The sequence below is a fragment of the Geotrypetes seraphini genome, chromosome 15 (genome assembly GCF_902459505.1).
Source record: "Geotrypetes seraphini chromosome 15, aGeoSer1.1, whole genome shotgun sequence".
Lineage (NCBI taxonomy): Eukaryota > Metazoa > Chordata > Amphibia > Gymnophiona > Dermophiidae > Geotrypetes > Geotrypetes seraphini.
Window position 1 is genome coordinate 28,189,652 of NC_047098.1, and position 288,358 is coordinate 28,478,009.

General features: G+C 42.1%; 6 protein-coding genes across 14 annotated transcripts; 5 read left to right on the forward strand and 1 right to left on the reverse strand.

The window, feature by feature from the left end:
* Positions 1 to 8,462: 8,462 nt before the first annotated feature.
* On the reverse strand, positions 8,463 to 31,458 carry KIAA2013 (KIAA2013 ortholog). 5 transcript variants are annotated; one of them, XR_004537094.1, is made up of 4 exons: positions 30,088 to 31,458; positions 17,074 to 17,927; positions 15,171 to 15,280; positions 8,463 to 8,844 (listed from the first exon to the last, which is right to left on the reverse strand). XR_004537094.1 is itself a non-coding variant. In XM_033921970.1 (3 exons), the coding sequence occupies exons 1-3, from the start codon at positions 31,049 to 31,051 to the stop codon at positions 8,818 to 8,820; spliced, it is 1,845 nt and encodes a 614-aa protein (XP_033777861.1). In that variant the 5' UTR covers positions 31,052 to 31,457; the 3' UTR covers positions 8,463 to 8,817. The 5 variants fall into 5 exon arrangements, 3 of the variants coding, with proteins under 3 accessions (XP_033777861.1, XP_033777862.1, XP_033777863.1); XR_004537095.1 differs by lacking the exon at positions 15,171 to 15,280 and adding an exon at positions 16,802 to 16,921; XM_033921970.1 differs by lacking the exon at positions 15,171 to 15,280 and having other exon boundaries at positions 30,088 to 31,457.
* Positions 31,459 to 40,287: 8,829 nt separating this feature from the next.
* Positions 40,288 to 111,310, forward strand: PLOD1 (procollagen-lysine,2-oxoglutarate 5-dioxygenase 1). Its single transcript, XM_033922371.1, has 19 exons — positions 40,288 to 40,563; positions 47,168 to 47,256; positions 50,981 to 51,117; positions 52,291 to 52,454; positions 58,739 to 58,851; positions 60,365 to 60,428; positions 62,873 to 62,970; positions 67,201 to 67,302; positions 71,024 to 71,155; positions 74,514 to 74,635; positions 77,728 to 77,832; positions 89,764 to 89,889; positions 90,538 to 90,679; positions 97,144 to 97,257; positions 98,831 to 98,896; positions 104,337 to 104,441; positions 105,330 to 105,476; positions 107,165 to 107,290; positions 107,954 to 111,310. The coding sequence occupies exons 1-19, from the start codon at positions 40,479 to 40,481 to the stop codon at positions 108,107 to 108,109; spliced, it is 2,193 nt and encodes a 730-aa protein (XP_033778262.1). The 5' UTR covers positions 40,288 to 40,478; the 3' UTR covers positions 108,110 to 111,310.
* Positions 111,311 to 116,621: 5,311 nt separating this feature from the next.
* Positions 116,622 to 155,038, forward strand: MFN2 (mitofusin 2). Of its 3 annotated transcripts, none has more exons than XM_033922020.1 (18): positions 116,622 to 116,776; positions 117,118 to 117,296; positions 119,976 to 120,111; positions 121,050 to 121,212; positions 122,964 to 123,088; positions 124,988 to 125,096; positions 126,227 to 126,334; positions 127,296 to 127,449; positions 127,609 to 127,676; positions 128,422 to 128,543; positions 132,362 to 132,488; positions 138,155 to 138,259; positions 141,925 to 142,027; positions 142,307 to 142,527; positions 143,214 to 143,369; positions 149,800 to 149,996; positions 150,989 to 151,123; positions 153,101 to 155,037. In XM_033922020.1, exons 2-18 carry the CDS (start codon positions 117,122 to 117,124, stop codon positions 153,168 to 153,170), a joined length of 2,274 nt encoding a protein of 757 aa, XP_033777911.1. In that variant the 5' UTR covers positions 116,622 to 116,776; positions 117,118 to 117,121; the 3' UTR covers positions 153,171 to 155,037. The 3 variants fall into 3 exon arrangements, with proteins under 3 accessions (XP_033777911.1, XP_033777913.1, XP_033777912.1); XM_033922021.1 differs by lacking the exon at positions 116,622 to 116,776 and adding an exon at positions 116,788 to 116,895; XM_033922022.1 differs by lacking the exon at positions 143,214 to 143,369 and having other exon boundaries at positions 153,101 to 155,038.
* Positions 155,039 to 161,448: 6,410 nt separating this feature from the next.
* On the forward strand, positions 161,449 to 194,726 carry MIIP (migration and invasion inhibitory protein). Of its 2 annotated transcripts, none has more exons than XM_033922773.1 (10): positions 161,449 to 161,604; positions 164,459 to 164,584; positions 172,695 to 172,794; positions 175,548 to 175,656; positions 177,032 to 177,093; positions 178,609 to 178,730; positions 178,945 to 179,041; positions 182,127 to 182,249; positions 184,774 to 184,820; positions 194,131 to 194,726. In XM_033922773.1, exons 2-7 carry the CDS (start codon positions 164,477 to 164,479, stop codon positions 178,981 to 178,983), a joined length of 540 nt encoding a protein of 179 aa, XP_033778664.1. In that variant the 5' UTR covers positions 161,449 to 161,604; positions 164,459 to 164,476; the 3' UTR covers positions 178,984 to 179,041; positions 182,127 to 182,249; positions 184,774 to 184,820; positions 194,131 to 194,726. The 2 variants fall into 2 exon arrangements, with proteins under 2 accessions (XP_033778664.1, XP_033778663.1); XM_033922772.1 differs by lacking the exon at positions 194,131 to 194,726 and adding an exon at positions 187,454 to 188,697.
* Positions 194,727 to 197,679: 2,953 nt separating this feature from the next.
* NAGPA (N-acetylglucosamine-1-phosphodiester alpha-N-acetylglucosaminidase) lies at positions 197,680 to 238,344 on the forward strand. The gene is made up of 11 exons (XM_033921517.1): positions 197,680 to 198,107; positions 198,257 to 198,742; positions 208,847 to 208,986; positions 213,990 to 214,098; positions 218,995 to 219,123; positions 227,394 to 227,599; positions 230,180 to 230,227; positions 232,272 to 232,400; positions 233,269 to 233,400; positions 237,291 to 237,366; positions 237,979 to 238,344. The coding sequence occupies exons 1-11, from the start codon at positions 197,962 to 197,964 to the stop codon at positions 238,181 to 238,183; spliced, it is 1,806 nt and encodes a 601-aa protein (XP_033777408.1). The 5' UTR covers positions 197,680 to 197,961; the 3' UTR covers positions 238,184 to 238,344.
* A 10,388-nt stretch (positions 238,345 to 248,732) lies between these two features.
* On the forward strand, positions 248,733 to 279,727 carry CRK (CRK proto-oncogene, adaptor protein). Of its 2 annotated transcripts, none has more exons than XM_033922420.1 (3): positions 248,733 to 249,133; positions 271,087 to 271,619; positions 278,130 to 279,727. In XM_033922420.1, exons 1-3 carry the CDS (start codon positions 248,914 to 248,916, stop codon positions 278,265 to 278,267), a joined length of 891 nt encoding a protein of 296 aa, XP_033778311.1. In that variant the 5' UTR covers positions 248,733 to 248,913; the 3' UTR covers positions 278,268 to 279,727. The 2 variants fall into 2 exon arrangements, with proteins under 2 accessions (XP_033778311.1, XP_033778312.1); XM_033922421.1 differs by having other exon boundaries at positions 271,087 to 271,449; positions 278,130 to 278,270.
* The last annotated feature ends 8,631 nt before the right edge of the window (positions 279,728 to 288,358 follow it).

Consider the following 288,358-nt stretch of genomic DNA (forward strand, 5'->3'; position numbering starts at 1 on the left):
AAACAATAGACCCCCTACATTATTGGCCTTTTCCTATTCTGTTCATAAATATGCATATTGTGTGTGTGTTAATGAACGCCTGCATGGAGTAATTGCAGCTCAGACACTCTTTGATGTGCATTGGCGATGAATTAAAAAAAAAAAAAAAAAAGCTTCATTTCATACTCCAGCAAAGGTGCACCATTAATAAATCCCATTTTGCTAAAGCTTCTGTTACTTTATTTGGGGCCTTTTATTGCTACCTGTGCAAATCAGCCACACCACCAGTATTTAGGAGATGGTCATCTTAATAGAAATACAAGGCAATCAAGAAAAAGGGCAGATACAGAAACAAAAAGACAGCAGCTGAGAAAAATATTGACATGAGAGAGAAAAAGAGAGCGAGCGGCTCACAGGTGCCCTAATCAAATTTAACAGAGGATGAAGACGTAATAGGAGGCAGTGGCCCAGAGAGACAGCTCAGAATAACGAGGGATTATTGTTCAGGGATAATGAGTGCACACAGACATACTTCAGGTTGGTACGAGAGCGGTGTTCAGTGCCCCCCATAAGGTTAGGTAGATGCAGCCACCATAGGAGCACTTGTAGGTTGGTAGGCTTGATGGAGATCTTCAACAAAGTGGCTCCCAAAATTGATTTCACTGTAATTTGATTTGCCATTGGAATGAGGACATGCGGAACTTGGCAAATTGGATGACATGAATTGCCACTGCCATATGAACAAAAAAGCTATCATGGTGCAGGCTATAGAGACATAGGCTGCAAAAACTTTTAATATGAGAGACCAATTTTAACACCTACTCGAGGAAAACAACACAAGTCTGGATTCTGGAATAACTTTGCACTATCTGATTAATTCTTTCAGTTGGGTGGGAGACAGGTTTACAAGCATTGTAAAAGTGCCACAGCAAGTTTTAAGCTTAAAATTAAGAGATAAATTGACCCTTTATGTGCAGAGTCAACCTTTCTTTGCATAATATCATCTTCATTTGCAGTATCATTAGATTGGATTAATGATGAATGGGAGTGTTGTAAATAAATAGGAAATGATGTTCGCTGAGAGCATCTAGATAGCAGAAGTAAATCCACCTAACAGTAAACAGGTCTTGGGCAGTGGTTTGATTTTGAAAGGTTCCAGAAATGTTTTAACTTTTAATATTTGATATGCTCAGTGGTGTAGCTGAGAAATGTCCAAACCAAGGATGCCCTGAATCAGCCATGTAAGACAAAGCAGTGGCCATTGCCCACATTGGCACCATTTGAACAAAGACATGGTGACATTTGGAGCTGCAAGAGAAGTAACGTTTCTTCCCTATAAAGAGCCATTCTTTGAATTTTGACAATATTTAAACTTTTGGATATAGTTGAATAAATTACACTGAAATATATTGAACATACACACTAAAATTGCTTATTAAATTTACACTGTGAAATAAAATTAAAAACTGAGAAAAATAAGTTCATTTAAGTTTAAAGCTTGCTATTCTTAAATTGTGAGATGTTTTGTCTTTTTCTGAGATTTTGCAAGGTTCTATTATTGAGGCATAGGAAAATATATAACCCTTTCGTTTTAACACCTGGGAGTGGCAGAAAAAGCTAAAGGAGAGTACCTTATATTGATAGCAGTTACCATGAATTGGAATGCGTGTGTAAGCATCCTGCAAGTCTAGGGCAGTGAGTCAATTATCAACCAGAAGATTGGTACCCAGGGAATTTATTTTAAAATTTATCCTTGTTGACAAACTTGTTCAGACAACCGAGATCAAGAATTGTCCGACTCCCCTTTTCTTGGAAATCAAGCAGTATCATAAACAAAATCTTTGGTTGGTCTTAGATTTAGGGTACGAGAAAATCTTGCATCTTGTTATAGAAAGGATACCTGGTGAAGAATATAGGGTTGGGTACATAAGAAGCTGGATAACTTTAGAAATGTGATGTAGTACCCCACTTGTATGATTTTGCATATCCATCTGTCTAAGATGTTCTTGGTCCCAAAGAAGCAAAAATATAGCAAAAGACCACCAATCACAAAGGGTTTCAAAATGGACTGCCCATTATGGTGGGAGAATCTGTGATCTGGTTTTGAATATCCCTGCCATTTGGAATTGTTAGATCATGCAGTATATAATTAGCACAAATGGCCTCTTACAGGGACATGGGGTCAGTCAGAAACTGGGAATAGTCTTGGGGTTAGTGAATATGAGTATCACTGGTTGCCTGCATTCTTTGGGCTTGTTGTACAGTTGATTCTAGCAAACTAATGAAAGGCAGTTGGATTATTGTAGTCAGTAATGCTTTTGGTTATCATAAGGGTGGAACAGTGATCACCTGCCTGTCAATGCTCTATTAAGACAATTGGGTTTGTACAGCATTGTAGTGATCCTTGATAATGTACACTTTCTTGACTCCAATGAGGTTGCTACTGTGCATGGAACATCAACCAGGTGATCATGCACATCTTCATGGAGTCAAACCACCCTGCAGAGATGTCTGTTGATGTAGCTCTAGCAGCAGTTGATATAGCATAGGCATCAAAAGCTGTGTGTATGATATGTTTGGCACATTCTCTACAAGTAGCAGGAGTAGGAATAGGTAATTCCATACCTCTGGACTTTGTTGCCAAGTACAGCAGAGATCAAGGCGACTCAATTTTGGCCCTCAGTCAGGCCAGGGTTTCAGGATACCCACAATGAATATGAATGAGAGAGATTTGCATATCAAGGAAGAAGTGCATGCAAATCTCTCATGCATATTTATTGTGGAGTTTCTAAAAGCCTAGCCTGCCTATGGACCTCGAGCACTGGAATTGAATAGCCTTGGCCTCGATAGATGCACTAGCTGGATCAAAGGACTTTTAAAATTAAGTTTCTATTGTCTTTTTCTTATTAGCTATAGGGAAAGCCAAAGAGGTTTTGTGAGACTGCTAAGAAACAATGGAGTCCTTTTATTAAGGTGTTCATTGGAATATAATAAGTCTTCTAGACTACCCCGGGCTCTAGGAGAGCAGGTCTGAGGTGAAACCAGCAACATGACAGTGATATGCGACTACCTTAACCCGCTTGTCCACACAAAAAAGATTTTCAGGGCATACAGCAAAGAAGCATACGTGCTCCATTGAAAATTACTCTCTAAAAGGCATTTCCAAGCATAAAACAGGAATTTATTCATAAACACGGAGCTTCTGAAAATTATCCTACATATGGATTAAACACATCAAGTGTACTGAGTATGCAGAAACAAGTGTGCATACAGGGGAGGCCTTGCAAGGCATGAATTTAGGGCAGAGTGCACATGAATAAGTTTGTGTTTCCTTAAAAATTATATGCCTGATTTAACTAAAAAAGTACCTACAAAAATAACAAGCACAAATCGCTGTGCATATTTTTCCCCCAAGTCATTTTTCAAAGGAAGATTTTCCTTCAAATACTGATGGTAAAAAATATAAGTAGACATACATACACTTCTTTTTAAAGTTGTCCTCTTACAAGTAACTTTTAAAATCTTTATCCTCCTATAAAACCTATTTTACATCTGGAAAAGGGCAAGAACTTACTTTCATGTAGACCATGTCTAGGCAGTTCCTAGGAGCAGAATAGCATGTATACAATACACAATAGTACACACACACTTTTATATTCTGTAATTTTGTGCAAGAGACGTTATGGATGAGGCTCTTAACATAAGAATAGTCTTACTGGGTCAGGACCAATTAGTCCATCAAGCTCAGTAGCCCATTCTCACAGTGGCCAATCCAAGTCACTAGTACCTGGCCAAAACCCAAGGAGTAGCAATATTCCATGCTACGGATACAGGGCAAGCAGCAGCTTCCCCCATGTCTTTCTCAATAACAGACTATGGACTTTTCCTCCAGGAACTTGTCCAAACCTTTCTTAAAACCAGCTACGCTCGCTCTCAAGATGCCAAGCTGGAGGGGATTTTGGTTGTTTAGACACCGCTAAAGCCTTTGACCAGGTTAATAGGACACATCTATTTCAGGTGCTCCGTTATATGGGTATTACAGGCTGGTTTTTTTAGATGGTTCAATTGCTTTATACGGAACCCACAGCTTGTATTCTGGTCAACGGTATGCGCCCATCTCCCCTTCCTATTGCCTGAGGGACTAGGCAGGGGAGCCCTCTTTCCCCACTTTTATTTCTCCTTTACTTAGACCCCCTTTTTGAGAACTTGAGAGGAAGAGGAAAATCACGGCAAACTCTGGTATAAAGGAAAATACACTTACAAAGTCCTGGCATGATGCAGGTGAAGCATAATAAGTCCTTTGGATAATACTAAAGGTGAAGAAACCAGACTTCAAAGAAGAAAAAAAAACCTTTTTCTATCCCCCTCCTGCTCTGATAAATCAGTATGAACAATCTAAAGACATTTCTTAATACATTTGCCAGCTGTCATAAACTGTTATATACTGATTGGGAAATACCCTGCTGAGTTAGCTGCTGGGCTAAGCAAAATTTATGAGAAGAAACAAGCAAGCAAGACTTAACTCTTTTGCATGGCAGCAGAGCTTCACACCTGGCAGGATATTGTGAAAAGATGAACACAGCCCATGGTCAGAAATAGAATTCTCAAGAATATCATTTAGTAAGATGTGTCTTGTGATATTGAGGCAGGGGTGGGGTGGGGCTCGGAATTGCTTATATGGTAAAACAAAGGGGCATTTGCGGGAAAAGAATAGGCCTTACGGTAAACTGAACAGATGTGTATCGTGACACAAAGGTATAAACCAATAAATGAATCTACTTATGTAATGACGTATAAGAAAAGAACCAATAAAGATGTATCATGTGATTTAGACCAACGTGGTGTTACCCACCAAGAAATGTATAAAACAGGCCTGCAAGCGGAAGTAAGCAGAACAGACGTTAGTGGATCCTCAGGCCTGAAGATCACATTCTCTGTTACTCTTTATGCTGAATGATTTATTCTTGTAAGCTGTTACTGATTTGCTAATAAATATACTTATTGATTGAAACCAGTATATAGCGTGTGAGGTCTCTATCTTGAGGTAGGCCTAGACAGCGGCCTACTTCAAACCCTCATGAAGGATGATGAATTACGGGGTCTGCTAGAGGGTACTTCACAACTATGTGTGTTAGCTTTTGCAGATGATCTCTTGCTGACCCTAGGAGATCCAGAGAGATCACTTTCTAGAGCACTGGAACTGTTGGATTAATTTAGTATGTACTCTGATATGGTGTTAAATAAGCATAAATCTATGGTTCTACCCTTGTCTGCAGAAATATCAGACAATTGGCGGGGTGTTTTTCCATTGACCTGGGCTAAGGAGTATCTGATCTATTTGGGTATAAGTATTTCCCCCAACCTTACACAGTTATACTCTTTGAATGTCAGACCCCTTTTGCTAACCACTAAACAGAAACTGCAGAATTGGAAGGTCTATCCACTCTCATTAATGGGGAAGATTGCATTGTATAATATGGTCTTGGTGCCCCAGTGGCTCTATGTATTTCAAAATCTCCCTGTATTATTATCTGCTAAACACGAGAAAGACATTAGTAAATGTTTAAGACACTTCCTCTGGAATGGGAAGAAAGTCAGGCTACCATTGTCAGCTTTGATGAGACCAAAGGACAGGGGTGGATTGGGAGTGCAAATTCTCAAGTTGTTGTCCCAGGTCTGCCAAATGCGACACCTAATGATTGGTTTCGGGGCACTAGTCATTTCTCACCAACCACCTCAGAATTGTTTCTTTGTTCACCCTTTCATTTCAGCTACTTGCTCCATACTAAAAGCCTGCCTCCTAAGCTCACCTCTGCGAGGGATCTTTATCTGCTTCCCCTGCGGCGATTGTGGTGGACTTTATGTAGGCAACTTCACATTCCCTCAACTGTGACATCGTTTTTGCCCTTACAGGGCAATAGAGACTTTATACTGGGAATGTCACAACCTTCTTCTTCCGTATGGAAAGATACTCATACGCAATACGTTTTTCAAGTAGTTCAATCTAATGGTTCTTCGAAAATCGTTGGATGATCTTATCCGGGACCAACGGTGGACCACTCGACACTGGTTGGTTTACGCATAGTTGTCCTACTACATTCGTTCTTTGCCTCTGGAATCTTTAACTGAAAGGCGTATGGAGTCCCTGTCTGAGGCTCTGTGTTTGTCAGTGCAGGTCCAGATCCCATGCAGTTCCACCATCGTCAACTTCAGGAGTGTTTGGGGGAATTGCAGTATTGCTACTCTTGCAACTAAATGGTCCTTAGATTTGTCCCGTGAGATTACAGACCAGATGATCGAAAGAGGGCTCCATAGAGCGGCACACTTGACCTCCAAGGTGCTTTTGATTGAAATGAATTACAAGTTCTTATTGTGCTTGTATAGATCTCCGTCTTTTCTATACAAGGCTAAGATAGGTGCATCAGTTCAATGTCTCAAGTGACTTTTGGAAACAAGTACATCAACAAATTGTGGCAATGTGGCACTATATTTTTGAGCTTTGTCCAGCACTATTATTTACCATGGAGTCTCTTCAAAGATCTTCTCCAAAAGGACTTCAGAGGAGCTTCTTAAAACGTGCTGTTTTGCTGGGAAAGGTGGTGATATTGCACTGCTGGATTTCCATGGAAGCATTCTGCTGCTGCAGCAGGCTTCCATGGAACGATTATTATTGTCTTCTCTGGAAATGACACCTAGGCGTGCATTTTGCTCTCGTTGGGAGCCTTTTTGGTTAACCTTGATGCCTAGGGCATGCAGTCATTAAAATTTTGTTAAATGCGTGATTTTCTTTGATTTGTGACACACTGGAATAGGGCGTTTACTACGTTAGTTGGTTAGGGACCTGGTTGGGCGGGTGGGGAAGGACTGGGTGGGTTGGGGAATTGTGTACCTATTGTTGGATAGTTCTCAATGACTTATTCACTGTTGATTTGGCTTGTACATTTCATTGCTTAAAAATTCAATAAAATATATTTGGGGGGGAAAAAACCCCCCAGTTACACTATCCTCTCCTACCACATCCTCTGGCAATGCGTTCCAGAGCTTAACTATTCTCTGAGTGAAAAAAAATTTCCTCCTATTGGTTTTAAAAGTATTTGTAATGTAATGTAATTTATTTCTTATATACCGCTACATCCGTTAAGTTCTAAGCGGTTTACAGAAAATATACATTAAATTATAAGTAAGAAAGGTACTTAGAAATTCCCTTACTGTCCCGAAGGCTCACAATCTAACTAAAGTACCTAGAGAGTAATAAAGAAATGAAAAGTAGAGATAGATGAAAAATAAGAAAATAAACATTCTAACAAGATTGTATTAAACTTAGTACTTTGGAAGGTAGAGGAAAGGAGAGAAAGGAATAGATGCAGAAGGAGGAACCGTTGTACAAAAGAATTCTGGAGAAATTTAAATGATAGAAATAGAACAAAACAAAAACAATGAATAAGATTAAGAATAATTCATAAACTGGAAAAAAAGAAAAATAAAACAATGTCTTCAATCCACGGTTTCAGTTTCGGTGATGAAGTGGAGCAAGTCAGTTCTGGAGGAATGATGATGCTCCCAGAGAAAAAGACCTCTCCAGGGAAGAGGCCTGGCTGATAGTCCCAGGATGCCCACATCTCCTCCTCTGCGATGGTCTCCCCCATGCAATCCTCCCCACGACACACTGCCCGCGCTCCAGCCGCCACCCTGAACGGCTGCTCCAAGGAGACTGCCCTAGATGAGGCCTGTGGTGACTGTCAGAGTTCAGTATTTCCCTGTAACTTCATCGAGTGTCCCCTATCTTTGTAATTTTTGATGGAGTGAAAAATCGATCCATTTGTACCCGTTCTACTCCACTCAGGATTTTGTAGACTTCATTCATATCTCCCCTCAGCCATCTCTTTTCCAAGCTGAAGAGCCCTAACTGTTTTAGTCTTTCCTCATACGAGAGGAGTTCCATCCCCTATACCATCTTGTTCGCTCTTCTTTGAACCTTTTCTAGTGCCGCTATATCTTTCTTCTTTTTTTTTTTAAGGCACATAGACATGGTATAGTTATTGCATATGTACTGTTTGCTTATTGTGTACTACCAATACCTAGTGGCTGACATTAGGACACATGACTATAAGGTTCCAAATGGAGCTCTGGTCCATGGAGGCGGAGTGGAAGGAAAAAGAATACATGAAGAGGCGGCTCATGGCACTATGTCCCAGCCCTAGTTCTGAGTGATCTGAAAAGTATCAAACTGCTAGGTCAAGAAACATGAAGGTTTACATAAAAATCTTTTATTTGAAAACATCAACATTTTTAAACGAAGTAGTCTTCAATCACCAGAACACAAAATCTGTTCCACTAGGCAGAATAGACTCATGTGGTTTGTTAAATGCAACAGGAACAAACTTTCCAAACCCAAAATACAGTAGTCGTGTTCCAATATGGAAATGAATATAACCAGAACCCCCCCTCCCTCCCCGCCCCAACAAAACACACATACACCCAAAAGCTGTCATAACTTAGGGAGGCTTTAAAAATTAACCCATTACCCTTCTTTTAATTCTGTTACTAAGCAAAATCCAATCAAGATAAAACCAGGCATACTGACATTAGGGAACAGAATCTAGAGGTACTTTTCCATTAAAAGCACAGGCAGATAGAGGGGTATTCAAAACTTTTATCCAAATCACTTCAATGACACTCGTTAATTTATCATTTATAAAGTAATTCTAGAACACACTCCAACAATCTGAAAGTCACTTTGATTTTCCCATCAAGGCACAAAAGGGTAATTGCTGCAGCTGCAGCTGCTTTCAGAAGGTCCTTTCTGGCCATTTCTGGACCTGAAGCATGTGCGATTCCTCACTCAGATATTACAGTATCAGCTTCCTGTTCAATCAATAAAACAAGCTGTTATTTCAATACAAATAAATTTAATTGCTGGATTTTTAGTAATCCCCCCCTTTCAAATATATGTTCAGAGGCAATTTACAGCATTTTTACAATCCACAGACAATAAGTTCTGGTTCCAAAGAGCTTATAATATAAGTTGATGCCTAATACAATGGGAGATAAAGTGACTTGCTCAAGAGCACAATGAGTGTCCCTCTCCTCTTAAAGCTACAGCACAACCTCCCTCCCCCCCCACCTCCCTGACACACACTTTGATTCTGCTGGCTCAGGTTTAGATAGCAAAATGCTGTTGTCTTCCTTTAAATCATGAGTGTGGCAGGAATTATAAGGGTTTAATTTACAAACAAAAAGGAAGTGAAACTGTGGAACCAGAAGAGGGACAGGAGCAACATAAGAGGGACTGAATTAGGAAACACAGAAACAATTCTCCATTTTATTCCAAGCTCACATCGTCCCTGCAGGCTGCCTTAAAGGCAGAGGCTAGAGCTAAAGACCCTTCAGTGCTGAAACTATGTTCGAGGCTATTGTCCCAGTGTGGAGCAAGCATTAATACTGAGTAGAGTGGACTATTGCAATTCTCTTTATTTGGGAGTTACTAAAATGAAGATAAGGGCACTGCAGATGTTAATTAACTCTGCTGCAAGATTGATTACCGGGGTTTTAAGAATGACTTATATAACCCCAGTGTTGAAACAATTGCATTGGTTACCTATGCAGCAGAGAGTACATTTTAAGATTCTTTCAATCATACAGCAAATTTTATATCACGTTTCTCCAATGTTACTAAAGGTTGTGAGGTGGTTTTTTTTTAATCTATCAACCCAGAAAATGTTTGAGATCTGAAAATAGTATGAAATTGAGTTTGGAGGGTAAGATGTTAAGTCTCTCATGTTAAGATTGGGGCAACAATGCTGCCTGTGACTGGCGCCAAGCTCTGGAATGCGCTGCCTGATATTCTGAGATTCTGTTATGGGAGATTGAACTTTAAGAAAATGTTGAACATAAGAACATAAGCAGTGCCTCTGCCGGGTCAGACCACAGGTCCATCCTGCCCAGCAGTCCGCTCCCGCGGTGGCCAAAAACAGGTCAAGGCCTGTCTGAATCATCAGAAGGGGCTCCCCTGTCACCTTGGTTTCCCATTTAAGTTCTGCCCTTCTATCGAAGTCCTAGCCCTCCGGTCTTGCACATGCACGACCAGGTTGGTTTACTCAGTACCCCACGATCCCTCTATCCCTCAGGAATCCATCCAATCCCTGCTTGAAGATGCAATTATTTGTCAATGTGTTCCTGTGCTAATGCAGGAGCCAGTAAGGATGCCTCTCAGTACCAAGCATAAATCCAATATCCAATTCCAAGCTTCCAACCTTTAGAATATTCTTTCTGTGTTACTCCTTTAAATCCTTAACTGATGTTGCTACTTCTGTTTTAGTCATAGACCTCAGAAACACCCCTCCTCCGTCCCATAAAGGTTATGATCTCATAACGGGGAGATTCATGTGTAACCTCCTCATCGGTCAAGGCTTAAATTTTTAATGGCTGATGCTCAATAATTTTATATTTATTTTGAACACTTTTTATACTTTAAAACGACTAATGAAGTTTATGTACTTATCTTCAAAAGTGTTGCTGTACTTAGGCTGGTGGACCCGACATGTTTCGCTGCCGCTTCGTCAGGGATCCACTCTAAAGCAAAAATTACAGAATCATGTTACTAAGCCGCTCACGCAACTCCCTTAGTCCCATACTATGAACTACCACAACCAAAACTTTTGCTGTCTCTTACCTTGCCGTTAACCACCATCCGCATAGACTCTTAAGATACAAGATGGCGGCGGCATGCTTAAGGTCTCTTTTTATAGTGCAAACACTGAAAGACCCGCCCCCCCCCTCTCTCCAGCCTGAAATAAATATAAAATTATTGAGCATCAGCCATTAAAAATTTAAGCCTTGACCGATGAGGAGGTTACACATGAATCTCCCCGTTATGAGATCATAACCTTTATGGGACGGAGGAGGGGTGTTTCTGAGGTCTATGGCTAAAACAGAAGTAGCAACATCAGTTAAGGATTTAAAGGAGTAACACAGAAAGAATATCCTAAAGGTTAGAAGCTTGGAATTGGATATATGCTATATGGTGACAATTCCAGGAATAAGACTTTAAACAGTGCCTCATAAGGTTGTTGATCTCAGTACCAAGCAGCAGCACCAAATCGCGCTCCTGCTCGTGTTGCTCAGCGGCCGAAGAACTCGTGGCAGCTGGTTAGCAGCAGGGCAGGAACTCCACCGGGGATCAGCAAGATGAGGTATGAGGCTAGGGCAGGGAGGGGGGGCAGGACGCAGAGTCGGTGGCCTGCAATAATTCTGGGGGGGGGGGGGGGTTGTATTGTTGGCTTGAATATAAACCAGGACCCCCATTTTTGGGCCAATTTTAAATAAATAAAAATTAAGCCTGGACCTTACAGTATTAATGCATAAGCTTTTTTTATTATATTGCTTAAATGTTGATTACCTGTGCTTCAGTACAGGTACAAAAGTCTTTTATCCAAAATCCTTGGGACCAAATATTTAAATTTTTGGAAGTCAGAAAAAAGACAGACCATAAGACCATAAAATTGCTACCAGCCACTTTTAATTCAAAAGGCAGCAAACATTAGAATGCTTCAAGCACTTCAAATACAAAGATGTTCCAAACTTTGGGACCTTTAAACAAATGAAGCATCAACTTTTGGTTTTCAGAGTTTCAGATAAAGGATCTTGTACCTATACCAAGATGTGGAAGGCTGTTTGTTTGATCCCAAGTCAAGTCTTACAAGTCCCAGGGCATCTGTGGATGCTGTGAAGGCAGGGGGAGAAGTTGCATCTGTTACTTAAGGGTGAAACCTACTGGTAAGATTCAGGACTCATGATTGCAGTTTTCCCTCTAGAGTATAAAGGTGCCTAAGTCCTGGTCTAGGTTCATCACCACAATGGCCAGACTAGGTGTTGCATGAGGGAGGAAGATGGAAAAATTTGATCACAAGAGGACAGTAATGTGCCACTGATATTACCTGTGTAAAGTAACAGTTATAACCGTAAACAGCTGTGAGACCCCTAAGAAAAACATTGGGGTAAATCTAAACAAAGCAGTGGTACAACTGTATCTAGTACCCAAGAAAGCACTCCGCAGTGGTTATAACCATAAATATTAGTGATTTAGCAACAAGCAGCTCCCAAGAAGGCTGAGCTGTACAGACACACCATGGTTAAAGCCCAGTCTTCTGTGAGTATGGGGAGGCTGGGTCTGTTTTAGCATAGCATTAGCAATCTAAATAATTGCAGGAATTACACTTCTCCTCCGTATTCGCGGAGGCTAGGTGCAGAGCCAGCCCGCGAATAGGAAAAAAAATAAAAAAATAAAAAATTGCAGATAAGTTTTGGGCCAGCTCTGACCCACCCCTGCCTCCCTCCTGCATCCCCAGACCTTACCTGGTGGTCTAGCGATGACGCGGGGCAGCAGCGATATTCCTACGCTCCTGCCCCGTGCAGAGCCGTCATCAAAATGGCTGCTGCGAGTTCCCGCTGTAGTCTCAAGACTACAACGGGAACTCAGGGAAGCCATTTTGATGATGGCTCGGCATGGGACAGGAGCGTAGGAAGATCACTCCTGCCCCGCGTCACCGCTAGACCATTAGGTAAGGTGCGGGCAGCCTGAAAATAGATGAAAATTAGAAGAAACTTAAGAGAAAATCCCCCCCCCCCGCAAATAATCAAACTTGTGAATAAGAAAGCCACAAATAGTGAGGGAGAGCTGTATTGTTACACTTATAGTAAAACAGGGAAGGGGGCCTAGGGCTTGCCTTCGGTATTGGCTTTATAGGAAACAAAGTTGCTTCAGAAAGGGATTTCATCTCTAATATCTGACTGAGACACCATTTAATTCCATTTTACAGTGGTGAAACTGAAGGATCTCAACTTTTATAAATTTAAACAAAAAACTGTTTATTAGCAGTTAGATCAGAAAGAAAAAATGGCAGAGAGACAGGAAGAAGACTCAGACAAGGTTACACAATACATATTCAGACTAGTCTGGCATTTTTCAAGACAGCTGGAAGGCCAGAAAAAAAAAGTTAAAAAAAAAAAACTTTACTTCTACTATCAAACTAGTATAGCTGGAGAAAGGCTAATGCAGAAAGACAGCATCGGGGCTGCATTTGACTGCAGATTTTATTTCAGCATCTATTGTCTTAAAGTGATACAGAGGCAGAAATGTTAAGAGTGCAAACATTTTGCAGTAGAATGGGTGGCGACACATTGCCTGTCCCAGTAAAGCAGGCTATTTCTGCACTGGCTGGGCCTCCTCTCTCTCTCGCAAGCAGTTAAGTTCTAAGACAATCATGACCAAGTGGATATTACACTAAACTCCCCCCCCTCCCTTTTACTAAACCGCAATAGTGGTTATTAGCGCAGGGAGCCACGCTGAATGCTCTGCACTGCTCCCGACGCTCATAGGAACTCTATGAGCGTCGGGAGCAGTGTGGTTCCCTACACTAATAACTGCTATAGCAATTTAGTAAAAGGGATGGGCGGTACGTTTATCAACTTCTTAAGAACACTTCAGTACATTTAAAAACAACCGTATGCAACATTCATAAAGAAAAAAAAAGTAATTAATAGGGGTATACAGGGCAAAATTGTTCATTATTTTTACATTCTCATGCTGTTTATGGGTTTTTTCTTTTCGTTTCTGAGCAATGTCTTCACTAGTTCACAGCTCAGAGAAAAACCAATAAAATTGAGGGGGGTTTCAGTCATTTTGATTTAAAAAACATGTAATAGGGAAATATTTCAAATAAATGCACATCCTTAATCATTAATTTTTCTTCACATTCAAAGTATTCAGCGCCATTTCAGATAACTACTAGCACTTGAATATGCTTAGACAATGAAGTCAGATTTCAGTTATCACTGCTCCCACCAATGATCTGACACCCCAGTACCCATGAGGTACTCCCACAAGAGATGGATACTTTTCCTGAAAGCTGCTGTGTATTGTTACAAAATAAGAAAATCTCAGTGTAGCATTTGCTAATCCTACATTAAGAGAGGGACTAAAGCAAATGCAGCCCAGTAAGTAACTAACCCCCCACCCGGCTGAAAAAAAAGTGAATCCCTTCAAATGAGACAGAAGAGCAGATATACCACAATTGTGATAAAGAAAATTGATCTATATTTGTTGGACTCAAAAATTTACTTTGTGAAGTATTTCTCCAGTAAAAAACAAAAAAAAAATCTAAACGTCAAAAAAAATATATACTCAAATATAAGCCACCAGAATATAAACCAAGGTAATGTTTTTCCCCCCAAAAAGGAGGAAAAATGGCTTACTTGAATATAAACTGAGGAGGGGGTGTTAATAATCAAGTACTCTCCCAGGCTCTGCACCCTGTAACCTGGCCCCTTTCCCTCCCTCCCAATGCCTTGCAGGCCTCCATTGGGCCTGCCGTAAGACCTTGTGGTCTAGCAGTGGGCTGGGAGAGGAGGGATCCCTCCTGCCTCCTTTCCCAGCCTACTGTGGCATCTTTTACCTTATGTACCTTTCAAATCCCTGATGGTCCAGCAGTGACCAAGAGCAGGAGCAATCTTCCTGCACTCCTGCCCCTTGCAGAGCTACAGCCAATCAGCTAGCGGCTCTGCATGGGGCAGGAGTGCAGGAAGATCGCTCCTGCTACGGTTCACTGCTGGACCACCAGGAATTTGAAAGGTACATGGGGGAGGCGGGAGGGAGGTAAAAGTTGCCACAGGCAGCTGGGAAAGGAGGTGGGAGGGATCCCTCATGTCCTGGGACACCGCTGGACCATCAGAGAATTGAAAGGTATGCGGGGTAGGCGGGAGAGCTCCCTCCTGTCCTGGACCACCACTGGACCACCAGATCTTATGGCAGGCCCGGTGGAGGCCTGCAACTGGTCCAGGAGGGGTGCAGATGGGCACCGACCCAAATATAAGCTGGACCCCCATTTTGGGAGCACCATTTTTTAGCCCCCAAATCTCAGCTTAGATTAGAGTATATATGTTAGTTTCCCCATCAGACATAAAGTAGTAAGTATAGCAACTTCCTTAAAACAGAAGCAATTGGGCATCAGAGGAGGGGAAAAGAGCAGGGAAATGTAAGTTTTATTGTTCCCCAATGACCCAGTTCATTATGAGGCTCGGGGGGGGGGGGGGGCAAAATTTCAAATGAATACATATCTGAATAACTAAAGAACAGACACAGAGGAGGCAGTGCTGGAAATGGAACACTTATAAAAGTATTTTAAGGGTCAGACCAGTAGCAACTCGGCACACTGTCATGTGGAGCACCCGAGTCCAATTTCCAAGTCAGGTCTTTCCTTCCCTCTCCAGGTTTGTGGGGCTAGGGTGGCAACTTCTGCAGCCTCTAGGAAGGGAAGGAATACCAGTCATTGTTGAACAAGAATGATCAGTAGCAAGATTTAGGACCCACAAATACATATTTTAATCAGACCCATAAAAATTAAAAACTCTAATTTCTTATTTATCCCATTTGTCTGTCTTGACTAGATTAAGCTCTTATGTGTTTGCTTATATCTAGTGGTGCAATAAAAATAAGTTACACTATAGCCATGGTGTGTTGTCCTCAGCTAAGTGCTGCTGATTCAATGACTGAGATAAGTCAACTGGGAAAGAATATGAAAAAGAGGAGAGGGAAAACCCCCCAGAAAATAAACAATCTGGAACCTACGATTTCTTAATTTCCTTAAAGCCAACAGGATGACACGCTTAAGAAGCTTTGCCGCCCATAAACCGAATTTATTATCTTCCAGAAAAAAAGAAGTTGGCTAATAACCATGAATTTGAAAAATTACAAACTGGCGATTTAAATAATATCTTTGCTGCTGGAAAAATCCCTAGAAATCCAATCTCGTTCAACTCTTCTTGTCTCGTTTGTATTTGAACAAAACCTAAATTCTGTTATGTGTATGTTTCTTAGTTTTTCTCAAGCTTTATTCCTGGGACAGAGAATCTGGGTCTTTCCCAATGTGACTAGATCTACTCAAGTTCGTAGAAAAGCATTTCTTAATATGAGACAAGAAGTTAAAACATTGGGGGCTACTTTCTTGCTAAGCTACCCATGTAAATGCTTAATTAAATTTTCTGGGACAAAATATGCTTTTTTTGTCCCAGAACAGCTTAGGGCTTTTTTAGACACCAAAAAGCCAGTCCAGGAGATTCTGAATTAATATAAAATTGGAAGGTGTTATAACCCGTTAAGTATATTTCCTATTACTTTATTCATTAATTGATCTCCTTATTGTATGTTTTTCCCCCCAGTCTTAATTGTGGTCCGAGGAAGAGATAACAATTTCTTATTATTAACGGGAATGTTGTTAAATTCCTTTTCTTTGCTTTAATACTTTATTCTCTGTATTTCCAAAACAAGTGGATACTTGTAAATTAATTTAAAAAAATAAAATAAGCAATCATTTGCTGCCATTGCTGCCCTTCTGTACCAAACTTATACTTCAACAACAAAATTCACAATGTCTGTATCAAATCATTCCACATAAAACACTCTTTCAATTTCCTGTGCATCCCGTTGCCCAACATGGCACTTACAAAAGTGCCTCAGAACCTTTTAACAAAATAGGTTTTATTAGTCAATTAAGATATCATTGGGTAGTTACAAAAGAGCAGCCTTTATAGGGGGTTATTTTAATAAATATTTTTCACACATTATAAGGTCTCTTATAAAATTACCCCTAGGTTTATGCACATAAGCTTCACGTAGTTAACAAGGCATGTACTTTTATGTGACTCACATGTAGGCGTGTTTTGAGACAGAATTTGGGTAGATCTACAATCTAAGCACATATTTTATAAAATGGGCTTGATCACGTGGGTTCATTTACACCTGCTCTCAACGTATGTGGACACTGACCGGTTTTAGCTGCAATTCTGCCAGATGTGCGCTCATACTTTAGAAAAATGGGCTGCAAATACGTGCTTTGTCCTTCACACATTGGTGAGTATAATATTACCCCCATAACAGTCTCCTCTCCTATGGAATGAGAAAGAGAAATGCCTTCATCTGGGCACACACAAAGGGCCTCACTTAGCAGAAAATTCCCTCTCAAGTACAACTACCAGAGCCTGAATAAGAGTGAGGCTCTTAAAGGTAGGATAAAGCCAAGAGTAGCAGTGGGTCTATACCTTACTCCTGAAGAATGGCTTGGCTCCAGGTCCACAGTATTCATTGTAGATGAGTTTAAAGAGGAAGAGATGGAACAACGTGATGAGAGATGCCACACTGAACCAGAACAAGAAGGGCAGCCCTGGATCTTGTTTTGCCATGTGCTCTTCGTGGGGCAGAATAGTTTTCACATGAAGTGTGTGCCTCAGATCCTGAAGGTGGATCAGATCTGTTGAGATATACAGCAGTGGTGTGAGGGGTTGAGTCACCATCACTGGGAACATGTGACCTTTGACCTCAGAGGTCAGTTCTACAGGTGCATTCAGGCATCCAGCCTCACAGGCATAGAGTTGCACCGGTTTGCCTTGGAGCTTTACAGACACATGCAGAAAAGGCTTTCCTTCATGGTCCAGCAGCACAGCTAAATTAATGAGATCTTTGTTGTAATGGATGCCACGCAGTGTATAGCTGTTATGAAGTTCATGAGGGTCTGACTGGAACTGGAGATGATTTTCTGTGAACTGCAAACCGCCAAAGCTCAGCACCATTCCTTGAATTAGTCCATGGGCACCAGTGGCCACCAATGCCTTGCAGCCTCGTTTCTGCAAAGTCAGCTTCCAAAGTTCCAAGAGCTCCAAGACCTGACCAACACTGCTCAGTGTCTTGGGCCACAGATTCTCTGCATGCATAGTAGCGTGACCAGTGAAACAGTGATCTACATAGTTCAGAGTGGCCTCCATCTTCTCCTTGTCTTCAGTAGCAATGAGGGGATCCAGGAGGGGAGCTGGAGAGCTAGACAGAATGTGGTATAAAGTGAAGTTAACAGTCTCACTGGATGGTGTATGTGAATCCATGCTCTTGCGCATCTCAACACCTAAAATACACAAGTTGGTCAGTAATAGTATCAGTGATCCATCATATCACTAGAACAGAATGACAAGAAAACATGCTAAGTTTCAGGTTTCATTTAACAACACTAAGTGGGGGGGGGGGGGGGGAATTCATGCCTTCTACTATCCTTTCAATTTTTGCAAATAAAAATCCACTGCCTTATTCCAGATTGTTTTGGAGTTCATTATGATTTTAGCTGATACTCCCCTTTCGAGAGTATATGACACCCACCACCTTTCCAAAAGAAAATATTTCCTAACGCTGTTCCTGAATCTGCATTCTTGGACTTTCATGTCATGAATACTGTTCTAATACAACAATAAATCTACAAAACTAAATGGTTAATTAAATAGTTAAATATAAAACAAAAAAACCATTGAAAGAACAAACTAAATTGTAGAGAACGTTTTTCTTAACTTTCTTAAACCAGATAATACTGACAGGAACAAGCCTCAAAAAACGAGTAATTTATCTCATACTGGAATTTCTTCCGAGAAGAAAATGTTTTCTACTCCTGATGACATCACAGGCTTGAATCCGTCCTTCCTACCTTTATTTTGACTGTTAATCCAATTACTTTATTAATAATTTATAAATAAGTTACTTAGTTTCTTATTAATATCTGCTTATTTAATCTAACCTAACTCTTAAACAATTCATCAAATTTTAATATTTCATTAAATTTTTTTTTTAATCTCATAAATAACTAATGATTCTCTATATTAAAAAGAACTACAATTCAGCTGAACACTCAGGACCAGCAGAAAATAGTACTTAAACTTTTTAAAGTGCGTTAGCGCTTTAAGTATTTCAAAAAGGTGCCTCAGTGCTATCTATCTATAATAATAAAATGCTAAGCGCGCATGCGCACTCTTGCCGCATGTTCCCTGAGATCTGATCTGTCGGGATGTGGCCACAAGAGTGCGCATGCGTGCTTACCAGCATCTCTCTCTCTCTGGCAGCGAGCATGAACACTTGCAATTACCAGACAAAGTTCATTTTTTAGCTCAAGCCGCCGCTGCAGCTCCTCTCTTGAACCGCACCAGGCGGGGATCGAGAGAGGAGCTGCGGCGTCGGCTTTGAACTAAAAAATGAACTTTGAAAGCGGGCCGGAGACTGCAGCCATCCACCAATCGCCTCCACGAGCGAAGTGAGGAGCCGGCTCGGGCGGCACAAGGTCCATGCCCGACCCCGACTCTACCTATTGCTGGCTGCACGGCTGAGCTGCTGCTGTTGATGCTCTGCACAACCCCGGCCTCCTCCTCCCGCAGATGTGTGCACACAGACAGGCGAGCAGCCCACAGACAGGAGGCTGCCGAAGTCAGAAACGCACGAAGCTTCCCCGGGGGGGAAGGGGGAACGGCGCGACAGCGAGGAGGGTAGTGAGAGCAGGTCGTGCCTGCAGGCTGCGGCGGCTTGAGGCGGATGTCGGTGGAGGGCAGACAAAAAAGAATGGAGGTAAGGGTTGCTGCTGGACATGGGAAGAGGTGCTGATGGACGGGGGGGAGGGAGGCAAAAAAAAAGGAAGGGAGGCCTACTGCTGGACAGAGGGAGTAGAAAAGAGGTGCTGCTGGACAGGGGGGCAGGAAAAGGAAGGGAGGCTTACTGCTGGACAGGGGGAACAGAAAAGAGGTGCTGCTGGACAGGGGAAGAGGTGCTGATGGACGGGGGGGGGCAGAGAAAGGAAGGGAGGCCTACTACTGGACAGGGGGAGCAGGAAAGAGGTGCTGCTGGACAGGGGGTATTTAAACAAAGGGAGAAGGGCTGCTGCTGGATAAGGGGAGCAGTGAAGGGGTGGTGGTGGACACAGGGGAGGTAAAAGGAAGGGAGAATGGACGGGGAAGCAGGCAAAGGGATGATGGTGGACAGCCGAGGAAAAAGAAAGACAGAAAGAAAGAAATACAGAAACAGGCTAAGGAGAGAGAGAGAAAAAAAGAAATACAGACACACACACACATTCTAGCACCCATTAATGTAACGGGCTATAAGACTAGTATTTCAATAAAGTGCCACAGTGCTGAAAATGGTTTTCATTTGATACTATTCAGCTCAATTCATTGAGGCTACTTCATTGCTGTAAATAATTTTCATTTCATTTAATACTTTCAGCTCAATTCATTTAGTACTACAATACTTCAATCTTGCTCAAGAGTAGAAATTGGAAAATACTTAAAGTGCATGTGCTTATGTGCCAGAAATTCTCAGCTCATTAAGTACTTCAAAAATTGACTTAATACTTCATACTTTCTTAGCTTATAACTTTGCTCTTTTTGAAAGCGAAGTGGTTGCTTTATATTTGCTGTCTTCTGACGAGGCCTACGTTTCGCGGGACAAATTTACCCGCCCGCTGCAACAGGGATAAAGTTTTAGCAACACTTCTTCACTTTAGCTGCACATTACTGTCGGTTCCGAGCAAACTGTTTTCTCCGTTTTCTGAGGCTTGTTCCTGTCAGCATTATCTGGTTTAAGAAAGTTAAGAAAAACGTTCTCTAGAATTTAGGATGAACACTGTTCTATCATTTCCTTTCTATTCAAGAAGATTTATTTCTTGTGCATTAACATATTTTATATATTTAAATGTGTCTAATCTCCTCTCCTCTAGGATATACATATTTTGATCCTTCAGGTGAGTCTGCTTTCCCTGTTAACATACCCAAAGGAAACTGGTGCACATATTAAAAGTATTTGTGAATCAGAAATGTACAAGCTTCAGTACTGTTTAAACAGCCCCTGTTTTCTAAGAGATAGATAAAAATAAAATAAAATAAAAGTAGTAACAGTAAACATCAGTTTGACAGATCTGTTTGTGGAACTTTCACCTATTCACTGAACTAGAACATACAAGGGGCGTTAAAAGTATATTATTAGCCAAAGACTTATCATCACATTAAAGTCTATTGTTCTGTCTGGTGGGGTGGGAGACTCTCTTCCAGCTAATGTCTTGTATGTAAACATAATTTCCTTCTGTTATTGCATTAACAGTTAATCATCTTTGTCTGTTAATGTAAACTTTACATTTTACTGCTATAGCTTATACCTAATGCACATGTGTCTGTCTCCAGGTTTTAAAAGTTTTATTTTCTGCCGACACACCCCTGCTGGCTAAAATTGAGAAACCTTTTGCTTTGCTTACCTGCTCTCATCTGCCTTCCCTCCTTGAATTACATGACCAAGTGATTTAAAAGATACTGCCCAATTGAGAGTGATCCTGTTCAGTCTGGTGGGGAAGGCACGAGCAGAAAATTTTTATACTCCTCAACTTATCCTCACTGCCTCTTTACAACACTGATACTCTATCTTACAACACTGATACTCTTATCTTCACACGTGTCCCTCGGCTCTCTAGACTGGTCCACAACCAAGTTTCTTCCCAGTTTCCCTTCCTCTGTTTTGATTCCTTTACTTCCCTTCCTGCTGCTATTAACCATCCCTAATCTCTCCCTTCTCCCCAAGCCACTGAACACCTTAACACGTCACCCCACTCTTTAAACCAACTGCTTCTCCCTTCTTATCCTCTACCCTCTTCTCCGCTCTAAAGATCTTACACTTTCTCCCTCTTATTTGGTCATCCCTTCTGTCCCTGTGTACACCTCACCCACGTCACAGCAGCAGGTGCCCCCTCACCTTCCCCCTCCTCCTCTTGCTTTCCGCTGGGGACATCAACCCCAATCCTGGTCCTCCCAACCAACTCCCACCCTATTCTTACTCCTACAGGCCAACCTGCAATACCATCAACCTTATTTCTATTCCTCTCCTCCCCTCCTCCTCCCTTTCCTTCTCTTGTGCCTTATGGAATGCCCACTCTGTTCCCAACAAGCTTGCCTATGTACACGACCTCTTCATCTCTCGATCTCTCCAATTGCTTGCCCTAACAGAGACCTGGATCTGCTCTGATGACTGTATCTCAACTGCTGCCCTGTATCATGGAGGCTACCTTTTCACCCACATGCCTCACCTGGTTAGTCAAGGAGGTGGCATGGGGCTACTACTCTCACCCTCTTGCAGATTTCAACACCTTTTCCCACCACCATCTCAATGCTCTTCCTCCTTTGAAGTCCATCTCATTTGTCTTTGTTCCCCTACCTCTCCGAGTAGCAGTCATCTACCAGCCCCCCAACACATCCCAATCTTCCTTCCTCACTGACTGACTCCTGGCTCTCCTCCTTCATCGAATCCTCATCTCCTTCCCTTATCCTCAGTGACTTCAATATCCATGTCGATGAACTCTCTGACTCCTTCGCTTCCAAGTTCCTTGCCCTAACATCCTCATACAATCTCCTGTTGTGCTCCAAGACATTTACACACCAAAAAGGACACTGTCTAGATAGACCCAATTCTTTCCTCCAACTGCTCAACCTCCAAATTCTGCAATACCACCCTTCCCCTCTCTGACCATCACCTGTTAACATTCACTATTCATCACCCTTCTCCCCAGATCCAGCCAATCGCCACCAACACATTCAGGAACTTTCAGGCTATTGACCCCAGAGTCCTCGCCATTGCTGTCTCACCCTCTCAACTACTATTTCAAGCAAGACTGTCAATGAAGCCATCCTCTTACAATACCATTCTCTCCTCTGCTCTAGATACCCTTGCTCCTCTAATCTCACGTCCTGTTAGGTGTGCCAACCCCCCCCCCCCACACACACACACACACACTCCATCTGCTACCTGTGCTCATGTGCCCGTTACACTGAACGTGTCTGGCTTAAATCCCATGCACATGCTGGCTTCATACACTTCAAATTCATGCTGATATCATTCCAGTCTGCCCTCTCACTGGCCAAACAAGAATACTATATCCACAACCACTTCTCTTAGCTCCAGTCCTCGCCACACTAAACTCCCTACTCAAAGCACCCTCGCCGCCTATCCCCCCTTTCATTTCTCCCCAGACAAGGTCGGAGTTCTTCTACAATAAAATTCAGAAGATTCACCTTGAACTCTCAACCAGGCTGTTTCCTCCTCCCCTCCCCTCCATCTGGCGGGGACCGGACAGAAACTAGACTCCCTTCGGAGATCACCGGACTGGACAGGGGGAGCAGGTAAGGGGATGCTGCAGTACAGAAGGAGCAGGGAAGAGGTGATTCTGGACAGGGGGGGGGAGGTATCAGGAAGGGAGGCCTACTGCTGGATAGGGGAAGCAGGGAAGAGGTGCTGCTAGACGGGAGGGGGGGGAGGTAAAAGGAAGGGAGAAGGGCTCCTGCTGGATACGGGGAGCTGGAAATGGGGTGATGCTGAACAGGGGGAGATAAAAGGAGAAGGGCTACTGCTATATAGGGGGAGCAGGGAATGGGTGGGGGTGCTGCTGGACAGGGAGGAGGTAAAAGTAAGGGAGAAGGGCTGCTAGCACCCGTTAATGTAACGGGCTAAACAACTAGTAAACAATATAAAGCAGTAAAGCACAGTTACTTACCTTAACAGGTGTTATCCAGGGACAGCAGGCAGATATTCCCACACATGGGTGACGTCACCGATGGAGCCCCGCAGCGGACAGCCTCGAAAGCAAACTTGCTTGAAGATCTCGAGCTTTCGAGTGCTGCATCGCGCATGCGCGCGTGCCTTCCCGCCCGAACTAGGGGGCGCATCTCCTGTGAGGATCCTCAGTTCAGATACCAAGCTAAGAAGCCAACCAGGGGAGGTGGGAGGGTTGTGGGAATATCTGCCTGCTGTCCCTGGATAACACCTGTTACGGTAAGTAACTGTGCTTTATCCCAGGACAAGCAGGCAGCATATTCCCACACATGGGTGACCTCCAAGCTAAGTAAAAAAAAAGGGGGGAGGGAAGTTGGCAATTTACGAAAAATGATTTTGCAAAACAGATTGGCCAAAATGGCCATCCCTCCTGGATAAAGTATCCAGACAGTAATGAGAGGTGAAAGTATGAACCGAGGACCAAGTGGCAGCCTTGCAAATTTCCTCAATAGGAGTTGATCTGAGGAAAGCAACAGAAGCCGCCATAGCTCTGACTTTGTGGCCCGTCACTCGACTCTGTAGAGGAAGACCAGCCTGAGCATAGCAGAAAGAAATGCAAGCAGCCATCCAATTGGAGATGGTACGCTTCGAGACTGGATGACCTAATCTATTTGGGTCAAAAGAAATGAAAAGTTGAGGAGAAGTTCTGTGAGGTTGAGTACGTTGAAGATAAAATGCCAACGCACGTTTACAGTCCAAAGTATGCAGTGACGCCTCACCAGGGTGAGAATGCGGCTTAGGAAAAAATACCGGTAGCACAATAGATTGGTTGATATGAAAATCAGACACTACTTTAGGTAAGAATTTGGGATGTGTACGGAGAACCACCTTATCATGGTGAAAAACTGTGAAAGGCGGGTCCGAGATCAAAGCTTGCAACTCACTAACTCGACGAGCTGAAGTGAGGGCAATCAAGAAAACAGTTTTCCAAGTAAGAAATTTAAAATGAGCCAAGTCAATAGGTTCAAACGGAGGTTTCATCAGTTGAGCCAGAACAACATTAAGATCCTATACAACAGGAGGCAGTTTGACAGGTGGATGGAGATTAAAAAGACCCTTCATAAAACGAGAAACCAGAGGGTGTGCCGAGAGCGGTTTCCCATCCAAAGGCTGATGAAAAGCAGCAATTGCACTAAGATGAACTCTAATAGATGTAGATTGAAGACCTGACTGAGATAAATGAAGCAAATAATCCAGAACGGAAGCCAAAGGAGAAGATTTTGGCTGAAGACTATGAGTGGAACACCAAGTCGAGAATCTGGTCCATTTTTGACCATAACATTGACGAGTGGACGGTTTTCTGGAGGCCAGAAATACATCCTGAACAGACTGAGAAAATTTAGCAGAATCTGTCAAGTAGAAAGGAACCATGCTGTCAAATGAAGAGACTGCAGGTTTGGATGAAGTTAAGACCCCTGACTCTGAGTGAGCAGAGAAGGAAAAACTGGCAGAAGAAGAGGTTCCTTGATGCTGAGTTGAAGAAGAAGAGAGAACCAAGGTTGACGGGGCCACCGAGGTGCTATAAGAATCATCGTGGCATGGTCCGACTTCAGCTTGACAAGGGTTTTGAGAATCAGAGGGAAAGGAGGAAAGGCGTAGAGGAACTGACCCCTCCAATCCAGAAGAAAAGCATCCGCCTCGAGACGGAGAGGCGAGAAAATGCGGGAACAAAACAGAGGTAGTTTGAAGTTGTCGGAGGAGTCCCCCATCGAGTGAATACTTGACGAAGTGTGGGGGAGTTGAGCGTCCATTCGTGAGGCTGAAGCAGACGACTCAATTTGTCTGCAAGGCAATTCTGAAGGCCCTGAATATAAACAGCGCGAAGAAGGATGTTGTGAGAAATCGCCCAATTCCACAACCTCAGAGCTTCCTGACAAAGGGAGTGGGAACCCGTCCCGCCCTGTTTGTTGACATAATACATCGCTACTTGATTGTCCGTCCGAACAAGGACTACTTGGTCGTGAAGGAGGTGAAGAAAAGCTTTGAGAGCAAGAAATATCGCTCTGAGTTCCAACAGATTGATGTGACATCGACGATCTGTGGCAGTCCATAAACCTTGCGTACGGAGACCATCTACGTGGGCTCCCCATGTGTACTCGGACGAATCTGTTGTGAGAACTTTCTGATGAGGAAGATGGTGAAACTGCAAACCTCTGGAAAGATTTAAAGAGAGCATCCACCAGCGGAGAGACTTCTTTAATGAAGGCGTCACCGCTATATGACGAGAGGGTGGATCCAGAGCTTGTTGCCACTGGGACGCCAGTGTCCACTGAGGGATGCGAAGGTGGAGTCTTGCAAAGGGAGTCATATGCACCGTAGATGCCATATGTCCCAGAAGGACCATCATTTATCGAGCCGTGAGAATCGACAGGGAAGTTACGTGATGACAAAGGCGCAAGAGAGTGTCCTGACGATTGAGGGGGAGGAAAGCTCTCATGCGAACAGAATCCAACACGGCGCCAATAAATTGGATCGATTGAGTTGGAACCAACTGAGATTTGGGAAAGTTGATATGGAACCCCAGACTTTGAAGAAAAGAGATAGTCTGAAGGGTCGCTTGAGTAACCCCTGGAAGAGAAGGAGCTTTGATAAGCCAATCGTCGAGGTAAGGAAAAACTTGAAGTCCCCGAGCACGAAGGGCCGCGGCTACCACGACTAGACACTTGGTGAAGACCCGGGGAGAGGTTGCCAAGCCAAACGGAAGAACCCTGTATTGAAGGTGAAGGTTCCCCACCTTGAACCGGAGATATTTGCGAAAATTTGGATGGATAGGAATGTGAGTATAAGCCTCTTTGAGGTCCAGTGAGCACATCCAATCTCCCTGATCCATGAGGGAGTACAGAACCGGAAGAGCGAGCATGCGAAATTTCTCTTTGACTAGAAATTTGTTGAGAGCTCGGAGATCCAGAATGGGTCGCAAATCCCCCGTCTTCTTTGGAACTAGGAAGTATCTGGAGTAAAACCCCAGGTTGTGTTCGGAAGGAGGAATCTCCTCCACCGCTCGAAGGCGAAGAAGCGCCTGAGCCTCCTGAAGAAGAAGGGGGAGTTGCGAGGAACTGGAAAGACACTCTCCTGGAGGGTGATCTGGGGGCACCTGAAGTAGGCGCAGAGAGTATCCCTCGCGGATGACCGTAAGGACCCAAAGGTCCGATGTAATGGTTTCCCAGACAGATGAAAAAAAGGGAAAGGCGACCTCCGATGGGTAGGGAGGAGTTTGGATGCAAGGAGGTTGGAATGCTCACCACTGGACCGTCAAAAAGACAGAGCTGTTTTGGTTGGAGCAGGCGCCTGGGACTTTTGAGGACGTTGTTGCTGGAGCCGTCTAGGTGGAGGCCTAGAGAAAGCCGGCGTGGACTTCATCGGGTAGCGACGAGCTGGAGGTTTGTAAGCTCTAGTCGCAGAAGGTTTTGGTTTTGGACGAAGAAGAGAGGCGAAGGAGCATTCATGCTCAGAGAGCCTTTTAGTAGCCGCCTCAATAGAGTCATCAAAAAGCTCAGAACCTAGGCACGGCAGGTTCGCTAAACGATCCTGTAAATTGGGATCCATGTCCACTATCCTGAGCCATGCAAGACGTCGCATGGCCACTGCAAATGCCGAGACCCTGGAAGAAAGCTCAAAAGCATCATAAGATGCCTGCAACATGAAGAGACGCAATTGAGAGAGAGACTGAATAATGTGTTTATATTCAGAAAGGCGTTCTTTGGGCCAGTCTGGGCAAAAGGATGACAACTGCTTCAAAAAATAATTAAAATATTAAGTAAAGACATAGTTGTAATTCAAAATTCTATTTGTCATCATTGAATTTTGATAAAGTCTGCGCCCAAACTTGTCCATAGTTCATCCTTCACGCCCCGGTGGGACTGTTGCAGACACCTTAGAAGGATGAGCTTTCTTCAGGGACGATTCCACCACTAGAGACTGATGAGAAAGTTGAGATTTCTCGAAACCTTTGCAGGGAACAGTGCGATACCGAGACTCCAACTTCGATGGGATCGCTGTCACAGAATAAGGAGTCTCCATATTCCGCAGGAAAGTCTGCTTCAGCACCGGTGTCATGGGCAGACGCAAAGTCTCCTTAGGAGGATGGGAAATCTCCATATCCGCCAGATATTCAGGCGTGTACTTCGAATCGGAATGCAAGTCTATATTAAGCGCCTGCCCCATGTCGAAAACGAATTTCGCAAATGAAGAAGACTTCGAGGTCGAGGCTTCCTCAAGGGAGGCAGAACGAGTATGAGGCGCCACTGAAAACGATGGAGAAGCCTCGCGCGAATATTGAGAGACGGGCTCCGATTCGAGGTGCAAAGTGATGGAGGATGCTCCACTGTCAGTCAGAGGAGGAGTGGCTGAATGCTTCCGCTTAAGGCTCCGAGTTGGAGAGGTGCGCGGAGTACGAGGTTTAGCCAGAGGAGATTGATCCAGAGACAAACGCCTCGAAGGTGGAGACCTCGACCTCGAATGCCTCGATGAAACCGAAGAGGCAACGGTACTGTGAGAGCGAGGCACAATCTTCGAAGCGAGATCCGAATGCCTCGAGCTCTTCGAGGAAGTGAGCTTCGAAGACCGAGACCGATGCTTCGATCGAGGCAATGATTGTTTAGCAACCCGTTCAGGAGAGGAATCCGACGAGGAAACCTTAGATCGAGACCTGCGACGAGGAGATCGTCGACGAGGTGCAGACTGCTGCTCAGGCTGGAGTTGCGAAGACAGAGTCGAGGCCGGGACCAACTGAGCCACTATCGAGGAAATCTGCGTAGTCAAAATTGACTTAAGCATGTCCTCAAACATGGGGACGGAGACCAAGGGACTTGGAGTCACAGGTGGTCTCGTGCGTTCCAAGGAGGGTGACCTCGAATGAGAGTATTCCCTGGACTTGGAAGCACGTTTTGAAGATGGTCGAGAAGACGGAGTCGAACCTGGAGCCCCAGGTTGCGTGGACGCAGACTCCGTCGGCTTCTTAGGGATGGTACCTGAAAAGGAAGCAGGAGACTTACCCCCCAATCCAGGCTTCGAGGACACCGCCGAGGCCTTCGAGGCCGAGGACCCGGAGGTCTTCGAGGCCGAGGCCTGTCGAGGAGGTGAGGTTGAGGTTTTAGCACTCGAGGGTTGCCCCGAAGTCGAGGGTTTAACAGATGCCTCGACCGAGGCCACAGCTTTTTCAGGCTCCATGCGAGGGAAAAGTTCTAAGAACCTGTCGCAGCGGCGCTTGAAGGCACGAGGTTGAAGAGTGAGGCAGCGAAGACAATCTTCGGGGCGATGAGTCGACCCGAGACAGATCATACACCTACTATGGGGATCAGTGATGGAGATAGTCCTGCCGCACTGATAACACCTTTTAAACCCGGTAACAGGCCGGGACATAGATAGGACAAAGTCCGTGTCGAGAACGAGGAAGAGAGGCCTAGGCCTCAATCTCCCAACCTGACGTCAAATAAAACACAAAAGGATTTTTATTTATTTTTTTTTTTTTTTAAAGAACAGAATTGGAACACAGTGACCGAAAACAACAAAAAGTACTCAGCCGCGGTGAAGAGAAGGCACAACGCTACGGGAACCAAAGTCGACAAGTCTTCTCAGCTCCGCGGAAAACGTTGAACTGAGGATCCTCACAGGAGATGCGCCCCCTAGTTCGGGCGGGAAGGCACGCGCGCATGCGCGATGCAGCACTCGAAAGCTCGAGATCTTCAAGCAAGTTTGCTTTCGAGGCTGTCCGCTGCGGGGCTCCGTCGGTGACGTCACCCATGTGTGGGAATATGCTGCCTGCTTGTCCTGGGATAATGATTTTGCCATCAATTTTTGTATGGAACCATATCCGAATTGTTCAAGAACAACATGTCTAATTATTTACCAAATAGATCATTACGTTGTGAGAATTTAGCTTTACTGAAAACAAATTCTAACCCAAAGCATGCGGACTTTCTGTTGTGCAAGAGTTAAAATATGGAACTCCTTTGTGGGCCAAATACAAAAATGCTGTGAAAAAGGTCGTTTTAGAAAATTACTCAAGACACAGCTATTTGTAGACGCCTTTTTCTAGTCAATAATGTTAGTGTTGTTATTTGTAGAATCAGTCCTTACTTTTTGTATAAGCCTTTGGTGTTACTTTGTAGAAATGTTCTCCGAGGATTATTTGTTTGTCTAATTATGTTTTTTTACAATTTTATGTATGTAAATTATGTAAACCGTTTAGTTTTAAACGGTATAGAAATTTTAAAAATAAATTTATACTCCCTCTATCATTGAAGGAAAATTTCTTACCCTTACAGGCTCATACAGCTTAGAATTACCTACAACTCTTGATAACAGCCAACTTGCATAAATGCCTTTAAGTTGCTGGTCTTAATGCTAGAAAAAAAATAAGGACTGAATTTGCCTACCAGTAGAGGCTTCTAATTTAATAGATTTTAAAAAAAATATTTTTATTGAATAGTTCTCCATAGAGAAGAGCACAAGATTACACTTGGGACTGATATGGTAGGAAAGTGTTGAAAATTCAGGTAGAAGATATCTAGGTGAGAAATGAGGAGGAGCCAATGTTGAGCTGCCAACAGAAGTTTATGTGGAAGTTTTCAATAAACAAACTGGATGGTCCAATTTGATCTTTTTCCCTGTCACATCACATATTACCACATAAAACAAGTTGATGTCAGCAAACTTCTATACGTTACCTGATATAAATAAGTCTGACCACATCTCTTTATGTTCCTGAAACAGATCCTCAGTTCCCATCTGCATCACAGCCAGCATTTCCTTCTTTGCAGTTTCTCTCAGTTTATTAAAGGTTTCTTCTAGCTTTGTGGATTCAACTGGCTCAGAAATATAAACCACAGAGGGCACAATTTCTGTAAAATCAGATTTAGGACGCACTTGCACTCTGTCCACCAACTTCTTCGTAGCAACTACAAAGGGTACAATCTTGTTTGGAAACAGAGACACCCGACCTGAGTATATTAAGATGTGTCTGTCCTCCACCTTCTCCAGACTACTAATGAACTTAGTTCCAAGAGATGGTGGTGTAAGAGAAAACATTTCAAAGGAAACAACAACCTTTTCACTTGGGTTTGATATGCGGATTATCTGCAAGCACAGATGAGGGCGACTTCGATGGCACAAGAAGTGTTCATGAACAGAGACACAGTCTCTGGGTGCCTGAGACTGTAGTGTCTGAATGCAACGAATTGTACTGACCTCACCATCTCGGAATAGAACAACTGTTGCCTGTGCTTGAGAGTACAAGAAGCCTAGAGGCTTTATCAACAGTAGAGGGGGATATTCTGTAGCAAAGGCAGGGCTTGAGGCAGTTGAAGATACCCAAAGCTGGTTTGAACCAATGTCCACCAACGTATACCCATTACCTACCAGTATCGGTTTCATCATAGTCCTTTCATCTCCTGCAGGCTGAATAATATATGCATCTCCTCGATTAGAAAGGGCCTTCCACAGTTTAGTCTCAGCCTGCAAACATTCTCCAGCTGCACTAGACTGTCCTGAACGCCAGACTAAACGAAAAATAGAATCAGAACTCAAATACCAACATACGATTAAGACAAAGCAAAGGACAGCCAGAACCCGACGGGCCCAGCTGCTGGACAGAAGCCCTGGAAACCCTTTCAACCTCTGGTGCAGCCACATCTGGGAGACTGATCCTCGAAGTGCAGGACTCTAAGGGCATAGGTGTCGGAGCGGGGTGAGCCACTCTGGCCCTGACCCCACCAACTCTTCCGCCGCTCACCCCTGTGCTGCTGCTACAAATAACCGGCACACAAACAGCCGCCAGCTCGGAACGCTGTAGCTTCTCGCTAATCTTGAGAGGACTACAGCGAAATCAGCGTGACACTTCAGCCAATTGTAGCCGGAAGCTCTTCGTCCTCAATCTTGTTTACATTTACAACGCATCAACACTCTCTTCTTCACTTCCGCGTTCAGCTACAGAGGGAAAGGAGAAAAGTGGGCGGATGCAACACTCTTCTGCATCTGCGCACTAAGAAACGTTTCAAGGCCACCAGCAGCTGTGAAGCCTGCTTGTAAACCAATCTCTACTTCCGGATTTGTAGTACTCTATCTATCTTCCCTTAACTTCTTTTTACTCGGTGCCGCCTCCGTCCTGATCTTCAACCAATAAAACCACTTACCACTATCGCACCTTGCTAGTAAAATCCAGACTGCTCCGGGATTGGGTCAGTCCGGTTTTTCGGATTTTCCAGATTCTCAGGCAGTACTTTTTAAAATTCAAATTTAAAGAAGAACAAGCCAGTTTTGTTGATTTTATTCACTAACAAATACAGAATGCTTTATTTATCAAAATGGGTAGATTTACAAAGAAACATTGGCCCATAGCCACGCCCCCCAGCCCCACCTCCTTAAACCTGTTTTGTGCGTTTGGACGGCATCTGCGCATGCACGGTTACGACACGACGTCACGCATGTGACATCATCGTGTTGCATCCACGCATTTGTGGATGCCATCCCGACATTAGAAACTTTTCCAAAACCCAGACAAAGTGCCGGGTTCTGAAAAGCCATCCCAAGCCCCAGACATGTCCTCAAAAAGAGGATATGTCCAGGGAAATCCGAACATCTGGTAACCCTAATTGGCCTTCTTTTACAAAGACAATTATCATGGTGGGTCAAAACGTTTGCCTCACGACAGCCACTACCACATACTTTATAAAAGGGAGGGTTAAATATTATGGGGCTCATTGAAATGGAAATACATCTAAAAACCCTAAAAGACAGGTCGTCCAAGTGCCGATAACTGAAACGGTTTTTTAAACGTATCCAGAGACTTTTTAGGCCTCTGAATCCTGCTGTGCGCCCAGAGCAGAAAGGGGCGTTTTTGGAGGAGTGGTTAGGGCGGGATGTGGGCCAACCTAGACATGTCCCTTAGGTGCTACATTGTTTAAAATATATATCCAGAATTGTTCCTGTATATTTAAATCTTTCTCTAGATTACCACCCTCCTTCCCTTCATTGCACTGTGGTGATACTTTTCAGGTAGGCATTGTTAGGCATCAGAGGATGCCTCCAATTAGGCATTGCTAGGCATCCTGAGAGTTTGGTAGCAAACTATTAATTGGTTATTTTATTTTATTTTGATTGGCTGAAAACTGATGTGGTCAATTACCATGCCAATTAATCCAATTACCCGCAGAGGCAATTCATGTCAATCTGCTGCCTGCGGCAAGGGATGAGTTAGCACCCCTAAGGCACCCAAAAGAGAGAGACCCCTAAAAATTCTGATCAGGAAGCTCCCCTCACACTAAACACTAGTTAGGAAGTTAGGAGAAAAATAATGCAATTTATATACAGTATTCCCAAGCAATACAAAAAAAATAAACAAACTGCGAACATTAGTTATAATCAACAAAAGTTTTCAGAGTTAAGTTATATTGCCTGGAACTCTACTATAAAAAATACTGACTCATTACTTTGCATTAACACAATGTTAAATGCAAGCATCCACAGGAGCCTTCCTCGTGCAACAATGGATGCAGAGCTGAACTACCGCATTTCAGCCAGCTTTATTCCCAGATATTCAAAGCTAGGCCATGTCCAGATACCATAATTGAATATCAAGGAATATGCACTGGACAAAACATAGCTGGTTAAGTGCAATATTCAACACTTAGGGGGTCTTGAACAAAGCCACAGTAGTGATGCTGCCACGGCAAATACACTGAACTCCATAGGTCCAAAGGGACCTTTAATTGGCTAGGATGAAGTTCATAAAGATAGTACTGTTTTGGGTAATGAGGCCCTTAACATGGGCCGGCTCCGCAAATTAAATACCAGTAGAAAGTGGTGTATGGTGGGGAGGGGATGGAAGGGGTTTGATTTGGCATTGTATTTGTTTAAAGTTTATAATTGTAGTTGGGAATTGGTTGGAGGGCTTAACTGAACATCAGGAGGTGGGAGGGAAGAATGCTGGAGCCGGGCAAGTTGGGAGCAGTTCATTTAGCAGTTAGAGATGCCTTGTGGAGCTGTTGCTGCAATTGTGTTGCAAATGGGTGGGGTGCTAAGTGCTGGAATGAGTGATGTCATGTCGCTAGGTTAAGGGCCAGACATTTTGATGATCCTTTTCAAAGCACATAGACTTACATATTGTTTTGAAAATTAACCTCTTTATGAAATAATACAAAACCCTGCAAAAAGATACTCACAACATATATAGAAAACATAACATACCATAACAACCCTAACCCACATATGAAAAGACAGTGCAATAAATATTACACTGGACCCTAGAACACCAATATATGTACATGCTACTGGGAAACTGGAACAAGCTGACTGGTTCCTACACAGACACTATGGCACCCAGATCGGTGGCACCTAATGACATCATCTAGCCAATTTCCACGCGGAACTCAACATTTTTTAATTGGCTTAATTGGTGTGATAATTGAAAGTGCCATTAAAAGAAAATTAAAAATGATAAATTTAAGTGTGCGTGTAAATCGATGTGGCACCTATAAGCGCCTACATGAAAAAAGTAAGCACAGTTAGGGGTGGAGTTTGGGCATGAAAATCATTAGGTGCTGGTGAGCCTGGCCCTGGCCTAATATACGTCTAAGTTGTAGATACCTACTGGTATCTAACTTGATTTAGGCGCCAGTAGGCGCAATTCTATAAATGGTGCCTAAATTTGACATGCGGTAGGCCCTATTTCCCTAGGCACCTACCAATTTAGGCAGTGTTTTTTTTTTTGTTTTTTTTTAATGAAAGCTTTTATTGAGATATGCACAAAATATCGAAAATACACAAAATATGCAGCAAGAACAAAGAACAACACACTACAATCCATAAAACACCAAAGGTGCTGCCAACAAGGAAAGCAAGTGCAATCCCCACATACTAACAGTAACAATCTATATGCCAGCAGAATCTTCACCTCAGTTTCACATGCAGAAAATAGGAGACCACAAAAAAAAAAACCCAAACCCATGCAAATACTGAAATGGAGACCCCCCCCCCCCACCCAAGAAAGCTAGACTGTATAAGCAGGGCAATACAGGTAAGTTTACAGTTTATTTAAAATTTGATAAAAATGCTGATAAAAACCTAAGCGCTGTACAATTTAAAATAAGGGTACAGAAAATTCACAAAAATGTACATTAGCACAAATAAAATTTTCAGTAGATACAAAAGACTTACATAACATTCAAAAGACAACAACTAACTGGCAAAAGAGAGAAACAAATGTATTTTCTCCTGTTCTCTGCAAAACACAAAACTAGAAAAATGTACATTTCAGAAAGCAGGCATATCTCAGTCCTTAAAAAGTATTAAATCTTTTCTTTTTTTTTTTTTTTCTTTTAGCTCTGTAGTCTGAGCACTTTATTTTTCTGATTTGGCTGGTGCTAGTCTCTTCCACATTCTATGTGTCAGTCTTCTAAATTCTTTTCCAGGTTAGCTTTTCCATTTCTTCTCTCTCCTCTTGTCATCTTTCTTCCTTCTAAACAGATCTTTTGTTTTACATTTTTTCTCCATACCATACACCCATGTTTCTCTTCCTGTGTTTATATCCCTTTCTCTCACCCTCTACTAGAGAATGACATAGGGACAAATTTTCCCATGTCCCCGCAGGAACTCAATTTCCCCGTCTCATCCACGCAAGTTATGTCGCTGTCCCTTTCCTGTAAGCTCAGCCTTAACCGCACAAATCTTGTTTGAGGCTTGTGTAGATGAGGACAGAGCACACAGGAATGGGGCAGAGACAGGAAAAGAACTTGCTGGGATGGGATGGGAAAATGAGTTCCCATGGGGACAGAGAAAAATTTGTCCCTATATCATTCTCTACCCTCTTCCATCTACTTGCTTTTTCCATCTTCCTATCATTCCCTCTCCAGGACTCCAATTGCCCCTTCTGTCTCTCCCATCCCCAGTCTCCTACCCCTCCTCCATTTTTTAACCCACTTCCATAGTCCCCCCATTCCCATCCTCTGTACTGAGGCTGTGAAGTCAGAGTCTGAAGCATTTTGGGTGGAAACAATAAAAATGTACATAAAACTTATAATATATGGGAAATGTATCATTTTATATATATGTGTGTGTCCTGGATCTAGATCCAGAACAAAAAATGCAAAGCCTAATATCAGTAGGAGTCAGACTTGGAGCTAGAGTTGGACAGTTGAAAAACAGAGGAGTCAGAGTCAAAGGTTTGGTGTACCAACTCCACAGCCCTGCTCTATACTCACCCTCTTAGCCCTCATCTACCCTTCATTGCATCTCATCACTCTATCAGTCCTAGCTCCATCCCTGACTTTCTTTCCTTCTCTTGCCCAGTCTTTTCAAACCAATTTCTACACTCACTCAACCCCTTCAGAGACCCCTCCCCTTTCTCCCATACTCTTCCCCAATACCTCTATCCCTTTTCAATACCTCTCACCCTCTCTGCAGTCTTCCCAGTCATTCATATTACTGTTCTGCAGAGGTCATCTCCTTTTCTTGCCCCCTTTCTAACACATTTAGCACTGTCACTCATTCTCCCAACCCATTAATCTACACCCACTCATACCTAAAATTGCCAAGTACTCACTATCCCCTCGAAACTCCCACTCCCTCTCTCCTATCCATAATTCCCTACTCTGCTCCCCAACACTCTCCCATTCAGTCACCAAGTCCCAGTCGTCTTCTGCTCTGTTCCCTTCCCCTCCCCAATCATATCCATCTTATGATCTGTCCCTTTCTTCACCCCTTAGTCATCTTCTGCTCTATTCCCCGTCTCCCTCCTTCACACCTAGTCTTATCCATCTTCTTTGCTCCTCTTCTCCAAAACCCAACCCCATCCCATTCATTTACTGTGCTGTTTCCCTCCCCCATCACCATCCATCTTCTACTCCTACCCCTTAGCCCCATCCATCTTCTGCCTTCCAGTATCTCTTGTCCATTCTCCATGTCCACCATCATTCCTTCTTTGTCCCTTATCTATTCTGTCCAGCACCTCTCTTCTGTCCCCCTCCCTATTCCCCACCTGTTCAGTATCTGCTCTCTATGTCCCCATCCTTCTCCCTGTGTCCATGTTTCTCCACCTGTCCAGCTTCTTCTTCTTTCCCCTCTCTCCTGCACCCCCACCCCAGGGCCAGCATCTCTTCCCTGCCTCTTCCTCATTGAACTGTATATCTCTCCCTCCTCCATGGATCCAGCTTAATTTTCACTCTTCCCCCACTCCTACAGTCATCCCAATACTCTATAAATGGTTATATGTCAAAGATAGAAGAATGGATGCGTAGTCATGGCCTGTGTTTAAATTTAGGAAAAACAGAGGTGATGTTCGTAGGGAGAGGTGGGGAAGAGACATGGCCTGAATCCTTGTGTGTGTTAGGGGTGACATTACCTGTTAAGAAGGAAATGACAGTTTTAGGGGTTGTTTTGGACCCAGGTTTAACCATGAAATTACAGATTGCTAAGACTGTAAAGGCATTCTTTCGTCAACTTCATATGCTTCATTACCTTAAACTATTGATTTTGACATATGATTTTAGAACTGTTGTACAAGGGATGGTTTTGTTGAGGTTGGACTATTGCAACACACTCTATCTTGGAATTTCTAAGACAAGAGGAAGAGTGACTGATACAAAATGCTGCAGCTAGATTAATTTTGGGTGTAGATAGGATGACACATATGACCCCCAATTTTGAAGAAATTACACTGATTACTAGTTTTATTTTGAGTACAACACAAAGTTATTTCTGTGATCCATCAAACATCGTGGTATTTTCAACAAGTCATTGCAAACTATAAACCAGGCAGATATTTGTGATCTGAAAATAAAAATGTATTATCCTCAAGGAAGCAAGATTACTATGCAGACACCAGAACAATGACATTCAGCATAGCTGATGTTAAGATGTGGAATGCTTTGGTGGATCAGTTGCGACAATGTATTGATCGGTTTCAGTTCAAGAAACAGCTAGAAACCCAATTGTTTGTCACCACATTCTTGTGATATAACAGTTCTTTGGAAAAGAAAAGATAGTTCTCCCCTGTTGATTTTAAGATTTAGTTTGTCATAATTATTATGTTTGTTTTAACTTATGTGAACCGTTTAGTTTTTAAGCGGTATAGAAACAATTTAAATACATAAATAAATCTCTCCCTCTTTCCAGCGATTGTAAATAAAGAAATCTCTCCCTCCACTTAATGTCTCATCTCTTTTACTCTTTGCCCCCCAAATCCACAGATATAGGTGCTGCATCTCACTATTTCTCCTTCCAGCTCTGTGGGGCCCAGTATGGCTTATTATCATCATCTCCTCTTCCTTGCAGTTTGGCATCTCTCTCCTTTCTCCCTCCCCCTCTGCTTCAGTTTTTAAAGTTCAGCTGTCAGAGTTGTCTTCTGCAACCAGAAAGAAGTGTTTGCAAGCTTAAAAAAACCGACAGGAGGTAACAGTTTGTGTGCATATTAGAACAAAAGTGAAAGTATCAGCATACATGGTCGCCTGTTCTGTGCATAAATATAGCCTCACAAAAATGTATGTGCAAAATATTTTGGGGAGGCTAAAATATATGTAGAACAGGCTCCAATGTGCAAAAGAAGCCGTTTACTGCAAAAACTTTGTGAGCATGCATTCAGCAGGCTCCCCCAAATAGCATGCAAGTTCAGCGTGCATAAAATTTACATATACTTAGCTTTCTGAATGGCATGGTATTATACTCAAGGTAGTAGCAATGCACTCTGACATCCGTGCCTGGTATTGCCTAACTTTCTACATCTTCTTCTGTGATCTTAGATTCAGGAGAATCTTTGAAAATCGAGTTTTCATCAATAATACTAGGTATTGTTATCAATTCTTCATTTACAATTAAGGACCAACTAAACTCGCTTATTAAAAAGTGCCTTTTCAGCCTCCGTGCTCTGAGACGAGTGAGAGCACTTTTTCACCAACAACACTTCTCTGTATTGGTTCAATCAATCATTTTGGGCTTCTTTTACTAAGCTGCGATAGCGGTTTTGGTGCACGCTTAGCGCGTGCAGAATTGCCCCCCGCGCTAGACGCTAACGCCAGCATTGAGTTGGCATTAGTTCTAGCCACGTAGCGTGGGTTTAGCGCGCGCTATAATTCTGCGTGTTAAAAATGCTATCGCTATACCAGGGACGTTAGATCACTTACTGTATCATTGTCCCTACATTAAAAGTTTTTGGAATTCAATTTGGCCACAAATTAATAAATTGATGGAAAATTATATAGCAATATCATATGATACAGTTTTATTTGGAATGATGATGAGAAAAAAAAGTCAAATTTCACCAGAAAATAACAAGCTTTTATTAATCATGACAGGGGTTGCCATTCAGCATATAACCAACAATTGGAAGAATTATAATAACCTAAATTATACATTTTGGTGGAACACAATATGTCATATATTCAAAATGGAAAGAGCAATAGCAATACAAAGAGGGACATATATTAAATTTATAAAAATATGGGGGCCATTGACAAAATATTGTAATGAATAAATAGTAGGATTTTTCTTCTTCTTTTCTTCTTTTAAATATCTTTATTATGTCACACATAGAGGGGGGGTAATGAAAATAATCTCTACATAATATGTTATAATATATTATACAATAAGTAATGTATGAATGAAAAGTAATAGAAGGGTAGGGGGAGGGAGAGGGGATAAAAAATATATTTAGAACATAATGTATTAGATATAAAAGTGTTATTGTATATTCATCAATTGTATTTTAATATGTTGTACACTTTCTGTAAAATTTGAAAATAAAAAATAATATATAAAAAAAAAAAAATGCTATCGCAGCTTTGTAAAAGGAGCTCTTTGTCAAGGCTGGATTACTGCAAATCAGTGTATTTGGGTCTTTCACAGGTCAGTCTGCAGAGACTTCTGCAGCTAAACTTATCTTTGGTAAGAGTAAATTTGATCAGGCCCCTCTGCTCAAGGAATTACATTGGCTTCCATTGTATCTCAGAATTCAATTTAAGTGCATTTGTATTGCATTTAAGATCCTATTTGGTATTTTTGCCACTTTGATTCCTTTAGACTGGAATGTTCATAGATCTATCTCATCTTGCCAGAAGTTCTCAAAAATTAAGACTTACATTTCCCTCTCTCAGTGGTAGAAACAGAACCTTTAAGAGATTTAAGGGACAGTAAGGGAATTTTTCAAGTACCTTTCTTATTTCTAATCTTAATGTATATTTTCTGTAAACCGCTTAGAACCTAACGGATGTAGCGGTATATAAGAAATAAATTACATTACATTACATTATTTTTTTGCTTTTAAATGAACCAAATTCTGGAATGCTTTACCGCTTACATTAAGAAGTTTAGGTTCTTTTGCTTTATTCCGGAACGTTCTGAAAACTTTTTTGTTTGCTAAACATTTTGGAAATTAACTGTTTCAGTCTACTTTTCCTTGTCAGGTTTATGTATTTACATTATTGATAACCGAGTCGAGCTCGTCTTGGTTGATGACTCGATCTATAAAACTAAGTTTTAGTTGACTTTAGTTTAGCCCTAAGGTGTAGTAAGTTAAGTATCAAAACTAAGAACACTTGAGCAAAACGGTCCCCATAGTTAATAATGTTCCAGGGATTTGTCTTAGGCTTTCTGCCTATTCAAATGAGGGGGCTGCTGAGAGATTTTGTACAGAACAAGTATCTTTATGAATGTGGTTGATTTTGCCTGTATCTGGCCCAGAAACTGTATTTTTTTTTTTTTTTGTTTGATAGTAGAGATCAGGAAGTGCTGCAAGTACTGGAACATCTGGATTAACAGCTGGAACTTTATAAAGAAGCAGAACAATAAAAAAGAAAATAATTTTTCCCAGGTCTCCCCGGAGCATCAGGGTAAATGAGGAGAGGGGTCGGAGTCTCGCGAGAGGGGCGGGCCGGGGGCGGAGAGGGGCTTCCCTACGTGGCAGGGCACAGCGCTGGAGGAGAGCGGGGGCTGCTTGCCAGGGTGCCCGGATCCTCCTCCGTCTGGAGCGGATGGGGTGCTGCTCCTGGCGCCCGGGAGAGGAATAGTGCGCTTTATCCCACCGGAGGGAATCGGGATCCGTCGCCTTTGCCCCCCCCCCTCCCACCCCAGTATGCAGCGATTGCCGTGGCTTCTCTTCCTCTGCTTCCTGCCATGCAGCTCCCGAGCGGAGAGGGACACGGACTCGAGTTCTGATGGTAAGGAAAGGGGAGAAAAGGTGGCCCATTGATCGGCCCGACCCGTGGGAGCCAACTTTTCAAAGTGATTGGGGGCTCTGAACCCAGGGGAAATGACCCCTCCCTGGACACAATCAAGGAGTTTGCTGAAGCCCCTACAGCACCCAGAGAGCTGGACTGGAGAAGGCATCTTCCTCTTGACCTTTGTCTGTCCATGGGTCTGTGGGTGCATCAAAATCAGCACCCCGATATTGTTTTGAAAAGTTGGTTCCCCTATTGGCCAATATAATAATAATAATAACTTTATTTTTATATACTGCCCTACCATAAACAGTTCTAAGCGGTTTACAAGACTGTATATAGACAGTGACATTACAGCGAACTTACGAATTTACATTGGTATGTTAAGCTTAGTCAAGTTTATCTGGAAGTGTATTGGGAGTACATCAGGTTGAGGTGGGGGGGTCAGAGAAATTTGTCAAAGGGGTAGGTTTTTATTGACTTTCTAAACGTTTGGTACGAAAGTGCGTTTGAGATACTGTACATGACATCTTCCTTTGACAATTGCCTTACCCTACCGCACAGAAATATGTTCGCTGAATTTATTTTAATATTTCTAATTTTTCGTACCTGGGTACGGTTTCATCTGTAATGTGTATCGGAACAGCAAGATGTGTCAAATTATTAAACTAAGCTATGTATCTCCGAAACGACTCTTGTGGATACTTTGATAACTGTCAAGAAAATGTATTTTTACTGTAAGTTGACAAGACGGGAGAAAAAGTTCAATTTATTGTTTTGTCTTGGTGAATTGACGATGTTCCTAAATGGACTATATTTGAAAGTGTCAACGTTCCAAAGGTACACTGAAATCATCCACCTAATATTAGGTTCTAGACATCTACAAGTCCCTATTAATGAGTCAAGGTCCAGGGTAGCAGTTTTCTGGGTTTTAGTTCTCAAAAACACTGGTAATCTTTCTGCTGGCAATTCACCAACACAAAAACCAAAAGGAATTGACCCTAAAATATCCACAAAGAAGAAAATCCAGAGAAAACCACAAAAAACTCTGTGGAGTGACGATGTTCCTAAATGGACTTTATTTGAAAGTGTCAAAGTTCCAAAGGTACACTGAAATCATCCACATAAAAGCCTTAAAGGACCTAGTCCGCTAGGGATACAGGACCCAACATGGTCCGCGTTTCGACAAAAAGTCTTCTTCAGGGGTCCCTGGGGGTCTTATAAAGGTGAATACATGGGAAACAATTGTGTGGTGAGCAGGAAGTGAGATACCACACAATTGTTTCCCACTTATTCACCTTTATAGGACCCCCAGGGACCCCTGAAGAAGACTTTTTGTCGAAACGCGGACTATGTTGGGTCCTGTATCCCTAGCGGACTAGGTCCTTTAAGGCTTTTATGTGGATGATTTCATTGTACCTTTGGAACTTTGACACTTTCAAATAAAGTCCATTTAGGAACATCGTCACTCCACAGAGTTTTTTTGGGTTTTCTCTGGATTTTCTTCTTTGTTGATATTTTAGGGTCAATTCCTTTTGGTTTTTGTGTTGGTGAATTGCCAGCAGAAAGATTACCAGTGTTTTTGAGAACTAAAACCCAGAAAACTGCTACCCTGGACCTTGACTCATTAATAGGGACTTGTAGATGTCTAGAACCTAATATTCAAAAGATTTATTCTAAATGTGGGACCCTTTTACTAAAGGCTGTTAAGCCCTAACCTGTGTTATCACGTGAAACCCCCCCCAGGTATTTTGCTTTTTAGCATGCACTAACCCTTATCCCCTTCCCCCTTTTACAAAACTGTAGCATGGTTTTTAGTGCAGGCCACAGCGGTAACAACTCCGAGCCACAGCCAGCGCTAATAAACATGCTATGGTTTTGTAAAAGGGGGGAATATGTTAGGTATTTTTCAAAAATATTTTTCAGGGTGTATGTCATGTGTGGAGAATGGGCGTGAAAACCTTACCCAGCTAGTGTGTTTGAATTACTGCACACTAACTAGCTAACATAGAATTAGCGCAGGAGCACTTAGGGCCAGATTCTGCAAATGGCACTGTTATCAGTGGCCACCCAAAAAAGTGGCATCATTTGCGTGTCAACCATGCTTCGGCACCATTTGCAGAATCACAGTCACATCAAAATTAGGTGCAGAAATATTGGCGGGTGTTTTTCATGCCTACATATATGGTGCCTACCTGTGATGACAATTGTGTCCATAGAGCAGTGTATCGCAAACTGTGTGCCATGGCACACCAGTGTGCCTCCTGAGATTTCTGGTGTACCACGACACACTTAGCGAGGAGGAGAGTCACCCACGCCGGCTGCCTGCCTACAGGATGTGCCTCTCGCGGCAAAAGGCGCGTCCTATAGGAAGTCAGCTGGCGCAGGTGACTCTCCTCCTGGCCAGCGTCTCTCCTCCTCTCCCCACACCTCCCGGATCCCACCACCAGCGGGGTCGTGGCCAGACGGGCCTCCGCACATGCGCAGAAGTCGACGTGACGACCTCACGCAGGTGCATGATATCATCGTGTTGGCTTCCGCGCATGCGCAGAAGTTGACGTGATGACCTCACACACGTGCATGATGTTCATCGTGTTGGCCTCCGCACATGCTGCAGAAGTCGACGTGAGGACCTCACGCACGTGCATGATGTTATCGCGTTAACTTCCGGGTGCCTTCCAGCCGGGGCACTGGATTTAGTGTGCCGCCGGCTGGAAAGTTTGCTTATTTGTCTCCAATGATCAGGCTGGACTAATGTGATAAGAACAGAGGAGATATTATGAACAATTGATTAAAGAGTAAAGTAATTGAAAACTGACTCAGTAAAGAAGACTACGTATTTAAAACATTACTTTATTGATAGAATGAACATTTTATGAGTTTTAAGTGATTTGGGTGATTGGGTGGGCTCCATGTTTGGGGAGGTTGATTGTATGTATTATATAAAACTAGTATTTTAGCCCGTTACATTAACGGGTGCTAGAATATATGTCTGTCTGTCTTTCTTTATTTCTGTCTCTCTCTCCTTCCCGCTGTCTTTCTTTCTGTCTATCTCTCTCCCTGGCCCCCTTTGTCTGTCTGTCTTTCTGTGTCTCTCCCTGCCCCTTTGTCTTTCTGTCTCCCTTTCTATCTATCTGTCTGTCTCTCACCCTGCCTCCTATGCAGCAGCATTTCTCTCCCCCCCACTTGCCTGTGCAGCAGCCACAGCAGCATTCCCTCCCTCTCCATTTCCCTCCCGCCAAACTACTTCCCTGTGCAGCAGCAGTGTTTCCCCTACCCCCCTCTTTCCCTTCCTGCGATCTGGCCGGCTCCCTTAGTCCCTTCCCGCCCCCCCTTCCCTTCCTGCAGTCCCGACAAACCTGCGACTTCAGCAGCGTCTGCAGCACTCTACACATGCTGCTTCGGGGCCTTATACTACCCTGTTTTGCTCTGCTGTGTCTCTGATGATGTCATCAGGGACGTGCCAGAGTATATCAGGGCAGTAGAAGGCCCTGAAGCAGCGTGTGTAGAGTGCTGCAGACTGCTGGAGTCGGCAGGTTTGGATTCGGGACCGCGGGAAGGAAAGGGGGGGAGGGAATAAGTGAGCCGTCGGATCGCGGGAAGGGAAGGGGAGGGCGGCAAGTGATTAAGTGAGCCTGAAGCCGAGCCACGAGTGTGGGGCCGTTTCTGCAGCGGTGCGAGGTGGAGAGGTGGAGAGCAGGGAGGCTTGTCTGGCCCGCATACGCACTCCTACCGCCATAGCCCGACAGATAAGGGATCAGGGAAGCACGCGGTAAGAGTGTGCATGCGCGCTTCGCATTTTATTATTATAGATGATGATATTGAAAAAAAACATTTTTTTAACGTGATGGTGCATATATAAGTAAAATAAATGATTAAATATTTATGAAATTATGAATAATTTGTAGCTATAGCTCTCTTATTGTGTTGAGTTTGTATATTATTACTTGGAGCTATTGAAATATAATTTATAAGTCCCGGTGTGCTAGTGTGCGTTGGTTGTCAAGATTCATATTCATTAGGGATATTTCTACCACTGGGGGTCAAGCTGCTATATCTGGGGTCCAAGAGGGACCTATGGAAGGTGAGGTGAGGGACTATGACATACGCTTTTGGGGGGGAAATCTGAGGGACTATTTTTTGTGGGGAGCTTTTTCTGATATATTTTACTGCATACTCCTAAGGCTTCAGTTCTGTTAGCGCCATAGCTTTTTATTTTCAGGGGGTACTCAGGGACTGGCATCTTTTCCACTTCCTGATAACATTGATCTATGGTCCCCAAGCCTTAGTAAAAGAGCCGAGGCATTGCACACTGATTCTGCCTTTTCATAAATTCTGTGGTTGGTTGCAGGAAGTTTGGCTATTGTAGGTGAGTCCCTCAGTGTTTATGTTTTATGTTTATTAAAATTTGATATGCTGCCAAATCTTAGAGTTCTCAGCGGTTTGCATAAACATAAAAAATGGAACTCCTATGTGGGCCAAATACGAAATTGCCATGAAGAGGGTACGTTTAGGAAATTCCTCAAGATGCAACTGTTTGTAGATGCCTATTTCTAGTCAATAATTGCTCTTTCTGGCAAAGCCAATGAACTGTTCATGATCTTTTTTAACATGGTTTTAGTTTGTAAAAATGATTTTTAAGGATTATTTGTTTGTCTATGTTATGATGATTTTGTTTTAAATTATGTATGTAATTATGTATGTATGTTTGTATGTAATTATGTATGTTTGCATGTATGTTTTAAATTATCTATGTAATTCTGGGATTCAAAGGCAAGTTGGATGCACACCTTCTTGCAAATCACATTGAGGAATATGGGTTAACAAGGTATTCATCAGGGAACACCTAGCTTAGCTTCCGCGTGTGCGGGTTGCCGGTCTAGATGGAGCTAAGGTTTGATCCGGTGAAGGCATTTCTTATGTTCTTATGTTCTGTAAACGGTACAGAAATTTTTAAAATAAATAAATAAATGTGTACAGTATATTAAAATAAAAAAGAATGCCATTTAAAATACAAATTGCATTCAACCGAGAGAATTTTTCTCACAGCGTTACCACTTCATTCACACGTGTGGTTAATCATTCACTGTTCCTCAGCGGGCCACCATGCGCTCAAACAATCTCATTGAGCATGGCTTTATGTCCCCACTCCTCATTGGAACCAGCGTGTTTTCTCTTATTGTGAATCTTATTCAAATTCAATTATAAATAAAGTTTAAATGCTAAAAGTACTTAGCTTTTAACTAGATGTTGAACCGGGGAGTTTTAGTATGTACCGACATGTTTCGCCCGTATCAGTTGCTGGGCTTTATCAAGGTTCATGCTCCCTGTAAGATATAAAACATAAAAACTAAGTTTGCATAGTTAACCTTCCTAATATCTTCTCAATGATATCGTATAAAGTGATTTAAAGAACCATTATTTCCCCTTCCTTACCTCATCTACACTTTCACCACCATAGCGTCCAAACGGAATAGTGGGCTGATTCGCGATCATGTGATTTATAGGATCCCGCCCCCAGCGTCATCCGTCATTCAATATGTGAGGGGTGACGTCAGGGATCGGGTGCCCCGAAAAATTAATCAAAATACACTGAATCATATGGAGGACATACCCAACCGAATCTTATATTAAAGAAATCTTATATAAAGGAAAACTTATATTAAAGAAGCCCATTCAAGTTCGTTATTTAGTCCATAAGGGGTTACTGAATTTAAACGATAAATCCAGCGTTGTTCAAGCATATTGAGTCTCTGCTCCCAGTTTCCTATCTGCTCACACGATTAATGGTTCTTTAAATCACTTTATACGATATCATTGAGAAGATATTAGGAAGGTTAACTATGCAAACTTAGTTTTTATGTTTTATATCTTACAGGGAGCATGAACCTTGATAAAGCCCAGCAACTGATACGGGCGAAACATGTCGGTACATACTAAAACTCCCCGGTTCAACATCTAGTTAAAAGCTAAGTACTTTTAGCATTTAAACTTTATTTATAATTGAATTTGAATAAGATTCACAATAAGAGAAAACACGCTGGTTCCAATGAGGAGTGGGGACATAAAGCCATGCTCAATGAGATTGTTTGAGCGCATGGTGGCCCGCTGAGGAACAGTGAATGATTAACCACACGTGTGAATGAAGTGGTAACGCTGTGAGAAAAATTCTCTCGGTTGAATGCAATGTTAACTAGTTCTTCATTCCAAGTTATTTAGAAATTAGTGCTGAAGGTTACATTTAAAATACAAAAGCATACAGAGGACAAACAAATTACATAATAACTACATACCCCCCCCCCCTTTTACTAAACAGCGATAGCAGTTATTAGCGCAGGGAGCCACGCTGAATGCTCTGTGCTTCTCCCGACGCTCATAGAGTTCCTATGGTGGCTGGGGACAGCGCAGAGCATTCAGCGCGGCTCCCTGCACTAATAATCGCTTTCGTGGTTTAGTAAAAGGGGGGATTGTGAATTATAAGGAAAATCTGTTGAAAACTTCAATAGATATGATCACTCCACCTCTGAAGGATGGCCTGGCATTCCGAGTACCAGAAGCTTTTATTTATTTTTCATTTGCTCACTTATTTGGTTATCTCTAACAGATTTGCTCATTCTGACTGTTGCAACTAAGGAGACTGAAGGATTCCAGCGCTTTCAAAGATCTGCTGAGGTTTTCAACTACAGCATCAAGGTAAAAACAGACCTGGAGACAAAACTGTTTTGACATAGTAACACAGTAAATGATGGCAGATAAAGACCAGTATGTTCCATGTAGTCTGCCCAGTAAGGTGGCTGGTGTATCTGCTGCTTTGTGCAGATCACACCTCTCAGCTTTCTTTCATCAAGTATGCACGTTACACCTCTCTTCTGACAATGACGTGTGAAGATTACGTTTAGCTTTGATTTGCTTGCATCCTCTTGTGATATAGGGCCCGATTCACTAACCTGACCAATCGGTGTCCGATCCGGGCAGCGCCGATCAATTCTGGAAGCCAGAATAATCTAATGGGGGCGATTGGAGGCACGCCCCCATCCGCTGACACGGATCACTAGGTAGCGAACCCGACGCATGCGCATGTGTTTGCTGTCTGTTTTGGGGTTTTTAAAAAAACTTTTTTGCACGCTAAATTTGAGCGCCACATTGCTGAGCGTCACCACTCGCTACCCTCATATAACAAAACTTGGTCCTTATTACTTGATTATTGTAAAACCGACCTTTGAGATTGCTTTCATTCCTTTATCCTTTTAATTATATCCATATTATGTACCTTGATTCTTTTCTTTTGTCTTTTTGACTATGTACAGGCACTCATATACTGCTCTTCATTATCTTCATTATTTACCTCACTTGTTCGGATATCCTTGTAACTTATCATGTGTGTTTATTGCTATTTCTGTCTTACTTGTTATGCATATGTCCAGTCTACCATTTTCTGCAATTTGATATTCTTGGCAAGTGTTAATACTTGTTCTCACGTGCTCTCCTTTTCCAGAGCACTTTATTGCTATTGTTGGAACTATATTTCCTCTGATAAAATCAATAAAAATATTTGAACTAAAAAAAAACCAAAAAAACTTTTTTTTACTGGTCCCGATTCACCTGCTCTCTGCTGCCCTTCCCTGCAGTGCGAGCCTGTGGTTTTAACCTGCGGACTTAAAGGGGGTTAAAACCACGGGCTCGCACTGCAGGAAAGGGCAGCAGAGAGCAGGAGAGTCAGGGGAGGCAGAGAGCAGGTCGTGGCAGGGAGCCAGAGAGAGAGTCAAGGAGGGATGGGAGGGATGTTATTAAATGAGAGTACCCAAGAAAGGGACTTGGGGGTAATGGTGGACATGACAATGAAGCCGACGGCACAGTGCGCAGCGGCCGCTAAGAAGGCAAACAGAATGCTAGGCATAATCAAGAAAGGTATTACAACCAGAACGAAAGAAGTTATCCTGCCATTGTATCGGGCGATGGTGCGTCCGCATCTGGAGTACTGCGTCCAATATTGGTCGCCGTACCTTAAGAAGGACATGGCGTTACTCGAGAGGGTTCAGAGGAGAGCGATACGTCTGATAAAGGGGATGGAAAACCTTTCATATGCTGAGAGATTGGAGAAACTAGGTCTCTTTTCCCTGGAGAAGAGGAGACTTAGAGGGGATATGATAGAGACTTATAAGATCATGAAGGGCATAGAGAGAGTAGAGAGGGACAGATTCTTCAAACTTTCGAAAAATAAAAGAACAAGAAGGCATTTGGAAAAGTTGAAAGGGGACAGATTCAAAACGAATGCTAGGAAGTTCTTCTTTATCCAACGTGTGGTGGACACCTGGAATGCGCTTCCAGAGGTCGTAATAGGGCAGAGTACGGTACTGGGGTTCAAGAAAGGATTGGACAATTTCCTGCTGGAAAAGGGGATAGAGGGTTATAGATAGAGGATTACTGCACAGGTCCTGGACCTGTTGGGCCGCTGCGTGAGTGGACTGCTGGGCACGATGAATCTCAGGTCTGACCCAGTGGAGGCATTGCTTATGTTCTTATGAGGTAGAGAGCAGGTCACGGCGGAGAGCAGGAGAGCGGGGAGCCAGAGAGAGAGAGCTGGGGAGCTAGAGAGAGAGTCGAGGAGGCAGAGAGAAGGTTTATTTCAGGGCTGCAGGGATGACAGGACAGTCAGAAAGGATGTGAGCGACTGGTCCCCAGCAGTCGCTTCTTGTTGATCAGCCAGCCCAGTCGGTGTTCATGATTTTTGTTTTGTGAATCACATTCCTGCCTACTTTGCATGCCGTTTCCCCTCATTTGCATGCACAGATTGGAATTGGATCGGTACACAGGTTAGTGAATCGGATCGTAGGGAAATCGGGTCGCAAGGGGGCGCCAACCGATCGGTACACAATTGGTTTGCTTAGTGAATCTGGCCCATAGAGGTCATCTGTATTTATTTATTTTATCTGTTTTCTATCCCATTGTCCCCAAAGAGCTCAGAACGGGTTACAGGTTTAACATACATACAATGTCTGAGGCCTCTTAGCTCCACTATGCTTTTTATTTTGCTCCACCTAGCAGCATTTATCAACTCCAAAAATGTATTAGGTGCACCTCAGTTCGACTCTTCAAGAATCTCATTTGATTGCTGAATTTTGAGTATTATTGGATTTGATTCTCTCTTTCCATATTGTGTTCTTTCTGGGCATTATTTGTCTTCTTTTTCTCTTATGTATTTTTTTGGTTCCTAGAATTGCCTTTATTTTCTGTAATATATTGCTGTATGAGTGTTAGATGCTTAGCTCCGTAATGATGGAAATTATGGAATACAATAAAAATGTACATCACTGCGTATATGGATACATGAAGAATATTCACCACCAGCGGCTCTCCATATAGAGACAATATTCAACAGTATTCAGTCCTAAATTAAACCACTTAACTATGTAGATGGCAGCTAAATATCATCGCTATATATATAGCTAGATGAAAAGCCCTTGCTGTACCCCCAGTATTTGGATAGTGTCAGAGCATTCACTTTAATTGGCTTTATTTTCTTGCACAGAATACACCACTCGGCCTCTCTTCCCATGTAAAGTTGGAAAATGAGGACCAGGGATTGTACTGGGTTGTGCAGCATGTGGTACCATGTGGGGGAAGCCTTCTGCCCAATATCGGGGACAGCCAATAAAGCAAACAGGATGCTAGGAATTATTTGTAAAAGGGATGGTTAACAAGACTAAGAATGTTATAATGCCTCTGTATCGTGCCATGATGCAACCTGATCTGGAGTATTATATTCAATTCTGGTCTCCTTATCTCAAGAAAGATATAGCAGTACTAGAAAAGGTTCAAAGATGAGCAACCAAGATGATAAAGGGGATGGAACTCCTCTCGTATGAGGAAAGACTAAAATGTTTAGGGCTCTTCAGCTTGGAAAAGAGACGGCTGAGGGGAGATATGATTGAAGTCTACAAAATCCTGAGTGGAGTAGAACGGGTACAAGTGGATCGATTTTTCACTCCATCAAACATTACAAAGATTAAAGGACACTCGATGAAATTACAGGGAAATACTTTAAAAACCAATAGGAGGAAACTCAGAAAATAGTTAAGCTCTGGAACGCATTGCCAGAGGTTGTGATAAGAGTGGATAGCTTAGCTGGTTTTAAGAAAGGTTTGGACAATTTCCTGGAGGAAAAGTCCATAGTCTGTTATTGAGAGAGACATGGGGGAAGCCACTGGATCAGAAGCATGGAATGTTGCTACTCCTTGGATTTTGGCTAGGTACTAGGGACCTGGATTGGCTACCGTCAGAACGGGCTACTGGGCTTGATGGACCATTGGTCTGACCCAGTAAGGCTATTTTTATGTTCTTATGTAGAAAATTAGTGGTCTGTGAAGGACTTGAGAAGAGGAAATCAGATAAGATTACTTGTCACCTTTATTTGCAGGTCCTTGGCCTGGGCGAGAGGTGGAATGGAGGAAATCAGATCCATGCAGCTGGTGGAGGACAGAAAGTTCGACTGTTGAAATCGGCTCTGAAGCAGATTGCTAGGAGAGATGATTTAATTGTCCTTTTTACAGAGAGGTAACTAATAGACTTGGGGCTTCCAGTTGCTGACTATGGAACATAAGGAATATCATTAGGCAGAGGCATAATAAGAGGGGGCAGGGCAGACTGCCCCAGGCGCTTTCTTGGTGGTGCAAGCAACCCAAATCATGTTAATTAGCTTAAATGGTGTTGTAATCCATTGGTGGATAATTAAAAAAAAAAATGTAAACAATTAGGAATTCTGCAAGGAACTCAGAACAGCGCCTAGCGACACCTAAGTTGAGGCACCCTCCAATGTCTTAGAATGCCTACCTGAAAAGTAGGCATGGTTAGGGGTAACCAGCGCCTAAAGTTAGCCCCCTATTTTGGAGGCGCCCACCTAGATAGGCGCCTCTCTAAACTGAAGAACAAGCTCAATTGAGCTTTGTAATCAGCATTGATTGAAACATAGGCGCCTATCAAGAAAGCGCGATTCTGCAACAAGGCGCTTCTAAATATTTAGGTGCCCTTCAAAACAATAGGCGCTGTGCACGTTAGGCGTGGGCAGAGCTATATGTTAGATGCCATGTTGCAGAATCGCTGCTCTTAAGCGTGCTTAAGCACTCAGCTGGGTGCCTAACTTTTAGTTGTGCCTAGAGCTGGCCTATTTCTTGGGCGCCTCCAAAATAGGTTCCGCTCAGCGGGATTCACTAAACAGCGCCCAATTTTACTTGAATCGCGCTGAACAGTGCCTAATTAGGTGCCTAACTTTTAGGGGCTTTTTATAGAATTTGCCCTTAAGTGTGGTAAACTTAGGCATTGCTGGTAAAACCTGGCCTGGCTTGGTAAAACCTGGCCTAATATACTTATGTGATGTCTAGCAACTCCTAAACACATCTAGTTGCTGCTAGGTGTGATTCTATAAAGGACTCTTAGCGTTTGATTTACAACCATATGGAGCGGCACTTGCAATGTAGGCACGCTTAGTCATTGTTTATATAATTGGCCCTTATTACATAAGTTCTTCCTTCTTTGCTTTCCTTATGCGTTTTTGGTAGTAGGTTTAAGGCTTGTAACATGCAGGTTGGAATTGATCCTCTTTCTTAAAAAAAAAATAAACCCTTCTAATTGATTTATTTTCTCTTTATTACTATATTATTTTCAAGATTTCACTTGCACTGCTTTCTACATTCTTTTGCAGTCCTGTTTTTTTTCTGTCTGTCCTTTTAGCTATGATGTGATCTTTGCATCAGGCCCTGCAGAAATTCTAAAGAAGTTCAAACAAGCTAAGAGTCAAGTGGTCTTCTCAGCAGAAACTCTGCTCTATCCTTACCGAAGGCTAGACTTGCAGTACCCACAAGTCCGAGAAGGGAAGAAGTACCTGGGCTCCGGAGGTAAGAGAAAGTATTAGCATCACCTAAATACCACTTGGCAGTCAAACTGGAAGAATTTCTGGAAAACATAAACATCTAAAAGTATATGAAGGGAGACAATGAGAAAACACAGTGAACATATGCAGTAAGACAGAGGTGTATTATTTAATGTGATATGTTGGGTATCTGAATATTAAAAAGGAGGATGAAACTTGATATCCTAAAACCCTTCCTGGATCAATTTAAAAAGTCAAGTACAGACAGTCCCCGGTTTAGAAATAAATCTTTTTTAATAAAGAGAAAAAGTCAATGAACAGTACAAAATATGCAAGGTGAAATTTCCAAAAAGCATCAAAAGTAAAGAGCTCCCCCTTCTCGCCCCCCATCAGCACCACTATAGCAAGGGAATACAAATGAAGAGGATGTGGTAGCAAACATTGGCCAAGAAACTTGCGTCAGGCTCGTACTTACGAACTGGAGTCCTGCTTTTCCCTTCATGTGCCAACACGACCCTCTTCCTCCCTTCCTGTCCCAATGTGCCCCTCTTTCTCCCTTCCATGTCCCAATGCACCCCTCATCCTTCTTCTCACTTGCATCCCTCCCACGTTACCTCCTGTGGCCAGCGCCCTCCTCCCTGCCATACTTCTCAAAGCTGTGGCTGTGGTTCCTGTAGGCGGCCCCCAAGCTGACCAGGAGGCCTTCCCAGCAGAGAGGGAAGGCTTCTGGGTCAGCTGTGAGCCACGTGCAGGACCTGCGGCCATGGCTGAGAAGAGAAGTACAGCAGGGAGGAGGGAACCCACCACAGGAGGATGCAGGGCATGTTGGGACACGGAAGGAAGGGAAGAAACTTCAGACAAAGGGTGAAGGGAGGGAACATGAACTTAGGCCACAGAATGGAGGGACATAGGATGGAAAAATGGAGGGAGTAAGGGAAAGATGTTGAGGTGGGAGAGGGAATAGAAAGAGAATTGTTGAGCACAGGAGTCTGAATGAGAGATGGTGCACATGGGGAAATGAAGAAAGAGGAGAAATGTTGGACATAGGGAGGGAGAAATATTGGATATGGTGGTGGGAGAGGTATGAGGTACAGATGCATGGGGATGAGAGGGAGAAATGGTGGATTTGGTGGAGAGGGAACAGTGGGACAGATGAAGAACGAAAGTAAGTGTAAACCTATATTTTTTTCTATTTAAACTACAGTACTTTGTTTTGAGGACTGTTTCTTTAATGTTTAATGTTTTTATAGACTTATGTATTCTACAGGATCCGAGTTATTTACAAATTCAATTTAAGAATGGTTTAAAAACCGTAACCTGTTCTTAACCTGGGGACTGCCTGTAGTCAAGGGGTTTTTCTAGAGCTTTTTCAACAGATAATGAGAAATTGGGGATAGAATTGAGCCTCTAGATATGTAAAAAGCAATATTTAGGGGATAAGTTATCAATGTGGACTGAGGTGTTATTTTACAATTAACCCCAGTTATTAGTAACTAGGTCACGTTGTATAAAATGAGACTTGTGGTATATGCCTTAACGGTAACCCTCATTGATAACTGCATCCCTTAAAAAACAACAATGATCCTAGTGTTTTTTGGGAGGGTTTCACCTAGTCATCATCCTGTGTCTGATCCCAGTACTTGGAAGTACCTGGATGATCTTAATTGGGAGATCTATTCCCTGTTCATTACTCCTAGAAGTAAGAGGTAATAACCCCACAAAACTATCTAGCTCGGTGATTCTTAAGCCTGTCCCCCAGCCATTTGGGTTTTCAAAATATTCTTAATGAATATGCAAGGAGCAGATCTGCATATAATAAAGGTAACAGGCATGCAAATTTGCCTCATGCTTATTCATTACGGATATCTTGAAAACCTGACTGACTGGGAGTCCCCCAAGATAGCTGTCAGTTGTCAATGGATTGCTCTCCAAACACTTACTCAAACATTTTTTTAACCCAATTATGCTATAAAGCTTGACCACAACCACCAGTGATAAATTTCACAATTAAAATTGTGCGTTGACGGGAAAAAATACTTTCTCCATTTTGTTTTATGCTTAAATCTGTTTATTACATCATACTGTGTAAAATAATTGTTCCTTTTACACGCTAAGCAACAGACAGTGATAACAAGATAACAGATTACATTTACAATATCTTTCATCATATTCCTTCCCCATAGCACATTGATCTCTAGCTAGCATTGATTCTTAAACTTATCAGTTTGTAGTGAGAAATTGATATAGTATCCCTTCTAAATAGGGAAAAGGATTCATTTTTTTCTAGGGTTTCCCTCTTATAGAGAAATTTTCTAATCTAATCTAATCTTCTATTTGTGCATGGCTCATACCTATACAGGCTTAAGGCGACTGTAAAGAGAGGTAAGAGGAGAGAGAAAGAGGAGGGAGAGAGAGGAGGTGGATAGGTAAGAGGGAGAGGAAGGGGAGAGAAAAAGAGGGAAGAGAGGAGGAAGGGAAAGGGAGAGAAGAGAGGGTAAAGGAGATTAAGTACTGAACAGATGGGTTTCAGTTTTCTTCGGAAGATGATGTGGCAAGGTTCAGTTCTTGTCTTTTCTGTAAGGCCATTCCAAGTTTTGACTCCTAGGAAGGTAAGCATGGATTCCTGTGCCTAACTACTTCCAATAGTGAATGTGTCTTGGCATGCCATTGAAAATAAGACATCCTTTCCTACGTAAATCATTCAAATTCTTTCTTCCAACTGGGAGCAGGTGTAGACAGTGGCAGGGGGAGCGGACCACCCATCTTGGTGAGGAGCGCTGGCATCTCTCTGCCCCTCCCTATGCCATGCTCATATCCTCCTTTCCCCACCCCCCTGCAACTCTTTAAAATCTTTGCCAGTGCGATCAGCTACTCTAGCCTGGCTCCCTCTGAAATCCCTTCTGGGTCATGGGACTAGGAAGTGACATCAGAGGGAAAGCCAGCGCAAGCAGCAGGTTGGAGAAGCTGCTTGCACTGGTAAAGATTTTAAGACAAGGATCTCAAAGTCCCTCCTTGAGGGCCACAATCCAGTCGGGTTTTCAGGATTTCCCCAATGAATATGCATTGAAAGCAGTGCAAGCACATAGTTCTCATGCATATTCATTGGGGAAATCCTGAAAACCTGACTGGATTGCGGCCCTCAAGGAAGGACTTTGAGACCCCTGTTTTAAGAGGTATGGGGGTGTAAATGGAAGGCATGAGTGTGGCACGGAAGGAGTGAGGGTGTGGCGAGGAGGGGCACCACTGCCCCAGGCTCCTCCTACCCTCACTATACCACTGGGTGTAGAAGATCATTAAATAAAATTAAATCTAGGTTCATAGGAATTTTCTGAGTGAGGAAACCTTCCAAAATAAATGACGTGCCTTTTTAAAACGGAAGCAGGAAGCCCACACAGAGGCTCCTGCTTCGGCCACTAGTCCCAAAAGATGCACCTTCCACTCCCCGGCGTATCATGTGATACACGAAGAGGGGCCAAAGGCCCTGATTGGTTCAGTCACCTAAGGCCCCTCCCAAGGGGTGGGGCCTTAGGCATCTGAATCAATCAGGCCTTAGGCACCTCCCTCTATATCCAGGTTACAGAGGGAGGAGCCTAAGGCCCTAATTAGTCAAGCCTAAAGCCCAGTGGCAGGAGGGAGTGGACATCCCTCCTGCTGCATCACTGCCCTGGGGGGGGAGTCACATTGGCAGGAGGGAGTAGGCATTCCTCCTGCCATTTTCCCTGCCATAGGGGGGCTGCAGTGCCCTAACAGCAGTGACAGTAGGCTGCTTCCCCTGTCACTGCTGATAGGGCTCTGCACATGTGTCAGTTGCTCACTGAGCAATTCATTAGCGCATCAATCGCTGCTGGAGAATCGGCCAACAGCAATCGAGTCTCTATCTTTAGTTCAGGAGTCCCCAGAATCTCTCCTTGAGGGCCGAATCCAGTCGGGTTTTCAGGATTTCCCCAATGAATATGCATTGAAAGCAGTGCATGCACATAGATCTCATGCATATTCATTGGGGGAATCCTGAAACCCGACTGGATTTGGCCCTCAAGGAGGGACTTTGGGGACCCCTGCTTTAGTGCATCTAGCCCTAAGTGTTTCTGTGTGGATCTGAAAGGGGGGGAGTTAATGATGTGAAGGACATGGGCAATACTCCCTCTAAGGAGTGGCTGGGTGCATGAAAATTTATGTGTGTGAGCTGCAAGTTCTACAAACCAACAATTTTTGATTCCAGTATTAGCAATGCATTTCTGTATATAGCACAAAAACCATCACACATATGATAATTGAGTTTAGTTTAATTGATTTTTTTATAGTTTAATTTTGTTTGTAAGTTGGGTCAGGTCAGTATTTTTGTGGGCGACCATGTGATGACCATGTAAAATGTATGAGCAATTGCTTACACACTCTGCTTAGAGGGAACATAGGGCATAGGTGGGTCAGGAGCATTTCCCTAAAATGCACCCAGTGTTATAGAATGTTTTCCACAGTTAAAGGTGGTATAGCAAGTCTGAAATAAAATAAAATTGGTGATCTGCGCCCAACTTGGTTTCAGTTGGTGTAAATCCTCATGCAGTGAATCACTAACAAGATAAAGAAGACGATGAAGTGAGATTTGCTGGAACCTTCCATCAAGACAAATTACTCCACTTCAGAGTATCCAATATAAGAAAGAGTCACTAGAACCCACTTGATTCAATACAAATGTCTAATATTCAAGTTCAGTGGGTTAGAGTTTTAATCATAGACCCATTTTTTATCCACCTCCTCCTTGATTTTTGTTTGAATCTTACTGTTGCTAATTTATTAATAAACCAGCTTTTAAAGAAACTTCTTTAATCCTAATACAGCATACACTATAAACACCCTAAGACTGTGTTAAAACTTCATACAAATATTTCTTTTTCATTTATGTTATCAATTTATATTAGAAAATTAAATAATTAATATTCATCATATATCAATTAAAAAAAACCTCTCATCTAGAGTTCCACTAGAGTCTTAGGATGTTTATAATGTATGCTGTATTAGGATTAAAGAAGTTTTTCTTATATCATGCAGAGCTCCTTTAGAACCCTTGACAAAGCCTTTGTATTTCAAAACGAGTCCTGTCGGGGGAGGCTAGTGATTCTGCACAATAAAGAGAAGTGACAATACTTAATGTTATGACATTTCTTTAAAAGTTGGTTTATTAATAAATTAGTAACAGTAAGATTCAAGCAAAACATCAAGGTGGAGGTGGCTAAAAAAGGGTCTATGATTAAGACTCTAACCTGTTGAACTTGAATATTATACAACAAAACTAGAAAGGAAGAACTAAGAAAGTCAACTTCACTTAAATATATAAACTTTCAACCTGAGAGGTGCTCAGAACCTTGAAAAATAAGGTGGAATAAATGCTAATGGGGACAAGCCCCTATAGACATTTCAGTGTTCTATCATTGCATCCTCTCCCGTGTTAGAAAGAATATAGTGAACCAGTTTTTCCAAAAATTGAGTTAATGTCCCAAAACAATCATGTGAACAAAATAATAACTTCAGCGTTTTTTCAAAAATGTGAACTTAGCTTGCATGGGTGCTTTAGGAAGCTGTCTCACTCCAGCGGGCTCTAACGCGTTTCGCCGCAAGGCTTCTTCAGAGAGCCACCAAACAAGCTGGAACTGAGTGAAAACTTCTTCCTTCCTTGTCACCCGTGATTACATCACTTCCAACTTGAACTTGAATATTATACATTTGTATTGAATCAAGTGGGTTCTAATGACCCTTTACCCTCCTTTCTTATATTGGATGCTCTGAAGTGGGATAATTTGTCTTGGTAAATCCTCATGCCCAAAGTTGGGTATGGATTCAATCACCAATTTTTGAGCACCATTTACTGAATCTAGTTCCATATGCTTCAATCCAAATTATTAAAAAAAAATCTCTTGATTTAGCAGGGCTTTTGTACAGGCTTTCACTGCAGAGAACCATTTCTAACTTCAAGTTTGAACATCAGTACTATAAAGCAGTGTTTCTCAACCCGGTCCTGGAGTACCCCCTTGCCAGTCAGGTTTTCAGGATTTCCACAGTGAATATGCATGAAAGAAATTTGCATATAATGGAGGCAGTGTATGCAAATCAAGATTATGCATATTCACTGTGGAAATCCTGAAAACCTGACTGGCAAGGGGGTACTCCAGGACCGGGTTGAGAAACACTGCTATAAAGTGACCACAAAAAGCCCAGGTAATGAAATGATCCTACATAGTACCCCATCTCTTTATCTGCCTTTCACAGCGCTGGCTGAGGTGTGCCCTGGTTAATCTTATGACTTTGTGCTTTCAGGTTTCATAGGTTATGTTTCCAGTCTCCAGAAACTGGTGGATGAGTGGGAGGGATCTGATGATGATAGCGACCAACTCTTTTATACAAACATATATCTAGATCCTGTTAAAAAGGTACCTGGTTTGAAGGGAAAACTCTAATACTCGATAGATAATGTGGACAAAGAGCCAACTGTGGGTGACAGTGGATGCTGAACACCCTTTAAGTTGGGCAGGCTCCCTCATTATGTATAGGGAGGGGTGCCCTCAATAATTCTGAAATGTTGGCACCTGTGAATGTGGGGAGCCAAAGGGGTGAGCATGTGAAGGGAGGGTTAATACTTTAAGGAAGGCATGTAGAGCTCTATGGAGATACATAAAGGTGGTACCAGCCTGTCCAAATTAACCACTTTTTAAGCCCCAATAGCTTATAAATGTGTCATTTAATTATCCTGAAAACTACAGTAGATCTGTTTATGATGCCTTAACATATGTGATTTGTGGAGAAGAAGCAAAGTAGACAAAAATCTGTAACTAGCTATGGAACTCAGTATGATTGCAGGCACTGAGAAGAGGACGTGGGCAGAGATGGTTGATGGGCTGCACCAAGGAGATTGATGCTCAGGGTGGGCAAGAGCTGTGGAGCATGATATATAGAATTAGGGAGAGCAGTGAAAGCAAAGATGCAAAAGGCTGGAGAAATTAATGGGGAGGACGATTCATGGAATGGGTGAACAGAGAGGTGTGAATCATGGAATGGGAAGAATAGGATGGAGAAAACAGGGAAGAGGGACATACTCAGGATGGAGGGTGGAACTGAAGGGATGATGCTTGAGATGAGGTCAAGTGATTTACAAGATGAATGAGTACAATAATCATGATTCATAAGTTAGGGGTGATGCATGGAATGTGGAATTCAGTGAGAGGGTGAAGCAGGAGATAAGGAAGTGCAGTGAACAGCAGATGCATGTGGTGCATAAGCTGGAGAAATGCACTGAATGGATGATGCATGGGATGGGAGAAGGCAGTGAGGATTTGATGCACAGGACACAAGTAGTGAGCGTGTGATACAAGGGAAAAGAAGTTCAATGATGTGGTGATATATGGGGCAAGAGTATTGAAATGGTGATGGATAGGATGGGGGACAGGCATAAAGAGGTACATAGGACATAGGACAAAAGGTAATAAGTATGTAATGTGAAGTTCTTATTCAGATATATAGTTTTATCATTTAGCAAAGCAAGTTTCCAAATAAAAATACAGTTTTATTATTGGGCAAAGCAAGCTTCCAAATAAATTTACCTAGACATTGTCTATCTGAAAATTGCCCCCTCTTTCTCTTTATAAAAGGGCATGAGGGGATAAATAATGTGCATTACTTACAGGAGAAGTAGATAGGCTTGGAAGCAGAATTAAGTCAGGTGAACTAGCCACATACATAGGTTTGAATTTTCAACCCTACATACATTGTTTTGCAGAGAACACACACAAAAAAAATCGTGTGCAGGTGGTCTGTGCTGGTGCTTTCTCCCTAGGCAGTTTACAAAGGGAAAATGACATGAGCTGAGGGATTTGGGACTCCCTGCAAACATTTGAAAACAGCCCCTAAATACCTTTTTAATATATATTTTTCTCTTGTCATTTTTAGGAAAAACTCAATATCAGTTTAGATCACCGATGTCGAATCTTCCAGAATCTGTATGGAGCTCTAGGTATGAAATAAATATTACAACCTAATAGTGGTAATTCAGAACACCTGAGGGAAGCTCTCGCTTCTAAAACCCTTAATTCTCGTGAAGCCCTGAAACATCAAAACTCTTCTCTTGAAGCGATCCCCTCCCTAATGTATCACCATTCTCCATTTACCTCCCCTTTTTTTAAAATTAATTTTACTTTGATGTATTTAAAAACTTCTCCTCCCCCACTTCCCTTTTGTTCCATGTATGTTGATGTGAACTTGTCTAGTGTTTTTAATATTTGATAAGATATTGCTTTTAATTTACCTTTTTTATTTCTTTTTTTAAATCTCATTATATTGTACACCGTTTAGACCCTTGTTTTGATAGACGGTATATCAAAAATAAAGAAACGTGAAACTTGATATTGGGCACTCTAGACAAACCTGTAGTTTTATGTCGTCTCCCCCACCCCCCCACTCTGAGATTTCATGTAGGTTTCATAAAATAGAGGACAGATGATTTGAAAAAATTAAGGGTGGAGTTTGAAATAGGTTGATTCCTATAAGCAACTCATGTACCCTTTAAAAACTGGTTTCTGATTCCTCTACATACACCATATCATACTTGAGAAAGAAAAAGATAATAATAATAATGTTTTAATTAAAGTTCTAAAGGTCCTAAGAGGCTCATTTTCAAAAAAAGAAAAATGTCCAAAAAGTGGCATAGAGGGTCAGATGTACATTTTTCTCACCAAAACGTCCAAATCACTATTTTCAAAACCCATTTTATAGAGAGCTTTTTTTTTTTTTTTTTGCTGTTTGTCTGCAGTGTGTCTAAATTAGAGAATAACACAGTGACAAAATTCATCACCATTCCTGTCTCTGTCTCCACGGATAACTGTGGGAAACAATTCCGTGTCATTCTTTAGTGTCTGTCTCATCCTCGGTCCTTCTACACCAGCATTCTTCAATGCAAGGCTTGAGGGTCAGTGGTTATGCCCATTCATACTCTGATTCTTCCCTCTCTCCTTAAAGAATAACATAGAGATGGTTTCCCGCGGTTATCGGCGGGGGCAGGGGCGGTGATGAATTTAGTCACCGTGACATTCTCTAATCTAAATCTCAAGGGGGCATATTGGAGGTGTGGTTTGGGCGGACTAGGGTGGGCTTATGAAATGGACATTTTTCTGCAATAATGGAACATTGTAGAAAATGTCCAGGCAAAATTTGGACATTTGAGGTTAGACCAGTTTCAGTAATGAATAAATGCCAAAAAGGTGCCTAAACTGTCTAGAGTACCACAAGAGGATGAAGTCATGACCCTCCCACACTTCCCCAGTGGTCACTGACCTCTACCACCCCCACCCCCCAAAGATATGCATGAAACAGTACCTGCCAGTCCATATGACAGCTTCAGATGTTATGGCCAGTCCTATTAGAGCAGAAAGCAGGTTTCTGGAGCAGCCTAGTAGACTATAGAGATGGACTATAGAGATGGAGACCCAGGCCCATATCTAACTAGTACACTTGTGGTTTAACATATAAATCCTCCAAAACCCACCCAAAATCTATTGTACCTACAAGCACAGTGGCTGTTGGTGTGCTATACAGCTGGTTATATTAGGTTTTGGGTGGGGTTTAAAAGACTCACCACACAATATAAGGGGGTTATGGTGAGATGTGTCCCTGGGACTTTTTTATGTGAAGTTCACTACAGTACCTCCTAAGGTACCCTATTGCTCTGCTGAGATGTCTGTGTGGCCAGTCTACAAAACATGCTAGTCCCTCCTACATCCTAATAGGTTGTTTTGTTCATTTTTCTTTTCAACGTTTTTTCCCAAAAAATCATTCAAAAAGATAGACACACTGTGCACAAACACATCTAAGAAATGGCCATTTTTAAAACAAAAAGATACATAGACTTTTTCTTGTTTTGAAAATGGTTAGGTTTTCTACTAGATTTTTGGATGTTGTCTGCTAAACGTCCAAACTTGGATTTAGATGTCATATTGAAAATGCCCAGCCGCTAATGCTGACAGCTTCTGTGCACACTTAGTTCATGGGCATGAACTGAGCATGCATGGGGGGCTGTCGGTGTCAGCAATTGGAAGTAAGCTGCCAACTGCTCCGGGTTTGAGACATTTCAGGGGGGCTCCAGAGAGGACTCTTCAACTGGCAGGGCTTTGAGTTGCCTACTAGCCAAGGTAATTTTTTACCATTTTGGGAGGGTAGAGCAGATAGAGAGGAAATGCAAGGGCCAGGCCCACCCAGAAGTTGAATTCTGGCTACACTATTACCACAGGCATGTGAATGCATACGCAAACACACATATGAGTATAATAATCACAATTCAAGTCCCTCTTATGATCCCATATACATTTATGTAAGTTAAATCTTGGAGTGAGTTTTAAGAGTTATGTAACATTAAAAGTGACAGATATTTCATTGAACCCTGACTGGTCATTGCTGGGCTCCTAGATGAGGTTGTCCTGAAGTTTGAAAATGGAAAAGTGAGACTAAGAAATACAGTTTATGACACACTACCCATTGTGATCCATGGAAATGGGCCCACAAAGGTAAGCTCTGAGCTCCCTTCTCTTCTGTGTGAAGTTTTGTTATGTATATTTGGAAATGCATGAAATGCCAGGGAAAGGTTAGCATGATTTGGTAAAAATAAGTAAGCTTATTTGAGGGGTACATAATTGGTGTAAGATAAGATAGAGAAAAAACAAGTCCACCCCAAAACTTGCCAACATTGGAAAATTTACAAAGCAAGTCAGAATCATAAGAATATAAGAAATGCCTCCACCGAATCAGACCTTTGGTCCATCCAGTCCAGTGACCCGCACATACGGAGGCCAATCCAGGTGTTTCCCTGTTTACGACCTAGGTTTTCCCTGATGAAGACCTTAATTTCCCGAATCCTTCAATGTGATTTGCAAGGAGGTGTGCATCCAACTTGCACTTGAATCCCATAATGGAGGTTTCCGTCACCACCTCCTCCGGGAAAGCATTCCAAGCGTCCACCACTCGCTGTGTAAAACAGAACTTTCTGACATTAGTCCTGGGCCTGTCGCCCCTCAATTTCAGTCTATGACCTCTCGTCCGAGTCACATTTGACAACGTCAATAATGATGCTTCTTGCTCTATTTTGTCAAAACCTTTTAATATTTTGAAAGTCTCTATCATATCCCCTCGCAGCCTTCTCTTCTCGAGGGTGAACAATCCCAGTTTTACGAGGCATTCTTTGTAGCTCATATTATATAGAATGCTGCTAAACAGGTTCTAAGATTTATATTAACTGGTTTCATAATGTAACTTCCTCCTTCTCAGACTGAGGTAAAAGGTATCCCTCTTGAAATAAGATTTGTTCTGTAGTCGTGAACACCGAGGGTTAAATTGATACCTTTTCCCAGGAGAAAGAGTTAATTACATAAACAAAATAATAATATATAATAATATGGTATAACCTTGGAATAAAAATATTTATTAAACATATAATAAAATAAATATAAAGAAGCATTAAGGACTTTAAATTTGAAATAGAAATAAAATTTAATAAACAAATGCTGTATATCAAATCTAAACAAAGAAATTCTACTTCCACTCTGTAAAGTTCTTCTTTTTCCCCAGATTTGGGTATTTGAGGCTTTATGTTCTTTCTATGTAGGAGTACCACGTAGGCGCACTGTTGCTAGCAGAATCTCTTGCTAGCAGACTCTTCCTGGAACCAACCTACTACTCTGACTTAAGCAAACCAATAAGGGAAAACCCTATCCTAATCTAATAACCCCAAAGTTGCCTAAAATACTTCCTAAGCTAAAAAAAAACCCCAGATAATTGATGTACCCCCATACTTTTCCCTCCCCAGAATTTCTCAATTATCTCAAAACACAAATAAAACCCAATTTTCAATAAATTTTACAGGAGATTTTACAAAAAAAAATTCCAAAACACTTTATCAACTTTTCTTCACCAATATTCCCTCACAACATTACACAGAAATCTCACAGACTATTTCTAACACCCAATAATCTCACAGATAAAACAATTCTTCACATCCGCCAGAAAGAAATGTTTCAACCTTGGAAATTACCAGAATCTATGAATCAAATCTCGACTTCAACCACAACCTACAATTCCTATTCAAAATTCAATAAAATCAACTATAATTGCCTTCACAAGAGCCACACAAGCCAAAACGCCTCCTCACAGAACCAAGCCGCCCTCCCAACTGTCAAATCTGACAGTTAGAATGTTCAGACAGCTGATGCTGATCTTTGCACTGGGACAGCAAACCTGTGCAGGAAATCAGCAACATAAAACCTCAAAGCTGCACCAATATAAACAATACAAACCAAACCTCTCAAAATAAGAAAAAAAAACACAGTTCTTACATTCCAGATCCTCTCTGCTTCAAACACCCTTCAAAATCTTCTTTAAACCCTGTTTTTTTCACTCAGGTAACTCTTAAACTTTTAACCCTGGTTACAATAAGCAAGCAAGCAATGTCCTTGATTAAACACACACTTGAAATTCTGAGAAAGCCAACTAGATATCCCATATGATCACAGCTCTTAAAATACCTGCCCTGCCAAAAGTCATAGAAACATGATGGCAGATAAAGGCCAAATGGCCCATCTAGTCTGCCCAACCGCAGTAACAATTACCTCTTTCTCTCTCTGAGAGATCCCACTTGCCTGGCGGTTAGACTTTCTTGAATTCAGACACAGTCTCTGTCTCCACTAGTGCTGCCTGATTCAGGAAAAAAAATTTCGATTCGATTCAGCCTATTGAATTGGTTTTTCGATTCGATGTTCCTGCCCAATTGGGTGTTGTTTTTTTTTCAAACATCCTGGTAGGCTTCTTCACCCCCTTTGGCTTCTCCTAACCACACTGGCACTGTGGTGTAAACAAAATAAAGAAACAAAAAGGACTTTTCCTCTCTCTGTTAAATCTCTGATGTCAGAGGAGGGGCGGGACCACTGTAGAGGAAACAGCTCCGAAGCAGTTTGGAAAGATGCTATAACCGTGATCTTGTTTGCAGGCTGGTCTTCAAAGGTAAACGGTGCGGGGAGGCCAGGGGGGGAATCCGGACGTCAGGGGAGAGAAACCAGACACCAGGGGGGAGGAAGCCAGACAGCAGCACTTCCCGACTGACCCTCCCCTCTTGTCCTCTAAAGCAGGTACGGCAGCGGCCGGCCAGCAAGAGCAGCGCTGCTGCTCCTGCTTTAGGGGGTGAGGGGGAGGGTCAGCCAAATCGGGAAGCTGATTTTTTGGGGGGTTTGAATTGATTCGAATCTATTCACCTGAAGTGAATCGGTAAATCGATTCAAATTGTGAATTGGACAGAACTAGTCTCCACCACCTCTTCCGGGAAACTGTTCCACGCAACTACCACCCTTTCTGTAAAAAAGTATTTCCTTAGATTACTCTGGAGCCTATCACCTCTTAACTTCATCCTATGCCCTCTCATTTCAGAGCTTCCTTTCAAATGAAAGAGACTCGACTCATGTGCATTTACATTACGTTAGAGTCTCTGTCCTCAAGAAGAAAGCTGAATTCTATCCAGTGACAGGTGCAGCAGTTCAGAGATGGAGCGTAGAGAAAGAGTTCAGATGCCTCCTATCTATGGCCTTAGATGTGATCTCTTATCAGTGATGACCTTTAAGGCTTGATAAATCTCTGGGTAAACATTGGCCAGTAATGCTGGATTACATCAGCCTCAAATATCCAGATATGGAGTGTGCATTACCCTTAACATCCTGCCCATAACAACTGAGGAAAATTGGCAGTTAAGCACGTAAATACACTAAGTATTGTTCTATAAAGGCACGTTACTAGTTTGGTGTGTAAGTGCTAGGGGGGATGTCAATGGGCGAAGCATGGGTGGGTATGCCGATTGATACATGTATGTTATAGAGTCCTGTAAGTTTCATGTGCTCTTGCCACATTAATGTGCCAACAGTTACACCATGCCTATGGCAGGGATAACTATTGGCATATTACCGTATATATGCGGCATACCAATGGTGACTTAGGCTAGTATTCTGTAAGAGAATCTTGGTGTCAAGATTTCATTATTGATATTCAGTTGGCAGTGATCAGTGCATTTCTAAGCGTTGATCGCGACTGTCTAAATTTTGCACCCATATTCAGTGCCGGGGTCCAGAAACCAATACTGAATATTGGGCCATAACTCTTATGTGGGTCCAGATGATATTCAGCTGGGCCCACATAAATATTATTTTTCTTTTAAAAACCTGTGCCCCCTCCCACCACATGACTTTTCCCCCATGCTTTCTCCCCTGCTAGCTGTGATAGCCCCCCCCCAATAAAGTCCTCCCAGCCCCCCTAACCCACCCAAAATGTAGATAGGCTTCCCCTGGGCCTACCTACATACCTGGTGGTCTAGTGGAGATCTTCAGGGGCAGGATTGCAGCCCTCGTGCTCCTGCCCCCTTGCTGCAGCCTTTCAAAATGGCCTCCGTGACCTCTCAAGGCAACTTGCAGCACTTTACATTATATGTATATGGGCCTGAGAATTTAAACAAAGCCTCTTATGATGCCAGCACCTGACGCTGACTACATAAGTGGTGGTGAATATTGCCTCCTGATTTTTAGACTTTGGATCCTTCAAAAAAAACCAACATACACACTCCAACTGTCTGCCGAGGAGTTAAAGACTTGTGCTGTGCTCCTTGTCCGGTAGAGCTGGCATTGATTGGATGTTACTTCCATTATCTCTGCACACATGTGAAATGAAGTACCCAAGATTTCAGGCACTGAATCCCAATCTCCGTACAGGTGCAGCTGAATTACATGGCAAACTACATTCCTAACACTTGGACCTTTGAGACAGGCTGCACTGTGTGTGAGGAAAACATAAGGAACCTCACAGGACTCAAGGTAGGAGATGGGAAGGGATTGAGAGGATAAAGCAGGTTAATTATAAGTTTCTTGTCTTCACTGGATACTTGGAGGGGCATAATCAAAACTTTAAAATATCCCAAAATCTGTCTTCGTCGGCACTTGAGAATTCTAATAGCAAGGACGCCCAAGTGCCGATAACCAAAACAAAGTTTCTGGATGTTCAGCAACACTTCTAAGCTGATGTACATCCAAAGCTCAAAGGGGCATGTTGGGAGGTATGTATGAATGTAAAACAGGTCTAAGTGCCCCAAAGATGACCAAACTGACAAGATGACCACCGGAGGGTTTAAGTCATGACTCCTCTTACTCCCCCAGTGGTCACGACCCCCTCCCACCACCCAAAGAGCGGAAAAAAAACCAGGCTTCCCATCAGCTGATCGTAGGGGAATCCCAATCAGTTGAGCCGGTTTCAGGGAGTCCTGCCGGCTCAGCTGATGGGGGATAACCCTGCCAGTTCAGCTGAGCCAGCAGGATTCCCCGAAACCGGCTCAGCTGATCGGGATTCCCCTGTCGCGATCAAACAAGGTAGTTGGGTACATCTGCAAAACTTGCTTTTGTGCACATTTGATGTGGACATTTTTATTTTTGAAAATGGCCTAAAAAGATAGATGTCCTAGGACCAAAACATCTACATAGGTCATTTTCAAAAATAAAATGATAGACATCTGGTTGTTTGAAAATGGATGTTTTCTGTACTGGATTTTTGCACGTTTTTTCCAAAACATCCCAATTTGACTTGGAGGGACATTTTCAAAACATACATTTAAGTCCAGTTTGGATGTATGGCACTAGACGTCCAAAGTCGGCAGTAAGAAAATGCCTATTTTCGAAAGGCAAACCATCATACATCTAGAAATAATTTTTTTTAAAGCCACCCACCAGGCTTATTAGTTTTCATCAGTAATCTACTAATCTTATAAAAGAAAATGAATGAGTAGCAATTCCCTACCCTAATGTTCCAACCCTACTTGTTTCTCTTTTTCTTTAATACATTGTAGTTCAACCTGCCCTATGTTTTGTCGTGTATTGTTAGAGTCTAATGTATACTATGTTTTATTGACACCCCGATTTTAAACTTGTACATCGCTTTGAAATGTGATATTGCAATTGAATCAAATTTTTAAATAAACTTGAAAACTCTTATTTGGACGTCCAAGCCATTGGGACGCCCAGATAACCATGATGTCTATCTTTATAGCACATTTTTGACCAAAATTTCATCCAAGTCCCAAATGCCCAGAACAAGATTATTTGAATGTGGGAAGGGCCAGTCCTATAATGGACTGGCTGCCCAGACATAGCAACAGATTAGTGGGGCACCTTAGAGAGCACTGCTGTGAACTTCACAAAAAGAGTGCCAGATAAACTTCTCACCAGAACTCCCTTATATGTTATGTTGAGCCCCCCCCCCCACAACCCCCCAAAACCCACTATACCCACCTGTCTACAACCCCAATAGCCCTTATAGTTGCAGGTGGCACCTATATGGCAGTAGAGTAGTTTTGGGGTTTTTTGGTGGGCTCACATTTTCCACCATGAATGTAGTGGTTAGAGTGGCTTATGGGACTTGCTTCTTCTTTCTATGGTTCACTAGCCCACACACCAGGCTACCTAAGACACCTGTGTGGAGCTCTACTAGGCTTTCCTACAACAGGTGCTGATGTTATGGAGATAGGTATGTACATTTGTATTCTGGTCTTTGTGGGTGTGAGGGGGCCAATGAGCACTGGGGGAGTGTGGGGGTGTCTTACTTTGCATTCAGTAGTCATCTGGTCAGTTTGGGCACCTTTGTGGCACATAGACCCTTCTAAAACATGTCTAGTTCCAAACGTATAAGTTCTGTCTAGGATGTCTTGCAAAATGTTTGATTATTGCAGCAAGATGTCCATATCTAACCCGCTCTTGAGACTTCTCAAGCCCCGCCCATAACACACCTCCACCAAGCCCATTTCGTGCTCTGAACATACAGAGGCTGGAACACCTTGCTAGACATACAGAAAGACGGTTTCAATTATCAACACTTGGACGTCCTGACGATTAGGACATCCAAGTGCTGATTTAGGATGGTTTTTTGGATGTCTATGTCTTTTGATTATGGGCCCCTTAGACGTCCTATCGAAAATGCCCCTCCACGTATATGAGTAAAGTGGTTTCAAATTTATTTGATGTCTTATCAAAGACATCGAAGTGGTTTACAATAAAGTAAAATAATTTGGGGAAAGAACCTAGAAAGGGTGGAAAAAAGAGGGAAAAGGAATAAATAAAGGGTCTGTAGTTTTAAAGCTTCTAATAGCCATGGGATGAATTGGACCCAGATATTCAATGCTGGGCCATGTCTGGACACTGGCATTGAAGGGCAAATTCTATAAGAAGCGCCGAAAAGTTAGGCGCCTAATTAGGCACTGTTCAGCGCGATTCAAATAAAATTGGATGCTGTTTAATGAATCACGCTGAGCGGAACCTATTTTGGAGGCGCCCAAGAAATAGGCCAACTCTAGGCACAAAAGTTAGGCGCCTAGCTGAGCGCATAAGCACGCTTAAGAGCAGTGATTCTGTAACAAGGTGCCTAACATGTAGCCAAGCCCACATCTAACATGCATAGCGCCTATTATTTTTGAAGGCCGTCTAAATTTTTAGAGGCGCCTTGTTACAGAATCGCGCTTTCTTGATAGGCGCCTAAGTTTCAATCAATACTGGTTAAAAAGCTTAATTGAGCTTGTTAGGTGCCTATCTAGTTGGGCACCTCCGAAATAGGTGCCTAATTTTAGGCTCTGGTTATAGAATTTGGGCCTGAATGTCTGAGTCTTTGACTGACCTGTAAGATATGTGTGGTTTGGCTAATACTCAGTGCCAGTACCCATATTCCTAACAAGGCAAAGAAAGGCTGCATTATATAGGGTCCTATCTGCTCGATTAGGTATGCAGGCACTGGCACAGAATGTTGCCAATGCTCATATAACTTCCAGGTCTGTCCTGACTGTGCCCCCAGACCACCCCGGCACTGACTAGATTGTTCCAGGACAGCCAGAGCCAATATCCAGTGGCATCTCCCAGTTTAATGCTGATGAATATCTGTGGCATCCCAGCTCAGTGTGGTTTAAATGGCCGGGGGCCTTTCCTGCCTTCTTAAATACGCTGAATTTCAACCCCCCTATTCAGTCAGATGAATTATCATACTGGTCTATAACAGATACAATTTAATATTCAGCAGCCAATGTTCAACAGCACTTACCCAGATAAGTGTCACTGGGGCCAGTAGAAATTTTCAGCATTGTTATCAGGATAATGCTGGGGTGGTCCATGGATAGGAGCAAGGGTGGTCCCTAGAGTTAACGATAACATTCAGTCTGCAAACCAGAAGACTACTGGATAGCAAGCTGAATACTGCCACTATCCAGACAACAGCAGCACGGACAACCCTATCAAGATATTAGGCACCGCCCACTATCCAGATACCAGCACTGTATTTAATTCAGCTGTGGTGGCCAGATTTTTATTTAAAAACATGCTGACCATCCCGGCTGAATATTAACTCAAAATATTTTAATGCTTACAACAATTTCCATGTGTTTATCTGCTCCTGTGCACCTCATCCTCTCAATCTGTTCTCTTTAGATCTGTCCTTCTCTCCATGATTTTTTTTTTTTTCCTTTTCCATGTCACTGTTCCTGCTTTTTCGGTTCTATATGTATCACAGGAGGATTCATTTCCATTTGTTGTGATTGGCATTTTCCTTGAGCAGCCAACTCCCTTTGTATCTCAGTTGTTCAAGTGGCTTCAGAATCTCAGGTACCCAAAGAAACAAATCCAGCTGTTTATTCATAACCAAGTAAGTGTAGTTTCCATCTCGGATGCGTTATTTTATTAGGATGTATTTGTTATTTGTTGTATTACTTTTGCTGTAAAGCACTGCACGATGAAATTTGCACATGGAAGGTGGTAAATAAATGCATAATGCCAGAACAGTCAAGAGGAGTGGGTTATAGGCTCCTGGCAGCAGACGGAAAAAGACCAAATCTAACTTCACTTATTTTACAGTGGTCTATTGCAGCTTTCTTTACAGTATTTCTCTGTCTCCAGCAGATAGTGTGGACATGTGGACTGATGCAGCTGCTAGGAGCAGGCCACTGCCAGCAAGGCTGTTGGCCAAGGTTCCTGTATAAGTGTAAACTAGTTTGAGGGAGGGCGTGCTCCAGACAATTGTCCTGCTGAAAATGATTCTTCCCTTCCCCCATTAGAAACTGGTAGTTACAGTCTGAGTACCCACACTGATGAGTCAAGCACCAGATTATTATCTCTGGGGACTTTGCTCATTTGATAGGTTTGACAGCAGATCCTACTAAAAGCACACACAGAATAATTTATTTACTCTTGGAGAGCAATGGCATGGTATCAGGGGAAGGTGTGGCTCACTGTTAGAGTTGCTGCCTCTGCACCCAGAGGTTGTGTGATCAAATCCCAGTTCTGCTCCTTGTGACCCTGGGCAAGTCACTTACCATATCCAGTGCCCACTGCTTTGAATGCCAAAGCCACAAAAAGGCAGTATACACGTCCCCTTTCCCTTAACACAATACTACTAGAGCCTGTACCAGGCAGGAGCAAGTAGGTTTCACTTTTATTAAATTTCCCCCTAGAACAGGGACATCTCCAGGTAGGTTCAGGAGAGCCAGTGGGGGTGGGACTGGTATAGCACTATATTTTCTTTGGGGGGGGTGAGGGATCAGAAGGGAGGGCCTGCCAAATCCTATGAGTTCAATGGACACTGTTTTATATTCAGACTGAAGTTCACTGAACTCAGCTTTTTTCCTGCCACTTTTGCCCTTATCTAACTGGGTAGTGGTCTGAATATTGCAATTAACTGGTTGGGCCATGCTCTCTCTGCCCAATCTCTGCCTCCAGCCTGCCCCTAACCTCTCCAGTTAAGGGTCAGCTGTTTAGTGGCAATATTCAGTGGCACGGTCTTGTTCCAGGGAGTCAAGGTGAGACTAAACACGCACAGAGACTGTTCCCTTCGGGTTTCTAAACACATGGCGGTTATCATTTACTCTTTTAATATGGAGAGAAATCTATAAAATATCTTGTGATAATGTGTTTGAACAATGCCTTCTATAATCACAGTTACTCTTATAATTATAATTATATATTGTGGAAATCTCAGACCCAAAAACCCGTGAATGGTGATATCACCATAATGAGGTTCATTTAGGGGACCATCATAGATTTTCACCGTCCCCACAACCATCCAAGTAAAAATTGTATAGAAAACAAAAATAAACAAGCAAATTAAACAAAACTTATCTGTGAATAGGATGGTATGATATCGATAATGAGCCTCATCGGTGATTGAATGATTCTAGTGCTTGTGACATGTTAAAAACAATCGTTGCAATTCCTTCATAATATATGCTTGTCCCTCCGACTCAATTTTCGAATAACTTCCTTCTTCAGGGAAGGACTCTGTGAGAACAAGTATACTGGAAAAACAGGAAAAACAACCCAAATGTATCGAAAAATTTTTTAAAAAATTCTTACTATTATATACGGGATTCTGTATTAGCCTAATAATAAATGCAAATTCCTTCAAATTCGAAATGAATCTATTATTACTCACGAATCTCATGCTAGTACCGGCTCCACAGTACGGTTGTTCTCACAGAGTCCTTCCCTGAAGAAGGAAGCTATTCGAAACTTGAGTCGGAGGGACAAGCATATATTACGAAGGAATTGCAACGATTGTTTTTAACATGTCACAAGCACTAGAATCATTCAATCACCGATGAGGCTCATTATCGATATCATACCATCCTATTCACAGATAAGTTTTGTTTAATTTGCTTGTTTATTTTCTATACAATTTTTACTTGGATGGTTGTGGGGACGGTGAAAATCTATGATGGTCCCCTAAATGAACCTCATTACGGTGATATCACCATTCACGGGTTTTTGGTTATCATTTACTAACATGTTAAAATATACCTAAATTGAAGTTAAATACATAATCATATATAACGTCCACAGAAAATATTGGGCTTGTGTTATTTAACATATTTTAATCATATTAGCAAATTATGGCCAGAGAATTTAATCTAAACTCTCTTCTGGATTTCCTAAAGTCAGCTACATACAGTAGACTCTCTGTTAATTGTAACTCAATTAACCAGAATTCTCAAGCAACCAGCAAAAAAATTCCAAGAAATACTGTAATACTTTAAATAAAAAATGAAAATAAAATCAATTTCTGGCAGAATTTTAAGTGTAAACTTGGCACGCCACACCTGAGTACGCCCACGCTTTGCCTACCACATGTTTGGTAGTTTGTCTGGAACAGTTTATGGCATGGTATCTAATCTAATCTAATCCTTAGGTTTGTATACCGCATCATCTCCACGTTCGTAGAGCTCGACGCGGTTTACAGTAGGAGAAATAGGAAGGAACTACAACAGAGGGTTAGAGGTAGAAGTGTGAAGAAAATTTAGAGGACTTGGGATGCCAAGATATAAGAGTTTCCTTGATTCCTAAGTTGGAGGGAGACTTACATTTTTTGAGAAAAGCCAGGTTTTCAGATGTTTGTGGAAAACTTGGAGAGAGCTCAAGTTCCGAAGAGGGGAGGTAAGGTTGTTCCAGAGCTCAGTGATTTTGAAGTGGAGGGAGGTCCCTAGCTTTCCTGTGTGGGAAATGCCTTTTAGCGAGGGGAAGGATAGTTTAAATTTGTGGGAGGATCTGGTGGTATTAGGGTTTGAGGAATTCCAAGAAAGAGCGATAAAGGGAGGGAGGATACCATATAGGATTTTGAAAGTTAAACAGGCGCATTTATAGTGGACCCTGGCGATTATCGGAAGCCAGTGGAGCTTGGCCAGGAGCGGGGAGACATGGTCAAATTTACTTTTAGCGAAAATGAGCTTGGCCGCTGCATTCTGAATCCGTTGGAATCTGTGGTGGTATATAGTATTAGTTAGGCCTAATAACTCTCAAACAACCAGAAACTGGCATCTATCAGTTAACTGAGATGCTACTGTATTATTTACTGTATGAGTGCTGCTGAATGTTTGTTATTAAGTTAACCAGGCAGACTTTGCTAGAGACCACACCAGCTTCTGTATTGCTGCAGTCTAGATACAACCTGAGAAATGCCAAATGAAGCAAGCTTTTTTGTTCCTAAGAACTCTTTTTGTATCTCTTGTCTGAAGGAACCACTTCACCAGTCTCTGGTAGAAAAATTTGTGACAGATCATGGCAGCAGTTATCACATGATTAAAGTGGTGGAGCCCAAAGAGAAGGTGGGAAATGCTGATGCTCGGAATATGGGCATGTAAGTGAGGTTTTAATGGTAAAAGCCAGAAGTCCCCTATATGTTCTACTCTCTTTGTCTTTCACACATTGTACCTAACCTATGTGCTTTACTTCTCTATCTCTCTTTCACACAATGTCCCCTGTATGCTATACTGGGCATCCAAATGGCAGATGAAATTTAATGTGGACAAATGCAAAGTGATGCACATTGGGAAGAATAATCCAAATCATAGCTACCAGGTGCTTAAGGTCCACCTTAGGAGACAGCACCCAAGAAAAAAGATCAAGGTTTCATCCAATGTGTGGCGGGGGCCAAACAGTTTGCTAGCAATTTTTAGAAAAGGGAAGATATTATAATGCTTCTGTATTGCTCCATGGTGAACGTCACCTTGAGTTTGCATTCAGTTCTGGTTGCTGAATTTCAACAAAGATATAGCGGAATTAGAAAAGGTTCAAAGAAGAGTGATCAAGATGATAAAGGGAATGGAACTCCTCTCATATGAGGAAAGACTAAAGAGGTTAGGGCTCTTCAGCTTTGGAAAAGAGATAACTGAGGGGAGATATGATTGAAAGCTACAAAATCCTGATTGTTGTAAAACAGGTGCAAGTGAATTGATTTTTTCTACATCAAAAATTACAATGACTAGAGGGCACTCAATGAAGTTACAGTGAAATACTTTTAGAACCAATAGAAGAAAATATTTTTACACTCAAAGAATAGTTAAACTCTGGACCTCATTGCCAGAGGATGTGGTAAGAGCGATTAATGTAGATGGGTTTTTAAAAGGTCTGGATAAGTTCCTAGAGGAACATGGACTGTTGAGACAGACATGGGGGAAGCCATTTCTTTCCCTGGGATCAGTAGCATGGAATGTTGCTACTACTTGGGTTTCCCCTAGGTACTTGTGACCTGGAGTTGCCACTGTGGAAACAGGATACTGGGCTAGATGAACCATTGGTCTGACCCAGTATGGGTATTCTTATATACTGTCCCCTATGTGCTGTACTCTCTCTCTTCACATACTTTCCCCTATACTATATGAGGGTGGTTTGAAATGTTCAGTAAATAACAAGTTAAAGAAATATTTTTTAAAATCAATAGTTATATTTCTCAACATAGTCTCCATCGAGGGCTATATACTTAGTCCAATGAGTTCCCAGTTTTTCCATCCCATTGGAAAAATAGATTTTTTAAATTTTAAAAATATTTGTTTATCTTGCTTTGTTATCAAACTTTGGGGAGTTGGAGTATGGCAGAGTTATGAATTCAATGAAACTACTAAGTATAGATTTAAAACAAATCAGAGAAAATATTTCTTCATTCAACATGTGGAAGCAGTTAGCTTAGCAGGATTTGAAAAAGGTTTGGCTAACTTCCTAAAAGAAAAGTCCATAAGCCATTATTAAGATGAACTTGGTGCAATCCACTGCTTATTCCTAGGGTAAGCAGCATAAAATCCCCACTATTTTGTAATATTGTCTGCATCTTTTGTGAATGCCCTTTGACCCGCCCATGCCCTTCCCATAGCCACATCCCCTTCTGAGTTGCACATGATCCAGTTTAATCACCCATTGTTACAGAATAGCACATAGCCAGATCAGTTCCCAAATTATAACTAGTGTCATTAAGGGCTTGTTAGCTCCAATAATTAAATCAATGTAGTCCATTAATTATTTTGGGTGACAAAATTTAGGTGACCTTTATAGAATTCAAGGGAAAGGGTACTGCTTTTAACCATAAAGTAGGTAGAAAGGTGAATAAACATCAATATCAAATACAGTAAGACATTATAGTAACAGTGATTAACGCATGGTTCTCTACTGAGTTGTGGAAATTGATAGGTTTTACCCTTGTTTGAAAGGTGAAAGAGGAGCATAGTGTTACTGGAGGCAACATATTCTCAATTATTCTAGTCAAGGAGCTTCACACCTGCTCTTTCCTGGGCTTTTAGTGTCAAAACAACTTTTATTTGCATTGAAAAAGCACCATACACAATGATAAAGCTGAAACCAAAACAATCCTCCCAAACCCCAACCCCCCCAAACAGCCCCCCCCCCCTCAACAACAATCCACAAAGAACAAAAAGAAAGAAGAAGGGCCGGCAGGACAATCACAACCAACAACTTTCCTGGGCTTTTAATAATTCAGGCAGTTCCTGGCTTACTCAGGATCCAAGAGCCTTCATTTGCCAATATCAAGATATTTCCCAATTCATAGCTCCCCCATTAACAATTGGGTATTGCATGAATAGTCATTGACTCAGAGGCCAAGACTGCAGTTCCTTCAAGGAACCTGTCAAATTGCACTGCATGATTTATCTTCAGATGTTGCCTCTTTACATTGCTTAGGATTTCCTCTCTCTGAGTGGATGGATTGAGGATTAAGATCAGGATCAGGATTTGGATTTCTTGATTGGCAGACAGAGCAGGGGATTCTAACAGTTAGATCCTGCAGAAAACAGGCACTGTTAACTTCAAGTGCTTCTCTCTAAAGCTGAGGCAGACCCTCTTCAGATGAGAAAGAATATAGGGTGCAAAAATGGTAAGAACCTCACTTCATAGAGATAAAATCTTGCATTATGCCTATTAACTGATGAGAAGAAACAATCCTCATAAAATAGAGGCTCAACAAATCTTGGAACATTAGTCTACATTCTCTCTTATTGTTTCTTCTTAGATTGTACAGGTCATCCTTTGCATATGGAGTCTGTTTCTTTTCACTGCTTTCCTCCTTAACTCTTTTTGTTGGCATCCTTCCCCCATTCTTTCTCCTACTCTTCTTCCCTCCTCCTTAACTTAGGGCTCTTTTTATGAAGCCGCGTTAGCAGCTTTATCGCACTGCGACGTTTTATCATGTGCTAACCCCTGCGCTAGCTGAAAAACTACCGCCTGCTCAAGAGGAGGCAGTAGCGGCTAGTGTGGCCGGCGGTTTAGCGTGCGCTATTACGCACGTTAAACCGCTAACGTGACTTCATAAAAGGAGCCCTTAGTCTTCTTTCTTCCCCTCCCACTCCTTTTCTCTAGTCTATCTTCTCTATTTTCTTGCTATGTCTCAAATCATCCCTTTCTCTTTTTGGGTAGGACATAAAATCTTACACCTTATCTTTTTAGAGACATATGCCGACAAGACTCGGCGTGTGAATATTACTTCAGCCTTGATGCAGAGATTTCCCTGAAGAACTTGGATACCTTGAAAATCCTTGTGGAACAAAACAAGTGAGTCTTTGAGTTTTATTGTCTGATATTGAGCAAATATCAAATGAGGACAGTCATGTCACCTTCCTGATCTGTAGTTGCTACTTTGATCCCTTTTTCTGTGCTAAATTTCTTTCCTGGTCATACTAGTGTTGGCTATGTTTCTTTGTGATGGGACTTTCAGGTACTGAATGGATCACTTCTGGGACGGGATCCTTATGCTGCCTGGATCTGTCTTGTGGCAGAATCTCTTCATGACCTTTATTGTTCATCAGATTACTTCTCTTTTTTAAAAAAATATTTATTGATTTTCAAACTTTGATAGTGCAATACAAATGGTAAATCAGAAAAACTGCACAACACACAATTATTACATTAAACAATCATTTTCTCCCATCCTCATCTTCATTCTTAATATATTAAAACATATGATGTGATTACAAATTATAAATAAATAATTTAACTATTCAAAATACATTTCCCTCCCCCCCCTCCCTGGATGTGTAAGGAAATCACTAGCTAAATATTGTTGTTGGACTGTAGATTTTGCAGAACTGTTATATTTTCCTTATTTTCTGTGGTAAGGTTCTTTCCTGAATGTCCAGAATTAGGTTTAGCTTGGTTCTGTGATATGGTTCTCTGCTAATCACTGATTCGCAGTTGAGTTTCTTTCTGTCCTGATCTTTTGATATTGAATGAATTAATTATTTGACTTAGGTTCCCTTATTGATATACTGGTTTTGAAAAGATCATTAATATTGGGTCTGCTTATAAACCGCAGTTTGTCTGTAAAAGTATTCCTTGCTGATAAGTGCAGTTAAATCAGCTTAGTCAGTGTGATGGGTTTAGGTAGTTCAATTTGCTGTAATAAGAACCCTTTCTTCAGAAGGCAGCGTAAAACAGAAAGCATTTGGGAAATACAGTATACCCCCGCAAAACTGCAGTTTTGACTTCACAGACTCAGTCACTTGCGGATTTTTCTGTGCGTGTTTTTAAATGACAAAGACTCCAAAGAACGTCTCTGGGCTTACAGGAGACACAGACTAACAGCCAATTACAGACCAAAATGTGTGCCAAAATTCTTTCCAGCTCGGTTTTTGAGAGGTCGGCGGTTGCTAGCGTTACCATCCCGGATGCGAATGAATCGTGTCACATGGCCATTTCTGTCTTTTCTTTCTAATGTTATTATAGCTGCCCATGGCTATAGCTTCCTCGTCTGTATGTGAGCAGTTTCGTGTTCTTAACAGGATGAGGAAGTGAGAAATGCCAACCCTCTAGCACTGTTCTGTAGCCCTCTCCTGCCCCTGCATCCAATACAGTACAGTATTCGCGATTTTTCGAAATTCACAGGTGCTCCAGGAATGTAACCCCTGCAAATTTGGGGGGAATACTGTATTGCAGAAAGTAGTATGGACTGAAATGTTTTTTGTTTTGTTTTTTTAATTAAGTTTACAAAATAAACAATCCAGTTCAAAGATCAACCTATAACATATTGTCAAGCTAACATCATAAACTAATGCTGAAAATAAAATCCCCCAATCCCTGCCCTTCCTAGACCCTCCTTCCCATGAAAAGTGCAGCAGACACCTCCCCCTAAAAAGTGAATTTGAGACAGCTTGGGACAAGTACATTGGATCTCTAAGGAAGAGGAGGGGATAGTGAATGGCATGGTTGGGCAAACTACGAGTAGATAGGCCATATGGTCTTCATCTGCCTTCATTTTTCTATGTTGCTATGTTTTTAAATACTGCTCACCTGTGAATGGTCACCTAAAGTCTCATCGTTGGACGGTGCCACTGTAACTTTTGTTTTGGCCTCTCTTGTTTGGTACACATCCCATACTTTATAAAAATTAGTGAGCCAGCCCTGTTGAATCACTTTTAATTTAGACATCAGATAAACATAGTCCATTTTCAGGAGCAACATGGTCATAGTAGGTGTATGGGTTTGCTTCCAGACCACTGACAAAGCAACTTTGCTGACTGTGAAAAGTTAGTGGCTACTTTATGAAGCTCCAATTTTACACTGATTGGTTTAAAATGTAGCAAGCAATGTTCTGCCTTGGCCGGGTACTGCACCTTAGTAATTTGTTGAACAGAGGAGATTATTGCGGAATCGACCATCCTAGGATTCAAAAGCAAACTAGATGCACATCTCCTTATGAGAGGCATAGAAGGATAAGGGTGACTAAAAATTACGCCAGGTGTACACCTGACAGGGCCTCCGCGTGTGCGGATCACCGGACTTGATGGACCTAAGGTCTGATCCGGAGATGGCGCTTCTTATGTTCTTATGTTTATGTTCTTATTGCTGTCTATAAGGCTTGCACTTTGGGACATGTTCACCACATGTCTTCTATAGCTCCACAGTTTCCCCAGCATTGCGCAGACCCATACTGAAATATTTTAAGTAGTCTTAAGGGGGTTATAAGATTATATTGCCATATATATAGATATGAAATCAGCAAAACTCAACAATAGTCATCAAGACAGACATGTACAACACAATTATACTATCCCTAAGACAAGATATGACTGAAGATATTTAACTGATTAAAAGATAAGTCACTGTGCTGTTACTTCAGCCCTAGCAGGCTTGCACAAAATAAAAAGGTTTTCAAAGCCTGAGATAACCAGGAAGTTTGTTTCATAGTAATAGTCTGCCAATGAAGAGGCACGAGCATGAGTTTCCACATGATGGAAATCTGAAACAGATGGTATAATTAGCTGTCTAAAGCAGTGTTTCTCAACAAATGGTATGCGTAGCCTTAAGGGTACTTGAGCCATTTGTTGGGGATATGTGGCACTGGCTGCTGCAGTCACCGCTAAGGATATTGACTACCGCTCACCTCCCTTTGCCAAAGCTGCCGCCAGGGATCCCTCCTTCCTGCTGGCTACCCCTCCACCAAAGCCAGTCCAGAAGGCTTCCCTCCAATTTCAGAGCTGACGTCGGAGGAAAGCCTTCGGGGCAGCGGGGGATCCCAATTACCTCCTTCCTGCCTTCAGCGGCACTTGTTGGAAGGATGTGTCAGCTGCTCTTTTATGCTGACCCAGAAACCTTCTTTCCGACATCAGAGCTGACGTCAGGCTTGTGGGTCAGCCTTGTGCAGCGTGTGAACCACTGCCTGTGCGTTCCTAAAGGCAGAAGGAGTAGCCCAGCTAGACAGCCCTGAAAAAAGCAAGTGCGGCTCGAGAAAGGGGACATGATCAAGGAGAAAGTGGGGGGGGGGGGAGAGCGCATTGGGACATGGTAGGGGCACAATTTTGGGACAAAGGCTGGAAGGCAGGGAGAGGGGGCAAAAACTTGGGACACAGAAGGAAGGGAGGAAGGGGGCACTATCTTGGGATATAGGAGGGAGAGAATAGAAAGGGAAAATTGTTGGGCATGAGTGTGTGAGTGAGAGGGAAAGAGATGGTGCACTTGGGGAAACGAAGAAAGAGGAAAATTGGGCATAGAGAGAGGAGTGATGCAGAGATAAATGAGGAATAGAACGATGAGAACAAGAAATGTTGGAAATGGTAGTGGAAAGGAAACAGAGGGACAGATTGAAGGGGATGCAAGGGGGAGGAATGTTGGACATAGTGATGGAGGGAGAGATGTAGCATTGTGCTTGAGAGGGGTGATAGAAAGAGAAATGGGCATGGGGCTGGTGGGCGGTGGTGAAAAATGCTGCACGTGGTCTGGGGGATGAGAGAAGGAGAAATATTGGCTATGGCAGTAGAGGGAGTGGGAGAGATGTACCCTGGATTCTCTCTCTCTTTCCCTACTTTCTTTGCAGCAAGGGAGGGAATGAGAGAAGGACAGTGAGAGAGAGAAGGAGACATGTTGCCAATGGGGTTGGAGGAGAGAGGAAGAAAAGTTGGGCTCATGGAGGGACAGAGATGTTGGTTGGGTGAGGGAATGAGATTCGGAGGAGAGGAAGTATGCAGGAGGCATAAAGAAAGAAATATTGGATGCACAGTCAGAAGGAAGTGCAACCAGAGACTTGTGAAATCACCAAACAACAAAGGTAGGAAAAATGATTTTATTTTCAGTTTAGTGATCAAAATGTGTCAGTTTTGAGAATTTATATCTGCTATCTATATTTTGCACTATATTTGTCTATTTTTCTATAGTTGTTATTGAGGTGACATTGCATATTTTAAAGTCATCTGCCTTGACCTCTTTGAAAAAAAATGAATATAAATGATAATTAACATTTTCTCTGCATACAGTGTGCTTTGTGTTTTTTTTTTATTTTGTGGTTACCATTATGTATTAATAAGATTATATTATCCCAGGACAAGCAGGCAGCATATTCTCACATGTGGGTGACGTCATCTACGGAGCCCCAGCGCGGACAGCTTTTCAAGCAAACTTGATTGAAGTTTCAAGTTTGCTACACTGAACCACGCATGTGCATGCCTTCTTGCCCACTAGAGGGCGCATCCCACCTAGTGGTCCTCAGTTCAGTTTTTTCCGCGGAGCCAGAAGCCCTGTGGAAATTGAGCTCCTATTTTTCAGCCTTCTGACACCGCGTCTGGGTTGTTTAGCTCGGTCGCTGTGCTTTCTTTATTGTTTTTTCTTCATAGTCTGTCGTTTTTCGTCGAAAAAAAAAAAAAAAAAGTTTTGTTTCCTCCGTTCGGCTCCGGGGGCTCCCGGGAGCCGCGGCCGCGGGACTTCGTTCGTTCCCGGCCCTTTTCTTTTTCATGTCCCGTCCCTCGACGGGCTTTAAGAAATGCACCCGGTGTGAGCGGTTACTATCCATCACTGACCCCCACCGGTGGTGCTTGCTCTGCCTGGGACCCGAGCATCCGACTAATTCCTGCGATCGGTGTTCCACTCTTCAGGCTAGAGCGCTCCGTCGACGCCGCGCCAGGATGGCGGAGCTTTTTACAGTTGACTCCGCGCCCGGGAAGGCCTCGACGTCGGCCTCGGCTTCGGCCCCGGCCTTGACCTCGGCCTCGGCGCCTTCGGCGTCGCCGCGTGCCTCGACCTCGACTTCGAAGCCGACGCCTGCGACCAAACCTGCCTCGGGTAAGTCCTCTTTTCCATCCCCGACTCCAGGGTCGTCGAAGAAGCCATCCTCGAGTTCCTCTGCGGCGGGTGGGTCGTCCTCGGCCCCGCCCAGGACTCCGGCCACTAATGCCCCGAGGGAATACTCGAGACCGAGGTCGCCCTCCAGGGAGCATCCCCCGGCCTCGGACCTGCCTACCATGGTTGGGATCCCGGCGTTCCAGGACCTGCTCCGAGCATTGATTTCCTCGGAGCTGTCTGGCGCCCTCGAACAACTGCAGCGGGCTGCGACCTCGACTGCTTTGGCTTCGGGGGCACCGACCTCGGCGACCTCGGTCTCGACTCCCTCGGTCGCGGCTACCGGGGCACCACCGACCTCGGCTTCGACCTTGCCCTCGACCTCGACCTCGGGGTCCCGCCTGAGAGCAGCGTTCGGCCCCGGGACAAGGTGCGCAGAGTGAGACGGATTTCCTCCTCCTCCTCCTCGAGGTCCTCCCGGGGTTCCTCACCCTCGGGCCGGCCTCGGGCGAGGCGTCGCCCGAGGAAGCCGAAGCGTTAAAGAGGCTCTCCTCGGCGACGTGGTTGCTCCTCGCCGCTCGGGGGCGAGGCCTTGCGGGTTTCGGAGCTTCGTCTCGACAACCCGAGGCTTCTCTGTTCCCCTGCGAGAGGGGGTTCTCGTGACTCCTCGCCGAGGAAAAGGGGGCGTACCTCGGTCCCTCGGACGCCTGGGACGTCTCCCAGGGGCTCTTCGAGGCGGAGACGTTCCCCGACCCCCTCGAGACCATTAGATCTGGCCTCATGGGGCTCGGGTTCCGGTAGGGAGCCCCGTTATTCTCACGAGCCCTCCCCCTTTTGTTCGGCGGAGAGGTCGAGAACTCCCTCCCCGCCGGCCAGGCAGTCCTCCTTCTCTGGCTTCGTGCAGGACATGGCGCGTGCCTTGGGCCTGGACCTCATGGCTGGGTCGCAATATACTAAGGAGTTCCTCGAAGAGCAGGACCTTCCTGCTCCCCCAAGGGAATCCCCCCGGCTACCCCTGAACAAGGTCCTTCATCAGACCTTGCTTAAGAACCTGACTTCACCTCTTACAGTCGCAGCGGTGCCGTCTAAGATGGAGTCCAAGTACAGGATGATACCACCCAAGGGGTTTGAGAAGGCTCAACTCTCCCACCAGTCTCTACTGGTCGAGTCTGCGCTCAAAAAGACGCAACCCTCCCGGGTTTCTGTGGCGGTTCCGCCCGGCAGGGAGGGTTGGACCCTTGACAAGTTTGGTCGTCGCCTCTATGCCAATTCCTTCATGGCAACCAGGGCGTTAAATTATGCCTTTACCTTTTCCTCCTATCTACGTGGCATGGTAAAGGATCTGCCCCAATATCGTGAGGCCTTGCCGGACTCCCGCAAGGAAGGGTTCGACAGGTTTGTGTCCAACCTGTCTCAATTGCGGTTGTACCTTTTCCATGCGGTATACGATACGTTTGAGCTGGTATCGAGGGTGTCGGCCTTTGCGGTAGCTATGCGCCGGTTGGCGTGGCTACGCACCCTCGATATGGACCCAAACCTGCAGGAACGCCTTGCGGACTTGCCTTGCGTGGGGTCCGAATTATTCGATGAATCCCTGGAGGCGGCGACCAAACGGCTCTCGGAACAGGAGCGCTCGTTAGCCTCCTTGGTCCGTCCGAAACCTCGAGCCACGCCGCAGAAACCCTTCCGGCCTCCCCCGAGGAGGTACCCTCAAAAGTCGACCCCGGCTTTTTCAAGGCCACCACCTCGGCGCCCCCCTCGACAGGGCAGAGGGGGACAAACCAAAACTCCAGCGCATGGTCCTGCCAAGCCGGCGCCGTCCTTTTGACGGGATAGGCGGATGGGGCCGGCCCCCTCCACCATCGCGCCGGACTCCCTTCCCATAGGGGGTCAACTCCGGTCCTTTTACGCGGCCTGGACCGAGATAACATCCGACGCTTGGGTGCTCCGGACCGTCTCCGAGGGCTACTCTCTCAACTTTTGCTCTGCGCCGCTGGAACATTCACCAGGGGCTTGCCCATACAACCGGACCCAGCTCCCCGTCCTCATGGCCGAGGCCAGGGCCTTGTTGAGGCTTCGGGCGGTGGAACCTGTTCCCTCCGACCAGCGGGGGCGGGGGTTTTACTCCCGTTACTTTTTGGTCCCAAAGAAGACTGGGGACTTACGCCCCATTCTAGACCTCAGGAAGCTCAACAAGTTCCTGGTCCGGGAGAAGTTCCGGATGTTGTCACTTCCGGTATTATATCCTCTCTTGGAGGAAGGGGACTGGATGTGCTCCCTAGACCTGAAGGAAGTGTACACCCATGTTCCGGTGCATCCCGCTTTCCGCAAATTCTTACGGTTCCAGGTGGGCGAGCTGCACCTGCAGTACAGAGTCCTCCCCTTCGGCCTGGCCTCGTCCCCTCGAGTCTTCACGAAGTGTATGGTGGTAGTCGCTGCAGCCCTGAGGTCTCGGGGGCTTCAGGTCTTCCCTTACCTGGACGATTGGCTGATCAAGGCCCCGACCAGGGAAGGGGTTATCTCAGCGACCCTACAGTCTATCGCCTTCCTTCAACGACTAGGGTTCGAAGTGAACTTTCCCAAGTCCCAATTATGCCCGACCCAATCACTTCAGTTTATAGGCGCAGTGCTGGACACTGTTCGCCTCCGTTCATTCCTTCCTCCTCCGCGGTTGGAGGCTTTGGTTCGGTTGGGTCGGCTGATCCTTCAGCTGCCGCTGGTGTCGGCCCAGCGCATGATGATGCTTCTGGGCCACATGACCTCGACGGTCCACGTCACGCCGTTCGCCAGGCTGCACATGAGAATTCCTCAGTGGACTCTGGCCTCTCAGTGGCGCCAGGAGTGCGATCCGGTCTCTTCTCGCATAACGGTGACTCCTTCTTTGAGACGCTCGCTCCGTTGGTGGACCGACTCTTCGAATCTTTCCGGGGGTTTGCTCTTTCTCGTCCCTCTGCCTCGCAAGGTTCTGACCACGGACTCCTCGGAGTACGCGTGGGGGGCCCATCTCGATGGTCTGCGGACCCAAGGCCTGTGGTCGGTGGAGGACCGACGCTGTCACATCAATGTGTTGGAGCTTCGCGCCATCTTTCTGGCGGCTCGTGCTTTCTGCCACCTGCTCCGCGACTCGTGCGAATGGACAACCAGGTGGCCATGTATTATGTGAACAAGCAAGGTGGGACGGGCTCTTGGCCCCTTTGCCGGGAAGCTCTGCGCCTTTGGGAATGGGCGATCTCCCAGAACATCTTCCTACGGGCGGTCTATATACAGGGGGAACAGAACTGCTTGGCAGACAAACTCAGTCGGCTTCTTCAGCCGCACGAGTGGTCACTCAACTCCAGAGTCCTGCGCGAGGTCTTCGACCGCTGGGGGACTCCGCAAGTGGACCTGTTTGCCTCCCCGGACACTCGCAAACTACCCCTGTATTGTTCTCGGATGTACTCCCCAGACTGTCTGGAAGCGGACGCCTTCCTTCTCGACTGGGGAGGGAGGTTCCTTTATGCGTTTCCTCCTTTTCCCCTGATCTTGAGGACGTTGGTTCGTCTCAAATCGTCCAAAGCCACTATGATTCTCATTGCGCCTCGGTGGCCTCGTCAACACTGGTTCTCCCTGCTTCTTCAACTCAGTGTCAGGGAGCCTCTGCTTCTGCCTGTGTTTCCCTCTCTGCTATCTCAGAGTCGGGGTTCGCTGTTACATCCCAATCTTCAGTCGTTACACCTGACCGCTTGGTTCCTTTCCCCTTGACTTCGGTCCAGGTTTCACGGTCGGTGCGGGAAGTTTTGGAAGCCTCGCGCAAGGTCTCGACCAGGCTTTGTTATTCCCAGAAGTGGACCAGGTTTTCCTCCTGGTGTTCCTCGCGTCATCTGGATCCGGATTCGGTCCCGGTGTCTTCGGTACTGGACTATTTGTTACATTTGTCTAATTCCGGCCTGAAGACGACATCTGTCCGGGTACATCTCAGTGCCATTTCGGCTTTCCATCGGCACTTGGAGGGACGTTCTCTTTCGCTTCATCCTCTGGTGACGCGTTTCATGAAGGGTCTAATCAATGTTTGTCCCCCTCTGAAGCCCCCTCCTGTCGTTTGGGATTTGAATGTTGTCTTAGCTCAACTGATGAAATCTCCCTTTGAGCCTATCGACAAGTCTCTCCTGAAATTCCTTACTTGGAAGGTGGTATTTCTGATTGCTCTCACATCTGCTCGACGGATTAGTGAGTTGCAAGCTTTGGTTGCGGAGCCGCCTTTCACTGTGTTCCATCATGACAAGGTGGTCCTCCGCACCCATCCTAAATTTTTACCTAAAGTTGTGTCTGATTTCCACCTCAATCAGTCCATTGTCCTTCCTGTGTTCTTTCCTAAGCCCCACTCCCATCCTGGCGAGACGGCGCTCCACACGCTTGACTGTAAGAGGGCGTTGGCCTTTTATCTCCAACGTACCAGGTCTCATCGGAAGGTTCCTCAATTATTTTTGTCCTTTGATCCTAATCGTTTAGGACACCCTGTTATAAAGCGCACCTTGTCAAACTGGTTGGCTGCTTGTATTTCTTTTTGCTACGCTCAGGCTGGTCTTACGCTCCCGGGTCGAGTCACGGGGCATAAGGTCCGGGCGATGGCAGCTTCGGTTGCTTTCCTCCGATCTACTCCTATGGAGGACATATGTAAAGCTGCCACTTGGTCTTCGGTTCATACGTTCACCTCCCACTATTGTCTGGACACTTTGTCCAGAACCGACGGCCGGTTTGGCCAGTCGGTGTTACGTAATCTGTTTTCTTAATTGCCATCCTCCCACCTGCTCTTTTTTGGTTGGCTTGGAGGTCACCCACATGTGAGAATATGCTGCCTGCTTGTCCTGGGATAAAGCACAGTTACTTACCGTAACAGGTGTTATCCAGGGACAGCAGGCAGATATTCTCACAACCCGCCCGCCTCCCCGAGGATGGCTTCTTTGCTAGTTATGGAACTGAGGACCACGAGGTGGGATGCGCCCTCTAGTGGGCAAGAAGGCATGCACATGCGTGGTGCAGTGTAGCAAACTTGAAACTTCAATCAAGTTTGCTTGAAAAGCTGTCTGCGCTGGGGCTCTGTAGATGACGTCACCCACATGTGAGAATATCTGCCTGCTGTCCCTGGATAACACCTGTTACGGTAAGTAACTGTGCTTTTTGTGCATATGAAAAATGGATGGAAGAAATTGCATTACAATTAGTACTATTATTATGGAGGTGAGGTCTGGGGCGGAGACTGGGCGGGGTTCTCAGTTGATATTTGTTAGACTTAGGGGGTTCTTGGCTTGAAGAAGTTTAGAAACTCTGATCTAAAGGGTTCCGATTGTAATGTTTATTGTGATTTATACATTTGCAAAACTTTGGAAAAATAAGCTGAAACTTCTCCATAAATTCTTTGGAAGATGTGATAAGCAGGAGCACGCTACCAGGGCTTCAAAGAAGGTTTGGATAGGTACCTGGAGGACAAAGGGATTGAGGGGTACAGATAGGAGTGGAGGTAGGTTTAGGGTTAGGATTAGAGGTAAGTTACAAAATTAGTTTGGGACCACTGTTCATGCAATAGGCCTGATGGGCCGCTGCGGGAGCGGACCGCTGGGCGAGATGGACCTCTGGTCTGCCTCAGCGGAGGCAACTTCTTATGTTCTTATTATCATAATTTTGTACTGTACTTTACAGACATTTGGCAACCAATACAGTGTTTTCAATACAGGGGGTTTGGTCTGGATTCAGTAAATGGTGCTCAATAATCGGCACTGATAAAAATCAGCATTGAATGGCATTCTGTAACTGACATTCTGAAACTGGAACCTTTTGTAGCCCCAAAATCCATATCCAGTTTTAGGCACAAGGAAGTACACCAGCTGAAACCAGGGGTAAATCCCAGCACACAAGCTGAGCACAGATCCACACTATTCTATGACACTGTGCATTTTAAGGGAATACCCATGGCCATTCCACCTTTGCAAATCTGCACGGAAACACTTAGGTGCTATTCTATAAATGGGCACATAAATGTGTTTGTGTGGATCTGCCATTCCTGCCCTGTTTCACTGTCTTGCATCCATTAGCATGCTTTTCCATCTTGAAAATTCGGCACAGAGGTAGCACTTAACATTCAGCACCATATATTTACAGCACCCTGTAAATGAGCTGACCTAGGTAATTCCAAGAATTAATCTCGCCACTGTGATCTGAATTACCTGTAAGGCTTGAGGAGAAGAGGGAGCAAGTTCCAAGTGTTTCTCTGTAAGGAGCTGATGGTAGGAAGATACAGCAACTCATTGGCCTGCTTCCAATCCAATACAAAGGAGGAAGTCTGTCTCTGTTGCAGTAGAAATGGTGCAGAGGAATCCCTCTGGTGGTGGTGGAGGACCATGCAGAGGAATCCCTCTTTAAACTTTCACTTATGGAAGCTATTTCTATGTGTAAACAATGTGAGCATGGTTAATCTAGGAGTCCGTATGGATCCATGAGAGTGGAGGAGCAAAGGATTTCTGTGTCAGGAACTGAAAGGTTCCTTGAGAAATCAGGGTGCCTAGTGATTGTCCAGAGCGAACCCAAACACCAAAATAAAAGAAGGACAATGTCTCTGAAGGGTGTAGCTGTGAACTCTTTCTGCAGTTTGTACATGTGAATACTTATGCACTGGAATGGTTGCCAATGACTGTATACTTTGGAAGAATTTTTAGTAAAGACGTTTTATTTGGAAATCTGTTCTGAAGCATCTTCTTTAAGTAAGAGAACTATGTTATGGGCCTAAAAGTAGAGAATCTACACCAGATTTTACTGATAACTTGTGGGACTAAGACCTGGAAATAAGTGGGCCTGTTGACTCTGATGAATATCTAGATTTAAGTTATCTTGTTATTATGAAATCTGAGGTAGTACTGAAAACTGTTATTGATCATTTCTTCTTCTTCTTCTCCTCCTACCCCACAGATCCATTATTGCCCCCCTGGTTAGCCATCCTGGAAAACTGTGGTCAAATTTTTGGGCTGCCTTAAGTCCAGATGGATTCTATGCTCGCTCAGAAGACTATGTTGATATTGTTCAGAGACACAGAGTGTGAGTAACTCTACTGACATAGACTGGCCTATTATTAGGTTTGAGTTAGTAGGTAGTGAAGCTATTACTATGGCAGTTACCACAATGCAAAGCTGCAGATTCTCCTGGCACTCTCTCCAGTGAGTGTCTGATCCTACCTCCTGAAACACTTCATCCTACAGGACAAACTCCGTTACTCACGCAGAACACTCCTGTTTACGTTCCCTTCCTGAAAAGGATGCCAATTCAAAAGATTCCTCAACAGGACACTCGCCTTCCAAGCAGGGATATGGAACAACACCCTAAGCGACCTAATCCTGAACTCACTAACATACCATACATTCAGAAAATCATTAAAAAAAAGCACTTATTCGACAAATTTGTCTGAACCTCCAAAATGGTTCAACACCTACCTCTTTTTACATGTTCCCCCTCCCACCCCCCTATGCTGCCCAACCACTTAACCATCCACCTACCTCTTCCTAATTCCAACTGATGTTAACTCGCTGATATCAGCACCTCTTATTGTACACCGTCTTGAAATGAAAGGTATGACGGCATATAAATAAAGCTATTATTATTATTATTCTCCTTCCTGTGGTGATTTAGACAAGTGTAGAACATTAAGCATCTTAAGTCATTTTAATCTTCTCCCAATTATGATTTTAGAGGCATTTGGAATGTTCCATACATCTCTGGGGTCTATCTGATAAAAGGAAGTGTTCTGAGGTCTGAGCTAAGTCAGAAAGACCTTTACCATAGCAACAAGATGGACCCAGATATGGCTTTCTGCTACAATATCCGGAAAGAAGTAAGTGTCTGGGATTAAGAGTCTAATGAGGCTAAGGGTAGCTGCCAGCATTGTTTTCATCCTGCTCATACACCACCCCAGCACTCTCTGGATAGTGCCAAAGTGGTCTGTAATGATATTTGGCATCACCTGTTAGATATTGTTGAATATCCAAAGCCAGGTCTAGCTATGCCATTATCTGGATAATGGTGGCTGTAATCTGGCAAATGGCTTTGAATATTGACCTGTTTGTTTGTAAATTGCATTACATTAAGAATTTGATATACCACCATTAGTTTCAAAAAAGCAAAATGATTTACAATTCAAACTAAATCAATTGATAGAAAAAAGAGAGAAATATAGAGCTACAATCTCTCTACCCAAGCCACAACCAAAACACTGAGTGCCCCACCAGAAAAAAAGACAACCACAGCTCCCCTAAAGCTAGAGAGAAGTGATAGATTTTAAGGACCTTATTAAAACAAGTTCTAGAGGTTTCACAGAAGTGGACTGGAATATGAAAAGGGAGTAAAATCAAGCCAAACCTGAGCCGGGGTTAACAAAGAAAGCTGATTAATGTATTGGGCACCAAGGAGATTCCAAGAGTGATAAATCAGAAAGAGAATCAGGAGCACCTGAGTAAAATGCTTTATAGACCAATAACAAAAGCTCATAGAATAAATAGGATGAAAGGAAACAAAGAAAGGAATGACATGGTCAAATCTAGAGGCTCTGAACAAGTAAGCTGGAGCTGATGGAGATGTGATAATTTAGTACTGATTCGAGAGCAAGGCAAAAATTAAAGTGTCTACACATAGGAACAGAAGTAGCATTATATTACTCACTAGTTGTGTAGCCCGTTACATTAACGGATGCTAGCAGCCCTTCTCCCTTACTTTTACCGCCTCCCTGTCCAGCAGCACCCCTCCCTATTCCCTGCTCCCCCTATGGCTGACATCCGCCTCAGGGGGGGGAGAGAGAGTGTTTTGCGCACATGCGCACTCCTATCTGTGGTGCCCTACAGCGCACGGAAAACGGAACACGCGATGGGAGTGCGCATGTGCGGCTTAGGCTTTTATTATATTAGACTAGTGTTTAAGCCCGTTACATTAACGGATGCTAGAGTAGATGTCTGTCTATCTTTTTTTTTTTCTTTTTCTCTCTCTCTCCGTGTACGCTGTCTGTCATTCTTTCTGTCTGTGTCTCTCCCTGACCCCCTGTCTGTCTTTCTGTCTCTGTCTCCCTGGCCCCCTGTCTGCCTGTATTTCTCTGTTATGCCATGCCTGCCTGACTCTGTGACCCCTTTCCTATGTCCTTAGTGTCCCATCTTGTCTTTAGTGCTCTCAGTGCCTCCTTCCTATGTCCTTAGTGCCCCCAGTGCCACCATCCTATGTCCTTAGTGTCCCATCCTATGTCCTTAGTGACCTCAGTGCCTCCTCAGTGCCGCGTCACCGGCAGAGCAAATCAGGGCAGTAGAAGGCCCCGAAGCAGCCTGTTTAGAGTGCTGTGGCCGCTGCTAGTCAAGAGGTTTGTCGGGACCTTGAGAAGGGAAGGGGGCGGCCAGACCACGGAGGGTCGGATGGGAGGCTCAAAGGGGGATCGGATGCGCCGGGGAGGGAGGGGGGGGGGCGAAGACGACAACACTGGAAAGGCTCTAGACCAGTGTTCCCTCTAAGCGGGCGGGTGTTGTGAGCAAACTTTTTTCACCGTGAGCCAAAAATATCGGGCGCCAGCAAGTTATGAGCCAACTCGCCCGATTCTCCTCTCGCCGCCCTGCCATCTGCCGTACGCCTCTTCCGATCGTGCGCTGTGACGAGAAACGTGTGCGCTGCGATGTAATATTTTGTGCGCCAGCGCACGCCAGCGCAGCTTAGCGGGAACACTGGTTCAAATGGTTTTATTTATTTCCCCAAATTTATTTTTGTTATACGCATTGAAAATATTTGATATTGCGTTTAAATCAAAATCTCAATAAACTTGAAACGAGTGCCCGTGAGATTGTGGGAGGGTTAAATACTCAAAACTTAGAAGTTTTTGCTACACCAGCTTTCTGGTATCTTTACATACAGTGGCGTACCTAGCATATGTAACATCCGGGGCCCATCATTTTTTGGCACCCCCCCCCCCCCCCATCTGTAAGAAAAACATGATTTTTAGTAACAAACCACACGTCACACATGAGTACCTAGGAAAAGGCAGCATCTTACATATTGCAGTGAGCAGTACATCAATACACCCATTGTAAAACTAAACAAGCCAGACCAGCACAGATCAATCCTACACCGTCAATCCTAACAGAAAACCATGTCTTTCGAACACACAGAACACAGAAAACACCTTCGCCTAGTAAGGAATATGTAATCACAAACTAACCCCTCCCTCTTTTACAAAACTGTAGTGTGGATTTTAGCTACGGAGATAACAGCTCTGATGCTCATAAAATTCTGAGCATCAGAGCTGCTACCACCAAGGCTGGTGCTAAAAACGCTTCACAGTTTTGTAAAAGGGGGGATAAAATAAAAATACATAGACAAAGGTTAAATTGAACCAGCAAGAAACTGGACTCTGCATACAATGCTTCACAGAAACAGTGACACATGTCTCCTAAAGCAATAAATAAATAGAAATTTTTTTCTACCTTTGTCTTCTGTGGTTTCTCCTTTCCTCATCTTCTTGTAACTCTCTTCCTTCCATTCACTGTCTGCCGTCTCTCTTCCCCTATATGGCATCTTCTCTCCTTCTATGCCCCTTCCAGAAACTGTATGCCTCCCCCTTCCATCTCTCCTTTCACCCCATTGGTCTGGCATCTCTCTCCTCGCCTTCCCTCTCCCACACCTCTCCTCATAGTCTGGTATCTCCCCTTCCCTGATTCTCTGGCATCTCTCTCCTTTCCTTTTCTTCCATCTTTCGCTCCCCCTCCATGCTCTCACATCTCCCCCTTCCTTTTCCCTTAGACTGGCATACCTTCCTCCTACGCTCCAAGCCCTGGCATCTCCTTTAATTCCCTCCCTCATCTTCCTTCTCCCTCCAGCTGGGTACCGCAACACTCTTCCCTGCAGCTCTGCACTTCCCCACAATTGCCATGCTTCGGTTCCTCTTCTTCCTTCCTTCCTCCCCCCCCCCCGCGGGACCCTGCGGCACCATCAACTCTTACTCCCTCTAATGTCGGCCCTGCAGCTCCAGACTTCCTCGCACCTTCTCCCCTCCCCCTTTGGATCGCTATTATTTTAAATGTTATAGCCGCGGAGCTGTATCCATCAATGGAGATGTCTAACCTCGGCCTGCCCCGGAACTCTTACTGCAACAGTGACTTCCTGTTCCTGCCTAGACGGGCGGCTGCTGCAGTAAGAGTTCCGGGGCAGGCCGAGGTTAGACATCTCCACTGATGGATACAGCTCCGCGGCTATAACATTTAAAATAATAGCGATCCAAAGGGGGAGGGGAGAAGGTGCGAGGAAGTCTGGAGCTGCAGGGCCGACATTAGAGGGAGTAAGAGTTGATGGTGCCGCAGGGTCCCGCGGGGGGGGGGGGGGGGGGAGGAAGGAAGGAAGAAGAGGAACCGAAGCATGGCAATTGTGGGGAAGTGCAATCCCCCCAGTGCGTCCCCTTACCTTACCGACGCGTGTGTGCGCTGTGAAGAGAAACTTTGCGCTGCGATGTAATATTTTGTGCGTGAGCGCAGGCCAACGCAGCTTAGCGGGAACACTGCTCTAGACCCGAGCTGGGAGGAAGACCGGCGTTTGCTGAGGCTGCGGCTGCGGCTGCCTGGGGACTGCGTTCAGCTGCCCAGGAACCCTGTTGGCCTGCACTGGACACTCCAAAGAGGGAGCAGAAGGAACGGCGGTGGCGACAGCGGTTTCTTTCACAGTGAGTGAGGGGGGAAGCTCTAGAGTGTTCCCTGCCACTGCGTTCTAAAATAGAATCCAGCCACGGATCGCACACCACAGTGGCAGGGAACAGGAAACTCTAAGTGTGCATGCGGCGCTTAAAGTTTTATTATATAGGATGATGATGGAGAACAGAATGTTGCCATGATGGTTCTCCATCCCATTGGTCTTAGTTAAGAACATAAGCAATGCCTCTGCTGGGTCAGACCTGAGGTCCATCTTGCCCAGCAGTCCACTCACGCGGCGGCCCAACAGGTCCAGGACCTGAACAGTAATCCTCTATTTATACCCTTCTATTCCCTTTTCCAGAAGGAAAATGTCCAATCCTCTCTTAAATCCCAGTACTGTATTCTGCCGTATAACGTCCTCTGGAAGCGCATTCCAAGTGTCCACCACACGTTGGGTAAAGAAGAACTTCCTGGCATTTGTATTGAATCTGTCCCCTTTCAACTTTTCCGAATGCCCTCTTGTTCTTTTATTTTTTGAAAGTTTGAAGAATCTGTCCCTCTCTACTCTCTCTATGCCCCTCATGATCTTATAAGTCTCTATCATATCCCCTCTAAGTCTCCTCTTCTCCAGGGAAAAGAGACCCAGTTTCTCCAATCTCTCAGCGTATGAAAGGTTTTCCATCCCTTTTATCAGACGTGTTGCTCTTCTCTGAACTCTCTCGAGTAACGCCATATCCTTCTTAAGGTATGGCGACCAAAACTGGACGCAGTATTCCAGGTGTGGGCGCACCATTGCCCGATACAGCGGCAGGATAACTTCTTTCGTCCTGGTTGTAATACCCTTCTTGATTATACCTAGCATTCTATTCGCTCTCTTAGCAGCCGCTGCGCACTGTGCCGTCGGCTTCATTGACCTGTCCACCATTACCCCCAAGTCCCTCTCTTGGGTACTCTCATTCAATAACATCCCTCCCATCGTATAGTTGTACCTCGGGTTTCTGCTTCCCACATGCAATACTTTACATTTCTCAACGTTGAACTTCATTTGCCATTTTGTCGCCCATTCCCCTAGTTTGTTCAAGTCTCTTTGCAATTCCTCACAGTCCTCATTAGTCCGAGCTCCCCTAAATAGTTTGGTGTCATCTGCAAATTTTATTATCTCACACTTCGTCCCTGTTTCTAGATCATTTATGTATATATTAAATAACAGCGGCCCGAGCACCGAGCCCTGCGGAACACCACTCGTGACCCTCCTCCAGTCAGAGTAGTGGCCCTTCAACACTACCCTTTTGTTTCCTACCTGCCAACCAGTTTCTGATCCATCTTTGTACGTCTCCGTCCACCCCATGGTTCTTCAGTTTCCGGAGTAATCGTTCATGAGGCACCTTGTCAAAGGCTTTTTGGAAATCAAGGTATATGATGTCTATGGGGTCACCTCTGTCCATCTGTTTGTTAATTCCTTCGAAGAAGTGTAGTAAGTTGGTTAGGCACGATCTCCCCCTGCAGAAACCATGTTGGCTGGTTATCAGAAGTTTGTTTCTTTCCAAGTGATCATCGATGTTTTCTTTTATCAGTGGTTCCGCCATTTTTCCCGGAACCGAGGTCAGACTCACCGGTCTGTAGTTTCCCTGGGTCACCTCTTGATCCCTTTTTAAAGATGGGCGTGATGTTAGTTCAAATGACTGGTGTGTGGGGAGTTCTAAAATGTATGTAGATCTTTTTTTTTTTGGGGGGGGGTCATCAAAGGGTTAGCCGTACTTTGGTAATATATTGCTACTAATCCATCCCTTTTTAGTTGACACCCTGGGCATTACATGCACAGGAAAGACGATCTCCGCTGGAGGTAAAAGCCTGCAGGACAGAAAAGGGACACGGGATTTCATTTAGAGAGAGCGGTTAGAAAGAATCGCAAAAGGATCCGGATGTGCAGGGGTTACACATGCACGGGTCACGTGTGTTGATCTAGCCTGGGTGTGCTTTTTTGGAAAACCCGCCGCAGGTTAAAACTGGGATGGCCCCCAGATCTGACGTAGCTCGGTAACAGGAGGATAATGGCTGGAGGTTAAAAACGCGTGTTTTATTTTGAAATGCCGTCCGTGTTCAGACGCAGCGGCCTGCAGCCGCCGACAGCCGCTGTGGCCAGCAGCCACTGCGGCCTGCAACCGCCGACAGCCGTAGCGGTCTGCAACCGCCGACAGCCGCCACGGCCGACATCTGCCTCAGGCCACCGACATCTGCCTCGGGGGGGGTGGGGAGAGAGAGTGTTTTGCGTGCATACGCACTCCTATCTGCGGTGCCCTACAGCTCACGGAAAACGGAACATGCGATGGGAATGCGCATGCGCGGCTTAGGCTTTTATTATGTTAGATGTTTAATAACTAAACATTTGTATGAGTGTATATTAATGAAATGTTAGTCAAGTACTTTTCTATCTAATTTCTGATGGAGGCAAATAGCTACACAGTACTACCAACTCTAGCATCCTTGGTAAAGCATTGCAGCATGTAATGTACCTAAATTGTCAAGTGCATATAAATGACCTCATGATGAATGTGCTAGTCAGTGACAGAGTATCATCTCTTGTGCATGTCCCCCCCCCCCTCCCCAGGGCACAACAGCCTGGAGCTTTATCATTTGTGCTTTCCTGCAGGGAGTCTTTATGTTTCTGACAAACAGACAAGAATTTGGGCACATCCTTTCCTTGGATAACTACCAAACAACACACCTCCACAATGATCTCTGGCAGATTTTCAACAATCCAAAGGTGACGTGACTGTCCTTTTTGGGATTTTATCCATATGGCTATGCATCCATGACTGAAGGGCTGGAAGGGGGCTGAGGACATGGAAGAGCTGTAAGAGCAGACTGGGAGAGGATGTAGAGGCTGTACTTCATACCAGTGCAGACCATAAGAGGGTGCTCTCAGAGTCAGCATCATGGTCCTGGAACTTTGCTGCTCTGCCAGCATCGGATTTTCCTCTCTGCTAGGTACTGCCTTTGCGGAAGCAGGAAATAGGCAGGACTAGCAGAGAGGAAGGCCCGATGCTGGCAGAGCAGCGAGTTAAGGATGCCAACAAAGAGAGAACTCATATACCTTCTAAAGCAGCAACAGCAGTGGCGATGGCTGGCCATTGGAGGCAAAACTCTGAACAGGGCCACCAGGGCCTTTCCTCTGCCACGTCACTGATGACGTGGCAGAGAGAAACCCTAGTGGAGCAGGCCACAAACAGTCCATTTGACGCTGCTTCTAACAGTCGGCCACTGCTACTGCTGCTATTGGAGGTCCGAAGGAATGTCAAATCTCATGGTGGGGGTGGGGGTGGTCAGGTCCGGAGGTACTGCAAAGGTGGATGGGAGGGGGGGATGGAAAACTGCTTCATAGGGGGAGAAGAGGGAGAAATGGAAAGCTGCTGCACATGGGGGTTGAGAACAGAGAGGAAGAATTGTTGAACATGGGCAGGAGAAGAGGAAGGGAGATTCAACAAAGAGGTAGAAAGGGGTGAGAGGGAGAAATCCTGCATATGGTGGAGGGGAGGGAACATGCATGGAGATGAGAGAAGGAGAAATGTTGGACATAGAGTGGAGGGCAGGGAAAGATGGTGAGATGGTACATGGGAATAAAGAAAGAAATGTTGCACATGATAATGGAGGGGAGGAAGAGAGAGATGCTGCATGGAGGGGAATAGAGAGGTTTGGCCCAGGGCACAAGGCAAGGAGACAGAGAGAGATGATAGACAGTGGGAAAGAAACAGAAATATTTGATATGGCAGTGGAAGGGAAGGTATAGAGATGGAAGTTGAAGGGTGAGCATGTAGAAAGAAGAAAATGTTAAATGGGCAGGAGACCCTGGTGAGAGAGTTAACAGAAGACAAACAGAAACCAGAGCCTGGGACCAACATGATTTGAGTAATAAAATGACCAGACAACTAAAGGTAGAAAAATAATTTAATTTTCTATTTTGTGATTACAATATGTCAGATTTGTGTGTCCTGCCAGAGCTGGTGTTAGTGAGCGTGAGCCAAGACCAAACAGAGAGAGGAAAAGTCTTTTTTGCTTATGTTGTTTACACCAATCACCAGCATGGGGTTGGAGAGGTAACCCTATGTAATGTTATATTGTAACACTGTAAATGTTAAACTGTAACCCATTCTGAGCTCTCTGGGGAGGACGGGCTATAAAAATAAATAAATAAAATTACTAAAATTTTTTATTTTTTATATGGGGGGGGGGGTTAAAAAATGATTGGCCCCGAGTGTCACATACCCTAGGTACGTCACTGCTTCATACCCTAAGGTGCTGTATCAGTAAGACTTTTGTTTTTTATTTCCTCACTGTAGGATTGGGAAGAGAAATTTATCCATGAAAACTATACAGTGGCTTTAGAAGGAAAACACCTGGAAATAGTAAGATTTTCTGGATAGTTCTTTGTAAATATAAGAGGCATTTCACATTATATAAGGATTTCCATCTCTGGCCAGAAAATAAACCCAGATAATACAGTAGAAGAGGAACACTCTGAGCAGTGGCTCTGGTAGCTTTAGGGCAGTGGTCTCAAATTCGCGGCCCACCAGGTACTATTTTGAGGGCTACGGTATGTTTATCATAATCACAAAAGTAAAATAAAACCGTTTCTTGATCATATGTCTCTTTAGCTATAAATGACAATATTATTATTAAGACTGAGCCAAAAGGAAAGATTTATAAATTATAATGAGTTTTACCTCATGCAAAATTGTCATTTCTTTAATAAGACATTAACTATTTTTTTCTGAGGCCCTCCAAGTACCTACAAATCCAAAATGTGGCCCTGCAAAGAGTTTGACCACTGCTTTAGGGGAAGGATGCAGACCAAGAAAGGGAATTCTCCACAGGAACATTTAATGCTTTACATTTACAGTCGGGGCAGTGAAATACTTTTTAGTTCGGGAGCCCCCATCCCCAGTATCTTCCCTTCCCTACTATCCCATAGTCCTCCCCATTGCATCCAGCAGTTCTCGCCTTCCCTTCCTCTCAAATTGAACCCCCCATCCCCACCCCCCAGCATTTCTCACCTTCCTTTCTTCCCCCACAATGTGTTTATTTCTTTAGCTCCCTCCTTTGGGTTGGTGACACTGCAATCAGCATTACAGGATACTCTCACAAATTTGCGGTTCCGAATTCGCGGACTCAGTAATTCAGTGGGTTTTCCCTCAACCAACTTCTTTTTCTGAACAGGATTGAATGCCGGTTTCTGTTCTGTTTATGAATGGAAGCGACAGCTAAGGACCAGCGATTCTGTGGGCAGGCGCACGTGTATGGGAGAGAGGGGAAAGAACCCCGCGATAATAGCCAAAGGCGAGCACTTCAGCTGAAGAGGGAGAAAGAACTGCATTCGTTTGGCTGAAGCAGTAGGCTGTCTTGTGTCAGCACGCACCTTCCGGTTTCCAGCTAGTACTCTGTTTCTCTGGGCTCCAGTTCCTGCCTGCTCTCGGGGGTTGTGTTCTTTCCCCTCCCTGTTGGATCTCCCCTCTGCCACCAACCAATCCTGACGCATTGATTACAGTACTCATCCGATATTCGCGGTTTTTCAACATTCGCTATCACTACGAGAACGTAACCCCCGCAAATTTCGGGGGAGTACTGTATACTGTAAAAGAGGCATTTCAGCCAGCCAGCATTGGGCCTTGAGCATCTATAAATTTTATTAATACCCCCTCTAAATTTCCTGTTTTGGAGGGGGCAGAAGCCAGTAGCCTTGAGCAGCTGCAGATAGGATTCACCCTTGCTTGCAGCTTTGAGAGCCTTGCATACTGTTATCCTAACCTATCTCTTTTGGTCTGGGTATATCAGCTTACAGTACTTTCTATCATATACAGCTTCTTTGAATTTCAGCATTACAAATGCATCACTTTGCATTTCTTCACATTAAGGCCCTAGTTGCCAAACCATTCTCATGTTTAACATTTTATTGAAGAAACGGAGACATCACTGCATCTGAATTTGCAATGCGTTTAAAAGCAATTCCTCATTTTGGGGTCCTTTTATTAAGGTGCATTAAATGCTAAGACATCCATTATATTCCTGTGGGCATCTTAGCATTTAGCGCGCGCTAATCTTTAGCGCACCTTAATAAAAAGGACCCCTTTATATGTTAAAATATCTATTCCAGGTCCTTCATATGGTGGTAATTGTTAATGACACGATTAAGGTTTTCAAGTCTACACACACAAATACATAGACACGTTTATAACATCTCTCTCACAATCAACTCACTCAGCATTTTAAGGGGAGTATTTCTGTAAAGGAGTTTTCACCTGTATAGGCACGTAAAGTTACCTTACGTGTAAAAGTTCACACAATGTAATTAGGTGAATACCTGTATGAGACTAGAGGAAGCATGATCAGGGGAGGGGCACCTTTACTGTTGCCAGCATGCATACTTTTTCCTGCAACTAAAAAGGGGCAGGGTTAGGCAGTGGCGTCGCAAGGGTGAGTGGTGCCCCTCCCCTGCCCTCTTTTCTGCACCCCTTTCCCTTCCCCCTTGCCTTTTTAATTTTTCAGGGGGGAGCAATATCATGAACTTGCTGCCTGTGTTGTGTCAGCTATCCCTCGATATCACTTCCTAGGTGCGGGGCCCAGAAGGTACATCAGAGAGAGGCAACACTGACGTGGACAGCAAGTTTGTAATGCTGCTCACATAGGGAAAATTAAAGAGGTACGAGGGGAGGAAAGGGAAGGGGCGCATGCGAGGGGGGGGCGGAGAAGAGGATGGGTGCTGGCACCGCTACCAAGACCGCACACGGGGCAGACTGCCCCCCTCCCCCCTTACACAATTTAAATGAAAACAAACCTACACTAACGCCTCCACCCCCCACAGCTCAAAACTTAGCAAACTTTTTTCAAGGAAAAAATCCTCAAAATCCGGAAAGATATTAAAAATAAATCCCCCCCAAATTTTTTACTGTTTGGAGGACAGTACTCCAAAGCTCCCATGTTCATCTTGTTCATGTTTTTCTTTATCTTCCTTAAATGATATTCTGCGCATTATGCAGTCACTAAATCCTAAAGGATCAAGCTGTGACATAATTCCTCCTTTCATTCTGAAACAATACTTTCCAATTTTTGGCCCATTTATACTCAAACTAATACACAAAAGTCTTATCAGCAACCATGCAACATTCTGTTATATACCCCACAATAAAAAATAACAATGGTGATAATCAAGACTGCTCCAATTATAGACTAATCTCTACCCTTCTTTTTCTCGCTAAAGTAACAGAAAAAAATCATTTTTAATCAAATTTCAGACTATTTTGACAAAACTCAAGCTCTCCATCCCAATCAAAGCAGACTTGCGGAAAAAAACATTCTACAGAACATGCACTAATAGGCTTAACTACATCCGTACAATATTTCTTGGATCAGCATAAATCAGTTATTCTCATTTCATTAGACCTTTCAGCGGCATTTGATCCAGTAGATCACCAACTCTTACTTCAAAGGCTAGCTGTGGCAGGAATCTCTGAACACGTCCTTGATTGGTTTACTTCCTATTTTACAAACCGCACTTCTGTTGTTATGTTCAATAACTCCTCATCATCAGCTATCCAAAATAATTTTGGAATCCCTCAGGGATCCATACTGTCCCCTTTACTCTTTAATATCTATTGCCCCCTCTGCTGACACTCTGTCAATCTATTGGTCTTACCGCTTACGTGGATGACATCCAGATCATCGACCCTATCGATGCCTCCAGCTCTAACGATATTAGCCTCATCAATTCTAAATTAGATAAAATAAGTCAATGGCTTCATGAAAATATGCTATCTCTTAGCTTATCAAAAACAAGTTGTCTGCTGTTTTCCTGGAAAGATAACTTACAGCTCACATCTCGTATCACTATAAATGACACTCCAATTACCTCTGTTAATGCTATTAAAATCCTGGGTGTTATTATACATAGCAAACTGACTTATCGTACACAAATAGCTCAGTAGTAAAGAACTATTTCATTAGACTAAGGATGATTAGAGCACTTCCAAACATACTGGACCCTCAATCCCTCAACATTCTAATTCACTCTCTTATTATATCCAAACTAGATTATTGTAATGCACTATACAAGGGTATATGCCAAAAAGATATTCACTGTTTACAACAGATACAAAATACAGCCATAAAAATTATTACTAACAAAGAAATTTGACCATGTTACTCCTCTGCTGAAAAGTGCACATTGGCTACTAATACCACATCAAATTATATATAAAATAGCTATTCTTTCTTTCAAGACACAAAATACTAATGAACCGGCCTTTATCCACAAGCTCCTTATTCCACATGAACCCTCAAGAGTTTTAAGATCTTCATCCCAACACCTTCTTTACACACCATCCCTGAAAATTATCATCACGCGTCTGGCCACTTCATTTGCAATTATGGCCCCCACAATATGGAATTCCCTACCACTTCATATCAAGGCGGAAAAGAATCTAGATAAGTTTAAGGGAAATTTAAAGTGCTATCTCTTCCATGATGCATATAATAATAATAATTTTATCTTTTATATACCGCCTAGCCAGGAATGGTTCTAGGCGGTTCACAACAAATAAAAACTGATCATACAGCGAAGAATACAATTTAAAATGGAAATACATCAGATAATAAAACATAAGAAATGCATAAAATTTTAAAAAGACGACAGAATACAATTAGGATACAAATTTATCAAATAATTGGGTCTTCAATTTTTCCACACCAACCATTCAGTTTAGCAGCCTGAAAAGAGAGCGTTCTCTCAAGAAATCTTTTATAACAACACAATTTAACAGAAGGAAATGCAAACAAACAAACTCTACGTGTGGACTTATTTGAGTGGTTCAAAGAAAAATGGGAAAGAAGGTAGCCAGGTGACAAGCCAAAGATTGATTTATAACAAATACAAGCAAACTTAAACAAAACTGTTAAAGTGACTTGGAATCAGCCAAGGTTATTTAATTATCTGTACCCCCCTAGCTTCCGCATTGTGATTTACCCTCCTTGTTCTCTTTACTTTTAAATTATAGTTCTCCCCACTTTCCTATTGTTTCACGTGTGTGATGTATTGTTTAGTCGGTACTCATTTGTTCATTGTTTTCCCCTTTTTAATACAAATTGTAAAACGCTTAGAAATCTTGATTTGCGTTTTATCAAAATTTTAATAAACTTGAAACTACTACGCCACTGGGGTTAGGTCAGGAGAGAGAAAGAACAAAGAATCTTTCTAAAAATTGTTGCTTCAGAGATGAACACTTGCTTTGAAATTACCTAGTTACATGAATGCAAGCATCAATAAGTCTAGCTAAATTGTGCATTTGCTAAGAACATAAGAATAGCCTTACTGAGTCAGACCAATGGTCCGTCAAGCCCAGTAGCCCATTCTCATGGTGGCCAATCCAGGTCCCTAGTACCTGGCCAAAACCCAAGGAATAGCAACATTCCAGCATCTCAAAGAATAGCAAGATTCCAGAACCCCAATGAGAGCAACAGTCCAGAGCTGAAACTGTGAAGTCATAATGCCTCATTCCACATTGCCTCAAAGCCAACCTCATCAATGATGTTACAGTGGCTTAACCGTAGGAACATAAGAATAGCCTTATTGGATCAGACCAATGGTCCATCAAGCCCAGTAGCCTGTTCTAATGGTGGCCAATCCAGGTCACTAGTACCTGGCCAAAACCTAAAGAGTAGCAACATTCCAAGCTACTGATCCAGGGCAAGCATAAGTGAAAACAGTCTATGTCTCTTTGACTTTCATTTTCTATCCCTTCACACTTTCTCTGATGTGTTCTGCCTTCCTCTGATCTGCATCCTTTCATCCCTTAGCCTTGCCCAGATGTGTACTGGTTTCCTATATTTACGGAAGCAGCTTGTGATGAACTTGTAGAAGAATTGGAACATTTTGGTCAGTGGTCCAGTGGCAGCAACAAGGTATGAAGAAAAAACATCTTTTGAAGTCCATCTCTGTTCCCAAACAGTTGCAATTGTTTTTCTTTTTGTGTATGTGGGGGAGGGAAGATTGGAATACTGAGCAGCCCTATCCCCTGAACTTTATGTCACTGATTGTTTTAAGGAAGGGAAAGTGTAGTGGGACAGCTGTTTTCTCAGGTTTTGGAGAATGCTTCTAATAGGCATGTGGCAAAAACCCAAAAAATGACCCCAAAATATCCACAAAGAAGAAAATCCAGAAGAAACCAAAAGAAACTCTGTGGAATGACGATGTTCCTTAATAGACTTTATTTGAAAATATCAAAGTTCCAAAGGTACACTAAAATCATCCACATAAGAGTAAAGTAATCCACATAAAAGCCTTAAAGGACCTAGTCTGCTAGGGATGCAGGATCCAACACGGTTCGCGTTTCGACAAAAAGTCTTCTTCAGGGGTCCTAATATGTGGTGAGCCGGAAGTGAGACACTGCTTGCATTTGCAATGGTCCCTATCCATTGCAAATGCAAGCAGTGTCTCACTTCCGGTTCACCACATATTAGTTTTCCCATGTATTCACCATTATAGGACCCCCCAGGGACCCCTGAAGAAGACTTTTTATCGAAACTGTGGACCGTATTGGGTCCTGCATCCCTAGCAGACTAGGTCCTTTAAGGCTTTTATGTGGATTACTTTACTTTTATGTGGATGATTTTATTTTATGTGAATGATTTTAGTGTACCTTTGGAACTTTGACATTTTCAAATAAAGTCCATCGTCATTCCACAGAGTTTCTTTTGGTTTCTTCTAATAGGCATGTGCCTAGCATTTCTGTGTTTTTATAAAGCATCCTCTCCACCATTTTTACTGTAAATTATCACCATTTTTTTCAGGACAGTAGACTTCAAGGTGGATATGAAAACATTCCAACAATTGATATCCACATGAACCAGATTAACTATCAGAGAGAATGGCACAAGTTCCTTCTGAAGTACATTGTACCCATTACACAAAAATTGTATCCAGGATACTACACACAGGTATGACACCACAGCCCTTGAGGCAGTAAAACCTATGGAATGCAAACTGGAGGTTGTGCACTCCAGTCCATCAAGCAACAAGGCTTCAGGAAAGCAAATGTAAACCATTTTGTTTTAAACGGTATAGAAATTTTAAAAATAAATAAATAAAATAATAAATAAAATAATAAACGCACCTCAGTCTATTGAACAGCAGGGCTTCAGGAAAGCAAACAGGAAGTTATGCACCTCAATCTGTGGAGCAGCAGAGCTTCAGGAAAGCAAATAGGAGGGCATGTACCCTGGTCCATGGAGTGGCAGGGCTTCAGGAAAATAAATAGGGGATATCCATCACAGTCCAGTGAGTTGCAGGTCTTCAAAAAAGCAAATAGGAGGGCATGTACCCCAGTCCATGGAGCAGCAGGGCTTCAGGAAAGCAAATAGGAGGGCATGTACCCCAGTCCATGGAGCAGCAGGGCTTCAGGAAAACAAGTAGGAGGATATATGCTCCAGTCCACGGAGTGGCAGGGCTTCATACAAACAAATAGGAGAGTATGCACCCCAGTCTGGAAGTGGCGAGGCTTCAAGAAAGCAAATAGGAAGGTGTGTGCCACAGTCCTCAGAGTGGCACAGTTGGTAGAACAATATCAGAGCATCAGGGCTTAGAGAACAATGTTGTCTCTAAGGTGTGTGTACTACCATAGAGACCACCCCATCTGTACACTTTTGGAGCCACTATTACCGCTTGATCTTCCTCCACACCTGCACTGCAAATGTACTCTTAACTCATGGGAGGCACATTCTTATACTGCTCTCATGATGAATGAGATAAACATAAGTTGGTCAATATTCAGCATTTTTTGAAGTATTGGCTGTTGCTGACTAAATTAGCCCCAAATATTCAAAGCTAGGCCATGTTTGGTCACTAGCATTGAATAGCTGAGTTTACACAGTACATGAGAAAAGGTTGCTGCTGGGAGAATTTGCACAAACTTTTTTTTTTTTTTTTAAATTCTGCACACTGTCAAAACAATACAATATAAATTACTCTGATTAATTAAAAAAAACAAAATTAATTTAAAAATTAAGATTAATTTAAAAAAACAATACAATACCTGGAAATTGTAGAGGGAACTTTGCTAGGGAAAGCAGATAAGACGGTATACACCACAGTGCCCAGTGTGGCAGAACCTCAGAAGTACACAGCAAAACATGCAGATAAATTCCTTGGCATATCATAGAAACATAGAAATTGACGGCAGAAAAGGGCCTCAGCCCATCAAGTCTGCCCACACCAATGACCCACTCCCTGACTTTTATTCCCCTAGAGATCCCACGTGAATATCCCATTTTCTCTTAAAATCTGACACGTTGTTGGCCTCAATCACCTGCTGAGGTAGCTCGTTCCAATGATCGACTACCCTTTCGGTGAAGAAGTACTTCCTAGTATCACCATGAAATTTCCCTCCATTCAGAACCAGAGTTTGCAAATCTATCTTAAAGGAGTAGCTCCTGGGAAAACTCCCATATTAAGTGAGAAACCCCTTGTAAAAGATGAATTTAGGCTGAGAAGAGAGAAGCAGTTAGGATTACATGTAGGATTCCATAGTGTTCAAATAGGCATCATAATGGAAAATTTTCTGACATAACAAATCTGGAGTTTCTAATAATCTTCAACAAGCTTCTTCTGTGTTTGATCTCTCCAATAGGCAGATTTTGAGTTGGCATTTGTAGTGCGATATAAACCAGATGAACAGCCATCTTTAATGCCTCATCACGATGCCTCTACATTTACTCTCAACATTGCTTTGAACTCGATGGGCATAGATTATGAGGTGAGCATGTCAGATTTTCTGGAATCGTGCTTGGGGAAATCCACTGCTTATTCCTAGGATAAGCAGCATAAAATATGTTTACTACTTGGAATCGAGCTAAGTACTTGGAACCTGGGTCGGCCACTGTTGCAAACATGATACTGGGCTTGATGGACCTTTGGTCTTTCCCAGTATGGCAATTCTTAAGTTCTTATGTTCTCTACTAGGGTTCCTGGCTAAGCCTGGCATAAGGCGAGTGAACAGTGCTGAATTTAGACTTGGTGAGGCCCTAAGCTATATAAAGCTCGAAGGCCCCTTATTAATAAGTCATACCATATTATATACCCTAGAAACAATATGTAAATAAGTAATTTAAGAAATTAAGAATAGGCTAACTGGGTCAGACCAGTGGTCCATCTAGCCCAATAGCCTGTCCTCACAGTGGCCAATCCAGGTCACTAGTACCTGGCAAAAACCCAGAGTAAAACTTTTGTGAAGTCCCTGCAGATTGTAAGGCCTAAATCTACCCCCATTATCACTCATAATGGAGGAAATTCTTTCCAACTATTATTACAATATTAAATTTAAATGCTAGGGTGTGTAGGAGGAGATGGAGGAGCAAGATGTTTAATCAGTATTGTTACATTGCACTTCACTGATAAAAACTTCTTAATGTTTTTGCAGGGAGGGGGCTGTAATTTTTTGCGTTATAACTGTTCCATCACAGCTCCTCGGAAAGGATGGGCCCTTATGCACCCTGGACGCCTGACACATTATCACGAAGGTCTCCCAACAACAAAAGGCACTCGTTACATTTCAGTGTCATTCCTGGACCCTTAATTCAACAGTATAAAGACAGTACTTACCATTTGCATTCCAAATCTGAAAGATGGACAACACAAACTATTGGTTGTTTTTCACCCTTATATATTGCAACTCAGAGTTTAATTTTAGAAAGGAAACACTTCACAGGCCTCTAAAGCTGCTTTTCACCTGAGGTTTTCTGAAACTATTATTGTTATAATGCTGCAAGGTGTGATGAATTTCATTCAGGGGCAATTTCTCCAAATGGGTTAGTTTTGTGCATATTATGCAGGAATGAACCTCACTCCTAAGCCAGAGCATGTGGAGATGATCTCAACCTCTCAAATTTACTGCGAACGCTTGCCATGAAGCTTGCATTGTGACAAAGAGAGCTTCCTTCTGGTTTGGAAGTTGTAACATGTATAGATGATATGTATGGAAATTATTTTGGACCAAGCCTGTGGCACCCAAAATGATGGGAAATATTTCAGTATCTTTCTGCCACATTTTCTTCATCTCAGACTGCATTTCTTGTTACACAGTGAAGGAAATATGACTATTTAAGAAATCTTTCTCTGTCCTGTCACCATACTTCTCATGATTACAATTCAAGTTGCCTTATTTTCTAGGAGTTCAAAGCATCTAATTTCTGTGCATCCTATTTTATACCTATAGGCCACATGGCATTTAGCATCCATTAATGTCCATTAGTGTGTGCTAAGCTTTAATAAAAGTGACTTGCGCAGGGTCAGAAGGAGCTGCAGTATGACTAGAACCCATTGGAACCAACTTTGTACAATGATTGGGGGTGCTAAACCCAATGTAAATTAGCCCTCCATGGACACAGTTAAGGAGTTTGCTCAGTATTGGAGGTGCTCAAGCACCCACGGCACCCACAGAGCTGGCTTCTATGCTTGAACCTCCTGAGTTTCAGCCTACTGGGCTAACCAGTAGATTACTCCTCCACTCCTTGTTGGGCCTTAGAAAGGGCAGACCTAATTTTGTATGACTAATTTGTCAGTACAAATTTATGCATATACAGATTAGGCTAATGGAAATCTGCTTAGAGTTATACAGAAATTTTATCCATATAAAATCTACCTCTTTGTAATTTTTAGGCATTCTTATATGGTGTACCAAGAATGCTTTGACAAGATTGTGCCCATGCATGTCTGATACCTCATATCACAGGCAAACCAATGGGAAGTAGAAGCTTATGCATGTGGCCCATAGGTATGAAATAGGATGCACAGCATTTAGTGTGTACTAATGTGATTTAAGAATGCAGTGTGCTAGTTACTATTGCTTACTATTGGAGTAACTCTGATCATTTGAGTTACTCCAGAGTTACAAGAATACCATACTCATATGAAAAGCGAAACACCCTTTTGTTTTGGGGATTTCAAGCTCCACCCCCAACCCCAGCATCTCCCCTTCCCCATGGTATCCAGCATCTCTATCCTCCCCTACTTCTCAAACACCCCCTCCCCAATGTCTATCATTTCTGTTCTTCCCTTCAGTTCCCTCCACTGTGATGTCCAACATTTCTCTCCTTCCCTACTCTCAACCCCTGCCCCCATGGTGTCCAGCATTTCATTCCTTTCCTCCCCCCATATCTTCAGTATCTCTTCTCCCCCTCTTGTGGTGTCTAGCATTTCTCTCCTTCCTTACCTCTCAATCTCTTCCCCGCCTTAGTGACCAACATTTCTGTCCGTCCTTCCTCCCTACCACTGTTGTAGCATCTCTCTCCTTCCCCCTCCCCTGTGTTGTTCAGCATTTATATTCTCCTCCTCCATGGTCTCCCGCATATTTCTTCTTCCCTTTCACCATGAGGTGTTAATTTCCTTACCTCCTCCCCCCCAGGACAGTGATGACACAATATTCATAACAAAAGAGGCATCATGGCCAGCCAGAGTGGGGCCATGAGCATCTGTGCATGTGTAAGGCCTGACAGCTCCTGCCCCTTCTGAATTTCCTCTTTTGGAGAAAAGACTTGAGCATGTGCAGATGCTTGAGGTCTCATACCAGCTGGCCGCTGTAATTATGCAGATTGTACCATGGCTGCCCCAGGGAGAGAGGTAAGGAAATCTATACCTTGTAGAGGAGGGGAGGAAAAAAATGCTGGAAACCATGGGGGATGGGGGGGAAGAGAGAAATGTTGGACACCGCAGGGGAGAGGAAAGACAGAAGATCAACACCTTGTAGGAGAGGAAGAGAAGCCAACTGTGGCTCCCCCTTTTTCAATGACTATACATGACCATAGCTATATACTTCTAGTGGTCATATACTTGTCTTTTGGAGGCCCTTCACTGCTGTAGCCCCTCTAAAATTTTCTACCACTTCTTGTAAGAATTTTTCACCTCAAGGAACACAGTTTTATTGTCTCTTAGTCCTTAGGAATTAAACTTGTGCAGGTCAAAATTCAAAGTAATTTATTCAGATAATGGCCACCATTATCCAGATCAATGGTTTTGGCTGTGCTGCTATCAGTATTCAGCAGCACTATCCAAAAAGCACAGCTGAATGTTCTTATCACTTTGCCTCTATTTAGATTGTGTCAAGACAGTGCGTGGGCAAAGCTGGCAGTTTTCCAGAAAGTAGTGATATTCAGTTTACTATCTGGATAAAATTCTATCATTGTCCAGCTACCTATCTGCGTAGTGGTATGAATATTGCTATTATCTAGAGGTAGTCAGTCACTGCTCTACTTGAATATTCAGTGCCACTTGCTGTCCATCATGGTACCAAATATCCATGATTAATTGAAATGCCTCAAGTGGCATTTAAACAAATGCTAATCACACAAATGAAGCTCCCTACAAGAGTTCTCACGAGAAGAGGTTGACTATCCCAGTGTTCAGGAATAGTGTCTGTCATACTAGAATGACTCAGATTTTATTGGGTGAGGAAGTTGTGCATGACTATATCTCTCAGCTTCCAAGAAGATTATGTATAATTTGGTATTTACTAAACAGTGGACTTGCACCATAGGGGATGGACACATGCCCAGAATGTTTGGAGCTGACCCAACTGGCTTTGTTTGCATCATCTGATATATCTGAAAAGAGACTGGTATTATTTCAGAGAGATTGACACTCCAATATACAATTCATTATCATTTGTACAGTTCAGAACTGGAGATGTACATTTCTGTGCAATACATTCATTGGATTGATTCTTGTTTACAGTGATTAATAATAATAATAATAATAATAAATTTATTCTTTTATACCGCCATAACCAAAAGTTCTAGGCAGTTTACACTAAAAAGACAATCAGCAAAATGCAATAATACAGTAAAAAATACAAATATTTGTAAAATAGAATTTCAATAATAAAACTCACTAAGGGCTCCTTTAGCAAGCTGCGCTAGCGGGGTTAACGCGCACGACTTTTCATCACGCGCTAACCCCCGCGCTGGCCTAAAAACTACCGCCTGCTCAAGAGGAGGCGGTAGCGGCTAGTGCAGCCGGCAGTTTAACAAGCGCTATTACACGTGTTAAACCGCAAGCGTGGCTTGGTAAAAGGAGCCCTAAGTAATAAACTTATCGAGCAAAGTGGTCTTAATTAATTTCTGAAAACTACAATAGGATAACATAGCTTGCTGAATACATTTACCTAACCAAGATTGTTGCCTACCAGCTTGAAATGCCAGGGTCCTATTTAAGAAGGTCTTATATCGGCACCCATTAATTTTTGGATAAGCAAATAAGTAGAAGTTTCTAGTTTCTCTTGATGGTCTATGCAAAAAATGAGGAAAAAGGTAAGCTGGAGACAGTCCCGATATCAGCTTAAAGCAGATGCAGGAAAATTTGAATAATACTCTCACCTCCAAAGGCAACCAATGAAGTAAACGATAATATGGACTAATATGGTCGCTTTTTTTTAAACCAAAAATCAATCGAACAGCTGTATTCTGAATTATCCTTCATTTCCTTATAATTTTTTTGGGTGCTCCTAAATAAATGATTTACAAGTTTACAATAGTCTAAAATAGATAAAACTAATGCCTGCACCAATAGTTTGAATGATAAAGGATCAAAATATTTTTTTATGGTTCTTAATTTCCACAAAGTAAAAAAGCATTTTTGTACCACTAAGTTCATGTGTTCTGCTAGTGTTAAATATCAGTCTAGTGTGACTCCCAGAATTTTGCTAGATTTAATAATCGGGTAGTCATGACCATTAAGATGAAGCAATGAGTTTGTTATTTTGTCGTTGGGACTAGCCAGGAAAATTTGGTCTTTTCCGTATTGACTTTCAGTTTGAAATTCATTGTCCACTGTTCTATCTGAGTCATAATAGAAGATATAATAGAGGATATCCATAATAAATATTTATGAGATGGATTTGCATGCACTGCCTCCTTGAATTGCAAATCTATCTCATGCATATTTATTGTGGATATCCTGAAAACCTGACCTGGCTCCGGCTCTTGAGGACCGGAATTGCCTACCCCTGGTCTAGTGGGACAATAAGGAATATTCTTTTACCAAAGAAAATTTCAGGTTTATTTTAATGTTTTGCCCAATTTTATTAAATGCACAACTGAATAATGTATGATCTTTGCCTAGTTCACCATGGCAAATATCTACTAGACTGGGGCAACTATTGATACATGGAGCTCTCATCAAAAAACAAGGAACATCCTTTACTGGTCTAATATGTTGCCAAGTTAATATTTGTGGAAAATAATTTTACAGTCTAACAAAAGGCAAGGGAAACGTCTTTTTAACCAATGATAAAGTCTTTATTCAAATCTTTGGTCCCAGGGATCCTAGTTTCGGCGTATAGCGAACACCTTCCTCAGGGGACACCATAGAAAACATTTAAAACATAAATATGACAAGAAACACACTTCCAGCACCTCCCTGGCAGCGTGAGAGATGCCCAATCTCTCCCACCGCCAAGAAACACCCAACAGCAGCGTGAGATGTTCAATCTCTTCTGCCGCCAACCAATCCCCCCTCCCCCCCCCCACAGAGGGAGAGATGCCCAATCTCTCCTACTGCCAACCAACACATCCCCTGGTAGCATGTATTATAGCCTCCCTCAGCAACGGGAGAAATGGTCAATTTCTCCCGCGACCAAGAAACACACCTGCAGTACCCCCTTGGCAGCGGGAGAGATGCCCAATCTCTCCCGCCGCCAAGAAACACCAACCAGCAGCGGGAAAGATGCCCATTCTCTCGCCAACAGACACCCCAACCCCCTTCGGCAGCGGGAGAGATGGCCATACTCTCCTGCCACCATGCAACCCCCTTCCCCCTTACCTTACTTTCAGATGGCTGGCTGGAGGGAAACCTACTTCCTCCGGCCAGCTGGCCTGTCTCTTCAAAATGGGCCTTCCCCTCCCCAGTGCATCCCAGAGGGGCCCAAGGCTCTGACTGGCCTAGGTTTAAGGTCCCTCCAATGGGTGGGGCTTTATGTGGCTGGGGCAATCAGACTTAGGCCCCGCCCCCATTGAAGAGGAAGGCCAGGTGGCTGGAGGGAGTAGGCATCCCTCCAACCAGCCATCTTAAAGGTAAGGGGGAGAAAGCAGGGTTGTCGGAGGCATGGGTGGCAGCGGGAGAGCGTGGGCATCTCTCCTGCAGCTGAGGAGGGTGCGGGGTGACAACGGGAGAGATTGGGAATCTCTCCTGCTGCAGAGGGGGTACTGGAGGTGTGTTTCTTGGCAATGGAAGAGATTGGGCATGTCTCCTGCTGCCGAGGGGGGCTATAATACACACGCTCAAGAAGTGTGCTTTTAAATAGACAATTTATATTTACTGTAATTTTTTATTTTTTTCATTAGCCACAGTCAAAACACATGCCACAAGATGCACTTTTAACAGGTCCTGTCTTCACAAATTGGATAGAAACACTATATAGACAACCCACAGCCCGTATTCTGATTAACAACTCTCTCTCCAACAAATTCCCCCTTTATAGAGGCACCCGTCAAGGCTGTCCCCTTTCACCATTGTTATTTGACTTAGCATTGGAACCTCTCCTGTCAGCTATCCGACAATGTCCCCTAATTAAGGGTATCCCCTCGTCCAGTCGAGACATTAAATTAGCAGCCTATGCTGACGATGTCCTTCTCTTTCTCAGAGATCCTCTTGTCTCCTTGCCCCATCTTATTAACACTGTTTCTCAATACTCTCAACTCTCTGGATACTCTGTTAATTGGGAGAAATCAGAGATCTTTCCTCTCAATGACCATATCTCCTCCTCAGATCTGGCTCAATTTCCTTTTTCATGGTCACATGGAGCTGTGAAATATCTAGGGATCCTAATTCATAAAGATCCAGTACACGCCCAGGATTTGAACATATCCAAAATCAAAAATTTAGTTTCAAATACTACAACTCGTTGGTCCCCACTTTATTTGTCATGGTGGGGTAGAATAGCCTCCATTAAAATGACTTTAGCCCCGCAAATTAATTACACCCTTTCCATGCTTCCCCTCCTATGCCAGAAAAAAATTATTTCATTGGCTCAATATGAAAATCTCTGAATTTATTTGGAACAAGAAAAAACCCCGTATTGCTCTCGCCAAGCTGAAAGCCTCTAAGATTAATGGCGGATTAAATTTACCAGATTTTTATTATTATTATATCGCATCTTTAGCCAAATATGGAGCTTATTGGATCGTTAATTCTAATCCTCAGGATCAACCAGCATGGTTTGAAATGGAACGCTTTTTATGTGCACCACTGTGCGTTTCCTGCTTCCTTACGGTGTCAGTACCTAGACACTTGAGAAAGTATTCCTTGTTGAGTGCAACACAGCATGCTTTTCATCTTCTAGATGCAACAGCTGAGATCTCTGTTAGTGAAAGCCCGCTCATGTCCCTTTGGAATAACCCTAAAATTCAAAATAAAGGTAGATCCCTCTCATGGAAAAAATGGCAACGGGCGGGAGTCGAGTTTGCTCATCAATTGATCTCCTCCACCTCAATCGTTCCTTTTGATATTTTTTGTTCTGCATATTCACTTCCATCCTCTATACATTCCCAATGGCTCGTGCTTACTGGAATACTGTCTAAGGTACATATGCGCCATGACTTTATGACCTCTATCCACACTGTTCACCACTGGTCTACTCTGGCCTTAATGAAGGGTAGAGCGATATCTCTTTTTTATAGTATTCTAAGGGATCACTCTTTCACCTTTTCACCTCAATCAATGAACCAATGGAACTTGATTCTGCAGACTACGCTTTCTGATATGGATTGGGAACTTTTCTGGTCCTCCACAAACCGTCCTCTCCTATCTTCCAGAGTCTCACAATCAATGTTCTTCGTTATGTGGAATGCAGTATGGACCCCATATCGCATGTGGAAAGCGAAGCTAAAACAAGACTCCACCTGCTGGAACTGTTTGAAAGAGTCTGGAACTCTTGATCACATGCTTTTTCATTGCACTATAGTCCACTCCTTCTGGATTCGTATTTGGGACACTATAAAATCTATTACTAAGTGTTCAGAAGAGATTTCCATGGACATTGTAATTCTTCGTTCTCAACACCCTTGTTTCGCACAAACAAACTGCCCACCTAAACTCATTGATGCCATGTTTGTAACAGCTCTTATGCATATTCTGAAAAATTGGAAATCATCCTCGCTACTTGACTATACCTTTTGGTGGAACTCTCTGAGCATGTATCACAAATTTGAATCTTATGCATATGAGAAAAACATGATTTCTCGACTCTCCACAAACATGGTGCAAAATAAATCACCTTGGTCATTCTTAGACTCATATGTTCATTCTAACCAGTAGACACTTCTGCCTCTCTATCTATCTATCTCTCCCTTTTTCTTTTTCTCCCTCTTTCTTTCCCTCTCTCTTATTTCACTCTCCCTGCTTTTCTGACTTTCATATATCTTCTATTAGCAGTTACACATACCCTAGATTCTTTTTATTAATCTGGTTGTAAGTAAATGATTATAGATATGGACTTTTTCTATACCATTGTGTCTTATTCAGATTTTGTGTGTTTGAACTGCTTTCTGTAAATTTCTTATAATATTCAATAAAAACTATTGAACTAAAAAAAAAACCAAAAAAACAGTGCTGTCACTGTAGCGGCACCTTCAGACCAGTTGCTGATTTTTGGTGCCAAAAGCCCGACGCCGCTCTTGGAGAATGACTTGGCGATTTTTAAGAATTCACTCATTTTTCAATGGTCAAGAACTCATTTGCATGGCAGTGTCTGAGATTGCTAGAAAGATCGCTGCGATAAGCCGTTTTGATAACCCACTTCTAAAATGCATGCGCCCAGACTAAATCGTCTACAACCAGTTTAGCGACCGCGTTAAAGTTTTGAGAATGTGGCCCTAGGTTCTTCCTGTTGCTCTTCACTGGGGCACACACAAGACCTACAGCAAACCGCGTTTCTGAATGAGATGATGGGATTGTCCTGTGCCCTGGCCGGCCCCAACACAGAGACGTCGACCCTGATGATCTACAAAACAAAGGAGGCACGCCCTCAGTCACCCACACACGACCCCGACCGCAACCCACAGTCTGGTTACATCGTTCTCTCAAACCCTAACCCCGCCCGCTCCTTCTCTGGAGTCCCGCCTTCTCTGACGCAACGTCTTTCCGTCGGCTGAGCCCTGTCCTGACGTAAACAGGAAGTCGCACCAGAGAGGGGCGGGACATCGGAGGGAAGCGGCGGGGTCGATGTCCGTCGACCTCGAAGGCATGTTTGAAGGTAGGACTTGGGGGAGGGGGCGGAGAGCTGCTAGGCAGGGTGCCGGGCTGCGGGGGGACGACGGATACTCAGCGTGTCAGAGCGGTCAATGCGTGTGCCTTGGCATCTCCGAAAGAGAGGTGTGCTTATTAATACCATCTGGGCTTTTGCCTCTGAAAAGAAATATGGTTGGGTTTGCTTTGCATGGATTTCCAACTCGTGGTTAAGAAGGCTGTTCCTAACGACTATATCTATTCTATGCTTTTTTTGTTTTTCCAGCTTTCGCGTTCCTAGTGTTTGTTAGAGTAATAAATATCTGTGGGCCGTATAAGTAAGTTTTGGGTTTTTCTGTCTTTGCACAGCGCAATGTCTTTGTTGTTCAGCCGTTCTAACACTGCAATTGCTGTGAAGAAAGATAAAAGGCTAATGGCGGAAGTGAATGCCTCTCCGCTGAAACATTTTGTCACGGCTAAGAAGAAAATCAATGGCATATTTGAACAACTGGCAGCGTATATCCAAGAAGGCGCTATCTTCCTGGAGGGTAACTTGGATGAATAATTTGGCTTGCATAACTTCAGTGTTTTGATTATATAATTATTTTTTCAGTAATTTTATTATTTTTCCCTAGATGCTAAATAATTAAAAAGAGCCATGGAGCCCAGCATTCAAAGACTAACACAAGATTCAGCTACTTAGCCAGGCCCAAATAGGGAGACCCATTTACTGTTTTGATTTCTAAGGCCCCTTTTACAAAGTTTAAATGCACCAAAGCCCATTCAAAAGTGCAGTTGGTTTCTTATAATATCTTTTTATCCTTCTATACCGAGAACAGTTGTGAATAGAATTAGGCCCGGATCCTTTGCTTGTCAATCATGCATCAGAGCTGTTAAAAGAATCGAGGCTGTTTTTAAAACTGATGCCTTAAATGTAAGCCAGCATTTTACAAGCCTACATTTAAGGTGCCTGTCTTGCACCTAGGGTCGCCTAAGAATGCCTAAGGTCACTTCTGGCGTAAGCCAGGCTCATGCTGACCTTAGGCGTGCCTAGGCGCTTCCACAAGTGCGCAAATGGCACCTTCAATTTTGGCACCATTCACAGCATCGTTGTTGTTTTTTTTAAAGTGCATTCTGATGGTTGGTTAGAAGACGATAGGATGCCTACTACTGCCTAACTTTGGGACGGCATTTCTAGAATCCAGGCCTTAGTGAATATAATTTTGAAAATGACTCTGTTCCATTTTTTTAACATATCACACGATCACACCAGATGCCAGTTTGTCTATATCTTGATTTTATAGCTTACATTCTAAGTCTTCAGTCTTGGTTCTGAGACTTCTGCCTTTTGTAGATACAGTTAACTCTCCTCCTTTTATTCCCATTCACAATTTGTTTATTAGTTTTTGATTCGTTCATATGTCTGCTTTACATTTAAATCCAGTTGTGCTGTGTCTGCTTATATGAATATCTTCACTGAAATACCTCAGCCCCACCGCTATGTTAGTTTCAAAAAGCGGGAGATTTATGTGGTGCCTCATTTCATCTATCCTATTAGAGAGGGTTGGCATTATACATAATAAAGATACACTGGTATTGGGACTAAAGCTAATAGTGTCTGCTTCTATGACATTCTTTCTATCAGGATATTCTAATGAGATGGTTCCAAGCCTTTCTGTATAATGGTACACCCAGTATTAGGTTTATTTTCTTGTAGAAAGGGAAGAAAAGAGGTGATAGCATTCCATCTCCCCACCTTCCTCCCTCCCCCCACCCGCCCATACATTCTTCACAGTTTCAGTACTACTATAGGCCTTCTATAGGCAAGAGAAATTGGTCAAGTGCTACGCCTTACCTGCAGGTGCTTGCTCCTTCACTAGCTTCTGTCTGAAGTCAGAACCATACAGAACCTATAGCCTCAGGAGACTCGATAGTCCCGCACAGATCGAACTTCAGTAGGAAGCCAGAAGGAGGAGGGAACAGATAAGAACTGCTCACAAACTTCCCTTGCCGCAAGGAGACCACAGTGCAGAGAGGACAGGAGAGAGAAAACTACCATTTGCAGGAGAGGAGACTGTATTCTAGACCAAGTGATAAGTGTGAGGCTTGAAAGAGTGGAATGGATTGAATTTATTTGATTTGATATACCGCCATTTACATTAGTATTAAGCAGTGTGCAAAATTAAGGGCCTCTTTTACAAAGCCGTTTAGCGCGGGCCGCTGCAGTAACGGCCCTGAAGCCCATAGCGATTTAAAGGGCTTCGGGGCTATTGCTGCGCGGCAGCCACTAGCGCAGCTTTGTAAAAGAGGGGGTAAGAATACATAAAGTGTTGTCTTTAACCCAGACACACATGACAATCAATGACCATTCAAAGTAAAGCAACAACGTTGATAATTGACTACAGTAAGTCAAATATCTGAATAACCTTAAATGGTCATATAGAGCTCCTTTTACTAAGCTGCAGTAGTGTTTTTAGCACACGCTACCCCCATGCTACACGGAAAAACTAATGCCAGCTCAATGGAGGCGTTAGCGTCTAGCGCGTGGGGCATTGCAGCGCATGCTAAAATCACTAGCGCAGCTTAGTAAAAGGAGCCCATAGTGTTGCTAAAACAATACTCTTAAGCAATTTCGTTAATCAAAAATAAGACAAATCTAGCTGAAGGCTATCCTAATAATTCCAAAGCATTGGACCCACATAAGGAAAAACTCTTTTACTAGTTGATGAAAACTTCACTAACTGCAAGCTAGGTAACTGAAGAGTTTTTCTGGGAAGTTCATTTATTGGACAGGTATTCAGATTGATTCAAGGCAAATCAACTTGAACTCAATCCGCCTTTGCACTGAACTTGGGAGTAGCATCATGAAATATTTCTTTACAGAAGCTGTGGCAGTTGTACGGTATGGCTTCACAGTGGAGATGGTGGACACCAAAATGGTAACATAATTAATGAACATTTAAAATAAAGAGGATTTCTAGATGTGAAGAAATGAGGAGAGCCAAAGATCAGTTGTGATATTTGGCAATGATATTGGTCACATTAGAGGATTATATATTCTCAATTTTTGCATCTGGTACTTAGGATGCCTTTGCAGCCTAGACCAGTAAAACTAGGTGGGTGACAGAAGTAAATTGGCCCGTCATCTGCTATTTAGCAAAAAATGACTACATTCTTTTTTTTTTTTTTTTTTTTTTTGTCATGATCATATTTTATTTTGTTTTAAGAAACTTACAGGAATTCAGAACTTGATCCTGTTACCACAGAAGAGCAAGTATCGGAGGTGAAAGGCTATTTATCCAATGTTGCTGGCATTAGTGAGGTTTTGGCACGACGACACATGAAAGTAGCTTTTTTTGGCAGGTTAGTAAAATATTTTTTGTAAATATTAATGGTTGTGGCACTGCTGATGTGGGTAAAACTGAGATCTTATGTGGAGTGAGGAATTCTGATCTTTGGAAATTATTCTGAAATATTTATAGATACTTTAAGAGATTGTGATACATGACTTTCTGAAACCAGATGGCCCATGTAATGCAGTCTGTTGCTGGTCCTTCTTAGAAAGTATCGCATCCTAAAAAGACTAGCTTCTTTGGGGCCAATCCAGGTGCTAGAACTCTGTTTCCACTCATTTCTCAAGACTATAGTGAAATGTAGAACTCATTAGAATTCCCAGATAAAGTCCAGGTGCAGCAGTGAGTCATTTTTCATTATAATCATTAGACCCAGTCAGTGCTGCTGATATTGCAAGCTTTGATTGTTATACTCATGGGAGCCAACTTTTCAGAACAATTGGGGGTGCTAAACCTATTACAGATTACCCCTGCTTAGACAGAGTGAAGGTATTTTTCTACAATATTGGAGATGCCCAAGCACCTAGAGCTGGCACCTCATACTCATGTCTTGTGGCTGCTACTAGTACTAGTGTCACTAACTGGATAGATACATAGAGTAATCTTTTTATTTTCAGTTCAAAAAGTTTTATTTATTTTGAAATAGGAAAACAGTATAATAGTATGAACAGGTGTACAAAAAGGCAGATACTGATACAACCAATAATATATGTAGTCAGTACAAGTAGTAGGTCGTAAATGGATGCAATACAAGATATATAAATGGCAATTACATACAGTTTTGAGTAGGAAACGAGAACTTATACCAAAGGACAGGTACTATATTAAACATTGCAATAAGAGTATAACGGTGACCAAGTGAGATGATGTGATGAGAGAGTACCAGACTTCTCTGCATTAGCCTTTACATACATTAGCCAGTTATATAACACATTTCTCTGCTTCTAGGACCAGCAATGGTAAAAGCACTGTGATAAATGCAATGCTATGGGATAAAGTCCTTCCCTCAGGCATAGGACATACAACCAACTGCTTTCTACGCGTGGAGGGTACAGAAGGCAATGAGGCCTATCTGCTGACTGAGGGCTCTGAAGAGAAAAAGAGTGTGGCGGTAAATACTGTTGAAAGTGAAATGTTTTGTGTACATGAGAGAATGATTTATCGTTTAGATAGGGGAGTTGGTCCTAGAGAGTTGTATGAGGTAGAGAATGACACGGTGACAAAATTCATCACTGTTCACAATCCCATGTCATTATTTAGGGTCTATCTCAACTTCAGTACTTCTACATTAGCATTCTTTAATGCAAGGCTTAAGGGTCAGTGGTTGGGCCCATTCATACTCTGATTCTACCCTCTCTTCTTAAAGAATGAAATGGAGATGGTTTTCCGCAATTATCCTTGGGGACGGGAACGGTGATGAGTTTTGTCACCGTGTCATTTTCTAGTATGAGAGTCCTTTCTCAAGGGTGTTCAGATGGCCTTATGTATTTCCACAGTGACTTTCTACCATATGTTTTGAACTTTATATATCATTTTATTCTGTAAATTTGTGTACTTGTCGGTTTTGGGAAGAAAATAAAATATACAAACATTCCTAATGTTAGATAGTAAGCAAAACACTTACAAACGTATGCAGTAATGGCATGCATAAAACCGGTACATGAGTTCTCATTAAAGGCTGCAAACAACAGATTTGTCAGGATGTCCACAATAAATATTCATCAGATGCATTTATATATGTATGATAGGAGACTAAAGGTAACTTGCATACTTTAACTACGTTGAAAATTCGACCACTTTGTAGCTGAGAATATCAACAACAAAATCTTTATGAATATCAAGGGGTCAGTATTCAGTAGGACTTATCACAATTCCTACCTGGATAAGTCCCATTTACTAGATCCATACCCATATTTTCAGTTGCATTATCTGGATAATGCTGTTGAAAATCCAGACAGACTGTCTTGGCACTATTTGGATAGTGTCAGGGAAGGATGAGGAAGCTAAGCTGGAGCAGGAATTTACCAATTTAGTGGCAATTGTTCAGCCCTCTGACCAGGTAATTATTAAGATAAACTTAGGAAAGCCTTTTTGCTGTCTTAACTTTACCCATATTTAGCATCGCTATCCAGATATAACAAGCCCATAACAGCTGGCCACTGCAGGCTCAATATTAGCCCTGCCCCTCAATTGATCAGGTTAGATACCTCCCTGTGAGAGAAGCATTCTATAGCTGTTTGTGATGAGAACCTTTGTTTCAAGTTTATTTAAAATTTGTTTAATTGCCCTATCATATATTCAGGGCGATGTACAATTCTAAAAATATTTTATAACAGTACACAGGGGAACAAAAAGTTCATATAACAATTACATGAGTTTCAAAACAGATGGGACTAGTAGGGTAAATAAGATAGATATACAATAATTGGAGGCAGATGAGACAATCAAGGAAAATTACAAGAGGAGGGGTTTTTGTTTTGTTTTTTTTAAAAAAGGATGGATTTTGCTTTAGTTTTGGTGTTTTTTTACGATGTTTAGCAGTCAAATGCATCTTTAAAAAGAAAACATTTTAACTGACTCTTAAATCTACCAGCGTTTCTTTCCTCCCTTAAGTAGATTGGCAAGGAATTCCACAATTGGGGGGGGCCATGACGGAAAAAATGTATTGTCTTCTTGTATTAATGGTTTTAAGTGATGGAACAGTTAGCAAATGTTGGTACTACCTATCTATGCACTATATTATAAGGGGCTGTTTTTTGAAATTGCTGATGAGACAATCTCATAAAAGCTTCAGCTACATGTTTCTGATTTTGCTTCTTCTTTTCTGTCATTTCTTCCCAACTTTTTCTGTTTGCCTATTAGACTGTAAATCAGTTGGCTCATGCCCTCCATCAGAATGAACACCTAGATGCAGGTTGCCTAGTCAGTGTCATGTGGCCTAATTCCAAGTGTCCTCTTCTGAAGGATGACCTGGTGCTGATGGATAGGTGAGTCGAGAAATGGTTGTGTTTAATGAATTTAAAATATTTATAGCCTGCATATACCACATTTCAAGACGGGGAACAAAGAAACATGCACAATTACAGTAAAAACACTACAATACAACATATGTGATAAATATTAAAAAACTAAAACGCTGTGGATAAGATGTCCAAGATGCAGGCTTTATTGAAGATACAGTCATAAAATCCACTTAATAAAATGTATAGGACCCATAAGATGGGAACTATGGACCCAACACGGTCTGTGTTTTGACGACCCTGTCTTCCTCAGGGGTCCTATGGATAATGAAATAATGATTGGAATGTGTCCTAAAATGATATGTGGTTTATTTGTGAATAACATGATGAGTAGTGATTAAAAAGTCAAAAAAGTGACTTGATGTCAAAAATGATATTCTATGAGTGTATAAGTGTTGAAAATATCTCTTAAAGGTGGCTGAGTCAAAACTGATAAAAAGTGCCACTAAGTGACCAAATCGTAACTATAAAGTAAACATTAAGGGCTCCTTCTCCTAAGGTGCGCTAGCGGTTTTAGCGCGCGCTAACCACACGCTAAATAAAAAACAATAACGTAAGCTCTATGGAGGCGTTAGCGTTTAGCGCGTGCGGTATTCTAGCGTGCGCTAAGCGTTTGCTAAAACCGCTAGCGCACCTTAGTAAAAGGAGCCCTAAGGGATGGTGAGATAGGTGTGAGTGGATTTAAAAGAATATCCTTCCAGTGAAAAACGTAATAGATGCCTGAGGGGGGGGATTGAATAGACAGAAAGAAAGACCATTGTGAAATATGAATACATACCCTAAGAGTCCTAAGTCAAAGAATGTGGATCAAGGGCTGAGAACTAAAAATGGACACATGAAAGTAAGCCTATGTATATGGCAGGACAAGAGTGTAAGACAACTAAAAACCAGATTTAATATAAAACGTGTACTTATTAAAATAGTCCATTTATATGTATGAGGCTAATTTGATCATTAGAAAAAAATTTTTACATCTAAGGACAAATGAAATTATAAAAACAAAATCTAAAAACAATGTGAGCCAAAAGGAATGATAAAATCCGCCCTGTGGGGAACAAGATAAGATAGATGTCCCATATTGAGCGCACTCATGCCAATAATGCAAGTAATGCAATCAATAAAAAATAATAAACCAGTGTATAAAAGCAAAGCTAAAAAAAGGGTCTACCCAGGTATATGCATACAGGACTGAAGATGGAAGTGGTAAAAATATAAAAGCAGTGCTGAGAAAACAAAAAGAGACTACCCAGTATATGCATGCAGTGCTAAGATGAAAATGGTGAAAATATAAAAGTATATAGTGCTTACCAGTCCTACTTGAGAGCTCTGCGCGATAGAGTAATGCTCTAGTGCTGTAGAAAACCACGTGTTTGTGCAGGGGGGGGTGGAAGCAAGAGGGGGGTATATCTTTTGTTTTGGTATTATTCCTGATGATAATGATGGAAGGGGGAGGGAATTTTTATATTTTTTATAGATACTGATTGATTATAAGTGCTTGGTTGATTATCATTATTTGTATATAAATTGTATTACAACTTTTTGTTGGCATTAAAAACTAAATATGTTTATTAGAGGAACAAAGCACAGTAGATAAAGACAGTGGTCAAGCTGGAAGTACTACAATAAAAACATCAATACAAGTGAACATTGCTACCAGGCGAAGAATCAAACAAGCCAACAAAGAAAGAAAACATATATTAAAAAAAAAACAAAAAACCCAAAAACTAAATAAAGTTAAAAAAAAAAAATCCTTTAGCAGTTTAAATTTGTCTAAAGCTGAGATTACTTGTTTTTAGCAGAACTCCTTTGGATGCGCTGCCTTTATTACCCGACAGTAATATTGTGTTACTTCATCTGTTCTTTTAGTCCTGGAATTGATGTAACCACTGAACTGGACAGTTGGATCGACAAGTTCTGTCTGGATGCTGATGTGTTTGTATTGGTGGCAAACTCAGAATCCACTCTCATGCAGACTGTAAGTTGTAGAATTTTGCCTTCAAATAGAAACTCTATAGGATGCCTTGGGAAGTTTTCATGATCTCTTTCAGACCCTGTAGAAGATAATGTAACTTCTCTGCAATTGTAACTGACCTGAAAAATAACTTCACCGTAAATGTAGCATCGCCGAAAATGTAAATGTAGCTAGGCCAAAAAAAAAAAAAAAAAGTGTAACTTCGCTGTAATGTACAGTCTCTTCATCTGTTAACCGCATAGAACTTCCATGGTAATGCGGTATACAAAAATAAAGTTATTATTATTATTATTACCCCATTGCAATCCTTTTTATAAAAAATGATATTGAGGCGGTAATAAGGGTAAAGTTAACCAGACATGTTTACTCATTAACTTTAGACTGGGTTTTTAGCCTGACTTTATTTGGGTTCAATACCGAGAAGAGGTTACGTGGTTAACTTTAGGCCTGCAATTTGGCTGAACAAAATTAACTTTCCGGTACTGAATGACTAAGGTTTAACTATACCACAGAAACGTACAAAGGCTGCCTTTTTATCCAGCTACAATTTGTCCAAAATAAAATTTGGCTGATCATTGAGGAAGAAAATTGAGACAGGGTGTAACTAGCTAACTCTGAAGTTAACCAAGCAAAATATTTGACCGTGTGTATGATATACAGTAATTGCAGACCTCATACAGCTTATGGAAAGAATTTCCCTAGGGTGATTTTTTTTTTTTTTTTCTGTAAAAACACTGTGTGACAGCTAGTGTTGAAATGGGTTTTTCCCCCTTTTTCTTTCTCTTAAAAAATATATTTAAAAAAGAGGTAGCTAATGCTCCTTGACATTGTCTTTAGAATGTTTGAGCACTCACAAGCTGTAGTACTGGTACTATTATACATCGTCTTATGCCAAATTTACTGTTAATTTGCTTTATTGGATATATTCTTTTGTTATACTCAGTAAACTACTTATACAATTTAAAAAAAACCCCAAAACACCTGTCTGATTCCCTTTTAACACACATACTCATAGAAACAGGATCAAGATTCTGTAATGCAGATACAGATATGGTTCCTTCATACCTGAAGAATTATTTGGATTCCACAGCACACTGTCTATCGTTTTTTTTATTCTATTTTCTTTTATAAAGGAGAAGCAGTTCTTCCACAAAGTGAATGATCGTCTTTCTCGTCCCAATATCTTCATTCTAAATAATCGCTGGGATGCATCAGCTTCCGAACCAGAGTACATGGAAGAGGTTTGTGTTAAGCCTGCGAGAACTGTTTGAGAATAGTTCCTATGACGGCTCCTAAGCATTATATAGTCGATCAATAACTGATAATGAATGCAAGGCAAAGGTCTTGAGCTTAAGATAGCCCTGTAGTAATTTTTATAGTCACTGAATGATCCTAGGGCAGAGTTAACAGTCAGTAACCCTAGTGGTGAGGCATTTTAGTTGACAGTGAGGGGAAAAAGACACTGGTAACCCAGGCATCTGTATTTGGTTTGGTTTGCTGAATTGAAGTGTTCTCATGGGCCAAATGCTTTCTGTGGTGGAAGTCTTTAGTAAAGTGGTCTGCCGGGAGAATCATGCATGGCCACAAGAGCTAGGACTGGGCCCTGAAGGAGGCACCCAGTCTACTGCTTTTTGTGTGGTGAGTAGCACTGTAATGTTCTCCATACTGGTGCTCTCTGCATCAACTTCTGTGCTGGTCTTTCCAGAGTTATTTGCATTGCACAGTGAGGGTTGCCATGATGCTACTTCAGGATTTCTTACCATAGTGTAGCAGAGATCAGATCACCAGCATCATGATGATAATCAGTATGGCCCCAATTCTATTTTGAGTGCAATAGGTGTGTTATTCTGGATGGACGGGAAATATCCCCATGCTTGTGAGCCATGTAGAAGTCACTCCAGTTTTGAATCCCTCCTCCTTCACTAGAGTGCTCTGCTGCCCACTTCAGATATTCCTTCTGAACACGAGCCAGAAGGAATCTTTCTGATCTGCTCTGTTTGTTTTATTTTTGTTTTTGGGCATTTTTTTAAAAAATGGATTTGGTGCTCAGAGATCCCCTAGTTGAGGATCCAGCTCTGCCTGGCATGGAGGAGAAGCAGACTGAGGTCTGCAGCTGACAGAAAAGAATTGCATAGCCCATAATGATCTCAATCTTGGGAGATAGGTGGATTCTTCAGGACTCACTATTTTTGTGTGTTATAGGTACGACATCAGCACATGGAACGCTGCACCAGTTTTCTGGTAGACGAGTTGGGCGTAGTGGATCGGGTACAGGCGAGTGACCGCATATTTTTTGTATCTGCAAAGGAAGTACTAAACGCTCGGATCCAGAAAGCACAAGGAATGCCAGAAGGCGGTAGGGGAAAAATTATTATTTTCATTTATTCAAGTGAAGATGCTCAGAAGATGATTCTAGTCAAAATATAACAAAAGGACTTCCTAATGGAGGGATTGGATCTATGTGGTAACGGTGGGTTATTTTCAATCACCTTGTGATTATATATGCTATTTTCAGGTGGAGCACTGGCAGAGGGATTTCAAATAAGGATGTTCGAATTTCAGAACTTTGAGAGAAGATTTGAGGTGAGCAGAATTATTTTTTTAAATTACTTTGTGAAATGTAAGCCAAAAAAAAGAAAATTGCTGTTTCCCGTTATGCTTAGTAATCACATAGCCTCAAAACTACAGGAAGGTGCAGTACAGGAGGGTGCAGTAAATCTGCTGTGCTATATTAATGGGAGTACATCTTTAAAGATAATTTATTCTGTACACATTTATAATTTGCGATTTATTACTTGCCTTTCTCAGATCCAAGCTCAAGGTTCACAAGTTATTTTTCTGCCCAAGTGGACTTACTATCTGTTTTGTGCAGTGGAGTGACTTGCCCAAGGTCATAAAAAGAGGAGTTAGATGCAGGGTCACTCTAAACCAGTGGTCTCAAACTCAAACCCTTTGCAGGGCCACATATTGGATTTGAAGGTACTTGGGAGGGCCTCAGAAAAAAAATAGTTAATGTCTTATTACAGAAATGACAATTTTGCATGAGGTAAAACTCTTTATAGTTTATAAATCTTTCCTTTTGGCTAAGTCTTAATAATAATATTATAATTTATAGCTAGAGAGATATATGATCAAGAAACTTTTATTTTACTTTTGTGATTATGATAAACATACCGAGGGCCTCAAAACAGTACCTGGCGGGCCACTTCTGGCTCTAAACTGACTTCCCTGATTTTTGACGTAAGGCTATTCTTCCACTCCATCTTGAATGGATGGATAGAATTACATTCTTACCATAAAATAAGATTCTCTATTTGTTTTTTGCCAGGAATGTATATCTCAGTCTGCGGTGAAGACCAAATTTGAGCAGCACACTGTAAGAGCCAAGCAGATTGCAGAAGTGGTCCGTCACATAATGGATTCAGTGCATGTTGCTGCCCAGGAACAGAGGTGAGTTGCAACTGCTTGGCAGAGCTGGGTTGAAACATAAGAGTTGCCATACTGGGATAGACCAAAGGTCCATCAAGCCCAGTATCCTGTTTTTAACAGTGGCCAATCCAGGTCACAAGTACCTGGCAAGATCTCAAGTATAAAAACAAATTTTCGCCACAAGAATAGCATTATACAGGAATCAACATTGGGGAGGGGAAAGGCCCCTCCCCAATGTCGATTCCTGTATAATGCTATTCTTGTGGCGAAAAAGATGATTCTGACCTACTGGGCTTCCAAGGACTACCCCCCAGCTACTCAATGGCGGGCCAGGCTGAGAGAGATGGCTCAATTTGAGATTCGTTCCTATGATAAATCCGAACGATTGGACATGAGGCATTATGTTACTTTGTGGGGGGGGGGGGGCTTGCTGGATCTCCTTGATACTTAATTGTTCTTTACCCTTATTTTTGTCTTGGCACTGACTGTGGTGTGTGAGCTTCCTCTACCTGTACTTCAGGGGGGGGGAGAAATGAATGGGTGGTATGTCTGTGTAGCATGTTTGCGTTGGTTGTAGTATGTATGCCGTGTGTCTGTTGTGCGGTTTGGGGTGTTTGGCTTGGTGTGTGTTTGCTTGTGGATTGGTGGGTTTCTAAAGCAAAAAATACTATAGCTGGTGATCTGGTCTGGAGTTATGCCTGCCTGAGGTGATATGGATCTGAGCTGATCTACTCATTTTCTCTTTGCTGGTTATGGACCTGTTCCCTGATGGACTCTCTCTTTAAGGTGGATAGTCTTTGATGGATCTTTTATTGCTCTCTTTGTTCTTCTTGTATGGTTTCTTTGTTGTTTGTGACTCCTTGTTTGGATCATTTGTCATTTTCAATAAAAATATATTTAAAAAGAAAAACAAATTTTATTCTGCTTATCCTAGGAATAAACAATGGATTTCCCCATCTTATTAATGGCTTATGGACTTGTCTTTTAGAAAGTTATCCAAATCTTTTTTTACATCCTGCTAAGCTAACTGCTTTCACCACATTCTCCAGCAACAAATTCTAGGATTTAATTACAAGTTGAGTGAAAGACTACACCTAACCTTTCATAACGGAATCTGTGCTTGAACATCTACCATTGGAATGAAGATACTTTGTTCCTATTTTTATTTGCATCTTAGTACCTCTTGCATGATAATGTTTTTATTTTGTATGAAACTTCTCATACACTAGTGATAATCCTTCTTTCCACTTCTGAGGCTAGTTGATCATTTGCTGAGTCATTGGGTACTGGTGGAATTGAAAGTGGATGAAGCAATGTTGATTGATTATATCCCGGAATATGGAAATATGTCATGGCAGTACTAATTGTATTTCACAGCTGTTTTCAGCTTATCACTGAAAACAGGAAGTTCAAGAGACTGGTGCAGTACTACATCTGCTCCTCTCCATAAAATGAAGGAAGTGGGGGAAAAATTACAGACTTTAATTTGACATCACTGAGGGACTAAGGATAGATTAATGCAATAACTTGAAGCTAGTGGGTTATGACAATTTAAGGGACACTTTTTTACAGTACAAGAGAAAGAACTTACTAAGAAAATGGTTTGAAATTTAAAAAATGATCTGAATTAGAGGCTGACCAAATTTCGGTTTTAGTTACAGCACCAAAACTGGCCCAGAATCCATTTTCTGCCTGTTTTCCGCTGAAAGGTTATTTTAATTTTCAGTCATGTTCAGTTTCAGCCAGAAATGAGCATTTGTTTTTCAGTGGAAGCTGAAAATTTATACTTTGTCCTGTTTTGTCTCCCTTTCACCTCTATGTCTCCCTGGGTCTATCTTACAATCCCTGTTGGTCTAGAGGTGTGGTTGCAGCCAGAGCTGTATATCCAGTGTTATCTGCTCTCAAAATGGCTGCCATGACTGAGGTCATTACTCTTGCCATCAGTACACCACTAGACCACCAGGGTTGTAAGGAATTTGTGAAAGGTGTTACGCTTTTTTTTTTTTTTTTTTGGTACTACAGTTATGAGCTTGCACAATGGTTTATGTAGTAAATAGACTGTTCCAATACTTTCGATAAAACATTTAGTAGGAATTTAAGTCCCTAAGTTAGGATGATAAGCATCTTAGGAATTAGGCTCTCTTTGGAGTTATGACTGTCACCCTGAGCGTAGCACAAAGTCAGTCACTATAAAAGCACCATGGTTTTTAGTTTGTTTTCATTAGCTGTGGTCCATGGGTATGGAGGCTATTTTGTCTGGAGATAAAATATTTTCGTTGTGAGCAGATGGGAAGAAGCAACATAGAGGAAGATAGCAGGCTCCCCCTCCCACTAGGAACATTACAGAGGACAGGAGATGAAGTGTACATAATAGATTTTTATTTCTAGAAACATTTAAGATATGAGGAATATAGTAAACTAGTCTTTAAGCTCGTTACATTAACGGGTGCTAGAATAGATGTTTGTCTTTCTGTCTCTCTCCTTGGCCGCTTTCTGTCTGTCTTTCTTTCTCTCTCACTCCTTGGCCGCTATCTGTCTTTTTTTTTTTTTTCCCTTTGTCTCTCATTGGCCGCAGTCTGTCTGTCTTTCTTTCTGTCTGTCTCTCTGGCCCCCTGTATGTCTGTCATTCTTTCTGTCTGTGTCTCTCCCTAGCCCTATCTGTCTTTCTGTCTGTGTCTCTCCCTGGCCCTATCTGTCTTTCTGTCTGTGTCTCTCCCTGGCCCCCTGTCTGTCTTTCTCTGTTGCACCATGCCTGCCTGTGTCTCCGTGGCCCCCTTCTATCTCCCCCCCCCCAGAGAAAACCAAGATTGCTGTCTGCCCCCAGCACACCCCTCCCCCCAAAGCAGCCCTCTTTTCCTCTCCCCCTCTACTTCCCTGTGAAGCAGTAGCAGAATTTTTACCAGCATGGGACACCTCGCAGCACCCACACCCTGTCCGCCTCGTCCAGGCCGAAGGACACCCTCCTGCCGTTGCTCTAGCCGCCAGCAATCAGGAGACAAACCATTGCTCAAACCACAAATGAAACATGGCCACGGAGGCAAGGATCACGGAGTTATAAGTGCGCTTGCCCGCTTAGGGTTTTATTATAGAGGATGGATACTTAGTATAATGGTAAACTGTAATCCTGTGTAAACAGTATACATATATAATAGTGTAATCATAAGCAAACATGGCACCCTAGCCAGGCAGCAGGGAGGCTGACAACAACCACAGTAGAATCCATCTGAATCTGCAGAAGCCTGTGAAAACCGCTCAGAATTGACCCCCCCCCCAGTCATTAGTAACAGTATAGAAGCTTCCAATAAAGATTGTTTAAATTATTATATTCTGGCTTGGAAACTGTGGGTTTAGCAGAGAAACTCAGACTGCAAGCTTGGACAGTCCCCACTGGTTGACATTCATACTACCGTGTTTCCCTGAAAATAAGACCTACCCCTAAAATAAGCTGTAGCATGATTTTTGGGGTAAGTCTTAATATAAACCCTATCCCCGAAAATAAGTCCTAGTCTCTGGTGGCAGCAGCGCTCCCCCTGTGACCCTTCCATCTCCTCCACCTATCCGAACCCCTACTGTGAGACCAAAATATAGTACCTTATAACAAACTGCATCGTTGGCAGCAGAGGCCCCATCGCGGCTTTCTCACACCTGGGCGTTCCTCTGCCGCGTTGTTGATGACATCAGCAGCAACACGGCAGAGGAACACCCGGGCATGAGAAAGCCGCAATGGGGCCTCTGCTGCCAACGATGCTGTTTGTTATAAGGTACTGTATTTCGGTCGGGGCAAGTCCTGATGGTATGTGTTTTGACTTGGTTTAACTGACCTTTTTTTCTCTTATGAGGGTTTACTGCCTGGAGAAGCGAGAAGAGCGACAAGATCGCCTGGAGTTTATTGATAAACAGCTGGAGCTACTAACTCAGGATTACAAGCTGAAAATAAAACGGGTCACAGAGGAAGTGGAGAAACAGGTATATAAGTTCATTAGTAAACGTAAACTAGAGACTTTGTCACCATTATTCACAGCGCGGACTACAAAAGGGCAGGCTTTCAGCAGAACAGAAGAGCATGAACTCTGAAGAGTAGTGGGGAGCAGAAGTATTGTGTGGAGTGTGTGCTTGGTACTGAGTGACCAGATGGAGGGAAGCATCTTTTTGGTCTAGTATTTACTTGAAAATATTGGGAATAGAGTACTCTCATTGGCAACTATTTTAGACTTTAAATAATTTTAATTTTGGATTTTATTTTTTATTTTTTGCTTTTCTATGTTTTAATGGTGTAGCTTTCTCTTTTGTATTTGTAAACCGTGCTGTTGCTAAACTGAAGTGCGGTCAAAAATTTTTACTAAACTTAAACGGCAGGATCATCAGAATGCTAGTATTTGTGGATCTTGAGGCAGAAGATTGAGTTGATCATCATATTTAAATATAGTAATGGGGTGGCCATCATTGGAGCAGTGAAAGAGGAAATAAAATAAGATCCAGGCTTTAGGGAACAGTTTCCAAAGTGAGTCCCAAAACACTGTGAATTAGCATGGACTTCTTTAAACAGGAGTGCTAGCTAACTAGATTGTGAGCTCACTGGGACAGATAGGGAAAATGCTTGAGTACTTGATTGTAAAACCGCTTAGATAACCTTGATAGTCCGTATATAAAATCCTAATAAAAACTTGAAAAAAAAAATCAAAAAAACTTCTTACTCTGAGTATGAATCTGCCTTGAAAAATAAGCAATAGAGAGAACTGACTCGAGCTAATTAAACCTCCAAGAGAAGTACTCATAAAACTGTAACTTTGCTCAGAGGCTTGTAACTCTGAAGAGAGGGAGGTAACCCTCTCTTGAAACAAGAGTTATTATTTCAAATCATAGCAAGGTGTTTTAGTAAAAATGAGTCCAACTCTTGAGGGTAACAAGGCTTGAAAAAATGTTCAATACTTAAATGGAGTGTTTTGCAGAATTTTTAAAAGTCCAAAAATAATGATGATTGCATTCAGGAAAATTGTACTTAACTTAAATGCAGAACATACAACTTCCAGGGTCCCGACGTGGCCCCGTTTCGGCGACTGCTTCAGGAGACCCCGCCAACCGAAAGTAGATAGTTTTTGCAAATATCACACTGAGTATAAGTGCTTCAACTGTAAGCGGTTCAAAAACTGAAAAGTTCCCTGCAACTTTTCAGTTTTTGAACCGCTTACAGTTGAAGCACTTATACTCAGTGTGATATTTGCAAAAACTATCTACTTTCGGTTGGCGGGGTCTCCTGAAGCAGTCGCCGAAACGGGGCCACGTCGGGACCCTGGAAGTTGTATGTTCTGCATTTAAGTTAAGTACAATTTTCCTGAATGCAATCATCATTATTTTTGGACTTTTAAAAATTCTGCAAAACACTCCATTTAAGTATTGAACATTTTTTCAAGCCTTGTTACCCTCAAGAGTTGGACTCATTTTTACTAAAACACCTTGCTATGATTTGAAATAATAACTCTTGTTTCAAGAGAGGGTTACCTCCCTCTCTTCAGAGTTACAAGCCTCTGAGCAAAGTTACAGTTTTATGAGTACTTCTCTTGGAGGTTTAATTAGCTCGAGTCAGTTCTCTCTATTGCATTTTAGCTACTTTCTGACTCTCAATTGCTACATTCTCCCTGTGTATTTGGAAACGCAGTTGAAAAATAAGCAGTCACTTGATGATAAATCATTGTTTTGAAGGCTTTTGTTGTTGTATTCCTCCCTGGGTCTCTGACAGGGGTAGATAATTTTAATTTGAATAAATCAGAGACCAAGTTATTTATTCTAAAATATTAATTTTGCATATTTGTGAGCCCTTCATTTGAAAAATGCAGACACATCCTAAGAGCACATAAAAAGGATGTTCTAGCAGCACATCTAGGTGCTGGTTGTAAGTCTGGCTGCAAAGGAATGGTATATGTAGTGAAATGTACATGCTGTGCTATGTGCTCTTTTCAGGGCTGCAGGACCAGATCTTGAGAAATCTCGATAGTGTAAGAGTCCTGAAGGACTGTTCCCAAAGCAAGGGCCGTCGAAAGGACCCTTTCTTTAAGCTTAGAGTCGCAGAAACAAACAATTATGTCTTTCGGTTTGTTAAAGCGAGCAGGCCCCAACAATCTGTGAGCCCCCTGAAATTGCACCTCCCCTGGGTCCATGGGATGATTCTCATCGTGCAAGATAATACACACAATTCTTTAAACCACGTCTTCCATTTTCACATATTCTGATGTTTCAGGGATGCTGCGAAACGTAAGTTGTAGTGTGTCTCTCTATTCCAGTGTATTGCAAACTTTGTGCCGCGGCACACCAGTGAGCCTCCTGAGATTTCAGGTGTGCTGTTGTACACTGTGGAAGAGGAGAGATGCTGGCGCTAGCTGTCTACAGGACATGCCTCTTGCAAAGAGAGGCACATCCTGTAAGCAATCTCCTGACGCTGGCACTTCTTCTCTCTGCTGGCACCTCTTCTCTCTTCTCAGCGCAAGGCCCATTTGAAGGGCCTTTGCACATGTGCTGACGTCGGGGCCTTTCCGGGTGTCTATTTTATCAAGCAGTTTGTGTCCGTCTCTCTGCAGTCTTGGTAATTTTGTTCCAAGGCCAACAGGGAGTCTGCTTGCTCCTCGGCACATGTTTCAACATCCGCCACCCTGCGGCCTAGTTCAGATATTTCACCCAAAGTTCTGCCAAGAGAGTCACGATCTCTGCTTGAATCATCTCTGCCCTCCATGATCTCAATTCTAAGCTAGGAGATGGCAGATCCATAGAAGCCTCCTCCACCAGTGTTGTGTGCTCACTCAGCGGGCTTATGTTAGTCGGTTCCATTGGAGGTACAGACGCCATATTACATGGCTGATGCGGATCGCTGTTTCGTCTAAGTAATCTCAGCTAAGTTGATTGAATGTTGTTTAGACATCAGGGAAGCACCATAAACAGGCTTTTGTTAAAATATTTAGCCTAAATCAGCACATTGGCCCGCAGAGAACAAGGATCAAGCTGCTTCAATGTTGGCTGATGTCTCTTCCTCCCCACCCCCTCGGGAAAGCTGTAAGCATTTTAATGTGTTTGCATATCCCTTGGGCGAGTCTAGGATGATTGAACGTGGCCATTTCATTGCAGCCATTTCATCACGATGAACTGGCCGGAATGAATTAAATTTAGTAGTTGGAGGAGGGGGGGTTCCCCCCACCCCTGCCTCACGTTGGCCCCGGAGCAGCAGAGCGAGGCCAGGAAGCAGGCAGTGGTAGCTGGCGTAGAGCGGGTGAGCCCTAGGGAGAGAAGCTGCTGCTGGAGCCCATTATCCCATTCGGCTCTGAGACCAGCAAATGGTTTCACTGCAAAGTCAGAGCGGGGACTGTCTACTGTATGTTAAAATGTACAGCATTGCGTACGCCTTTCAGCGCTATAGAAATAATAAATAGTAGTAGTAGCAGCAGTGGCTGGCATGGAGTCCCTCCCAAACACACCCAAAATTCTTCCCTCCCCCTCTCCTCTCTGTTCGTGATCCATTCGGGACCTCTCCCTCAAGCACTCCCATCGCACTATCAAACTCGCAGCTTTCCTTCTTCATTTCATCGCTGCTGTTTCATCGCAGAGATTGAGCAAAGCTATTTGTTTAAAGCTGAGAGAGCATATATTTAAGCAAGCACAGCAAAAAAATGCACTAATTATGAGCCACCTCCACACTTCTTTATTACAGTGCCTGCTATCATTTATAGAATAGAGCTGTAAGCCAGTTAAGGAAACACCAGAATCCGTGTACGTTTTACCAGTTGGGTATTTTCCATGTCCATTTGTTACATGGGCTTTTCCAAGTTTGTCCTGTTCCAGTCTGTAAAGGCAGGACTGTCCTGAGCTGGAAATGTGCTCTGCTCGACATGCGCCATGGAGCTACTGTCTTGTCCACTGCATCGCAGCCAAGCATGGAAGGCAATAGACAGGACTCAATTTTGGATCTCCCACCTTCCTTGTGCCCTGAGCAGCCACACTGCCCACACATAGATTGCTATGGCCCTGTGTAGAGGTACATGGCCAAGGAGGGTAGAGACCCTGCTTAAATTTGGATAGATTACATCAGCAGTGATTGGAATTAAGAGGCCCGAGACTGGGGGAGAAGGCATAGAGACTCGGTATTTGGAGGAGGTGGAAATATCATGCTCAGGATGAAAGACTTAAGAACATAAGTAGTGCCTCTGCTGGGTCAGACCACAGATCCATCACGCCCAGCAGTCCGCTCCCGCGGCGGCCCAACAGGTCGTGACCTGTCTGAATCACCCCTTGGTTTCTCATCGAAGTCCTATCTTACCATCCAATTCTTGACCCTTTGTCCCCGCACCCCTTTCAGTACCCTACGATCCCTTTGTCCCTCAGGAATCCGTCCAGTCCCTGTTTGAATCCCTGTACTGTATTCTGCCTGATCACTTCCTCCGGGAGCGCATTCCATGTGTCCACGACCCTTTGGGTGAAGAAAAACTTCCTTGCATTTGTCTTGAACCTATCCCCCTTCAGTTTCTCCGAGTGCCCCCTCGTACCCGTTGTCCCTCTCAGTCTGAAGAACCTGTCCCTATCCACCCTCTCTATGCCTCTCAGGATTTTGAAGGTCTCTATCATATCTCCCCTGAGCCTCCTCTTTTCCAGAGAGAAGAGACCCAGCTTATCCAGCCTCTCGGCATATGGGCAGTTTTCCAGCCCTCTTACCAGCTTCGTTGCTCTCCTTTGGACTCTCTCAAGTACCGCCATGTCCTTCTTGAGGTGCGGCGACCAATACTGAACGCAGTATTCCAGATGCGGGCGCACCATCGCCCGATATAGTGGCATGATGACTTCCCGCGTCCTGGTTGTGATACCCTTCTTTATGATGCCCAGCATCCTGTTGGCTTTTTTCGCCGCTGCTGCACACTGTGCGGATGGCTTCATTGATGCATCCACTAGCACACCCAAGTCTCTCTCAAGTCCGCTGTCTCCCAGCAGTGCCCCCCCCCCCCCCATTTTGTAGTTGAACAACGGGTTCTTATTTCCTATATGCATGACCTTGCATTTCTCAACGTTAAAGCGCATTTGCCATTTGTTTGCCCAGTCTTCCAGCTTGTCCAGGTCCCTTTGCAGGTCCTCACACTCCTCCCTGGTCCTAACTCTGCCGCAGAGTTTGGTATCGTCCGCAAATTTTATAACTTCGCATTTTGCCTCCGTTTCCAGGTCATTGATAAATATGTTGAAGAGTAGCGGCCCCAGCACCGATCCCTGCGGCACACCGCTCGTGACTCCCCGCCAGTCAGAAAATTGGCCCTTCACTCCAACCCTCTGCAGTCTACCTGACAGCCAGTGCTTGATCCATCTGTGTACATCCCCGCCCACCCCGTGGTTCCACAGCTTGTTAAGCAGCCTTTCATGTGGCACCTTGTCAAGGAGGGAGAAGGCTTAGTGCATGGGTAGAAGACAGCTCATGCATTGCTAGTGAATGGGGAGCATAAGTCCCCAGTGGCAGGTAGCAGAGGAACTGGACACTAGGATTGAATGGATTTCCACACTTGGTGAGGGGGACAGAGGAGAAAATTTATGCTGGATTTGGCTTAGGAGTATGAGGAAAAGGGTTTTTTCCCCCCTGTTTTTGTAATGCTTTTTTTGCCTTTTTTAAATAGGTATCCAATGCAATGGCTGAAGAAATCAGGCGATTGTATGTCTTAGTGGATGAGTTTCAAACGGATTTCCATCCTTCTCCAGTTGTCCTCAAAGTCTACAAGAATGTGAGTGGAGAGCTCTACCTTTTCTTGAGTTTTATGTACCCAAAAGAAAACTGTAGTGTGTATACACTATGAATTTACTTTTTTTTTTATTTATTTATAATTTTGAATACAATAATTCAAAAGAAAAAAGGAAAATCACATAAAGCAATACATAATCAAATCATACATACATAATTCCTTTTAAGCCCACATTAATGGGGAATATATCTTGCTATTTCTTACAAAATAAAATTCAAGAAAATAAAGGACAATAATTCTTGGTTCACACTAAAGAACCTTGAATCATTCCTTAAGAATGGGATACTATTTATATTAATTCTCCTCAAATTCTCAGCTAGGTGAAACAAATCTCATTTCTATTTCTATTCTCTTGCAACCAGAAATTGTTGTAGTTGTATAGGATCCCAAAAAGAATATTCAATATCTTGTAACTTAATCGTACATTTTCCAACTATCTTGTTTGTTATAAGGATGTGAAATATATATTTTTTGATTTGTCATTTTTTTGAGTGATAAGTTTGTTATAGATAGATTTGGACTTTATGGGAGAAGGGTTTTGAACTGACCTGCATTTTAGTGTTTGTTTCATTTGAAATTTATGGCCTTGTTTCTATTCTTCTTTATCTCCTCCCCTATTTTGTGGGCTTTGGTATTAAGAGAAAACATATTGTGATTAGGATAGAATTACTTTTTCTTAATGTTTTCCTGGAAAGTTATCTGTTTTCTTTCAAGTATTTACTTGTATGACGAGTTTGCAATTTCATAAATAAAAAAATAGAAGCCCTAAATTATAGGTTTCTTTGGCATTCCTCCACACCGGCACAGAAACGGATGGGTTTATGCTCCTCTGCCAGCAGGTGGAGACTGAAACATTGACTTTTGGCTACAGTACAAGTGGGCTGTGCAGTCCCTCTTACAATCAGTCTTTTTTCATTCTCCAGCAGGTGGAGTGGTAAGATTGTGCAGTCTGTGCTGAGGTTTGTTTTGGGCCTGTTGGACCTGGTTAGGGAATTTTTCTGGTCCCTTTTGCTGTCCGGATAGAATTTGGCAGACCATCTTGGGAGTCCTACCGACCTCGGGGTTGTCGCACTCGAAAGGGTCTAGTCCCTCCCCCCATTTCACCCACCTCCTCAGGTTTTCTGTGTTTAGAGGAGCTTCAGCTGTATGCCTTGCCACCGATACTGGCACTGCCTACAGTTTAGAGAGCCATGTGGGGTCTGCTCTAACTTGAGACAGTTGATGAGCTGTGAGAAGTTTAAAAAAAAAAAAAGACAACACAAGAAATAAATGGAGCATAAAGTGGTCCCTGAGGCTGCCATTTTTGTACGGCGTTGTTGTATGTGGGTTTTTGGCATATTTATTATGAGCGCTTCAAAAAGGCATCACAAGCGCATTTTATGTGTGCGCCGAGTGGTGGATGCGGCTGGCGGGTGCACAAAATATTCTGGCTGCCTTGAGGGGGACTCGGCATGTCCAGCTCCCTTTTGAGCACGCACTGCTCATCGGCGGGAGGCAATGGTGACGCCCGGACCTCATCTGCCACCCACGCTGGGGTTTCCTCAGCTGCCAGTGGTCTGGCAGATTTGGGTTTGCAGACTGCTGGGGAGGCTGGGGTTTCCCTTGTCGCTGCGGCTGGGGCTGCTAGCGATGTTTCTGTTGTGGTGGGTTCGTGTTTGGCTTTGGTGCCGCATTCGATTTCAGGTGCCAGTTTAGTGATGGCGCTTCCCTCTGTTTTGGCAGGAAATGCGTCCATTTTGCCCACTGCCTCAGATGACCTTGCTCCTGTCGTAGAGAGACAGGAACAGATCTTAAATGGGTCTTCTGCTCATGCTATGATTTCTAGCTTGTCACCGGGATTGTTGAAGTCTGATTTTGTTAGTCATGTGCATGGCTTATTTACAGGCGGCTGAGGTTCCTGCTTCGGTTACGGAGGTCATTTGGATAAGCTGGTTCAGGTCTTGAGTGTCTCTAATATGCTTCAATAACATAAAAAAAAACCACCCCATACTGGAGGACTGACCTTGCCAGGTTTTCACAAGGTGGTTCTGCCTGAGGTCATTGAGTGGGTTTCGTAGGTACCACCTTGGCCAGGGTGTGACCTCTTTTCCTTCCAGAGGACATTTCTTTTCAACGCCTGCATTGCAGTCCTAGCCCGATTGTGGGAGTTTTGCAGGGGATGAACCGAGCTCAATGCTCTGGAGTTTTTCATGTCCTTTACCAGATCGTTTCCTCTCCTCCCCTTGCCAGGCAACTTGGAAGAAGATGGCTTTTGAGCAGACACTGCTCAGGTTGCTGGACCTCAAAGCGGTAGTCCTAGTGCCTCCTCAGGAGATTCACACCAGTAGGAACTCCATTTACTTCATGGTGCCCAAGAAAGAGGGGTCTTTTCGGCCCATTTTTGATCTCAAAGGTGTCGAAAACCCTGATATCTGTAATTCTGGCTATCCAGCCTGGGGAATTTCTGACTTCTCTCAACCTGACAGAGACCTATCTGCATATTCTCATTCGAGCCTCTCATCAATTATTCCTTTGCTTTGCAATTTTGGGAGAGCATTCTCGGTTTTGTGCACTTCCCTTTGGGTTTAGCTATGGCACTACACCCCTTCACCAAGATTATGGTTGTGGTGGTCAACCTGGCTAAGAGTCGGTTGCCTCCATCTCAGCGCTTGGAGTTCTCAGTGTGCCTGTTGACACCAGCTTGAGGGGAATTTTTTTTTTTCTTCCAGATGCCAGGGTGTGCAAATTGCAGATGCAAATTTGCTCTCTGATGGGTTGCCAATGTCTGCTGGCGCAAGATTTTCTACAGGTCTTGGGATCCATGGCGGCCTCCTCCGGCTCACATGTGTCCTCTTCAGTATGCTCTTCAGGATACGCAGCACTGAGCGGATCTCCCGCCCTTCTTTCTCTTTAATGACAGCTGTTGGAGATGCAAGAGGAGAAAGAGAATGAGGGATTAACCCTGGAGAAAGCAAGGAGTAGAGAGCAAGCTGGGAGGATTGATCCTGAAAGGAGTTGGAGGAAAAGACCAAGCCTGGCAAGAGGGATTCAAGACAAAATCTGTAGGCACTCGAATAAGTAAAATATTGTAAACTGAATTTGATGCGAGTGTGTACTTAAATGACTGTTTTATTGTGGAAGGTCAAGCCTGAGGATTGTCCCATGGACTTATGATGGAGGGTGATTATGCACAAAAATGTTAATTATCCATCTTTTCAGTAATCATTTTTTCTGCCTTCACTTATAAATGTTCCTCGATAACAGTGAACAGGTCAAGGCTGCAGAATTTTGAAGATTTTTTTTTTTTGTATATGCGCATAATTTACCCATGAGTAATGGTCATTAAATAAATAGTCATTTTTGACATACTTCACACTAGTAATCAGATTCATAAATTGCTTCGGTACCTGGATATGGTTGATCCATATTTATTTTTATGTCAGACATTGTCACACTGCATAAACTGATCCTGTCCTATTTCATGTGAGCTCATTTTATGAGACTGACAAAAGTCTCTGCCCTCTGATGCTCAGAGTTGTATGTATGTCTTTCAAAAATAACAATAGTTTACTGATGGTGGCTATTACATCTACCGTCTTTGAAGTATTGAACAGTACAAAGAGGGCACAGCTTTCTTTCAAAGTAATTATTACATTATTATATTCCAGGAGATTCACAAGTATATTGAGGAAGGTCTTGGCCGAAATATGTCTAATCGTTGTTCCAATGCTATTGCTGCCTCTCTGCAGACTACACAGCAAGAGATGATAGGTGAGCAAAGAGAAAGAACTCTAGGGAGGGAGGGAGAGGGCATTTCATAAAGCAGTGCCCATGTAAGAAAGACTTATTACAGATGTGTCTCCTCTAAATGGCAGTAGTAAAGTCCTGGCTGTTCCACACAAGCATAAGGCTCACATTATCCACTGTTAGAAACACTGTTAGATGCTGTGTTAATGAATCATGGGTCTAATCCAGTATGGTATTTGTTTTTTTATATATGGTGACTATCCATAGAATCATTTTTTGAGTGTTCTTTTCTCTGTTCTACAGATGGTTTATTGCCTCTTCTTCCAACCTCGTTACGGGCTCAGGTAGACATGTTGGTTCCCCGTACATGCTTTAACCTCAGCTATGACCTAAACTGTGATAAGCTATGTGCTGATTTCCAGGAGGATATAGAGTTCCATTTTTCTCTTGGATGGACAATGCTTGTTAACAGATTCTTGGGTCCAAAGAATAGCCGAAGAGCACTGATGGGATACAGTGATCAGGTAATCATCGCCCTTCCTTTTCTGGGAGGAAATCCAGCGGCAGTGGAAAAATCATTTGTCAGGATGCTGATAAATATCAGACATGTTTGTGCCCTTTCACTTTATTTATAAAAATGTTCATACTGCTCCATATAACAGTCGACTACAGCAGTGTACAAAACAATATATAACAAATTACAAAAAAATAAACACAAAAATAGCACGAGATAAACGGCTAAAAGCTCTCCATCCATCCATCCATCTCAAAATATACATAACTTGTGTTTCCATCCTAAATTTTTAAATTTGTACCTTAAAAGCAAGATGGATCATTTCTTGTCTCAATTTCAAAAGATATTACCTATGGAATTATCAATTTAGGCGCATTGTTAACCACAAAGTCTGACACACACTGTAAAAGAAAGATAACATAAAAACCTAATATTTTGTCTTGTTTTTTTTTTTTACTTGAGGCTGCTGCTGTTGAAATATGTTTTTAGGATAGAGCATGTTGACTGATGTCCTAGGAGGTAAAGTCAGGAGAGCATGAATAAATTGTATCTTTCACCAAAATTTATCCATTGATTCTGGCTCAATACTAATCTCCTGTAAATCCAATTAATTTGTTATTTGTGCTGTATATTTGCAGAGAATCATTGAATTTTGACTTTTCTTCTAATTGGTATAGTTTTATTTGCATTAACTAGGTCCAGCGCCCCTTACCCTTAACCCCAGTGAATCCCAGCATGCCCCCATTAAGTCAGGGCTCTATGACTCAGGAGGAACTTATGGTTTCCATGGTGACAGGACTTGCATCATTGACATCTCGCACCTCTATGGGAATTCTCGTGGTGGGGGGAGTGGTAAGTTTGTGACTGCTTGTTTTACAAACCTTTTGAGTAAGCTGTAAGTTTAGTAAAGGGCTTACTACTAATAATTTTACCAGTTGCTGGCTGTCGGTATATTTATTGAATGTAGAAAAAGCACTATGAGCCTTCAAGAGCAGGTTAGCTCATCGTGGTTTTTCTACATTTGGTTTGTACTGTACTCTATACTTTGGATTGCCTCTTTTGTTTGCAATGTATTTATATTCTCAGACTGAAAAGGAGTTTTATTTTTTGTAGTTTAGCTGAAGAATAGATATGTTGTTCCAAGAGCCAGGCGATAAAAAGTTGATTTTCCTGTTCTGTTGGTGAAAAATCAAATTATGTACAAGTAATTCTTTTAAAGAGGTATTTCAAACATCTTGGTGTGGTTAATATACTCTGCAGCTATGTTCAACCTGCTATACCCAGGTAAAAGTTGTTGTCCAATTAACTTCATCTAAATATTTGGCCAAAACTCTTAGAATATCTGGTCTAAAGTGAAACCGGACAAATTTACTAGACTTGATTTGGCTAAAGTTAACCATGCTATCTTATCTGATTTTAATTTTATGTGGGCCACAGTTTTCCCATTTGAAATTTAGCTGTTCAAGCGGAGTAGGGAAATTTTAAATGTTCGTGATTTGTCTTAAGTTCAATAGATAGCCAGATAAATCTTTACGATATTTATCTCTGGTGACACACAAGTACACCTCATAGGGAGATAGAGAACATTTTAATTCAAAAGATAATAATTTCAAGGCTTTCTTCCAAATTTTGCTGAGAATCTCTGCAGAAAATGAATTGCTGCAGATTTTGCAGATTCCTGGAAGGCTCCACACAGGCTTGCAGTGAGGAAAAAAAGTTCTTTATCGCCCTTCCAGACTGGCATAGATGGATAGTTTATGCTTCTCTGCCAGAAGATGGAGGCTAAGAACACACTGAATTCTTACAGTACAAGTGGGCTGTGCAGTCCCTCATAGAAATCAGCCTGTTCTCAGTCTCCAGCGGGAGGAGGTAGTAAGCCCGTGTAGTCTTCTTTTAGGCCTTGGCAGGGCCTGTTGGAGAGGTTAGGCAGTGGCCTTGTTTTATCTACCCCTATTTTCTAGTCAGACTGACCTAGGGGTCCCATAGGACCATTACCACCTCGGGGGGTGTCGCACTCGGGTGGTCGAGTCCTTATCCCCATTTCTCCCACCTCCCCATTTTTTCTTTAGTGGAGCCTCAACTGTATGCCTTGCCCCAGTCAGGCAAAGACTATAGTTTTGAATACCTGTGGGGTCAGCTCCTTTTAAAGTTTCTTTAAATATAAACCACAGACCGAGTTTGCAGGACTCTTCATTCATATTTTTTTCTCCCATTCAGCTGCCGGTTTCATTTAGCCTGTCTTGCGGTTAACGAGCACTTCTATAGAGTGGGGGACCCGTCAGGGGTGCCCTCTTTCCCCTCTATTGTTTGCTCTTTCCATTGAACCCATGGCTATTTGTATTTGCAGTCATCCCTTGCTACGGGGGTTTGTACAGAGTGGGGTGGAGCACCATATTGCATTGTTTGCGGACGATATTTTGTTGTACGTAAGGGATCCGGTTTCCAGTATTCCTCTTTTGCTGCAGATTTTTGAAGATTATGGCATAGTGTCGGGGTTTAAAATAAATCTTGATAAAACAGAAATATTGAATTTGACATTGGATGCCTTGGAGGTCACCAGGATTCAGGTGTCGTTTCCATTTTGGTGGGCTTCACGGGAGCTTCGGTATTTGGGCATACAGTTGCCAAAAGATTTGAATAAACTTTTTGATGTAAACTATCCAACGTGTTCCGTCAGATTAGACGTGATCTACAACATTGGCATGGCTTATGGTTATCTTGGTGAGGACAGATAGCTGTCATTAAGATGAATATGCTACCGAGATTGTTGTATCTCTTTAAAACACTACCAGTGTAGGTACCTAGGGTGGCGTTGGCCACTTTGGATGCAGAGTTGAGGAGGTATATATGGTAGGGGAAGCCTCCCCGGATCTCCCAAAAAGTGATGTGGGCCGCTAGAGAATTAGGGGGTAGAAGGGTCCCCAATCTGATTTGGTACTATCAGTCGGATCAGATCCAATTGTTATTAGAGTGAGAAATAGAGGAGTTTAAGAGTGGGGTGCAATTGGAGCAGGAATATGGGGGCCTCGAACCACTTAAATATAGGCTTTGGCTTTCAGGCACATTCCATACCTGGGTGAGAAATGTGGATAATCCCTTCCTACAAAACCTTTTATTATTGTGGCAGCGGGTTCTAGATCAGTTGGGTAGTGGATCAACGGTGTCCTCGTTGGCACCTATTCAGTTTGAGCCCCGTTTTGTAGCAGGGCAGGAGAATAGAGTGTTTTGTACCTGGGCGAGGTTGGGTTTGATTACTTTTGTGACTTGATGAACGAGGAGGAGGTACTCTCTTTTATTGCTCGGCTCCAAGAAAAGTATGGGATACCCAATGGGGACTATCTAGCTTATCTTCAAGTGTGCCATTTCTTGAGGGCCCAGGGTTGGGATTCTAGATTGCCTATACAGGGGGAATATCTGGAGAACTTGTGGCTTTCATTGCAGAAGGTTCCCCGCCCAATTTCTGTCCTTTATCAATACTGGAGGGGTCATACTGTATTCCAATTTCCATTTATGACAAAATGGGAAGGGGATCTTGGAAAGGTTATTACCTCCAGGGAGTGGGGGATTATATGTGGGGAAGTTTACAAGGCATCATCTTGTGCATTAGTATAGGAGAATGCCTATAAGGTTCTGACCCGCTGGTAATTTACACCGGAGCGATTGCATAAAATGTACCCCCAAGTTTCTAATCAATGCTAGAGATGTAGTATTTTTGTGGGTACCTTTCTGCATGTTTGGTGGGATTGTCCAGTCCTGCGCCCTTTTTGGAGGAGTGCGGTTTGCACTTTAACAGGTCTGGTGGGTAAACAGGTGGGAGACTCCCCCAATCATTTGCTTGCTTGGTCTGTATAACACTGGGGAATATAAATGGCAAACTAAACTTCTTAGAACAGGTTTGGCAGCTGCTAAATGCTTAATAGCAGGATATTGGAAAAGCAGCACAGCTCCTTCACATTCCGAGTGGGTCAATAAGCTTGTGTCCTTGGGGAGAATGGAAATTTCTGTAGCAAAGCAGCATCACTTTATGTCTCAGATATCCACTTGGAAGCAGTTGGAAGATAAATTGGCTGTTCTTTAGTTCCTACTCTTTGGACTCCTTTGTTCTGTTAGGATGTTGGGCATGGGCAGGGGGGACATGGAGGGGGGATTAGGGTTGACATGTGGTGGACAGGGGTATACTTCGTTTCTTGTTTGGAAATATAGGAGTAGTTACATTTTGTGATGTTGTATAAGAATGTTCCTCTTGATTGTATTTTTTGCTAATTGTTCTTTTGGAGGTGTATTGGTTATTAACAAAAAATTTATAATAAAAATCTTTAAAGTTCTCACTGCAGGCCACCTTTTATTAGCATCTCATTGGAAAAGATCAGAGATGCTGGCCTTTTTGGTGCTGCTGACCAAAGCGAACTACAGTATTCCCCCGAAATTCACGGGGGTTCCGTTCCATGAACCCCGTGAATTTCAAAAAAACCGCGAATACGGTTTTCCCCCTGTCAAAAGGCAGGAGAGGGCAGCTGGGGTGCCGGCAGGTGCAGAAAATCACCCACGGTATGCTCCAACCGTCTCTTCCTGTTACTAAAGTCAGGCTACACCAATCAGGAGCTACTTTGACATGCCAGATAGCATGTCAAAGCAGCTCCTGATTGGTGTAACCATGACTTTAGTATAAGCAAGTGGCAGTTGGAAAATACCGCAAATTACTGAGTCTGTGATTCGCAAACCGTGAATTTGCGAGAATTTACTATATATTCAACAAATGTCTAAGCTGACTGCCCTTAGGAGGAATCATCTGACTCTTTATTACAAGACTTGGAATGCTTACATCACATGGCAACAAACTCATTCTGAGGCAGCATCTTCACTATAATGGCTATTTTGTAGATGCTTTCTTAGTGATGTTCTACCTGCGCACATCCTTTCTTTGGAGTTCTAGGAGATTGGTGGGGTTTTTTGTTTTGTTGGGGGGGAAGGGGGAGCATTGTTGTGCTCTTTTTCATTATGCATGAGCCAAGGAGTATCAGTACATCACTGTATGTGTGATTATATGCATATGTAAATGTTTGGATTTGTTAATAAAAATATTGGAGGGGAAACCCCCTCCCCAATGAGCACTTCTCATTAATGCTGAGGGCTTAATGCAGCTGGCCTTTGTAGTTTTTGTTTGTGGCCAGAAGGGGAACCCTCACTAGCTTCGGAGCCAGCCATCTCGAGGGTTTTTCCAGCAGCTGCAAAACGTGCATATTCTAAAATTTGTGTGTTTAGGCTTTTTTAATCTACCTATCCATTTAAGTTCAAAGAAAAGCACCACACATAGTAATACAATAAATAAGCACAAATCATGAAAATCTCATTTAAAAAATCAGGATAATTGATGCTTTTTCTGTTTTCACCTCACAATAATTCAAAAACAAAAATACCCAGTCTATCATCATCATCATCATCATCATCATAAACATCATCATCAGTAAAACACCATATTTAAAGAGCAGGTTGTATTGTATTTTACTGCAACAAGGGTAATCTCTCTTTAACTGTTCTTATTCCACATTGTAGACAAGATGATCCTCTTTTTGGCATCGTGCAAAGTGCTTTTGCAAATGTGCACTTTGCTTAGAAAGAGCACAAAATGCCTGACATTTGGTGTGTTTGACTGTTTCATATGCTTGCACTTTTTGCCTGTGAAGTATGCTTTTTGCAAAGTCACTAGGCTCAGGTGGCACCATTTTGACAGTAGTTGATGCTAGGGCATGACAAAGGAGTTTCTGACCCCTAGATCTCTTTGGGTGAGTCTGGTTTTAGGAAGGGAGAGAGGCGGCCAGCCCTTGTTCTATTTGATAGAAAGGATGGGGCTTTTGAGGGAGTCTTTTTTTCCAATTTATGCCCCAGCCTAGGCTGCCAGAATGTGGGGACAACCACCAGGGTTGTATTTTTTTTTCAAAATTTATCATATGTTGCCATAGCCAGGAACAATAGTACTCATTATCTGGACTATAATAATCTGTGAACATTTTCTGGATAAGCGACTTTAAAGGCCTTGTGCTGAAACTCCATCTCCGTTATTTGGTTTTCTTTTTCTACATCATAATAGGCAGCATGGAAAAACGTTCATATAATAGATAACACTTACAATGTCAGCACAATACATGTCCTTAACATAAGAACATAATAGCCATACTGGGTCAGCCCAGCATCCTGTTTCCACAATGGCCAATCCAGGTCACATGCACCTGGCAAAAACCCTAAATGGTAGCAACATTCCATGCTACCAACCCCAGGGTTAATAGGAAGAGTGTGGCGCAATGGTTAAAGCTATAGCCTCAGCACCCTTGAGGTTGTGGGTTCAAACCCATGATGTTCCTTGTGATCCTGGGCAAGTCACTTAATTTCCCCCGTTGTCCCAGGTACATTAGATTGATTGTGAGCCTGCCAGGAAAGATGGGGAGAAATGCCTGAGTACCTGAATAAATTCATGTAAACTATTCTGAGCTCCCCTGGGAGAACGGTATAGAAAATTGAATAAATAAATATTCATATAAAATAGATATAATTAGGTGGTGACTAGTCAGAATATGAATTATGGATATGAGATCCTTGTGCAATAAAAATATGGCCAAAAGTTGTATATCTAATGAAGCAGCATAAATGATCTAGTATTTTATGAGCTTGGAGAACATTAGACTTATTTGGCAGTTTTATTTGGCCAGATTGAAATTCCTCTTGAAAGCATGTTCTCTGTCCTTCATAACTAGACTCACTTTTAATGGATGATTCTTGGGAACAGAGATGGCACCAAAACCGACCTGATATTTCTTTAAGATTTAGTTGCTGCCTTTTTGAAGAAATTCACCCAAAGCAATCTATAGCAAGAACAAGCCAGACATAGGCAATAGACAACTGTAGCAGTAAAAATATTCAAATAATGGTATACATTATGGCATTATATGCTACTTGCAATGTCAACACAATATGCATTAAATATCTTAACAGAGCATAGCAAGCAGGAGTTAGATAGAAAATAAGGGTGACTAACAAGGAAAAATTTCATGTGGAGTCAGAAACAGTGCATGAAAAACATCTCATCTAGAGCAGGACTGGATAAGCAGAATGTGCAGCTGGTCTTTTTGTGTATGTGCAGCTAGCTAGCTAGCTAGATGCTTCTAATATTAAAGTCTTGGAAGGAAGGAGTTGTGTTTTCATCTGCTTACTAAAGTAAAGATAATTGGATGTGCTACTCCTGCTTTTCAGACTTGAATGATTCTTAGTTCCTTATTATGACTTTCAGGTCTGGAAGGCTGTAGGCTGGAGACTAATTGCCCTCTCCTTAGGTCTTTATGGGCTTCTGTATGTGTATGAACGCCTCACTTGGACAACAAAAGCCAAGGAACGAGCTTTCAAGCGCCAATTTGTGGAATATGCTGGTGAGAAGCTACAGCTGATTGTCAGTTACACTGGATCCAACTGCAGCCATCAGGTGCAACAGTGAGTGTTCAGTTTGGCTATTACTAATATATTTCAGTTTGTTAATCCCAGTGCACGAAAACATCAAAGATACATCTTTTCAAATCACTCAATTTTTTCAAATATGGTGCCACAGAAGGATGACCCGACACAGGCTGTGTTTCGGCAATATTGTACTGCCTGTGTCAGAAGTCAATTCAACTACATAAAACAATACAAATATAAACATCTAGACATATCCATCAGTAATAATCAAAAAGACAATCCAGAAATCATCACAATTAAAATAGACAAAACGTTTGAATAAAAAAAACAATAAATTTTGGTTACATGAAAATGGCTGTGGAATACTGAAAAAGCAAAGGCCAATGCAGAAACAGTGAAAACTTTAACAAAGTCAACAAAAGATGTAACTCACATCTAATGTAAGAATTAAAGATATAAAAAATGCAATGAAACAATAAGACACTTTATGAAATATGCTTTAATCAACATGTTACTAAAACAAAACTAACCCCCATTTTATAAAGCCACACGGCAACAGCCCGTGAAGCCCTTTAAATCCCTATGGGCTTTTGGGCAGTGGGCAGTGGCCCATATTAAATAACTTCATAAAAGAGGCACTAAAAGAGAATATGATATGGCAGGTCTCTTTTTTTAGTTTTGTTAATTATCTTTAATGATGAGTTGAATTCAGGGAATTGTCTCAACATTGTTTTAAGAAGTCTTACATTTTTGATGTGATTATGAATGTCAGATTGGTTGTTCTATTTATTATGGGTTTGCATGTAATTTATTTGCAGATTTGTATGTGCAATTGTGCACTACTCAGAATATTAGATGGTGCAGTATAGAAATGTTTTAATAAATATTGGAACTTTAATTTTCACCCTTGTTGTTGTCAGACTGAGAATTAACATTTGAAGAAGGCAAGTTCAATCTTCTAAGAGAAGATGTAAATAATTTGTCACTTAAATATGAGAATTTCTTTTTTTCTTTACATTTTCTCCTAGGGAGCTGGCTAGCACATTTGCTCACTTATGTCAGCAGGTTGATGTCACACGGGAGAATCTGGAGCAAGATATTGCTGCTCTAAACATAAAGATTGAAGTCCTTGACTCCCTGCAGAGCAGAGCAAAATTACTTCGGTATGAAATCCATCTTATTCTTTCCGACTTAATGAATACTGAAAATAATGAGATCAAGAATGTCTTTCTAGGGCAAAATATAAAAAAAAATTGAATGGGACCAAATTTGGTGTGGAAGAAAAATTGGTGACAGTTCAAAAAATGAGCCATATCAGAATGGATCCTGAGAAAGAGGGGAGGGAAGAGTTATCTGTCTCAGGCACACGGAGCCTGATTCTAAAAATGGTGTCACAATTGTAGGTGGTGGTAGGCGTCCTACCACCATCTAATGGACCAATCAGGACAAACTTTTTTAAAATTTATGGGGTAAAGGACACCTACGGAAGCGTTAAGGCATGCCCAAGGCTGGTGTAGGTGTGGTTTACGCTGGAAGTGGCCTTAGGTGTCCATAGGTGTGCCTAGGTACTTCTCATAGGCACAAGTCAGACATCTTAAATGTAGGCCTTTAAAATGCTGGTCTAAATTTAAGGCGTTTATGGAAGAAAACAGATGCAGTTCTGGACAAGGTGCCTACCGGTGATCTACACGTGGTAGGCGCCCATTTTGCAGGCAGCATTTCCAGAATCGGTCCCAAACTATATATATATATATATATATATATATATATATATTTCATTGTCCTGCTGTCAACAATTGACATTCTTTTTGTGATTGTTAATACTCTTTGTATTGAAAATAATAAAAATAAAAAGTGGTCCAGAGAAATGTCTCCCAAGAAATGATCTAATGCAAAAACTGATTCTCCAAGGGAAATGCATCATAGAAACACTGATTCACTGACACATAGCAGTTCAAAAACATCTTTCAAACTGCCTCTCCCTCTTCCCTAATCTCATAGTAACACACAGATGGGTTGACAGAATCCCATGAGCTTTATTCCATATGCCTTCACCAATTGTTCTTTCCAACCCATTTTGAATATTCTAAAGAAATGTATACAAAATGGGTTGATAAAGTGTCCTCCTGGCCGGGGAGGGGGACACACACAAGATAACACTGAAAATTTTTAATGGAACTTACAAAATTGGATTCAGAGAAGACATACACCAGGTCAGTATTTAAACATACTTACTCAGGTAGAACCTGTTCTCTATCTATTGCTATACTGAACATTAAAGGAACTTCACCATTTAGCGAAACTCACGCAAGTGCTCAGAACCTTTTGTAAAGTAGAAGAACCACAAGCCGGGGACAAGCCCCTAAATGTGGACTCCTTAATCTTTCATTGCACTGCTGCAAGGTTTTTTTTTTTTAAGGTGATGATGTAGCTTTGCTCAAAAATTATGATGATAATCAAGTATTATAAAGTCCAAAAAGCTTCAATGTTTAACTTAGCTTCAAAAGAACACCATGCTTTCCAGTGAGTGAAGATGTGAAGACTCAAGCGGGTCCTCTGTCTATTGCTGCCAATCAAGATATACTGCAGTGGCATATCCAGATAGCCTCAGCACTATCCATAAAAATGCAGACTTTACAAACGAACAGTATGTTTAGGTACTGCTCATTTTAAATTGCCTCCCCTTTCCCTTCTAGGTTAGAAAAAGACAACTACACATACTTGTACATTAGAAATATAAATATACACAGGGGCTGGAAAGAATTCAATGAGTCATGTTGTGCATGCTTTTCCCACTTGTTCTTTATGTATACCCTAGAAACTGTCTAAATACAGATTGACTGTGTTCTTTTTTTGATGCCTGAATGAAGCAAGTATATTTGGCCTTTGTAACAGGTAGTAATGGCTCATTTGTTTGCCTAGCAGTGATTTATCCACTTGGGGGGGTAGATGTACATACAGATTACCCTGTGAAACTGTGTGCACATCCTTCCTTTTAAGACTGTATCTTAATTGTTCTCTGAAGATTAGCCTTGTTTAAGCTTTCCCTTCTGCTGTTATAGTAGGGGTAGCAAGAAGCCCTGTGTGTGTCAGATAATCACAGCAGTAATCTGATTATACTATGGCTTTTGTTTTTATAGGAATAAAGCTGGATGGCTGGATAGCGAACTTAACATGTTCACTCATCAATATCTTCAGCAAAGCCGATAATCAAGAGAAAGTGGGGAATGCGAGAACTACAGAGAGCAAGGTGTACCCAGAATATCTTAGGAAACCCAGTACTGAGTGTGTGATAGGCCTAAGGTCCTCAGGAGAACCCAATAATAATAGGTATATGGTGAGTCTAGAGAACATATGAGGGACCTGTGAGGATCAGCATAAAAACCAATATATTCTGCACTGTATCAGCCATGTAAGCGTAAATCCACTTTCAAATACTTTTGTAGTATACTTTTATAGTAATTCAGCTGTTTGTCTGATTTAAGCAAAATTGGTGAAACAATTTCTTCAAAAATTTCCAACAGCATTTTTCTTTTTTGCATTTAGTGCCTATTTCAGGAAGAACTCTTTTAAATCTCGTTTTAACTCACTGTGTCCACTAATCATGATCAAATTCAATTTTAGTAAATATTAATTCATTCTTACCAATCAAAGTCCATATGTTCATATTTTTGGAACCTTCTGCAAAAATGATTGCCCTGAAAGCTTTCAGCATACCATTGTATGAATGCTGATACTGATTCAGCCCCTTGGATACATACCCTTCTCATTTAGCTAGTATATGAATTTTGGCTCGGGCTGTCTGTCTGAAGAATTGACATTAGACTATTCTTTTGCAGCTCTGTTTAGGTGCCAGTATCTTGGTTAGTTTTTACATTCCTCATAGCTCCATACTTACTGGAAAGATCTTTTAATGAAAGGAGGGAGGGGCTTGTATTAGAGAAGCCCAGCTGCCTTTAACCGGAGTTGACATTTGAACTCCACGATAGAATCTTTGCTTTTCAAAGTGTTAGGGAATGTGGGTTAGATATGTTTCTCTAAACTTAGTCCTGAGCTTTTTAAAGGTTGCAGTCAGTTTTCTTCCAAAACCAGCTAAAGATCAAGTAATTTCTTAATGTCTTTAGATCTGATTGGGATGAAGTTGGATAAGACATGAAATATATGCTAGTGCAGAGCGATGTTGAGAGCAGTTCTGCTTGTGTTTTGTTCTTTAATTTTTAGGCAGGTCCCAACATGTATTGATGATGGCTCTAAATAGGGTATGTTCATTTTTATTTTCACTACATTTTTTTTGTCCCAGGAATAAACTGCCCATCTGCATATGCTAGGCAATATCAAGGAGAGAATACAGGTCTAAATGTTACACTGAAGGAGGGATTTTTCCAAGAAGTAGCACAAACAGCTGATATTTCTGCTTTCTCTGGGAATTTGGAGAATCCTGCCACAGTCCCTGTTGCAGCATATAAGAGTGTCACATTGTAACTATTAGTGCATTGTAAAATCATTGAATTGCTAAATTGATTTTGTGCCCTACATGAAAAAAGAAAAATGCAGTAATGTATTTCATAGCAAATCCTTGTATAATGAACAACACAGTCTAAGTGGAGGGTTGGTTTTTTGACTCCTTTGAGGCTTCTATGGATGAGGTTTAGCTAATGGCACTTTATTACTATTTGCATGTCAGCCTTTCAGGAACCTGCTTGCTACACAGCAAAGGTTTTGCAAACAGAAAAAGTTAGGGAGAGATACTGCTGCTGGGGCACAGACCTATGCCACTGGACTATAGACAGATGCTGCAAGAATGCTGCTGTGGTGGCCTGGGGTGATCTCCCAGCTTCAGGATGAGCATGATGCTGCTGAGCCTGGACCAGGCAGGAGACCAGGTTATGTGAAGAGAGGAGTGATCTTCGGGTAGTGTAAAATGTAGGAGTGAGTGGGAATGAAAGGAAGCAGAAAAGGAAACCTCTCTTAAAAATGAATGTTAAGTTGTGAATATTATTGTAATATAATGTGGCAAAAGAATGTATATGACTTTGTTGGAAAAGAATAAAAATAATAAAATTGCAAAAAACTAAATATTGTCTCATCTGTTTGAAAATTAAGGACAGAACCTAGAAATTAAACCTGTTCACCATGATTTAAGACTTTGGTATATTTCTTCCTAGATCACTGTGAGCTCTCCATGGCACTATAGGGCTCAGCAGGCGAAAGGGGGGGGGAGCATCTCAAACATGTTTAAGTAGGAACCTTAGTTGATAGGCTTTTAGTTAAATTTGAGGGGTTTTGTATGTTATAAATTGTTTTTGTTTAGTTAATGGAAAGCCTGGAAATTCCATTGAAACTATTTATTTTAAATGTGCAGTAACAATTTGCATGTCTAATTTCTATTAATATTGGAGAGCAGCAGTCAAATAAACTAAGAAAAAAATTGTAAGTTTTTTAATCATTTCAGGAGAAATCAGTTCTTACCTGCTAATTTTCTTTTCTTTAGTCCCTCCAGAACCAGTCCATCTGTGTAGGTATACATATTCTTATATTTGTTGTATTGTATTTGGTATACCACCCTTCCTGCCCAACTTGACAGGGTGGCATGCAATAAAATAATTAAGAAAAAGAACAATGCTATAAAATGTAAATGTATCCTAAGTTGTCTATCTTGCAAACATTGTGAATGTATAGCTGTTCTGGGCTCCTGGGGAAAATGAGCTAGAAATCTAAATAAATGATACAAAAGAGGAAAAACACAAAAGAATGAGCAGAGGTTGAAAAGAGTAGTGAGGAGTAGACAGCTAGAGAATGACACGGGGACAAATTTGTCCCCATGAGAGCTATCTCCATCCCTGTGAGTTCTGAAATTGTCCCTGCCCCATTCCTGAAAGCTTTGTCCTCATCGGCACAAGCCTTGAACACTTAAGGGTTCAAAGCCTCCCTGCCGAAACCTGCCCCTGTGTTTGCAATACAGGGGGAAGGTCACCTGAGGTTGCAGACAAAATGGAGGGGCCAGACAGAGAAAATGGCGAAGTTCCCGCCAAAAATGCTCCCTCCATGGCCTGTAGCGGCTGAGAAGCCTGAACAGTCCCAGCTGCTAAAACAGGCAAGTCGGCATCAGCTGTCAAAAAATCAGCTGAGAGGGAATCCTTCGGGGAATCCCTCCGTGGGCGGTTGGGGAAGACCGGGCTTCCCCACTGCTCCCAGCCGACTCGCGAAGCACCATCGGCGGGGAGCTCTGGGCGCCTGCAGCCGCTGCCGACGGAGCTCCACCACCTCACCGGGCCAAACTACCGAATTCAGTCCGGCCGCGAGTGCCTCGCGGCTGGACCTAATTGTGTCCCACTCCCCTGGAGAAGGGCACAATTGCGCCATACGCGACCTAGCTATAAAAAAGTGCCGGTTAGATGAAAAAATACAGTAAAATACAGTTTTCTTAAAGGGAAACAACCCTCCAGACCAGCACTACCTCAGGATTTTTTTTTTTTTTACAGAACAGACTCCACAGGCTCTCGAAGCAATATGCCTTGCTTGATTTAGGGGGCAAGGCTTACTGCTGAGGCTCCTCTAGAAAAATGTGGGGAGGTGGAGGAAGTGGGGGGAGGGACCCCGCTCGAGACCCGCCAGGTTTGATACCCCCGAGGTCGGAAGGACCCCCAAACAGGGCTCGCCCAAGCTCTGTCCGGCCAAAAACAGGGACTAGAAACTCCCTAAACAAATTCCAACAGCCCTACCAAGGGAGATGGGAACAGATCACTCAACACCTGCTGGAGACGGAAAGAAGACTGATGTAAATAGAGAAGGGAGTATATTATATACTGTCCCACAGTTTTGTTTTCAGTCTCCACCTGCTGGTCATGATTGGATATATACCCATTCGTAAAGATTAACCTCTACTGGTCTGGAGAGTGCTAAAGAAGATCCTTTTGAACCTTTGAGGTCTGCTATACTACATTTCCTAACGTGGAAACTTAGCTCTTACTTCAGCAAGAATACTTAATGAATTGCAAGCACTAGTCGTCTATTTGTCATACCTGCAATTTTTCCCCAATAAAGTACTCATGCACACTCATCCAAAATTTCTCCAAAAATTGTTACAGATTTTCATATTACTTGGTCCATTGTTCTTTCCTCTTCCACATACTTCTTTAGCAGAGCAGTCTTCACACATTAGACTGTAGGAGGGCATTACTTTTCTATCTGGACAGAACTGTGGCTATCTGCACCACTAATCAAATGTTTGTCTCCAATTCAGCTACTCAAGGAAATTCAGTATCTAAATGTACTATATCCTCGTGGATTGCTCATTGCATCTTTTTGCTATATTAGAGCTCACTTATCTCCTCCCGGACAGATTAGAGCACATCAAGTTCGAACCACAGCTTCCTCAATTGCAAACTTAAAATCAGTCCCAATTCCAGATATCTGTAAGGCAGCAACTTGGTCCTCAGTTCATATGTTTATTAAGCACTATTGTTTGGACCAGAGTTCAGCACAAGACATTCAGTTCTCTGTAATTTATTTGTGCTGTAAGCTATTTCCTCCTCCCATCTTTCTTTATAACTAGGGACTCACCAGCAAGCGTGCCTGCATTTCCCTTGCTTGTCTCTGGAGAAAGCAAAGTTGCTTACCTGTAGCAGGAGAATGCAGCCACATTTGCCCACCCTCCATCCCCATTATCTATTTTGTTACTTATGTCACTAGCTTAACTGAGTTGTCAGGGGGTGCACGTTCTAAGAAAAAACAAAAACAAACAATAAACCAACAAACTATATTTAGGGGAGAGCACCGGCACGCAGTCTCAGAGGACTTCACCAGCAAGGGTGGCTGCATTCCCCTGCTGTCTACTGAGAACCCCTGTTATAGGTAAGCAACTTCTCTATACTTCATCATGTAGCCTTGTACATGAAGCAGCCTAGCTTGAATAATAATTATCACTATTCAGTCTGTATTTGTGGCTGCACTACTCGGCAGAAAGGTTAGGAGTCTGAAAAGGTCTGTTGGAAAAGATACATGTTCAGGGCTGTTTTGAATTTACTAAAAGAATCTTTTGCTCTAAGGGAAACTGGAAAGTGAGTTCCAGAGTGAAGGGGGCAACTGTGATGAGTAGTCGTGCTTGGTAGATAAAGGATATACATGAAGTGAACACAATGTTTATTATTCATTCAATTTTCTATACTGTTCTCCCAAGGGAGCTCAGAATGATTTACACAAATTTATTCAGGTACTCAAGCATTTTTCCCTGTCTGAAATGGTGGTCTGATCTTCCTCCAGCATTCATATCCCTTCCTCTATGTGTGGGTGGCCTCTCTCACTAGCCACGTCTCCTCCAGGCAGCAGCACTGTAAATAGGCTGGTTTTACTGGGGCTTTGTTTCTGCCTTGTCAGTCTTGTGCACTCACTTCCTGTAGGCAGACATGGTAGAGAAAAGCCCTAGTGAGGCCAGCTGCAAGCAGCCTATTTGCATTGCTACTGCTGTTTTAGAAGGACTGGGGAGTAGTGCTGCCTGATTCAGGAAAAAATATTTTGATTCGATTCAACCTGTTGAATTGATTTTTCTGCCGAATTCGGTGTTTTTTTCCCAAACGTCCTGGTGGGTTTATTTTATATCCTCTTCACCCACTCCGGCGCTGGGGTGTAAACAAAAAAGACTTTTCCTAGCTCACGGTCTAATACCAGCTCTGGCTGGATACAAATTTCAAATCTGATGTAATCACAAAACAGAAAATAAGATTTATTTTTTCTACCTTTTGTTGTCTGGTCATTTTGAAATCATGTTGGTCCCAGGCTTTGCGACAAACATCTTCTGATAACTCGCTTGCCAGGGTCTCTTGCCCATTTGTTGTTTTCTTCTTTCACTGTGGTAACCATCCATCTTCCATCTCTGTCCTGGAGTTCTGGCACCTTCCTTTTGTCTCTATTCCCATAGCTGCAGCGATGGACCCCACCATCCCTTCTTTTCTCAACTACCCTTTCATCCAGCATCTCTCCCACCTACCCCACCACCCCAGGTTCCACCAGCTCTCTCTTTCTCTTCCCAACTACCCTCCTATCCAATATCTCTATCCCCCCACACACCATCCCTTGTGTACAACTTCTCTCCCTTTCTGTTCCTTCCCTCCCTAAATCCCATTGTCCAACATCTCTCTCCCTATCCTGTTTTTAAATCCATTATTTCTTTTATCCCTCCCCCCTTAACTTGATCTCCTCCAGGTCCATCTCTCCCATCTATCTTCTCCCCCTCTCCATACCAACTCCCCCAAGTCCATCTCTTCCCTCCACCAAGTTCCTCTCTCCCATCTTCTCCTCCAGTCCACCAACTCCAACAAGTCCATAATCCCCCAGCTCTGACTCTCAACACAGAAGCCCAGTATTTGGCTGGCAGAGGGCAACACTCGTGCATTGTGGTACCTACCAAGAGCTCCTGGCACTTCGCATAGCGGACAAATGCTTTTCCCATGAGCTGCAGAAGCCTTGCAAAAGCCAAATGAGAAGCATCTCTGCATCACTTTCAATGCTCCTCACGAGCCCCCGGGTCGCCCAGAGCTCGCAAGTGCGTGGGGCTCTGGCCCTCACGGGGTGGCTGATGAAAGGCCAGCCGCTGGCAGGGCCCAGGAGAGCAGGCGTGCACACCCAAGCAGCAGCAGTGCATGCAGGTGGCATATCAGGGGTGTTTGCCAGGCTCTGGGGGAAGATGTGGCACAAGCATCTGCTACCAACCAACCAATTAAAAATTGCCCTGCTGCCACCAGTCTGCTCAGCTTTCCCTCTGTGATTGGAGTCCTTCCTTCTGATGTAACTTCTGGTTTTGCAAAATCGGAAGTTACATTTGGTGGAAGAGGGAAAGCCCGAACGGGTCTCTAGCAAGAGGGCTGACGTATCAGTGAGTTTGATTTTTTTGCAAAAACAAATGGATTCAAATTGCAAATCGGGCAGCACTAGTGGGGAGAAAGATTACAGACCTGTACCGGGAGAGTGTAGTACTAGACATCTGGGCAGGGGGAATGCAGAACGAGGATGCACTAGTGGTGGATTAGGAGAGCAGAAGGTGGCCCTGGCTTAGAGCAAAATAACCCATGAAAGTGGGCAACTTGGCAGTTCTGCTGATGGGTGCATTGGTGACTGCAGTGGAGGAAGCACAGGCACAAAAATAAGGGAAAGATAATACATTTGATCCAAATACATACTGTATAGAAGTACTTTCTCTGATACTAGGGCACTCACAATCTGAAATTTTCTTGAGCCTGAGCCAAGGGCCTGTTAAGTGATTTATATTCAGGATCTCAGAAGGAGCTGCAGTGGACATTGAACCTTCTTTACTACTACCCTATGCAGCTGCCTAGGCTTGCCTAAGGGTTGAGCCAGCCCTGTTCACGAACTTCACATCTTCCTAAGCACAGGCATTACGAGCCCACTTCCGTTACTGTGCAATTTTATAGCCTGCTGAATCCATGCAAATCGGAGTTCTAGGTGGATTACAAGCAGCACATTGTTTCATACATGCTCCAAAGTTATACATGTTATATGAAAATATACCTGTACTATAAGATAAGGCATCTGAAACACTTTCTTTCTGAGCAACCACTGGCTCTTTTTTTTCTTCCTTTCATTTTTATTTTTTTTTAATACTGTTTGGAGATGATCCGGTATACGAAGCTAAGTTTAGTTAAGTCTAGTTTTAGTTTATCATGGTAATAAATGTTTTCTGGATAGAACGATAAAGTCCGCATGTGAGACTCAAAATGCTGCTTTTTTATTTTAGCTCTCTCGCGTCTCTCCCTGTTCCAGCCCAGTATTTCTTTTCAGGTTGACAAACAGGCCAGTATGAGTTTCTACATAAGGGGTGCACTTTTCCCAGTTTTTCCATTTGGATAGTGTGTACTTTACAAAATGCCCAGCCTTGTGCTTTCCAACTCCTGCTTTTATTTCATAGCTAAAGCTAATTAAAACTGCACAAAACAAATCTATAGAATATTAAGCTTTTCTCACTGACTTTAAAACGTCTGGATCCAGGAACTCACTAGCTTCCAAAACCAAACTTTGCCTCGCAGGTAGTTTGGCTGCGTTACCACAAAATACTCTTAAAACATTCAGAAAGAAGGAAGTCACCACCGCAGAGCGAGGCTTGGAATACTCTCGAGAAGAGTCTATTGGAGCACCAGAACGAGAAGCTCTTTAAGCACCATAATGAGGCTTGGAACACAGCTGCTCCAGAATGTTTAGAACACCGATCAGTTGAGCAGCAAATAGAGCACAAAAAGCTACACATTACAAGGAAGAAGTCCAAAAACCTGCTACCGCAAAATATTAGCTGTCGCCAACCTTTCTACTAGCAATACTACATTACCCGTCGTCTTAACTAGCGGCGGGATATTATAGCTTCCAAGCGGTTTCAGTTCCACCAATCGAGAGTCTGCTCCCAAAGCATCATCACACCCGGAAGTTTTCCTTAAAGATAAAGTATTTGAGAATAATTTTCCTCCATAGAAATACTGGTATTCAGAGTCTGCCCCTTTAATGAAGTTGGTGTTGCATTGTGGGCAACCGTTATAGACCAATCAGGAAGCTAGAGGTTGTAAGCGAGGAGACTGATTGAGATCAAGTGACAGAGAGATCAGTCCAGTACCCGAACCTCGAACCGGAGAGATTGATCGAGGTATTCCGTTACTAAAAAAAAAATAATAGAAAGAGAGACTAGAGATAGCCCCAAGCTAGAAAGAACATAGTTCAGGCATCTCGACTCAAGAAACCAATTGTTACTACTTGCCATGCATGTTGAAACTGAAAGCTATAGATGCATTCGTTATTTTATTTTTTTTAATGGAAATGGGGGAAGATATATTAAAGTATCGCAATGAAGCTTTTGATAAGAATGAGAAGCTCAAAGAAAATAGGTCGTATGAAACTGAAAGATGACAGGCTTCAAAGAAAACACTAAAACGCTTCCAAAAGGGGTGACAGGAGCATAGCTAGGGCCTGAGAAATCCTGGGTGCCAAGTCACCCAGAAATTCTGTCCTGGTGTTTGGAATTTTCTGACACCAATTGTTTTTATAGCTATGGGTTGCCTTTGCCATAGAAATGGACTTGCCTGCTGCCTTACAATTTGGCTCTTAGTAAACTTGAGTCATGCAATAGAGAAACCTCTAGCTGATCTTCTGGTTTCAAATTTTGAGACAGCAAATCATCCAGCTGTTCCTACTTTGTGCTGCTTAGATTTTCTGAGAGCTGTGAAGACGGTGCATTAGCTGACGGTTTGCTGGGTAGGAGAAACTAGAAAGTGAGGATATTCAGATTGGGCATGAGCTGAAGTTTGGAAGAAAGAGGCAGAATGGAAGCCAGGGGAGAGAGAGACTGATAGTACTCAGATTGCAGGGCTGGCCTAGCCACTAGTAGGTAGACTGAGTGTCTACCTACTAGTGGCTTTGCTTATGGCTGCACTGAGGCAGCTGTCAGCTTGTCTTTAAAAAACTCATCACAGTAGCTGTTGGATCCTTTCCCCTCTTAACTTCCTGTTTAGGGGACCTGGCAGGCCTTAAGTTGTCGGGGTTGATAGGGTTGGGCAACAGCGGGAATGGGGGGGGGTAGAGTTGGGGAAATATGGAAGTGTTTCATGATATTTCACTAAAATTGCACATCTTAAAGTAGTCCACATTAGTAACTAAGGCAGGGGTAGGGCAACGAGGGCCAGAATTCAATCAGGTTTTCAGGATTTCCCCAATGAATATGCATGAGATCTATTTGCATGCACTATCTCCTATTGTATGCAAATGGATCTCATGCATATTAATTGGGGAAATCCTAGAAACCCGACTGGATTCCGGCCCTCATTGCCCACCCCTGAATTAAGGCCTAGATGTATGAGAGGATCGGTAAGACCCTAGCTTATTTATTGGGATATTTTAACTGATTTTATTGGCTGGAATGGTATGGATGGGCTGGATTGAGCTTTGACGGAGACTTCAGCAGTTGAAGCCCAAGCACAGTACCGGGAAGAGCTTTGGAGTCTTGCCCAGAAATAGCTAAGAAGAAGAAAAAAAAAATTAAAATGGAATCAGATTGGGCAGACTGGATGGACCATTCGGGTCTTTATCTGCCGTCATATACTATGTTACTATGTTACCATGTGGGTCTGCACGATCCAATTTTTTGGCTGATTCAGAAAGAGCTATTGACGCTCTAAAAAGTTTGCGTGCAAATGATTCACACAGTGCCTCCTCCTTCAAGGCTTGCTGATTCTAAATGGCAGGCCTTCCCTCCCTTGTGAATCATGTGATTGGCCCCTCCACATGTATCACATGAAGCACCGATGAGGGAAGGCCCGACATTTAGGATCGGCGAGCCTTGAAGGAGGAAGGACCGTGCTTTCCTTCTCCTTCCAACAGACAAATGTACCGGGGAAGTGGGGGAGCATCCAGTGGCAGGAGGGAGTGAGTATCCCTCCTGCCTTTTTTTTTTTTTTGGGGGGGGGAGGAAAAGGGGATAGTTGGGGGGAGGCCTCCATTGACAGGAGGGAGTGGGCTTCCCTCATGCCAATTTTCTTTCGCGCGCGGTGGGGTCAGCATGGCAGGAGGAAGTGGGCATTTCCTCCTGCCGTTATCACTGCCGCAGGAGGCGGGGGGGGGGGGGGGGTCAGTTCGCGGTGCCGGTTCATTGTGGAGGGACCATCATCGGCAGGGGGTATGTGTGTGTGCTTTTTTGCTTTTTTTCTATTGTGCATGTGTAACATGCACAGCATCTGTGCCTATTAAAGAAAAAGGCTCAACAGGTAAGCATCTGGTCTTGACCAGTCTCTTTTTTTGGATCACTAAATGCGATCACTTTTTTTTTTAGTGTATTGGGAAGCCATGTTAAAGCATCAATCGCTCTACTAGTTTACATGGCATTTTAATATTAATGAGCTTATATGCATGGTCGGATTGGGGAATGAGCGATGATGCAGAAAACCATGCAGTGAGCCATTTCTGCATCGGGTCGGCAAATGCAATTACTTAAAGCTGTCAAAACAGGTGTAGCGATGATTGCTGGCTTTAATGCATCTGGGACGAAATCCCTTAATCTGGGGTGATGTGATGGGAAAAGGGGTAATAGATAAAGGCCAAATGGCCCATCTAGTCTGACCATCCACAGTAACAATGATCTCTCTCTCTCTCTCTCTAAGATATCCCAGGGAAGAGGTCAAAGGTACTGGTGGGGTACCTTTAGTGAGAAGGGGGATGTGAAGGAGTTGTATAGATGTTTGGACAAAAGAATTAGACAAATATATAAAAATTGTAAATAAAAAAATCCACTAGGGAAAAAACATAGGAACTTTGTCATAATTGCTCCCATGAAGCACAGAATTAATCATTAACCAATGATTGTTTTCTTTTCTTTCCAATTTGTGCTTTTATAATAATTGTCAGGTTTTCTAGCTGCTACATCCCTTTAATCCTATCAAAGTGGGGGGAAGTACAAGGTTCAGACTTTAAATGCAGTAACTTGTCTCTGTATCTTCATGCCTCTATTTCAGTACGGAATATTAGAAAGGATGTCGGAGTTTGAACGTCTGCAGAAACTACGCCTGGAAAACAAAAAGCTTCTGGAAAGGCTGAAAGTGAAACAGGGAGAATTTGGTGAAAAGGCGCCAGGAAAGAAAGTGAGTTCTGAACACTTTTCACACGCTTTGCATTTTTAAATAAGTTACTGGTGCTAAGAGTTGAATGTGCAAAGCCAGCAGAACTTAGGGTTATAGAAGAAAAGTTTTTGGTGGTTTTTTGGTTTTTTTTGTTTTTTTTAATATTTTTATTCAAAAAGCAAACAGACATAACAATGAAATACACTTCTCCCTACGTATTCGCAGTTTCGATTATTCACGGTTTTTAACTTGCTGGCTCCTCCCCCCTAATTACGTCAGCTTGTATAGAGAAATCGCTGATTCCAAGCATATACAGAGAAAATCGCTGATTCCCGGCATTTTCTTCACCATGTTTTGCTTCTCCTTCAGGAACAGGCCAGGTCTCCCACCATGTTATTCACGGTTTCACCATATTCACAATGGTGTTTAATAGAAAACAGCGAATAACATATGAAAAAGTTATTTGCGGTTCTATTTAATCCCCTATCACAGCGAATACAGAGGGAGAAGTGTATACAACTACATTACAAAAAGGAAATATACAGGCCAAGCCCTAAAGTGATACACAGGTGGGAACCAAAAGAAATTCACATTGTCCAAGTAATTCTCCAAGACTAATTTAGAAGTCTGTCAGAATCCAGGTCTACTACTACTTTTCATTTCTATAGCGCGACCAGGCATATTCAGTGTTGTACACCAAACGTGGAAAAGACAGACTGTGCTTGAAAGAGCTTATAATCCAGTTATGACAGACAAAAAAGGTTCATCTATGCACAGTGCTCAGGTGGGAAATTACAGAGGGAATAAGACAGATATGGGTGCTCAGCAGGTGGATTGAAGTTAGGAATTGAAAGCAGCTTCAAAGAAGTGAGTGGGCTTTGAGCACGGATTTGAATACTCCCAGAGATGGAGCTTGACGTACTGAGTTAGGCAGCTTGTTCCAGTAAGAGATTGGAGAAACTGGGTCTCTTCTCCCTTGAAAAGCGGAGACTGAGAGGGGACATGATCGAAAGTAAAGTGATGCATGTCGGTAACAAAAATCTAATGCACGAATACAGGATGTCCAGGGCGGTAATTGGAGAGACCTCCCAGGAAAGGGACTTGTGAGTTCTGATCAGCAAGTCGATGAAGTCGTCCACGCAATGTGCGGTGGCAGCGAAAAGGGTGAGCAGAATGCTAGGAATGATAAAAAAGGGGATCACGAACAGATCAGAGAAGGTTATCATGCCGCTGTACCGGGCCATGCGCCCTCACCTGGAGTACTGCGTCCAGCACTGGTTGCCGTACATGAAGAAGGACATGGTACTACTTGAAAGGGTCCAGAGAAGAGCGACTAAGATGGTTAAGGGACTGGAGGAGTTGCCGTACAGTAAAGGATTAGAGAAACTGGGCCTCTTCTCCCTCGAACAGAGAAGATTGAGAGGGGACATGATTGAAACATTCAAGGTACTGAAAAGAATAGACTTAGTAGATAAGGACAGGTTGTTCACCCTCTCCAAGGTAGGGAGAATGAGAGGGCACGCTCTAAAATTGAAAGGGGATAGATTCTGTATGAACTTAAGGAAGTTCTTCTTCACTCAGAGAGTGGTAGAAAATTGGAATGCTCTTCCGGAGTCTGTTATAGGGGAAAACACCCTCCAGGGATTCAAGACAAAGTTAGACAAGTTCCTGCAGAACCGGAACGTACGCAGATAAGGCTAGTCTCAGTTAGGGCACTGGTCTTTGACCTAAGGGCTGCCGCGGGAGCAGACTGCTGGGCACGATGGACCACTGGTCTGATCCAGCAGCGGCAATTCTTATGTTCTTATATGGTGCATCAAAACAGTAAGGAACAGAGTCTGGAGCTGGCCGGAGGAGAAAGGTACAAATAAGAGAGACTTACCCGATGAGCAGAGTTCTTGAGGAGGAGTATAGGGAGAGAGAACTGAGGAGCTGTGGAGTAAATAGACTTGTAGGTCAGTAAGAGGAGTTTGAACTGTATGTGGAAACGGATAAGGAGCCAATGAATTGGCTTGAGGAGACTGGTTGTGTAAGCTTAGTAGGACTTGCATACAATATCTATGACTCCAACAACACTATTTTTTTTGTCTTGGAGCTCTCAGACACCTGCGCTGTCAAATCATAAACGATTGTTCCAACAGCTAGTGCAGGTCGGGGGTATCTTTCATCGAGCTCATAGTGCTTAAGTGTTTAGCGGACTGCCAGTGAGAAGCAGGTTGCAGTAGCCTAGGCGAGGTGATGAGGGTGTTAGCTGTGTGCTCAGAAAAAAAAAGGTCAGATTTTGGTGATGTTGTAGAGAAAAATGACAGATTTTGGTGGTCTGTTGGATTTGTGAAAAGGAGAGAGATGAGTCAACGATTACCCCGAGGTTGCCCCCTTACCTTCATGGCGCGTTTTGAGTAACTTTCACAAAGCCATCGGAGCCTGCAAGCAGTAGCGTGCGTGTGTGGACGGAAGTTTCAAAGTAAATGGCAAAGAGGAAGCAAAAAAAATGTTAAAATTGGAGACAGTACCGATCCGTGGGGAACACCACTTAAGCAGGGCTTGTTGTCATATATAACTATTAGATTAGTATCTAACTCATAGATTAGTAACCACATTACAAGTTCTATTGGATAGAAAACCAATCAAGTACTTGTCCTGAAATACCAGTTGATTGTAATCTATTAAATCAGAGGATAATTTGTAAAGTGATACCAATGATGATGCTAGAAGAGGTGGTAGTGTAGAGGTGGACCAGGAGAATTCTGTTACATTAATGCCTGTAGAGGATGGAAATACTGTTGCCACCAAACCAAGGACAGCCACTACCACCTCCTTAGGAGAAATATCTCATACTGGAGAATAGTGGTTCCCTTGTGTCTGGAGATGTTTCAGTTGAGAGGCTCCTTATATCTGCAGAAATGCTGTAACTTTGATTCATTGTCCTGAGACTGGATTCTCCCACCTTAACTCTTTTCAGCAGAACAAGCAGAAGATGATTCCAGATCGTCATGGCTCAATATACAGTTCTGATTTCCAGAAATCTTGTTTGCAGTCAGCCGGTGAAAAGCCAACTTTAGGCTCAGCAAATTATGCGGACAAGTTGCTGGATGAAGAAAATGGGCAAAGAAAACAATTCATAAAGGGGAATTAAAAAACCCAAATCAATTTTGATTACACCTCTAAAAGTCAACACAAAGGTAAAAACAAAAGAAGAAAATTATTATAAGAATATCTCTGCACGGAGGATTTTGATTATTGTGCTATGTTATATGTTTCTCTCTTGAAATAAACTATACAAAAAAAAGAATATCTCTGCACGAGTTCACCAACCTAGGGAGGAGGTACTTACACTAGGTACATTTGCAGATGTGACAAAACCCAGAGGTAAACAGGAGACGTGAAGGGGCATAATCAAAACAAACGTCTATCGAATTTGGTTGTTTGGTGCTAGACACCCAAAGTTGGCAGTGGGAAAATGTCCATTCTCAAAAAATATGTCTCAAAATATTTTTTTTCCCCAAAAATCATCTATCTGAACGTCCAGGCTATTGTTCGTCCAGACTGCCAGTACATCTATCTTTATACCTTATTTTCAACCAAAATTTCGAGTTCCAAACATTCAGAACAAGACCATTTGGGTGTGGGAGGGGTCAGTTTTGTAATGGACTGGCCACTCAGACATGGCAACAGAGGCACCTTACATGGCACTGCTGTGAACTTCACATAAAGGGTGACACACAAACATCTCACCAGAACTTCCCCATAGGTTATGGTGAGCTCCTCCAAAATCCACTATACCCACCTGTCTGCAACCTCAATAGCCCTTATGGCTGCAGGTGCCACCTATAAATGTAGTGGTTAAAGTGGCTTATGGACCTGGGTCCTCCTCTCTATGATTCACTAGCCCACCCCCCAGGCTATTTAAGACATCTCTGTGCAGCTCTACTAGGCTTTCCTATACCAGATGCTGATGTTCTGGAGACAGGTATGTATGTTTTTATTCCAATCTTTGTGAGTGTGTGACGGGGTCAGTGAACACTGGGGGAGTGTGTGGGGTCTTTACTTTGTCTCTGCAGTGGTTGTCTGTTCACTTTGGATATATTTTTGGCACTTATACCTGTTTTTATATCGTCTAACTCACAACATTTAAGTTCTGTCCAGGATGTCTAGTAAAACCTTCGATTATCCCTGCAGGACGATTAAGTCTAGGTTGGCCGACATCCTGCCCTTACCACTCCTCCAGATATGCCCCTTTTAGCTCTGGATGCACAGCGGGATTCAGAGGCCTAAAAAGTCCCTGGTCATGTCCAGAAAATCGGTTTGATAATCGACACTTGGGCGACCTGTCTTTTAGGTCATCCAATTGCCGGCTTGGGCAGGTGTTTAAGTTTTGATTATGAGCCCCATAGTAGCCAGAAATAAATAATCTAGGGGATATGCAGTCATTAGCAAATCTTTAAAATTCAGTGTGTACTAATTTGATTTAATGCATATTAAGTCAGATGTTTGAGAGCACACAACCTCATTTCTAGTGCAACAGGCTCATCATTCCGCTCCCATCTCTCTGGGTTGTGCTCCAGTTCCCCAGTTTGTCTTTCTACATTCGAGATGGTAGAATCCTGTCTCTTCTGCTCGTGTTTATTTTTCTTTAATTTTCTGGGGGTTTTCTATCTGATTGTGAGGCTTTTCGGTGCTGCAGAGGCTCCCAGTTCTGGGACATCTCTGCCCCCGGGAGAGCTCGGACTCTGAGATCAGAGGTCTTCAGCCAAGGGGCCTGCACTAACAGTTCGGGGGCGCAGGAACCATTCCCTTGTGAGCAAGGCTTGCCCCAGATTCTGTCCACAAAGGGCTTGAGCGCAGTATAAAGTGATGCATGTGCAAAGTGATTCATGTGGGAAAGAGGAACACAAACTATAGCTTTGTGATGCTGAGTTCTGTATTAGTGAGTCACTGCCCAGGAGAAGGATATAGGTGTATTTTTTGACAATACTTTGAAACCCTCAGTTCAATGTGTGGTGGCTGCTAAGAAAGCAAATAGAATGTTACGAATTATCAGGGAAGGAATAGAAAACAAAGATGAAAATGTTATAATGCTCTTATATCTTGCTTTTGGTACGGCTGCACCTTGAATACAGTGTGCAGTTCTGGTCACCGTATCTCAAAAAAGATATAGCAGAATTAGAAAAGGTACAGAGAAGGGTGACAAAAATTATAATAGGGATAGGACAACTTCTCTATGAGGAAAGGCTAAAGAGAGGGCTCAGGGGTTATATGATAAGAGGTCTATAAAATAATGAGTGGTGTGGAAGGGGTAGATGTGAATCGCTTGTTCACTCTCTCCAAAAAGACTAGGACTAGGGGACATGTGATGAAGCTACTAAATAGTAGATTTGAAACAAACTGGAGAAAATATTTCTTCGCACAATGTGTAATTAAACTCTGGAATTTATTGCCAGAGTGTGTGGTGAAATCAGTTAGCTTAGCAGGGTTTAAAAAGGTTTGGATAATTTCCTAAAAGGGAAGTCCATAGGCCATTATTGAGATGGCTTGGGGAAATCCACTGCTTATTCCTAGGATAAGCAGCATAGAATCTGTTGTGTTACTTGGGATCTAGTTAGGTACTTGGGACTTGGGCTGGTCACTTTTGGAAACAGGATACTGGGCTTGATGGGCCTTCGGTCTGTCCCAATATGGCAATTGTTATGTTCTTATCTGAAGTCATTGCCATGCTCCTGAGGTCTAAGAAACAATCCACGTTGGCGGCCTACTCAAAAGCCTGGAAGTGCTTCAGGAACTGGTATGAGCGACAACACTTGGACCCAGTGACCATATCAGTTTCAGTGGTGCTCTACTTTCTGTAGGACGGTCTGAAGAAGGGCCTGGCGGTTGGCTCGCTCAAGGTACAGGTAGCTGGACTTTCCTGCTTCAGAGCACAGGTCAGTAAGCGCTCGTTGGCATCCCATCTGGATGTTTCTAGATTTTTGAAGTGCGACAGCCTTCCATCTTGGAACCTTAATCTGGTCCTGTGGGCCCTTGTGAAGGCCCTGTATGAGCCTTTGGAGGCGGCGTCCCTGATAGATCTGATGGTTAAGACAGTTTTCTTAGTGGCTGTGATGTCAGTGAGAAGGTCGTCGCAGCTGCAGGTGCTGTCCTGCAGGGAACCCTTTCTTCGCATCTCAGCTAGCGTTTGAACAGTCCCTTCCTTCCTACCGAAGGTCATATCTAGTTTTCATATTAACCCAGAGGTGCGCCTTCACGCCTGTGGGAGTGAAGAAAGCAGATAGTATGTTGAAAGTTCTGGATATGCGACAAATTTGTTACATGTAGGTGACCAACGAGTTCCAGCTGTTTGATCACCTCTTCGTGCTTATAAATGTGGCATATCAGGGGAGACTAGCTTCTATAGTAACCATATCCAAGTGGATTAGGATTATCATTTCTTCCTCCTACATTGGAAGCAGAAAGCAGTCTCCAGTGGTAGTGAAGGTGCACTCCACTCGCAACATCAAGTCATCTTGGTCAAAGTCTAGAGCAGTCTTCCTTGTAGAGGTTTGCAGGGCAGCTACTTGGTCCAATTTCCACAAATTCACTAAGTTTACAGGGTGGATGTAGCAGCCGGGCTGGACACTGCTTTGGGTCCTCCATGCTGGCAACAGGCTCATTTGTCACACCCTAGGAACCAGTGACTTCTCTGACATGTTCCGATGGTCAAGACTACCACTCCTGTTGCACAAGAAGGAAAGATTATGTTCTTACCTTGCTAATATTCTTTCTTGTAAACGGAACTGGTAGTCTTTATGCCCACCCTGTCTGATGTATACTAGCCTGGTTAATGTTTTCAGACATGTTTTCTGCTTAGTCAGATGTCTTGTTTCTATCACCTGCCCAATGTGGTTAGGAATGAAGAATTCACTCATAAGAGCGACAGAACTATTGATGCAGATGGCACACAGGTAGGTGGTTTCTTTTACTGCCACCTTGTTTGTTTCATTTAATTGTGGTTTATCAGCATTGCTCTTTAATGTTTGTATTTTGAGCAGAACAAACTTATGTAGTTTCGGGGAGTTTCTCCACATCCCTCTCTTATGTTTTACACTCTAGGACCCAGTAGATGCTTTGGTACTGACTGAGTGGGTGGAGCTCATCCCAGAGTGATGGGATGGAGCATGGGGGAAGGGTAGGAAGCAGACTAAAAGGAGCAATTCCCAAACTGATGCTTTATTGTATCTAAATTTATTTGCTGCAGAAACTGAAAATGCTTTTTGCATAGAATTGCATTGAGGCTTTTTTGGGAGAGAGAGCTTTCTACAATCTTCACAACTAATAGGGGGTTCAATCCAATAGGCAAGACTGCCAGTTCCATTTACCGGAAAGATTAGCAAGGTAAGAACCTAATCTTTTCTTATCGAAGTGGGTACCTAGTCATCTCATAGTACACAGGTGTAACTGCGATATCCAGTCCATATGGATAGTTTCACTGGTCTACTGTGAGGTTGTGTGCTCTCATTATACAGCTCACGGTTTAGATTTTTTTTAAGAACTTTGCTGGATTTGTTCATTTTATGCTAACTCAATTATCAATAAGAATATCTTCATGCTCCTAATTCAAGCCATTCAGCCTGAACACAGCCTGTGTTAAATCATTTAGAAGATATTTATTAAAAGTTTTCTGTAATGGATATTAATGGAATATTAAGTGTGTGTTATTGATGTATAAAATGTGGTATTTATGGTTACACTTACTGTAAGTTTTGAAAATAATAAAGATTTGGAGAAAAAAAAAGTTTTTGTGAGTACAATTAGTTTGTGCTTTTGGTGGCTTCACTGTTTCTTGTGGTTTGTTGTGTGTTGTGTGTGGAGTTGTTCTTTTGTATATTACTTGCCCCACTTCCACATAGTATCTTGTTTTTTGGCAGCACACAGTACAGGTCCACTGTGTGCTACCCTTACCTTTGGCCTCCCTCTTCTCCCCTCTCAGAGGCTGCCAGGGCTGCACATACCATGGGCTAACTGCTTGGCTGCTCCTGTCCTTGGGAAGGTGCTGCTATTGTGATAGGCACGGACAATCATGTGTTTCTATGTAATAATAAAATAAGTGGAAAAAAATTATTTCTTGTGATATAACTTATTTTATTCTTTCTAAAAGGAGGCAGGTTGTGCAGCATTCATGTCTAGTTCCAAAGAAGGTTTAGTGCCTCCAGACTCCTTGTCCGTGCGTCCTCTCCTGGGCTATGATTGGATAGCAGGTGAGTTTCTCATAAGGGGAGAAAATATTGTAATGACTGAAAGGTTTACTAGATTACATGGACATAATGAGGTCCACATATAGCTGTCCAGTGAATATGTAATGATGAAATGTCTGGCTTAGACCTTTTTAAATCATATTTATGTTCAGTGGCACTGTCTATGCTCTTTCTTTTTTCTTTTTCTTTTTACTCGAGATGTAGCGTATTATACTGTGTGTTTTATTGATTATGTGAACCACTGTTATTGTATAAGGAAGGGCAGTATATTAAATATAATAAACCATGTGTAATTTAAAATATCTGAGGTAGGCATTTCAAGTTACACCTTCAGCTTCAAGGGTAGTTTTGGAGAGTGGAGGTTATGGGGCTGAAGGGTAGTTTTGTAGGTAGTTTTGCAAGGTGGGAAAGTAGTGTGTATGGAGGGGAGGGATAGGGATGTATTAGCTTCTTTGCTTCAGAGTTGGAAGTTATGGAACTAATTTTCTCCTAGAAATACACTTGGGCAATTTTGAGAAGGGGGGTACATATTTTTCTGGAACCCCAGTTCAGTCTGACCCATTTTCAAACTTGATTTGTCTTTCTTTTCTTTTCCTTTATATGCCAAATTTAATCTCATTCTTTTACATTTCTGAGACTTATTTTGGCCCTCCATTCCTCCAGAGGGCAAAAGACAGACAAACAGATTTTCTTGGCTACTCTTGTATAATTATTTTTCCAACTTCAATTGAGTTGGGAAGAATAACAATGAGGAAATGCATGCATGGAATTATTTTCAACCTCTTCCTTTGTGTGTGTGCGCATCTGTGTTTGAGGGCACAGTTGGTAGCTGAGAATGGTTTGGGGGGTTGTGGAAGGTTTTGTGTTACTTTGGGGGTATAGGTGTAAATGGGTTACTTCAGAGGGTAATAGGGTAGTTGCAAGCAGGTGGGTTTGGGGGATGGAGTAATTTGGAGAATTTGGGAATGGGATAATTGGCATTGTTTTGGTAGTGCAGTAATTGTGGGTTAATTTTGTTGTGGGGGGAAGGGTGGGAAGCAGTCTAAAGGGAGCAATCCCAAACTGATGCTTTATTGTATCTAAATTTATTTGCTGCAGAAACTGAAAATGCATTTTGCATAGAAATGCATTGAGGCTTTTTTGGGAAAGAGAGCTTACTTTACTGGAAGCCCCCTTCCCAGTCTGATCTGGTACATCTTCAAACTCGTTGAATCTTTTACAGGTTTTTCCCACATGCTAAATTTGATCCCATTTTGTTAAATTTTGGGAGAATTATTTTGCCCACAGACAGACATTTGTCAAAACCTTATACTTATATCATTCTTTCCAGTTTCCTTTGGATTAGAAAGAATAAAAAGCTGGGATCGTTGAGCAGTCAGAGTTACCTGATAATTAATCCACTGTTAAAAATAGAGACCAAGGAGGGAAAATATATTTTTTGTAAACTGTTAATTTTTTTCAACACAAATGGTGACATAACATATGACTCGTATACAGAACAAAAGTATACAACCCAAATTGAGGTCTGATTTCTTATTTCCCCGATTCAACACTATTATAAGATAGCAAACTGTACAAACACCTACCCCACTCCCCAAAAAGTCCCCAACCCCTCTTCCTACCTAGGAGCTCAAGATACCATTAGCGGTAGCTTAGGTTGATCCTGAAGTGTGTTGAGAATTCTATTGCATGCTGGAGGGAATTATACATGTAGGAAAGGTGACCAAGAGGGGCATTTTCAAAAGGACATCTAATTCTGAGGTTGGACATTTTGGACAAGACGTTCATAAATCCAGCAGAAAAAAATGTCAATTTTCATCTTTTATTTTTGAAAATGACCTATGTATACGTTTTGGTCCTTAGGACGTCTATCTTTTTTGTCCATTTTCCAAAAATAAAAACGTCCGCATGAAAAACGCACCAAAGCAAGTTTTGTAGATGTACCCAGCTACCTTGTCTGATGGCAACAGAGGAATCTTCATCAGCTGAGCTGGTTTCGGGGATTCCTGCCAGCTCAGCTGCCAGGATCAACTGAGCTGCGGAGCCCGACATCCCCCTCACATCCTCCAAAATTGTTGGACCCCATACCTGCCGATGACAAATTGGCAGGAGGGAAGCCTACTCAGTCCTGCCTACAGGGTTGCGTGCTGCAAATGATGGGCCTTTCCCCTCCCAGTGCATCTTGGGATGCAGTGAGAGGGGCCTAAGCCCTGATTGGCTCAAACTGGCAATAAACTATAGTTTAATTTACTGTGGGAGTCGCTAACCTGCAGCAACTCAATCCTGCAGGTTAGCAGTTCCCAAGTATATGAATAATACAACTTGTGATCAACCTTGCAAGCTGCTGTTATTCTGCTCCTGGAAGCATCTTAAAGAGACTGTTAACAAGGTATCCACTGTATTTTTTTAACTGTTCAGACTACCCCCATGACCTCCATACCTATGAGGGGTTTACATTGACCAGAGCAGGAGCATTCCCCATTCACTTCTGCCTCTTAGAGCTCCAGGTTCAAAATGGCACCAGTTGACCTCTACTGATAACTTTATGATTCTACCACTTGGCCCTGTTTGTCAGCTTGTCCCCTTGTGGACTCGTGATCAGGTGAGACTACCACTAGGGTTCAATGGATGAACTGACACTGTTTTGAACTCTTTTGGCCAGAGGTGCCATGGCTTTAACAACCAAGAGTATCACATCTGATGCACACTTTCTTAGTATGCTGTATTGCTGGATGTTTCCTACTTAATTTTTCCAGGATTGTTGGACATGGATTCATCACTGTGGGAGAAATCTGAACAATACTTCTCTGACCTACATGAGTTCCGACAAATAAACCAGGATGAATGTGTCCAGGAACTTTTAGAGTAAGTTATCGCTGGTAACCAGACTTGTGTACAATGGTTGAGGCAAGCTTTGCATTACTCGAACACTTCCGAGAAAGGTAATGGTGTAAGTTCAAGTTTTTCAAGTTTATTAGGTGTTTATATATCGCCTATCAAGGGGACCTGGACACTATGGAAGGCCGTCGTTTCTGTTCAATTTGGGAACATTTTTGGATGGATCTCACTCCACATGCTCGCAGCAGATTATTGAATACAGTGGAACCTTGGTTTACGAGCATAATTCGTTCCAGAAGCATGCTCGTAAACCAAAATACTCATATATCAAAGCAAGTTTCCCCAGAGGAACTAAGGGAAACTTGCTTGATTCGTTCCCACCCACCCCCATCCCCCGAGGCCAGAGGCGCTGCTCTACCCCCCCCCCCCAAGAACCGGCATTGCTCCCCCTGCTCATGAAGGGCCCCCCCGCGTGATCTGCCATCCCCCCCACGTGATCCACCATCCTCCCGCTCGCGTCGCACCTGCCCCCCGCCGCGATCCAGCATCCCCCAGGCACCCACCCACCCACCCACCCGATCACATTCTTTATCCCCATTTGGCACCGGCACCAACACACAGGACATGCCGGTGCCGGTGCCCGAAGATCTGCCTTCTTCTTTGCGCTGGGCCTTGAGCATCTGCGCATGTTGTATTTTGTTTGGCACACTGTCTTGCACTTTTCTATTCAATAAATACATTTAAACATATATCGCCTATCAAGGTTATCTAAGCGGTTTTACAATCAAGTTGAAACCTTTGATTGGGGGAGGAGTGTTTGGGTGTCTATTCCTGTCCCCACCTCTCCCTCTCTAACCCCTCCATGCCAAAATTGATAAAGGTTCTCTTGAGGCTGGCAAGAGGTGAACATGGCAACACAACTTACTTGCAACAGTGTTGCTGTACCACCCAGTTGAGCCCAGTAGCAGGAGAGCCGCTTAAGTGCATTATCTTCTCCTGCTGCAGCTGCTGCACAACTAAGTTTCATAAAAGAGCTGCAAAATGACATGACAGTTATTACAATATTTGGTCCTGCAGGAGGAGGCTGTGTGGCAGTGACTGGTACAAACTTTACATATGTCTGTGCTATAGAAATTAGTAGCAGTAGTGATTCCCCTGCCCCCCTCACAGCGCAATGGCCACCAGGTAAAGAATATTTATCATCAATTCTGTTGAGGATTAGTATGAAAAGCTATATAATTAACTCCAAATATGTCAGATCTTTTGTTTTATGTTATACAAATGCTGATTGCTCTCCATGTTCTCTTTCCTTTATTTTTATTAGTGTTAATAAACTTCAATTTATTAGTTTGTAAGGGTTGTAACTTCTTTTTTTTTTTTACTACACATGGATATCCTACAGATCGGAGAAACTGGATATTTCCGCTGATGAGCACAAGGAGGACTCACTCAGTTCCCATCTATGTAAGCCATGATGCTGTCTGCATTCTTTCAGGAAGTGCCTAGATTTCTACATAATCGTTTGCTTTACTGTGGGGTGTGTTGCAGAGAATGAACACTGAAGTCATAACACAATGGAATATTAACCTTTTATCTTCTTGTACTTCTTTTAAAGCTTTTTATCTATATCATAAGTGGTTACTTAAAACTGTAGATATCAAAAAAGGCTATACTGCCCCTTTCAAAGATGTGATTGTTGGTCATCTTGAACTCCATAGCCATAGTGGTCAACAGCACTTCCCAGGAGAGTGAGTGTAGGTTGCTTTTTTTTTTTTTTTTTTAAAGACTTGGTAGTTTGCTCCTGCCCTTTTGGAACTCCAGTTTAGTCACAACCAGGACTGGAATCCTGATGCCATAAACTTCATTTGCAACTATCTGGGGATATTCCCCCCACCCCCCACCCCCTATTTCCTGAGATCCCCTCTATCTCCCCAGTACACTTAGGGCCGGATTCTCAGAACTTACCATGCCTTTAATGATGGTTGCAAAACCTATGCCAGCTGGTTTAGCGTGCCCAGTATGTTACGGCCCAGTTATCAGAATGGCTTACTATGGTCTTTTCTGAGCTTCTTGGCAGCCTTTGACTTTTCCATGCAAATGTAGTACAACAAGGTCATTACTATTAAAATGGTAGTAAAATGGGCTCATTAATATTTAAATGAGCACGCTGGTCGATTCTCTGTTATCACCGAGTGATTCTCCAAACAAAGCGCTGGCTTTTAAGGACCAAAAATTACCGACTGATCCAGGAGTGCTGTTGCTGATACTATGAAAAGTGTGTTTCAGGTGCATGTTTTTGGCTGTGGCTCATGATAAAAATTTTAAAACATGCTATTCACATAAGTTATAGTAATATAACGATGGGAAAAAAAAAATCTCAAAACCACGCATCACTAGCACATTTATTAAAGGTGTGTATTAAACGCGTGTCTTATATGCGCTTGTTGAAAACCGACGATTGCACCTCCCCTCCATCCAATAACACTGGCACACCTATGATTGACACAGCGAAATAGTGTTGCTAGTGGTTCTCCACCCCTCCTATCCACCCATGCCTCTTTCCATGGATTATTTTGCACATGTGCCAATTGCTATCACAGTGACTGATTTTAAGTAAATTTGACGAACCTCATTTGCATACATGGTTCTTTTAGAATGACTCATCTTTTTTGAATAGATAGATTTATGGCTGGTGATATTAGAGAATCATGCCTTTAGTCTGCACAGTCAGTGACAGTCCTTCGCTGGAAGCCATGTACCAGGACTCCCATATGGTCCTGAACCTGACCACTAGGTGTCACCCTTAAACAGTGACTGTGACTCCCTCCAGGGCTGTTTATGTCACTTCTGCAGCAACCACAGCTCTACCTGACCTATGGAGTAGAAGATCTAAATCAGAAGTCAAACTGGGAACCTTCTGCATGACAGTGCACACCACCACCACTAAGCCATCTCTGAGACAATAATGTTGTGTTTCAGGTGTGTACTGCTACAGAGTGAATAAACGACTCTTTCTGAATCCAAGTTCAGAATCATGTCCTATTTGTAAAACTAAAAGAAACCAACAACACCGAACTCTGGGAGAGGAACGCCTATATCAGGTGTGTACAGTGGAAATCAGTACTTTAGTTGTTTCAGGAAAGATTCTCAATAGTGTAAATTTGCATGTAGACTGTGGACAAGATAGTTGTCAAGGTTTGCTTTAATAATGTTTTTTTATAGTGCTTCAAAATGGGCCATCGCTACAAAAGCTCTGGAGGAAGGGATGGCCCTGATAGTACTTTACCTAAAGCAAATGTTTCTCATGTGATTCAGGGTCAACTTTCCCAAGTCCACTCTTCTTCCTCCCTATAAGTACAAAGTACATCGTCGGAAGAGCTTTGATGCTGTGGACAGCCTGGCTTTAATCCCCGTAAGTTGCTGCCTTTCTAGCTTCTTGTAAGTAAAGCTGTTTTCACAACCACTGTTTTCACAGTCACTTTAGGGGTAATTTTTAGGCTGGTAACTATGTTTTGTAAGCTTGTGGTTATTGAGTAAGGTATCTGTGGCCTGCAAGCCAGTTTTTTTTAAAGGAAAATGCCCATGGAGTTTTCCTTTTATAAGCATGCAGGGTAAAAGCAAACAGGGATATTTAAAGCATAAACAGTTTGTATTGAACTCACAAAGAAGGAAAATATAGTCAGTCATCATATACAAACAGAGTTCAAAGTTTTACAAAATCAGCCCGAGTGCATAACTCTCCCCCCTCCCCTATCATTATCTAACGGTATAAGTTGTATATCAAGACTCAAAAGTTTGTGTATTACCTCCCCTCACCAAAAAAAAACCCTCCCAACGCAAATAGTATTAATAAAACAGAGCATGGTCTATGAACTAGATGAGAGGTTTGACTCTTATACCTCTCATGAGTCTTCCAACTCCCATTATACTGCACCCACATCCCTCCACCCCCGATTGAAGTTGGATTGAGCAGCAAGCAGGGATATTTCAAAATCCCTGTGCTTTTGCCAGCCTACCTGTCTTGCTCCCCAGTACTGTCTCTTCTCAGCAGAAGGCAATTTTCAAAGTTTTTTTGGGGTTTTTTTTTTTAGTTTTATTAAGAATTTGATTAATCGCCTATCATGAATTCTAGGTGATATACAATAAAATGTGAGAGTATACAAAAAAATTAAGAAAAGGGTATAGATAGAAAAATACTATACAGGTCCTGGATCTGATGGGCCACCGCGGACTGCTGGGCATGATGGACCTCTGGTCTGACCCAGCAGAGGCAATGCTTATGTTCTTATGTTAAAAACAAGAGGGAGAGTGGAGGAGCTGCAGCGTACTAATTTGGCAAAGATGGGGAGACCTCAATGCTCGAAGGCGTCTTTGAAGAGGAAACATTTCAACGCCCCTTTTAATTTGTCTTTTTTTTTTCTTCCCTAATGCGAGTGGGTAAAGAATTCCAAATGAAAGGGGCCGTTACTGAAAATATGGATGAATGCCTTTTTCCCCTCAAATAACTTCTCTGAAAACTACTGCTTTAGTGTAAGATGAGACAGAAAGCTATGTTCCCAATTTCACAGCCTCTTTTACATAGCCGCCCGGCAACAGCCCCAAAGCCCTTTAAATCTCTATGGGCTTCGGGGCCATTAGCGCAGTGCAGCCACCAGTGCGGCTTTGTAAAAGAGGCCGTCAGTGTGCTAGGTAAAAAGCTGTGCTGGACTTTCACTTTTCCTCTGCTGCTTAGCCTCTTCAGAATTGATGCAACAGGCCGTAAAGGTCCAGAGTGGTGACTAAAGGCAGAAGAATCCCATTGGGACTTTTCGTCCCGGTTTTATGCCAGCTTATTTTTTTTTGTCATCCTGATTCTTTTCATTTCAGAAAACAACAGTTTAGGTGCATAGGAGCCAGTTCTGTGGGTACTTGAGAATCCCCAATATTGAAAAAATGCTTCCACTTTGTCCAAGTCGGCACTCCCAATCATTGTTAAAAGTTGGCTCTTGTGTATAGCTCATGATAGGATGAAAGGGTATATGTTTCAGTTTTAGTTAGGAGTCTTGATTAGTTTTAAGAATTTTAGTGATACACGTGTACAATCTTTTTGATGAGTAGATGTTCCATGCTTGTGCCCTTGCAATTCTGGAGGTTTTTCATTGAAAAGGGGGGGTATCTTAGTGAGCGCTGTTCTGTTCCCATTATTGTTTTACCCTCCAGTGACTATTGGTTGATGTGCTTCCTTTTGTTTATATATCATTACTATAAGACTACTGGGGAGGGGGCAGTCATAACACAAGGGATGAATGTGTTCAGTACTGGAATATCTATGTTGATTGATCTTTGTAAGTATTTTGAATTGGATGTCCAATAGAAAATTGTTTTACGTGTGTAAGTCATGCACTGTGTTTAAAAGTGGAGTGCACTGATGGATACCTCCTCCTTCTGGTACTGAAGGAATAAATTTCATGCCCTGATGCTTTGGGAATCTTGCAGTGCAACAGAGATCCTGAAGAGACGGAATTATATCCAGCGGCTATACCCAAGGACACATAGGGCTCCTTTTACTAAGGTGCGCTAGCGTTTTTAGCGCGCGCTAACCCCCGTGCTACACGAAAAATACTAGCGCAAGCTCTATGGAGGCGTTAGCATGTAGCACGCGTGGCAATGTAGTGTGTGCTAAAACCACTAGCGCAGCTTAGTAAAAGGAGCCCATAATTTCATGATTGTTGCAGTTCCGGTCTCACCATATCTAAGCAGGTAGAACTGACATTTCACCCTCAGCGTTCCATCAGTGTCTGGAGGGGACAAGATAAAGAAACTACCAAGTCGGGATGGTGTGGAAAAAAATAGAAGGGGGGACTTCCTTGAAGAAGCCGTAAGGGGAAACATGTCGGAACGACTGGTCCCCTCCCGACACTGATGGAATGCTGATGCAACTTGCATCTAAGTTTGGTTTTTTGTTTGTTTGTTTTTTTTGCAAAATCTAATTTTTAGAGATATATAGTAATCTAAATGAAAACTTTTTTAAGAAAGCACTTTGAATAAGTTCACAAAACACAGAGCACTAATTTAAAATTTACAAAAAATACTGGCAGATCTGATGATGTGCATGCTTGTTCTTCTGTGGGACTAAAGACATAAGAACATAAGTAGTGCCTCTGCTGGGTCAGACCAGAAGTCCATCATGTCCAGCGGTCAGCTCACGCGGGGGCCCATCAGATCCAGGACATTGCACCCATAGTAAAGCACTTCTGAAGATTCTGCTAATTAAGAATGGTATTACTGTTCAAGATGTTACATATTTCAAGGTGACACTTTCAGCTAAAATATTATATAAAATGAGGAGCAAGGATTTTAGCATGTGTGTTTTTTTAATTGTAGTAGCATGGTTCTGCTATTTTTCTTTGTTTTGTCTCACTATATTCGGCTCCTAATAAAAATTGTTCAAACATGAAAAGTAGAGTACATCTTTCACACTGGAAAAATTACCTTTTTTTTCTCTCCTGTGCTTTCAGCACTGTTCAGCTGGCTGGGAAAGTAGCAGTTTATGCAATGATACCAACCTCAGCAGCCTGGATCTGAGGACACTAGTGGAACCCAGACCTGCAGTGAGAAATTTGCACAGCCATTCTTCCCTGGTAGGAACTTAGTTCTTTTAGATCTGTCATGACACAGTGTGCAAACTCCAAATGTACCCTGTCACAAACCTTTACTTATCGGCACCTAAAACACAAGAATGGATGACATATCAGAGCGGATGAATGCAATTGATTGGATATATGCAAGAAGACTTTGTTTACGTCACTTTATGACATCATACGCTGTTTTAAACTTGGGTGGCTTTGACCTGTGGCCATCTTTGCCGCATAGTGAGCACAAAGTTTAAGTGCCAATAAGTAAGTTTGTCTTCAGCCATGAAAAGGACTATGCATTGTTAGTGGTGAACCTAAGAAATGGCAAGGAGCGATTAGAGATTGCAGCACTAAAGATCAGCTTGTGAAACTGGCAAGTGAGACACTGTGTTCAAGCTTTTAAAAATAAGTACTGTACAGCTCTATTCCTTGCATACATTTTATGAGGTTATTGAGAAGCTGCATGCTAGTGAAAGGATTATTGCCTCACGGTTTGAACTTTGAATACATCAGTTAAAGTATGCAGGGATGACGCTATAATAAGGAGGTTTTTCAGCCAGTGAAGTAGTTTCCCTATCTAGCACTACCTGCGAGAGAAGCTCTGGCAGTGTGTGGGGATCTGAGGCTTTTCCACCTTTAGAAAGTGTTTTACACAAGTTTGTCTTTTCAAAGCGTGGACAGTTGATAAGTTAATACCATAAAAATATATTTATGAGGGGTATATTTGTGGTTGATTGAATTGTTCTCTCAGCAATCTGCATATTTTTTGCTTAAATCAAGGCTATAGAGTTCCCCATTCCCCCATGAATTACTGTGGGAGACTGGAAGTTAGTGGGCATTGGCAGTAGTGAAAGCACTGAGTAGAAGTGTTTTTTCATCTCTTCTCCCCCTCCTCAGCCTGAACTTGACTTGTTGAGAGGACTGTAGCAGTGGGGCACCTCAGGTCATATGAATCGCACAACAGTGCGGTCTGCTCATTCAGAGCATTATACAGGACCCAGAAATCATATTGCTAATCTATAATGAGAGTGAGGGAAGTATGGGGAATGGACTAAGGGAACATGAGTGAATAAGTTTTGTGAGTGCTCTGGGATGCGAGTGAAAGGATCAGAGGTAGCAGTGGACTTTGAGTGAGAAGGAATTGGGAGGATGAGTGGGAGTGGATTGACTCCCTTTCCTGATCTCAAATCACCATCTTCAATCCATGGTCTGCTTTCTCCTTTTCCTTCCCTGGCCCACCTTTTCTCAATTAATTTCTTTCCCTTCCATTGACTCTAGTCCCTCCTGATTCCTTCCATTTCCTCCTCTGAGAATCCTTATTTCATCCCATCCCCCATAAAAAATAAATTATGCAATTTTCTGGCTTTGTGTAGTCAGTTAATTTTTTTAAGGTAAACTGCAAATGTGTGTTTAGTATACAAATTTCACATAAACTGCTACCTATTTTTCTAAGAAAGCTGAGTCAGGAGAAAAAAAAACCCACGATGCAAAAGTCGGTGAAGAAAAGTAGAACTAAACAAAAGACTTCCAACAAACCAAGAAGATCCACAGGAAATAAATAGTTTATTGAAGAAGTCAAAACTAGAAAGGACCCGATATGGCAGCGTGTTTTGGCGCAGATGCACCTTCCTCAGGGGTACTATATCCAAGTTTGTGTCCGGCACTTTGAAAAACTTTTCTTATATAAACAGTGCACACTATTCACATTGCCCTTCATAAATTTTAATACAGTGTGTTGACCCTTAAGGCAGATGCCTCTGTACCGAAATACAGTGTTGTATCAGGTCCCTTTCATTTTGGACCTATTCAATAAACTACTTATTCCCTGTGTATCCTCTTGGTTTGTTGGAAGTTCTTTGTTCAGCCCTACCTTTTCTTCACTGACAGAATTTCCTAAGACTTGCTGCATAATCTACCCTTGAGATATTGCAAAAAAAAAAAACTGGAGGCTATGTTTATAGCAACAAGAAAACCCAATATTCCATAGTGAGAGCAATCCAAACAATAAAAATAGTCCAGTCGATATAAAAATCCATCTGCACAACAGCTATTTCGGTGACCTGTTCAAAAACACGTATATTGTTTTTAGTCTATATTTTTTATCTGGACCCCTGAGGAAGGTGTGTTTGCCGAAACACGGACCGTGTAGGGTCCAGTGGGACAAATATATGAGGACTATTAACTTGTATTTGTATTTGTTTTTATTGTGCAGAGTGATAGATAAATCATCTTTCAGAACATCCTCATCCACAGTTTTTTGTTTTTATCGTTTGGCCATGTTTATAGTCCAGTTTAGAAGCTTTATATAAATTATACTCTGTAATTAAAATTGCTTGCCCCATTTTGCTGTAAACTGCTATGGGTTTTCCTTTTGCAGACCAGAATGCAATATATGAGCCAGAAATAAGCGTCTTTCTTGTCACTGTCTTCAGTTGAAGAAAAAAAAAAAAACATTTTATAAAGGGGTGTGGCATTTGAAAGGATGAAAGTGTCAAATGTTTTCATTCATTTTTATTTCTTTGAATTCCAGGAATTATTTCAAGGGTTGAAGATACTTCCAGATTGGATCACCTATAGGTGCATATTTTTACCTGTAAAGGCTGATTGGTATTCACAATAATCAAAGGATACTATAGAAAACATTTTCCGCCACTTGTGGGGGTACTGAGTGGCTCCTGAAAATTGGTCTGATATTTGGGCACTGTGGGGCCAAAAAGGAACATCACAAATTATCCAAATCCTTCTTGACAACTTTGAATTCCATAAAAATGACTGCTTTTAATCTGTCAAGATTTTTTTGTATTCCTTTAGCTTGGACAATGATAGAATATTGAGGGACTCTGTACTAATGGGCATTAGCTTAAACAATATAAAAAGGGATTCAATAGATATAAATTAAAAATGAAAAAATAGTAAACAGTTGAAATAAGCTAAAAGAGTAAGCAATCTCAGTAATCACTGCAAAAGTTAATAGGTGAAGAAATTAAAAGCCTCAGAAACACTCAGAAGTAGTAAACACAAAATGCCATAGTCAAAATCATAGGCATAAAAACTCCAACTTCTCACAAAATACAGTCCACCTTGCAGTGAAAAAAACAATCTGCAGGAATAGTGCACAATGAAGTATAAACTTATCTGGAACGACACAGCTGATCAATTCTTCAAACACAGCATTCAAACGCTGCATTCCAACTTCAGTCACCAACTTTGGTGGGTCCATTCCAAAAGCCTGACAAGAATTATTGTTTTGTCGGACATGCCAGCTGCTTCAGGGGAATCTAATATAATAAAATGATAGGCCGCGCATGCGCACTAAAAAAATCGTGTTCCCTGATCCCGTCGCGGAAACACGAGTGCGCATGCGTGGGTTTTACGTCACCTGCTCTCCATCTCGCGCCGCCAACGATCTCTGTTCCTCTTTGCCACGCATGTCCGCCGCCGACCTCGAGCTCCTGAGGGCCGGCGCCGCGAGCCGCCCGGCCAGTGCTGAGGCCCCGCCTCCCGCTCTGCATCACGATCAAGAGAGGAGCTGTGGCGGCGGCTTTCAACTAAAAAAAAAAAATAGACAACTGCAGGTCGCTGCTCTCACCCAGCTCTCAGGGTGCGGCTGAGTGCTGGCGGCCGGCGAACCCTAATTGCAGCGGCGGCTTTCAATTACAAAACAAAACAAAACAGCTGAAGATAGCAACTCTCACAGGAAAATGGACAGGGGAAGAAATGCTGATGCAGCTGCTGTACAGGGAAGTGGGGAGGGAGGAAAATGCTGCACAGGGAAGTAGGGAGGGGGGAAATGCTGATGCACAAGGAAATGGAGGTGGAGGGAATGCTGATAGGAGCCGCATGCTGGATAGGGGGAGCAGGTAAGGAGTGCTGCTGGACAGGGGGAGTAGGGAAGAGGGTCAGGGGGAGAAAGTAAGAAGTGCTGCTGGGCAGGGGGAGCAGGGAAGAGGGTCAGGGGGAGAAAAGAAGGAGTGCTGCTGGACAGGGAGAGCAGGGAAGAGGAACAGGGGAGCAGGGAAGAGAAACAGGGGAGCAGGGAAGAAGTGCTGCTGGACAGGGGGAGCAGGTAAGGAGTGCTGCTGGACAGGGGGAGGTAAAAGGAAGGGAGAAGGCCTACTGCTGGACAGGTGGAACAGGCAAGGGGTGATGGTTGACAGCACGGGAAAGAGAGAGACAGAAAGCGGCCAAGGGGAGAGAGAGAGAAAGAAAGAATGAAAGACAGACATACATATATTCTAGCACCCGTTAATGTAACGGGCTTAAAGACTAGTATCAATATATATGGAATACTTCATCTTGCACTATTGCTACGGATTGTGAGTTTCTCTTTTTCACTGCAAAGTGGACTGTGTTTAGTGAGAGGTTGGGGTGTTTTTATGCCTATGATTTTGAATATGGCAGTATTTGTAGCATTTTGTGTTTACTACTGCTGAGTGTTTCTGAGGTTTTTTTCTCCACCTCCTCTTAACTTTTGCAGTGATTACTGAGAGCGTTCACTCTGTTAGCTCATTTCAACAGTTTGTTATTTTTCATTAGCTTAAACCCCCCATGTTTAACATGAACTAATACCTGTGTACAAGGCAATTGAAGGCCCACAGGAATAAAGTTCTGAGGTCTGTAAGTCCATTTTCAAAAGAAAAAAACCTCTCACAGGATCTTCTGTTTAAAAGTGGAGCCATCAGTCAGAACAATGTGCCTGTATGGCCACGTATCTGAACCTACCATGAAGTAGGTACAAATATATGTGGTGACAGAAGTTTGTGCAGATCCCATCAACATTAAGAGTCCATGTGTATCTTTCCTCCACTACAATTCTGGAGAAACATTCACACTATGACAGTCGGTAGTTTTCAGTGAGGCATTTTACATTGGGTAAACAATTGCTTATCCATGTGAGATGCCTTGAAAATTACCCCTTCAACATGTGTAATTTATCTGTGTTAGAATGAGCACTGGTTTTCCCCAATTGTAATGCTGACTTGTGCATATCTATACTAATTCCTCTAGGTATTAAGGACTTTGGATAGTTCAGACTATAAATATTGTAAGTAAATAAGATTTTACTAACCAACAGTAATACCAGTGATGTTTACTACAGACTCCTCCAATGTAAGAAAACTAACTATACATGAGGAGGTGCAGTTAAGTTTCTGTTGCTAGGAGGACATGTTAAGTGTGGTACTAATTCAGACTCCTAACTCTTGCAACAGCACATTGATCATCTTGGAACATTCCTGACCCAGAAAAAAAAGTTTTGACAGCAATATTGGTGATGTTGCCAGCCCTCCCTTGCCCCCTGGCACCTTCAGGGAATGTTCATGAGCAGGAAGGAGCCGGTGTGTGTTTTTGGCAGCAAGACAGCAAATTCAGAATGGCCCCATCTAACCTCATGTCACACTCTGAATCCCACATGGGAGGCTTGGGGTGGGAAATGATTTGGTGACCCAATTAACCCCACTGCTAGGGTTTGTTTTATTTTACTTTATTTTGGGAGAGATTGGAAAGAGATGGAAGCCTGACTTAAAAGTTAATTTTAGATCAGTGGAGGCAAGCGGGCCAGAAACCCAGTTTGAAGAGAGAGGCTTGAAAGAGTTTTGTTCTGGAGAGGAGAATAACCCTTATATTGGCAGCATCTCCTTTTCACTTTGAATTTCCTGTCGTAGTTGACCAGTCAACATAAGCTGTGGGAACAAAGTAGAATTTGATTGTTAAAAATGGCCATTTTCAGTTTAATTTGGCCAAGTAGTATTGCCCTTGTTGGTCTATAAATTCCTTAGTGATTGAAAAAAGATGGCAATGTTTTATAAATACTTATTTTAAATAAAAGCAAAGGCAGGATTCAAATATATTGAAAGAATTAAATGGTGATTTGTACCTTAATGCTGGAATTTTATACTTGAGTAGAACTAAAGCTTCATGGGAGCTAACTTGATAGCAGGGTGCCTATGTCAAAGTTGGGAAAAGGCACCTGTTTTATAAAACAGGCACACAAATACTCTTTCACAGATTTACACCTACTCTGAATAAGGTGTATTTATACATGTACTCATGTATTTTATAAAATAGATGATTACATTGCAACTGTACCCCTGGGAACACCTACATGCAGGTTGTGTAAAAGTAGATATATTCTTTCCATGCACGTATGTTTTTAAATATAAACCTGGCCACACAAAATCTGCTCTATATGCTGAAGATGCCGTATAAGATTACCCCATATACATTTACAGTTTGGTTCTCACTGTGTTAAGAGATCTTTGTTTTTGGACTTGAACCCAAAAGGTGTATTTTTCATAGCATTTAATACTCTAGAAGTGGTTTGTGTTTTCAATATATGATAATGTTAGTTTTATACGTCAGTGGCTTTTCTTGTGACAGAAGTGCCTAAATAAAATTTTCTTGGAAACTTAATTTGTATTGTTTCTAATAAAAATGACTTTTGGTTTTGTTTACATCGAAGTGTTGATCTGTTTGGGTTTCTGTTCCTTTCACTTTTTAAGTCTGGACCTCTCTTTCTTGTCTTAGAGGAAAAATAGGATATGTTCTTGTATTATTCCTCTGTCTATTCTTTAAAGAACCACACTGTGCTTCCTTTACTTGGAGTAGAAAGGAATGGCTCAACTTACTGCTTCTAGCATCAAACACTCTTTTAGCATCCACTTACGCATGAATATCTGAATAAAACGATGCTGTTGCCATGGTGATAGTAGTTTATTTCTTAAGTTCCAGCCATTGTAGATAGAATGCATTCTTCATGATTTCTCAGGAAGGATTTGTTTTACCTTAGTGTGAGCTCCAGATTAATCTGGACATGTCACTGGTTCTTATACTGAGAGTGGAACTCTGGCTGCTGATACTTATAAGTGGTGCCAGAGTAGAGCTGGGAAACACTGTTGATAAAGGTAATTAGTAAATTACAATGGAACAAGTCAGTTATTTTGGCCCTGCATATTTGCCAAAATCATGCTGTCATCAATTTCAGCACCCTGTCCCTAAGAGAGACCTGATCTTTTTATTCTTAATTAAAATTTTTATTGTATTCTCACTATATGCAAACAGCAAGTCTAACAATAAGCATAACAGGTAATTTATTGCATAGACTATACTCATAAAACATTCATAAAGGATCACATTTCTAAAAACATTCCACATATTTACCCCCTCCCCCTGAAACCTAACCCAAATCAACATACAACAAATCTGGTATGACACGGGGACAAATTTTTCCCTGTCCCCATGAGAATTCATTTTCCTGTCCCCCGCCCCATTCCTGAAAGCTCCATCCTCATCTGCACAAGCCTCAAACACTTTAAAATCATAAATGTTCGAGGCCTGTGAAGTTAAGGCAGAGCTTACAGGAATGGGGCAGGGACAAGCATTGACAAAACTTGTGGGGACGGGATGGGGAAATTGAGTTCCTGTGGGGATGGGGAAAAATCTGTCCCCATGTCATTCTCTAATGTGCTTTGCTTATCAGCCAATTTCTTCAGTGGACTAACCACTTACAAATTAATTCAATGCACAACATTAACTGAATCACATCTCCCCTACCCCCCTCCACTCCAGCACTCAACATTCTTTTTCATGTAATGTATTCTTGTATTACCACTCCCTAGTGTTCCAGGTCCTTTATTTCTATAAATTACTGAGTGGAGTAGAACAGGTAGATGTGAAGTGCTTATTTAATCTTTCCAAAAACACTAGGACTAGGGAGCAAGCAATGAAGCTAACTAATAGATTTAAATAAACTGGGAAAAAATATTTCTTTACTCAATTAAACTCTGGAATTCATTATCAAAGAATGTAGTGAAAAGAGTTTAAAAAAGGTTTGGATAGTTTCCTAAAAAGTCCATAAACTACTTTTAAAGTGGAACTTGGGAAAAATCCACTGCTTTATTTCTAGGATAATTTACTGTAGTATGTTCAGGGATATTGAGCATAAACCCAAGGTCAGAAAAAGGCTAACGATATCTAATTTTACAGCTGACCTAAGATGAATAACAAACCTATGGAGAGTGATCAAACTAAAGTTTATAAAAATACTCAGATGTTGAAACTCTATAAGGAAGGCTGAAAAACCTCCCTTGGATGAAGAGTTCACCTTCCAGTCATTGTTATTTTATAAAAAAAACTTTGATCACTGTCTCCAAAAAGGTTATGCTTAGCACAATTCAAAGGTTTCAAATGGTTTTTCTCTTGCTAATATACTGCAGAAGGTCACTGCATGATATATATAATGCAATTTGCACTTAGCTTGTCAGCAGGATTGAGGGGGTCCCAACGCAGAGATGACATGGACATTGTAAAATGTATGATGATACTTTTGATGTGAAATGCATGGATGGAGTATGCATTTCACATCAAACAGCATTGGAACATCATGAGATATCATCCAGAGTTTCAAGAACTTCCAAGGTTCGCCTTTTCTAGACAGCGGAACCTCAAACAGTTTCTGGTACATTCCCAATTTTTGAGCTACACAGGCAGAATGGAAGCGGGGCGGGGGGGAACACAGCCTGTGCGGGCACTGCAGGATGTGCACCCACAGTGTAAGTTTAACAAAAATGACATTTAGGACTCAATTTAGATCGCAATGTCCAGCCACAACCTGCAACACAGAACAGGTTGTATACATTATACAATGTCCATGTCATCTCCACTATGTGGGATGCACCACCAGGAGCATCAAAGTTAAAATAGGTGAGCACATCAGCAGGATTAGATCCAGAGTGAAAGAAGCCCCTTTGGTGGCCCACTGGATCAATCTGAATCATGATTTGTCGGATTTAAAGTTTTCCATATTGGATACAGTTGTGACTACAAGAGGGGGAGAAATAGCTCAAATTTTATGGAAAAAAGAACAAAAGTGGATTTACATCTTGAACACTTTACACCCCCATGGTCTCAACAATGAAATTGAGTGGCTTGCGTTTCTCTAACTATTTCATTTTCATACAAGGTAAAAGTTTGGACACAGTATACATGGCTTACATCCTCACCTCCACTCCAGTTTTCCTGCTTGGCTATTCTATTTTGGCTTCAATGTCATGACGTCATCACGCTTTTGACGTCATGACGTTTTTTGACGCTTTTTTGATAAAACATCGCTAGAAATCAGCTTCCTGTCTGGCGGTTTTTGAATTTTCAGAATTTACTTCACCGACCTTCCAGCAGTGGTATGTACGTTCCGATAAATTTTTTAAACCTTCCTTTAAATCTTTTTTGAATCGTTGTGCTTCTCATCTCTAGCGTTGTCAGTGACAGTATATACATTTTGCATGTTCCCGTGTGGGTATTTTACTTTGCTTTACTCACACCCGACATGATATATTTTGTTTGTTTTCACTAGAACTGCTTATTCATCAGTCACGAGTTTAAGTTCATCAGCTTTACTAAACCAGGAACCTGTTTTGAACACAACCACTAGGGTCCCCTGAGGCAGGGAACGAAACGGGGCCGCGTTGGGACCCCCTCAATCCTGCTGACAAGCTAATTGCAAATTGCATTATATATATCATGCAGTGACCTTCTGCAAGAGAAAAACCATTTGAAACCTTTGAATTGTGCTAAGCATAACCTTTTTGGAGACAGTGATCAAAGTTTTTTTTATAAAATAACAAAGACTGGAAGGTGAACTCTTCACCCAAGGGAGGTTTTTCAGCCTTCCTTATAATTTCAACATCTCTGAGTATTTTTATAAACTTTAGTTTGATCACTCTCCATAGGTTTGTTATTCATCTTAGGTCAGCTGTAAAATTAGATATTATTTCTAGGATAAGCAGCATAAAATCTGTTTTACTCTTTGGGATCTTGCCAGGTACTTGTAAGTTGGGTTGGTCACTGTTGGAAACAGGATACTGGGCTTGATGGACCTTCAGTCTATCCCAGTATGGCAACTCTTACGTTCTTACCATCATTCTATTGACTATTACCCTGCTATAATATTAAGCTTTGTCACATCCTCTGGCAATAAATTTTACAGCAGGGGTCTGCAACTTGTAGCATGCATGATTGTTAGAGCAGCAGGGAAGTCTGTAGCACACTTTCAGCTATGCATGCTCAGTTCAGGATGTCAGGGAAAAGACATGGGCTGCGCTCTCAACTTTGCTCAGGATAGAACACTGAGTGGAAGGAGCGTGCTGGGAGTCTAACTGCAACTCCCACAGGGAGTCAGTAATGAGCTCTAATAGCACAAAATGCTTGGACAGCTGGTGTACTGTGGAATCCTCCTCTTGGTTGAGGGCCACCACTGCATCCTGCAGATTTGCTCCTGCTTGTGACTGTGATCCAAACTGGTCCCTCTGCTCCAGGTCACCATAGTTGTCTCTGGTTCTTTCCGGTCTCAATCCCTAGTCTTCTGCAACCACCTCCAATTCACTCTGGTTACTGTCTCAGGCTTACCAAAAGTTAAGCCAGAGGCCAACATTTCTCCCCTCAAGGGTCACCTGCAGGAGCCAGAGTTCTAAAGAAATACTCAGAGATTAGTCTTAGCTAAATGAATCAAAACCAGTCAAAGGTCCTTCCTCAAGTGCCCTCTTTTTATCAGGGTGAGGAAATTCCCATTAAACACAATCTAGTCTCTTGGTCTCTATTATCAGTTTCCCAAGGGTATTTCAAAATTTATCAATTATCCAAATCCCAAAAGGTAGCCTTTCAATCAGCAGTTCTGAGAGGGAGGAAGAGGGACTGTGTTGGCATAGGAAGGGAGAAGCAGGGTCATGTTGGGACAGAGAAGGAAGGGAGGGGCACAAACTTCAGACAAAGGATGGAAGAAAGGAGGGAGGGAGGAAGCAAGTATGAACATGGGACACAGAATGGAGTGAGGGAGGGGAGCATGAACTTGGGACACAGGATGGATGGAGGAAGTGAGGGAAAGAGATGGGAGAGGAAGTAGAAAAGGAGAATTGTTGGGCATGGGTGTCTGAGTGAGATGGTGCACATGGGGAAATGAAGAAAGCAGGTGAATTGTTGGACACAGGGAGGAAGAAAGAAATATTGGACGTGTGGGGAACAGATGCATGGGAAGAGATGAGAGGGAGAAATGTTGGATGTGGTGGTAGAGAGGGAACACTGGGACCGATGAAGAACAAAAATAAGTGTAAGCCTCCTATCTTTTCTATTTAAACTATAGTACTTTATTTTGAGGACTGTTTCTTTAATGTTTAATGTTCTTTAATATTTTTATAGACTGTGTACTGTACAAGATCTGAGTTACATACAAATTCAGTTCTCTGTAGAACAGCCTTCCTATGGAAATTCATTTGGGCTCATCCTATCCTAAATTTAAAATTGTTTTAAAGGCTTTTTAGTAAGGCTTTTGTTCTTTAATAGTGTAACTAGGTACCATTATATTCTTGTTATTCTTCATTTTCCAGAGCCCCTCTTACAAAGCTGCAGTAGCGAGTCCCAGCACAGCCCAAAGGAACTGAATGGGCTGCGTCAGATTTGCCAAGCAGGAATCTCTACCGCAGCTTAGTAAGAGGGGTCCCTTGTGTTTAATGGATACCTGCTGATAATTGTTTATATAATTTGTTATAGTTAGGTGATTTATTATTCTACTCCTTATTTCTCTAGCCTTGTAGAGTTTTTTCCTTGTCTTGTCAGTATGTGATTGTTTGATGTTTTTAACTTCATTTTCAGATTGTAAACTGGCAGTATAACAAAATGTACCAATAATAAGTAAATAAACACCATTAACATATATTGCCTTTTCTCTAGAACAGTGCTTCTCAATCCAGTCCTCGGGGCATACCCAAGCCAGTCAGGTTTTCAGGCCGAATGAATATGCACATGCATTGTAGATATCCTGAAAACCTGACTGACTGGGTTGATAAGCACTGCTATATTGTCAGAATTCATAACAAATTTGTGGTTTATTTGTCCACAGAGAACACCTTTATTCACTGGAACAATTGGCAACCATGGGTCTGCATGTGTGACCTGCACAAGCAAGCACGAATTCGGCACTTTGTAGTTTCAGCCAAGAAAATCACATACCCACCTGTTAATGAATTCTGGGAAGAAAAAGCTTGCTCTTTAACTGACTGCACCATGTGCAAGTCAGAGGATTGCCCAGGCACCCCTCAGACACCAGCATTTTTCCACAGATTTGATCATTCCAGTACTCCAATCTTAATCAGTAGTAGCCAGCCTGAGGACAGTGCAGATTCTGAATTATTTGACAGTATGCCTGTGGTGGATGATAAGTGGAATGAGGAATAGGGGAATACTTCAAAACTAGTGTAAAAAAAAAAAAAAATACTACTGTTGAAGGAACACCAGCAAAATCAGGCACTCTGTCCCCCAAACAAAGGATGGAGAAAAATTCTCTGACTTGCATGACAATAATCAAGGGTACACAGTCCATATACTGTCAGTACAATCATAGAAAAAATACTCCTACCCAGTCTTACAATATAAGTGCTATGTGGACTGAGCCAACAGCAACTTGCAAACCAATTCACTCATATAGTTATCTCTGACTAATCAGCTTAACCACAGTCTTTAAACCACAAAGGAGTTCCAACAATCCTCTATTATATCCAACTCTGCTGAACCATTCATAAATCCCATCAAGGATCCTCATTTCACCGGCCACTCTGGCTGCTTCAGAGGAACTCATACCAACTAGCACACTGCCTTCCACAGAGCATCTAGCCCAAGTGTCATTTTATGGAAGGCAGTGAACTGGTTAGAATGAGTTCCCCTGAAGCAGCCAGAGTGGCCAATGAAACAAGGCTCCTTGATGGGATTTATGGATGGTTCAGCAGAGTTGGATATAATAGAGGATGCTGGAACTCCTTTGTAGTTTGAAAATTGTGGTTAAGCTGATTAATCAAGAGATAAGTGATTTCCAGCTGTAGGAGTGCACTGGTTTACAAATTGCTGACAGTTCAGTCCACACTGCACCTACACTGGGTAGGAGTTGTTGTTTTTTTTATTGTACTCTTATGACAATATATGGCCTGTGTACCCTTAATTACTGTCATGCAAGTCTGATGATTTTTTTTCTCTACCCTTTGGGTTGCAGTGTGGGTAGGCTGCCTTACATTTATATATTTATTTTATATGCCTTCTGGTGTTCCTTCAGCAACAGTATTTTTTTACTATTTGCAGTCTAATTGACTTTGTTGCGGGGTGTACTACAGTATGCCAACCATTTCATGGTCCAAAGAAAGCAATGGGGTGTGCAAGATCCAAGGTAATGGCAAAAAAAACAAACCCCAGCAGATCAGCCAGAGGAAAGTATTCAAATAAGCTTTATTCCTATGGAAGACACACAACAGACCTGATACAGGCTGTGTTTCACCCACACACGGGCTGAGTCAGGAGTTCAAAGGAAGTAAAAACAGCATAACCAATGAAGTTCTAGCAATACAGTCCAAAGGACAGCAGCATTCCACAAGCAAACACTAAGCAAGTACCAACAGCATTTCTCAAATCAAATGAGGAATGAAGATTAGGGTTTTGGCTCCTAAAAGCAGTAAAAATATATTGTTTGTCCAATAAAAAGGTATCGCTTTATATATTTTGTTGTTGAATAACCTTTCTTTTTAGATATTCAAGTAGACTATTAGGATGAACACATTACTATGTTAATGTTATTAAGCTTAGAACCAAATTCAGATGCTCCTAAAACATTAAGTACATAGCCCACCATAAGGTAGCAGCACCTTTTAGACCTATAAATCGCAGAAAATCCTAGGTTACCTGACATGGCATTAATTAACACAAGAAGTTATTCTACTAACATTTTAATAAATATATATTTTTTTAAATAAAAAATTGTTTATTGATCTAAGGGGCAAGCAAGTCAGCAACACGGTGACAAGTATCGGCATATTAGCAAACGAGTACATATAACAATCTCACTTTCTAACAACAAATTTTTACATTTTCGCCTTCCCCATCCCATCTTATTCCTAGCTCCATCCTGAGGGGAATACCCCCCCTCCCCCCGAAATGCTGAAGAGCCTTGATGGCCCTCTGCGATTAGCTATGCAACCAGTACTTCAACACCTACCGTCCCTCCTATATTCCAAGAAATAAAAACGTGGATCAAAGCGGGGTAGCCTCCTCAGACATATACATCTAGTTTCAAGTTTATTTAGGTCTTGATATACTGCTTTTATAAACAAAGCAGTTTCCAATTTATACAACTTTTTAAGAAATATAAAATAGAAGGAACAGATTCACAATTACAGTATTGGCATAACATGATACATATGGGCAGATGGGGAGAATGCATTGCTTAAAATAAAAGGGGAGGAAAAATACAAAAGGAGTAAAGGGGATCTTTAAAGTGAGGCCTAATGTCTGAGTTTTTTGAATAAGGAAAGCTAAGTATAAATCTCAAAAGCATCTCTAAAAAGAAATGTTTTGAGATTAAAGTTGTTAAGGTTCTTTTCTTGTCTCAGGGTCAATGGTAGTGCATTCCACCATCCTGGGTGAAGCGCTGGAAAACATCAAACCCAATAGCTATTTTCGCATCATTTGTCTAGGAGTAAACCTCGCTAAATATTTAACACCGCAATTTCTCCGCAAATTACATTACATTACAGATTTCTATTCCGCCATTACCTTTCGGTTCAAATCGGATTACAAAAAGAGTTATGGAAGAAGGGTTACAATGTTAGATCAGAGAAGGTTTCCAAGAGAGGGAAAAGTAGGATCTGGGGTTAGGGAGGGGATGGAAAGAGGGGGGTTAAGCTTTGTATGGAAAACATCTCACAGAGGGATGAGAGACCCCAGGCTTTCTTATTCCCTCTCACCAAGGGTCAAACTCAGTTCCACCTCACTCCCAAAGCGTCTCCTCAAAGCTATCCACTAGGATTTCGCCTTTGACATTACAGCGTGTATCAAAGCCGGTTGAGGATCTGAGTGCATGTTCACAAAGAAACTTCCTCAAACTAAAAAAACAAACAACAAACCAGAAGATGAAAGTGCTTCCGTTCAGGGACTACAACTTGCTACCGCATTCAGAACTAATACTGTCCACAGGTGAGAGTCTAAAGCAAGGGTGTCCAACCTGGGGCCCCTTGAAGTACTTTGTGTGGCCCCGGTCAAGGGCGCTGCAGTGTTTTCCGTCTTGCCGGCTCCCTCCTCTGTCTTGCTGCAGGGTTTGTGCGGCCCCAGAAACATTTTTTTTTTTTCGGCCAATGCAGCCCAGGGAAGCCAAAAGGTTGGACATCCCTGGTCTAAAGATAGAGAATAACCTCCCAAATCCTAGAAGTCACATCAACAGAGCATGCCTCCTCTATCTTGGAACATGAGGATGTTACCGGCCGACTTTATGGCTCTTGATAGGCTGGAGTGAGCTCGGACGGCAACTTCAGCATTTGGAACCTAAGACAATACCAGAACTATCAAAGAAGAGACAACCCCGACAGTAGCTGCGGAACCGGAAGTGAGCACCTACGTCACCGGAAGGCAAGCCCGGGTCAATTCCGCGTTGGTGCACATGCGCAGAGGATCGCTGCACGCTTTCCTCGTTCTCATTTTTCCTGGAGGAGTTGAATGTGGAAGGAAAAGCGAGAGCATCGTGGCTGATAGTTTAGCAGCCTCGAAGGTGGGGAAAAAAAAGAAAATCCCCGTTGACTAGAAAATCTCTCATTTGGCAGGACTGACAGAAGTCATCAGCTGACAATCATATGATCTGCTGGTCACATCTCCAAAGAGCAGAGAGTGAGTCTCATGTGACCATGGTGTTTCGAACACTATGGCAGTGCCCAAACTTACGGTGGCAAGGACACAAGGAATGCTGCAGTATTTCGGAGAATCAGTGAGGTTTGCAGGAAGAAGAGGAATCAGAGTGCGCGTGCTGCTGTTTATCATTCTGCAGGGCTGTCTCACAGTCAGTGCCAGGTGAGAGCTGCTTGTGTGCAACCCACAAAATGTTCTTCTAGTTTATTGGGAAAAACCTAAAAGCATGAAAGATCGAAAGTAATAACATGTATGATATTCTTTTATCATTCTGTAATCGAGCTCTAATTATTCGTGTTTATTTCTTTCAGAAATTCATTGAATGATGACTTGCTACTCCCCTATCTTCCTGTTCCTTCTAACAATCTCCAGCACCGTCACAGAGTTGTTAGAGACTGCCGGTCTGTTCTTGGCAACAGTACATATGAAACATGGCCCAGCAATAACAATACAGTGCTTCCAGTAGCTACCACTGAAGTATTTGTATCAAAGTTTCCTGAAGAGAATGGGAATCAGAAAACAGTTTATGGACATTTTACTTTTGTAAACGACCCTCTGAGGACATTCTCAGTGTTGGAGCCTGGTGGGCCAGGAGGCTGCAGTAGCAATCGAACAGCAACTGTTGAAGAAACTGCCAAATTCAGAAAGTGTCTTGTGGCCCAAAATGGCGGTTACTTTAATGTAGAAACTGGAGAATGTCTGGGAAATGTTATAAGTGATGGGAAACTGGTTCATGATGCTAAAGGAATGCAGAACGCTCAGTTTGGCATCAGGACAGATGGTACTCTGGTCTTTGGGTAAGAACTTAAAAGAAAAACTGTCTTTTTTTTTTTTTTTTAAATCCTGCGATTTCCTCTTTCTCCTTTTTAGGCTTTCAGCTTAGTAAGGGAAGTACATTGAATCTTGGTATAATGAATTTTCATTCATAATTGCCTATGGATTTTTCTGATCACTAGGGGCTACTTTTACAAAGCCTTTACCATGGGCTGGCAAGGTAAATGCTCCAAGGCTCATAGAAATTCTATGAGTGTCAGAGCATTTACCTCGCTGGCCTGCGTAGAAACCTCTACCGCACTTTTATAAAGCCAGCAAATATGTAGTTTGGTTATTACAGTGAGAGGATATGATCAGGGCCATGTACTAGAGATCCTTGCAGACTGGATAAACTTTATGATTTTTCTCTGCCTTCATTTTTTAGTTGTTTTTTTGTAGAACCCTGGAGTCAATAGTTCTAAATCTAACTACTAGGCATTGTTCTTGACTCCAATCTCCACGGACTGTAAATGCTGCCTTTCTGCAGCATTGTCAACTGCCTTTGGGAGTGGGAAAATTAACTAAGAATCAAACAGCACTTCTTTCTTAGAGGTAAAGTCTGGAATTCACAGACTCAGATAGATGGTGATTTTCTGTTGATAATGTGAACTAAAAGAATGTCATTACTACCTTCTATAAGTGTGTTCTCAGAGATGTGGCTAAGATGGAAAAGAAATACAAACATGTAAAGTATAAACAGAATATGAACTCCTCCGAGTGCAAAGCCATCAATGAACTTAAGAGAAATATGGATTTAGTTATTAAACCTGCAGATAAGGGAGGAGGCATAGTAATTATGGATAGAGAGAAGTACATCAACGAGATTCATAGACAGATCACAGATGTCACTTTTTTTTTTTTTTATTTATTTATGAGATTTTCCATATCACTTTTTATATACCTCTGGATAACGACCCCACGCCCCAACTAATGGTAGAAATTAAAGAATTGGCTGAAACGGCATATAATGCTGGTTACATCACTCTAAAAGAGAAGCAGTTTTTGATTAATGAACATCCTGCCATTCCAACTATATACATATTGCCTAAAATCCATAAAACATTGGTAGACCCTCCAGGGAGGCCAATCATTTCAGCCAATGGTTCCGTTTTAGAACCCCTTTCAATTTTCACAGATTTTTTTCTTTGACCCCCACATACCGTTAATACCTTCATACATCCGTGATTCAGCCCATATGATTAATATCTTGGATAATTTTGATGGAGATCTTGAAGAAGTAATTCTCGTAACATTGGATATCGAATCATTATATACTAATATTCCTCAAATGGAGGCAATCAGTATCATTGAAAAAACATTGGCCAATAGGAATATTACTGAGCATGATGTACATGGTTGATGTCCTGTATGTTGACGCTGAACTGTCATCACTGTAGGAAGTGCGGAGGGCACTAGTTTATCTTTAAAATGGAATTCCATGCACAACACATATCATTTTTGGACATTTCAATTTCTAAAACACATTACGGTTTTCAAACTTCCATATACAAAAAACCTACAGATAAGAACAACTATTTACACTATTCAAGTTTTCATCAACAAACCTTAAAAAAGAATCTTCCATACAGTCAATTCCTTAGACTTAAAAGATTATGCACCACACAGGATGAATTTGAGAGGCAAGCTCCACATATGGCTAATAGATTTGTTCAAAGAGGCTATCCATCCAATGTAGTCTCCCAATGTTATCAAAGATCTCAGTTACAACATCGCGATGATTTACTTCAGACAGGAAACAAAATACATAAAGCACCTGATTTCACCTGTGTTTTAAAACACTCACATCTTTCTGGAGAAGTGAAACGCATCATTAAAGCCCACTGGCAGATCTTAGAATTACATCAGTGCTTCAGAGACAAGACACCTATGATTGCTTTATCACGTAACTCTAACCTTAAAGATAAACTAGTGCCCTCCGCACTTCCTACAGTGATGACAGTTCAGCGTCAACATACAGGACATCAACCATGTACATCATGCTCAGTATGCAAGCATTCTTTACAGGCTTCTTCTTTCAAACACCCACGCACTGGCAAGATATATCATTTAAACTTCAGTAGCAACTGCAATACCCAGTATGTCATTTACATCATCATTTGTCCGTGCAAACTACTTTATGTTGGTAAAACCAAGAGGAAGATAAAAACGAGAATCATTGAACATAGGAGCTGTATTTTGAGAGAGATTCTAACAGCACCTTTGGTCCAACATTGGAAAGAATTAGACCACACTATTGACGAGCTACGCTTCATTGTTTTCAAAACCTTTAAAAACAACTGGAGAGGTGGAGATATTGACAATATCTTGCTTCGTGCAGAACAGAGGCCCATTTTGATCTGGATACTATTACATGAGCTGGTCTAAACTTAGAAATAGATTACCATCCTTTCTTATGATTTTAATGTCACATTTCATTGCTGGATTATTATTATATGTCACCTATTTATTCTCTCATATATTTAGATGCTATTATATTGTGTTTTAACCCATCTGTTTTATAAGATATCATATACATTTTTTATACATATTTTAGTTTCATTTCATGAAACCATATGTTTATCTCTCACACTTTATTGCTGGACTATTACTATTACATGTCACCTATTGATTCTCTCATATATTTACATGTCACTATATTGTGTTTTAACCCATCTGTTTACTAATTCATTATAGTACATTTTTTATACATATTTTAGTTGATTTATGTATTGTTGGTTTTATTTATGAGGTGTTTCTCCTTTAAGTAATGTCTACTGGCTATTTTTATAAGCATTTCAGATAGGTAATATGGTACATTTTTTTAACATATGGCTCAAGTATTCATTTTTTTCCCTCTAGCACAAATCGTGTGCTTTTTTCAAACACGCCCATCTGTAATCTAATTGGTCCGGTTGCCCTTCAATCATCACTTTTTTTCATGAGCTATCTGATTGGCTCATCTGCCTCTCAATCCTTACATTTTTTAAGAGCCTATTTTACTACAAGTTTACGACCACCGCACTGTGCTTTTCCGTTTCTTGTCTGCTTGTATTTACTGCATCTTTCACAGCACTTTTCACTTTTTGAGACGCTTTACAGTAGTTGTCGATTCTCGGCGCATCGGATATTTTGGTAAGTTTCTTCTCTTTATTTACTTTGTTTTATCTGCCCTATCCGATGCCGTTATTTTTACATCGCGTTTTTATACATTTTTTAATTTTCCATTGCCTTATTATAATGCTATTCATATAGATATGTTGGCAAACTGCGATTGTTTATATGCCTCTTGAAGGCCATTCTAAATTTACCGTAGCGTGGTCTGACTTGTTCTATTTTGCCTAATCCGACGGTATTAACTTTGCACTCCTTTACATTGAACCCTCGATTAGATATTACGCTAATTTTGCCGTTATTTATGTGCCTCTGAGCCTCCTTCGGCTGTGTTACATCCCCTTCAATCTACAAGCTGTACAATTATATTGTCTTCAGAGTTCATTTACATACGTTTTGTATGGCCAAAAATCAGTATGACACAATATGTTTCAATAATTGTTCCAAACACCTAGTTTATATATAAGATGGTTCTAAAGGTAGACACTACATATAATGTAGTAAACTGAGGCCATGAGACAAGCTTGTCTTTTACGTTATGTTAGCTTGATTTTCATGTTTTGTGATTATACAGGCTGTAAGACTTTATTATTGGATTCAATCATGTTTTCTAGTATAATATGGTTGTTTTATGATTAATTTTTTATTATGTAAAAGTTTTCTAATTGGGACTTTTATTTGCACTGTAGTCCTTATTATACATTTTTTTAAGCATTCATTTAGTAGATCCCTTGTATAGATTTTGTTTTTATGGTTGACATTAATGTTTAAGTTTAGGTAATTGATGCAGTATTTATGTGCTGTTTATGTACATTTTGCTTATGTTTCATTAATTTTGATATGCTATATCTCATATGCCGTAAGATATTTGTCATTGACTATATTGTTTTATATAACTTTGTGCCTCTATTTTAGGTTTTTGATAGTCTGTTCTACAATTTTTGTGACATATTTTTCAAATCTTTTTTTACCTTGGTATGTATTTCATCATTTTTCTCTTTGTCTTTTGGATCAAGCTTTATATATTTTTCTGAAACCATTTGTCCATGTCTTTCCTATGCTATCCATGTTTTTCTGAAGGTATCTGTGTTCCCTAATATTAACGTTTGTCTTTCACTTATTTTCATGCATGCAGTTCTTTATATTGCATGTGTTTCACACACTTGTCTTTCCCTTATGTCATCACAAATTTTATCTTATACCTCAAGGGAATTTACTTATCCAAAGTGATATACTAAATATATTATACTGACTCACTTTGTTTTTTCAAAACAATATCATATCAATCAATCAAATAACTGAAGTAATTTCGTGAACACTCAGACCCACAGCTGAGGTCTCAGTGAAAAATTCACGGAGCAGCTGTTAAAGAGACCATCATCGTTGTTCACAGTCTCACCCTCCATACAACAGCTAAATAACTGCACAAAGATGGTAAAATAAAACCAACTTAGCTTTGAATGGAATGGGTAATCGATATAGCTGCTCCGGTTTCCTTTATTAATCAAGTAACTGCATACATTACAATTGCCGACCCCCCTACCCAGGTTTCGCCAACTGGCTTCTTCAGGAGGGGTACTATGAATGTAAAACAACCACATTAACACTGAAACAATTCAGTTATCACCACTTTAACTTTACATAATAATCACAATTAACTGCCACACCATTCACACTCAAACCTACCGGCATAACGCACTCCACACGATTCACAGACACAAGAGCTTTTGACGACGAATTTCCATCAGCAGGCCCGCCTTATATGCTCCTCCCTTTCAATTACGTCATACTGACATCACTACACTCTGACCAGTCCGCTCCTTCTATAAATGAAACCATTCGATTTCATTATTTAACCCTTTTGGGGTTAAAGTGTGCCACTGGAAGATGAATTTTTGTTCCAAATATAGTAGACACTGAGTCACATCCCCTGTTTTTTTATGTGTCCTAGCTATAACTGTATATTTAACATCTTCTATTGAATGCTGTTGTTCATACCAGTGGTTCACAAGAGGAGCCGACACTCGATTACATCTAATATTACTTAAATGTTCGGCGATTCGAGTTTTGATGGCCCGCCGAGTATGCCCGATATAATAAAGCCCGCAGGGGCATATTATACAATACACCACTGCAGTGGACAGACAATTAGTATTAGTTCTTAAATAGAATTTCTTACCTCCTGATTGAGGAATAAGAACTTGGTCAGTATTGAGGACATGAGAGCAGTATACACAATGGGCACAGCTTACATGAGGACCCCCATAATTCTGTTGACCGGGGGCCTGCTGTTTAAGAATTTGGCCCAAATTACGGCCTCGAGTGTAAGCGAACAATGGAAGTTGGTTCATGCTTTCATGTACCTGCAATACTGACCAGTGCTTTAAAATAATTTGTCTGAGTTGTTGACTCCTACAAGAGTAAGGCAATACGCATACTAGGGCTCCACTTTTCTCTTTCTCCTTTGTGTGAAATAACCATTCCCGCTGACAGTTGCGGGCTCTTTTCCATGCTGTTTTGACTACCCTGGATGGGTAGCCGCGTTCTATAAACTTTGCATATAATAAAGTGGCCTGCTGATGGAAATCCCAATCGTCAGAGCAAATCCTTCTCAATCTCAGAAATTGCCCCACTGGTATACTATCCCGTAGAGGCTTAGGATGATAACTGTGGTAATGGAGGAGTGTGTTACGGTCGGAGGGCTTCCGATACAATGTGGTGTCAAAATGCACCTGAGAATCAAACTGGGATTTAACTACCTGAATGTCCAAAAAAGATACCTTATTGGAACTCACTTCATGAGTGAGAGAAATGTTCAAATCCACCTCATTTAATTCTTTAAGGAATTCCTCCAACTCGTGACGTTCCCCATTCCACGTAAAAAAGATGTCGTCTATGTATCTTCTCCAGAAGCCTACTCTGTTAAACCACCTAGATGTATACACATATTTTTCTTCATATTCAGACATGTAGAGGCAGGCGACTGATGGGGCCACTGTGGCCCCCATCGCCACCCCTTTGGTCTGAATGAAGAACCTATCTATAAACTGAAAATAATTTTGACAAATCACAAATTCTGCCAATGTGCCCACTAGTTCCTTCTTCTGTGTTGACATATTCACACTGCCTATAGATTTCTTTATAATTGCCAGGGCCGCCGATTGTGGCACATTGGTGTACAGTGCTGCAACGTCTGCAGTGACCAAAAATTTACAAGCATGATTATCACTTCCCTGCAATATTTGCAGGAAGTGAGAAGAGTCACGTATATAAGACTGTTTCTTACTCACTAGTTCACAGATAAAACTATCAATGAACCTTGATAATGGTTCCAGCACTGAACCAATTCCTGCCACAATCGGACGGCCCGGAGGGCATGTGGGGGATTTATGAATTTTGGGGATGAAGTAAATATAGGGGATTTCAGGGAATTCAACAGTCAAACTCTTGAACTCCCTGACTGTAATAACTTCCGCTTGACGAGCGGTGTGTAATACAGTATCAATTACTGTTTTAATCTGTTGAGTAGGATCTCCATTAATCTCCCTATAGAAACTCTCATCCAACAATTGTCTGAATGCTTCTGTGCAATACTGTTGATGATCTTGTATCACTATCCCACCGCCTTTATCGGCGCGTTGGATAGTGATAGTAGGATCTTGCTGTAAAGACTTGAGTATGCTAAATTGCTGCATAGTTAAATTTGAGCCACACTGGACATTGAAAGTCTCAATTCTTTCTACATCCTGTAAGACTGCTTTTTCAAAAGCAGCCACCGAAACATCAGGTACTCCAGGTGGGATCCACTTAGATTTCACTTTTATACCTCTTACTGGTTCCACAGAATCAGGAGCAGGTGAAGTCTCGCCAAAAAACGCTTTTAAACGTAGTACCCGAAAAAATCTGTGTAAAGACGCTCGATTTTGAAAAGCGTCATACTTGTTAACTGGTACGAAGGAAAGTCCTTTAGTCAGTAGCTCTTCCTCTGCTGTGGTGAGCACTCTAGATGATAAATTAAACACTCCGGTGTTTACTTGCGGAGTGGTTTCTTGGGTCGAATTACCTTGGGTCTCACCACCGGATCCACTGCCTCTGTTATCTCCACTGGCACCTGAGGTGGTAACCGTAAAAAAGAGTCCGGTAGCAAAGGAAGAGAATCTACTGACTTGACTGCACTTTTAGCTTTTAAACTTGCATTGTCCTCTGCTTCTGACGAGGATCCACTGGTGGACAGTTTAAACAACACCTTCTTCCCTGTTTGTCGGCTTCTCCGAATGTTAACTTTCTTGTTCATCCATGGGTAAACGTATCCACGTGTGTAGTTCATGTGATCCCGATGATATTTTTTAATTTTAATAGCTTTTTGTTCACTAGTATAATTTTTCATTTGTAATTCTAATTCTTGTGTGCTTTGTTCAAACACCTCCTCTGAGTTTTGATTTTTTAACAAATCCAATTTTTCAGCCAGTTCGTTCTTCTGCTCCTGAATAATAGGAGCCAATGCGTCAACTGTGAGCAACATCAAGTTAATTGTGATTATTATGTAAAGTTAAAGTGGTGATAACTGAATTGTTTCAGTGTTAATGTGGTTGTTTTACATTCATAGTACCCCTCCTGAAGAAGCCAGTTGGCGAAACCTGGGTAGGGGGGTCGGCAATTGTAATGTATGCAGTTACTTGATTAATAAAGGAAACCGGAGCAGCTATATCGATTACCCATTCCATTCAAAGCTAAGTTGGTTTTATTTTACCATCTTTGTGCAGTTATTTAGCTGTTGTATGGAGGGTGAGACTGTGAACAACGATGATGGTCTCTTTAACAGCTGCTCCGTGAATTTTTCACTGAGACCTCAGCTGTGGGTCTGAGTGTTCACGAAATTACTTCAGTTATTTGATTGATTGATATGATATTGTTTTGAAAAAACAAAGTGAGTCAGTATAATATATCACAAATTTTAGACAGCATGACACGACAACATCATTTTGTTCACACATATGACATTTTATATTGTTTTTATAATTTAAATAACAATTTTTGTATTGTATTTGTACTTAATAGGACCCCCGACGAAGGTTTGTCCGAAACACGGACCGTGTCGGGTCCCTTGTTTGGTAAAAAGGTTTTTGTTATATATTTGTCACAATAAATTTTGCCTGCATCTTGTACACATCTGCAGTTCATCTTTGTTTGTTCCTGGTTGGTGTTTTTTCTGCAGACAAGATTGGACCCTTCCTTCCTTTTTTGTTGCTCTGTTCTTCTTAACAGGATCTGAAGAGGTATTATGAGGTCAGGGCTTTTCCAGCCCTAGGATTTATTATTACCGTATTTCCCCATGTATAGTTAACTGATTTCAAAGGGTACATTTTAAGCACAGAGTGCCACTGTACCATGGCAACATATATTGCAATGTCTATCGCTGACTGGCGATACATGTAGCAAACAGTGGCAAAATACATGCTTCAGTCACTAGATGTTACTTACCCATATTTTTCGCTCTATAAGATGCACCCACCTATAGAGGAGGAAAACCCAGGAAAAAGAAAATTCTTACCGCTCTGCTTTGTACCGCCTCCAGTGGTCTAGTGGTAGGCCGGGACAGGGTCTTATAGAGTGAAAAATCTGTAGGTAATGTAGGCACCCCCCCTGGTAGGCAGCACTGGCACTTCCCCCCATAGGCATCAGAGGTTCACCCCCCTATAGGCAGAGGCACACACATCCCCGTAGGCAGCACAGGCACAACCCCCCCATAGGCAGCACATGCATAAACATCCCCCCGGTACCTTTTTTAAGTCCCCTTTCCACGCACACTCCTGCCTGTCTCCCTCACCAGACATCTCTTCTTCAGTTTAGAGTCGGACAGAGTGGCGCAGAAGGCAGGTGCGTGCTGTTCATGTTCCTGCCTGGTCTCGTGCCGCTCCCCATTGGCTGCAGTCAGTTCTCATGAGAGCGCGTGCGGAAAGGGGGCTTAAAAAAAGGTACCGGGGGGGTGCCTGGGCTGCCTATGGGGGTATTGGCTCCATAAGACGCACCCTTATTTCCACTCCCTTTTTAGGGGATAGAAAAAGTGTATCTTATGGAGCAAAAAATACAGTATACATAGCAACTCTAAATGAACTAGCAGAAGCCAGACAGTCGGTCCGTAAAAAATCACAATAGTAAGATATACAGTACTCCCCTGAAATTTGCAGGCGTTCCATTCCAGAAACACCTGCGAATTTCGAAAAAACCGCAAATGATCGAAGGCAGGACAGGGCAGCTGGGGCGCTGACAGGTGCTGAAAATCATTCTCAGTATTTTCCAACTGCCTCTTCCTGGTACTAAAGTCAGGCTACACCAACCAGGAGCTGCTTTGACACACCAGATAGCAGATTGGTTTAGTCTGTTTTGGGGCCAATATTCAATCTTTCATTCTTTTCTGTGTATTTTTGTTGGGGTGACAGCAGCTAGGGATGCTGTGGGGGCAGCTTTCAGAGCCCTTGGGGATAGAGTTTCATGATGGCACCTATTGGTTAAACTTGGGGCCCTAAACTAGAAGACATAGTGTGAATGTGAAGCCTCCCCAGTAGAGGGATGACACTATGATGTCAGGGTTAGGTAAGTCACGAGAGTATATAAAATAACAGAAAACCCCTTAGGTAATCATTAAGGCTAATGGTGCTGGATAGTAGCAGTCCTGGTTCTGACTGAGCTGCCAGTCTTAAAAAGAGCAAGATAAAACTGTTAGGCCGAATATGCATACAAGTGAATGCCTGTGTAATACTTTTTATTAAGAAAAGCAAGCAACCAAGAGCAACTAATTTCCACAGTTTGATTTCCCCATCCTGCATTCCCACACATCTAGGATCCACAGAATTGATGGCAATAAAGTCTTGACTTATGGCCGCTCACCATCCAACAAGTGAATTTTAAAGATGAAATGAGAAAATAGAAACATTTTTTGTGAGCTAAAAAGCTCATTTTACATTTTTTTATTCCAGATACCTGTCAGAAGAGGATCTTTTGGATAAAGTGAATCCATTTGTGCACTTGCTGAGTGGCGTGGTTTGGCTTCTGAGAAATGGAGAAGTTTATATACAACAGAGCAAAGAAGTTGAATGTGATAAGACCCAGACAACAGGTAGAATGCATGAAATAATGTTTGCAGCAAATAAATTAAGACACTGTCTGATTTTGTGATATATTAAAAGTGGAATAAGTAATGGTAAAAGAGATGGGACTTGATATACCGCTTTTTCTATATGGTTATAATCAAAGTTTTGATTAAATATTTTGAGAAGACAGTGACAGTTTACAATGAAGTGATCATTTTTGTCTTGAAATTATATACTAGATAAGTAAGAGAGTGACAAAAATCCCTGAAAATACTTTTGCAAGAGTATAATACTTATACATAACGTGACCATTTATTTTTTTTCATCAAAACAGGACATCTATTAATATTCAGTCCCGCCCTAGCTTCACCCCCAATTTCTTCCATTCATTTTTCATGTAACACAATATCTTATTAATTCATAATGGTAAACATAAAATTAAAAAAACACAAAGCACACTGTACGCAAAGAAAATGTTAATTATCATTTACGAGTTTTGGGTTTTTTTCAAAGATGTCAAGGCAGATTACTTTAAAATATGCAATGTCACTTCAGTAGCTATAGAAAAATAGACAAATATAGTGCAAAATATAGACAGCAGATATAAATTCTCAAACGGACACATTTTGATCACTAAATTGAAAATAAAATCATTTTTCATACCTTTGTTGTCTGGTGATTTCTTGAGTTTCTGGTTGTACTTCCTTCTGACTGTGCATCCTATCTTTCTTTCTTTCACAATCCAGCCCCATCGCCTTTGGGTCCAGATCTCTCTCTCTTTTCCCTCTGTTACCCTCCCCAAATCCAGTGTCAGTTCTCCTTTGTACCTTTGTTCCAGGTCTCCCTCTCTCTCCTTCCTCTGTTATGATCTTGCATCTCCCTGTTCTTCCTCAAGGTCTCTCCCCCTCTGTCTGAACCTCCCATAGTCCTGCATCTGCCTCCTGTCTTTCCCCTTTGGTCCAGGCCTTTCTCTCTCTAGTCTTTCTAATCTGCTTACATCCCTCCCCCTTCTCTGCCTCTCTCTCTCCTTCCTTCCTCCCTCCTTCCCTCCCAGCAGATTTTAGCATATCTCTCTCCTTCTTTTCTCCCCTCAGATCTGGTATCTGTCTCCTCCCCTTCCCCCTGCTCTGGCATCTCTCTCTCTGCTCCCTTCCTCCTGTTCTTCCCTGGTCTTCCTTCTCTATTTATTTTCTGCCTCTGTCTAAATTCTTTCTTACTATTCAGTCCTAAATTTCCCTCTTTCATTGTGTCTACCTATAGCTTGCCACCTCTTTCCCTCACCCCTTCCAGTATCTACTCCTCTTCCCTCAATCCAGCATGTGCCCTTTTTTCTTTCTCCTCCCCACTTCCTTCCAGTGTCTGCTCCCCCTCTCCCCCCCCACTTCCATTCAGTCTGCCCCCTCTCTCCCACACTTCCATTCAGCGCCTGTCCCTCCTTTCTCCCACACTTCCATTCTCTCTACTCCTTCCATCTACTGTTCATCCTCTGTCTCGCCCATTCCATTCACTGCTCTCTGCCCTTTCCATCCAGTGTCCACCCTCTCTTCCATATGGCATCTTCCCTCTTTTTATGTCCCTTCAATCGATTGTCCTGTCTATTCTTGGGTGGTCACTCTAAAGACTATGCTTGACGATGTGTTTTAAGGTCATTGCTTTACTCCATGGCTGTCTTTCCAGCTGATAGTGCAGCTATTTTACTCACAAATGGGGAGGATGAGTGCCCAAATGACGGCAGAAAAAGACCAAATCAAAGCGTCCTTTCTGACCGGTTGCGATTCTTTTGCTTCTTGCAGATGAGAGTATATATTCCCATGTGCAGCTCCCAACCCTCGTGTCTTCTGCCTGATATTTCAAACCCTTTCCTACCACTGCTATAAGAATCCCTCTCAACCATCCTCAGAAACTGTTTACAGCGACAGTCCTGCCAATAACTATGGCCCACAGGAAGATAACTAACGAGAGCGCATGTGTATTGGGCTCAGTTCGCTCTAACACTGTGCACGCCGGCTTCCCTTCTCCTCTGAAACAGGAAGTTACGTTATTCCTGTTTCAGAGGAGACAGGAATGCGATGTGCACAGTGTTAGAATGAACTGAATCCGGTGGGGGGGGGGGGTGTTCTAACACTGTGCGCGCCATGAGGGAGTGGGAGGGAGGGAAGCTGATTACCTGGCAGTTGGGACTCGGGACCCCTGCCCTTTTTGCTTCCTTCTCCCTGATGTCAATTCTCAGAGAGGAAGTTCCGGGCCAGTCAGTCAGCGATTGGCTGGCCCAGAACTTCCTCTCTGACGTCAGAATTGACATCGGAGAGAAGGCTTCTGGGCCGGCACCTGTACCTTCCGTTTTTTGTGGTTGTTGCTGCGGCTGGCAAAGAAGCAGGGAAACAGCCCATTCTCCTACGATTCCCTGTCCCATTGGCCCCACACACAGCTTCGGGGACACCGTCTCTGAAAATGGGACATTTCAGCGTCCCAAAGTTGTGAGTGGTGACAACGGAACAGGGGATCTGAAAAAGGGACGGTCCCGTTCAAAACGGGATGTATGGTCACCTTACTTATACATAACTTGTTTTGTTTTTGAAAACTGTTAAAGCAGGCTGTATGCTGCTGTCTCAGTCTGAGAGAAGGCAGAGTGAGATGTCTGTTAACCCATAGATAGGATATTTGATAGTTCTTCTTTTGAGATTTAATTCTAAATTTTTTTGTTTGTAAGTTTGACATTTTTTTTCTTAGACTATTTGAGCTCTTGGAATCTTATCAACTGAGGACTTAAGTGTTTTTGGAAGATTTGTTTCTTGTGTTCTAAATTCCTGATTCTATAATTTTTCAGCTGATTTCTGTTAGGGATTAATTCCTGTTTATAGTTATAAATATGCAAATACAAATAACATTTAAATATTCAGACAGCTTATTAATATTTGGAAGCAGGTTCTAAATCAGCAGCATGTCTTGGTAATATTTGCCGCTTACTTTTACGCCTGGTTCAATAAAGTTAATGGATATTCTGCCAAGCGCTGAAGCTCCAACGGTCACCATGACTAAACTGCTGAAATTTGAACTGGTACACAGGAAGTGACTGGTAGGAATGTGTTTCTTTGACATACTAGTGTAATGCTTTCATTTTGGCTGTTTGTTGGACCAGCAACAGTGAATATTTTTTCTTTTCCAATTTTTATTAGAATTTTATAATTGGAAACAGAAACAATATAACCACCACAAGTACACCTCACTGGGATACAGCACAACAGGAAAAAAACATAACAGTACAGAGCAACAACTCAATCTGGAATACAGAGTAAACACATCTCCATCAAATCCCAGCCCCACTCCCCATCATATCAGATAATATAAAGAAAAATAGTAAAAACAAAACAAAAAATAGCAGTGAATATTTTTTCATCCATGAACACAATGAATTTGACAAGGCTTGCTGGAAATTGACTCAAGAGCATCTTTGCCTGCTGCAGCTTCACTTGCTTGTGCTCTTCAGTTAATTCAGTTGCTTTGTGCTTTTTGTAGCATTTAAAGTGAAAGTCATGGCAAACAATTTCATTCACTGATGTTTGGGAAATTCCAAGATCCTGTTGAATTTCACACTGCATTCTATGAGTCTGTGGCTGGTTTTCATGATTAAACACAAGATTATGAACATGAACAATGTTTGCGACTGTGCGAGTAATGCTTGGCCAACTACTACCCCTTCCACTGTTCTCTTGTACCAGTTTCATCAATCTTTCTCAGAAGCTTTTTTAAAGCCCTCTTGTCCCATGTCCCGCTCTTCCTAAAACAGGAAGTTGCATCAGGAATGGGGGGGATAGGTCAGAGGGAAAAGTCCAGTGCAGGTCGCAGGCAGCCTTTGAGTATGGCTGACACTGACACTGTAGGCTCAAAGATGTGCTTGCTTTTCCAAAAGTACACTAGGTAGGGGGACCTGAGAGAAAGCCGTGGGTGGTTCTGGGAGGGGAGATGCTGGGAAGGAAAAGCCAGGAAGCACACATTAATATCAATTAAAATTTTTAACCATGATCAATAATTACCACACTAGTCACGATTAATATGCAGCCCTAATAAATAAGTGAAATAAAAAAACCATAAGATTAAATTAAAATTTAACAAATAATATTTTTCAGTCCCTGATAAATTAAGCAGTTGAATTTTTTTTTTTAAGAATTCAATCAAGGCTATCTGAGTTTAAACAAAGTTAGCAGAAGTTTCTGGTGCACAGGTCCATAAACAATTAACCAGAAATCCCTGGCTGTCTCCATTTCATGTTTCTGCCAATGACAAAACGAACAGAAAGAAAGATTTCCGAATGTCACAGTAAATAAATAACTACATACAGTTAATAGAAGCAAATCAAATTGATGAGAAATAATCATTTATTAAAAACAAAAATTGTAAATAAAAACATAAATGTAAATATAACAGCATAAGTAAAACACATCAAACATATAATCTGCCTCAGGAAACTGTTTAAGTAGGATGTTGATGCTTAGCTGAGATGGCTGATGAAGCCAGGTGGCAACCCTACTCCCCACTGCCCACCAACCCAGCCAGTAGATTAATCGTTCCCCTTAACTGTATCCAATACATCCTGGTTGTCTTTGGGAAGCAGAGCTGAGATTGTGATGTCATAATGCCTCATTTCCACTAATAAGAGCCAACCTCATCAGTGATGTCACAAGTGGCTTGATTGTTCTGTACTCCTCACTGCCCAGCAACCCAGCAAGCAGATTAACCGTCCCCCTTAACTGTATCCATGACATCCTGTTTATCTGTCTTGCTTATTTAGATTGTAAGCTGTTTCGAGCAGGGACTGTCTTCTTTGTGACTCTGCACAGCGCTGCGTAAATCTGGTAGCTCCACAGAAATAATTAGTAGTAGTAGTAGTAATCCTAGATTGAGGAAGCTAAGGAGAGAACAAAAGAAGCTTATACTTTCAGTTTATGAATCTGCTATTTTATTTGAAAATTGTGTATGTTTTATTTTATTTCCTGGCTTTATTTTGTGATTATTTTCTCCTTTTATCCAGGAACCTTTGAGCAATTTATTAAGCTTATCTCAGCCAGGACTGCCGTGGGACATGATCGAGATGGGAGACTAATTTTGTTTCATGTGGATGGACAGACAAGTGACAGGGGGTGAGATCAAACATTCAATTAGATCATTTTATGATATTTTTTAATGTAAATAGGATTCAGATTTCTTCTTTAAGAAACATTTAGAAGAGAAAAGAACAGAAAAATGTATATGTGGCACTATTAGAAGTTGGGAGAAAGAAATAAGGGAAAATATGGGGACAAAAGCTTATGGAAAGAGAGGAGGTACTAGAATGATATGACAAAGTTGGAGGAAAGGTCAGAGGAATGAGGTGAGGCAAAATTATTTGAGACTGTGGTTATTGTGAATGAAGGTAATTGGGAAATAAAGAGTTTGCAAACCCATAGAATGAGGAAAGAAAACTAGACAGTTGAATGGAGTACTGCCTGGGATAAAGAGTTATATACAAACACTGCTAGAAGTTATACACGGTGACTGTTATCCGTGGGTAACCCGCTGGAATGGGGAGAAAAATCAACTGGTCGCTGCGGGTATGGTGACAATGCCATTCACTGCTCCATCGCAGAGATGGCTTCCAAGTCAGCCACATGCAGGTGTGCAAAAGCCACTGCACGCATCCCTGCAAACAAGTATGGCTGAAGGCAGGAAGGAGCAGCCCACCTGGAAGGAGGTCTGTTGAGGTAACTGGTATCTCCGGCTGACCCGGAAGGCTCCCTCCGACATCAGCTTCAGCAGAGGGGGGACATGCCCAGCTGGACGGCCCTGAAGGGAACAAATAAGGGAGAGAGGGGAGAACGTGGGAGAAAGTAAGGGAGGGAAGGAGCATGTTGGAATATGGTAGGGGCATGAATTTGGGACAAAGACTGGAAGTCAGGGAGGGGGGACACAGAAGGAAGAGAGGGGGCATGAACTTGGGACATGCGGGAGGGAATAGAAAGGGTGTGTGAGAGGGAAAGAGATGGTACACATGGGGAAAGGAAGAAAGAGGAAAATTGTTGGGTATAGAGAGAGAGAGAAAGGAATGAGGTAGAGATACATGGGGAAGAGAAGGATGAGAGGGAGAAATGTTGGATATGGTGGTGGAGAGGGAACAGAGGGACAAATTGAAGGGGATGTAAGGGGAGGAATGTTGAACATAGTGATGGAGGGTATGGCTTGGTGCTAGAGAGAGGTGATAGGAGAAATGTTAGGCATGGGGCTGGTGGGCAATGGTGAAAAATGCACATGATCCGGGGGATGAGAGAGGAAGCAATGTTGGAGGAGGCAGTAGAGGGAGTGGGAGAGATGTGCCCTGGTGGAGGGGATCATAGAATGATGAGATGATGAAGGTAGGGAGATGGACACAGAGGAAATACTAGAAAGGGATGCATACAAGACAGAGAAGGAATATGGGGAATACATAGAGATAGAAGATGGATGGTGAGCATGGAGGAAGAAGAAATGCCAAATGATCAGGAGACCCTGGCAAGTGAGTTAAGACAAAAGAAAACAGAAACCAGTACCCGAGACCAACATGATTGAAAAATAAAATGACAAGACAACAAAAGGTAGAAAAAAATAATTTTATTTTCTATTTTGTGATTAGAATATATCAGATTTGAAATATATATCCTGCTAGAGCTGGTGTTAGACATAACTGGGGACTGCAAAGCCCAGGCAGTGCTTCTTTAGCTTCCAGCTAGCTTAGGGCTTTCTCTGACCAGGAGACAGTTGCCCTAGTTGCACTCCCCTAACACTATTCCTGTCATGTGTATTCTATAATAATTTGGCTTGTTCAGTTTTCTCGATAGTGGAGGGAGTATTTGTGAAAGGGGAGGGGAGACAAGGGTTTTGTTGATCCTTGCTGTGTATTATTTGTGTTTATAAATTGACAATTGTACAGAATATCGTTTCTTTTTATACTTTAATAAAATAAATTCAGTATAAAATCATAACTATTCGAGGCTTGTACAGATGGGATCAGATGGCTTGCAGGGATGGGGCGGGGCTGAGCTGACAGGGGACAAATTTTCCCCCCACATCATTCTCTACTAGAAGTAGAGCCTTAAGATAAGACATTGGGAGTGAGAAGAAGACAGAGTCAAAGTTCTGTGTTCTTGCATGTAAATAACATAAAACTTGCAATTGTCCTTGATAGAAACAGAGAAAATAATGGCAGATAAAAACTATATGTCCTATCCAGTCTGCCCTTCTGTATCAGCTACTCTCTATCATTTTCTTTCCCTTCGAGATCCTTTGTGCTTGTCCCATGCTTTCTTGAAATCGGACACAGTCCTCGTCTCTACCGCCTCCACTGGAAGGCTGTTCCAAAAATCCGCCACCCTTTCCATAAATAAATATTTCCATGGATTCACCTTCATTGATATCCAGCTGTTCTTTCCCTGGTCCATATGCTTTATGACCAATGACCACTTTAGTAACTGACCGAGTGATTTCATGGTGTTTATATCTTTTTGATGGTATGGTCTCCAGAATGGTACACAGTACTCCAATAAGCATTGTCACCTGCTTTTTCCTGCTGGCCATTCCTCATCTGTGCACCCAAGCATCCTTCTGGCTTTTGCCATTACCTCTATTTGGCCACCTTAAAATCATCCCTTGTACAGAAACATGACTCCTTAGGTGTAGTACCATAGGGATCTAGGCACTGGCTACAGAAGGGATTGACTGAGAATCACTCCTGCCTGGCCCATTAAGGATCAGGGATTTTCAGATGAAGACAGGGACAGGGGTTTGAGAGGGTCTTCAGGTAGGGGTTTACTACTTGAGGGGGTCATGTTTGGAGGGGGCAGTAGCAGGGATTGGGCTTCATTTCAGAGCGTGCTGCATGAATAGGCTTGTGTTTGGGAGAAGAGCTCTCTAGTGTCAGTTTTTTTAAAAGGTTGCTGGCTTCACTAAGATGCAGCCTGAGAGCACTGGGCTTTGGCTTCGTGCCCTGATACTCCCAGCTAGTAGAATAACTTCAGCTTTTTACTGGCTATAATTCAGCTTGCAGTATGCACTTAGTATTCACTGCGAGCTATATTATAGTATTTATGTATTAATGAGCTGCTTATGCATTTGCACATTTTGTATCTCATTACTGTGTACCATGGAGTAACCTAAATAACACTGCACCAAAAACCAGCATTAGAGCCCTTTAACATACATTGGGGCTCATTTTAAAAGGAGGAACAGGGGAGATATGAGTCAGACATTCAAATACTTGAAAGGTATTAGCATAGAACAAAATCTTTTCCAGAGAAAGGAAAATGGTAAAACCAGAGGACATAATTTAAGGTTGAGGGGTGGTAGACTCAAGAGCAATGTAAGGAAATTCTTATTTACGGAGAGGGTGGTGGATGCCTGGAATGCGCACCCGAGAGAGGTAGTAGAGATTAAAACGGTGACGGAGTTCAAAAAAGCGTGGGATGAACACAGAGGATCTAGAATCAGAAAAGAATAGTAAATATTGAAGAACTAAGGCTAGTACTGGGCAGACTTGCACGGTCTGTGTTCTGTATATGGCCGTTTGATGTAGGATAGGCTGGGGAGGGCTTCAATGGCTGGGAGAGTGTAGATGGACTGTAGCTTTGACAGAGACCTCAGTAGTTGGAACCTAAGAACAGTACCGGGCAGAGATTTGGATTCTTGCCCAGAAATAGCTAAGAAGAAGAAAATTTTTTTTTTTTTTTTTTAGATTAAATCAGGTTGGGCAGACTAGATGGACCATTCGGGTCTTTATCTGCCGTCATCTACTATGTCACTTAGATTCACAAAGGCCATAGAAACCTATGGTACTTTCTGTGTCTTAAGTATTTTGAAAATGAGCTTCATTAAGGTGGAAATAATGTTGCTTGATAGCTAACCCCCAAAACCTTAGTTGCCAAATTCTAGGCCATTCTTCAAGTTTCACTAGATTTTTGCTCATGTTATCCACACCATCTGGGGTATCAACCCTATTACAAATTTTGGTTTCATCTGCAAAAAAGCAAAACTTACCTAATGGCCCTTCTGCAATATCATAAGAATAGCCTTACTGAATCAGACTAATGGTCCATCTAGCCCAGTATTACATCTTCATGGAGGCCAATCCTTGCAAAAACCCAAATACAAGCAGCATTCCATGTCACCAATCTAGGGCAAGCAGTGGCTTCTCCCATGCCTGTTTCAATGGCAGTTTATGAACTTTTCCTCCAGGAACTTGTCCAAACGTTTTTTTTAAACCAGCTATATTAACCACTCTTGCTACTTCCTCTGGCAATGCATTCCAGAGCTTCACTATTCTCTGAGTGAAAAAAATATTTCCTCCTATTGGTTTTAAAAGTATTACTTTGTAACTTCATTGAGTGTCCCCTAGTCTTTGTAAATCTTGATGCAGTAAAAAAAAATCGATCCACTTGTACACATTCTACACCTCTCAGGATTTTGTAGACTTCAATCATATCTCCCCTCAGCTGTCTCTTTTTTCCAAGCTGAAGAGCCCTAACCTCTTTAGTCTTTCCTCATACAAGAGGAGTTCCATCCCCTTTATCTTCTTGGTCGCTCTTCTTTGAACCTTTTCTAGTGCCACTATATCTTTTTTGAGATAAGGAGACCAGAACTGAACGCAATATTCAAGGTGAGGTCGCACCATTGAGTGATACAGAGGCATTATAACATTCTTAGTCTTGATTATCATCCAATTTCTAGTAATTCCTCACATCTTGTTTGCTTTCTTGGCCACCGCCACACATTGGACGGGGGCTGTACAGCTCTTGAGAAAAAGGCAGAGCTGAATAATGTAAATTTCATCTTTCTGCAATCAACTCACAAGTATGGGAATATCACCTACTGTCAGGACATTTTCTTTTTCCAGAAAGAAGATTATCGAGGTAAGTAGCTAATGTCTTTCTCTCTCTGGTGTATACATTTTTGTGTTCCTTTTTAAATTACTCTTCATTCATAATGACATGATAATAAAGTATAATTTCTAAAACTCATTATTATTTTTTCAGCCTTAATCTCTGGGAAATGGCCAATTTTTTAAAGGAACAAGGTGTTATTAATGCCATAAACCTGGATGGTGGTGGGTCTGCTACTCTTGTTTTAAATGGAACTCTTGCTAATTATCCATCAGATCATTGGTATGTATATAATGTTATCTCTTCTGCTATAATAATTGTTTGTCAGTTGGTGGCATGAACCAGATGTACAAAGCATTTTTCCCAGAGCCCAAATGAGCAAGATGTACTAAAGGGATTTTCCCTTCAATAGAAAATCAGGCAAATCTATATTTTAAGCATTCCACAGGCTTTGTAATTCTATTATAACTTAATATTTGAGAAATATGTCTTGATATGTTGGAATGCATTTTTTAGGTTCCATTTCTATATTGGAATTTTAAAAATAGAACTAGACAGGAGCAAACCAAAAAAATAGTAAATGACAAGGAGGAAAAGCAAAATCATAAGATCATTATATTACTAAGAGTAAATAAAATGAAAAAATATATATATATATTTTAGTCTCTTTGAACATACATGCCAACAAATGCCAAGGAAAAACATGTGATTCAGACATGTTTTTCCTTGGCATTTGAAGTCTAAAACCTCTCTTTTCTTGGGTTCCTTGAAAAAGACCCTCGAAACATGGTCTCTGTCGGGACCTGTAACAACTCTTTAAGTTAAGTGAATTTATTTTTCTTGCCACTGAAAATCTTTATTGTTATTACACAAAGAGCATTTTGCCTTAGCCATCATTTTTATACTAAAGCCATACACTGTGATGGGACAGTGTGTTCGGCTATAGGAGTCTAGGCTCTTGGTCAGATCACACATTTTCTTAGTGTATGTGAAGAATGTATAGATGCAATTTATATATTTATACTTTCAGTTCCATATATATTGAGAAGTCTTATTTACAGTATTGTTAGTCCACAATTTTGACCTCGCTATCCTTCAACTATTTTGTAAGTCCTCTCCACCCAGCACATTTGACATAGACTTATAATGGGCACGTTAGCATTTAGCGTGCATGAAAACATGTAGCGTACCTTAGTAAAAGGAGCCCTTAGTCACTAAAGAACTTCTACGATAATCTCAGACTAGAGACAATAGTGTAACCCTGGCACTGCAACCTTTGCTTATTTCAATTATTCTATTAATGTTTGTGCCTCCAACTTCTCCATTTTTTTTGTGACAAATTTTTTTAGTTTTTAGTTTGTGCAATTTTAACCCTATATTCTGATTTCTTGTTCTAAAACTTCCTCTCAATTGAGTAGAGTTATACTCCTATATATTATTTAGAACTCTTGAGATATTTTAAATGGGTCTGTCGTTGGAGTTGTCACCCCTTCTTTCTAGTACAAAAAATATGAGTCTTGAACCAGTATGTTATCTACCTCTAGTCACAAGTTATATAGAAGGCATCATTTTTTTCACTCAGCTCCGCCTCCTGCCTCACTGGGCTGTGCTATAGTTCCTTACCTTTTCCTTCTACATGTGAGTTGGAAGGTGTTTTTCTGATCTACGAGCCATTCGTCTAGTGCTGCAGACTGTGGAGAACACCCTAGAAGGTAAGGTTGTTGGGGTCTTCTCGGACAATGCCACCGCTGTAGCTTATGTTAATAGGCAGTGAGGCACCAAGAGTGCTTCATTAGGACTAGAGACCTAGTTGTTGTTTCGCTGGGTAGAAGTCCACCTACAAACTCTATCAGCAGCACTTGTATTGGGAGTGGAATATGTGCAGGCCGGCGTGGACGCTCTCGTTCAACCCTGGCCAAAAATAGGGCTGTTATATATGTTTTCCCTGTTGCCCATGATTCACAGGGTCATTTGAAGAATAGTGGCATACCCAGAGTTAGTAATCCTGGTGGCTCCAGACAGGCTGCGCCAGACATGGTGCATGGATCTGGTTCAGCTGCAAAGGGGCCAGTGTCTCAGACTGCTATTTCACCCAAATCTCTTCTCACAGGGACCAGTTGCCCTGGAGGATCTGGAATGCTTTAGGCAATGGCTCTTTTTTTCAAATTTTTACATAGTTGCAAATATAAGTAACATCAAGAAAAAGATAAGAAGAATATTCTTAAAGCAAAAACATAAAAGCATTATTTTCTACAAGCCCACATCTTGAAGAGATACCAAAGAAAAATAACAAATCTAAACAAATAAATCAAATAACATAACTCTAGTATAAATGAAGAGCAAGCAAAAATTTTTTTTTATTTACCCTATTCTCTTTGACTACAGCGGGAACTCACAGCAGCCATTTTTGTTTGTGGCTTTTCACAGGGCAGGAGCATACAAAAATTGCTCCTGCCTTGCTTCACTGCTAGACTATAGTTGAGAAAGGGAGCTGGGGTGGGTCAGAATTTGCCCTATAGTTATTTGCAGGCTGCCTTTGCCCCTAACCCCTGCGAATATTGAGGGAAAGTATACTTCCCTTTGCCACAACTTTAGGCTTATGCAAAAGGAAGGCTTTTTGTTTCACTTGGGTTTGTCTGGATATATCAGGGAACAACAACATAATTATTTGACCATAAAAAGGTACTGTTTTTTTCTGAAAGTACATTTTCATAATTAGCATCTTACTCTCCACAGAAGACATTGTTACAAGCAAAGTAGATCTCATATATTACTTCTTGTGATGACTCTGATAATTTATTTAAATCTAGACTATCTGGAGTACATAAATTATCCACTTCTTCCTCTTGGGCTTCTACTCTTAAACCTCTAGGGTGGCAGATAATAAGCTTTTACAATATCCTTATCAAATGCCAACTGTAAAACATCTTTTACATAAACCTTGAAAAATTCCTTCGAGGAAAGATAGTAAATAACTAGGAAATTGAGTAGTTTCAAATTGGCTGCTTTTTAAATGATTCTGCTGAGTCTCAATTGTAGCATTTATTCTCAAATTATCTTTAACAGATGAAGCTACCACTGACAGGCAAGTTTTTATCTGAGTTTCACTTTTAGTTAAAGTTTGTTCAATAGAGACTAACTTTGCATCATGTTCAGTAAGTTTAGCAGAATCCTCTTCTGTAAATTTACAATATAATTTTAAAAATTATTTTGCAGAGAGTGATCCATTTTAGTTTTAGCCATAAAAATATCCTTTAAGGAAATTTCTTGAAAAGAAGATGTCTCATTTAGTAATAAAAAGGTAAATTTAACAGGTTCAGTTAATTGGAGCTCCCATTGATTGAATAGGAGAAGATCACTAATCTGATGGTATCTTCTGCAAAGTCTTCACACTCCTTTCCTTAAGGTTGTGTAATTCTTCTCCAAAAAATCCTAGATTGAGGGGGAGGGGTATGCCCCCCTGAAGAGATAGAGATATCAGGGAGAGAATGAAGTTCTGCTCCTAAAGTTAAAGAGGAAATCAAATGTTTATCCATAGGTCCTTTCACCTGTATTGAAGCAGTCATCCCTCGTGATCTCCCTTTCCTCTTCCCCCATCTGAGCACAGCAAAATCACATGCTGCCCTGAAGAAGCTCATAAGGGGCATGTCCCTTAATTTACGCCCATTCGGGTACTCAGCTGTGTTCTTCAGAATGGGAAGGTAGATGTAGTCGGCAACTAGGACCTCCTCTGATGTCACAGAAGGCTCCAGGTGTCTCAGCTGGTGCCTACGCTTGCTGTCTCACTCTCCGGTAGCTCCCATCAAACGGTAGAGTGGGCGGATAGATATAGTCCACAACTAGGACCTCCTCTGATGTCACAGGAGGCTCCAGGTGTCTCAGTTGGTGCCTGCTCTCCCTCTGTCTCACTCTCTGGTAGCTCCCCTATAGCATGGTTCTTGAGTGTTCTGCCTTAGCGCAGATGGGCTATTCAGAGGTGGTCATAGCTATCCTTCTAAGATCTAAGAAATCAGCGATGGTTGCAGTCTATACCAAGGCTTGTAAAATGTTTCAGTGCTGGCGTGCCATACAGAATGTGGAGCCTTTTCCGGCTCCAATGTTAGTGGTCCTGGCTTTTCTGCAGTACAGTCATGAGAAGGGCCAGGCGGTAAGTTCCGTCAAGTTGCAGGTGACAGGCTTTTTGTGCTTTAGGGCTTGAGTGGAGAAAGTTTCTTTGGCTTCTCATCCTGATATAGCCAGTATTTTGAAGGGGGCATTGCAGCTGCATCCCCCTGAGTGATGTCCATTTCCAACATGGAATCTTAACATTGTTTTCAATGCTCTCAGTAAGGCCCTGTATGTACCTGTACAAGAAGCATCACTGATGGATCTTACGGTTTTAATTGTAGCTATCACCTCAGCAAAATGAGTCTCAGTGCTGCAGGCTCAGTTGTGCAGAGAACCTTTCCTCAGATTTACAGAGGCTGAAGTCTCTCTGCGCATAGTGCTGTATTTTCTACCAAAGGTGATTTTGGCCTTCCACATAAATCAGGAAGTCTGACTACTGTATTCCATACCATGGGTTCAAAGAAGAAAGACAAAGTTTTGGCATTGATGGATATGAGGAGAGTCCTCTTCCAGTATCTCAAGGTGAAAAGTGATTTTTGTCTCTAAGACCATCTCTTTGTTCTGACGTCCTTGCCACCTGGAAAAGCCAACTTCTAAGGCTTCCATTTCAAGATGGATTTGCATAGCCATTTTTTCTGCATAATTGGGTGTGGTAAGAAATCACTGATGGCTTTAAGAGCATACTCTACCAGTATAGTGGCATCTTCATGGACAGAGTCCCAGGCAGTTCTACCCAAGGAGATTTGTAAGGCAGCCACTTGATCATCCCTTCATACATTCACGAACCTTTACAGAGTGGATGTGGCAGCATGAATGGACGACACCTTTGGGTCCTCGATATAAGCATCAGGATCATCTACCCTGTTCTATACTCAGAGGATTGCCTAGATATGTCCCACTGGTTCAAGACTTGTATATCTTTTGTACTGGAAGGGAAGATTAGGTTCTTACCTCAATAATCTTCTTTCTAGTAGAAAGGCATATGAGTCTTGAAGGCCCACCCTTTCAGATTTCATTTAGCCTGCTTCCTGTCTCCAGACATATGTCTGTCCAGAGGTTTGGTTTTCTCCTGTCAGACAGGTCCAAAGAATGATAAGATACCTCTCTATTGCAAAGAGGCAAATGAGAGACTTTGAGAGCTACATAAGTGTTAGTGCTGATTGAACTCAGATAGGTGGCTTGGTTGTTTATTTTATGCTCCTATTTGCATTGATTTGTTGCATTTTAATGATTGCAGATCAGAACAGAAGTGGTTGTTCATGGAGTTCCCAGTGCCCCACCTCCTTATTTTTCCTTTTATAGTGATGATCAAGTGCTTTGGTACAAACTGAGGAACTACAGCACAGTCCCTGGTTCAAGACTCATGCCTTTCTACAAGAAAGAAGATTATCAAGGTAAGAACCTAATCTTTCCTTCAAATGCAGGGATGAAGAAGTTGGCAGTATGCCACCAGCTACTGGAACTGCTCACGCATGCTCAGTTCACATAAGAACTGAGCATTCTCGGAGAATCCTGACATTAGCAGCTGGCAACACACTGCTGACTGATTCTGTACTGCAGCAGCATGAGGATGAGGTTTAGCTGATGGGGATGAGGGTCTTTGACATCCCTGCCAGGAAAGGTATTATTTTTGGTGCATGTGAGGTGGGCAGGATTGTATTGCCCCCCCCCCCAATATCAGACAGCTGGCTATGCCCCTGTTCCATTGTATAATATCATAGCAAGAAGAAATTATTCCAGTCTTATATTAATCCCCAGATTCATAAGGAGAAATTATGATACTCGATCCTCAGAGGGTCAAATTACCCAATGGTTCCAATGAGCGAAAGCTCACAGAACCCGATCTTCACAGGATCTGAATGTATCCTTTTTTTATCTTTTATCCATATATATTTTTTCTTTTATCCATAGATTGTTGATATAAATAGTTTTTACTTAGTTTTTATCTAGTTTTTAAAGGGGAGCGCCTCCACCAACATGTCCATGTTTCACACGCTTTCCTCAGGGTCGAGGCTCCCTATTATATCTGTAAAACATTTGAATATCAAACATTACTCCAGAACTATTATAATTATATTTCACAAGAACTCTTATATATGAATGTAATATATCATAGTATGACTAGTCAAGACCTATAGACCTATATTAACTTACTCATGCACAAAGTAGAAATCGCTCCATTCGAGTAAATTTCATGCCGGACGGGAGCGTCTGATGTCAGTTCTGGTATTTAAACCCTGAAAATGCTAACTCAGCAAAAGACGCGTCATGTGTCTAACCGGAAGAGACAGAATATATATGAAACGTCAATTGATTCATATTAAAGACATCCAGTCAATTTCTTCATTCAATCCGTTAGGCAATAAAGCATTTAATTCATAAATCCATCTTTGCTCCTTGATGTTAAGAGCTTTTTTATAATTCCCACCCTCCTTCCCTATTGTTACAGAATCTATAATGCACCATTTTATATCTTGCCAAGAGTGTTGTTTAGTTATCCAATGGTTTACTATAGGTCAACTGTGTCAGTTGCTGTGTGAACTCTGGATTTATGTTCATTCAAGCGTGTTTTAATCGACCGCTGTGTTCTACCCACGTAAATTAGATCACAAGGGCACTGAATAATATAGACAACGTTAATAGTGTTACAATTAGTGATCTCCTTCGATTGTACAATCATCCCTGTGGTTGGATGAATCCAAACTTCACCTGGGATGGTGAGAGAACACCACTGGCACTTGCCGCAACCTCCATGATATCCGCGTTGATGAGAAGCTGTCGGGCTCCGGAGTATTTCCTCTATGTTGCGGTGTCGTCGGAAAGCAAACATCGGTCTTTCTGGTATGTCATCCAATAATCGGACAATGTGCCAATGTTTTAATAGTATGTTTTTTATTTGTAAAGATAAAGCAGTCCGGCATGAAATTTACTCGAATGGAGCGATTTCTACTTTGTGCATGAGTAAGTTAATATGTGAGTCTATAGGTCTTGACTAGTCATACTATGATATATTACATTCATATATAAGAGTTCTTGTGAAATATAATTATAATAGTTCTGGAGTAATGTTTGATATTCAAATGTTTTACAGATATAATAGGGAGCCTCGACCCTGAGGAAAGCGTGTGAAACATGGACATGTTGGTGGAGGCGCTCCCCTTTAAAAACTAGATAAAAGCTAAGTAAAAACTATTTATATCAACAATCTATGGATAAAAGAAAATATATATATGGATAAAAGATAAAAAAAGGATACATTCGGATCCTGTGAAGATCGGGTTCTGTGAGCTTTCGCTCATTGGAACCATTGGGTAATTTGACCCTCTGAGGATCGAGTATCATAATTTCTCCTTATGAATCTGGGGATTAATATAAGACTGGAATAATTTATTCTTGCTATGATATTATAGATTGAGTCCAGTCATCAGTATAGCCATTTATTGTGCCTGTTCCATTGTATGCAGTTCTCTCTCATGTATGTTCATTGTGGATAACTTGAAAGCTTACTGGCTAAGGCATACTCTGAGTTGAGAAGCACTGTTGTAAATCCTTAGAGTGAGGGCATTTAGTTCAGTTGCAACACTTCTTTAGTTTAATGTGTTTTGTATGTCATCTTTTGTATTGACATTTTTACAAAGGGTATATATGTCATCTTTTGTATTATGTGTATTGGCATTTTTACAAAGGGTAGTTAATAAGCCAATAAATTTAATATTTTTGCTGCAATGACAAACACATTTGGAAAATTAAGTCAAATATTTCCTAATTAAGTGTCAACCTGATGTAGTAGAATGAAAGTTATGATGCGGGGTAGTTGGGTGGTATGCCTGACTTATAGCCAGCATATAAGTGTGTTTAGTGCAGATGAAAAGAATTACTTTACCCCTTTTCAGCTCAAACTCTTCATTTCAAAATTATCCATGAATTTGACTTCCCAGCAAATATTCTAAACCCCTGTTTTACTAAGGTGCGCTATGTGTTTTAGCATGCGCTAAATCTATGCGCGCACTAACGCGTCCATAGACTAACATGCGCGTTAGCATTTAGCGTGCACTAAAACACTTAGCGCACCTTTGTAAAAGGAGCCCTAAGTGTTACATGTGGCATGTATTGCTTTTTCACGTAACCGCTTCTGTCAGCTGAGGGAACAATTTATAGACAAATAACAAATTACTATAGTTCTTTACACAAAGCAGGATGTACTGATTTCTTAAGATCTCTCTTAAGATTTCTCAAGCATGACAATTTTATGAACTAATTGAAGGAAATGTCAAAAAACAGACAAACAAAAAAACATGTTACACATATTAATAAGAAATTCCTACCTTTATTACGAACAAAATATAAAAAGGAAAAAAAAAATCTGCTGAACACAAAACAAATTATGATTATCAGAAAAATAAAGAAAGATGAATTCTTTACTTTTAAACCTTTTGTCTCTGCAGCAGTACGAATCCTATGTGGCGATGTCCTCGTAGCATCTCTACCACTGTGTGTGTTCATGAGCCTTTCTGTAACCCTGCAGATTGTGGGGCTCATGGACATTGTGTGCTGGGAGAATGTCAATGTGTGGGCCTCTGGACTGGCCCAGTCTGCAGTGTTATTGATTGTAAATCTTTGAACTGCAGTTTTCATGGGATCTGCACCCAGGGTAAGCATTTTATGTTTTTGAAGGCATTTGTACAGACAAAAAGGAAGGGGAAAAAAGTAATAATGGAAGGAAACCAAAAAGAGGATCATAACAAATACACTGATTAACCTAAGGGAATTCTGTGCAGCTGTGCAGTACAAAATTTGCATAGAATTTCCTTCTGACTAAAATTTAAGAATTTGATACAGAACTTGCCTATATGGACTTGAAAATAGCAACAAAACCATGACTTGCGTAGAACTGGAAGGAGGAAGCTGCAACTCTGACCTGTACAGGGCAAAAAGGAAAAGGCTTCACAGGATGTAAAAGGGAGTGTGGTGGGCTCCAGTTTGGGGACTCAGGGAGCCAGAGTGCAGTGGAACCTGTGCCGGTGAAGGGAGAGAGTAAGAGTTGGTGGTGGACTTTAGTCTTGGAGGGGCGAGAAGGAGCTACGGGAGATAAAGCTTGGGGGGGCTGAGTGCAATGTGGTGTTTATATTTGTTAAAATGTATATAGCCTACTGTATCCAATGATCACACCAAGTTACAAGCAAAGATATAAAATAAAATAAGCAATACCATAAATCACAATTAAGAGCATAATTTAAAAAACTAAGATGTCCAAAAAAACGGCTTAAGTCAGCACTTGGATGTTTTGATTGCTAAAACATCCAAGTGCCAATTTTCAAAGCTGACTTTCTAGATGTCAAGCAAGACTTCTTGTTCCAGGAGGCACATTAAGGGCATGCTTTAGGCGAGCTAGACTTGGTCATCTTGCGGCAATAATCGAACCTTTCACAAGTTGTCCTGTATAGAACTTAGACGTTCTGACCTAGAACTGTTTTAGAAGCATCTAAGTGCTACAAAGGTACCCAAACTGACCAGATGATCATTGGAGGTAAGTAAACATGACCCCCCCCCGACACACACACACACATTCCCCCAGTAGTCACTGACCACCACCTACCCCACAAATTTCTACATATGTGTCTCTAGAACAGCAGCATTTGGTATGGGAAAGCCTAGCAGAGCATTACATAGGTGTGTTAAGTAGCCTAGTGGGCAGGCTAGTGAACCCTAGAGAGAAGGACCCAGGCTCATAACCCCCTTTTTAACCACTACATTTACCAAAACCTTACTAAACAGCCATCTAGGTGCCACCTAAACTAAACTAAAGCTTAACTTTATATACCAGGTCATCAACCTAAGGAAGCTTGACTCTGTTTACAACAGTTAAATAAAAACTAAAGAAAGTTAGCAGCAATTAAGTAAAAACCAAAGGAAGTAAAAACAAAAGTTTCAAAATAAATTAGTTTTCAAAAAGTTTGGCAAATAGAAAAGTGTTTAGAAATTTACGAAAAGATTGGAAAGACCTGGGGCTCCTCAGAATTAAGGGGAGTTCATTCCATAATTGAGAAAGTTTAAAAGCCAAAGATTGACTGAAGATCTTAACTCCTTTAATTCCTTTTCTAGAAGGAAGAGAGAATTTGAATTGTTGGATGCCTCTTGCAAAGGAAAATCTGAAAGCATTTCATAATAAGGGAACGAGGGGAATAAAAATGCCATATAAAATTTTAAAAGAGATGCAAGCACTTTTGAATTGAATTCTAAGATAAACCGGGAACCAATGAAGACTAAGGAGCAAAGGGGTCACGTGGTCAAATTTACTTTTAACAAAAATTAGCTTCGCAGCAGTATTCTGGATTAATTGTAATCTTTGGAGACAGGTCTTTGTGATGCCAAGATAGATAGCGTTGCAATAATCTAATCGAGATAATAAGATTGATTGGACCAAGACAGAGAAATGTTGATGATGAAAAAGGTGTCTGCAACCATAAGGTCTATTAGGGTGGTAGACAGGTGCGTATAGTAGGTTTTATAGGAATTTTAGAGGACTCACCATATAATGTATGGGGGTTATGGTGAGATGTGTACCTGACACCCTTAATGTGAAGTTCACAGCAGTGCCCTCTTAAGGTGCCTCACTGCTCTGTTGGCATGTCTTTGTGACCAGTCCATTACAATGCTGGTCCCTCCCACATCTAAATGATGTCCGTTTGGATGTTTTTAACTTGGATGTTTTTGTGGTCAAAAATGGTGAAGAAAGTTAGATGTCCTGGTGGCTAAGAGGCCCAAATAGAGATTTTTGGAAAAAAAAAAAAATTGGATGTCTGGTGGTTTTGCCAGTCAAAAATGGCTGTTTCTCCACCACAACTTTGGACTTTTTTCCCTTTTCTGTTCTTTTCTATCTAAACATTGTAGTTCTGCCCCGTCACCTCTCGTTCCAGTTTGAGAGATGTTCGCAAGGGTATTTTTAGGTTGGGAGTAGAAAAGAGCATGTGTAAATTACATTTTTAAATCTACATAGATACTTTCCATCAAAACTTTTCCATCACAAAAAGCATGCTATATACCACCAGCAATTATCAAAGTTAACATTCCTACATACCTGCCCTTTGAAAACTGATAAACAGACAGCATAAAAGGTATGCGTGCACTTTGCCCTTTTAAACAATAATTACCAAATTGATGTAGCAACAAATTGTATCTGATGATATTTTTATATCTTTATGATTAGAATTCTTTTAAAACATTTTTGCAGATGGATGTCTGTGTGATGCTGGCTGGATAGGCACTAGCTGCGACAAAGGTAATTTTAGCTTTCACTGTCATATCTATTGCCATAGTATTTTCTTGTATCTTATGGAAGTATATCTACAGGGAACAGGGAAAAATATATGCTAACAAGGAAAAGTGTCCAAGTTTCTAGGATATAGTCTTCTAATGTCATAGTAGGGCATCTGCTTTCAAAGGTAAGTGTTCATTCACAGTTTCTTGCCACACATTACAGGCATTTATTTAATGGTTCCAGTTGTGACGTTGTGAGCTATGGTAACTAGTACTTCATTATCTGATTATGTACTGAATAACAAATAATAGATGGGGATTGCTATATGGAAAATCCTATATCTAATTTGCTATATTTGTGTGGTGGTTATTCAGGCTAGGAAATTCCTTGTTCCTGGATCTTTTTTGGCCATCTAGTGATTGAATTTAGTGCTCCAAGCTTGCCTTTTATAAAGTTCCCTGCCCAAAATTAGTCCATGAGGATTTGAATTTACAGAGAAATCACAGTAAAATTATTTTAGTATTCTACACTATGGGGCTCATAATCGAAACAGAAATACACCTAAAAACCTGCTCAAATCGGCACTTAGATGACCTAAAAGACAGGTTGTCCAAGTGCCGATAATCAAAACGGGTTTTTAGACATATCTAGAGACTTTTTAGGCCTCTGAATCCTGCTGTGCGCCCAGAGATGGAAGGAGTGGTTAGAGCGGGATGTAGGCCAACCTAGACTTAGTCGTACTGCAGGGATAATCGAACGTTTTACAAGGCTGCCTGGGCGGAACTTAGATGTTGTGACTTAGGCAATCTAAAAACAGGTCTAAGTGCCCAGAAAGTATCCAAAGTGACCAGATAACCACTGCAGACACAAAGTACAGACCCCCACACATTCCCCCAGTGATCACTGACCCCCTCCCCAAAACCACCACAAATATAGGAATAAAAATGTACATACCTGCCTCCAGAACATCAGCACCTGGCATAGGAAAGCCTAGTAGAGCTGCACAGAGGTGGTTTAAGCAGTCTGGGGGGTGAGCTAGTGAACCATAGAGAGGAGGATCTAAGCCCATAAGCCACTCTAACCACTGCATTCATGATGGAAAAGGTGAATCCACCAAAACCCTACTGTACTGCTATGTAAGTGGCACCTCCAGCCATAACGTGTATTGGAGTTGTAGACAGCTGAATATAGTAGGTTTTGGGGGTGTTTTGGAGAGCTCACCTTGACCTGCAAGGGAGTTATGGTGAGAATTTTGTGGCATCCTTTTTGTGAAGTTCACAGCAGTGCCCTGTAAGGTGCTCTAGTACTCTGTTGCCATGTCTGGATGGCCAGTCCATCACTTTGCTGGCCCCTTCCACATCCAAAAGGTCTTGTTCTAGGTGTTTGGGACTAGGACAATTTTATTGACAAGAATGTACTATAAAGATAGACGTACTAGTGGTATGGACGATCAAACAGCTGGACGTAGAAGTAGATGATTTTAGAAAAAAAAATTTGGGGATGTATTTTCGAGAATGGTCTTTGGACGCTGCCGACTTTGGGCAACTAGCACCTAGGCCCAAAATGGACTTAGGTGTTTGTTTTGATTATGCCCCTCCACTTCTGTGCCAATTTTTCAATGCAGAAAAGTATTATAACTGCAATTGAGGCCTTGACACTTGTGGATGAATCCCTGTGTGACAAATGTATGTACGTAATTAGCTATCAGTAAACAAAACTGAACAGACCAAAGTACATATCTGATTATATTCAAGTAGTCACATCAGCATCAAACTATACAGTCATAAGAGTGTGTGGGGGGGGGGTGCTTATACTGGTGTCAGTGCTCCACTGATTGTTCCCCTTTTTTAAAACCCTGCCAAGCCCACTCTTATTATCCAGGAACCCTCTGATCTTGAAAGCTCTGCTGAGGGATTCCTTCCAAGGATTAACTTATTGCAAGGTTGAGAATCATGGAGGCAGTGAAGAAGGGTGCCCTGCCAATCCCAGTAATCCTTCTTTTCAGGATAATCCCAGAATACACTTCTAACCTGTGATGGCATTTTTTTTTTCCTCTTCACATTAGTGTGCAGCCCTGGTTTCTATGGTGACAGTTGCTCCAGAGAATGTCATTGTGAAAATGGTGGCGTGTGTGACCATGTCTCTGGATTGTGCACCTGTCTACCTGGGTACATGGGAAAGTTATGTGAACAAGGTGAGTGAGTGCTAGTGCTACAGAACTTCAAGCCACTGAATCAGGACAAAAACTGAGCAAACATTAGTATGGAGGAAAGGGCAATGATGGGATGGGCAGTTTGCAGGGTGGCATGGAGAGAGCTAGTTTTGGAGGTAGGGCAATTAAGAAGGTAGCTTTTGAGAGTGAGTACAAACTATGGAGAGATGGGGCAGTTGTAGGGAGAATTTGGGGGGACTGGACAATTAGGGGGTAGGGGCAGAGTCAGTTTGCTAGTGGAAAGACAATTGCAGGGGTACTTTAAGGATTTGGAAGTAGTCTAAAGGGTTAGATTTTGAGGGTAGAGGCAATTTGTGAGGGTAGGGAAGTTTTGGGGGCTTTATTTTTATTTTTTTTGGGGGGGGGTGGTAGACAGTTTGTGTGGGGGTAGATTTTGTAAGTGAGGCAGTTTGAGACAGTAGAGAACAGAGAAAGACAATTTGGAAGTAATTCCCTACCCTACCACCCCCACAAATTGCCCTTATCCCCCCAAAAAATAAATAAATAAAATCCTCCTGCAAACTGCCTCCATGTTCCTGAATTTGTTTTCCATCTGCTACCACTTAGTCTCATGGCATGTACCTCGTCCTAGTCCTGTTTTGTAGAAGTTAATAGAACAGGAAGGACATTTCCTATTCCCTTTTACAGCCACACACTTTACATATAACTTTTAAGTATGTAAATATATTTCAGGAACAGACAGTGCTTCTAGGTATTTTTTTTATAGCCTGGTTTAAAATCCCTCTGTTGGCATATTTAACTAGTAGAATGAAACATAGATTTTTCATGTTTTGCTACCAAATATGAACTAGGCATGTGCTATCTATAATCATTCTGTTTTTTTCTGAAGCGTGTCCTTTGGGATGGTTTGGCCTAAACTGTAAGCACAGGTGTCAGTGCAAGAACTTGTGTCCTTGCCATCAAGAGACCGGCGACTGCAACGTGGTCTATGAACCTGAAATTAATAATACTTTATATGAAGGTACTTTTCCCAATAGTCCAGGGGTGGGCAAACATGGTCATTGAGGGCCACAACCTAGTCAGGTTTTCAAGATTTCCACAATAAATATATATGAGATCTATTTGCATACAATTGAAACAGTACTTGCAGATCCATGCCTTTTCTTCAGTGACATCATCATTTAATACTGCTGCAGCTGCCTCCAAGGATCGTAGGTCCTGTCAGACTTCTCCATCTTTCTCTTCTTAGCTTATATCTATGTTCCCCTCTTTACTATGTCTTCTCTTCTTATCTCTGTGCCACGTTTCCAAAATCGTTTAGTTCACTTCATCATGGTCTTGAATTCCAGCATCACCTCTCCTTTTCTATCCCTCTATGTTGACTTCAATATCCATATTTCTCACCTCCTTCTCCACCAAACTTCATTTTCTCTCCTCCATATTTCCAGTATTCATCCTTCAGCCTCCCTTAGTAATAATAATAATAATAACTTTATTTTTTCTTTACCGCCACAATCTTACGACTTCTAGGTGGTTTACAGTGAAGAGAGCTGGGCAGTCAGCGAATTACAGAATACAATTAGTAAAATACAATACAATACAATTAGTACAATACACATATTTCTCAAGTTATCAGCATGGTGTTAATCGTTTTAGAAATGGTAACTGATTAGGAGATAAATCTACTGAATAGTGCTGTCTTAATTTCTTTCCGAAATGCGCCGTAGGCAGGGCCGGATTTTCCTATAGGCTAACTAGGCTTCAGCCTAGGGCCTCAAGATCCGTGTCACATTTTTTATAAAGGTTAGTACCAATAACAACATGTTTCATTTAACATATTGATATATATCACAGTAATGATGTATTTTATTATCTCTCATGTAATTTACAAACTTAAAAATGGGAGGTGAAAGGGCCTCATAAGTGGAATAGCCTGGGGCCTCTTTTCATCTAAATCCGGCCCTGGCCGTAGGTCAACCTAGCTCTGTTGATGTAGATGCCTAGCCAAGTTTGCCAAATCTTAAATAAGTGTTGGAGCAAATCACTCTGTATAGTCTGCTGCCACTTTAATCATTTTCAAAATTCATGGGCTAGCAATAGCCAGGAAATGCTAGCATGCAAGTTTGAAAATGCCCACAGTGCCACATAAACATAGAAACATGATGGCAGATAAAGGCCAAATGGCCTATCCATTCTGCCCATCCACAGCATCCACTATCTCCTCCTCTCCCTAAGAGATCCCATGTGCCTGTCTCAAGCTTTCTTGAATTCAGACACAGCCTTTGTCTCCATCACCACTACTGGGAGACTATTCCAGGCACCTACCACCCTTTCTTTAAAAAAGTATTTCTTGACTTTACTCCTATCACCTCTGAACAATGAAGATTGGTTGGTAGTAGAGGAATGGTTTTGTGGTGCCTGGGGAAAAGGATCTAGGTAGTGGAGGGGAGGGCAAGGAGGAAAAGAGAAGTAAACTTTCAGCTCTGGCCCCTAAAGAGATTATCATTTGTTGGTGAACACGCTGACTGTGCAATGGTCTGGACTGGGTAGCATGGTTTGTAGTAAATGAGGGGTATACTGTGTGGTCATGTGTGTGCATGCATCTTACAGGGGTCTCACTTAAATAACAATTTAAACTTGAAACTGTGAACATGGCTTACACATTGTGTCCTGAGTTGCTGATTACAAAGTCAATCAACTATTTAGAGATTATCAAGGAACTTGAGGAAAATAAGGATCAGGTGGATATTTTATAAAACATCCTAAGTTGAAAAAGAACCTCCTGGTGAACATAAATAAAGGAGACTTGAACAATAATCAGTATATAATGAGGGACTTTATGCAGACCCTTTTTTATGCAGTGGACTGCATTACCTGCCTCAGTTAACACATGGTGTTCCTGTTCGACTCACTCTGACCTTTGTAGTCTTTGACAAGTACATTGAGCATGCTTAAAAGAGTGATAATCAGCATGATTTAAGCCAAAGAAGCAAAAAATGTTTACCTACATTGCATCTTTAGCATATTTAAATATCATTTCAAACACTGGCACATTAGGATATAATGAGAATAAAGCCGGCAGCAAGACCAAGATAGAACATGTCTCAGTGTCCAAAACCAGCTACAGTGGCTTAGTGTACAAAGCTTGAAGAACTGTTGGTATGGAAGGTCAGCACATATCAGAACTAGGGCTGTATATCAATAAAAAATATTAATTGCATGATTAATCGCTATTAAAAATTGTAATCACACAATTAATCGCATAAAGTGCCCCCTCACATTTCTTCCTATATAATGCAATATATAGATAGCAGATGTAAATTCTCAAAACTGACACATTTCAATTCAATTGTCCCGCAGAAAGACTGCATAGTAAATCTCATTACTCTCCTTTTACTAAACTAAAACTCATTTATCTTACCCTTGTCTGGTGATTTTATCTTTCTAATCATCTCGTTCCATATCTCTGGTTCTGCTTTCCTATATTCTGAACTCTATTTTCAGGGCCTCCTGCCTATTCACTCTTTTTCTTTTTTTCTCCTTTTCACTTCCCACGCTATATCCATCTTTCACAATCAACTTTTCTTCCATTTTTCTGCCTCCTTTTCAAATGTGTCTAGTTCCCTTCACGGGCACCATCATTTCCTCCTCCCCTCCCTACCATTCTGCAATCACTATTTCCCTCCTTCCTTCATTTTATCACCATCTCTCTTCTTTTTTTTCATTCTTTATTTCCAGCATCTGGCCTTCTCAAACATCACCCCCCCCCCCACACACACACACACACATACACCTCTTTCTTTCTCCTAGCAAATCTTCCTATGCACCTGAACCCTCCCCTCCTCCATGGGCCACAATCTCTCTCCGTCTCCTTCTTTGACAAATCTTCCTGCTCCTGAATCCTCCTCTTCCTCCCCCTTTGCGGTCCGGTATCTTTCTCTTTCTCCCTCCTTCCCCCCACGGTCTGGTATCCCTCTCTCCCTCCATACACTGCTGGCTGGCTAACTGGCTCCAAAGTCTCTCTCTTTCATATGTTTCCATAGTCATTTTTAGAGTGCCCTAAACTGGTACAATATACAACAAATTACATACAGGTAATTAGACAGGATCATATTGCATATAAGTTTGCAAAACACTGATTTAAGTAAAAGTTTTGTTAAATATCCTGTAGTAATAGAGCAGTGGTCTCAAACTCAAACCCTTTGCAGGGCCACATTTTGGATTTGTAGGTACTTGGAGGGCCGCAGAAAAAATAGTTAATGCCTTACTAAAGAAATTACAACTTTGCATGAGATAAAATTCGTTATAGTTTATAAATCTTTCCTTAATTGCTTCTGATAATTTCAGCTATACACACCTGAAAGCAGTGCAACATGCAGAAAATGAAAAACTATCAAAGTATCAACTGTAAGAGATCAGGTACTATTTTGAGGCCGTCGGTATTATAAAGAATGATTGTTTATGGAAATCTTGTGCCTTAAGTGTCTGGAGGTCACCTCCTCAACCACCTCCAGCACAAGATTACGTACACACGCACAAGCTGCACTGCCTCCAATGGTTACCTTAAATTCTGGAATGTTGCCCACCTCACTGCTGTAACCTCATGCAAGCGCTTTTCTGCGTCAGTACACGATTGTCCTCTCCACTCCACCACCTTACAATCACGTACAGATGCAGGAAAGCGCTTGTGTGAGGTTACAGCAGTGAGGCGGGCAACATTCCAGAACAATGGTAACACATACCAAGGGCCTCAAAATAGTACCTGGCAGGCTGCATGTGGCCCCTGGGCTGCAAGTTTGAGACCACTGTAATAGAGGGAATAAATAGTAGAAATCATATGCAAAATATCCATAGTCCATTGTGCTAATTTATTTATGTCAACCACACCATAATGTATGTTTTTGTTTATAGCTGGTATGTGTATGGCTTCTATGTTTAAATCCCACATCGAAAAGAATCGGACTCCAGGAGACTCACTTTTGACAGAGTAAGGCTTGCATTTTTATATTCTTACTTATAAATCAGAGGATCACTAAAGTTAATATAATTGTAGGACTTGTAGAATGTAAAGGAAGGGTGGTGGGAAAAGAGCATTGCGTGGGGAGCTGGAGAAAGATTATTTTGTGTTAAATTTAATATAACCGTAGGACTTGAACCTGAGAATATAAAGGAAGGGTGATGAAAAAGGAGCATTGAGTGGGGAGCAAGAAAAGGATGATTTTGTATTAAATGAATCAAAGTCTTGTGTAAATAAATGAACTTGTAGCTCAAGCCTTTACTGTGATATAAAGAGCACTTTCTGGGTCACAGTTTTCCGACATTGCTAAAATAAAGATGTTAGCTATAGCATTGATTGATCTGCTCTTTACCATCAATGCTGTCTTCTGGAGTTTATTTTCAAATTTTGCAAGTCCTCTACTTTAATTTATCACTGTTCAGATTTATTAGAGTCTGTTCTACTACTCTACTCTTTCCTTTAATTGTAAAACTACATCCCCTTTTGCAAATTAATTAGTTTGGTATGCATATTTAATATAATTTCACTCCTTCTCTGATACCTTTAAGTTAAAAAAAAAAATGTGCATAATTCTTTTTGCAGGAAAACTTGGCTAATGCTGACCTCTAGTCTGTTTCTGCTACTTTTGATCAGTGCCGTGAGAAATTTAAGGATGTTGCTATGCAAAATGAAGAAGAAACATGGACTTAAGTATGCTTATCATCGGTTAGAGGAACAGAATGAATATATGTGTCCTGTTGAGAATTCTGAATCCTTGGAACAATTCACTGTTGCTTCTGAGCCGTAGATGTTTTGAATTAGAGAGGAGGAACTGAAAATCCTGCCTAAAAAAAAAGACATTGTAACAACCTTGAAAACTCAGGAAATATTTTCAGCTGGCCACCATGAAACCAAGCTGAATTCTCAAATGAATATACTTTAGTTTTTAACTGCACAGTTTTATAAGATGAACCATAGTATTTTTGTAATTGTTGATTTAGTTCAGAGAAAAGGTTAATGATCATCTACTAGAGCTATTAAAGATGTATCTAATAACATAAGATGTTTCTTTAAAGATTGTTAATTAAATCTAGAAAATGTCCTCAGTAATACACTGAAATAGCACATCATTAAACCTGCAGAGCCAGAACAAAATCTCTGTTGCACTAAGGACCCTTTTTATTAAAGTCAGTTTAAACTTTTGCATTTTTTATACATTAATACTTAAGAGGGTCAATAGACTTAAAAGGGAGGGTCAATGGTGTGGGCAGACTTGATGGGCTGTAGCCCTTATCTGCCGTCATCTTTCTATGTTTCTAATGATCATAATTAATGGATGGTATCTGCATACCTCTGCATTTTTCTATACAGTTAATGCACAGACAGTATACCAAGGGCTAGATTCACTAAGGGCACGGATCGGATCTGATCCATGTCCGGGGGCTGATTCACAAATCGCCCTCATGCAAATGAGGGCGATCAGAATCACGCCAACCAACCGCCCAGATCGCTCTGTAGCAATCCCTACGCATGCACAGATCATCTGTAGATGGTCTGCGCATGCGTCGAAGAGCAGCGACTTTTTGTTTTTTTACTTTTACCTAGCCCAGCAAGCCCGTGGTTTTAACCCGCTTTAAACCCGCGGGATAAAACCACGGGCTCGCACAGCGGGAGAAGGCCAGGGCAGCGCATGAAGCAGGAGAGTCAGGGGAAGAGAGCTGGAAAGTCGGGGTAGACAGCAGGCAGAGAGCAGGAGATGGCAGTTGGAAAGCAGTGAACAACTGGTCCCCAGCAGTCGCTTGTTTGTGATCGGCCAACCCAGTCAGTATTGCAGGGTTTTTGTTAGTGAATCTCTGTCTGCCATCATTTGAATGCGCGGATCGGAGGATGATCAGGACAGAGGTTAGGGAATCGGGTCGCAAACCGATGGGTACACAATCGGTTTGCTTAGTGAATCTAGCCCTAAGTTTACATTAAGGGCCTGATTCTATAAATGGCACTTAATCGCACCTAACTTTTAGGCGCCAATCCAAGTGTTTGTCAATCAACTGCTAAGCTTCCTTTACAGAATTACACCTAGTAGCGTCACAAGGCATTGTGGAGGTAAACGCTGGTATTTTAGGCCAGATTTACCTGGCCTAATTTACTGATGCCTAAGTTTACCATGCCTATTCTCCACAACTAACCACATATACTTTTTAGATAGGCGTTGGAGGGTGCCTTGACTTTGGCACTGTACAAAATTCCTCACATAACCTTTAATTGTTTTTTTAAATTAAAGATCAGTGTTATAATGCATAAATAAGATATTGGTTCAATGTTTAGTCTCCTTTCCTGATTGTATTTTGTGATACCTTCAATAAAAATTGTTATACCTAAAAAATTAAAGATCATGGTGGTCAATTACCACGACAGTTAAGATTATTAATTCAATTTGGATTGCGTGCAGAATTTAGTTAGGCATTACTAGGCATTTGCAATTAGGATGCCTAACCTAGGCACCATTTATAGAATGTGGCCCTAACTGTATTGCAAATAAACAGATGTATTTCACTACCTAGTGTGGTGGCATTAACTGCTCAGTGTTATCTGCTACATTAAGTTAAAGTGCAGCACTGTATGGCATTTTAAGTATGCAGTTCCTACCCATTCTGCATTTGTAAAACAGGAATGAATGTATACTATGAGCATAATTCTATGAGGAGGCCCGGATTTAGGTATTAGGAAGGCTCTATTTGAAGCCTATTCTATAAAGAAAAATAGGCACCTATATTTAAGGGTATAGATTGTAACCTTTCCTATATAAATTTTTAGATTGTACACCACCTTGCTCTGTGCCTTTCAGTAAAAGGCGGTATAGTAAGTCCCCAGAAATAAATAAAAGACCGCTTATAGATTATAACATTTTATAATGTACACACATACTTATATGGTCCATCCTTGTGAACATCCCCCCATAAAATACACAACATCCTGCTTAGCCAGAAACTGCTAATTTACACAAACAGTGTGTTAACATATGTGAATAAATAAATAGAATTCTGGCATGTACACGCATTCTTGTCACCTAAAACCAGGTGGCTCCTTCTAGAATTTCCCCCTAAGTGTTAATCCATTGTGATAGCTGTTAGCGCACACTAATACATGTATGAAGAGGGCAATTCTATAAAGGAGTGCCTGTTCAAAGAATAACCTACAAAGGGGATGTTATGAATTATAAATGCCTTGAGTGATACAAGGCTTCCCGGATCAACATTCAAAGCTAAGTTTGGAGTTATTTTCTTCTGGGGTATGGCTGGGAGGTTTTCATCGCAGGTTCTCTTTATGTTCATTGCACTGCATTATTTAAAATGATTTAAATGGGGATCACATGATGCAGTAGCCCGGACAGACGCTTCCTGCCTGAGCTCCCGGGCCCCGAGTCCGAAATTGGCACTTTTCGCGCTATTACAGAGCGCATAGAGCCCGTGGCCGCCGCATTGCAACAACGGGTTGGTGCATGGACAAATACCTTGTGTCTCCGACGCAAACGATGGCCTCCCGATCGACTAAAAAGGATCGAGAGCGTCCCAAACCCGCAGAGGACTAGATGGCGGCTGGCGCCCCGAACGCAGTGAGTCACCTGTCCCCGGAGGCTCTACAGGATATAACAAAGGCTGTAGTGCTGGCGCTGCAGCCAGGCCTTGATCGCCTTTCTGACCAGCTTTTACGGCTGGAATCTACATTAGCAGACACAGTCCGCCGCACTAATAAGCTGGAGATTAGGGTCTCGGGAATGGAAGACAACCAAGGAGCCCAGGCTACCGCATTGCAAGAGTTGAAGGACCTTACACGCCACCAGGCAGATCGTTTGGAAGATTTGGAAAACAGGTCCCATAGATCTAACCTTAGATTTATGGGCTTCCCAGAAATGGTGGTGGGCCCTGCTCTCTTGACCACGTTGAAAAACTGGCTATTTTCCTAAGGTGTTAACAACACCGCCTAAGGAAATGTTTTACAAGTTCCTAAAATAAATATTCAAATATCCTGATGCCGGACTACCTCCTTTACATAGGATATATTATTTGCCAGTATCAAAACAGAAAACTTCAGGTACAGAAGTTTCTCCTGAATTTCCTAATCCTTTGAACTTAACAGAAGTTCTTGAAACTTCAGTGGATGAAGTAATCTGTCGTTCTACTCTTGTGGTGGCGTTTGTCTTTCAACAAGACAAAGAGGCACTTCTTAGACTGTTTTTCAGGTTGAAAGAAGTGACCTTTCTGGATAGTAAGATCAGTATGTTTCCAGACGTCTCAAAAGCAACTCAGACCAGACGGAAGAGGTTCCTTGAACTGAAACAGTTTGTAATACAATTGGGGGCCAAATACCAATTGAGATATCCTTGTAAATGTAAGATCCTTTTGGATCAACATTCATATATATTCTTTGAGCCCTCACAATTACAATTTTTTCTCGAAGGAAAGGGAATAACAACTTCAAATATCTCTGAAGGGAATGTAGGATAACTCCCAAAGTAAAGTAAGAGGAAGATGTACTCTACAAATATGGTTTACTGATACTATCTTATTATAAATATCTCTCACAAATGTGAATTGTTTCTCCTCCAGAATGTGGACTAATTAAGAGTGAATTTTTGGCTCAATTATGAAAATGGACATTATCCAGATATATTTTTTCCTTTAAAACTTGTGGAAGTTCTCTCTTTATTTTCTTATACAAGTAATGTATATGTATCTATATATAAAATGATAAATAAAAAAAGAAAGAAAAACTGGCTAAGGGACACTTTTCCTATGCGAGGAGCTATGGGTCCCCTGCGGATTGAACGCGGTCACCGAATAGGAAGAGAGCGACCAGGAGACACACGACCGCGGCTGATCATTGCTAAATTGCTCAATTACAATCATAAAGTAGAAATACTGCGCCAATACAATCAGCAGCAAGATACCTTGAAATTTGAAGATGCTGAGATTTGTATATTCCAAGATTACTCTGCAGCACTAACGGAAAAGCAGAATTATTTTACCCCTTATGTGCTATGGCAGAGAAGAAGGTGAGCTTTATGTTTATCCAGCAACACTGCACCTTCACCATCAAGGTCAATGGCACTCTTGACTTGTCTGTGGAAGCTGCCAACTATCTCAATACTCATTTGCAGCATCCTCAATGTCCCACGGGCTGAGGTGGATGCCATTAGCTCATTTTTCCGACCTTTGCTGATATGCTGCACTGCTGCTCACACTGTGGCGGCCCGAATTGTGTTTGGCTTGAGTTTATTGGCAGACTAGAACTTGCCGAGTGTTATTTTTCCAAGATTTGTTCTCCTGGTTTATGTTTCTATTCTTCTATGTATTGTTGGTTTCTATGCTACTGGGTTGGAGAATTATGTTTCAAAATTTCTTTTGCTCTGTTCTATTAATATTGAGGACTCGGGGCTTGGGGAGGCATCATTTTGTGCCCTTACATGCTAGCGGACCCACTTGGGGGTGGTTCTGTTACTGTTTTCTTTCGAGGGAGGGCCTGGATTGGGATGGGGGGAGGTTTTGGGAGGGTGGAGGGAGGGTGAGGGGGGAGTTGATAGAGAGGTTTCTTTTTTGCATTTCTTTTATCCCGAGGAGGGGAGTGATGCTTCTGGAAGATTCTTACTAGATATATTTGGACATGGGGGGGGGGGGGGAGGAGATTGGCCAATGTGGCGTCTTTCATTTGCCCCATTCTATTTTTTTTACTTATTCCAGGTGTGGCTGGGGACCTGGGATAACATTGTTACCATGCTGTTCTTACCTTATGTTTTGATTTTGTTTCAATTCCCATGTCCCTAGCAAACACACTAAGAATTATGTCCTGGAATGTCTCAGGCATTACAACACCTATAAAACGAACGAAAATCCTGAATCAGCTTAAACGTCATAAGGCAGATATAGTTTGTCTCCAAGAAACTCAACTGACCGCTCTTGAACATACTAAATTGGGTAGATCTTGGGTGGGGATGGTATATGCGGCCTCCTCCCCCCAGAAAAGAACTGGGGTAGCAATTCTAATCCATAAATCTTTGCCGTGTAAGACTCGCCTGGTGGAGACTGATCCGCAGGGCCGATTTTTATTACTTCATATCACAGTGGGTACATACTCTTTTTATTTGCTTAATGTCTATGCACCGAAAGTTTATGATCACTCTTTCTTTGAACATATCACTGCTTTGCTGTTGGAACATGTGGCTGACCCAGTGTTTCTGGCAGGGGATTTTAATCAGGTTTCATGAACAATGCCTTTATTATTTTGTTAATTTGGGGTTGCATGGTGCAGCCTCTGTCAATTATGACTCCGAGCAATTTTAGTGTAGGTTGTATTGGGTATGAGATGGAGTTTATTACAAGATTAGTTAAGATTATTACAAGATTTTACTTTTGTGATTATGATAAACATACCGAGGGCCTCAAAATAGTACCTGGCGGGCCACAAGTTTATGCTTTAGAGCGTACTAGCAGCACAAATATCTGCATATAAAGTGCAGCCACTTCAACAAGCCGTAGAGCAACACATAGGGCGTTAATGTGGGGAATAGCATGCGCTTGCGCACTAATCTGGTCCGCGTGCTAAAAACACTAGTGTACTTTTGTAAAAGGAACCCATAGACTTCTAAAAAATGTATGTAAATTATAGTATTCTATGATATGTGCATAACTGTGTGCCCCAACCAGACTCCACCCACATGGGCCTATATTTAAACTGCACATCATTGCATTTAGGTGCCATTTTATAGAGTAGCACATAGCTGAAATATTAGCTTTTATGAATGAATGTGCCAGTATTGTCATTTGCATGTATTCTTGATACCTAAATGTTGGCATCCTTTTCATAAAATTATACCCCCCTCCCCAACAGCTAATGCACTTTAATAAAAGGGGCCCTAACACAGAGAGGATGTTTTTCCAAAAGGATTGCCATAGGTAAAAACCATTTTACCCATGCAGATCACCTGTCTGAGAATTGTCTACCACAGGGTTTCTCAATTTCTTCAAGCCAAATTTTTCTGAATACCCTTGAGCTTCAGTCAGTTCTAGCAGATGTGTATTCCAAAAATAAAATTACTTTTTCTACCTCTGCTGTCTGGTCATTTTATTTTTCTAATCATGTTGGTCCCAGTATTTGGTTTCTGTTTTCCTCTGTCTTCTCTTAACTCTCTTGCCAGTCCCTTGTCCATTTGGCATTTCTTCTCTCCATGTCTATCTTCATGTTCTGCGTCTCCCCTTTCTCTTTCTTTACCCATGCCCAGCATTTCCCCTTTCTATGTTTGTTTGTATTCTCCCCCATGCCTAGCATCTCCCCTCTATATCCCTATCCCACTTAGTGTCCAGCTTCTCCCCTCTCTTTGCTACCACCCAACAAGTTTCAGCATTTCCCTGTCTCTTCCTTTCCTCCTGACCCCCCCCCCCCAAGCATCTTTGTCCTGACATTGGTTCAGACTTTCTCCCCTTCCTTCTATGCATCATGATCAGCTTCTCAATCTTCCCTTCCTTCACCCTACTGCCACCTCCTCAACCCACCATGCAGTCATCTCCTGTCTTGCTCTCCCCAACCCACCACCATTCAGCCATCTCCTCTCTCTTACTCCCTTGCATGCAGCCATCTCCTCTCTCTCATCTCCTGCCCATGCAGTCATCTCCTTTCTCCTCCCCTCTCTTGTTCTCTTTTTTGAAGATTTCCTAGGTTGGCAGTAAGCCAGCAACAGTGTCAGCGGTAAAATCAATGTGAACATATGTGGGACCAGTTCCTGCCAATCATATCCCTCCAACATAGGAAATTACATTTGTGGAGAGTGTGATCAGTAGAGCTAGCAGAGGCGCATGCAGGGAACTGGTCCCATGTGTCTCTTACACTATTTCTGCTGCTGCTGCCACCATAGACCTGGGGAGAGAGGGGAAAGTCACAGTCTGAGCTACCTATAGAGGCAATTTTGAGTCATTTTATATAGCAGCAGAGTATACAGGTAGCTTCTCTTTTAAAATTATCTCAGTTTGTGGCTGGGATTTCAGAGGGGAAACATCCATGTATAATGTCAAAATCAAAGTATGAATGCATAGGTTACTTCTCAAACATAATCTCCCCTGGGAAGCCTACATTAGAAGCAGCTAAATACAGCAGGACAATTTTCAAACAAGGGGTAAAGCCAAAAATCCCTCTTAGCCAAGTAGATCCCTTAAATAATGTTCCTTATGATATTACAGCTACTTAACACTTAGGGCCTCTTTTACAAAGCCGTGCTAATGGCCCCAAAGCCCATAGAGATTTAAAGGGCTTCGGGGCTGTTTCTGCGCAGCTTTGTAAAAGAGGCAGTTAGCATTTTATCTTGGTCTCATCAAACCTGCAATATGCATTGAAAGTTAAATTTTGCCAGCCTAAGTTCCTTATTGGTCAAGACTGATATTCCTGTTACACTAGAATTATTATTTTGAAATTTAAAATAAATTTCCTATAAGAGATACATAGTCCAAAATAACATCTAGAGAAAACACACTTGTTTCTCATTAAGGAGAAAACCTTTTTAATCCTGGATTGGCCACCGTGAGAGCGGGCTACTGGGCTTGATGGACGATTGGTCTGACCCAGTTAGGCTATTCTTATGTACAAAATTCACAACATCCTGCTTAGCCAGAAACTGCTAATTTACATATACAGTGTGTTAACATATGTGAATAAATGAACAGAATTCTGGCATGTACAAGTATTCTTGTCACTTAAAACCAGGTAGCTCCTAGAATTTTCCCCTAAGTGTTAAATTTCTTACTTAATAGGGAGATAGAAACTTTGTATTCTGTGGCAAAAATTACTATGTAGTATTATAATCACAGCTATGATCTTTTATTAATAATAATAATAATATTACTTTCATTAATTTATTTTAAATATTGTTGTGAAGTGCTCAGACCAAGTAACCCAAAATATAGTGAAGTCACTACAACTACAATGAGGTTAACAAGGGGACCATCATCGCCTTCACCTGTCCCCTGCCCTCCCTAGATGTTCAAAAACTTAATCAGATCAACTTGAAGTACTTATCTGAGTAGGGAGGTAGTTGATTTCATTACTTTGAGGGAACCTGATCTCAGTGAGCCTTTACCAGTGTCCCTCCCTGATGAAGAGGTGAAACTCGAGTCGGGGGGACGGGATTAGAAGAATGAGTGAACACTTTTAGGATTTTATTGGAGCACATGAACTTTATTAGCAAACAGTCATCAATGAGAAATAACGAAATCAACTACCTCCCTACTCAGATAAGTACTTCAAGTTGATCTGGTTAAGTTTTTGAACATCTAGGGAGGGCAGGGGACAGGTGAAGGCGATGATGGTCCCCTTGTTAACCTCATTGTAGTGACTTCACTATATTTTGTGTTACTTGGTCTGAGCACTTCACAACAATATTTAAAATAAATTAATGAAAGTAATATTATTATTACCCCTAAGTGTTAAGCCATTGTGATAGCTGTTAGCGCACACTCATACCATATGAAAAGGGCAGTTCTATAATGGAGTGCCTGTTCGAAGCCTCTTACTTTCAATAATGTTTGTTGAGAATAAAGCATAAATGAAACAATACATCAACATCTCTTTTTTTTTTTTTACAATAAAAACCAAATACCCATCCACCTCATGCTCCCCTCCCTGCCTTTGTCTCAATTGTGTGCCCCTCCCATGTCGCAATGCACTCCTTTCTCCCACAATCATGTCCCCTCTCTCCCTTACTTGCTCAATCCAGGGCCACATGTGCTTCCTTCAGGGCCGTCCAACTGGACGGCTCCTTCCTGCCTTCAGCTGCACTTGTTTGCAGGGACACAGACAGTGGCTCTTACACGCTGCATGTGGCTGACCCACAAACCTGTCCTCTGACGTCAGCCCTGTAACAAGTGCGGCTGAAGGCAAGAAGGAGCAGCCCACCTGGAAAGAGGTAACTTGGATCCCCCACTGACCCTGGAAGGCTTCCCTCTAACATCAGCTCTGAGATTGGAGGGAAGCCTTCCAGGTCGGCTTTGGCCCAAAAGGGGGCACGGAGCTGGAAAGCAGAAAGGAGGGCATAAGATCCCTGGTGGTGCTGGCGTCCATTAAGGAGGAAGGGGATGGGAGACTTGTGCAGTGCCGTGTACCCCCCAACAAGCAGCTTGCATACCACTAGGGGTACATGTACTGCATGTTGAGAAACTCTGCCCTAAGATATGACCCAGTCACCTAAGGAATGGGTTTCAGTGCATTTGTCACTAGGGAACTGTAAAAAGGGCACTAAAGTAGGAAAAGAACAAGATCACCATCATAAAATAGGACAGAGATCAATGTGCAATAAAACTAAAATAAAGCCATGGGGCCAAACTAAACACCAACATCTTCCATTGCAGACTGCCATAGAAAAGTAATCACAAAATCTCATTGAACATTCTAGGAAAGGCTAGCTTAAAAAAATGCATTTTTAACTTGGCTTTAAATTGAACGAGGACTTACAGTAGATCAGAAAGAGGTAGCTCATTCCACATAAATGGGGCTGCCTATTAAGATGATTTCATGTGCATTGTGTTGACATTGTAAGTAACATAGTAAATGACGGCAGATAAAGACCCGAATGGTCCATCCAATCTGCCCAACCTGAATCAGTTTAATTTTTTTTTCTTCTTAGCTATTTCTGGGCAAGAATCCAAAGCTCTACCCTATACTGTTCTTGGGTTCCAACTACTGAAGTCTCCGTCAAAGCTCACTCCAGCCCATCTACACCCTCCCAGCCATTGAAGCCCTCCCCAGCCCATCCTCAACCAAAAGGCCAAGTAGCTTATTATGTTGTAAAGCACATATTGCACTATGGTCTTTGAATCGTTGATTCCTATGCATTAGAATCCCACATTGCTTTTGGATGCAAGTCCTAAACCTGGACTGGGCTCTTTGAAGTCATCTCCTAGCTCGCAACAATTTTGTTTTATTTCAGACAGCATCCTTCATTGGAAAGTATCTCAAAATTATTTACAATTCCTTCATATTCCATGCCATATTAAAACAGAATACATTTTTCATTATTCAAAAACGCAGAGGCGACGCTGAGCCTATAGCACAAACTCCCCAGAGCCGCTTCAGACTTCCTTTACCAAAACGACCTCAACAACTTCTCCCGTGCTCATTACACTTTACGCCGCTTAGGTAGGTTTTAGTTCTGCAATCCAATGTGTTAGAAAAATCAATTATTAATCCGAAGAGCGATAAATATTTTCTGCCCAAACCCAGACGCTTATAGGAACTAAGGTTAGGATCTTGAAAAACGGTCACAGCCCTTCCTGAACCATACAGTTGGCGCTCAATGGACGTCACTTCCGGTAGGTGAGGTCAGACCTTTCTGAGGCCGCCATTTCGGGTTGGCAAGCTTGGGCCGGACGGCTCATAGTGAAGTAAAGTTCAGCGAGCTTGTGATTTGGGTTCTTAGGCGCCTGCAACCGAGATCGCGTCTTCTTCTCGGGTGCATGAACGCCTTCTAAGGCCTTAAAGCTGCGGAGCAGAGTAGCAGCTATGGCTGGTAATTTCGACTCGGAGGACCGCGGGAGCTGGTACTGGGGGCGGCAGAACCGGCAGGAGGCGGTGAATTTGTTGCAAGGCCAAAGGCACGGTGTGTTCTTGGTGCGGGACTCCACCACCATTCCTGGGGATTACGTGCTGTCTGTGTCGGAGAACTCCAAAGTGTCCCATTACATTATCAACAGCGTGTGCAACGGTCGGCAGAGCGGGCCCGGTGAGTTCCGGGGACCGGGGGGGGGGGGGGGCGCGTCCTGCATTGGCTTACGCTTAGAGAGTCGGGCTCTGGGCCGTGGGCGCACCGAGGCTGGGTTTGAAGGGACGTGTTCATTACAATGTGACGCTAAACATTGATGAGCTTTGCTCGAAGGGGCAAACTTCAGGTTCTATTAAAGTTTAATGGGCATTTAGCATCTGACTTTTATCACACGAGGGAGAATGCGGGATTTTTGGGATGCAGAGTTTTTAAAAGCATTGTTAGTCGTATTGGTCCTTGTGTAAGTTTAAGGCTGGGATTCGATAGGGTCTTGCTTATAGAAACGATTTTCCTTGATTTAGAGAGCTTGAGTTGCAAATCTTGGTTTCTTCCACAGAATGAGACAAAACCGTTAACAAGTCAGATTCTGTACAGGGCAATATTCAATTTATTACTATAAAACTACATTTATATAGTACTGGAAGTTGTACAGTATATAGTGTTGTACAAATACCCATACAATCCCTGGCCATGGAGTTTATAATCAGTAAAGGCACAGGAGAGGTAAGGATAAAATTTGCAGGTTTAAAATGATAGTCACTGTTTTTCCAGTGGAGGCCTCTTTGGGGGGGGGGGGGGGGGAGGTTCAGTTGTGAGAGTCAAGATCATTGTTGGGCAAAGTAACAGCACACTGTGCAGGGGGGGGGGAATTCCCCTACAGATGACATAGCTAGCTGGCTTGGTGGCTGGGCCCTCTGATGTATTCATCATGATTGCTTATTCATATTTAGAGCAACCCCTGTAAATAAAAGTCTATTCTGCTACACTTTCCCTATCTCTCTCCCACATTCTTTATCCAGGTTCCTCGGCTCCTTTCCACAATACATTTTTCTATCAGAATTCCAACCAGTCATCTATCCTCAACTCCTTCAAGCAGCCCTTATCCCTGGTTTGGTTGTGTTTTTGTTTTTTTCACTCGCCTCCCCCTCCATATTTTCTGCAGAGGCTTGTTAACTTCTGGAACAGTTACTCCATTTTCTTCCAGCACTACCCAATCTTTTGGTGAACTGCATGATGCCCTGATTCCTTCGCTGCACTTCTAGTCTGGTGAGAAAAGTGTGGAAGTTTCGGAAGTACATAATTTAGATTTAGAAAGACCACATAGCATATCGATCCACAATAACTGCTAGAATAGCATTCCCCAAGTCAGTCCTGGAGTTCTCCCTTACCAGCTGAGTTTTCAGGATATCCACAATGGATATGCATGAAACATATTTGCATATAATTGAGATAGTGTATGCAAATCAAGTTCATATTCATTGTGGATATTCTGAAAATCTGACCGGCAAGGGAGAACTTTAGGACTGACTTGGGAAACACTGCTAGAATGTATAATTCTTTTCCTTTCTCCGAGATTCTTAGTTCCTGTTCTGTGGCTTTATAACATGGAGATATTTAAATGTCTCTCATATCTTCCTCTATCCTGATTTTTTTTTTCCAAATTTCTAGAACTTTAAGTTGATCCCCTATCTGCTTTATGATGAAAAACACTGACATATTAGTAGCCATGCTGTAGACCAGGGGTAGGCAATTCTGGTCCTCGAGGGGGTCAAGTATTCAGGATATGAATATGTATGAGATGGATTTGCATGCACTGCCTCCTTAAGATGCAAATTATCTCATGTATATTTATTGTGGATATCCTGAAAACCTAACCTGTCTGTGGCTCTCGAGGACTGGAATTGCCCACCCCTGCTCTAGGCCAGTGTCACTCAAACTGTGTGCCCCAAAGAGATTCTGGGTGTGTCACAAAAGATTCCAGAATTTTACTTTATTTAAAAAAAAATTCCCTTCATAATTATCCACTAGAATAGATGACATGTACATCGCACATGCAAGAAGTGTCTGTCAATTTTATGAGTGGCTGTGTGCGTAAGGATACAACTGCCCAGACAAGCATTATTCTTTGGTGTGAATGGTCCTTGAAAACTAATGACAAGTAATTTTAGTTTAAATTTTATTTTTTATGCAATAGTTATCCTAATTTGTGAAACAAAGCAATCAAGGCTTTGTTACCATTTGGATCTTCTTATCTTTGCGAACTTGGATTTTCAGCTCTTACAGAAATTACTGTATTTCCCCATATATTGGCTGTGGCTTATACATGGGTTTTACAAACCTATGTATGGGGCACGGCCTATATAAACATTTTAAATCATCCCCCCACCCCCGGTACCTTTTTTGGAAGCCCCCTCGCTGGTGCATGGCTCGGGTTTCCAGTGGTACAGGGCAGCCGCAATCTCTTCGGCATCCGGCCTGCCCCCGCACCCTTGCTGAGTGACTGAGGTCAGTTCTCGCAAGTCCCGAAAAAGCTGACCGGCCATTTAGCGGGCAGTATGGGGCAGGCCAGATGCCAAAGAGATCGTGGCTGCCCTGCACCACTGGAGACTCGAGCCGCGCTTCAGCGAGGGGGCTACTGAAAAAAGTAGGGGGCAGGTGAATGAAAAAGGCAGGGGAGGTACCGGGGTGGTTTATCTTCTGGTTTTTAAACATAGGCCGCCCTTTTCTGCGGCCTATACATGGGTACAGCTTTTGCAGAGGGGTGGCCTATATGCGGGAGAAATACAATAAATCGAAAAAAAGAGAACGACTGTAGATGGTGGGTGATGAAATATGTGTTTGCTTGTCAACTATCAAGCCGTGTTTTGAGTTAATTTGCATTCAAAAACAAGCACGTCCTTTGCATTGATTTATTAGCAATTCTGTTCTTTCTACTTTAGTTTCACTGTTGTTACAATTACCCATACATAACTTAAAGAACTTTAAACAAATAACTCTCAAATTTAATTTTTTGTTAATTATAATGTTCTGTGAAAACCATTTGCTCCGTTTAGTGTGCCAGAGCTAAAAAAGTTTGAGACACACTGCTCTAGACTGACTGACTCATCTGGTTTATATTCTTTTGAAGTTGTGGTCTCCAGAACTACACATAGTACTTCCAAGTGAGCTTTACCCAGAGGCATATACAGAGATGCTATTGCGTTTTTCCCCCTACTGGTCATTTCTCTCCCTGTCTAACCAGGCATCCTTCGGGCTTTGTTTATATGAAAGTCACCAGATACTGTAACCCCCAGATGCCCCTCTTTCATACACAGAACTTCACATTTATTATTTATTTTATTTTTTTATCCTGCCAGTTGGTCAAACCATTTAGGTGGCTTACATTCTAAATGGGAAGTAGGGAAGTGCAGTAAGACAATACATGATAGTGAGGGATTGGGGTAGAACTATGTAAATTTATAACCATACATGTATTTAGTATTAAATCTTAGTTGCCAAGTCCATTGCTTTTCAGTCTTTTTATTCCTGTAGTTCCATGACTGGGTCCAGATAAAATTTTGTGCCACCCCCCTCCCCTTAGATGTAGAATGATGATGCATTTTGTTTATTTATTTATTCAATTTTCTATGCTGTTCTCCCAGGGGAGCTCAGAACGGTTTACATTAATTTATTCAGATACTCGAGCATTTTTCCCTAGCTGTCCCGGCAGGCTCACAATCTACCTAATGTACCTGGGGCAATGGGGGGTTTAAGTGACTTGCCCAGGGTCACAAGGAGCAGCGTGGGTTTGAACCCACAACCCCAGGGTCCTGAAGCTGTAGCTTTTAACCACTATGCCACACACTCCCTGCTTATAGAGAGTCTGCTTAGATATGTGTGTCATTGGAGGAGGTATAGCAAATTTGAAATAAACTGTAGGTAGTGACTCCATTTTTGGGTCCTGACCCACAGTTTGTGAAGCTTTGTCAAGTCGCACATGATATTATTTTCAAAGAGGAAACATTTTCTAATAGTATCGCTTATTAAATGTTAAAAACATCCTGATCCAGGACTGATCCTTGGTGCACATCACTAGTAGCACTCCTTTCATTGAGTTGAACTTAGTTTACCATGAAACAACAGAGTGACAACTAGGTTGCTGCTCTGAAGATGTCTTACAGAAAAACCATCCAAGCCTCTGCCCACCTTGATCCACTGATCTATTGATGCTTTTAGAGGTATTGACCCTTACGTGGCTAATGTGTATGGGTAAAAACCCTGCCACAATATACAGATTTCCATTATATCTAAGGTAAACAGATGGATTGAAACATGTGAAATATCATTTTATGAGTTTTATCTGAAGCTGCTAGAGAGAACCTGAAATTTTAGGTTAATTCTTTGCAGAAGAGTACACAGTATTAATGATTATACTCCTGATAAAAATTGTACTGTCTGAGAGCTGCTTTCTGGAGTTCATAAGATATGAAATGTATATGCAATCTATCAAGGTATGCTTGAAAATTTCTTTAAATTAAGCCTGTGGCACCCAGTATGATGGAGAAGATTTCTGTATCTTCCACATTTTCTTATTCTCTGTTTTTTTTCTTGATAATTGAGCATCTCCTCTCCACTCAATTTGCAGAATAATCACCTGGTATCGACACCTCTGTTATAAATGCAGTTCTTGTGTTTTTAATCCTTCACCATTATGTCCGGTTTTCTTGTATTCAGTTTTTATTAGTTGTAAATAATCACCTGGTATCGACACCTCTGTTATAAATGCAGTTCCAGTGATTTCCAGAATCCATTTCAAATGCTCCTGCCTGGCTTTTTAGATCATTCACGGCATCCTTCCTCCCCTAATCCCACTATCCTTTAACTCCTCGAGTCCTGACTCCACCAGACCTGCCCAAAGATATAAACTATCCTTCCCCTCTCTACGCGGCATTCTCTATGGAGGTAAACTGGGAAAATCTCTTCTCTTCCCAAAATCACAGGTCTATGGAACGACCTTACTATCCCGTTGCGGAACCTGGGCTCTCTCCAACTATTCCACAAGCAACTGAAAACTTGGCTCTTCTCTAACATGTAATTCTATTTTCCCCCTTACTCTTCCATTCTATATATAAGCTCATGTAAACCTTTTCCTTTCTCTTCTTATATTTTAAGTTCTTATAAACCATGCCGAGCTCCACTTCCGTGGTGAGGATGCGGTATATAAATTTAAGGTTTAGTTTAGTTTAGTAATGGGAATATTCCAAGGGTTTATAACCTCATTATTCTCCATAATTCTATTTGGGCTGTTTTCAGTGCTTTTTTTCAGTACAGTGATGGAGCACTGGATGACAACCTTTAGGCTCAAACTTAATTCAGAAAAGACAACTTTCTTCGTTGCTTCGCCACATCCGCTTGACACCAAATCACCACTATGTATCAATAATCTTAATTACCCTATCCATCCTACCATAAAGATACTAGGTGTAACTTTGGATCAGTGCCTAACCATGAAAGACCAGTTGGACTCCTTGATCAGAAAGGGATTTTTCACTCTCTGGAAACTCAGATCCATTAAAGCTTATTTCGATAAAGCGGCATTCAGAACCCTAGTCCAATCCCTCGTACTGAGTCTACTTGACTACTGCAACATCGCCTATTTAGCAATTTCCCAAAAGAACTTGCAACGTTTACAATTGATGCAAAATGCAGCGGTCAAACTGATCTTTGGGCTGAGGAAGTTTGACCACGTGACACCCTACTACCAGCAGCTGCATTGGCTGCCAATGGAGGCGCGTGTAAAGTTTAAATTTGCCTGCTTCTGCTTCAAAGCACTACACGGACTTGCCCCTAAATATATAACTGACCTTTTCGTCTTCTCAGCCAACAGACACAAGAGAAACTCACATTCCAACTTTGTTACCCCCCCCAGTGAGAGGTTGTAAACTGAAAAAACACCATGAACATCTTCTCTCGCACCAAGCAGCATCATGGGGTAAAGACCTAGAACAATTGCTTTCGCCCACTACTTATGAGGAATTTAGGAAACGTCTGAAAACACACCTGTTCCTAAAGTATCTAGACAACTGATCCTCTCTTCTCTCTCCCCTCTATAGCGATTAACTTGTTCTATTGATCACTCTCTCCTCAAAAATGGATTTCCTGTCCTATTAACCCTCTTTCCTTAGCAAAGCAGCAGATGAATCCAGAGACAAGTGGGGAATAGCTCACATCGACCAGCAGGTGGAGATAGAGAAACTGATTAACAGTTGGCTTTATAGCCTGGTATTCCTCCTGTCCATTCAGTTTGCTCTATCTCCCAGCAGGGGTTGGAGCTATTCCAATAGCTCCTGGATTCTGGCTGTGGCTGGAATTTCGAATTCTCCTGTTGAGGTTTCTCTTCAGTGAACTCACAATTGATTCTATTTCTCCTGTTGAGATTTTTTCTCTTCAGTGAGACAGGGGTGTCCGGCTGTACGGTGCCGGCTTTAGAGGTTACACTTGGGCCCTCCCTTGTCCCTGCCTCACCCTCCCTCCTCTGATAGAGGGTCTATCTGGGTCTCTCGTTTTTTCTTCTTTCCTTAAAAAAAAAAAAAAAAAAAAAAACACAAGAAAAGAGACTGCGGTGGCTTTCCATGCTTCAGTACTCTCAGGGGTGCTCAAGCTGTTCCTGCCGAGGTCTGGCAACCTTGTCTGCTGGGTTGTGAGTATGGCAATGGCAGGGTATAATTTCTGGTTGTTGGTTGTCTCCTTTATTTACAGCCGCTGAGCTTTGGTGAGTGGTTCGTTGGTGCGGCTCATCTCTTGCTTTTTTGCCTGTGTTTGAGTGCACTGAACCCCTGCGTTGGGCTCAGTTGGAGTAGCTGCTGCCTTCCCGCGCACAGGAGACGCATGGTGGTTTCCTGTGTGGGCGGGGGGGGGGGGAGTGCCCTCGCATATACACCATGGTTTGCTGAGGCTACCCGTCGATCGGCAGGGGCCGCGGCTGTGGTCAGGGTTCTAAAGGGTTGAAAGCCCGGGCCTTTTCCATGGACTGTTAGATCACATGGGTGCTCCGATGCTGGCAGACGCGCTGAGGCGTTCTCGTGGTCTGTTTCGGCGGTTTTTTTTTTGTGGTTTCTCTCTTCGCCTTCCTTGGCTCTCTGGGTTTCCCTCCCAGTTGCAAGAGGCCGGCAAAACGGGCGAACGTTGTTGTCTGGCCGGTGGAGCAAGTCACATGGTGGCTTCAGTTTTCCGCTTGCCGCGGCGGTGTTTGCTTCTTCGACTGAGAGCCGTGGTCTTTTCTGAGCAATGACTGACGCTCCTGCACTGGGGGGGGAGGGCGCCGCGGCGTTCAGTAGTTCTCTGGGAGCCGGCTGAGTTGGGCTCATCCGTCGCTACGCTGCGGCGGTAGTTGCGGGCGGTTTTACCGGCCTGCATGTTTTGTTTTGTTTTTGGGGGGGCCCAGGGTGGGGGCTCTGATTTGTAGAACAGGCTCGTAGCCTAATGGTTAGTACAGCAACCTGAGAGCCATAGGAGCCAAGTTCAATGCTAGCTGCAGCTTCCTTTGACTCTGGGCAAGTCTCCATTGCCCCAGGTACAAAATACATAACTGTATATAATATGTAAACTGCTGTAATTGCAACCACAGAAAGACAACTCTAGCACAGCCATAGTCTGTTCACCACCATATGAGAGCTACTAATACCAAGCGTGCTATGACACTGCTTTAAATCTGAGTTGTGGCTTTTCCGGTTAGAGCAGCTGCCTCGTCTCCCTGAGGGTATGAGTTCAGTTCCCATTGCAGCTTCGGGTGCATCGGGACTTGTTAATTAACCAGAAAAAGCTGTTAAATCCATTTATATGGAATTGGAATATGTTCAACACCTTACGAAGTTTTGCCGCGCTTGCGTTATACCCTAGGGGACTCTATGCAGCCCCGTTTGCTTGCGGTTTGACTCTATACTTCTCCCGATTTCGGCTGCCCTCCGTACTGAGTTGGATGAAGCCGTGTCACACTGTGTTGGGTTCAGGCGCAGGAGAGTGTCCAGATTTTTCGCTTTGACTATCTCTCGAAGTCTCCCATGGGTGACACTGTGTAATTTGGCAATTTTTTACATTGATACTGCCCTGACTGTGTCTGGGGACGCCATTTCCGATTTCCTTCGAGCATACCTCTCTTTTTCTGTAGAGCGTTCCTAGGACTACGTCCAGGGTGTCCCATCGTTGGCCTTCCCTGGGCCACTTTACACTACACGCCCGCTGGCAGCTCTTTCAGCTGTCTCACGGACAGGATTCGGTCATATGGGCAGGTCACAACGCATTTGTCTAATTCCTGTTAAATTGCTATGGTTGTTCTGAGGGCGGTAGATGCAGCATCTTGATTGCATCTCTGGCGTATTCCCTCTATGGGCATCCGGCTTGTCGCTCCCGTTGCATAGAGTTAATCCTGTTTTCATGGGTTACTTTACGAACCTTGAATATTTTTCTAAGAGAATTTAATTTCTTCTTCCTGTTCCTGCAGTGATCGTACTGCTGTTTACTGGCCTCTTGTGCTTCATTCTGAAGGGGTCTTGACTTCTCCCATGGCCTCATACAGCTTTCACTTGAGGGAGTAGTCACTATGCTATCGGATCAGGGAGAGGTGAGGTTGGTTCCTTTTGCATTCTCCTCAGGTTCCAGTTAATTCTTGGAGTCTCTCTGTTTGCTGTTTTCCTTGCACGGGGTTGTCGTCTTCAGGACGGTGCTTGTAGTTCTTGGGGTACCACTGAATGTATGGGGGGCCAAGACTGGGGCATTGGGCAGGCCCATTCTAACCGATCAAGAGCCTTCTCTGCATCTAAGGACACAGAGAAGGACGGGTCATGTAAGTCCTTTGTTAGATATAACATGTGAAAAGCCTATCTAGTATTATTGGAAGAGTGCCTCTGAGCAACAAAAACCATTTGATGCATACCAATTATATAAAGAAGTGCCTTTGCCACACATAAGGCCATGTGATTAGCAGGCTGCATCCCATTCTGCGGCTTAGTTCTCGGGGTCACACATTTCTGCTCGCATCCTGGAAGAGGATCTTCATAGTCTCGTTGGACTTGGACTCGGCACTAGGTTGGCCTGCCTCCCTTGGAGTGGCGCTTTTGGATTTGGCGCATACCCTGAAATTCACAGGCATTTTAGAATCTGTGAACGTTTGACAATTGTTGCGCTGCCAGGAGATACATCCAGATTACTGACTCACTAGGAGCTTCGGCTCGCTTTCCCTTCGGCTGCTTCAGCTGTCGTTTTAGGGTCAGTGGTTCCCAGTATCTCAGGACTACATTTATTAGTATGATCCTAATGCACCGCTATGAGTGATTTGATGGCTCAGTGTGATTTCTCTTTTCGAGACATGACTCGGTCTTTACTGGACTTGCTCATGTCCACTGACCTTTCTAGGCGGTCGGTTTGGGGGGGGGCTCGCTGGCTTCCTTCCTCAGATCCTGATGTCTGGTCTTCAGGGGCACCTCTGTCCTTGGACATTCTTCTGCTCTTGAGCATGGTCAGGCTGCCTGTCTGGAGCTGCTAATTATTCTTCTGGAATGCCACTGAGGTTCCTTTTGGTCAGTATGAGGATGGGAGTGTTTCTCTACAGCTTGGGCAGTAGGTGTTGTTTTCGGTTGGAAGGTGAAGTTATTCTGCTTCACTGGGTGTACGCTCATCTTCATCTTCTGTTGGTAAATCCTTTTATGGATCAGGATATGAGTTTAGACAGACTTGATCTTCACGGACTCTCAGCATGGCACATTTATCGTCTGTTTCATTTTCTGCAGCCTGGATATTGAGAATTGTGGCTCGGGAGTTCTAACTCTTTTTATAAACATGAGATCTCCTGAGCCTGTCCTCATGGCTCGTCTCTCAATTCTAGACTTCCTAGCTTTCTCAGCGGGCCTAGGAAGTGTGCGTTAGAGGGGGTTGCTGTGTGGAGACTTTTTCGCCTCTGCATTCTCCTTTTCAGTGTTTTCCGCTGGCTGATGTCAGCTTGGTTCTGACATCTCGAGCTCACTTTCCGAGCACTGTATTTGCGGAAGCTCTGGCTTGGCAGCGCCGTCCTTCCTTACGGTATTGATGGGTTTCTCGCCAGCCGGATGACGAAGTTCCTGGTATCTCGGGCTTGGCTCGCCTAGGGTCCGATATCCTGGAATTTTTTATGTACCTCCTTAGTTTTACGACCTTGCTTTTTGGAGAGGTCGTGACTGACGTGTAAAAGTGGTGAAAAGCAGATTTTTTCTTCTTTAGTCCAGGTGTTAAGGAAATCTTCTCCTGTGGCTTCTGCTTCCGTTTGGATGTTTTTCCTTTCTGGGGTACTTCTTAGCGTCTGCACCACGCCAGAATTCCTTTTTGGGCACGAGTGTATGGCCGAGCGCTTAGCGTGTTATTTCCTTTTACTTCTAGGGCCAGGCTTGGCTTGTTACGTAAGCTTGTTACGTGGGCTCGGTATTTTGCTCATCGCGTAATGTCAGCTTCATTTCATCCTGGTCTTTTGGCTCGCCGAGGGGCTGTGCCGTTGCTCATGTTGCTTCTCGTAGCCATGGTTTCAGCTCTGCAGTTTTCTTTTTGGGTGCAGGCTGTTTTCGGCGGGGATTCCTATTTCTGATTTCCGTTATATAGGGTGTCAGTTCGGATGGTACCACTATTCCTTCTGTAGGGGAGTCATCCTTTCTTTCTGTCACACTTAGTTTTCCTTTCCACTTCCTAGGAGGTAACCTGGGGAGCAGTGTTATTCTTCACTGCATTTTTTGATCAGTAAGTAGCTTTCTCCGAGGGCTCGGTTTCTGATAACTTTTGGTTATCTATTTCTCCTTTTTTGTAGTATTCCAGGGACGCCTTCAATGTATGGCGACATCCGCAGCCTCCATCACGTTATGGGTACAGAAGGACATTCTTTATGCCTGCTGGCTGGCAGGGAAGCGGTTGGCGAAAGATCTGCATGTCCATTCCGCTGGAGCAAGGTCTACCTCTTCAGCTCGGCCCGGAGGTTTTTATCTTGGGGGAGATTTGTCTCACGACTATTTGGTCTACCGAACGTGCTTTCTCTACGCATTGCTGCTTGGATGTGGGGGCGCCTGCAATAGTGGCATTTTGGGCTTCGGTTATTGCGGAGGCGGCGTTTGCTTCCCACCCGGATTAAGGTTTGCTTTGCTACATCCCACTTGTCTCTGGATTCATCTGCTGCTTTGCTAAGGAAGGTAAAATTATGTTCTCACCTGTTAATTTTCTTTCCTTTAGAAGCAGCAGATGAATCCAGAGCCCCACCCCTTCTGTGGCTATCTGTCTGTGTCTTATGTGGCATTTTCAGTTCGGTTCTTGTTGGTTGTTAGATTTGTGAATTTATGGTTTAAGCATTCGCTACTGGAAAGAAGTTTTTTTGATGCTCATTATCCTATCTCGGGATGCTTGGGCAAGGAGCATAACTGAATGGACAGGAGGAATACCAGGCTATAAAGCCAACTGTTAATCAGTTTCTCTATCTCCACCTGCTGGTCGATGTGAGCTATTCCCCACTTGTCTCTGGATTCATCTGCTGCTTCTAAAGGAAAGAAAATTAACAGGTGAGAACATAATTTTACCTTCTTCCTCCCCTCTTAAAGTCAATCAATTTGTACCTTTGCTTAATCTTTGTAAACCGCATAGAACTTCACGGTATTGCGGTATATAAGCTGTTATTATTATTATTATCTACTACTCATGGAAACGTTGATTAAAAACAGATTGGACGCGATTCTGGATAATGAGAGGTTAAGGGACCCCCACCAGCATGGCTTTACGAAGGGAAGGTCTTGTCAATCCAATCTGATAAGCTTCTTTGACTGGGTAACAAAAAATTGGATGAGGGTGAGTCCCTGGACATCATATATCCCAACAATATAATTTACCATCATCTTCTATCCCCTTCACAACTTCCTGAAATTCCTCTCCACAGGCAACATCTAATCTAGTCGCAATTGACGATAAGTCAATTCATATCCGGAAACATCGTAACCACCAAATATCTCAAAACGTCAGATATATCAACTTAAAAACAGAATCTAGCTTTTCTGCAATGTAAAGTTATGCTAGGTAAAATTATGTAATGTAAGTTATGCAAGTACTGTAAAGATAATGCAAAGTAATTCCATGTAAAGTTATGTACGAAAAGTTATGTAAAGTAAGGTATACAAAGTTTGCAAAGTAATGTAAAGAACTGTATTGTCATCGCCTGGAAATGACCAGCCATCTTCTAATGTAATCCGCTTAGAACCGCAAGGCACAAGCGGAATAGAAATCACTAATGTAATGTAATATATTTAGACTTCAGCAAGGCTTTTGACAGTGTCCCACACCGCAGGTTATTGAGCAAGATGAACACGCTAGGACTAGGAGAACCACTGATAGCATGGGTAAAAGACTGGCTTAGCGGCAGACTTCAAAGGGTAATGGTAAACGGTATACCCTCAAAAACGTCAAGAGTGACCAGTGGAGTGCCACAGGACTCAGTCTTGGGCCCAATACTGTTTAATATTTTTGTAAGGGATCTGACTCAGGGACTTCATGGCAAAATTACATTATTTGCCGATGACGCTAAACTGTGCAGGGCAAAGGAACCTGATAGCGCAACCAGACCCAACACTATGGAACAGGACCTGCTTCTGCTGGAAAAATGGTCCAGTACTTGGCAACTAAACTTTAATGCCAAAAAATGTAAAGTAATGCATCTTGGAAGCAGTAATCCATGCAGGACATACACCTTGAACGGTGAAAACTTAGCAAAAACTACTGCGGAAAGGGACTTGGGAGTACTCATCCAGGACGATATGAAAGCTGCAAATCAAGTGGAGAAAGCTTCAGCAAAAGCTAGACAAATGCTGGGTTGCATAAGAAGGAGCTTCATCAGCCGAAAGCCTGAAGTCATAATACCATTGTCATACTACCTCACCTGGAGTACTGTGTCCAGTTCTGGAGGCCACATTATCATAAGGATGTGAAGAGAATGGAGTCGATCCAGAGAATGGCCACTAAAATGGTCTCAGGACTTAAAGATCTCTCTTATGAGGAACGTCTGGCCAAACTGCGCTTATATTCTCTCGAAGAGCGCAGAGAAAGGGGGGACATGATAGAAACATTCAAATACATCACGGGCCGCATTGAAGTTGAGGAAGAAATCTTTTTTTCTCAAAAGTCCCACGGCGACAAGAGGGCATCCGCTAAAACTTAAAGGGGGGAGATTTCATGGTGACACCAGGAAATACTTCTTCACTGAAAGGATGATTGATCAATGGAATGGTCTTCCACGCCAAGTGGTTGAGGCCAGCAATGTGCTCGACTTCAAGAGACGATGGGACAAACACATGGAGTTGCTACAGAGTTATGCTTAAAAGATGGATTCTCGTGAGAGAGGGGATTCTAGAATGGGCAGATTTGTTGAGGGAGGGTTCTTGAGTGGGCAGACTTGTTGGGCTACCGGCCCTTATCTGCCATCATACTCTATGTTTCTATGACCATGGTATTTCTATGCTTCCTCAGCTGTAGTGGTATGTTTACCGTGTTATGCCTGCATAGTGCACAGCTCTGCTTTACTGCAGGTTAGGTAAAAAAAAAAAAAAGCCACCTACTATGTGTTTTTATTTATTTACTAGTCTTTAAGCCCATAACATTAACGGGTGCTAGAATAGATGTCTGTCTGTCTTTCTTTCTTTCTCTCTCTCTCCTTGGCTGCTTTCTGACTGTCTGTCTTTCTTTCTCTCTCTCCTTGGCTGCTTTCTGTCTGTCTGTCTGTCTTTCTTTTTCTCTCCTTGGCCGCTTTCTGTCTCTTTCTTTTTCTCTCTCTCTCTATGGCTGCCTTCTGTCTCCCACCCTTCCCCCTCCACTTCCCTGTGCAGCAGGAGCAGCATTTTCCTGTATTTACATCCTGTAATTCTTACCAGCATGGGAGGACTCATTCATTCGACTAAACACCTCTTCTGACAGCCGAACACCTTGCAGCATCTGCATCCTGTCTGCCTCGTCCAGGCTCTCACTGCCACACCGCAGAAGAAAAACCATTGCGTTAAGCGCCGCAAATCGAACACGGCCACGGAGGCAGGGATCACGCCGTTGTAAGTGCGCATGCGCACTTAGGGTTTTATTATAGAGGATATACCACTTATGTCCTCAGTGGTTTTACATTCAGGTACTTTATCGTATTTTAATATGCTACACACCAGTGTTTACTGTGCATTAACTTTAGAATAGAAACCCTGTCCACCTTTTAGTTGCAACTAACAAGCATATACATTTTATGGTTGTCTTTATTTGAGATACTATTTTTCAATCAAACCAAAATGGTTTACATAAAACATGTCAAATGAATATAAAAAGAAAGCATAAAGACGGTGGTTCCCAAACAAGATGGGACCAAAAATGGGGTCACAGAAAGAGAGCTGCACCCAATCCCTCTAAATCTCTGTTGTTACTTATGCTCTATGGTGGATGTCATGGAACCTGTGAATGTTATGTTCATAGGTCCTACTCCATCCTCTTGCATGGGCTTTCTTTTAGACTAGGAACCCATGTATGCTTTCACAGAGGGTCCTATACTAACAGCTGCTAGTTTTGCAACCCCTGCATGCCTTCATGCTTTTGGTAGGTAGAGGAAGCAGATAAAGAGGGAAGAGAGTGGGGATCTACTATTTTGTTTCCTTCACCATTGGGGTCTTATTGGATAAAAGTTTGGGAAGCATCAGCAAAAATATACGAAATGAAGGTGAAGTCCACATTTAATTTAGAGAGTTTAAAAAACCAGAGCTGCATGTGATAGGGCAAAAGTTAATTCTGTTGAATTTTAGATTGCTTATATTGTGCAAATCCAAGCTGAAAGCAGGTTATAAGCATGTATATTTGTTCTTTTTAATACTCTGGCAGCAGCACGCCACTCCCATGGAATTGGGCTCCTTGCTATGGTTTCCACTGATAGTGCTGTTTCCGTGGTTGTTATATGCGCCATCTGCTGCGCACCTGGGGTCAGAACAGGACTTAGTATGCGCTCACTGGGTGACCCTCTTGCGATGAAGTTGACTTGTGGTCTGGGCTTCGGCGGCCATGCTAATGTCAAGGGGTGTCGGCGGCCACATTAATGTCAAGGGGTGGGGGACCATCCTGGTACTTCAACAGGGCAAGCCAGCATGGTGGTGGTAGAGCATTCTGCACTAAGCCTGCAGTGGGCCAACTGTTAGGGGATGTCTGTTCTCTCCCTGCAAATGGGGTTCTTTTTGGAGGTTGGCTCGACTATTGGGCTCCATGAAAAGGATCATGTGGGTTGGTTTTCTGGCGTGCCTGTGGTTGGCCATTCTCTTCTCCATGCGATCTCCTGCAGCGTGCACAGAATTCAGCCCTGATGACAAGCCTTGGTCTCTCTCACCCCTTTCTACCTCTTTGTTGCATATCTCCTTTCATCTCCACCCCATGTCCAACAATTCTTCCTTTGTTCTCTGTTTCTCCCCCCATGAGACCTTAACTTTCAGGCCCCTAAAGCAGCAGGGCAGAGACAGACGGGGAACAGACTGTCATCAGTGATATGAAAGAGGGAAGGCCCCCGTGGGGCAGGCCTGAAACAGCCTGTTCACCGCTTGCTTGCTGGCCTCCGTCATCGCTGCTGATGCTTCAGAAGACTGAAGGACTCACTAAATCGGTGAGTCCGATTTATTTTTTTTTTTTTTATAAAGTGAATCAGGCAGCACTACTATTTATCCTCCTCCTCTGAGAAAAATGGCCACTTAACCCTGCCCTCTGTTTTCTGTCCAATAACCAATTCCTCATACACAACAAACATTGCTTCCTATCCCATGACTCTTTCATTTTCTCAGGAGCCTCTCATGAGGAACTATGTCAAAAGCTTTCTGAAAATCTAGACACACTATGTCAAACAGCTCTCCTTGATTCACATGTTTGTTCACACCTTCAAAGAAATGCAGCAAATTGGTGAAGCAAGACCTCCCTTGGCAGAGCCCATGCTGAGTCTGTCCCATTAAACCATGTTTGTCTACATGTTCTGTAATTTTATTTTTTATAATGGTTTCAACTATTTTTCCTGGCACTGAAGTCCAGCTCATCGGTCTGTAATTTCCTGGATCACTCCTGGAACCCTTTTAAAAAATCAGCGTAATATTAGCCACCCTCCAGGATTTATTGATAGATTACTCATTCCATACTGTTCTTCTAGAACTCTCTGAGCTAATAACCAACATCTCCTAAATATTCCTTCTCTACACCATCTCTTTTATGATACCACCAAAAAGAGGATCTTCTCAGTCACTGCCCCTACACTCTGGAACTCTCTACCTCTGCACCTTCGGGAAGAGACGCACACTGACCAATTCAAAGCAAATTTAAAAACATTCCTATTCAAGGAAGCTTATGATATGTAATCCTTATCTTCAGACCAATACAAAAGAAGGAAGAGCATACTCCCCACCAATTGTGTTGTCCTTTATCGTTCTTCTTTCCTATTGCAAATTGTATTTCTCCCCCTATCCTTCCTGTTCCAATGTGTTTTATGACTGTTTTGTTTTATGTCTCCCCCAATTATTTTAAAATGTTATATTTTGATTCTGTACACCACGTAGACAACTTTTTTTAAGCGGTATATCGAATTTTGTTTAAACAAAATTTGAACAGCTCCAGATCTCCCAGAAATTTTTGCATGGTAAAAGGTGGGCATTCCCTGCTGTGCATTACAAGGATTGTCCATTTTAATACTAAAGAGTTCCTTGTAATACATTTGAATAGGATTCTTGGTGGCTAATACTGCGATCAGTAAATGCCCTGAGAACCCTTTTGTGCATCAGAGGGTGAGCTACCTTGCAAGTAAGACTGGCTACAACCAGTTTTACATTACATTATATTAGTGACTTCTATTCCGCCTATACCTTACAGTTCAAGGTGGATTACAAAAGAGCCGACTGGACATTTCCAATGAAGATACAATTTTATTTTTTTTTGTTACAAAAGAGGTGAGAAAGCTAGATAAATTCTGAAAGAACTTGCATTTGGATAGTAAGATGGTTGTACATTACTAGGTAATATAACTTGAAATTGGATAGTAAGATGACTTTACATTTTTAGGTAATATCTAATCTAATCCTTAGGTTTGTATACCGCATCATCTCCATGTTCGTAGAGCTCGACGCAGTTTACAGTAGGAGAAATAGGAAGGAACTACAACAGAGGGTTAGAGGTAGAAGTGTGAAGAAAATTTAGAGGACTTGGGATGCCAAGATATAAGCGTTTCCTTGATTCCTAAGTTGGAGGGAGACTTACATTTTTTGAGAAAAGCCAGGTTTTCAGATGTTTGCGGAAAACTTGGAGAGAGCTCAAGTTCCGAAGAGGGGAGGTAAGGTTGTTCAAGAGCTCAGTGATTTTGAACTGGAGGGAGGTCCCTAGCTTTCCTGTGTGGGAAATGCCTTTTAGCAAGGGGAAGGATAGTTTTAATTTGTGGGAGGATCTGGTGGTATTAGGGTTTGAGGAATTCCAAGAAAGAGGGATAAAGGGAGGGAGGATACCATATAGGATTTTGAAAGTTAAACAGGCGCCTTTATAGTGGACCCTGGCGATTATTGGAAGCCAGTGGAGCTTGGCCAGGAGCGGGGAGACATGGTCAAATTTACTTTTAGCGAAGATGAGCTTGGCCGCGGCATTCTGAACAAATAGGTTACAGTTAGGTTACAAATAAGATTACATTACATTTCAGGGATCTGTATTCTTGGTTGGTGTTTTGAGGAGGAAGAGATTACCTAAGTGGAGGCTTTGGGAGGGGAATCTACCTGGGAGGAAGGGGAAGAGGGGGGATTAAAGATAGCTGGATAAATTTTTTGAAAAGCAGGATTTTGATTTCTTTTCGAAATGTTTTAAGGTCGCCCGTTGCCGTCAGCAGGTTGGAGATGGAGTGGTTAAGTTTTGCTGCTTGCGTTGCGAGAAGGTTGTCAAACATCTTCTTGCGCTGACTGCCCTTAAGCGGAGGGAAGGCAAAAGGGGCCAGGGTTCTTCTTTGTCTTGTGGTGGGGAACTGATTTAAGCGGTTGTTCAGGTAGGAGGGGGCAGAGGCGTTTAATGCTTTGAATAATAGACATTAGAATTTGAATTGAATTCATGCTTGTATTGGTGATGTGATCATATTTTCTCAGAGAGTAGATCAGTCTGAGGGCGGTGTTTCGTATAGTCTGAAGTTGTTTTATCATGTTGGTAGGTCAAGGTAGATAGAGGGAATTACAATAATCCAGTAGACCTAAGACTAGGGATTGGACAATTAGCCTGAATTGCACTGGGTCGAAGAATTTTCTTACGTAGATTTCTCATAATTAGAAAAGCTTTCTGGGATGTCTTATTGATTTGGTACTGCATTGTGCAGCATCTGTCTATCGTTACTCCTAGGAGTTTGAGTTCGGGCTGTATTGGGTATTTGGTGTTCTTAATTTTCAGGTCTGTAATGGTGGGAGTTTTGGCCTTTTCGAGCAGAAGGAATTTTGATTTATCTGATTTTAGTTTCAGTTTGTGGTCTTCCATCCATTTTTTCACTGCATCTAGGGTTGTTTCCAGCTTTACTGTTGAGATGGGCTCTAGTGGGTCAAAGGGGAGGAGTATGGTGATATCATCTGCGTAGCTGAAAGATGTAACATTTAAGTTGTCTAAAGTGGTTCCAAGGGAGGAGATAAAGAGATTGAAAAGTGTAGGTGATAGAGGTGATCCTTGTGGAACTCCACCGGGGTTGGACCATGGTTCTGATTTGATATCATTGGACTTTACTCTGTAGGTTCTTGATTTGAGGAATCCTTGGAACCAATTGTAGACCTTGCCTGAAATCCCAGTGGTGTCAAGTATCTGTAGCAGTATGGAGTGGTCGACCAGGTCAAATGCTGCAGAGAGATCAAGTTGGATTATCAGCATCTTTTTGCCTTTGCTAAGGTGCTGTCGGGCTGTGTCTAGTAGGGTTACTAGTAATGTTTCTGTGATGTGGTTGGTTCAAAATCCTGATTGTGAGGGGTGAAGTAGGTTATGGTCTTCCAGATAGTTGGTGAGGTATTGTGCAACTAGACCTTCTATTATTTTAACGTATATTGGTATTGAAGCGATGAAACATAGAAAGTGACAGCAGAAAAAGGCCGAGGCCCATCGAGTCTGCCCACACCATTGACCCACCCCCCCTATTTAATCGCTCTCTGATGACCTTTCCCTCGTAGAGATCCGATGAGTCTGTAGTTGGAGGGGTTATCTATTGGGCCTTTGTGATCTTTCATAATTGGGGTGATTATGATCTCTCCAAGGTCCTGTAGGAATTTTCCTTCCGTTAATGTGGATTGTGTCCATAGCATGAGGCTGGCTCTGAACTTGGTGGAGGCGTTTGATAACAGGTAGATGGGGCAGTTATTTAGGTCGCATGAAACTTGGCTGTATTTCTTGTAGAGTCGATTCATATCCGACCAATGTAATACTGGGAAGTTGGTCCAGCTTCTGTCTGCAGCGATGGCTTCTCCTATTGAAGGGTTTTTGTTATCTCGAGGTGGGTGTGAGTATTGTTAAATGAGGTTCTGATCTTGGTGAGCTTGTTTTTGAAATGTCTGCAAGTTGGATGGCTGTCGGTGGTTGGCTTCCTTGTGTAGCTAGGTAAGGTTTGGTATCAGTGAGGTTCTTTACTAGATTGAAAAGCTTTTTTGTGTCTAGAGATTCCGTGCCTACCATTTTGGAGTAGTAGGCTTTCCGTTTTTCTTTGAGTTTATTCTTCTATTGTTTGATTTGACTTCTCCATGCTATTTTGGTGTGTTCTAGATTCTTTTTTTTCCATTCTCTTTCTAGTTGTCTGCAGAACTTTTTTTACTTGCACAACAAGCTTTTGAGCCTTGTGGCCTTAGAGACTCGTCAGTTTCAACTGGCTTTTGACTAGGTTCAGCTATGTTGAAATGAGACAGCGGCACCGTTATATTTTTATCTTTTAAGTATATATTGAGAATCATTATGGTCCTTTTATTAAGATGTGCTAGCCTTTTTAGCGCATGCTAAATGCTAGTGCGTCCATTATATCCTATGGACGCGTTAGCGTTTAGTACACGCTAATATGGTTAGCGCACCTTAGTAGAAGGACCCAATTATCTTGATGAGTGTTCCTTTCCTTTGAATTGTGGAGTTCTTTTGTAGTTTTTCTATTATTTGTGTTAGATGTTTTGTGAATTGCCTTGATTTGAACACCCCAAGATTGACAATGAAGCAAGTTTTTAATAACCATAAGCACAAAATAAACACTATTTATTTAATTTTATTTATTTAGTCAAATTTTTAGCCTGTCCTCCCAGAAGAGCCCAGAACCGGTTGGTTACCTGTATCTCTATATATAAAACCCTAAGTGCGCATGCGCTGTTGAAAGATCGTGATTCCTGGTGGCGTGAGGTGTGCTTCTGTGCCAGTCCTCACGGCGGCTGCGCTAGCTGGAGGCGCGTGAGTGTGCAGAACACGCCAGCGACTCCTCCCTCCCGCTGCCGCTCCTCTTCAAAGCGGCCTGCTGAGGTTCGCCAGCCGCTGTAGCGAACCTTGCAGACCGCTCTCCACCTTCCCGACATGGTGCTGAAGAAGGAGTCGGGGTTGCTGCTGCTGCCACACTCGCGCGTCTTCCTGCAGCCCCGCCCACCGCCATTAAGCAGAAGAACCTGGTCGACGGCGAGCAGTACCGGGGCAGGACGCCAGGCCTGCTGCACCGGGGGGCTCGGCAGTAACAGCAACCACAGCCTGATGCACGATCTGGGTCGAGAGGGCCAGCTCCAGTTGGAGGGATGGAGGGAGAGTAAGAATGGGAGGGGGGGTGGAAACGGAAGGGGGCCACCGAGTAGGCAGGCATTGCACAACAGGGGACCAGAGGGAAAGGGGACTGCTTTGGGGGGAGGGGGCAGACAGCAATCATCAGGGGGGAACAGAAGAGGGCCACGGAGCACGCAGGCATGGCACAACAAGGGGAGAGGGAAAGGAGGCTGCTGGGGGGCACAAAACAATCATGCTTTGCTCTGGGAGTGGGAGGAGACAGAAGGGGGCCACGGAGAGACAGGCAAGCATGGCACAACAGAGAAATAAAGGTAGGCAGAGGGCCAGGGAGAGACACAGACAGAACGAATGACAGACAGATAGCGTCCAAGGAGAGAGAGACAAATAAAACCCCCCAGACAGACAAGACATCTGCTCTAGCACCCGTTAATGTAACGGGCTTAAAGACTAATATAATATATAAACTGCTATGGTTGTAACTACAGAAAGGTGGTATATCAAATACTTTCCCTTTCCTTCCTTTTTTTCCTCTTTCACATTCTACCAAAATTCATACTATAAAACTTCCTGACAGAATCAAAAATACCCACTGGCTCTATACAATGGCAACTTCCACAGCCAACCTCATGGTACCAACTTCAGAGGCATCTCTGTAGAGTGGACATCTGGTCTTCGGCGCATACCTTTTTGCCAAATGCTATTGTCTGGACTCATCACTGTAAAACCATGCCTTTGGACAAACAATTCTTTGTAACATTTTTGCTCACTCATTTTGCCACTAGAGTGTCTCTTCCTCTAACTGCTCAATATTATCCCAGGTCACCCTCTAAAGACTATGCACATGATGACCCTCTGCTTGGGATTTACTATATAGTGTGTCTGTATCTCCCCTGTTTAACTGTAATGGGGGGTCTCCTTAGACAGCAGGGGAATGCAACCACACTTTTCCTTCTTCCTTATTTTCCAACTGTAAATCAGCATGGTTAATATGGGCTGAATAGAGAGAGGTATCCTTCATGCAAAGGAACATCCGTGCATGCTCAGAGAAGCCTCAAAGGGCTTCTGTGGGCTAGGAGATAATCAGATAACGTAACTATATAGTGTGGATGCATTCTCCTATTGTTCTATGGAGAATCCCAGTCACAGGTGAGCAAATCCATTTTGTGTATATATTTGTAACAACAGACTGATCTAAACAAATGAAAACATTTTTGAAAATTGGATGTATATTGGGAGAGGCTGCAAGCTTGGTGTAAAACGGGTATTACAAAAAAAAACAAGACATTAGAAGTGGGCTTTAAGCTGTCATTTTCCTTATTTGATGACTAACTGCTCTTTTTGTAGCTTTTCTTCTTTTACTTATCTGCTGCTTTTTTTCTTTTTAGGATTGAATCCTTCCCGATTCCGAATAGGGGATCAAGAGTTTGAGTCATTACCTGCATTGCTGGAATTTTATAAAATACATTACTTGGACACTACAACCTTGATAGAACCTGTATCCAAATCAAAACAGCATGGTGTTAATCTGAGGCAGGAAGAAGCAGAGTATGTTCGAGCTCTTTTTGACTTTAATGGCAATGATGAAGAAGATCTACCATTTAAGAAGGGAGACATCCTAAGGATCCGGGATAAACCTGAGGAGCAATGGTGGAATGCAGAGGACAGCGAAGGAAAGAGAGGGATGATACCTGTGCCTTATGTCGAGAAATTCAGGCCTTCCTCTGCTTCAGTACCATCTCTGATTGGAGGTAACCAGGAAAATTCCCACCCCCAGCCATTGGGTGGGCAGGAGCCAGGGCCCTATGCCCAGCCCAGCGTCAACACTCCGCTCCCTAACCTCCAGAATGGGCCTATTTATGCCAGGGTTATCCAGAAGCGAGTCCCTAATGCCTACGACAAGACAGCCTTGGCTTTGGAGGTATATAATGGAAGGAAAGAGATCTTGAAAAGGATGCTCCCTTTCAAATGCAAATTAGCATTTCAGGGGTTTTGATGGTGAAATGTTTTGTTTTATATTCCTCTTGGTTTTGAAAGCATGCTTCAAGTGCTTTAGTGTGTTGTGTTAAAAGTTCTTATTTAGTACGTTGGCCTACATGGTGTATCAGTTTTGGTTTTGGTTTTTATGATGGAGGACAAGACATAAGAACCACTGAATTTGACTAACTTTCATTCAGTTGCTCTGTTATTCCTGTTCAGTTTTCTTTATATCCCTATGCTTTTAATTTACACAGTTATAATTGGTAATTAAATTGTTCCTTTATTTTTGGAAGGTACAGTATAATGTTCTAGTGAAAAAGCTGCTTACAATCGGACAAAGCTGACTATCTCTGGAGTAATAGAATTATGAGCAATTTGGATGAAATTTGTTGTATAAATTCAGTTAGCATATTTTATTTACTGATTTTTGTATATAAATATAAAGTAGTATGGGTATTGTTCCTTGATCTTACAGTATGTCTTAACCGCAGACACTAATAATGTGGTTCTACTTTTCACTACTAGTTTTGTCTTTGAGTAAGAAGCAGTGCATTTGGTATACCATCTTTCTTTAACAAGAGCGAAATCCCCCATCTCTGATTTATAAAACAGACTAGTCAACAGACAGAACAGTAGTTTATTATTATTGAAAATGATAAAATAAGCAGGATGATGGTTGAGTATCTTCATTTATGCTCTACCCTCGGTGATACTCCTTATTAGTTGGCGAGGGCAGCCAAACTTTGTCTCTTCTGTATCCAGACCTGAGTACACCACCTTTCTAGTGTGTCCAAACCTGACCTCGCCTTGAGAGAGATAAAGATGATCTCCTGTGCAGCACTGAAATATAAGCCCCTGGCACTGACCCCACCAATATAATTGTGATGAGGGAATTGTCTGCTTCATCCTTGTTCATTTATAAGTAGGAGATGAGGAATACTTTGAAGAGAAACAATTGGTGTTTTATTGTCTGAAGAATTATACATATGTTTATATCCTTATTTCAGTTTTCTTTAACATTTAAAAGTGAAACTTTATATAACACTTATTTATTTATTCAATTTTCTGTACCATTCTCCCAAGGGAGCTCAGAACGGTTTACATGAATTTATTCAAATACTCAAGCATTTTCCCCTGTCTGTCCCGGCGGGCTCACAATCTACCTAATGTATCTGGGGCAATGGAGGGATTAAGTGACTTGTCCAGGGTCACAAGGAGCAGCGTGGGTTTGAACCCACAACCTCAGGGTGCTGAGGCTATAGCTTTAACCATTGTACCACACTCTCCCTAACACAAACTGCTAAATTCCTTTCACAGCTAGATCTACATATCGTACAGATAGTGTTGCTTGAAAGTAAGTGTATTATTGTATGTGCGCTTGATGCAAAACAGAGAAAATGAGAATTTTAGCATGCTAATTATAAATTACCAGTAATATATCAAATTCTAATTTAACAGTAGTATGGTAAAGTATTAAAATGTTTCATTCACAAAGATCTTAAATATGTGTACTTAAATATGTCCATCTCATTTTATACAGTACTACTACTATTTGTTATTTCTATAGCGCTACCAGACGTACGCAGCGCTGTACAGAGTCACAAAGAAGAATACAGTCCCTGCTCAAAAGAGCTTACAATCTAAACAGCCAAGACAGACAAACAGGATTTCATGGATTCAGTTAAGGGGAACGGTTAATCAGCTGGCTGGGATGGTGGGCAAAGGAGTAGGGTTAAGGATTGAAGGCTATATAAAAAAGGTGGGTTTTCAGTCTGCTTTTAAACAAGGGAAGGGGCTTGGCGGACAAACTCGGGTAATGTATTCCAGGCATAGGGGGCAGCTAGATGAAAGGAATAGTACAACACAACCAGTACTTATATTGTACATATGATACTTTTGTTTTCAAGTGACAATATGAGAACCCAAACTCCTTGGAGGCAAGCTAGTCTTTTTATGGGGCAATAAACCTTTATTCTCTTCTGTGTGATCTTATGTCAGCAGCTTAAGTAACTGGTGCCTGATATGTCATCTTAATGCTTGCAGTGTTCTCTGGTTATAATTTATACAAACCTAATCATCAGAAATTTTAAGTGCATCACATATTCTAGAAAGAACAAGTAAAACGTTCTTTACATGCAGCATTGGAAAACTGCTTTCATAAACAGGTGAATCCCAAACCTGTCCTGGGGGAAACCCAGCAAATCAGGTTTCCAGGATGTCCATAATTAATATTCATGAGGTCAATGTGCATGCATTGCCTCCTTGGTATGTAACTATCTAATGTCAAGAAAATGGCCCAAAATGGAAGTATCAGTTTATATTTGAGTCTATTGTTGATTACTTGTGTAACTAGCTTTAAAAATATTAAAATTTCAGACAAGATGTGCCAAGTGTATTGAACTTAGGTGTGAATATGTGGAATAACTTGTCAGTTTCTTGGCTCCACATCATTCCCTTCTTGGTTGGGCTGAGAACTTTTAACACTCCCTCGCATGCAACCTTTAAACTTTTGGTATTACTACCCATAGGTTTTCTCTGTAGAAGAGCTGCACCATGGTTCATCTCCATCTTCTTCTGAAGTTCTTCCTCCTCTAGCTGATTCTGACATACTCCTTGCTCTCATTCCCAGAAAAGGTCCTTGAACTGAGAGCTGTGTTGAAACCCAAGTCTCCCAATAATCAAGTGCCTGCAAACAATCTTTTCTTAGAATTATAAGGATCCTCTGCCACAGGAGAAAGGTGGCTCAGATTGCTGCAGTATATGAGAGTACACTAAAATGGCAGTAAAATAAACTCTGGAGGAAATGCTTTCTGAAATTAAAGATATTTCTCACTATATTATCTGTAGTGCGTAAGGGGTGAATGTGGAATAACTTGTAAGATTCATGGCTCCACATCATTCCCTTCTTGGTTGGGCTGAGAACTTTCAGCACCCCCTCTTACAATGCTGTACTTGAGAATATCATAACTGCTCCCTGATTATTATATTGCTTGCATTTACAATAACAAATGGTGCATTGGCAACATTTGTTGAACTATCAATGGAAAAAAATGACGCCTTGATAAAGTTTATGCACTCACATGGCCCTGCTAATTAATTTTACTGGCCAGAAAGACAAGACATGGTGGTTATCAGAACAATGCTCTGCTCCAACGATTACATATCTGGACGTCAATATCAGTTTTCAAAAACTGTTTTGGCAAACGTGACTTATAAATTCAATAAAATGCAGTGAAGGAATAAAGATAGAACTTTGGCTTGGGAACCAATAGAAGATATCCACTTTAGGCTTGGGAACCTAGGTTAAACTATCTAATGATTGGCTTGAGAACCAGACAAATCCCACTCAAGGCTTTGGAACCTCGGTGAAGAAAGACTGCAGGCTTGGGAATCTGATCCAAGAGACTCACCTGTGGCTGGTATTGCATGGCTATCGGGCTTGACCTCTATAGCAATGAGCTTGCTGGTTCAAAATTCTTGAACTGGTAGTAGTATTGCCACCGGGGACCAGCACAATCAAATATTTTCTTTATAAAAATGCAAAAGAACAGTCATATAACAAATAAATCTGAAGACCTACCATATTTGAATGTTTTGTGACCTTTGACCCTTGTTTTCAGGCATTGTTTGCTCATGTTGAGAAACAAAACCAACTTTTTCAGAGGGTTTGAAACATGTTGTTTCTAATAGAGCTGGTTCAAAAATGTTTCCAGATGACTCTTTTTTGCAAAAGCTGACAATACCCCATTTTTGACGTTTTTTTACAAAATTTAAAGTGAACTTGTAAAGTAGCAAGAACTCTCGGCAGCTATTCAGCTAGTGGCTTTGCACCGGGCAGGAGCGTATGAAGATCACTTCTGCTCTGGTTCACCGCTGGACCACCAGGAATTTGAAAGGGGAAGCGGTAGGGAGGTGAAAGTTTTTAGAGGCAGGAGGGATCCTTTCTGTCTTGGCCCACCGCTGGACCACCAGGTCTTACAGCAGGCCCAGTGGAGGTCTGCAAGGCATTGGGAGGTAAAAAAGATAGGGTACAGAGCCAGGCAAGAAGGAAGAGGGTGTAGAGCTGAGCAAAGAGGAAGAGGGGAGATGGTACATAGCCAAGGGTGGGGAGAAGGTGTTGGACCTGGCAGGGCAGAGAGAGAGGGGAGCTGGGTGCAGCCTGGATGCAGAGCCTGGATGGGGGGGAGGGGAGGGAGTGAGGCTGGATGCAGAGCCTGACAAGGCATTTTACGAGATAGCTTTATTATTACAGAAGACTAAATTGAAATTTTTTAGCCTGTTCATTTTTTCAGACCACTTTAAGACTTTTTACGTATACCAGTTTCAAAAAATAAAAATCTGCATTAGTTCCATTGAATAGATTGTAAAAACTTGTATAACCAAGGAAATATTTTGACTCAAAGTTGCAAAATTTTGTAAGGATACTATACAGTACATGGTCATGGTATGGTATTAAGCAAAGAGCTATATATCTCCACAAATATTCCACTAGTGGATCTTAAACTATACCAGAGTTCAGTTAGGTCATGTAATATTCAGCACACAATTTCATCAAAATCTGTGATGGTGAGGTGGGGAGCCCTAGACCACTTGCCATGGAATGACCCAAGAGTCAGCTGGTGCTGTCTCAAGATCTGGGGTACCTCAGCATGCACTTTGACATCAGTTGGGACCATGTTTCTTCTGGTGAATAAATGGTCAAATTACAGTCCCAGAAGGTACTTTGTGCACAGGAAGTCCTTTGGGGATGGGACCACCTCCAATTTCTCAGGATCATGGCAATGACTTAGAAGTGGTACCTTTCGGGCACGACCTACATGCTTCCTCTTAAGAGGGCATTGTCTTGTTGCCTCTCCCCTCCCCCCCCCCCAAATTCCCAGGAGTTCTATACTTGTCATCTTCTTCCTAGAACTCTTTGGAGGAGTCAGTTTCAGATTTGGTGGAACAAACCTAGCTATTTGTTGAAGGGGGCTACTCTGGGTCATCCTAAGTGGGTGGTTGGGTTTCGGAGCCCATTGCCTTGGCTGACTTGCCCAGGATCAATGCTCAGAGTTAGAAACATTTGGGGATTAAGTAGCTCTTGAGAATAATTTTCTTTTTGCTGTTATTTCTACTATTACTACTTTGATCATTTAAAATAAAATTTAAATTAAAAAAAAAAAGAAAGCATCTTGGTCTCCCAGTCGCCTGGAAGCACGATCCATTTGTTTAGCGCTGCACATTTCCTCCCCTTGTTGATGGGGATGGCAATCTGAGTATAGCAGTGGCTTACATTAATAAATAAGGGGAGACCTGGAGTATGGCAGTGGTACTCAAAGCCATCTGTCTTTGCACTTGGGTGGTGCTTCATCTCTTAGTAGTTTTGGTGGTGCAGTTTGTGAGGAAGGAGAATGTGCAGGTGGATTTTCTCATCCAGAATGCTTTGGACCTAGGGAAGTGGGAACCGAGTTTTTCATCTTCTGAAGGTTTCCGGTATCTGAAGGAGTTCAGTATCTCTACCTCTATCTGCTGGTAGAGGGAACAACCCATTGGTCTGGATTGATCTAACAGGATTCAAGGAAATTAAGAAGTAGAAATATATTTCACCATCTTGCATCCATATATTTTATAGATCAGGACTGGCTTGCAGGAGTAGAGAAAGGTTGAAGGACTAACTAGTTGGAAGTAGTGTAGCTAACTACTTTGCAAGAGTGGAGGGAGAGGTTGGGGTAGGGGACTGACTGGCCTGCTGGGTCATGAGGACTGGTAGGGATGAATGACTAGTTAGGAGTGCCTAAGAGGGAGGCGGCTCATTGGCTTGCTGGATTAGGGATTTGGGAGGGGGGCTAGATGACAACAGGGTAGCAGAGTGAGTGTACATGCAATTGGGTGACTTTGTGAGGCTGGAAAGAGCGAGTGTGACACTGAAAGAAGAAAGGGTAGAGGAGAGAAATGGCAAGGCCGGTGATGACAAGAAAATGGAGGAGGGGGTTCCTAGCTGTATGTGTATTTCTATTAGTAGTCTGCAGGTGTGAATTAAGGACATGATTATGAAGCTTTCTTTCCCCTTGGACAGGGAATTGGAAAACGTTTGTAAATAAGCAGAGCCTAAAGGAGCTTCCATGGATCTCAAGAGAGTTTGCCCTCATTCCCCTCTTCCCAGCGGCAGAGGGGAGGGGCTTGGCTCTGCTCTGCCGCGGATGCCTAAATCCAAAGGAAATTTGTCAGTGCCTATTATACATTCTTACCTTCCATATTTCAACCTTTCATTTTTCTGGTTTCCATCCTTTCTATGGGTATCATCTAGTTTCCACTGTGTATTCTCACCTAAAATGTCCTCTCAACCTGAACAGAATGGTTTCTCAATGTTTTTATCACTTTAGTGGTTCTCGCAGTTTTGAAAACTACATTCTTGAGCTTTTTGTAACAGTATGAATAATTTCCTTATTTCATTCTTTTTTTTTTTTTTTAGGTCGGTGAACTAGTAAAAGTGACGAAGATCAATGTGAGTGGTCAATGGGAGGGAGAATGTAATGGCAAATGTGGTCACTTTCCATTTACACATGTTCGTCTGCTGGATCAGCAGAACCCAGAGGAGGACTTCAGCTGAGTGTTGGTTAACAGCTTTCCTTGAGGATGGAAACCTAACCTCTTTCTCCAACTGCCATTTAGACTGTTTCCTACAGATATCAAGTGCAGTGTAGGTTATTTGCCACCTCACACTTCCTGTGCTTGAACTTCGCCATTCTTTTCCAAGGTTCTGAAGGCTCAGGGTACGAACTTACATCTCCTCTGAAGAAGTCAAATGAATAGATCGTTTCAGTTGTACAATTCTGCTTTGCTGTCCATGTGCAGAATGCTGTGTATTTGCTTGTATCGGTCTTTTGTTAAAAGGGGGTGGAGAGAAGCAGCCTTTTTTGTTGTTGTTGTCATTTCATCTTTTGTGCAAGAAAATTCCTGCACCAGGCAGTGATAGAGACAGAAGCTCTGTACATCTGCTTTTGCCATCTTTTTCTCTGCCTGTTCATCACACTATAATTACTTCCTTCAAAGTCCAAGAACTGCTTTCAGTATAGCAACTCATGTGTGGTACTAATTTGAATGTGTTTTATGGAATACCTTTTTGCGTTTATTTTTGATTGACAAACATGAGGTTTGATTATATTTCAAAATGTGATGCTTTTCAAAATATTAGAAATATCTTAGTCTCTCGTGCAATACTACAGTCACTGCTCCAAGAGCCACTGGTATCTGATTTAACTCTGAACAATAATGATAGACATATGTGCTGTTTTATCTAGTGAAAGCTAGAGTTGACATGATCTGCTTGTAGAGGTGGTAAAGCCAAATAATTTTGTTATCATTCGTGAATCTTTACTTTGAATCACTTTTAGATTTAATTACTCCGAAACGTTGCCCCAAAAGATGCAAGTGAAATTTGAGGTTTCCAGTGAATTCCAGTCTTAATGGTTCTATACCTTTTATAGTTTGTCTGAGATGTTTCCTATAGCTTCAGGAAATAAAATATGTATGGAGGGCACATTCTAGTTTTCACTAAAATAATGAAGATACTTATGATTTGGACCTGAATAATCCTATTTCTACTAATCGTTCAAAAGCAAACTGCAATAGTTGCTATTTGACTACATCAGTACTGTGTGGGGAAAAAAATGCATTGTATGATTGCACTTTGAAAAGTACTGTTAGCCTTTCATAAATTACTGAGGTGATTTCCATTCCTAGTAAAGACCATGGTGTAGAGTTCTAATACATTCAGTCCTAAATCAGTATTTCAATACCTGGCATTATCTTTTCTTGTAAATAAAATTGTAACTTTCACCCCTCAAGCTTTTCCAGAGAACCACTTCCTTCTGACATTTTTCTGCTGTAGTTGTGGGGTACTAGAGTGATCTCATATCTGAAGGAAATTGGTACTGATACAAAAATGAGTTTAGCACTCATGATTCTTTAAGATGTACAAAACTGTATTACTCCATTACAAATTTCCAGTTCATTTCTGGAAAGATTTAAATCTTTTAATTCATAACTGACATTTATCAGATATAGACCCAGAAATGCATAAAGAAATTATATACCTGTGCATTAAGTCATAGTATTTAAAAGTACCAATCAGCTTTAATCTTTGGTAGAAAATTGGCAGATAATTTGGAGAATTATTTACAGTGCAATTAGTTTATTGCCTTTTTGCGCTCACTGTATTATGTGTGGAAGTACAGTACTCCCCCAAAATTTGGAGGGGGGGTTCTGTTCCAGGAACACCTGCAAATTTTGAAAAACCGCAAATACAGTTTTTCAGTTGATCGAAGGCATGAGAGGACAGCTGGGGCGCCGGCGGGTACTTAAATTGTACTTACGAAGCCGGGCACATTTTCTGACCACCTCTTCCTGGTACTAAAGTCATGGTTATACCAATCAGGAGCTGCTTTGATATTCCAGATATTGTCAAAGCAGCTCCCGATTGGTGTAACCATGACTTTAGTACCAGGAAGAGGTGGTCGGAAAATACTGCGAATTACTGAGTCTGCGATTTGCAAACCTCAGCAGGGGTTTACTATACTGGAATATGTGTGTGTCAGTGTAGTCTTGAATATAACAGGAAGTGTAAGAAATGGAAGATGTGAATGGGCAGACAATATGTAAATGCCTGTTGATTCTAATACTGATTAATATTAGCAAGCTATAGAAGGTAGGTTTTGGGGCTAGTAATTATGGGCCAGTTTAGCTCCACTCAAAAGAGAAGCGATTAAAATCCTGCAACATAACTAAAGGACATAAATCAGCAGTACTAAAATTTTTTTCTTAATTCTTTTTTCTTAAAGCAAAACAGTACTTAGGCATCTATTATTGTCCAAAGGTTCTGAAAATTTCAACCTTTCTTATATTAAGTAGTATTTAGGAACATATTTTTGAATGAGAGCCTGGATTTAGAAAAGGTGCCAACATGTTGTCTCTACTTGGGAGAGACTTCCATAATTTGACTACTGCAAATCCTGCCACCATTAACAATTGAGAGACAATTTATATATCTTTGTAAAATGCAAAATGCTGTGTCATGATCCACTGGAAACCCCCCCCCACACACACACACACATGTGACTATTCTAGCACTTCTTTCTAAAAGCATGTGATAAACTCACCATTTGTCTTCTAATTCCTCATTCCCTGACCACCTTTTCTTGTTGTTTGGCTATTAAAACTGCCAAAATGTAATAGATAACCATAATTATGGTGAAATAGGAGAATAATTGTATCTGATTTCTTCTACAAAGAAAGTTTGCAAGCATCTCTTCATGTAAATTCCCATTCTGTTAACTTTTATCAGAATGAAGAATTCCTTAGCAACAGCAGTAGATGAATCCAGGGACCAATGGGATAGCACACATCTACCAGCAGGTGGAGATAGAGAAACTGATGGCTGGCACTCCTCCTGCATCTCCAGTATTCTCTATCTCCTAGCAGGTGATGGTCGCTATTCAACTAGCTCCTGGATTCTGGTTGTGACTGGAAAATTATTTTCTCCTGTTGAGGTTTCTCTTCAGTGAGCTGACAATTCTAATTCTCCTGTTGAGATTTTCTCTTCAGTGAGACTGGGGTGTCCGGCTGAACGGTGCCGGCTTTAGGGGTTATACCTGGGCCCCCCCCCAGGTCCCTGCCTCACCCTCCCTCCAGTGATAGAGGGGCTAACTGGGTCTCTATTTTTTCTTCTTTCCCTTAAAAAAAAAAAAGAGAGAAAAAAAAGTTTGCAAGCATCTCTTCATGTAATTTCCCATTTGTTAATCAGCTATTATAATCTTGTCGAGCAGTACTTGGACATTTATGACAACTCAGTCAGTTAAAATTTTCTCATCTTTCATTCCTGAAGGGAGATTGGTATTTAGAATTTTTGAAGGCTGCTATTAAGCCATTCTTATTTCATGTATTGAAGCAAGAATACTACAGTAGTGGTAGTCATCTGAGTCTCGGATGCATTATACTGATAAAACAACATGAAACAAGTAGTATAAAAATGTTAACACTTTTATATTGCCAAAAAGTGTGAAAATATAAAATGCACAAAGGTAAGAGACTGGGCCCAGCAGGAAGGAACGGTGTTAGAAAAATGGGCACCAATCTAAATATTTAGGAGCTGGAGGAGCTATGACTCCCCTCTCCCTTTCGTTATCTCTATTTGCTCTTATTTTTGCCTGTTCTTCTGTATTTTTCCTTCTTGGTTTGCTTGAGTGTTTTTATTTCTTTTGTTGATGAGGGAGACATGGGGCAGTGTCCTTCAGAATAAGGCCCATGAATTTGTATACCTTCTATATATCTTTTATGGTTTCCATTATCCTTTTTTTGTGTGCTTTACTGCCTGAATAGGGGAGGTATGGACTGCATAGTTTTTAACTGATTGTTCCCAACCATTAGATTAAAAGTGGCCTTCACTTAAATGGTGAAAATCATTGTTAGCTGAGTGGGGGAAAAGGGGGCTTTTTTTGCTTCCGTGAATCATATTTTTGTCCCGCTCCCATTCTTTTCCTCATCTCTTAGGTTCTTGTCCAGGTTCTTCCCCTCCCAGCCTTTGTTCCTGAATAGTACCCCCACTTTTCCATGGCACAGTATCTTACAATTTGCTAAGTCATTTTCCTCCCCTTCCCTGCCTTTGCTGTCTTCCCAACTTAATCCAGTCATTTCAGTGACTGTCTTAGGCTGGGTGCCATGCACTGGGGCACTTTGTAATACCCTGCAATAACACTATAAATCTGACCACAAGGCAACTCTTTAGCAATGACTGACTTCTTCCCTCCTCTAGCATTGACCCTCTTCACCATTGCACAAGAGCTGTGAATGCTGCCCCTGTGCTTGATGAAAAAAAAAAAAATTCTGAGTGCAGGGATATTGTTCTATGGACTTATATAGTGGTTGAATTATTTTATTAGGAGGAAGTTTAATATACTGTACATGCCTTGGCAATAGCTGTTACATATCAGCAATACATTGATATTGGATGTTGAGCCTCTGTATTCAATAGATTCTGAAAGTCAGCCAATAGATCGAGGAAAGACTTGTCTTCCATGCATAACTTAAATACTGTGCTCAATTCTTAGCTATAAAGAGGCCAAAATCAATCAGCTGACTTTCTTGTTCAAGGTTGTTTATTTTTGATATACCACAAATCAATATAAAAAATATGTCTAAGCTCTTTTCTTGGGTATCTTAGTGGAATAGAGCTTGATGAATTTATTTCAATGACAGCCTTTTTTGTTTGTGGTTATATACAGCATAATATGCCCATAACATTGTTTAAAGAAGTATCAATGTTCACAGTTTTAAATACACACATACATGTATAGTTTAAATTATATTAATAACCTATATGTTACCATTTGATATTTATTTATTTTGGGCAAGGTCTGTAAATTACCTTGGTGCAGAACTTATGATTTGCTTATAAATGAATGTATTTTCCTTGCTCAAAATGTTTTGCAATGGAAGGTCAGTGGTATGGAGATGTCTTCTCTACACAGTGATAGCTACACAGATGAGTTGCTACTATAGATTTTATCCATCTGAATGCAATGCAATCCGTTAATAAAGTATTTGTAGATAGCTAAAGAAAGAAACACATTTTGATACCTAGGTAAGTTTTACTTCCTGCTTCTTTAGGTAGGGATGATATACTGTACTTTTAATAAGAATTTTTGGACTTATTTTGCAGAAACATAATTACGCTGGCTTGAGTTTGATTGGTAGATGTGCAAAATGCCTGAACATCCCCTTCAGAATTATTGCAGTTTTAGGGAAGAAAAACACCATTTGTATTGCCTGTTTGTTTAAAAAAAAAAAAAAGGGGGGGAGGAGGGGATCTAAGATATTTGTACCAGAATCAATGTATTACATTAATGCCTCATTAACCCATCAAGAATATCAGTGGGTTTATGGTGATTGACACTATAAATCTGAAGTTCTGAAATGTTACATTATACAATAATCGAGGATTCACTCTTTCCAAATCAGCCATTAAATAATGTGCATTTTTCTGTTTGAATGAATCTATATGTTAAAAATAATGTGTACATGTTTTTTTTTTCTCTCATGTCTAAAATCAAGAGACAAAAATGAACAAACAAGTTAAGTTATAGATGATAGCTTTTCTTTGGACTACATACATTTTGTGACTAGCTTTTGATACTTCCTTCATGAGGTTAATGCACTAATTTGATGAAGGGAGGGTAACTCAGAGGGTCGCACAAGCTTTTTATTAGACTAAATACATCCCTTGCTACCTGTCAGACCTTTAGTTCTACATATCAGAGTGAACTTAACTAAAATTATGAGAAAATGTAAAAATTGTAATCTTATTTCAGTTTATATCCTTTTAGGAAAGTAACTTTTACATTTCTAAATATTTCTTTCATTTGCTTCCAGAGAAATCACAGTTTGGTTAGAAATTTAACTTCTCTGTGGTTCCATTGTTAACCACTGCAAAAAGACAATTTGAGCACAGTTATGAACTTCCTTAACCCTAACTACAGGGCACTTAATACAGCACAGTTGAATAATCTGAACATGCCAAGTTGACTTGAGTATTGTTCTCTAATTTCAGTACAGTCAGTTTAACCTGGTTAAAATTGTATTGATCTGTAGGAACGTTTCTTGTTAATAATGCAAATAGATATTTTAATTGACTTTAACTCTGCATTGTGATGTTTTTGGGGAAGAAGTGATTGGCAAACCAATTTGGAACAATATATATATATGAACATGCCAATGTATTATAACACTATACACTTTTTCAAACAGCTCTGAACTTTTTTTATGTTTCTTCTTAGTATGTAATGTATGTTAATAAGTAGAAATAAAAAAATGAGAAATCTAAGCAAATGTGCCTCCACAGTGTCTTCATCTGTCAGTTTCATTAATGTAAATTCCTATAGAGTAGAAAAAATGTGAAATTACTTTTTTTTTCTAGATTAGAAGCTGCTACTATGGGGCAAAAACTGTGTAAGCCTAAAGAGATTGATCATAGAATAAATTAATTTTTTCTTCCAATGGTTATAGAAACTGGATTATGGTTCTTAGAAACTGGTACGTAGAAATTAGTTAGCTTAAAAAAGCATGTTAGTTTGTAAAAGTATTTTCTGTTGCATTCCTTTTAGCAGTTTGTACATGGAAGGTACTTTGGGCTAGATTCACTAAACCTTCCGATCCTGTACCGATGATCGCAAAACCAGTTTACTCTGACTCAATTCACTAAACTGCTGCCCGATCAATCTCCAATCAGATCCAATCCATGCAAATTAGTAAAACCCCATGTAAAATAGCCAAGCGATTGATTCACTAACAATTGTTTAGTTATTTTGAATTGGGTTTTACTATCCTGAAGCCCAACTGCTGCAGACATGTCAGTAACTGTTACCGACAGGTCTGCCATTTTTTTGACAGGTCTGCCTGTCTTTTTTTTTTTCCTTCTTTTTTTTTTTTTCCCATGGCACAGATTTTTGCTTGTGTTACACACGCAAAATATCTGCCCCATAAAAAAAAAGAATAAAAGACGAGCAAACCTGTCAAAAAAACCATTCCCCCTCCCCCCGTGACCCACAAATGGGAGGAGGGTTGCCAAAACCCTCCTGCCATAGGTGCTCCCCGAACCATGATCAAAAAAATGGCAGGAGGGATGTCGACTTCCTCCTGCCATCGGCTCTTCCACACACCCCAAAACTGTGGATCCCCGTTCCCTGTCCCCATACCTCTAAAGTTGGTAGCAATAGGGGTGCTCAGTTCCTCCTGCTCCTTAGGCCTCCATCGCAGTGGCAGTCTTCAGGAGCAGGAGGAACCGCAAAATCTTCCTGCTCTTTGCTCCTCCTTTGCCGCAATGCCGGCCTTAGGCTCTGATTGGCTCAGGTGCCTCAGGCTCCTCTCTGTGCATCCTGCTCCCGAAGACTGCCACGGTTCTGGAAGCCTAAGGAGCAGGAGGGACTGAGCACCTCTCCTGCTTCCAACTTTAGAGGTGTGGGGACGGGGAGCAGGGGGTCTGTGGTTTTGGGGGGTATGGAAGCGCCGATGGCAGGAGGGAGTCGGCATCCCTCCTGACATTCTATTTGAAGCAGCGGGGATTTTGGTTCGGGGGCACTTTGGAGGTGGGAGTGTTACTTTCTTTTTTTTTTTTTTTAATCTAGCAGTAATTTTGCTTGTATAATACAAGCAAAATATCTACCCAATTTAAACAAAAAAGAAAAAAAACCTGCTGAAGCCCTGATAGCAGTGACAGGAGGCTACTTCTCCTGTCACTACTGTCGGGACTATGCCCTGATTCAAACGCTCACTGAGCAATTGAGTCGGAAGTTTGCATACAAATGATTTGCACTGCATTGATTTTTGTGGGCTATGTCATCTGTGCTTTGCTGCATTGGGTTCAACAGTTCTGAGTCACCAGAGGTAGCACGAAGAGTTGGCTGATCAAGGTATGGGAGGTCTCGGTTCAATGGACAAGCCTCAAGACCTCCTTTTGAGAATCCAGACTAGTAAGGGACGTCAATGAGGGTTGTTACAGGTTAAATACCACTGTTGCCTGGTTAAATACCACTGAGCAGGCTTGCTGCCAATATTCAATGGCACTAAACTGGGTAGTGTCGTTGAATATCACTTCTATCCAGCCAGGTTAGGGGTGGTCCATAGATGAAATTTGGGCAGAGACACAACTTGGCCATATTAGCAATAGTCAGCAAGTCACTCTCCTTGTGACCCTTGGCGAGTCACTTAAATCTCCATTGCCCCAGGTACAAAATAAGTAAAATTAAATATGTAAACCGCTTTGAGTGTGGTTGTATAACTACAAAAAAGCAGTACACAAGTCCCAATCCCTTCCCTTCTTCTCCCTCCCCCCCAAAAAAAAAACAAAACACACACTTAACTAGCTAAGTAAGCACATAGTGTCAAGACAGCAAAAAAATTCAGAGGACCAGGCAAAGTAAGTCTAGCACACCAAAAAAACTCAAGTGTTTCAACATGAATATAAATCTAAATGTGTATAGCACTGTGTATGTCTGGCAGCGCTATAGAAATGGTAAGTCTATTGTAACAAAGTGCAGAACAAGAGTCACCTCTGCATATCAGACACAGCCAAACAAACAGTGGAGATGTCTAATCAAGACAGGTTCTCTTTGTATATTTCACAAATCTCTTATTCACATCAATAGCTCAATGACTCGACATGTACATGTTTCAGCTGCACTGGCCTGCATCAGGAGTCAGCAGGCAACAGGTCAGGGAAACAGGTCTCTAGAGCAGACTACTTGACCAAATCAAAAGCCGTCAAAACGGCAGTCAGGGAGGCTAAGTTTCACATGGAGGAGTCTCTGGCAAAAAACATCAAGAAGGGAGATAAATCCTTCTTTAGGTATATCAGTGACAGAAGTAAAATCTCAGGCGGGATTGTACGTCTTAGGAAACCAGATGGAGACTATGTGGAAAAGGATTCGGAAAAAGCCCAACTATTAAATGAATACTTCAGCTCAGTCTTCACCCGAGAAGCGCCGGGACTTGGCCCTCAGCTACAGACAAGGGTTGACTCAGTTGACCCGTTTAGTAACTTCGAGTTTACGCCCAGCAGTGTCTACAGTGAGCTATCAAGGCTCAAGGTTAACAAGGCAATGGGGCCTGACAACCTACACCCCAGGGTGCTAAGGGAGCTGTGTGATGTCCTGGCGAAGCCACTGTCCAAGCTCTTCAACCTCTCCCTTAGGAAAGGCAGCGTCCCGTCGGACTGGAGGACGGCTAACGTCATTCCACTCCACAAGAAAGGCTCCAAGATGGAGACAGCAAACTACAGACCAGTGAGTCTAACATCGATAGTGAGCAAACTAATGGAAACTCTAATAAAACACCAATTGGATAAGATCCTGGATGAGGAGAATCTACGGGATCCCCGTCAACATGGATTTACAAAAGGGAGATCGTGCCAATCCAACCTGATCAGCTTCTTTGACTGGGTGACGGGGAAGCTGGATATTGGGGAGTCCCTGGACATCGTGTACCTGGACTTTAGCAAAGCATTCGATAGCGTACCACACCGCAGGTTGCTGAGCAAGATGAGTTCTATAGGATTAGGTGACACATTGACGAAATGGGTTGGGAACTGGCTTGGAGGTAGGCTTCAAAGGGTGGTGGTGAACGTCACACCCTCTGAAATGACAGAGGTGATCAGTGGAGTGCCACAGGGCTCGGTCTTGGGCCCAATCCTATTCAACATCTTTATAAGGGACTTGGCAGAAGGGCTTCGGGGTAAAATAACATTATTCGCCAATGACGCCAAACTAAGTAATGTAGTGGGCAAATGCACAATAGATGATGTTTCAATGCCGACAACATGATGCACGACCTACTACTGGAGCGCTGGTCTAGGTCCTGGCAACTCAACTTCAATGCCAAAAAATGCAAAGTTATGCACCTGGGCAACCAAAATCCATGCAAGACTTACACCCTAAATGGAGAGATCCTAACAAGAACTGAAGCAGAACGTGACCTAGGGGTGATCGTCAGTGAGGACATGAAGGCTGCCAATCAAGTGGAGCAAGCTTCATCCAAAGCAAGACAAGTCATAGGTTGCATATGCAGGGGTTTCGTCAGCCGGAAGTCATTATGCCGCTGTATAGATCCATGGTGAGGCCCCATCTGGAATACTGTGTGCAATTCTGGAGGCCG

Coding starts and splice junctions, on each gene's coding strand:
- KIAA2013 (XM_033921970.1), bottom strand. CDS start 31,051: ATGTGGCTGCACCAGAGGTTGAAAGGGTTTCCAGGGCTTCTGTCCAGC. Junction 17,928..30,087: donor GTCAGACTTATTTATATCAG/GTAACGTATAGA, acceptor TGTGTATTTTAG/GTGTTGAGATGCGCAAGAGC. Junction 8,845..17,073: donor AGCCATTCTTCAGGAGTAAG/GTATAGACCCAC, acceptor TTGATTGAACAG/GAAGCTGATACTGTAATATC.
- PLOD1 (XM_033922371.1), top strand. CDS start 40,479: ATGCAGCGATTGCCGTGGCTTCTCTTCCTCTGCTTCCTGCCATGCAGC. Junction 51,118..52,290: donor ATTGTCCTTTTTACAGAGAG/GTAACTAATAGA, acceptor CTGTCCTTTTAG/CTATGATGTGATCTTTGCAT. Junction 60,429..62,872: donor GAATCTGTATGGAGCTCTAG/GTATGAAATAAA, acceptor CTGGGCTCCTAG/ATGAGGTTGTCCTGAAGTTT.
- MFN2 (XM_033922020.1), top strand. CDS start 117,122: ATGTCTTTGTTGTTCAGCCGTTCTAACACTGCAATTGCTGTGAAGAAA. Junction 125,097..126,226: donor AATCCACTCTCATGCAGACT/GTAAGTTGTAGA, acceptor TCTTTTATAAAG/GAGAAGCAGTTCTTCCACAA. Junction 127,677..128,421: donor ACTTTGAGAGAAGATTTGAG/GTGAGCAGAATT, acceptor GTTTTTTGCCAG/GAATGTATATCTCAGTCTGC.
- MIIP (XM_033922773.1), top strand. CDS start 164,477: ATGTCGGAGTTTGAACGTCTGCAGAAACTACGCCTGGAAAACAAAAAG. Junction 164,585..172,694: donor AAAAGGCGCCAGGAAAGAAA/GTGAGTTCTGAA, acceptor TCTTTCTAAAAG/GAGGCAGGTTGTGCAGCATT. Junction 177,094..178,608: donor CTCACTCAGTTCCCATCTAT/GTAAGCCATGAT, acceptor GTTGTGTTTCAG/GTGTGTACTGCTACAGAGTG.
- NAGPA (XM_033921517.1), top strand. CDS start 197,962: ATGGCAGTGCCCAAACTTACGGTGGCAAGGACACAAGGAATGCTGCAG. Junction 230,228..232,271: donor AGGCACTAGCTGCGACAAAG/GTAATTTTAGCT, acceptor TCTTCACATTAG/TGTGCAGCCCTGGTTTCTAT. Junction 237,367..237,978: donor GGAGACTCACTTTTGACAGA/GTAAGGCTTGCA, acceptor TTCTTTTTGCAG/GAAAACTTGGCTAATGCTGA.
- CRK (XM_033922420.1), top strand. CDS start 248,914: ATGGCTGGTAATTTCGACTCGGAGGACCGCGGGAGCTGGTACTGGGGG. Junction 249,134..271,086: donor CGGTCGGCAGAGCGGGCCCG/GTGAGTTCCGGG, acceptor TTTTCTTTTTAG/GATTGAATCCTTCCCGATTC. Junction 271,620..278,129: donor AGACAGCCTTGGCTTTGGAG/GTATATAATGGA, acceptor TTTTTTTTTTAG/GTCGGTGAACTAGTAAAAGT.